Raw genomic sequence first — 202,078 nt, 5'->3', positions numbered from 1 at the left:
ATCAGCCTTTTAATACCATGGTTGTGGAATATTCCTTCAAGAAGCAAACAGCTTTCTCAGCAGACAAATAATTTATTTCATTCTCCTGAATGAGGACTTGATATAATATTTGTCATATTGAGATTCAACCTGCTCACTATTTGACTTTTGTCCAGAATTTCCATCTTGGGGTAATTAGTAAAGATTGCTTCATTCTGTTCAAAATCCCAACTTAATTCCCCATTCCAGCAATGGAGATGTGTGTATGTTATAGGGTTGCCAGGTCTCATCTGGTTGCTGGCGGGGGACTATGGCATCATAGAGTTTTTTACCCAAATGCTAGAGCATTCCCTGGGCGACATGCCCAGCATGATGATGTCAATTCTGGGTGAGTTATTGCATGATAATGGGTATTCAGCAGGAGCTCACAGGAGCACAGCTCCTGAACCTTTCTGAGAGTTCCCCCTCCTCCTTCCCGCCTTGTCCATTGAATAGTAGGTGCAGCTGCATAACAATCCCTGGATGAAATCCACCACCTATTTTTCTACAAAACGACCCCTGATGATGGAGCTTTTGGGGGTGGGGCTCCCCCGCTAGCCATCTTCATGCCAGCGAGTCGGAGGCCCCAAAATTAGGGGGAAACCTGTTAGGGACGGGGGGATGGGAACCCTAGTAGGTTATTGAGCTATCGTGTTATTTTGGGGGAAATCTGTCAGTTCCTGTCACAAATAAATTAGGCCTGCTCACTTTTGCTGAGGCTTGGGAGCATTTTCTCTCTGCATGTGTTGTATGGAGATTTTAAAAGCCATATCAGTTATTGTTGACACCATAGGGGTGACAAAAACTGATGAGGCTTAAGATGGTGACAAAGCCTTAGTCAACCTTCCAAATGCCTCTGAAGCCATGCATTAATACACCAGCACCAGAGTTATACTGGCATGGCCTACTGTGGCTTGGTGCTTGGAGAAAAATATCCTGTACTTTTAGCTGATGCTATCTTGCTGTCTAGATCTATAGTGGGTCTGTATAAACTTATCTATTTTTTAAATATTGCTGTAGGGAAGGTTTGGTATTTAATGTAACAAAGCCTATAGTTGTCATTTTTAGTAGAAAACAGAAAGATGGGCTTTATAAATGGACCATGTGTGGTCTTCCTATGAAACAGGTCCCTCAGTTTAAATACTTGGGGATATTCTTCAGTGCTGTACCTTTAAACAGGGTTTTGTTTTGTTTTTTAAGAAAAAGCCCAGCAGGAACTCATTTGGATATTAGACCACACTCCTGCCATCAAGCCAGCTGGAACTGCATTCCTGCTCAAAAAAAGTCCTGCCTTTAACGGATGCATAAGTTGTGAAAGAGGGCATTTGAAGTTTTTGATATCATGGAGATAAGTAGCATCACCTAGTAAATCATCCCATTTAACCTCTATTAAAAATTTTAATAGAAAGAGAATGACAATATTATGTGTTAGCTATAGCAACTGGTGGAAGATACAGAAACCTTCTGAAGAAAACACATGTATTGAAAGTTTTTAATATATGTGTTTTCTTCAGAAAATTGGTAGTCCTAATCAAAGCAGTGCCATGACATCAAGAAGACTTCAATTTCAGAAAAGAAGTACTTTACCCCATGTACTAAATGTAGTACTAAGTGTACACATTTAATAGTCAAAAAGAACTTCATGCAAGAAAACTTATCTCCATATAAATAAAACTTCCAAAACTATAGAACATTAAGATGTAAATGATGTTTTTGCTTAATCACATGCCATGAAAGTCCTATGGGGTTGCCAGAAGTCAGCTGTGATTTGATGGCACTTTGCACACATGTTTATTAATCATTATTCTGTTTCTGCGGTTGTAATTCATGAGAAAATAGTAGCTTCCTCTCCCAGTTACATCATTTTACATGTGCATTTTGATAACTGATCATGAAAGTTGGGCATTAAGAAGACTTTCCTTGGTCAAAGGTCACTTTTTTATTCTATCATGTGTTGTGGGACTAAATCCTGACTTTAAAAACATTCACAGCTGAAAATTGGCTCAAGTGAAGTTCCACAAAGCTTAGCTCCTAGGATCTCTTCACACAAAGCGATTTCCTGTATAAATATCATTTCCATATAGGAAAACCATGTGTAATCTGTGTGAACATGGTAATGTGTCATGCAACAGGAAATTGTGACAGGCGATGACCGATAGTAAAAGAATCTGATAAAGTAGTTTCTTCCCTATGAAACTTTATATCACAGCACATCTATTAATCTTTAAATTTCTACAAGGCATTACACTGTGAATAACAGTGGGCACTATCTTTACACATGTGAAAATAAATGGATGTTCATGTATTAGTGTATCAACTGGCTGGGCTGCTGGGGAAATAACTGTTCTACCAAGATGAGGTCACATTCTCCTTCAAAAAACACTTTCATGCCTTGTGGAACCTATAATTGTTGCTGAAGTTCCAGATAGTGACACAGAGAGCCTTTTACAAGCTTCAGCTTATGTGTTAGCTACACCCACTGGTGGAAGATACAGACCTAGCTACTATCATTCTGTGACTTCTAAATTGGATGAGATCATTGTCATGTGCTCTTTGTGGGTTGCCCACAGTATGAGAAATTAAATCATGCAGAATGCTACCACTCATCTGTTAACTGGTACAAGTCAGCATACTCATGTTACATGATATTACTAATATTACAAATGAAGCAAGAATACCCCTTCCATGGTACAATGCTACAGGTTCTACTTTGTTGGTTACGTCACAATAGCCTGAATGACATTGATTTTAAAATTCAAGTGTTTTTTTTCTTTTACAACTAATACATATCAAACATATTATTGTCTGAAAATATGCTTTCAGAATTCAAAATGTGCTTCAGTTATTGTAGAAAATGAAATGATACAATGGTACAATGTAAAAGGTAAGAAGGATTCCTTTAAGTGATGGAAAGCTAGTTCAATTGAGGTTAATAAAAGGGAATACAGGCTGTGGCAAATCAAATGCAGGACTGTGATTAGGCAGGCAAAAAGGGACTATGAGAAGCATATTGCAAAAAACATAAAACACCAACAATAAACATTACTTCAAATATATTAGAGGCAGGAAACCAGCCTGGGAGGCAGTGGGGCCCTTGGATGACCAAGGGGTAAAAGGATTACTGAAGGAGGATAGGGAAATGGCTGAGCAGCTGAATGCATTTTTTGCCTCCGTCTTCACTGTGGAAGATGAGAAGTGTCTGCCCACTGCAGAATCGCTAATTTTGGAAGGGGTGTTGGAGGACCTGAGTCAGATTGAGGTGATGAGATCAGAGGTCCTACAACTGATAGACAAATTAAAAACAAGTAAGTCACCAGGCCCGGATGGCATACATCCAAGAGTTCTGAAAGAAGGTGAACTTGTGGATCTCAAAGGTGAACTTGTGGATCTCCTGACAAAAATATGTAACCTTTCATAGAAATCTGCCTCTGTTCCTGAGGACTGGAAGGTAGCAAATGTCACCCCCATCTTTAAAAAGGGTTCCAGAGGAGATTCGGGAAATTACAGGCTAGTCAGTCTGACACAATGCCAGGAAGGTTGGTAGAACATTATCAAAGACAGAATGAGTAGGCACATTGATGAACACAAGTTATTGAGGAAGACTCAGCATGGGTTCTGTAAGGGAAGATCTTGTCTCACTAACCTTTGAGGGGGTGAACAAACGTGGACAAAGGGGACCCAACAGATGATTACCTTGACTTCCAGAAAGCTTTCGATAAAGTTCCTCATCAAAGGCTCCTTAGTAAGCTTGAGAGTCATGGAGCAAAAGGACAAGTCCTCTTATGGATCAAAAAATGTCTAATTAATAGGAAGCAGAGAGTGAGTATAAATGGGCAATTTTCGCGGTGGAAGATGGTAAGCAGTGGGGTGCCGCAGGGCTCAGTACTGGGTTCCATGCTCTTTAACTTGTTCATTAATGATTTGGAGTTGAGAGTAAGCAGTGAAGTGGCTAAGTTTGCAGATGACACTAAATTGTTCAGGGTGGTAAGAACCAGAGAGGATTGTTAAGCACTCCAAAGGGATCTGTCAAGGCTGGGTGAATGGGCATCAGCGTGGCAGATGAGGTTCAATGTGGCCAAGTGCAAAGTAATGCACATTAGAGTAAAAAATCCTAGCTATAAATACAAGTTGATGTGGTGTGAATTGGCAGAGACTGACCAAGAGAGAGATCTTGGGGTCGTGGTAGATAACTCACTGAAAATGTCAAGACAGTGTGCGGTTGCAATAAAAAGGCCAACGCCATGCTGGGAATTATTAGGAAGGGAATGCCCCTGTATAAATTGATGGTGCGGCCTCATTTGGAATACTGTGTACAATTCTGGTCACCGCACCTCTCCAAAAATCTGGAAACGGGGGGGGGGGGGGGGGGTTGTGTGGAACGCCGCCGTGTCTCTTTCCCTGCCTGGCTTCAGGCTTCTCCCTTCCTCCAAGTCACAAAGACCTGCCCACCGCTGGCCTGCTATTCGCTCCAGTCCAGCCTCCCTTCGCGAGGTGCATGCTGGGACTCGTAGTCCTTGTGTCCTCTCTGGCTGCCGGGTGGCGTCTCCTCGGGGAGTCTGGCCGGCGAGGGGGGGGGGAGCTCCGCCCCCGGAGGACCATGTGCGTTTCTACCTCCGGAGGCTTCAGTCGCTGATTGAAAGGCTTCCTCTTGGGATGGTGTGTCTGTGTTACTTTGAAGAAGTTGGCAGCAACTCATGAGTAGAGAGGCCAATCCCCCTTCAGAGTTGCCAAAAACGGGGGTGGGTGGGTCTGCTGAGCATTATTCTCTATGGGGAGATTGATTCTCATAGGGTATAATGGGGAATTAATCTGGATGTTTTGGGGGCTTTGGGAGAGCTGTTTTTTGATGTAGATGCACCAATTTTTCAGTATAGTATCTAGTGGCTCTCCACAAAGTATCTCCCAAGTTTCAAAGCGATTGGACCAGGGGTTCCCATTCTATGAGCCCCAAAAGGAGGTGCCCCTATCCTTCATTATTTCCTATGGAAGGAAGACATTTTAAAAGGTGTGCAGTCCCTTTAAATGTGATGGCCAGAACTCCCTTGGAATTATTCTTGTCACACCCTTGTTCCTGGCTCTGCCCTGATGTCTCCTGGCTCCACCCCCAAAGTCCCCAGATATTTCTTGAATTGGACTTGGCAACCCTAGACTCATCAGATGTAAAAAAATCATCAACCTCTATCCCCAACTGGTTAAGTTTGGGTACAAGAACTGCTGACCAGGATGAAATATATGGGTCTCTTTTCATACAATCTAGAAGGCTGTTAGGATCTGTTCTAAAGTGAATTTTGAGCCAGAATTTAAACACTGCAATCCAGGCTTTTGTCTCCACCAAAGATGTTTTCTGGTATGGCTGTTTCAATTTTCAAATTAAATATATATGTGACAAAATCTGGATTTTATTTAAAATAAAGTGCGTTCTTGCCATTAAACATCGCAGTTGTAACGTTAAAGCTCGGATTCTTCTAGCTTGCCTATGACCACTAGGTGGCTCAGCCTATGCTGGGCATACGAAGGCTTGCCTGCAAATCAGAGAAACAGCTGCATTCGTTCCTTGGATTGCATTTTTATTGCCTTTGATGTTTCAGGGGGCGGAGGGACCCATAAGCAACAACAGGCTTTTAAATCCAAGGCTGCTACAGCAATTATGCTTCTTCAAGTAAGGGGAAGGAATCCCGCGGGCAGCGTGAGACGTTCTCTTTTCACTGCACTAAGGATTCCCTTTTCAGCGGGGATCTAGCAAACTGGTCGGCGTGGCGGGCGTTTTGTCTTCCAGTCTCCTAGGAAAAAACAAAACCCCGACTGCTTTATTGCCCTCTCTTCTTCGTAGACGGCGATTCGCAGGTACTGTGCTTCTTCGGACTCTCAAATAGAAATCTAACTGGTGGTTTTCGGAACACTACTCTCTATGGGGTTTAACAGTGCGGATTTTAAGTCCTTGGAAGACTTCTATACTTTTCTCACAAGTCTGACTTCCTGATCTCTCTTCCAGCTCTGTCTTTAGAACATGCAACGGGCACATGGCTTGTATCGCAATGTGAATGTCTGTGAGTGAAACTTCTCCTGGCAGCTATTTTTATTTCTTTTAGAGTTTCCCTCTGTGTTTTCCTTTGTCTAGGTCTCCCCCCCCCTTTGTGGTCTCCCTTTTATGTGTGGTGTCCTAATTACTCCTATTTCTCAGTTTGTCTTGAAAAACAGAAATGCTCAAGTACCTAATATAAACTTAACGTGTAATTTGTAATAGAGGCTTTATTGTTTTCTTTTACTTTCATTTCAGAACTTCCTTTAATTTGCAGGGAGGGTGATTTTTCTCTAAAGCAGAATGATTGTGAATAACAGTCAGTTTAGTGGACATCAGTTCCCACTGATTTAGGAGAACACCACCACTTCGTTTCTTCTGCCTTGTTCCATGGTTAACAGTTAAGAAATTTGCAGTTCTTTTCTTTTTCTTGCAGTAACTGTTCCAGGACTATCCTCTTTCCTCAGGGCCATTTCACATACAACATAAATGTTACATTCATGTAAAACATATGTGAATTGCATATATAGAGTTACATGTCTGGTTAATATAGACAAGTCTAATTAACCATATGTAATGTGGTTAAGAGGTCAGTGCTTGTGCATATAAACAAAGTATATTGGCCTTCAGCACATGAGATGATAATGTAAGTTCTTTGTAGAAATTATTTGAAGCAGCTTCCTTTTCTTTTAGAAAAAGCCCTATATGGCCTAGGACCTGCCTACCTTAGGGACCGTCTCTTCCCACATGTTCCCCAGAGAGTACTACGTTCAGGTTCACAAAACCTGTTGGTAGTCCCCGGGCCAAAGGAGGCCCGCCTAAAATCCACCAGGGATCGGGCCTACTCAATAACGGCACCTTATTGGTGGAACCAGCTGCCGGAGGAGGTGCGGGCCCTGCGGGATCTAGGGCAATTCCGCAGGGCCTGTAAGACAGTCCTCTTCCGGCAGGCCTATGATATTAACTGACAATGTAAAATATCCTGGATGAAAAAATGTATCTATAGGCCGCCGGTTTTTATTCTATCTTGTTTTTACTAAATTATGGTTTAATGGTATTTTAATTGTTTAAACTGAAATTGTTTTAATTACTGTGTTGTAAGCCGCCCTGAGACACCTAGGTGAGAAGGGCGGGGTATAAATCTTAATATAAATAAATAAATAAATAAATAAAAATGATGCTACATTCTGTGTTTGACTTAAGGGAACTGCAGGGAGAGATGAGTTTGAATTTGTTAGCGTTATCAGTGTTCAGATAAGAATTATGAGTGCTTTTTGTATCTGCCTTGGAAAAGTGAATTGTACTTTTAATATGACAAATTCTGGATTTTATTTAAGGATGTGTGTGCATGTGTGTGCAAAACTCCTTTATACTTGGAGGACTGGACATTTAACATACAGTGAAACGTCATAGTGTGCTACTCCTTCGGAGGCTGGTGGTGGCTGGCAGAGAGCCAGGTCATGCTTGCTGGTGCTTGGCTTCCCCCTGGCCAGCAGTAGTGAAGATATTATCCTAACCTTCACCCAGCATCATTGCCAATGGTTAGGTCTGAGGAGGAGGAAGGCAGAAGGCAGCCACTGCACTTGTGTCTTGATTTCTTGATTCATTATGAGGAGTGAAGGTCACCTTCTTTGTAAGAAGGTCCCAGTGCAGCTACTGCTTCCTTCTTTCATTGTGAATGAAGGACACATTGACTGATAAGGCCAATATGTTATAGTAGTTGGAATGTTGGGCTAGAGCTGTGGAGACCACTGTGCCATGAATCTTGACTGGTGATTGTGATCCTAACACTCTGTCTCAGACTAACTTATCTTACAGGCTCGTTAGGATCAAATTGTGGGGTGGGAAGAATCATATAAACCACCCTGAGCTCCTTGGAGGAAATATGAGATAAAAATGAGGTAGGTAGTGGAAACCACTCCCACAACCTCCATCTCAACTGCCAGACAGGTGATCTGTACTTCCAGTTTCTGGTCCTGGTACTGCTTGCCTAGCAAAAACTTAACTGCAGAGTTTTCAAAGGTTCCTTGGACCGGAATCAACCAAGGCTTTTTTTTTTTTTTGACTGTCAAGTCGTAGTCGACTTATGGTGGTACCACAGGGTTTTCAAAACAAGAGATGCACAGAAGTGATTTGCCACTGCCTGCTGCTGTGTAGTGACCCTGCTATTTGTTGTTGTCTTCCATCCAAATACTAACCAAGGCCAACTCTGTTTAACTTCCAGACTGAGCTAGCTTGGACTATTCAGGTTAGGGAAACCAGCACATTAGACATCAAAATAACAAAAGTTCTCATGGCATAATTCATTGTTACATAATCTGTGTCAGACAATATAGTTTACAAAAGATTGTGCCACCATATATTTGTTAGTCTTTAAAGTGCTATGGGAACTTTCATTATTTTGGCAGAAGCAGAGCAAATATGTATCTCTATGGAACATATTAAGCTGCTTTATTAGAGCACTGACCCATCTTATTCAGTTTTGTTTATTCTGGCAGTGAAAGATCTCCCTACAATTTAGGACCCTATACCAATATATGCTAGGTTTTGAACGTGGCCCCTTCCGTATGCAAAGCATATGTCCCATCGCTGAGCCATACCTCCTTCCTTGGGACCCAGAGTGGTGCACTGTATAGAGATGAATTTGGATGTTCATCCCCTGCCTATTAACTTCCCAGTCTATTGCATAGCTGTGAAAAGAGGATGACAGTGACCCACCTATAGATTACAGAGAGAGCAATTTGTTGTAAATACTTTAAAAATTATGAACAATATTGATATACTAGGAATAAGGCCCGTTGGGAAGAAAAATACAGTGGGCTATAGAAACAGGCTGTGGGCTAATGCCTCCCAGCCTTGCTGCCTTCCCATCTACCCAAGTGAAGGCATTCACTCCCTCCCCAACTCAAGGGAAACTGATCTCTGCCATCTGGAGAGCAGTTGTAACGCTGAGTGATCTCCAGCCCTCACTTGGAGATTGGTAACAATAGTTTCCCAGGAGGAAATGGCTGGTTTGGAGGGTGGAGCCTATGACATTGTACCTGTCTGAGATCCCACCTCTCCTCAAACCCACCTGGCTCCACCCCTGAAATCTCCAGGAATTTCCCAACTTGGAGTTCTCAACTGCTAAGTTACACTGGCTGTCATAGGGGGGCTGCTGCTGAACAGGAGCCAGTTAAGACATGTCATTCAGGTGGCATCAAGTCACCTAGAGGGTGCTGCCAGACCTAGGTTAGCCAACCTCTAAGTGAAGCCTGAAGATCTCCTGGTATCATAACTGAACTCCAGACAACAGATCTCTCTCCTCCTGAAGAAAATAACTGCATTGGAGGGTGGACTCTGTGGCACTGGAGGGTGGACTCTGTATTCAGCTGAGGGCTCCCCCTTTACTGCCTAGCAACAGCCTCTGGCTATCAGCTTTTCCAGTGGTCCAGTCCTTGTCCATCTTGGGGCAAGGCTGAGGAGAGGAGGGAGGGAGTGACAAGAAAGAGGTAGTCACCATGGTCTCTGAGGAAATGCTTCGTGAGGCACAGTGGAGCGGCAGCCCGTTCTGAGGACAGTTGATGGAAAGGACACAGAGAAGTGTTGGAGATATGTCTGTCTCTGAGGTAAGACTGTTTTGGCAGTTTGTTCAGTGTTCCCAAGCCTGTAGTAGGCGGGGTGGGGGGACAGGGGAGTCAGCCAGTGGGAACCCAGAGGAGGTGACTGACTAATGATGGGGCAATGGTTTATGCACTGTAGGCATCAAACAATGGGAGAGCTCCATTTGACCAGTACCACTATGGCTTTATTATTATCAAGGATTATACGCCTCATTTGTTGCTGTTTGGGGCATGGCTTGTTGTGGACAGCACCCAGACTCTCCCATTTCCCACCCCCCATTTCCCATTTCCCACTTCTCTTCTGGAGAGACAGCTGACTGGGACCTTTCCTCTATTTTTCAGGCTATGTTTGGAGAGGGAGGAGAGGACTGAAGGCAAGCAGGCAGGCCCAAAGGAAGTCTCTTTCTTAATAAATTCAAAGTGGAGGATTTTTTGTGTGAAGTCCAGTGGCACCTTAAAAGTAGACATCCAATCGTGGTTTGACATTAATGTACATTTTTTTTTCCTGAAAACAAATGACTCAGAATATGGCAAATGTGTGTTAAAAATCATGTCAACGGTATTCAGAATGGTCTGCAATGATTACCCCTCAGTCCTTAAATAGGACTGGCAGTTATCTGAGGCAGCAAATTTTTAAGATTAGGTAGCGGAGATATAAATTTTATAAAGAACACAGACGAACACAAATATATATATTTTAAAAAACTTAAAACAAGCTTAAAACATTAGCACTCATTGGTCTTAAAGGTGCTTTCTTTGTATTTCTCCCATGGGATCCAGGGAACTGGGCAAAGGAAGCTCTGGCTCTTTTTTTCCTTCCCCAGGGGACGGGGGGAGAGCCTCAGCCAATAGAAGAAAGAGAGGCTTGCCTCAGTAGCTCTGCTGTGCAATTGAGAGAGCCTGGCAAAGCAAGATATGCCTCCCCCCTTCCTCCCCAAGGGAAGAGCCTGATGACAGCCAGTTGCTCGGGGACCTGATAGGAGCCCTCCAGGGGCCTGATTCGACTCCTGAACTGCATGTTTGACACCCCGATTTAAGACTTTTTACACAGATGCTTTCTTCCAAGATTTTGTTCTGGTTCAAAACACTAACCTTCCTGAAGTTGCAGGTGTCTTCAAATGTACGTAAATTTGATAGCAAGCTGGAGAAACTGAGCTGATTACTTTTCTGTGCTGGGTGTGAGGGGCGACCCATCCTGGAAATCCCTTCAATTGCAGTGGTTACCTTTTTCTACCTGCTTCTTCAGCTCTGGCACTTGTCCTTGGGTCAGCTGCTGGCTGGCTGGTGCAGGCGGGGGGGGGGGGGGAGGGCAGGCATGTGCGCTGGGGACCAAAGGTGCCCTTGGACTCAAAAAGGTTGGAGATCCCTGGTATAGATGAACAACTATAATGTTTCTGACCTGATAATTTTGGTGACCATTCTGCTGCAATTCTGCTACAATTCAGGCTTTAGTGAAAATAAGTTTAGGTAAAGCTACCCCAGAGGTGAATGTTAAAAGTTTTATTTTCCTTATAATGGCATTATTCTGTATCCTTACTGCATTTTCAGAATTAGGACAATTGAGAACATACAGTTATTAAAAATGTGTGGCAAATTACATGCAGTGTTTCCATGAAAAAAGAATACATTTTGCTACTCAGTAGTTGAGCTTTTTGAATTCGGGGGGGGGGGGGAGTGTGTGTGTGTGTGTGTGTGTGCGCGCGTGTGTGTCCCTCCCACTCCCAATTAGTTGTGTGGTTTCTGTAAATCACAACCTAGTGGGATTACCATTAGATCACCAGTTACGAATCTTTTAAGATTTGAATAAATTTTGGTTGAATCCAAGCGTTGCCAATTATTGAAAAACTGCCAAATTTCCTCTCTTCATTAAGTACAATTATTTCAACTGAAATGTTTTGTGCTTTTTTTTTTTTCATCTGCAGACAAACTGGTATAAAATCTCTACTGTGCTATATATGACAGTACATAATAGTTTCTTGGGTTATTACTTGCAAAAAGCTTGTGTTTTAACACGTTATCCCTTGAAGGCGAGTTTAGGGTAGGTCTTTGAAGCTATACAAATCTTGACGCAATGTTTGATGCAGTCTTACTATCTCTCTCATCTGGAGTTCTTCAAAGATCAACACTGTGTTTCCAGCTCAGCCTGTTTTGCTGACGTCAAAGTGACAACATGCTCGAACGAACTATAAGTACCACTATCAACATTCAAAATGGCACAGCAAAGATGGCATGACAGGTCATAGGTTAGCAGGCCCATCACATATGGTTGCAGTAATGGGAAGGGAAGCAAACAAGAGGGCAAGCCTGCAAGAATACCAGTCTGATGTACAACAAAAAACAGAGCCCTTTTGTATAATTAGCCATTCTCATAGTCCCATAGGTTTCTCATTACAGGAAAGACAGAGCTGTGTAAACTGTTTATTTGTTACGTGCTTTACTTAGCAAGGAGTTTAAAACTGTACTTTTGCCTTACAACAGCTATATGCGCTAGGATAGTCTGAGAGCTAGTGACCTCTCCAAGATCATTCAGACATCTTCATAACTGTGAGAATTTGAACTTCAGTTTCCTATACCCAAAACCAATACTGTAGGGGTGGCCAACGGTAGCTCTCCAGATGTTTTTTGCCTACAACTCCCATCAGCCCCAGCCATTGACCATGCTGGCTGGGGCTGATGGGAGTTGTAGGCAAAAAACATCTGGAGAGCTACTGTTGGCTACCCCTGCAATACTGTTATCCAACAATGATCTTTGCTATGTACTCAAAGAATGACAACCCTCAGGGGTGTCGAACTTGTTTGTTATGAGGGCCGGATTTGACATAAATGAGACCTTGTTGGGCCGGGCCATGTCGGGCCATGTATGTACCTATTTAAGTAGCAGAGATATAAATATTATAAAGAACACAGACAAACACTAATATATGTTTTAAAAACTCAAAATATACTTAAAACGTTAGCACTCATTGGTCTTAAAGGTGTTTTCTTTGTATTTCTCCCATGGGATCCAGGGAACTGGGCAAAGGAAGCTCTGGCTCTTTCCTTCCTTCCCCAGGGGACTGGGGTGGGGAGAAGCCTTAGGCAATAGAAGGAAGAGAGGCTTGGCTCAGTAGCTCTGCTGTGTGATTGAGAGAGCCTGGCAAAACAAGCTATTCCTCCCCCCTTCCTCCCCAAGGGAGGAGCTTCAGACAATGGAGAAAATTTTGCTCTGTAGCTCCTGTGCAATTAAGCAAGCCTTACAAAGCAAGCTGTTATGCAGAAGGAAGCAGATGACAGCCCTCCGAGGCTGATTCAGCTGCCGAACTGCATATTTGACACCCCTGCTCTAGAGTCTAGACTGCAGTCTGCCATTCAGGGAACAGCACATATATCAGGCATTCATGCAATGTAGCAGCCTAGGTCTTCCTTTTTCAGGATCCTTTCTTTGTCCTTCTGTTTCTTTGGGCTGTACCATTATTGCTATACACACCGATTTGAAAATCACATTCAAGTATTTCAGTGATGATGTGGAGTTTTTAGTGATATTATATTTTTAGATACTATGAAAGCCAGCATTTTAGATTCAAAATGTGATGTTCAAATTATGTAACTTTCAATGCAGTTTCTTTCCTTGCTAATCTGTATCCTGCACTTCTTCTCAGGAACTCAGGACTGTATTGGTATTGGCCTATACTAAACACATTCCCAAAAAATTAAGGGAACTTGCATTTTCTTTAAAAGGGGAATAGACTGTTTCCCCCTCTCACTACAGACCTCCATTATGCTGTTACAAGGGCCCACTCACCTCCCCCCACCTTCTGAAGAAAATTTCAGGGGACTCAGCAGCTTCAGCATCAGGGGGAATGATGGAAATCACTGCCCTGTAGGGTTGCCAGGTCCAACTCAGAAATATCTGGGGATTTTGGGGGTGGAGCCAGGAGAATTTCCCATTCCCTAATATAAATAAATAAAAATACAGCAATGCAGTTCCCCTGAATACAGTTGTAATTTCCTTGTCTCCTACAGCTGGCTGCACTTCCACTAAATGAAACTACACACACACATACACAAAGCAGACAAAATAAACACAGTTTTGCAAGCTCACACTTTTGTGATCTCACTGGGGCAATTTACTCACAAGAGTTGTTGAATGTAACCATCTGCTGTAATTCAACCAAGTTCTTCAGACTAACACAGGGAAATGAAAGGTTCTAGTTTACTCTTTAAAATCTATTTTACTGTGCAAATGACTTCTGAAATAAATGCAAAGCAAATGGACGGACTGTGTTCCTTCCTTTCTCACAGCTTCACAAATTCACCATGAAGACCCACATTGCTCTGCATGCTAGCCCCATCCCCATACAGCTTCCTCTGCCTGAGATTTAAAGGCACATAAACCTTCCACAACACAAGGAGTTTCCAAGCTTCTTCTAAGCCTTCTGAGGTGGAAAGGCACATGGTGGCTGTTGAGGCGGGATTTTCCCCTGCCGGCCAACTGGCTGGCAGCCAGGAGGAGCCTGCAGAACCAGGGGAACCCCCACTGGGACCTGGGGACTGGCAAGCCTACTGCCTGACTTAGAAAACTTAAGGGCACTTAGGCTTTGTTAACTGCATGGTTGGATAAAGGCTACTATATCAATTTATCTTCGCAACCATGTTGTAATGGAGGTTCAATTACTTATGAGCTTAATGGCGATGACTTCCAAGTCTAACACTTTCCCCCTATTCTATATTGTCTGTTATGTTGTCAAGAAAGATGGTCACTTCTGTATGGATCAGCCTGACAGTTTAAATATCAGCATTTGGCCCTGTCATAAATTTAAGGCAATAGTCTGTTTTCTAATGTGCCATCCAAGTGTAAAGAATAACACTAGAAAGAGTTCCACATCACTCTTCCACTGTTCCCAGGCCAAGATGAAAAGTGAATATCAAAGTGATCTAATTACACTCAGATTGGGAGTGGGGGGGAGGACTGCTCTTCTTTAAGAATCAACTTTTGGATCATGTTCCCAATTGTCTTATAGTGGTCAGGGGGTTAGTGGTCCAGTTTTCCTAAAAAGTTAGCTTACACTCATCTGGGACAAAAAACGAGTTACAAGTTTCAAGCCTAGCCCTGTATTACCAACAGTAGCCATCTTTCTGCATCTCCAATCTATTGCTTTGTTACTTACGCTGATCTGAAGATACTGAAAACTGCCTGTCCTCATGTATACATGTTTATGTAGGAAGCTAGACTTTGTTATTTTAGTGTACCTGCTTATTCTTGTGTATGCTTAAACCTGAACCACTTTTTTTCCCCAGTGAGCATGCTGCCTTTATTGGTGTGTGCTGCTGTGTGTGTAACAGTCCAGACCCATGCCCTTTCTGCTGTTGTGTTTACAACAGCTCTCACCTCCCACCTCCGTCGCTTTACCTACTTCCATATTCACTTGCCCACACACCTCACTCTCCCATCGGATTTTTTAAATTCCTTCCACATCCTTTTCCCAGCATTCTGCTGTCACTCCGCTGTATCTCCGTAGTTTCCAAGAGTGGTTTTTCAGAGCAGTATTTCCCACACCTCCTCTTAATTCACTTCCAAGCCTTTAAAAGCAGAAACATTTCCTCATACTTTCCTCCTCCCCTTCCCTGGCAGGCTAATTGGTCTTGTCTTATTGGTCAGTTTCACACTATGCATGTCTTTTGAAATAGGAGATTAGGAAAGTGTTAGATTGGTTGGGTAAGATGCTGGGCTATTTTGTATTTGGAAAAAAAGGTTTCCTTTTAATTTGACTCTGACCACAAACATTTCAAATGTGAGAATAATACTGTGGAACTGACTTTGTGACAGCAGCAGCCTTTAAAAAAAAAGTCTCATCCATCATCTTCCCCTTTTGTAATTTCTAAATAACAATTGGGGGGGGGGCCCTCCGGCTGCAAAGCACTGACATCACCTCCCCACCCCCATCTCCAGCCAAGTGGTCAGCATTGACTCGCACTAAATTTTTAAAGCAGTGCCTGGCAGTGGTTTTTTTTTTTTTTTAATCTCCAGCAAACTCCTTGACTACTGATAAAGGAGGAAAGAGGAACACTAATAGCGACTCCCGCGTAAATTCAGCTGGAAGAATCTCCTATTTCAAAAGACACGGCCAGTGTGAAACTAACCAATCAGGAGAAACCAATCCCAGAACACTACCCAGGTTTTCTCATTGGTATGTAGAATATATATACTGCAATTCTCAATAGAAATCAGAGAGAAAGAGAAAGATGTAGAATGCAGGCACAGCATTTGAAGTAAACCCCAACTAACTCAACTCCAGTGAAAATCAGAAGTAAGCTATGTATGCAGAATGGACCCCATTCTCGGTCAAACTATTAGAAGGGGGTTTGTTCCAGGGTCCCAGGTATGGGGACAGGGGAATCAAATCATCCTTGAGAAGACATGGTAGGTAAGAGAACACCCAGTTTCTGACACACATCTGTTATTTTAAATGATTTTTTTGTGTTTGTATTGAATTAATGGGATGTCAGGTTTTCATCCTAGTATAGGAGTTTAATTGGTTTGTAAATGTGGATTAAATAGTATGAAGAAAGCTATTAGTTTAATTAACTTGCTTATGAGGTGAGAATGAATTCATGAGCCAGGGCATAGAACCATAGGACACTTGACAGTCTAGGCAAATAAGATTATTTTTAAAAAAACGTTTCCAAGAAGGTTGTTCCTTTGAATCAGTGGCACTGCTAATGCAGTTCACTGTAATCTGGTTACAGAGCACATTTCCTGTACTATGTGTAGGCTCTGTTTCACAAGAAGATCATTCAGCAACAGTATGAACTTGTTTGCCAGCAAAACATGTTTGGAGCCTCCAGTTAAATAGGGAAATGTGTTCCCACATCAGACTCTGACATAGAAACCAACAAAATTGCATTTGTGATAAAATCATAATCCCGAATTTAAAACATACTTTGTACCAGCAAGCTTTCCCAAGAGTCTTGATCATGAATTATGTTCCTAGTGGAGTAAAAGTACTATAATTTTTTGTTAACGTTTTCCATTACATTTGTGACTGGCTCTGGTAAAGTTCATTTTTTAAACAATTGATAGTTTGTTATGGTTGTACAGTTATAACTAGGAAGTCTACAAAATTGAGTCACTGATCAATGAAAGCACTAAACACAGAGACTGCACAACCATTTCCACAAGTGACAGTTATGTTCCAAGTGTGTACAAATTGAAACCGACACTGATTAGACTATACACTGAATCTAATTTTACAACAAAAGGTATTAGTACTACTCACAGAAAACATACTAAAAATCTTAGTGTTGATTTCCTTTCTTTCTGTGGGAAAAGAAACTTTAAAATAGGAAACTTAATTGAAGCTGAGGGAATCATTGTGCTTAAAGCAGAACCTCATTGGTGAAGCAGGATAGATGAGAACTGTACAGTAAACATAAAATTATTTTCTCCCTATACTTTTAAACGTGCAGATTATTTTGTTCAAAATCTGTGTTAATCAACAGTGAGGTTTATATCTAGCCTTGCAGCTCCAACTCTTCCTGCACTTTCTTAGTGCAGCTGATACTGATGTTCAGGGGTCATTTTGTAGAAAAATAGGTGATGGAGCTCATCCAGGGATTGTTATGCAGCTGCACCTACTATTCAATGGACAAGGTAGGTAGGTGGGGAGGAAGAGGGGGAACCCTCAGAAAGGTTCAGGAACTGTGCTCCTGTGAGCTCCTGCTGAATTCAGCAGTGTCTTCTTTAGACTACAGGCCTGCTGCCTTCTTATTTTTTCATAGTTAATGTGTGTACCCATCTCTGTACAAGGCCTGGGAAATTTCCCATTAACAAGGTCTGCTTATAACTATTCTTTGTGTGCATTTTTGATACTTCCAATTGTTAGAAGAGCTGCTGTCTTGGTATGCTGATTTCTGTCTATAAAGAAAGGATTTCCACATCCTCCTTTTAATGTCTTACCAATGTAATACTTTCACTTGCCTAAGCAAAATCTTAGGTGCAGTCTGACTGACAATAACAGATTCAGAATTTGTGGACTTTGAGGCTTGACCTTTAACATATCCCATAAATAACCACAAGTATTTAACTTCAAATGGATAAAATGTTCTTAGTGTGGTAGTTGAATGAGCAAGATTGATGATATCTGATGGTATGCATGTCCTGTTAACAATTTTTGAAATATTAACTTAAAAATCTGCATTGTTCACAAATAAATGAATACATTGGGTTGTATGCTACACTCAGAAACACTTTGGGTTTTGCTACAGAAGCACAAGCAGCAAGAAGCTCATAAAGGCAGATTTTTCTTTTCTTTCTCTTCTCCCAGCTGCCTCATCAAGTCCCCTTAAAACCCTCTGCTAAAGGTTGTAGGACCGTTGTATATGTAAATTACAACATGGATGTGGCAGTTGTAGCGAGGGTTGCCAGCAGACCTGGAGAAAAATGTCCTGTCTCTTTCACAGAGTTTTAATGTGTGGAAAAGGACAGCTAAAACTTTTAATGTCATGGAGGTAAATAACACCCCATTAAGAAGAAAAAGACAGCAGATTTATACCCCACCCTTCTCTCTGAATCAGAGACTCAGAGCGGCTTACAATCTCCTATATCTTCTCCCCCCCACAACAGACACTCTGTGAGGTGGGTGGAGCTGAGAGAGCTTTTACAGCAGCTGCCCTTTCAAGGACGTCTCCTATGAGAGCTATGGCTGACCTAAGGCCATTCCAGCAGCTGCAGGTGGAGGAGTGGGGAATCAAACCTAGGCTTCCCAACCCTCCCTCCCTGGCGGGGGACCCCAGGGTTTCCACCCTCTTCCCCCGCTCCCCAAAAAAACGGAAGCAGGGGGAGGGGGGAAACGGCGCCGGGGAGCATGGCGAGCTGCCTGATCCAGGAGTGGGTGAGGCCGCCGCACCGCTGCCGCCCCCTCCCCACCCACCGCAGCTGCTCCTCCGAGATGGGCCTAGGCTGAGCCCATTTCGGAGGAACAGCCAAGAGGCAGCAGCAGCGCAGGGGAGGGCGAGGCAGGCCAGGAGCATGGCGAGCCGTGAATCCGGGCTCTTCTAGGACCTGGACTTGCGGCTCGTCACGCCCACGGCCCGCCTCCACCCCCCCTCCGCTTCCACCCCAGAGGCGGAGCGGGCGAGGCCGCCGTGCCGCTGCCGCCTCTTTTCTGCTCGCTGTGGCTGCTCCTCCGAGATGGGCTCAGGCTGAGCCCATCTCGGAGGAGCAGCCACGGCGAGTGGAGAAGAGGCGGCAGCGGCAGGGCGGCTCGCCAGGCTCCCCGGCGCTGTTTCCCCCCTCCCCCCTAGCTCCACCCCCAAAGTCTCCTGGCTCCACCCCCAAAGTCCCCAGATATTTCTGGGGCTGGACTTGGCAACCCTAATCAAACCCTATTCTCCCAGATAAGAGTCCGCACACTTAACCACTACACCAGCCTTGCTCCCACCCCAGGCTGTTGTAACCCTAGGCATCTGGTACCCTTTGAAGTGAAAAATCAGGTATTAACTTTCTGGGAGGCTGAAAGCAGCAACCTAGCCAGAGTCTATTCTTGGTGGATCTCATTGGCTGTGTGACTGCACCTTATGGTCATTTAACCACTGCATGTTGCTATTGGTAAAGAAGTATCTGACTCCAGCTTACTGACTGGATAAGAGCCTTTTGTTTTGTTTCTGACTGAATTCTATGCATAGTAGATAGTCTCTGTTTCAGGGAGTTTTCTTTGTTTTTCTTTAAACTTCTATTTGCGAAACATGTAGGGTTGCCAGGTGTGTCCCCCCCCCCCCCGGCCACTAGCAGGGAATGGGCTTGCTAGATCCAGGTTAGGAAACTCCTGGAGATCTGGAGTTGGAGCCTGGAGACGGCAGGGACTTCAGTAGATTGCCATAGAGTCCACCCTCCAAAGTATCCCTTTTCTCCAGGGGAACTGGAGATAAATTAGTCTGGAGATCAGCTGTAATTTCAGGGAATCCCCAGGTCCCACCTGGAGGCTGTCATCCTTAGCAACATGGGTCCTTGTACAAACATAAGTTTAGAGGAGAGGAAACACACTAGAGACTGTTTAGCAAGCACAGAACTAATTTATGAGATTCAAACCTCTTTCTGTTTGTATGTGTATATATCCTAAAAGACAGGATGGTGCTTTTGAATTTGCACGGTGCTGGGGCCTGTGAAGGGAACCAAATAACTGAAAGCTCGCCCCCAAATTGAGGTCTATACAAACTCCTGCCTCCCTCCATTCCATCATGGACTCTTTAACATTTTGATGCTTTAAATATTTTATACTTTTATTGTCATAGCATTGTTGCCTGCTAACAAACAAAAAAACCCTGTTACTTTTGTGAGGTTCTGTGGACGTACTCTGAAGTAAAGTCTGTACATATTATTCCATTATGTATGACCTGTGACTTTCTTGTAAGGGCCATCTGGCTACTAAACTTTGCTACTAGCTATTAAACTGCGACTTCAGGTTTGTTCTCCTACTAAAATAGAATGTTGTTATGTAATTGAGGGGCAGAATAGCAGAGTTGGTAAGTTTTCTATCAGAACCTACACCAGTGCTGTAAAGAAAATAATAATGGCATGTAATAAATACTAATGATTAACCAGCATTTTACAACACTTTTATTGAAAGGTATCAGAACAAGCTGTCCTATGTGATTCTGTGATAATGTGTTTTAAGAAGCAGTGTATTCAACAACTCATGTCCACCAAAGTTTTCTGATTGCCCACTTATGGTGGGAGGGTTTCTGCTGGTTGGCTTGCCCTTGTACCATTGCTCCCCAGACCTGAAGAAGAAAGGTCTGGGGGTAGGAATGACATTGGGTGAGTAGTGAGATGGCCAGGTTTGCAGAAGACACCAATTTATTAAGGGTGGTTTAAAAAAGAATATAGTGTTAAAAACTCCAGAAAGATCTCTCCAAGTTGGGGGAATGGGTATTAAAATGGCAAATGAGATTCAGTGCGAGTGACTGTAAAGTGATGCATATCGGGGCAAAAAATCCCAATTTCACATATACACTGATTGAGCTGGCAGCAAAAGACCAAGAAAGGGATGTTGGGGTGATAACGGGCAGCTTGATGAAAATGTTGACCTAGTGTACAGCTGCTGTGAAAAAGGCAAATTCCATATGGCTGTAATTAGAAATGGAATATGGAATAAAACTGCTGCTATCATCTATGAAGAGATGATGTGTTAATATTATAGCTTGTTATTGTGCTTAACTTTAATGTCGCCACTATTTACAATTTTATACTGGCAATGACAATTTTCAATTTTGTTTGTTATACAGGGGTGTTATGAAACTGGCTAATTTGTTTTCATTCCCCTTTCTATTAATTCCCAGCATTAGCATTTGTCTTTTTTATTGCAGTCACACACTGTATTTACATCTTCAGTGAGTTACCTACCAGGACTCCAAGCTATCTCTCCTGGTCAGTTACTGCCAGTTCAGACCCCATCAACGTATATTTATAGTTAGGATTTTTGGTTTCAATATGCATTACTTTGCATTTGCCTATGTTGACCCTCATTGCCACATTGATGCCCACTTGCCCAGTCTTCGCAGATCCCTCTGGAGTGCCTCACAGTCCTCCCTGGTTCTCACTACTCTGAACAACTTAGTGTCATCTGCAAATGTAGCCACTTTACTGCTTACTCCCAACTCCAAATCGTGAATGAATTAGTTAAAAAGCACCAGACCTATTACTGAGCCCTGCAGTACACCACAGATTTCTACCTTCCGTTGTGAAAACTGCCCATTTATACTCACTCTCTGTTTCCTGTTAATTAACCAGCTTTTAATTCACAAGAGGAACATAAGAACATAAGAGAAGCCATGTTGGATCAGGCCAATGGCCCATCCAGTCCAACACTCTGTGTCACACAGTGGTAAAAAAAAAATTATATATATATAAATTACACACACACACACACACACACATATATACACACACTGTGGCTAATAGCCACTGATGGACCTCTGCTCCATATTTTTATCTAACCCCCTCTTGAAGCTGTCTATGCTTATAGCCGCCACCACCTCCTGTGGCAGTGAATTCCACATGTTAATCACCCTTTGGGTGAAGAAGTACTTCCTTTTATCTGTTTTAACCCGACTGCTCAGCAATTTCATCGAATGCCCACGAGTTCTTGTGAGAAAGGGAGAAAAGTACTTCTTTCTCTACTTTCTCCATCCCATGCATTATCTTGTAAACCTCTATCATGTCACCCTGCAGTCGACGTTTCTCCAAGCTAAACAGCCCCAAGCATTTTAACCTTTCTTCATAGGGAAAGTGTTCCAACCCTTTAATCATTCTAGTTGCCCTTTTCTGCACTTTTCCCAATGCTATAATATTCTTTTTGAGGTGCGGTGACCAGAATTGCACACAGTATTCCAAATGAGACCGCACCATCGATTTATACAGGGGCATTATGATACTGGCTGATTTGTTTTCAATTCCCTTCCTAATAATTCCCAGCATGGCGTTGGCCTTTTTTATTGCAATCGCACACTGTCTTGACATTTTCAGTGAGTTATCTACCACAACCCCAAGATCTCTCTCTTGGTCAGTCTCTGCCAGTTCACACCCCATCAACTTGTATTTGTAGCTGGGATTCTAGACTCTAATGTGCATTACTTGGCCACATTGAACCTCATCTGCCACGTTGATGCCCACTCACCCAGCCTCAACAGATCCCTTTGGAGTGCCTCACAATCCTCTCTGGTTCTCACCACCCTGAATAATTTAGTGTCATCTGCAAACTTGGCCACTTCACTGCTCACTCCCAATTCCAAATCATTTATGAACAAGTTTAAGAGCATGGGACCCAGTACTGAGCCCTGTGGCACCCCACTGCTTACCGTCCTCCACTGCGAAGACTGCCCATTTATACTCACTCTCTGCTTCCTATTAATTAGCCAGTTTTTGATCCACAAGAGGACCTGTCCTTTTACTCCATGACTCTTGGATATACACCATCCGGGCTTGGTGATTTGTCAGTTTTTAGTTTGTCCATCAGTATAGGGCCTCCTTTCTCATCACTTCAATCTGACTCAGGTCTTTCAACACCCCTCCTGAAGTCGGCAATTCTGGAGTGGGCAAGCATCTCTCATCTTCCACAGTTAAGATGAGGCAAAAAATGTATTCAGCTTTTCTGCCATTTCCCTGTCATCAATCTTTTTACTCCTTGGTCATCCAAGGGCCCCACTGCTTCCCTGGCTAATTTTCTGCTATAATGTTTTTGAATAAATTTTTATTGTTGGTCTTTATGGTTTTTGCAATATGTTCATCATGGTCCCTTTTTGCCTGTCTGATCATCAACTTCCATTTCTTTCACCTCACTTTTATTTACCCTCCCTTTTATTTCCTTACTTGGGCTAGCCTTCCGCTGCTTAAAGGAATCCTTTTTACGGCTTCCATTACTTTGTTTATTAACCTTGCAGGTCTTTTTAATACCTATTCATATCTTTCCTGACCTGAGGTATACATTGTATCTGAACTTCCAGTATTGTAGTTAAAACAGTGACTGATTTCTCACTCACCTTACACCGCTCTCACGTTCGTCTTCTCAGCGAGGCTTTCTTCCAATTTTCCACTATCTACCCTGGGGGTTCGTCTTCTCAGTGAGGCCTTCTTCCAATTTTCCACTATCTGCCCCAGGGGTTGCAGCAAGGATCAGCATTTTTGCACAGCAAACAGAAACTGCTAAAAAAACCAGTTTCTGTTTGCTGCATGAAAACGCCAATCCTTGCTGCAGCCCCTGGGCATATAGATGGAAATTGGAAGAAAGCCTTGCTGAGAAGACGAATGTGAGAGTGGTGTAAGGTGAGTGTGAAATTGGTCAGTTTCCAAACTTCCTGAAGGGATTTGACTTTCCTTACCTTTCAGTTCCTTCTTCACAAGCCCCCTCATTTGAGAGAAGATACCACTTCTAAAGTTAAAAGTTGTTGGGTTGATCTTTTTGGGCAACTCCATATTTACATAAATGCTAAATTTATAGCATTTTGGTCATTGTTCCCAATTGGTGCTATCACATCTACATTTCTTACCAGGTCCTGAGCATTACTTAGGACCAAATCCAGGAATACCTCCCCTCTGTAGGTTCTGTAACTGTTTATTACTCCATGGCGCAGTCATTGAGAGTATCTACAAACCCAATCTCTTTCTCCTTACTTGAATATCTATTGACCCAATCAATGTGTGGGTAATTAAAAATCACACATTATGACACAGTTATTTCATTTAGCTGCTTTCCTTATTTCTTTTGCTGTTTATAAATCCTCCTCTAACCTTTGAGGGTTGTCAGCTTGAAGAAAAGTAGTGATATTTTTGTGAAATTTTATGGGGAAAAATTTTAAGACCATCCATTATATTCTATAATATATAAAATTAGTTGCATTATTTGCTTAATACAAGGAGTTCTGGATGATGTTTTACCTTCACTGAAGTCCAACAAAGTAGATTAGTCTGAGATTATGGCATGCCCAAAACCAGTCTTGAATTTACTATGTTCAAGCATCCTCCTTTAGCCATTATACCATACTGTATAGAATGAATGAAGAACACCAATTTGGCCATTGCAAGAGCAAAAAGGTGGGATATAAATTTTGAAAAATAAATTTCAGCTCAGTGCATGAATGGATGCTTGTTATAAAGGTGACTCTTCACATCTTATCACACAGCCATGCTTACCCCAGACCTCTGCTAACCTTTTTGAAGAAAATGTGTCAGTTTTGATGTAGTGCGATCATCAGTCATGTCTTTAAGACTGAACTGTAGGAATATTAGTATTAATATGGAAGTACAGACAAAAAATGTCTTACAATGCTTAAAGGAGCCCTTCCCATCTCAGGTATTTCCATTCTGGGGAAAGGGATTTTATACTGTAGAAGTTTGTTGTTCCCGCTTTCATTCATAACTTTTTCTTCTTTCCCACAGAGAGGAAGAGGAGGGGCAGGATGGATGCTGTGGGTGACATAATGCCCACACAAGTTCTTCCAAAACACATCTTGGATGTATGGGTCATTGTCCTGATTATTCTGATCACTGTTGTTGTCATGACATCCTTAGTACTGTGCCCAGCAACAGTTGTGATTATTTACAGAGTGCGGACACACCCTATACACAATGGAGTTGTGTGAGACTTCCTTCGCTGTCACTGTGTGACTTCTTATGAGAAACGTGTGGCTAAAAGGCAATAGTCAACTTAACAAGCTTTCTCTGATATTAAGCAAGAGAACATCAGCCGGGGCATGGCAGCAACATCTGGACTGTAGTCACGAGAAGCATTGTGAAAGTCTGCTTATCCATTCAGGCTGTAACTCATAAGTCTTAAATCCAGGACTTTATCTCCATTGTTCAGATGGCTCAGGATCCCAAATTTCCTATTTTGGTTTCTTGTGCTGTACTTAAAACAAAAATGTTTGCATGTGTGTGTGTTTACTGAGCAAACTAATCTGAAAAGCCAAGAAGATGGTTGAATCAGATGTTGGAAAGGAAATGCAAAATATCTAATAATAAAGACCTTCAGATGGTTTCCAGATGCAACTGCATTATAAGAACAACCTGCTTTAACTATTCCAGTCAAATGGCTGTTTGTGGAAGAACTGAATGGAATACTGTGACTGTTTGTATCTGTACCCTTATATGTCTTTTCTGCAGATTCTCTTAGTCTGTTACAGCAGATGACAAGGATCAGGAGGGGAGATAGGAATGCCAGCCTCCAGGTGGGACCAGCGGATCACCTGAAATTACAGCTCATCTCCAGAGTACAGAGATCAGTTCCGCTGCAGGAAATAAATGCTTTGGAGGGTGAGCTCTATGGCACTATACCCCACTGAAGTCTTCCCTAGGCTCCACCCCCAAATCTCCAGGATCCCAATCTGGATCTAGCAACCCAACCCTCCATCACTGCCGCCTTGCGGTGGGCAGGGAGGATCTGGCAACCGTAAGGATTAAAGCTGTTTGCTGCCAGAGGTGTTGTTTAAGACATGGCAATGAAAACAATGAAAGTAGAAGAGCTTCTGCTTTACAGCTGATTTAGTGAAATGGGGTGCATATAACAGAACTAAGAGCAGAATGGGAGAGTCCTAAAGAAGGACAGGTGAGATAACTTTGCTAATGTCAGTACTACATGCTGTGATTATTAAGAAAATGCATCTATCTGTATATGATAAAGGGTTTCTTAAAGCTTTGAGATCTCTGAGTTAAGACAGATAATGCTGTGTTAGTGATTTGTTCTGTATGTGTTCTCTTTCTAGCAATTTGTAATTACTAGAATTATTAGATATCTCATTTTCTTTGACAGAATTGATAAATATCTGTATTAGCACATATTGTCTTGCACAATTCTATCTCTCTTATGGTTGCTGCTGGATTTCACCCAGGCCTCATTTTGGGTAGGAGCTCACAGGAGTGGAGCTCCAGAACCTCTAAATTTTATTGTACTCTTTCTTTCTATTTCCCCCCCTCCAAAAAAAAAATAAATTACTTGCATCTGGGCTCCATTGTTCAAACTCCCTGTGAGAATTTTGCTGAACTCTAAGATTTGACAAACTTTCTAATATTTTTTCCCCACAAAAATGGGAAAATAACCAAAACATATAAAGCAGACAGATGGAAATCTTCATCTTGCCACTGTGACAACATAGGAAAAAGTAATCTAAAAAGTATGATGGGAGTAAGGTTTTATTATAACAATGATAATTCAAGAAGCATTTTAACATAGATGCTGAGCTGATATAATTTAGTACACCACCTGGTAATGTCAGGGGTGTGTGGCATATGCAAATTAGTTGTGCCAATACGTTTTGCTAATGAGCTCCAGCACCTCTTTTTCTATGAAATGACACTCCTAATTTCACCATAATCTTATTACTCTTTCCCCCTTCACACAGTAAAATTGCTACTTCTGCTACAGAGAGAATTCTCAGTGGCTGCTCAGGGTGTGTTGCCACTGCCTCACAACTGCTCCACCTAGGAATGGGAGGAGATAACATTCCTTATCTCTTTGCTGCCTTTGCTGTCGTTAAAAATAGCACTGCAAGGTGTGAATATTCTATAGTTTTGAACTCTCACAAGATTCCTTCCTATCAACAGGCAACCAGAAATGGTGGCCCAGCAAAAGAAGATATCTCACAAGAATTCAGGAACTGACGTGTAGATTGCTGTGCAGCTTTTAAAGAGGGGCAGTATTCAGACAGGTAGCAGACAACAGGAAGGCAGTTGGTCATGGGTGGGTGAAAGGGTGCCCCCAGTCTGCTTCCTGGAGCAGTCACCTCATTATAGAGTTTGTCTTGTATGGTTTTAATGTTTGCATGGCAGGAAAAGTTCAGCATGTATTCTGGCCATGTGTTACATTCATGGTAGCTTTATACCTGCCAAACTTTCTTCTACCATTTATCTACTTAAAAATTAATAAAAAACCAGGTGTTAGTAGTGTACATACAGAGATGTCCATTCTTACTTAAGATGCAGCTTTGCTTATAATGGTTTCCTTTTCTAGGGTAGGATCTTTATTTCCACAAAAATGTATTTATGAATATTTAAGGGGAAGTAAGGTGAAATGGTGTACATGAAAGGGAAGTGACTGTATCAGTAGAAGACCCTATATCTTAAACTGTGACACTGTACAAGCCTTTTGAATAAAGCTGATGCATTGTTATAACTTGGTGCACCTCAGCCTTAAGTGTGCCTGTTTCTGCCTCCTTTTATTCTTGTACTATCCTAATCCGACCTTGTTACATGCAAAGGCTGCTTATTTATCTGGTCAGAAGGCTCATGAGTGAAATCAAGTTTATTGTGAATTTAGGATTAGTTTAGAAATCTGTTGTTTCTGTTGTATTCTGGGAAATGTTGGCTTTATTGCAAAAATCCATATACACACACACAAACACACACAACTTTCAGTCCATTTTTTCCTGCAGCCAGTGCAGACTCACAAACTGCTGCATTGAAAAGAAAATTCTGAAGCTTAGTACTTGTGAGTCTGAAGCTTACTGGTGATTCTGAAAATTCTGAAGCTTGGTACTGGTGATTATTACAGCGAAAAGAGTGATCCACAGTATCTTCTTCCATATGGCAAGCTATACAAGACATGGGGAAGTGGCTTTGAGAATAGCCCTAGAAAGTCAGTATTTGACCTGTCCCCCTCCCTACACAACCTCTGTAAGTATGGCATCACATTGGAAGCCACTAAAATATAGAGTATTGGGTCATGCTTGATGTCTAAAGATGGCACAAGTGGCATACTGGATGGAGCAGGATGCTGAGACTGTTTCCAATACATGTACAGCCACCCTTCCAAGAAAGTGCCTATTTTGTTAGACTTCTGATGAGTGCAGTGCTTGACATTCATGCTAGCAGCAGTGAGATGGAGAAGATGGTAAATAGTCTTAGGTAGCAACCACGCAACATGGCTGCTATGGGTCATGCTGTCAGTCAAATTAGATAAGCATATTGAAAATTAGCACAAGATAAACTGCAGGTTGTGCCTCCTTTTCAGTTTAAAAAGTTGCTTGTAAACAATAACTTGTACCCATTCTTGTTTTTTTGTAAGCAACCATTAGTGTGAGAGTTTGAATCCATGGGAGGGAATAGAGGGAGACTATCAACTAAGACCAGTCTTTTGCTCCTTACAAGAGTCATGCTTTAGGCATGGCAAACACAGATGCTCAAATTATCCCAGCAAATTACCTGGGCATATGTGGATAGCTCCTGGGTTCTTTTACTTAGGCTGTAGCCCAAGTCTAATTTGGTTTTGATTATTAGTAACATTTCAGATTTATATATCATTTACATCATTTGATCACTGTTACAATAATGATAGTCAGTAGTCCAATATTATTATACCCATGTTGTAAATGAGGTACAGTAACTTAAGGCCATCTAGTGAATTCATAGTTAAGGTATGGTTTGAATTGGTAAGTTACTCTCCAGTTCTGAACTAAGCAAGGAATTCCATAGGTGCCATTTAAAAAAGGTAAAGTTAGTCCCCTGTGCAAGCACCAGTCGTTTCCAACTCGGGTGACATCGCATCATGACACTTTCACGACAGACTTTTTACAGGGTGGTTTGCCATTGCCTTCCCCAATCATCTACACTTTCCCCCCAGCAAACTGGGTACTCATTTTACTGCCCATACATGGAGGTAAATGAAGGAGGTTTAACAGAAAGGCTCTAAATCAACAATTTATAACCAATGCTTTAGATTTAAGTAAGGTTAAGTGATGCACTTGGGAACATGAATGCTAATCTTGACATTTTGCTTTGAGGAAACATCAGGAGGCATTGTTTAGACAATAGCTGATGCATAGAAAACAGTCATGTATTGGAGGGGAAGGAGTGGGATCCCATCCTGTGGGCAAGATGACAGTAAAAATGAGAGAGGAAATGCGACTTTATTCCAAGAGTGCGTTCAAGGTCCAAGAAATATTTGTTTATCTTTAACAAATTTACAATTAAGGAGGGAAGTGCATATCTCCCTCAAAAGCACACATTCTGTTTCAGAAGACTGTGTCCAAGTCCGGGAAGAAGAATGTTCTGGAGACCATGTTGTTTACAGGCATGAAAGTCTATTAGCATCTCTTCTTAGTTGTTCACAAAATGCCAAAATTTAGAGAAATCAATTTTAGGGGAGAGTGCCCTTTGAAACTTGATTTTAACAGGAATCTTTACATTTGGTTTGTCCTTTTGTTTTGTGCAAGCCCAGCTGCATCTTTAATTCCTAATACTTCTAGTATAAGAGGATGTTTATTTCTCCCTTATTTGTAATCTGTGGCCTAAGCATTTGCAGAAAAACAAGTGGTAAAATACTTCTGGGACTGTACCAGTTTATAATATAGATGGGATTATTGAATGTCGTTCCTTTTTTTAAAAAAATCTTGCCGTACACAAAAAGTTAATCAGGGAGAAAGCCAGACCTACAAAAAGTTGATCTGACAAGGAGAAAGCCAGACCTATCTCCATGACATACTAACTTTCCATAGCTAGGAAACCTTTTTTGTGATGCGGATAAGAATTCAGGAATCTAATCTGCATATCTGAGAAGCAGACTGCATTATAAGCCTTCACAGTTTAGCTATATTGAGCAAGACAAAATGCCTACAGATTGCAATTAGAAAAGGAACCCACAAGCTGTTCTTTCAATTGTGAAGCTCTCCCATTTCTTCACTCTGCCTGTCAGATATCAAATGACTGTGGAACTGAGGCTCTGGGCCACATTGATTAATAAGGAATTGTGCCTATAAAACAGCATTAGAGAAGGCACTACTAGCCTGTCTGTCTCATATAAACAACATGCTGCTGACCTCCTTTGCTTCATGGAAGAATAGGGAAATATTTTCAGCTTTGCATTCCTTCAATATGTTATCCCTTTGGGCCCCTCTGAGCAAGTGCAGCTGTCTTGACAAACATCTGGAGGCAATTATATGCTAAAGCAGTTCCTCCTACAACTTTTGCTGATCCTGAATCACAGAATCACACATTCCCTTCACATTTTTTAGAAATTTGGAGCTAGATTTTAAAGTCTGTTAGTAGAAGGGCTTATTTATAATCCTAATATCATTAGACAATTTTAAAATGGGGTTCCAGTTTTCATTGCCACCAACAGAACTGGTGTCCGCATACCCTGCAGAGGGAAGAAGAAGAAGAAGATATTGGATTTATATCCCGCCCTCCACGCCAAAGAGTCTCAGAGCGGCTCACAATCTCCTTTACCTTCCTCCCCCACAACAGACACCCTGTGAGGTGGGTGGGGCTGAGAGGGCTCTCATAGCAGCTGCCCTTTCAAGGACAACCTCTGCCAGAGCTACAGCTGACCCAAGGCCATTCCAGCAGGTGCAAGTGGAGAAGTGGGGAATCAAACCCAGTTTTCCCAGATAAGAGTCTGCACACTTAACCACTACACCAAACTGGCTCAGTTGCCAGGGGCAGTTGCCAGGGCTCAGATAGGGTTGCCAATTCTGGGTTGGGAAATTCTGGAAACTTGGGGTGGAGCCTGGTGATTCGGACGCTTGGGGAGAGGCCAGGCCTCAGTAAGGAATAATGCAAAATAGTTCACCCTCCAAAGCAGCCATTTTCTCTGGGAGAACTGATCTCTGTAGCTTGGAGAGCAGCTGTAATTCTGGGAGATCTCCAGCTTCCACCTGGAAGTTGGCAACCCTACGAAGAGTTCTCCATCTCAAACTGCCATTTTCTCCAACAAAACTGGTCTCTATAAGTTGGAGATAAGTTGCAATTCCCTGAGACTGTCACAAGCGCTTCTAGCCTGGTGCTGAGTACTGCAGCTGCACTGAAGTATGAAAGGAAGTTGACAGAAGTAAAGCTAAACTGATTTTTGAGTACTGACTAGTGGTTTCTTAGGTCCATGTAACCTGAGAGAGCTATGACTGGATCTCATCCAGGATTTTTTAAAAGGCAAAAAAGCTGCCATTTCCTCAGTCCTCCCTGGAGCGGCGGTATTGGGCAAATGCTCATTTGGGAGAAGAGATCATTTGAATGAGGAAAATGGCAGGATATGAAGAATGGAGTTAACATCTCCCCGTGCCCTTTTCCTGATTCAAATGGATTTTTTTAAAGAAAGAAAAAACAGATAATCCAGTCTCAAGTCCCAGATCACATCTAGTTGCCCCACAGTGATCTTAACTACTTTGCCCAGAGATACTTGTTCCTTGAAATCCAAGGAGCTCTCTCAAGTAGGATAGAATTGCCAGATGTCATGTATGGGACTGTCCATTTACAGAGGGGCCGCTTCAATCCTGAACTTAGCAACTGAAAAGAAGTCTTGTTGATTTCAGTGGAACCTACCTCCAAGTAAATGTGTATGGAAACATAGCCTTATTTCAGAACATTGCCAGTCTGGAGAAGATCATATTTCAGAATCGTGCAATGGTTTTATTTGAGGAAACCATATTTTCTTAAAAGCCTATAGAACAGTAGGAAAGAGTAAGAGTATATCTGAAGAAGTGACTTATGAAAGCTCATACCCTGCCACAAATGTTGGTGGTCTTTAAGGTACTACTGGGCTCTTACTTTTAGAGCAGATAGCAAAGCTCCAGAGTATCCTTCATTTCTGAAATGGTGATTTAGCAGTACTAATGGGCTGGCACTGGAGGAAAGTCCAGACTTATTGAGACAGCATCATTACTTTTCTAGCTCAAATAGAAAAGCATAGCAAGGGAATGAGCTTTGCCCTTTACACAATTGGGTGCTCCAGTAGAAACCCAACCCTTATTTGATACAATTCCATTACCAAATACTGCTTGTTCCTGTGCCAACAATATAAAACAAGATTTCCTGTGGTCTTCTGTACCAGCCTCATTATTTACTTTGTCAATAGCTCATACTCTAGCACATGTGTAAAACTAATAAGGCTCTGTTTGTAAAACTAATAAGGCTTGTCCAGATGCAACACCTTTTTGTGCCCAGCTTTTTCTGCTATCCTTATCCTGCAGGAATTTCTTGTCCAGTGGCCTTCAATGGGAGTAAGGGCCTGGTACTCCAGACCTATAAGTGTATTATGAAAACACAAACCATAGACAAGAAGGCTAAGAGCATAATCTTAAACAGAGTCACACACTTCTTAAGCGGACAGATTTCCATGGATTTAGAAAGGTGTTGGTAAAATGAGTACCCAGCTTGCTGGGGGGAAAGTGTAGATGACTAGGGAAGGCAATGGCAAACCACCCCGTAAAAAGTCTGCCATGAAAACGTTGTGATGCGACGTCACCCCAGAGTTGGAAATGACTGGTGCTTGCACAGGGGCTACCTTTACCTTTTTTAATCTGTCTAGGATTGCACAAGCAGCCCAACAATGAACCATGTCTTGTGTATAATACCATATCTACACAAGAGAAAATGATCCTTTACAACTGCCTGACAGCTAGTTTGTTCCATTATAATCTCCATGAATGTATTTATGTTACTAGTAGTGCTCTCCCTTTGGCAGGTGTTCTTTCAGGTCATTGATTAAGAATGTTTTCAACCCATTGATACAAACAAACATGCCGAATCCAGAAGTCTGGGTATGACCCAGTCAGACTAATGAAGAAGGCTATCTTTGGGTACTTTCACATGGCAACTGTTTGCAAGTGAATTCTGCTATTCTTACCCAGTAAAAATCCAGTTGCAAAGTGTTATTTAGCGTGTATGAATGTACCCATTGACAGGCATGAACCAGTGTTTTCTGTTCCTAAAATAGGAACAATTCATACAATTTCTGAAAAGATAGTAACCCTAATACTTGAAAAGAAGGCTGGACCAATAACTTATCCAGTCCCTGAAAAGGCTGTTCTTATTTATAAATAATTATATATACAATCATATGATGGCTTTGAGACATGATGCATGATAGCTGCTAATAAAACATCAATGAGATAGTATAATTTCCCCCCTACAAACTGATCATCTGCTATCAAAATAGCCCTGCTGGATCAGACCAAGGATCTGTCTGGTACGGAATCAACAGGGGCCCACCAGACGCTTGTGGAAAGTCTGCAAGTAAGATGTGAAGATAGCAGTTCCTACCATTGGCTATTCACAGGTATACTGCCTCTAGCCTTGGGGGGTTTACTTACCTATTGGCAACTGGTGATCTATTATTTTGCACAAATTTTTCTAATCCCTTTTAAGTGCTGTCTAACCAGGGCATTTTTTTGTAGCAGGAGCTCTTTTGTATATCAAGCTACACCCCCCTGATGTAGCCAATCCTCCAAGAGTTTACAGGGCTCTTCTTACAGGGCTTACTGTAAGCTCTTGGAGGATTGACTACATCGGGGGGTGTAGTCTAATATGCAAAGGAGTTCCTGCTACAAAAAAAAGTCCTGCATCTAACATATTGGGCATCACCATTCCAATTTTTTTTGTTTTTGTGTGTGGGTGTGTGCGCACGTGCACCTGGAAGTCATGGTGACCTCTGGTAACTGATCCCTACTGAGGGCATGGAGGATATTCAGAGAGGTGGCTGAATAAAGTATGCCCCTGCCTCCCACCTCTGGTATTTCCAGGAGGTCTCCCAGCCAAGTACTTGACAGAGCTGACCCTGCTTAGCTTCTGAGATCTGATGAGATTGGGCTACCCAGGTCCGGGTGGCATCATCATTCCTTGATCTGAATTCTGTAAGGTTACTATGTGTTTTATAAAAACCTACTTCCTTTATTGTGTTCTGGATCAATTTCGACATGATTTCATTGGGTCAATCCAAACTCAGGTATTGTGGGCATGAGAAAAAATGTTTCCTAGGCACATTCTCCATGCTTGTTTTAAATGATCATATAAACCTGTGTCATGTCCCCCTTTGTTGACCAGAACTGCAGGCAGTATTCTAAAAGAAGGTGTTGTTACAGCAATAATTTGATTTTTCAATAACTTTCTTTATAATTTCTAAAACTGTTTTGCCACTGTCACTGCATACACTGCTGATGTTCTCAGAAGAACTTAAAAGATTTTTTTTCTGGCAGTTTGATATTATTTCCAGCTCAGAGCTTCTCCATATATAAGTGAAGTTAAGGTTGTTTTTGTTTTGTTTTGTGCTATAGTGTGTATTCCCCAGCATTTCCTGTGATGTAATTTGCCGATTCACGCCTTTTGTTGTTTTCTTGTTTAATAGGCTGGGGAATACTTGTGTTTTAGAATAATGCTTTTAACTCTCTGGACTCTTTTTCTCCCTTTAATCCATCTCTTTAGCGGTCAGACCCTTTAAGTAGCTTGCTGGCATGTTGCACCTCTAATTCTCCATCACATAGAACAAGATAGGAGTCTAGTAGCACCTTTAAGACCAACAAAGTTTTATTCAGAATGAAAGCTTTTGTATGCATGCATACTTCATCAGACAAAGGAATGGAGTACATTGAGCAGAACTACATAGAGCTGATGGGCAGTGGTTAAGAATGCGAAGTAATACAAAGTTAGGATCCAATGGCAAAATAGTGAGATAAACAAATTGAAAGACCAATTGTGTGGGAAACCAATAAAAGGTAATAAAAGCTGTCTGTTAATTGCTCTATTGCTATAAGTCTGTGTTAAACAAAAGGACATGTTTTTCCAATTGATGTTCCTTTTGTTTAACCCAGACTTGTAGCAATAGAGCAATCAACAGGCAGCTTTTATTACCTTTTATTGATTTCTCATGCAAATGCTATCCAAACCAAATGGTCTTTCAATTTGTTTTTCTCACTATTTTGCCACTGAATCCTAACTTTGTATCCCTTTGCATTCTTAACCACTACCCACCAGCTATATGTAGTTCTGCTCACTGTACCCCATTCCATTGTCTGAAGAAGTATGCATGCATATGAAAGATTACATTCTGAATGAAACTTTGTTGGTCTTAAAGGTGCTACTGGACTCCTACTTTGTTTTACTGCTTCAGACCAATACGGCTGCCCACCTGGATCTATCTCCATCACATATCCTGGAAAATAATGCTTCATCCATGATGACAGACTTTTCCCTCAAGTACAATGCAACTCACTCCACCTTTTTCCCACGGCAAGCAGAAATCGGTTTTCAGAGAATCTTGCTTGCCGCAGGAAAGAGGTGGAGCAAGTTGCAGCCTCATGGTAGCTTGTGCAAAATCGGACAGAAGTCCCATGGCAAAGAGGAGTGTGAGACCAGGACAAGGCTAGTGGGGAATTGGTCCAAAGCTGTTTTTCCATGGTGAAAAATGGGCAGGGAGAAGGCTCGAGGGGTCTTTAACTTTTCCTTCTCTGTTTAGCTGTTGATTGGCCATTTAACTTACAGGGAAATACAGGGAAGTTAAATATCCCCTTTCCCCACCCATGCTATTTTCTGTCCTTCAGAAAAGCAGCCCTGGTGGCTGCATTTGGAAAAGGAGAAAAGTCTAATTTTGATCACTTAACAAAACATAGCATACAGTCCCACCTGTGTTTGGTTTAGATACTCGGTTTGTTCACTTCGTTGAATACTTCATGGTTCCTGAATTGCAAGCTGTCCATGGTTTTTGCCATTCAGAAAGCTAATTTCCTTTACTTACCTTTAATTTTCTCCCTCTTCTTCCTTAACAAATATCAGATTAGCAAGAGGTTTCATATTGATCTGAAGAAGTCATGCCTGCATCCTCCCAAAGGGGTAATGTAGATCATATATGGCTCATCTGTCAAGCTTGGTAGAATTCCATTGGTAATTGATTGTTTTAGGGTCCTCCATAAAGCTGGCCTGTGAAATATCATGGAGGACCAAGGTCTATTAACTCTGTTATTCTTTCCCCCTCCCCCTTCTTACTTTATTGCTTGCAAAGCAGAAGTAGAAACGAAACTAACTTGAGAAAGAGTAATCAGCACCTTCCCATACATTCCTGTTAGGGAGTGTGGCACATCTGGGGAAAGCAAGGATGGAGTCCTGATAACGTTATGAGAATGTAGACATTTATGATAGTTTATGTGTGAGAGCGCATCCCTCACCCCCACCTTTTGGAATCCTTTTGAAGTATGCCTTAAAAGTATTGTATCAATGTATCTTTAGCATCACTCTCAAGAATCTGTTACACTGAAAGTATCGGTCTATCAATAAACATAGTTTTGTATCAAACCTGCCTCGTCATTGAAACCGCATGCTTGACATCATCTTTGGATTCTCATTAAGATGATATTTGAATACATCTTTTAAACTGTTATCTTGGATAGAATGCTGGTAATCTCTTAGTCAAGTAACCAGTTTTGTGATCTCCCATAGACTTAGTTTTACTTCCGAATATAGATTTATACTCAAAAGTTTCCTATGAGAATGCCACTATCATGCTATAGAACACAGGCTGTCAACTCTGATTTGGGAAACTCCTGGAGATTTGGGGGTGGTGACAGGGGAGGCAGAGTTTGTATAGCTCAGCTGAGATGTGATGCCATAGAGTGTCTGACCAAGATGCTACTGTTGGTTCCAGGGAAGTGGTTGTCTTCTGGAGACCTGCTTGACTCCTGCTTTGTTCTACTGCTTCAGACCAACACGGCTGCCCATCTGGATCTACACACACACACACATTGCTATTTCCATTTTGTCCATGACTTAACAGAAAAACCATTTGGCATTATTTGTTTATGATTTGTTTTTGCTGTTTGGGGCTGGTTGTCACACATGTTATTAATTATGGAAACAGTGCTGCCAAAATTAGTCAAGCCCAAGCCTTGACTCTGAAGGGAATTGAAGGCATCTTTTTTTTTTTTTAAGCATCTCAAATTAGATTCTTTTCCTTGTCTCATGACATTTTGTGGTAAATATCTACCCAGGTCACAGGTCTGTTACAGCAGGGCTTTCCAAATGATAAAATCTCCATGCATTTATTTTTCGTTCTGAAACCAGTGGTATCATAATTCTGTCCTCGAGTAACTCATGTGGGATGGAGAGGACTTTTTATGGAGATTTTTCCTAGTCTATACATGTAGTCAAATGAGCTGGTAAAATATGCTGATGTGATAAGTCACTCCACCTGTTGATTGTGGGATGGTCTTTCTTTAAAAACTCATCTACCATAAAACTTTCTGCAAGCATAAAATAAGTTCAGCAGTCAAATGACTGGGATAAAATCTGTTTCCTCAATGCACTAGTTTTTATTTTATATGCAGAATAGCATCCAGAAATAAATTAAGTATGGAAGAGTGCTGCCAATCAACACCAACTTATTAACAGTAGTAAGAAAGAGAACCAATTATGTAATCTCCTCCAATAGTGCCTATTGACCAAAGACAATTGCATCTTTCTAGTACATGTTCCTGATAAGCCTTTGGGGTCTTACACGTGGATTTTCTGCCCTGGCTTGGGGGCTGTTGAGAGGTGGGTCTTTTGTCCACATCCCAACAGCAAGGTGGCATTTATGCACCTCCTGGGGCTTCCCTTAGCTTTTCTGCATTCTTTCCAAAGTATGCTTTGTAAAGATTTCCGCAATAAGGTTTAAAGTTTATTGGATTTATAGCCCACCCTTCCCACCGAAGCAGGCTCAGGACGGCTCACAACAGTAAAATCAGACAATTCACTCATATTACTTACATCCTCAATTAAAATAAAAAAAAAAACAGTTAAAACAGTCTGGTGCTAATAAATGTAATGTAGTTCTTCTGGCTCTCTAGAAGTTAAACCTCTGAGTGGGAAGGTATGTGTTGCAGGAGGATGTATCTTACCACTGTTTTTTATATAAATGCATGCACATGAACACAAAACACTGCTTTTCTTGCCATCCCACAACTTCCCCAGCAGATAGTGAATATCTGAGTCACATAGCTACAGCACAGCTAGAGTGCAATCAACTGTACTGTGAAAGTAACTTTCTCTATTCTATTAAACAGTCTTACATTTTTAGAAAGGCAAGTGCTCTAGTTTGTATTTTACACAGCTTACTTAAAAAAACAACACTAGACAGGTTATTGCAGTACAGATGAATACAGTCCAGGCTAGGGTTACCAACCTCCAGGTAGGCCCTGGATACTTCCTGGAATCACAATTGATTTCCATATGGCAGAGATCAGCTACCCTGGAGAAAATAGCTGCGTTTGAACATGGACTGTATGGCATTATACCCTGCTGAGGGCTCTCCCTTCCCCAAACTGCTGCAGGTTCTACTCCCCACAAATTTCCAGAAATTTTCCAACCCAGAGTTGGCAACCCTAAATTAGGGAGAGAAAAGCCTGCAGTAATTTGGAATTGGGTTGTGGAAAGGCTCAGGAAATGATTCTTCTAAGTGAGAGAAGAATATGGGTTTAGGTCATTCACAAGAATTTCTCTTTTCTCCTTGGAAGTATTGGACATGTCCCCACCCAGCTCCAAAAGCTTTTAGTGTTGTATAATGAAGCTCTTGACTCAGAACAGGAAATTCTTAGGAATGTATCAACAAGCAAAACAGTCATCGGTCACAGAGGTTGAATACAGCAGTAGCATAATTTGTTAGCTGGTCCTAGTAAAAAATACCACAAAGCAGTGAGCAAGCTTTTGACTTCCCTCAAGCTGACTGAATTACAATTACACCCACTAGTTAACTGTCAAAGGGCCACAGGGCTGCTTTCCAGAAACATTCCTTGTGGTTGGATTTTAGTGTTTTAAGAGTATAAGGCACTGAAATAAAACTGTCTGAAAGAAATTCTCTTTATGTAACAAGCACTGTTGTGTTTTTTTTAATCTTTCCTCCCAGGAAAAGAGAAAACGGTATCTAGAAAGGAGCAGGCTTTACTTTCCAAGAACACAGGGGGCTCGAGACAAAACAGTTCCAATCATTTAATAACACCTTACCATTTTGTAACAACTGCATGCCAAGGAAGTTTTTTTGAGAGACAGGAAGTGGTTAGGGCTACTGTGTCATCATGACTAAAAAGAAGCCCCCCCCAAAAGTGCATGAGGATAAGACAAACAAATGTCACCTTAATGAGAAGGGGAAACACATGCCCCAATTATATCCATCAAGGGGACAGATCCTTTCACAATGCTGTATTAAAAGATTCCATCCACAATGGAAAATAAATTTGGGTGACCAAACAAGTTCCAAAGGAATACTAACCAGTCACAGATTTTTTTTTAAAAAAAAAAAGATGGACCACGTATTAGAAACATCAGTCAAGTGGTGAAATGCTCAGATTGTTTCCACATGACAACACTTCCCCATTGTTTCTTCATTCCACATGGCAACATTTCCCCATTTTTTTAATCACTGCTACTGCACATGCACAGGAATACACAGTTACAATGGAGCATCCACAGGAAATATGATTGCACCTATGGAATTCCTAAGACAGTATCCACACTTAAGACAGTTTCTTTCAATAGCAACCATTTGAAACTAGTCCATGAGGAATGATTTAAATCCGTTCAAGGCACATCACCTGATACCTAATTCTGCTTCCAAACACTTCAAGAGGATGATATGATCAACAGTATCAAGGCTGCAAGCAGATCTAGGGGGAGCAACAAAGAAGCATGGCTTTTGTTTATCTTCAGACAGAGATAATCAACTATGGCCATCAAGGCTGTCACTGTCCCATGGCCTGATCTGAAATCAGACTGAAAAGGGTGCACAGCACATGACTTATACAAGAAGATATGGAGCTGGTCCACTACCGCTCTTTCCATCACTTTTCCCAGTAAAGGTTGACTAAAGACAAGGCAATAATGCCCATATAATGTTTTTGCGGGGACTGGGGTTAGTAGTGGACAGATAGCCACCTCTTTGAGTGCCAGTGGAAAGGTGTTATGAGTTCATGACTTATTTATGATGGATATCAAATTACACGCACACACACATATGTGCACACACACATATGTATATGAGATTCCCTACTGATTAATGGCTTCATTCATTTCTAGGTTCTGATACAATGAAGCCACTGTAAAGAACAGCAATGATTTCAACATGTAATTTTACTTGGACCAGTTAGTTTTTCAGCTTTTAGGCCTATTATGCATGGGTGTTTTCCCTTGCTTTCACTGGGCATGTCCATCAGGTTTTCTTTGTTGTTCTGCATTGATTTTCCTCCCTTCAGCACTCAGTTCACTTTCTGGTCACTGTTTCTCTGGGTTTTCTGAGAGTGCTTTTGTGCTGATTTGTCCTTTGTTTCACTTCCAAGCTGAAGGTAATTCAAAAGAATAAGGATTCCCTTGGATCATCACCCACACTCTTTTGCTGCCCCTTGAAGGTAACATCAAAGTCATTCCACTCACTCTGCACCTTATGCTATCCTCCACCCTTCAGCAGTGCTCAAATTCCATTTTCCCCTCATTTAATTTTTTTTTATTTTTGACAAGTAGCAGGAGTGTAGCGATATGAGACTATTGCTAGTCTTTGATTGCTTAATTTAAAAAAAATTAAAATTATGGGGGGTGGAGTTTAAAAGGAGCCGCATGAGGTTTTAGTTCCCTGCTGGTATTGACTTGAAAGGGGATTGGAGAGGAGGCAAACAGCAGCATCCCCAGTGCAAAACAATCAAAGGATTTCAGTGCTGCATGGAAACAAAATAGAAGGGGGGGGGGAGGTCATCAGCACAGAATGAAAAAGACATGAGATGTAAAGAGATAGACACTGGGATGGAAAACATAAAGCTTTGAAGACATTTTTCCCCCTTTAATGCTATAGTGAACAAAGTTGTTGTTTTTTTTTGGGGGGGGGGGGACCATTTTGGAAGCCTAACATTAAAATGGTAGCTGAGCCACATGGACCTTCTATGAACTGTCAAATTTAAGAATCTCTTGGGATTGATCCATTTGGAGGAAGAGTGCAATCCGCACAGAGCAGGCTTTAAAAAACTGCCAAGATCATGACCAGTGTGCAGGATCAAATTAGAGAATCACAAAGAGAAAACCACACAAATTTTCAAGGAATCTCAGGAATTTAGGGTTATTATGCAGCTGTGCTAGGGCATCAGTAAAAATACCTCATTTTTTTCAATTTAGTGGCACAAGACTAAAAAAGCTCTTTAAGGCTTCTGCCAGAAGACTCCTCCCCACCCCCTACAAATTGCAGCCCTGTGCAAAGCATGGTGGAGTTACAGCGACTTTGCACAGGCATACACATGTGCACATGCACACACAGATTGCCAGTGATCACAGCTTGTGATGCCAGTGTCAGTAGGTTCTACTGTGTATTCTATACACTCAACATGTTCTCCCATATCATGAGATTGTGTGACTCTCCCAATTTTCACAGTGGCTGATAACACAGCAAAGAATCTGCTAATGCTCAGCAATATGGAAAATGGGACTTTGCAGCTGCTTGTCAAGTTAAAAAAAAGTCTAGTCAGTTTCAGTGGTGAGTTTTCTCCCTTTGCCTGCATTGCATTCTGTTCCCTTTAATTCAATAAACTAATGCTAAAATGCATCTGCAGAACCTGAACCACAAGGATTTAAATGGAAGGGGTTTGCTGGATGCTACTGTGCAGCTGCAAAAGGACAATTTAATATTTTTTAAAAAAAACTTTAGACTCCAGCCCCCACGTCACAAGTGACATTCCACCCCAATTTTGAAAAGTGTGTGTGTGTTTTTAAATTGTAGCTGCATAATAAATACACCAGAGGAAAAAGAATGGTGTGTAAGGGAGGCACAGAATCCAAAGTCTTACAATCTGCAGTAAGAGGGAACATTGGTTGGGATGTGTAGACATGTTTTCTGGAGGCCAGGTCAACCAATATAGTGGAAAGGAGCAACTAAACCTTTTCTCCAGAGGGACAGGTCTGCAGATACAGTAAAAAAGGGTGGGTGAAAATTTGATTTGATTCTATTTTCTCTTATAATGTTTAAATTATTCTTAAAATATAGTTTAAATATAATTTAAAATAATTTATTTTGAGATTTTTGCAAGGTTATGGAAGCAATGTTCTAAAAAAAACTAATTCACATGATAGTCACATGTAGACTCACACATAACTTTAATGCTACTAGGCTTTTTCACACACAAAGTAAAATTTCTGCTCACAACACTGTGGAACTTAAAGGAACATTGCTTCTGAGCCAGGACCTGCCATCTGGGTCACCCAGGGCCAGTCTCTCAACCTGGGCCACTTCATAAGTTTAGTGATGTAGGTGGGATGGGGATGGGGTGGTGGAGGGGATTCCAGTGTACCTCCTTGAGACCCTTAGGAAGCAGATGACAGGGAGTTGCTCGTAGTCCTGATAGGAGCCCTCCAGGGGCCTGATTTGTCTCCTGGGCCACATGTTTGACACCCCTGAGCTAGTCTATTTTCATTTAATCTCTAGATTTAAGGAAGATATTTATACAGAATAAGTTGTATAAGAGATTTGACAGAATTTGTAAAGATAATTGCAGAATGTGAAAAGATAATTTTAAATTCCCAGTGGGGGCTAAGAGAATGCTATTAGATTTTCTTCCTAGCAAATTACCAAAAAAATCTAAAAGAGATATTCAAATATATAGTGACAGCGGCTAGGACTACCTACACGACAAAGTGGAAATTAGCTGTCTGTCAACATTTAGAAAAATGGGAAAATAAACTTGCTGAACATGCATTAATGAAACTAACAGACAAACCACTGAAATAATAGGATCACAACAGGCTCCCCAAATACTCATTCAAAGCTTTATATGCTTCTTAAATCCTTCCAAATGTAACTTTTAATCATTCAAATATGCATGTATGATCATCAAAACACTCAATCCCATATGCATAACTTCTTCCTTCTCCTGGAGAAACTGAAAGAGTGACAACCCCCGTTGCTCATTTGCCATGACCGAGTGCCTTAAGTGCAGTTCCCGCTTGCTTCCACAGTTCAATTTCCTCTTACAAATGAATGGTCCCAAAGGTACCAACAACTTTTTTTTCAACAGTCAAGTCACTTCAATATGTACAAATGAAGACTGAAATTCATCACAGAAACAACAGACACACCTTCCAGTTAGACAGGTGGTTTTGATGCTACTTTCTCAACATTATATATTATATAGAAATCTTATTCAGAACTACAGGAATAATTTTACATGGATCTACATTTCACTTTTTGGATTTGTTTCCCAGTCCCAAAGTCTGGGAAATATATTTAATTATATTAATAAAATAAAACAAGAATTAAAATCTTTTAAAACGTAATATTCTGAATATAAATGAGTTCATGATACGAAAAATGGGTTGATGATGTAAGAAATGGGAATAGACCTTCCTTTGCACATTGATTTTTTTTGTTAAAATATGTGGTGAAAATATGTAATACTGAATATGCAGTAATTATGAAACCAATGATGCAGTCAAAGTTGATCAACTATGAAGTTTGAAATTCAGTTATGAAATGTTGGACATAATTGTATTGTAACATAAGAAAGAACTATTGTATATTATAGTTAATACCTCAAAAATTACAATGAACAGAATGTAAGAACTATCTTCTGTCATATATTTTGCATTATATGATTGTCAGTTGTTTTTTACAAATACAACCCTTTTCTCTTTTCCTTCCCTTTTCTGTATCCTTATTGTTTTTAAATAAACAAAAAAGATATTTTAAAAAACCAATCCAGTTCTGAATGCATAACCAGCTTTCTAATCTCACTAAACAAATGGAAAAGAAGCTGGGGACTCAGCCACCTCGGACAGTGTTTCTTTTTCATTCAGTCTAGAAGTCTTAGGAAATGTTTTTTGCATTACTTTAAGAAGTCTGGGTTACGGGGAGCCTTCTGTCTCTCCCAGAAGCAATCTCGGGAATACTTGAATTCCTGACACTTTGGCTCATATGGTGCTAGATTTGCAACTTGGGAGTGCTGATTGACACTGTGGTCACCTGAGAAAACCAAATGGCCATGGTGACTCAGAGTGCTTTTGCTCAGCTTCCATTGTTGCATCAGTGGAGTCCATTCATGAGTCAGTCAGATCTAGCCCCAGTGATCCATGCCTTGGTTACATCTAGACAGGAGGACTTTTGCAATGTGCTCTATTTGGGCTACCCTTGAACAGAGTTCTAAAGCTGCAAGTGCAGAATGCTGCAACTAGACTGCTGGTCAGGGATCCATATTGGGAGCTTATGAGACCAATACTACATCAATTACACTGGCTGCCAACCCCAATTTAAGGTGTTGGGTTTGTCCTTTAAAGCCCTACATGACTTGAGACTGAGCTATCTGAAGGACTGTCTTCTTCCATATGTTCCTGCTTGGGAATTAAGACTGCAGGGAGAGGTCATCTTGATTGTCCCATCAATCACAGAAGCTTGTCTGGTGGGCACATGTGTGAGAGAGGGCCTTTTTGGTGGCAGCCCCACAATTATGGCGCAACCTCCATAGTGAGTTGTTCCTGCTCCCTCCCTTTCAGTCTTCAGAACATTTTCAGCTTCTTTTCAGATTTTTGATATTCAGACCATATTGTTTTATTTATTGAATGTCCCATCTTGTTGGCTATATTTGACTGATACTGTGTAATCTGCCTTGAGTCTCTGCAAGAAAGGCAGACTATAAATACAACAAATAAATAAATACATTTCTACCCTTCCATTAAGATGGTGGCATACCTGGAAAGCTTTTAGAGAATATCTGCAAATAGCATTTGCAAAACCTGAACCGGATATCAGTCTCTGATCTATTCCTCCAATTTCAACAGAATAAAAATGAATCAATTAAGAAATAAACCATCTGTGTAAATAATAGATTGTATTTACCACCATCAGACGTATGGCAGGAGGAGAAGGTGGTGATCCTTTGGCTGTCATTGCTATTAGTCTTGTGTCTCTAATTATGGAACTAGAACAGAAGATCAGAGGTGAAATTAAATGCATTGCAAGATATGCCCAGGCATACATGTTGTTCCATGAATGAAAAGAGGTTACATTTCTTTTCTTAGATTAAGTCCTGACCTTCAAAATTCAAGATTCAGTTAGATATTTAGACAAGCCTGCCGTGCAAAGTCAATTCATTACTCGTTTTGCCTGTCCTTAATTTATTGCTATTAAATTCACTTGGTATCCCCAAGTTCCAGTATTTTGAGAGGGGGAGGGAAAAAATCTGTTGATTCACTTTCTATAAGACTGTACATAATCTTATAAGCCATATTTGTCTTCTCATGTACAAAAAGGATATTGTAGTGCTAGAAACATGCAGAAAAGGGCAGCCAATATGCTCAAGGGGTTGGAGCACTTTCTCTATGATGAAAGGCTATGCTGTTCAGAGAAAAATGCTCCTTTGCACATTATGCACTATCAATTAGATGGGAGCTGTGGGTCCTTCTTGGTTCCCTTGTGAGTGATACCCAATTCAGATCATGACTGTAGCACATGTAAAGAAGGGATTCATCCTCTTGCCTGGGCCAGTTTCCTGATCTGAAACAGTCTGTGGGGCACTATTTGACCCATCAGGTCAACCAAGACTGAAGCCCCCTCTCTACATGTACCACAGTCACAATTTGAATCGGGTACTACATACGCAGGAATTGAGGAGAAACTGGAACTCACACATGACTGTTACACAGGATAAGATCTGAGGACTCAACATGCACACTCTGTCATGTGTGAATTAGCTCATGTTGTTGTTGTTCAGTTGAGTCTGACTCTTTGCAACCCCATGAACAAGGTCACACCAGGCCCTCCTGTCTTCCACCATCCTCCGAAGCCTTCTCAAATTCGTGTTTGTTACATCAGTAACACTGTCCAGCCATCTCATCTTTTGCCTTCCCCTTCTTCTTTTGCCTTCTGTCTTTCCTAGCATCAGGATCTTTTCCAGGGAGTGCTCCCTTCTCATTTGGTGGCCAAAGTATTTGAGCTTCAGCTTCAGCTTCTGACTTTCCAGGGCTCTTAAAATGTTTCAATTATGTGAGCTGCAAAGAGCTTTGGAAGCCAGAACTAGCAATAACACTAAGTGTTATATTTGTATGCATTTTACAGAGGATATTGTAGAGATCAGGTCATAACATTACTGCCTGAAAAATGTGCTTCCCACTCTTCTGTATTCTGAATCTTCACTTTGTAACACCCAAGTTAGCCCAATCCATCAGACCTCAGAAGTTAGGCAGGGTCAGCCCTGATTAGTATTTGGATGGGAGACCTCCAAGGAATTCCAGGGTCACTTTGCAGAGGAAGTCAATGGGTGCTTTCACACGGCGACTGTTTGCAAGTGGATTTTGCCATTCTTACACAGTAAACATCCAATTACAGAGTGCATTATTTAGTATGTCAATGCACCCAATGGCAAACCACCTCTGAATGTCCCTTGCCTTGAAAACCTAAAGGTCAACATAAGTCAACTGTGAATTGACAACATTTTACACACAACATCCTCAGTCTAATGAAGATTTCAGGTGAGCTTGAAAGCTTGCACAGTGGTTTGTGTTGGTTTGAATATAAGCTATTACACACATTTTGTTCTTAAAATAGGCCTAAGAGCTAATTTGCAATCTGCTGATGTCTCAAAATAGGATGAATATGTCAACATCAAGCAGAAAATGCATCTCTTGTAAGTATATGGGGAGTTAATAGTAATTAGAAAACATGACTTTTCCCCCTTCATAATGTTTAAATCTTTACCCGCTTGGTGAAGGTATAATTGTTACACCTATTCCTTCCTACATAAGGTCCTCAAATTATAAGAGTTTTCCCATTTTTCCCTCACAGCTACTTTGCAAGATGGATTAGACTGAGAGTGAGTGATCTGTCCATATCTGCCCATTGGATTTCATGTCTAAGTAGAAATTTGATCCCAGGTCTTTCTGTTTAAAATCCACTGTACCTCAACTGGCACTCACCAGTTTAAATGCTGGTGATGAGTGATGAATTTAATGCTGTTCATGAGTGATTTTTATGATGAATACTTAGTCCCAGAGATCTCATCAGAATCTATGAATGAAAAATAAGGTATTTTGGAACGATTTCTACTCAGTTCTTTCTTGGTTAGGAGGCTTTTTAGACTGACGATAGTTCTGCAAATATTTAAAAGCTCTTTGGAAACTGAGCTAAACAAAATGGGAAGTAATTATCAGCACAATTACTCTGTCTCAGTTCTCGCTTCAGTAGTTCTCAAGAAGAGTAATGTGATAGATAAACTCCAGACTTTCAAACATCATAAAAACCAAGTGAGTCATAGCTTTAGCATAGCATCAGGCTACAGTACAGGAGGGCAAGAAAGACAAAATATGGGGAGTTTGAACTTTCAGCATTTTAAAGAAAATTAGGCATGCGGAGTCCCAATTCTGACTGCGACAGGCTGTTCCCAGGTCCCAGCAGGGGATACCCTGGTTTTGCAGGCTCCTCCCCACTGCCAGCCAGCTGGCCAGCAGGGGGAAGCCCCACCCCAACAGCCACCATATGCCTTTAAACTTTGGCGGACTTAGAAGATGCTTGCAACTGTTTGTGTTTTGGAGCATGCTGTGTATGTGGACCTAAATGAAGACTCTTGTGTGTGTGTTCCAGCCGGGCTCATTGGAGCCATAAGGACTGAGCTTGGGGACGCAGGAACAATGGACAGCAGGATACAAATACCTGTTGCCCTGATCCAATGATGAGCCCCTGACCTGTTCGAATGATTCCATAATGTGCTTGCACAGGAACCCTGAGTTGTATATAGTTGGTCCTGTTGGCCCAGTTCTCCAGTCTTTGAGTGCAGCCCTACACTATGCTGTACCTAATAAAGAGCTATGATCACTACCACCTCTCCTCTCCATTGCATTGAACCCACTATATTATAGAACATGTGTGTGCCTTTAAATCTCAGCAATAGGAAAGCAGGGGGTGAGGTGAACAGGCAGAGCCATGGGTATGTGAAGTCAGGCCCGTAGCTACGAGGGGGCCTGTGGGGGCACAGCCACCTGACTGCTAGGCAGGGCCTCCTGACTTGGGGCCCCTAACCAGCCTCCAGTGCCTCGACTGCATCCTTCTCCATTCTGCTATCGTCATACAGTTGCTTCTGCTTGCTTAGCGGATGTGATCATACACAGTTGCTTCTGCTTGCTTAGGGGCCGGAAAAATTACCTGACCTCTCAGCAAGCAGAAACAATGGGGCACTTTCAAGGAGCCCAGGACTGAAATTTAAACTCCCTGTTGCTTCTGCTTGCTTAGGGGCTGGAAGAAATCTCTGACCCCTCAGCAAGCAGAAACAACAGGGCACTTTCGGAGCCCAGGACTGAAAGTTAAGCTCCACCTTGCTTCTGCTTGCTTAGGGGCCAGAAAAATTCTCTGACCTCTCAGAAAGCAGAAACAACGGGGCACTTTCAAGGAGCCCAGGACTGAAACTTAAACTCCCTGTTGCTTCTGCTTGCTTAGGGACTGGAAGAAATCTCTGACCCCTCAGCAAGCAGAAACAACAGGGCACTTTCGGAGCCCAGGACAGAAAGTTAAGCTCCACGTTGCTTCTGCTTGCTTAGGGGCTGGAAGAATTCTCTGACCCCTCAGCAAGCAGAAACAACAGGGCACTTTCGGAGCCCAGGACTGAAAGTTAAGCTCCACGTTGGGCTGATGTTGGGCTAGAGGGTGTCTGCAAGAAGAGGTTGTTCTGGCCCTCAAGTGGGGTGGCGGGGGTAGGGGGTGAATGGCTCCATTGCAGACAGGGCAGGGTAGGGTAGGCTGGTGCACACAAGTGGAGGTCCCGGCTGCAGTCCAGGGCTGGGGATCAGTGGAGAGGTGATGTTCACCTGCAGGGGTTTTCTGGCCACCCGATGGCCACCCGAGTGGTCTCGATGGCCACCCGAGAGAGGGTAGGAGCTGCGCTTTGGCAGCCTCAGCTCGCCCTGCAATAGGAAGAAATCCAAATTGGAGGTCTTGTAGCCCCAGAAGTCAGTTGCGACTTGGTGGTGCCTTCCATCCCCCCTTGTCCCGCCGGGCTTGCCTAGCTGGATCATGCTACAGGTAAGGGAAGGAGACCGTGCGGCACGTATCTAAACATCTGAGTGGCTCCCCACCAGAGCTGCTGGAAGAGAGGTGGAAAGGGATCACCTTGGGGCAGCTGTGGGGAGGGGGGAGGCTGTATGGCAGTGAGCCAGCAGCTTTCCTCCTCAGTGGTGGTAGGAGAGAAGGCCATGGAGGTTGGGGCCACTATGTGCCCCCTGAAAAAAATCAGCCCCCCCCCCCCAATTCTTCAAATCCTGGCTATGGCGCTGTGTGAAGTTCTGAGAAAGGCAGAGAGCAGAGTTCCTCTGTTTTGCATTCATTTCAGAAGTCATTTCTATGATAAAATGGATAGGAGTTAACTAGAACCTGATTATGGGATGGAGGAAAACTCCACCCCCTAGGCTGCTCTCTTTTCCTGTTCCTTTCTGAAGAAGCTGGTTGAAATAGAGCAGATTGTTTCTCCTGTGAGTAAATTGCCCCAGTGAGATCACAAAAGTCTGGGCTTGCAAACTCTATTTATTTTGGCTCAATTGTGTGTGTGCATATCGCTTAAAAAGCCATGCTTGGAAATGCTTCCAAAGCCTGACAAGGGGACTTGTGGGGGTATGACAAATTTCACTTTCATTTAGTGGAAGTGCAGCTGCCAGGGTAGGCAAAAACATAGAATGAGGAAATGAAGACTGTATTTAGCGGAACTGCACTGCTGAATTTTTATTTATTTATTTATAGAATGGAGAAGTCTCCAGACTCCACCCCCAAAGTCCCCAGATATTTCCTGACCTGGCAACCTTAGACTGTGATGTGAGGATAAGGAGGATTTAGGCCTCCTCCTTTACATGCACCTGTATTCATATCTTTCCTCACTGAGGCAAATAATTCTCCTCAATGCTGTTTCAAGTCAGAAAAATGGTGGCAAGAGAAAGCCTAAATATCCCCCCACTCCCAAACCACAGTCCCAGACAGAGACATGCTTGACAAAAAAAATAGGAATCCAGTTATAGAACTTCTCATCTGGTTTGGCTTTTAGTGAAATGCTGACATCACAGCAAGTGATTTTGTGCAGCCACAACTTTCCTGCTGCCAGCTTCATCACTGGTACATATTCAGATTGCAAGGCATATCTTAGTTTCAACTCTGTATCAGATTTCTGCTTGGTTTCAGATTTTATCAGTCCTAATCCTATTACACTGTTTATTGGATACTTCATCCTGTGGTCTGTATTGACTTCCAATGTGAAATCCTCCTTGATTCTCATTAAGAAAGGGGAACCATGAATGACATGAATGAAAATCTCTGAACCTTTTTCTGGTGCTATAGTATCATTAATACATGGTTAATTTACAGTGAGAACTTTCTTCATTTGTTGAATGAAGCCAGTGGAAATGCCTGACCATAGAGTACCAAAACAATCTGTCCTACCTGAAGGATTGAACTCTGATCCAGCTAGAGATACTTCACATGCACTGTGTACTTTGCACTTTGTAGGACCATGGATCCTATGTGGGCATGCCCATTTCCAATCCATTAACTGGGCCTAACTGCACACCCCTTTTGGAACAGTTGAAGTTCTGCTAATCAGCTGTTTGGCAGGTGGATCTGATGGTCCTGGGTTCTGACCCTCCCTCTCCCCACCAAACAGCTGATCAGTGGGATTTTAGTTATCTTGAAAGGGCTCTGCATACATAATCCTGTCCTGATTTGTTGATAGGTGGGGGAGATGGTATTCCTTACTAAAAATACATGATGCCATAATTTTTAGCCTTTGGACCCAGGAGACTCCAGGGTACCTGTTCCCCAGCATCTTGCAGTGTGATACTCATTTTGCACATTAGATTTTTTCAGGTTTCAGCTTGGAGAGAGCAAGACACTGCTGTGCTCTGCTTATAGAACTTTTTATTTATTTTATTTATTATCCTAACTTTTACCTCTCTTTGATGGTTCTCACTGATGGCAGTTTATTTTCCTAGTCTTATCATTTAACTGGGCTTTTATCTAGATGCAGAAGGGAGGGAAAGATGAAGGAACTTCCTGGGTTGTTATAATATAGTGGGTTCAACACAAAGAGGAGATGAGGTAGCAATGATCATAGCTCATTTATTCAGTCCAGCATAGTAACGGCTGAACTCAAGACTGTCTAACTGGGTCATTGGGGCCAACTATATACACTTCAAGGTTCCCACGCTAGGATGCTATTGGATCATTCAAACCAGCAGGGGGCCAGTGACTGGCGCAGAGCAGCAGGGATTTTGATCCTACTGCCCATTGTTCCTGAGTCCCCGAGCTCAGTCCTACAGGCTCCAATGAGCCAGGCAGGAACACTAGCAATACATAACATTAGTCCCTATATACAACATCCCTCCCCCCTCATCTGAAAACTCTAGCACACATAGTCTCTGAGGTAGGTGGGCTTGCGGTGTTCCCATGCAGACTGCCTGAGTGCCAGAGTAGGTGGAGGAGTGGTCACTGCTTCCGACATGGGAATCGGAGGGTCTAGTGATGCTGGAGTCTCGGCCAGCATCAGGGGCTCCTTGGTGGCCACCGACTCTGTCTGGGGGGCCAGAGCAGGGGCCTCGAGTTTGACTAGTTCTGTTGGAGGTGGCGAAACGTCTGGTTGGACTGTCACCTTTGCTCTCCTCCTCTGGGGCAGCGCGTGACTGCAGTTGGTCGATGTGCCGCCAGAGGGTGACTCCACCTTCCGTGACCACTTCATATGATACTGACCCGAGCACCTTGGTAACCCTGTCCAGAACCCATGTTGGACCCTCCCCCACCCCCCAAAAAAAGTTCCCAGCATGAACCGAGTCCCTGGTGGCAAAACTCCGGGTCAGCCGCAGCATCTCCGGAACCTTGTGTAGATCCGGGGCCCTATCCGGGTGCAACCAGCCTAACAGGGTGTCCAGCTGCCAGCCCATCAAGAGTTCTGCCAGGCTGCGGGCAGTGCAGGGAATGGCATGCTGGCTCAATAGAAACTCAGCAAGACAGGTCTCCAGTCCCCTTGGATGATGCGGCGGAGCAAGTCCTTGGTTGTCCGCACCATCCTTTCGGCCTGGCCATTCACGGCCAGGTGGAATGGCACAGACCGGATGTGCCTTATCAGGTTCTAAGCACAAAAGTCCTGGAACTCACCCAATGTAAATGCAATCCCATTGTCTGAGATGAGAGTGTCCAGCAGGCTGTGCATTGCAAAAACCCAGTGGAGAGCTCCAATGGCAGCCCAAGAGGAGGTAGATGCCACTGAGGCTACCTCCAGCCATTTGGAGTAGGAGTCCACTATGAGAAAGAAAGTCTGCCCCTGGAAGGGCCCCACAAAGTCCAAGTGCAAGCAGGACCAGGGGTTGCACATGGACTCCCAATGTTATAGTGGGAGGCAGGGTGATGCCAGGCGGGTCTCTTGGCAGGGTTAGCATCAGGTGACCCAGGACTCGATTGCGTCGTTGATCCCGGGCCACCAGACATAGCTGCAGGTGAGAACCTTCATCTGCACGATTCCTGGGTGAGTCTCGTGCAGTGCAGTGAGAACTCTCTGATGCATAGTCAGGGGCACCACCACCCTACTTCCCCACAATAGACACCTGTTGTGCACCAAGAGTTCATTTCGGCGAGATGCATGGGCTGTAAAATCCGGGCCCACCCAAATGGTGGGCCATTCCCTCCACACCCAGTCCAAAACTCGGGAGAGAATCTTGTCCTTGGCAGATGAGTGAGCAATGAACTTTGCATGCATGGGGCGGTTAGGGAGGAACTTGAAAAGCAAGATCTGGTGCGCTGGAGCAGGGTCAGGGTCTCCCGAAGGCAGTGGCAGGTGGCTCAGGGCATCTGCGTGACGCATGGCCTTCCCTGGCCAGTACTGGAGAGAGTACTGGTATCCCGACAGAAAAATGGACCAGTGCAGAACTCAGGGTGAGAGCATCTGGGGCATCTGGCGGTTGAGGGCAAAGAGGCCCAGCAGCGGCTTGTGGTCCATGAGGATAGTGAAGGGCTGGCCATAGAGGTAGTTGTGGAATTTCTTGACTTCCACGACTATGGCAAGACCCTCCTTGTCTATCTGTGCATAGTTGCGCTCTGGCTTTTGGAGGGCCTTGGAGTAATAGGCCACCGAGACCTCACAGCCACCCAGCAGTAGATGAGCCAGGATGGTGCCGACTCTGTAAAGGGAGGTGTCACAAGCCAGGACAATGGGCAGCCGCTCATCAAAATGAGCCAGCAAGCTTTTGAAAGTCAGTAGATCCTTGACTGCTTGAAAAGCGGTAGTTTACCAGTGGCCCCAGACCCAGGGCACCCACTTGTCTAACAGTCTGTGGAGGGGCTCGGCGACCGCATCCTTGTGGGGGAGGAATGCATGATAGAAATTCAGGAAGCCAAGAAAGGCTTGCAGTGCAGCTCCTCTACAATGGTGGCCTCATGGCATCCGCCATTTTGCTGTTGGGCCATGGAGTGGGACAACTTGGAGCAGCAGACCCATGCCAGGTGACCCATCTTCCTGCACTGGTGGCAGATGACATCCCTAAATTTGCACAATCTCCATTTGTGGGGTTCACCACAGCTGGCGCAGGCCTTGGATGTTGCTGGCTCCGAAGCACGTGGAGGCCGGCGTCGAGGGGTGTAGTTTGAGAGCATCGTCCCCATCTGAGTCGTCTGACGCTGCTGGGGGTGGAAGCTGGTGTGTGCTGGCTTCGAAACGGCAGCCCTTGCCCTTACCTGCTCTTCGGCTGCCATGGCTATCTTGAGGGCCTTTTCAAGTGTCAGGTTGTCCTCTGCTGTGATCTTCCGGCAGGTTTTCCCATCATGGAAACTGTGTGTGAATTTCTCATGCAGGCCCTCTTCCAAACGGACGGTGTACTTCGCTTTCACCCCGATTTCACACAAAAAGGTGAGGTAGTTAGCAGCAGACTTGTTTGGCTGCTGATGCCTGTCGAGGAACTGTAGCCATTGGGTCAATGGCCCTGAGCCATTCGTGGGAAGGGCGGGATATAAATCCCAAATAAATAAATAAATAAATAAGTCAGCGCCGTGATGATCTGCTCGTAGGAAGATGATTCAAGCGTGGCGGGCGTGACCAGGCTCTTGGCTAGCCTCAAGGTGGTGATGCCGCAGGTACTCAGCAGGATGACTTTTTTCATCTCCTGATCCTCTTCCTGGTTTCCGATTTTCTGGGCCATGAGGTAGTATTTGAGTCACTTGACCCAAGATTCCCACAGCTCAGGATGAGCTGTGTTGAACTTGGGCAGCATTCCTGGAGCGGTAGCTATATTGTCTGGTGGTAGCGATGCGATGTGTGGAGCTGGATGGGAAGAGCAGTGATGCACGGTGCAGTGCCGGTTGCTGGGGCCCCTCACTCACCAAGATCCCAGGGATTTGGATCCTACTGCCCATTGTTCCTGAGTCCCCAAACTCAGTCCTATAGGCTCCAATGAGCCAGGCAGGAACACTAGCAATACATAACATTAGTCCCTATACACAAGAGTTGTGTTTTGTCTGCATTCTACATAGTATTCTTTGCTGTTTTGCTAGTTAGTACTTATTTCATCCTATAAGTTTCCCACTAGCTCCTGGGGTAATAAGAGTTATAGGAGGCAGTCAGTACTTTATAACACTGGCATTTAGGCTCCTTGGGACTATCTCATTATGTTGATCGGGGCTTTTTTTGAGCAGGAATGCATCAAATGCATTTTGGTAAGAGGACAAAGGGTTTTATTCAGGTAGGGTAAGGTCATTTTACCACTAGGTCTCTACCTTTTAAAATATTTTATATGAAACAGTAAGAATGGTATATGAGCCTGGTGCATCAGCAGAACTATGTAATTTGGGAAACAGAGAATGAAGAATTGTGGGGGGATTTATTTACTCCTCATGTTGCTATGTGGCTTGTTTTACTGATCCTTGTAAGGGATAAGTTTAATTAAGTGCAGCATTGTTGTATATGTTTTTAGACTGCAGTTTTAACCCTGTTAACAAGAGATTGAGCTGAATTGATTCCTGATTAAATATGAGAAAGAAGCAGGGCTTTTTTTGTAGCAGGAACTCCTTTGCATGTTAGGCCACACACCCCTGATGTAGCCAATCCTCCTGGAGCTTACATTAGACCCTGTACTAAGAGCCCTGTAAACTCTTGGAAATTGGCTGCATCAGGAGTGTGTGGCCTAATATGCAAAGGAGTCCCTGCTACAAAAAAAGCCCTGGAAAGAATAATAATAATAATAATAATAATAATAATAATAATAATAATAATAATAATAATAATAATAATAATAATTTTTATTTGTATCCCGCCCTCCCCGCCAAGGCGGCTCAGGGCGGCTAACAGCATCTATACATGTACAACAATAGGTAATAGATAAAACTTAGTTAACAATAAAAACATCTAAACATTATAAAAACCCGTTAATAATTAAAAAAAATTTTAAATGTTCTTTTATGGGCTCTGGAGTCCTGGACCAATTAGAAACTGAGCATATTAGATGACTATTTTGCTTAAGTTTTTCCATTAATAATGAATAAAATTGCAGAACCAGAAAAGTGCATATTAGCACCTGATGCTGGAGTTTAAAAAGATGATTTGTCCTCAAATTCCTCATTTGAGGAAATTGAAATTGGTTTTACTGTAATGCTGTTTTATTGTTATGTTGATTTTACTGTGATTTTACTATTCATGTTGTACTCCACCCTGAGCCCCTTTGGGGAATGGGCGGAATATAAATAAACAGATAACAACAACAACAACAATAATTTTTTAAAAAATGATACTGATATTGACACTGATGCTAATATTGTAAATTTGAAAAAGATTATTGGTAAGAAAAAAGATCACTCAGGAGATTTAACCCTCTTGGGTCTAGGTCTACTTACTGGGTCTAGGCTGGTTGCTGCCTGGATGGGAAACTGCTTAGGAGAACTATGTACAGTGCCTTAAATTCCATGGGAGGAAACTAGGGCACAAGCAAAACATAAGTGGGGCAATCACATGTTCCAATAGAGCTGTCAGCTCTGGGCTGGGAAATACCTGAGATTTGGGGGGATGGAGATGGGGAAGGGGGGACCTTAGAAGGGTATAATGCCAAAGAATCCTCCCATCAAAGCAGCCATTTTCTCCAGGAGAACTGATTTCTGTCATCTGGAGATAAATTGTAATAGCAGGAGATCTCCCGATGCCACCTGGGGGCTGGCAGTCCTATGTACAATTTATTTTATGCCTTATGCAATGTTATCTTTTCCAGCAGTTGTGTCCTATCTCCCTGGCACTATTTTTCAGTCCCCATCCATTATACCGACTGTACTGGTCAAGTCCCTCTGACTTGTTCCAAGGGGAGATGCAGCTATGCTAGTCTATTGCAGAAATAACAAAACAGGAATCCTATGGCATCTTAGACACTAACAAATATATTAATCCTTTCACTTTTTATCTTATTCATTAACCTTATATCCTGCAGATGGCAGCAGAAAACCACACCGTGTGACTCAAACCACACAGTGTGACTCAAACACACTCATGAACTTAACTACATACGTATGAAGTTATGTATATATATACAGAGAGAGAGAGAGAGAGCTGAAGTGACCTGTAATGAATGTCATTAAGAGGATAAGCCAGTGTTGCCAAGGAGAAGTGAGAAAGGGAAATATCCTGTGTAGCTTAAATAGAAGAAAAACAGGAGAGATTAATTTCCAAATATAAACAGGGATAAGAAAAGGCTGCGTTCAGAAGATTTATTCACTAGCTCAAATGCCGGTAGCATAGGAGAATCATATTTCTGCCTTTTTAAAAAAAATAAATACATTTAGGTCCCAACAGGTCCGTAGCTATGAGGGGGCCTATGGGGGAACAGCCCCCCCGACTGCTAGGCAGGACGCCCCTGACTTGGGAACTCTAACCAACCTCCAGTGCCTTGGCTGCATCCTTCTCCATTCTTCCGTCATCATATGTAGTTGCTTCTGCTTGCTTAGGGGATGTGATCATACACAGTTTCTTCTACTTGCTTAGGGGCCAGAAGAATTCTCTGACCCCTCAGCAAGCAGAAACAACAGGGCACTTTGGGAGCCCAGGACTGAAAGTTAAGCTCCGCATTGGGCTGACGTTGGGCTAGAGGGTGCCTGCAAGAAGAGGCTGTTACGCGGATGGCTCTATTACAGGCTTTCTCTGCCAGACAGGGCAGGATAGGGTAGGCTGGTGCACACAAGCAGAGGTCCCTGCTGCAGTCTGGGGCTGGGGATAAGTGGAGAGGTGATGTTTGCCTGCAGGGGTTTTCTGGCCACCCGAGCAAGGGAGTGAGCTGTGCTTGGGCAGCCTCAGCTCACCCTCCGATGGTAAGAAATTCGAATCGAAGGTCTTGTAGCCCCAGAAGTCAGCTGCGACTTGGTGGCACCTTCCACTCCCCCCCCCCTTATCCTGCTGGGCTTGCCTGGCTGGATCATGCTACAGGTAAGGGCAGGAGACCGTGTGGCACGTATCTAAACCTTTGAGTGGCTCCCCATCAGAGCTGCTGGAAGAGGGGTGGAAAGGGATCGCCTTGGGGCAACTGTGGGGAGTGGGGAGGCTGTATGGCAGTGAACTGGCAGCTTTCCTCCTAGCGGTGGTAGGGGAGAAGGCCATGGAGGTTGGGGTCACTATGTGCCCTCTGAAAAAAATCAGGGCCCCCCAATTCTTCAAATTCTGGCTATGGGGCTGGTCCCAAGTTTGTTGGTTTGGGGTTTTTTTTAGAGCTTCATTATGCAAACCTTTTTGCTAGGTGTCAGCCAAAGCTTTGTTTTCACAAGGCTTTCCATGGAGACTCATTAAAGCACTATTATATTTTGGAAAGACAGCAAGACCTTCTTGTTTTAGCCTTTAGTGGGCAAAAATTTAGATGGTGTTAGGTATTTTAATTTTTTTTATATTTAATTTCTTCTTTAAAGGAAGTAACATTTCCTAGGGAGCATTAAGGGCTATAGTCTCCATTTACAAGACTAAAGAACTGCTTATAGGGTTGCTTGTTGCTAGTAGAGGAAGGCACTGAACAGGCATTCTAGGAGAATGGCAGAATTTTTTCAGAGATCCCTATATTGATCCCCACATTTCTTGCTTGATCAAGGAAAACTCGCCCTCAAATGAAGAGCATTTAATATAAAGGAAAGAAAGGGGCAGGTAGCAATCTCCTAGTATGTAAAGAAAGGGAAAACGTTGTGAAACAATGTCGCCCCAGAGTCGAAAACAATTGGTGCTTGCACAGGGGACTACCTTTTTAAAGAAAGGGAAATCCATCACCTTGGATATGGTGTTATAATAGTAAGTTGCAACTGAATATTCCTGCATGGATAAGACAATTGATAAGTTGGAAATGACAGCTATTATGCAATGGTAGTGCTTGCACAGGGGATTATCTTTACCTTTTTAATGAAATATCAAAAAAGGTGTGAATGCAGCTTGAGAGTGGCTAAAAATAACAATATATTAATGTTGGCTTGAAATGCAAACAACTGTGCACTAAAGTCCAGAAAATACAACTCTTCTTTCATGTGCAAGGGTACTAACTAGTTATTCTGACTTGCAGGAGTCCTTGTTGGTATAATGGTTCCTGACAAAATCCACATTGCCCCCCCCATTCGGAATAATGAGACATACAACCATGTTGGATGAAAAGGGCCACTTTATTGAACTTGACGGCAAAGGGAAAAAACATAGGGGTCAGGTTGAGCCAGGGGTCATCCCGCTGACCACCTCCTCAACCTGAGAACTGGGCGAGCCCCAAGGCCCCGAGCCTGAGCCAACCCAACGGCTCAGGCCCGGCCAGCCAGGCACGAGATCCCGTTCGCTGAGCTCCACCCCGTCCCAGCCGTGCAGCCTGGGATGTGGACGACTCCAAGCGGTGGGATCACGAGGCTCCCTGAAGCCAACCTTGAGCCGTGCAGCTTAGGTCACCCCAGGGAGACCGTACACCCAAACGGTGCGTTGCCAAGGGAGCTCACCGAAACCCCAGAAGAACATGTTCCCAACATAACAAACCGCCATAGACAGAGCCAAGCCTCAGCTTAGGCATCTGTCCCCCACTAAACAAGAACATGTTCCAATCCCTGCCGCAAGTCGGCCAAAAATGCCTCGTTGCCCTTAACTGAAAGGTGTACCCCATCCGGCCTGTACAACTCTACAGAACTGGCTTTGATGGCCGGATGGGGCACGTAAACCCCCAAACCCGCCTCCAAGGCTAAACACAACGCCCTGTTGGCTTTTCTCCTGGCCCGCTCCAAGCCTGACGGCTCCCAAGCCGCCCGCCAGACGCGGCGCGGCAACATGGCCGACCAAAGGACAAGGACGCCCGGCCATCTCCGCTTGATCTTGATGATATCATCCCGGGCCTGAATCGATAGGGCCTTCCCCTTCATAAGGCCCAGATCGTTCTCCCCCAGGTGAATCACCACAATGTCCGGCACAGGGCCCCTCCGGACCCGGAACAACAAGGAAGGAGCCCCGCCCACCATGCCCCGCCGGCCCTGCCACTCAATTATGGCCCGTTCGCTCAGGCCCAACTGGGATCCCACTGGCGTCCGACGGGCATGGTGGGCCGCCCAAAAGATAATACTGTGGCCGCAAATGAGGATCCGCATCCTTCTCCGGCCAGCCACAGCACCTATGAAAGAAAACAAAGAACTTAGAATACATAAACAGGAAGAAACCCAAAGGGAAGAAGGGGTCCATTACTCTGCAAGGGGCCGAATGTATGTCCGAAAAGCCCCGGACCTCCAACGGCCAACCCGCCGAATGGCATCACTCCCATATCCCATTGCCGCCACAGTGGAAGCCGCACCTATGCGGAAAGAATGGGTGCCAAACCTAGCGCCACCCAAACCCAGTTTTTCCAAGGCCCTGCAGGTGATGGCCCAAAACTGGTACTTAGACAGAGGAGAGGAGTCCTCGTGGCAGAAAAAATGGCCCTGAGCAGAACCGCGTGCTGCAACGTATCGCGTGAGCGCAAGTACCGGGCAAAGTTCGGGCTCCGTGCAGGGGCCCAAGGTTATGGAACACCCCCTCTGTCGTTGGTCTGTCTTAGACCGGTGAACATGGATAACTGCCTGGCCCTCCACAAACTTAACATCCCCAACTTGGAGGGCCCTACCTGAAACGTCCCTACGTGAGGTTGCCACTAACTCGGATACACGTAGCGCGCCAAAAAACGCCGTAAGCGCGGCAGCATGGAACAACTTCTGCTCGTAATCTGAGGCACAGACCGAGGACCAAGTAGCGTGAAGTCCCCGGAGGATAACAGGGGAAATGGGGCGCCTGGCGTCCGCCTGTCTACCCCCTTCCCGGGACCATCCCTCTAACGTCTTGACAATCCTAAAGTCCTTCACAGAATCATTATGCCCCCGGGCCTTACTGATGAACGCCAACCCTGCAAGCTGCCCTTTTATGGATTTTACAGAAAGGCCACGCTCCCGCTGCCACACACAGAATTGCAGTAGGTGCTCAACCGGGGGGGGGGGGGCAGGTCTCTTCTAAACCCGCGCCCACTCGGAAGGTGGAGAACTGGCTGGCAGCCCGGAGATACGTCCGCCTTGTGCTGGGTGCGATTGCCAGCTGAATGGCCCGGCTTACTTCGCTCCTCCAACTCGCCAAAGCTCCGCCGGCATGCGCACTGGACAAGGGTCGGCTTCTGGTGCCAGCTGCCGGAAACGCGCCATCTGTTGGCGAGACAAAGCGTCTGCCACACCATTACTGACACCAGGGACATGCCGGGCAACGAACAAAACATTCAGCTGTAGGCAACGTAATGTAAATGCCCTGACCAAACGCATAACAGGGGGGGACTTGGACGTCAAATTGTTAACAACGTGGACTACCGCCAGGTTGTCACACCAGAACTGAACCGTGTGGTTTGATAGGGCATGCCCCCAAATAAAAACAGCAACTACGATGGGGAAGAACTCCAAAAACGCCAAGTTGCGGAATAAATCGGAGTTCCTCCACTCTGCCGGCCAAGGTTCAGCACACCATTGGCCCCGGAAATACACCCCAAAACCCATGGCGCCGGAGGCATCTGAAACGATCTGCAGCTCCGCCTCCAGCAACATGACCTCACGCCAAAAGGACGCGCCATTGAAGCGCTCCAAAAAGGCCTCCCAAACCTCTAAGTCCTCGCGCATACCCTTGGTAACACGGGTGAAATGATGTGGCAAGCGTAAAGCAGTCATGCCTTCACAAAATTGACGCAAAAATGCCCTGCCCGGAGCCACCACCTTGCAGGCAAAATTCAAGTGGCCAACTAACTGTTGGAGCTCGACGAGCATGACCTTGCGCTTGCCCTTAACATCGGCGATCCTCTGCCGCAAAACCTGTAACTTATTCAAAGGCAGCCGTGAGAGTTGCTGTACAGTGTCAAGCTCTATCCCTAAAAACGTCAAAACCGTAGAGGGGCCCTCAGTCTTTTCAGCAGCCAACGGGACCCCCAATTCCTCCGCCAGGCTCTCAAAAGCTCCAAGCAGGTGGGCGCATTGCCCCGAGCCCGCCGGGCCTACGAAAAGAAAGTCATCAAGGTAATACGCCGTGTCGCGCATCCCCGTCCGACGCTGCAAGGCCCACTCTAAAAACGTGCTAAAGCGCTCAAACGCAGCGCAAGAAACAGAACATCCCATGGGAAGGGCCCGGTCCATGTAAAAAACACCCTCAAAGGAAAAACCCAATAATTCAAAATCAGCTGGGTGCACCGGCAACAGCCGAAATGCCGACTTGATGTCGGCTTTTGCCAGCTCGGCACCTGGACCGCAACGCCGCACAATCCCCACAGCCTTGTCAAAAGATGTGTATCTCACGGAACACATTTCTACGGGGATGGCATCATTAACCGACTGTCCCCGGGGATATGATAGGTGATGAATTAAGCGGTACTCCCCCTCTGCCTTTTTGGGCACCACCCCCAAAGGCGAAACGCGTAAATTGGGCACCGGGGGTTCCAGAAAAGGACCCAAAACACGCCCTTCCGCACACTCTTTTTTAATCTTGTCCCTAACAATATGCTCCATCCCTTTTACAGACTTCAGATTGGAACACAGGAACGGAGCCCGCGGACCCCGGTAAGGGATCCTAAACCCAAACTCAAACCCCTCTAACAAAAATTTTTGGTCTTCAGAACGCGGATAGCCGCGAAGCAACCGCCTAAGAACCGTTACCCTGATGGGGCTGGGACCCTTTTCCAGACTGCTGACTGGGGCCTCCCGGCCGCTTGAAGCCACTTTTTGGCTTGGACCGGTTACATGCCGTGAAGGCGTGAGGGCCCCCACACAACGGACATTCGTGTTTATAACGACACTCCCTCCTAGCGCACGACCCTTGGGAGGTAAACTCCCAGCAAAGCAGCCGAGGTTGAACCGGCTGCCCAGCGGAGGCGCGGGCGGTAGGAGGGTGAGATGATTTCTGAACGATGTGACCGCTGTCGGATCGGTCGCCTAGATTAGGTTTGGCCGGCGCCATGAGCTGCAGCCAAAGCTGTTGATTAATTTGGTCCCAAGGGAGACCAGGGGTCACCGCAGCCCGCATTCTAAACGCCTCATCATACTGAAGCCAAGCCCCGCCAACAAAATCGCTATATGCGCGATAAATGATATCGCAATACTGAAAGAGATGGGCGGCACGCCACGGCTGAGCTCTGGCGATTACACCCGCATAAATTAAGAATCCCGGTAACCAATTGGACCATGATCTGTCCACTTTCCTCTTTCTCAGCTTTTCTTTATCTTTTTCGTCCATTTCCTCCTTGGGTTTCTTTTCCAGCTCCCTAAACAATAGGCTGAATACATCCACGTATTTGCCCTTCAGTATCTTCTCCCTCGTGGCTGGAGTAAGATGATCGCCCAGAGGCAAGGCCGAATCCCCAAAGGGAATAGCGTGAAACGCCACAGAACTGTATGGAACAGCCGGGGGGGCTGGAAAACCCCACCCGCCCCACTGCTGCGGGGGACCCGATGGCTGTGTGTGCCCTGGTTGGACCCCCCAAGGGGAAGCTGCACCTGCAGGGGGATTTGCTGCACCACCACTGGACCCAGGCTGCATTGCCCCAAACGGGGAAGCTTGCCAAGCTGAAGACGATCCAGCCAGCCCTTGGGAAAAATGGGCTGAGAATGGCCCCCCAAACAGCGACTGCTGGCCCGAAGAGGGGAAGCCACTTGTTCCCTGCGGACCGGACAAGTAGTGTTGCCCAGTCCCACCCATGCCAGGTCCAATAACTGGGCCCCACAGGCCCCAAGGCCAACCCGACCCACGTGGCTGGCCCGGCAACCTACCTTCTTGATCCGATGGAACCACTACGACATCATCAGGCTGTTGCCCAGGCACGTCCAGAGGGGTCTCCGGGTCCGGATCCTTGCTCTCCTCTCGGCCCTGTAAGGCAGAGAGACGTGCAAGTACCTCCTTCTGGAAGGCAATAGTAGCCGTCCTGCCCGAACCAATGAGCCCAGCGACTCTCCTTGAGGGACCCGCCACCCCCATTTCGCCCTCCAATGCTGTAAGCTGGTCTAAAATGGCCTGGCGCGTGACTGCGTCATCAGCCTCTTCAGCAGGTGGCTCAGCTGGGGCGGGCCGCTTAACCGGCTTCTTGGCGGGCTGCTTGCCCTTTGAAGGGCCCTGCCCCTTTCTAGGCCCCATGACCGTAAGGATCGTCATTCAAAAGCCCAATAGGAAATGAGTGGCGTCAGAACCCAGGCAGCACCGCAGCAGCCAACCAGCAATCAACTAGATAGCAATCAAAATTTGAGCCCCAAGACAAACGCCCCAAAAAACGCCCCAAGGAAAAAATTGGTGGGGGAGGGGGGTGAAGGGGGGGTGAAGCAGCGCCCGTTAAGGCCTAAAAAAGGCCCGACCTACAGGGCCACCAAGCCAGACAGGTGGAAAGGCCAGACGGTTACCGCAAGGCCGGGGAAGTAGGAGGGGCGGGGAGGGCCACAGGAGAAGGCCCGCCGACGCCCCTAACGGCCTCGCCGCCGCGCGGCTGAATCCTCAAGCCGCACACGCGGCGCAAAGAAAAAACACCCGGGACCGATAAGGGACACGTGCGCCCGCCCTCCGCCAAAGCCCACACCCCGCCGATCAGCTGTAGCCCAGGTAAAAAGGGGGGGCCCGCTGCGTCCGACTGCCCCAGGAGGGGGAGGGGGGGCGAGCGCCCACCGTCCACACGAAGCGGAGGCTCCCTACAATCAGCCCTAATGCCGGGCGAGCAAGCCCGCCAGAAACCGGAGTTGGGGGAAAAGACCCGAAGGCCAACAACAGACCACCCTGGTGCCGGTAACAGCGCTGCTCGCGATGCCCGCCGCTCCGCCTATGTCACAGCCCGACTGCCAGTCCGGCAGCCCGAAAACGAAGCGTCCCACGCTGGTCGCCTCGACGCCACTTCACTCGGCCTGCCCAAAGACGCGCACACGGCCGAGTGCAGCTCCCGAACCGACGAACCCTGGAGCAACTGCGCCACGAGGGGCTGGGCCAGCCTATATAAGGTGGCCCGCCCCCAGGCCGTTGCAGGTGAAACCATTGTCTCTCCTCCTGCAGGGGAGGCAATGGACGGCCCCCAGCCTAAGGCGGGCGTTTGCCCGCTCGGCTGGGAAGGGCCGAAATGTCAGAATAAAATCCCTCCTGATGTTATGTATTGTTTGTGCAATAATCTGCATTTCTTTGGGTTCAACAGTATTTAAAACAGAAAACTACATTCATCTTCTGCCATTGACCTCTAGCAATGAACACAGCTTTACAAGGGCCGTACTTGTTTGTTGTAACAATTCCACATACTGCTTTGAGAAATCCGTGCAGTCCTTTCTGTGGTCAGATTTCCCTTCCATGCTAGAGCGTAGGGTGATCATTAAACAGAGCATACATTCAGGATGGTAGCTGTGTTGGTCGGGATATAAGCTTACATATGCATGGACACACTTTCATATACAGATACATGAAAGCTTACACCCAGAATTAAGTGTTGTTGGTCTTAAAGGTGGGAAAGTTTGCTCTTTCATCTCTTTTTTTATTCTGACTAGTGTCCAGCAATATTTTCCAAACTGAAATGTGCTAGTATTCATACAAAAAGTCGTACTGCTTTCCTCCAATTCAGGACCAGGGAGTGTCTTAAAAAAGATGCAAGTACTCAGCACCGGTGAGTACTGTCACAAAGAAAGAGCCCTTATTGCAGTGCTGGCCCTAGGATGCATGGCGCCCCAGGCAAGCTCCCTGCCCAGCACCCCCCCCCAGCTGCCACTGCCTCCTGCCCTCCCTCCACTGCACCATGCTCTGTCACACACACGCCCCCCTCGAAGCTCTCAGCGACTAGGCTGGGCCCTACCGGCTTTGAGGCAGCCACACGTTTTTTGAAGCTAGCGCTGGAGGAGCCTTCTCCCCACTCCTTTCCAGAACCGGAAGTGAGAGGGAGCAAAGCCTTCTCCGGTGTTGGCTTCAAAAAATACATGGTGGCCTTGAAGCCAGTAGGGTCCAGCCTCGTTGCTGTGAGCTGTGGGGGGGAAACTGCGGCAGAAGGGAGGGGGCTGCTGGTGGTGGCAGCAGCGGTGGTGGCAGTGGGGCAAACCAGGTGGTTGTCTTGGGCACTGGGAGGTGGGGGGGGAGCCCAATTCGGTGCTTCCCCTCCTGTTGCCCTAGGCAACCACCTAGCTTGCCAAGTAGGTGAGCCAGCCCTGCCTGCTTGTGTCAGGTGTTATAGTGAAGAGGCCACACAGAAGGTATATAATGAACATACAAGTTTATTGTAACTACAAAGGTACAAAAGGAGGAACCTTTGAACTGAAGAGGCTGCTAGCAAGAGGTAAACAAAAGTGGAATTGCTCTTGCTCACTGAATTCCAGCAGTTCCTAGTGTGGCAAGTCAGGAGGGCACATGCTGAAGCTAGAGTCAGGGGTATCAGGTACCAACAATCATGGGGTGGGGGAAAATAGGATTTCTTCTCCCCAGTGAGTTTTGTGGGTCTTCCTATGTTTGTCTGCCTGTCTATATGTCCCATCCCAATTAATACATAAATGGCAGTGTTGGAGGAATGGGGGAGGAGACACTGTTGGGCTGCTTGATGAAATTACAGACAACAGAAGAGGTCACAGCAACCAGCCAGAGGGCTTGTATCACAGTGTAAATACTCAGTACAACATTGTCTCTTTTCCATGCCAGATTTCCAAGAGAGGTGATAGATATTGCACTAGCATGTTCCTAACTATGCTTCCTAGGTTATTGTGGGGAGGACAGGGGAAATATGTATCAGCAAATTACTAATGCCTGCCTTTTATCTTAAGGCAGCCCATCCTTTATAGGTTTTTTAAAAGTAACAATCTATATAATTAATTGTTTCCCCATTCTGCGCACACTAAATTATTTTGGTTCAATGTACAAAGTGTACAAAAAAGAGAGAAAGAATTTTGAGCATTTCCAGCCAATGTCAAAATTGCTTAGGTTGTACAAGGTCAGAAAAACCCTTCCACCAAAATGAATTTGCAAAGAAATAAATAAGATGTTTCTGAGTAAATGGATGGATGTGACAAATTCAGCTTGATTTTTTGAGTTCTGATAAAGAGGAAGCCAATGGATATGTACTAATTTGGCTTGTTTTTTTTAATACAGGAACAAGTCTATGATAATGAACAATATATTCAGATTACAAACCACAATGCAAGAGCTTTGCCTAATCATAAGTGGAATCCTAAGTAGCAGGGAAATTAAGGATGGTTAATTAGCTTCTCTATCATGAGGCATTCACTTTCACACTATAAAATCAAGATCTGGAGCACTTACCATGGTAATGAAAGGATGTGAAATAAAGTGAAATCTGTATCATCTCTTTAGTAATAAATTATACGAGTATGAGTTGGTGCAAATATCCTTAAGAGCTGCAGAAGAAGCAACAAACAATGGCTTATGCTGCTGAACAAACATGGTATCCACCAAGAGCATTGCTAGAACAGATCAGGGGCACTGTCGAAAACCTTCCTGTTTGTTTTCATTAGGAGGATAAAATAATCTATAAATAGTTCCATTAATAGGTGCCATCCCAATGAACACACTAAATTTTGAGTTTATTCAATCATATTTTATGTATTTGTTTTTTAAAATTCTGTTCTGCATTGTCAATTTCATGGGTTCACGAAGTAACTCACAATAATAAAACATTTAAATACAACACAATTTTAAAAGTTATTATTTAAAAGCTAAAAAACCTGAAACAATAGCAGTCCCATTTGAAAACTCCAGCCTGAAACCATAAAGAAGCCCTCAGTTAAAAGCCTGGCTGAAAATAAGCTTTGGTGATTGAACTTAGGACCTTCTTCTGCATCCTGAGAAGATGCTCTGCCACTGAGCCACAGCCCCTTCCCAATATAAATTTGTGGCATTCCTTATTCTGCTGAGTTATACTTCATGTTATTACCTAAATAATACAAATGTAGCAGCACAAAAGGTATGCAAAATGGTCTTTTTAAAGGTAAGATTTTATTGAAAACGGAATTATATTTTTATCAAGGACAAAAATGAAAAACAATGGGAAAATGTTTTCTATGGGGCAAAAAAAGAACATGGACATGGCTAATAAGTTATAAATGCCCAACCCTATCAGTTTATCAGTTTTGCCCTGACCTGGATAGCCCAGGCAAGCCTGATCTTGTCAGATCTTAGAAGCTAATCAGAGTCAACTCTGGCAAGTCTTGGATGAGAGACCTCCTTGGAATACCAGAGGTGGGAGGTGGGGGCAGGCTTTATTCAGCAACCTCCTTGAATATCCTCCAGGCCCCCAGGAGGGGTCAGTCACCAAAGGTTGCCATGACTTCCAGGTGCACACCCACCCACCCACAAGTGAACACACACATATGCACATATAAAATATACAAAAATTTATCAGTCTTCAAAAACAGATAGAAAAAAAGTATCCTGAACTGGAGAATCTCATTCAATGTGATTATGTGGGGGGAAGAACATATTTTGTAAACAAGGTAATACATGGGTAATGAACCATTTTGATCTTAGTGTCTGAACATTCTGGAAACAGTGAAATGGAGCCTTCTTAATGCAGAGCTTGAATAATCATGAGCCTGGAATATAATTCTGTCAGTTCCTCTCATGCCAACCTATGAGACACCTTCTTTTACATCCTGCTAGTGCAGCAGACATAAGAGTTATTGAGAAGGGGAGGATTAAATGAGCAAGATTTGGTGCAAAAAGAGCTGCCTTAAGCTGCCAGAAGGAAAGGGTTCCCTTCCAAAAACATAACTAGAGTGCTTTACCTGGTGCCTCTCAACAGATTAAAGTCTCCTTTGGAAGATTATACGTTCTGTGATGACAACTTGCTTTTGTTCTCATGACTGATTATCTTGCAAAGCCTCTTAGAACCTGGTTCAGTACACATCACATAACCGTCAGTACACTATCTCACTCTTATATCTGGTGGTTAACATTGGATGACATCAATGCAGGGAGCGTTTTCTGATTGCCGCAGAGGGGATCTTTACTCACTTGTATAATGCAAACAGAGGGATCATTTAATAGGCTGTTGGTCTAAATGTTGTGGCATGACAATCCATGATTCAAAAAGGAGAAAGGTCTCCCCACCACTTTTAAACAGGACATGGCCATAGAATTAATGTATGAAATCTATGTCCTTGATTGCTGAATCCAATGCATTTAGCAGATACATGTTTTAAATTTCTATGGGCCAAATACAAAGACCAAAGTGTTAGGAGGATTTTTTAAAAAAACTTCAATTGGCTTCCTGATGCAAGTCATACTTTCCTCAAGGTCCTAGTTTTGCCCCATGGGGCAAATACACCATACGAGTTCCTCCAGAGATGTAAGTATTGGTCACTTCTACATATATTATCCACCTATCAGGACCATATTGGTCTTTTTGGAGCTGTTCATTCATTTAAACACACCCTTTTTGAAATATGAACATGCACACTTAAAATGTCCTGTTAAGCCTCTTCGTGAGTGAAATCACAGCTCAGCTCTCAGCTGTCTTTTTATTGCTAAGTTACACAAGCCTAAGCCACTGGTAGGCTCTTCATTCCACTCATTAACTGCTAGTTAATTATCCATGCAGTTTCTTAGGTGAGATAAGTGCAGAGCTTTTTGAGGGAAGGTGGCAGGAAAGGCGAACCCTTCTTTCTTCCACACTCATGTTCCTTCCTTATGTCTGCTATACTTCCTTCCATGCTGGATCTCACTCTGGTACCATCTTTTCTTTTGCATTGACCTTTCCTCTCCTTAGTATTCACAAGTGCCTCCAAGAAGGGGTGAACTAGCGTTGCCACCCGTTCCCCCCCCCCCCATAATAGGGAGTTTGTAATGTTACACATCCAGCATTATTGAGCTGGCTGCAAGTTGGGCGGATAGCATAGATAAAAATGAGTCATTTGTGAATCATAGACAATCACAAGAGAGTATAATAACATGCACCTTTGACTTTTCTCCATTCTCCAACACCATTAAAAGGATAGTGTTCAGGCATTGGCACCTTCTTAAAGATGTTCCAGGGTGTGAATCATTGCCTTATGTGGGTTTGAGCCTCGCTAAAAGCATTAGGGACCTAGTGGTCCACTCTGACATTAGTTGGAGGCAGACTTTTGTAGATCAGGCAAGCAGAAACCTCCAAAGGAAGGTGCCAAAGGTTAAAAACATCAATAGCTATGGACAAAAGTACATGTGTTTATTACAAAAACATACAAACTTTGTAGGGGCTCAAATGAAGCCTCAAAAAATCATTGAAGTGACAAATGCACATGAATGATATATATATATATATATATATATATATGACATGACACATTTTGACCTGTGGAGGCCTTCTTCATAGGTCAACTACAACAAAGCCAGTTACACTTATGAATCAATAAACAATTAATAGGACCCAAAATGGAATGTTCCAATATGGAAATGAATGATACAATTTTTGGAAGGACACCAATGTAACTGGCCTTATGTCAGCAGCAATTACATATATAGCAAATAATATTGCAAATACATACCTTCCAGTTTAGGTCCTAAGGGAAAACTCCCCTTATCAGGGCCAGTGTAACCTCAGTATGTATCAGTCATTACCCCTGACAAGACCATTGGAAGTACCACTAGACAAATCAGGCTTGCCTGGGCTATCGAGGTCAGGGCAAAACTGATAAACTGACAGGGTTGGGCATTTATAACTTATCAGCCATGCCCTAGTGTTCCTATTGGCATTGCAGATTAAAGAATTTATTCATCCTTCTACTAATGTTAAAGTGTCTTTAAGGTTCTTTAGCAATTGCAATTCATGGAACGTGGTGTATGCCATGGTCTGCAGTTGCAATACAATCTACATTGGAAGTACCACTAGACAAATCAAGATTAGGATCTTGGAGCACCACTCAAAAATTAAGAACAAAATTTTAGAGGCATCTTCTACTGAACATTTCCTATCTAATAGCCACACTGTGGAAGATATGAAGTTCTTCATTTTATATAAATATCAATGGACACCCAGGGTGTGTAACGATGTCCATAAGGTGTTATTGTGAGAAGAAATATTTTGGATACATAAATTGAATTCCCTAGCTCCTGTGGGGTTAAATTCTCAAATAGATTATTCATGTTATTTATAAAGAAACATTGTTATAAAATGTTGTTGAATATGACATCTTCTGCCTTTGTATAAATCCCTTTTGTATAGATTTTTCAAATGTATCTTTAAGAAAGCACACAGGTATGGTTGATCAGCTGTATATAGGCAAGATGTTGGTTAGTGCCTTTGAGAATCCTCTCTGAAAATTGTGATTTAGATGAAGCTGTACTTCTTGTGTTGGTGCGTGTTGTTAATTTATAGAAATATGTTGCTTTATAGTTCTTATATGTTATTTTGTGGCATGGTTAATGGTTGTATATTCTTATAGACATGGACTACAAAATGGCTCTTTGAGAAAGAATAATAGAGAAATGGCTGCACAGGTTGACAGTACTCATCAGCAGCAATACCTTACCTCATGTCAATGTTGTGATGTTGAAAGTGAAATTGACATAAATGCAACTTGTAACAAGAAATCTACAAGCACTTCATTCAACTGGGAAAGGACTGGCACAAGCACTTTGTTCTTTCTCTGTGGAGTGTTTGATAGGACATTTGAACTTTAAAAGACTATGAACTTTTGGGATACATTGCATTAACAATTGGTTATTTAATATTTATTGTGTGAAATTTTATTTATTTTGTTCAACTTTTAGCCCACCCTTCCCATAGAACAGGCTCAGGGTGATAAAGACAATCAACAGTTAAAAACCAATGTAAGTTATATAAAATCTAAGATAACAGAGTAACAGTAGAGACTAAAATGGCAAATTCTGCCCCACAAACATGGCCTCTTGTCCAGGTCCATCAGATCCTACAGCACTGGGATGGAATGAAAGGGGGGAGGCCAATAACAAGTGAGGGGAAATTAATTTATGACTGAATTTATAACAAAATTGTCTTATTTATTCACGGTAGTAATTTTCTTAGTTTCAACCTATTACATGAATCTCTCTATTTTTGTAACTTCTCAGTTGATGACTGGAGATCTCCTGGGATTACAACTGATCTCTACATGTCAAAGATTAGTTCACCTGGAGAAAATGGATGCTTTGGAAGATGGACTCTGTGGTATTATGCCTCATGGAAGTCCCTCCCCTTCCCTAACCCTGCCTTCCTCAGGCTTCACCCCCAAAATCTCGTTTTCGACAAAAACCAGTTTCCGTTTGCACCGCAAAAGCGCCGGGACTTTCCGGCTCTTCTGGGTGCTCCACGGCAATTAGTGCGAAATCCGCGCAGATCCTGCGCGGTGAAGAGGGTCGTCGCTGCTGATTAAGGTGAGTGCGAAAACGACCCAGATATTTTACAACCCAGAGCTGGCAACTCTAGCACACACTCTCCCCTGGGAAACCATGAAAGGGTATTTTCATAAAGGCCAGATGAAATGGCAGTAGCCGTGCAGAGGGAGTGAGAGGACAAAGCAAGAGAGAGAGCAGTCAGAAGGCAACTCCCAGGTTAAGACAAAGAGAGGCATCCCATTCAAGGAGATAACACCTATATACAGAATGATGAAGCACTCCCTCGCCTCCCCATGTTCAGGCATACTGAGTTGCTCACTTCAGCATAAATTGCTGGTGCTATACAATCATCATCAGCATCTCCAGTCAAAGTCAGGAAGATTGGTACTATTTCTTTCATGGGAAATTTAGCTGTGGATTTTTTAAATTAAATAAAATCTCTTTTATTGAGTTTGCATTCTTGCACTGTTCAAAGGTCACAGCTATTTGTATCTGGAAATACCCACATTCTTGAGCCAAACATCTATCTCTGTGTGTGCCATCAAACTATTTCATGCAATGAGATAGTGTCTCTGTTCTGTAGGCTGTGAAGATACATTTGTGCTCATCAAATATGAGGCTAAAGCATGCTGTTCTCTTTTTCTTCCACCTTTGCCCTTTATGGTCAGTTCTGCTTTCATGCATTACTTTCCTGTAACTCCCCTTCACTTAAGAACATAAGAGAAGCCATGTTAGATCAGGCCAATGGCCCATCCGGTCCAACACTCTGTGTCACACAGTGGCAAAAAATTTTTATATATATATATATACACACACACACTGTGGCTAATAGTCACTGATGGACCTCTGCTCCATATTTTTATCTAAACCCCTCTTGAAGGTGGCTATGCTTGTGGCTGCCACCACCTCCTGTGGCAGTGAATTCCACATGTTAATCACCCTTTGGGTGAAGAAGTACTTCCTTTTATCCGTTTTAACCTGTCTGCTCAGCAATTTCATCGAATGCCCACGAGTTCTTGTATTGTGAGAAAGGGAGAAAAGTACTTCTTTCTCTACTTTCTCCATCCCATGCATTATCTTGTAAACCTCCATCATGTCACCCCGCAGTCGACGTTTCTCCAAGCTAAAGAGTCCCAAGCGTTTCAACCTTTCTTCATAGGGAAAGTGTTCCAGCCCTTTAATCATTCTAGTTGCCCTTTTCTGGACTTTCTCCAATGCTATAATATCCTTTTTGAGGTGTGGCGACCAGAACTGCACACAGTACTCCAAATGAGACCGCACCATCGATTTATACAGGGGCATTATGATACTGGCTGATTTGTTTTCAATTCCCTTCCTAATAATTCCCAGCATAGCATTGGCCTTTTTTATTGCAAACGCACACTGTCTTGACATTTTCAGTGAGTTATCTACCACGACCCCAAGATCTCTCTCTTGGTCAGTCTCTGCCAGTTCACACCCCATCAACTTGTATTTGTAGCTGGGATTCTTGGCCCCATTGTGCATTACTTTGCACTTGGCCACATTGAACCGTATCTGCCATGTTGACGCCCACTCACTCAGCCTCAACAGATCCCTTTGGAATGGCTCACAATCCTCTCTGGTTCTCACCACCCTGAACAATTTAGTGTCATCCGCAAACTTGGCCACTTCACTGCTCACTCCCAACTCCAAATCATTAATGAACAAGTTAAAGAGCATGGGACCCAGTACCCAGCCCTGCGGCACCCCACTGCTTACCGTCCTCCACAGCAAAGACTGCCAATTTATACTCACTCTCTGCTTCCTATTACTCAGCCAGTTTTTGATCCACAAGAGGACCTGTTCTTTTACTCCTTGACTCTCAAGCTTTCTAAGGAGCCTTTGATGAGGAACTTTATCAAAAGCTTTCTGGAAGTCAAGGTAAACAACATCTATCGGGTCTCCTTTGTCCACATGTTTGTTCCCCCCTCTGTCCACCAATCTCCTTAATAGAATCAGCTTTGTCTCCAATAATGTTTTATTTGGCTCCAAAGCAAAGTAAATGGTTTTGATTTCTCCAAGCTTGTAACCCTGAAAGATAAACCTTGTCTGATCTGTGGCTGGAGAAGCAGTAATCTCTCAGAAGCACTTGGCAAGGGTTGTTGACTACTGCTTTTTGTTGTGTGATCTGTGAAAATGATTTAAAAGAGGCTGATGCAATGGAATATGGAGGCAGTTTCATCCACAGCCATTGGCACGCTAACTCCACTGTATCAACCAAACTATTGATCTGCCTGGAGGTGTGGGTGAAGAGAGTGTTACCCAAACAATTCCCTGTGTGGGGCTAGATCAGGGATGGCCAAACTGTGGCTCAGGAGCCACACACAGTTCTTTCACACATATTGTGAGGCTCCTGGAGGCTGAGGAGAAACTTAATGCAGGCTTACTTTCAAGTAAGTATGTGTAGTATTGGGACCTCAGTCAGCCTCTGAATACTGACCCATAGGTAGGCAACTATTTCTGTTGTGTGTGAAGTGGGGAAGGAGAGGGGAATAGGCAGGCTTGCTAACTCTTCTACTCCACCACAGAGTTCACCCAGAGACCTCGAGTGGGGAAAGAGAGCACAGGAGTCAACGGAGCCACTGGAAGGAGGGATGGAATTAAAGAGGGCTGCACAGGGTTCCCCCTTAGTTTCATAGCTCTTGTAGGAGCTGTATTGGTGTCAAGGCAAAGAGAGATGCATAATGATGCCAATAGTGATCAGTAATTTATATGTTACATATGTGTTTCCTTCTCCCACTGGTGCCAAAAAAATAATTCCCTAACCTTTCCCTATGCTGTCTTTATAGGTACTATTATTCCCAGCTTTTGTTTTGTTTTGTTTTTAAAAAGTCTCCTCCTAGCACGGTCATGTCAAGTGCATATATATGTATTTTATCTCTCTGTGCAAAGAAAGTATTAAGATGTGTTTGTAATATTTATTCATGTCTTGCAGTTCTGAAACATCTGATGTTTATTCTATGTGACTCTCATGTTAAGCAAGTTTGGCCACCCCTAGGCCAGATACAGCAGAGTACCCCCTATACATATATAATTCACACACAAGATTAGGGGCTAACTGGAATAGTTTCTCTCTGTTGACTAATATGACTCACATTTTTGGACAAAGCAACTCCCAGAGCAGGGACAGAAGGGCAGAAAACCAAGCACTTAACCACTAAGTACCTTTGCTGTCCTAACATCATACAGATGTGAAATGGAGAATCAACAAGGAAATGGAAATAGGAGGCAGTTATATTACAGAAACCAAAAACACTAATCAGTTTTATCCAGTCCTAGCATGTAGCTGTATTATTTCAAGCTACATTCCTAATTAAAGTCCAGTTGGTGCAGAATATTGTAGGTCAGTTATTTTCAGAAGCTACCCAGAACATGCATATTATTCTCAGTCACTCCATTGGTTGCCCGTCAGTTACCGGGTTCAGCTCAAGGTATTGGCTATCATGGTCTTGGGCTCTTCTATCTGCAGAAATATCTCTCCCCCTATGCTCCACCTTGACAACTTCTCTTCCTAAGGTAATCAGCCAGCAAAACTGCATTTTCCATTCTTCAGGGAAAAGGAGATGGAGCAGGGTGACAATAAAACAGAACTGGTGCCATCTATAGGGTCTTTCACTTAACTTAATTGTCACAGCTAGGGGTCATTTAGTAGAAAAAGAGGTGTCAGAGCTCATTAGCACAACTCATTTGCATATGCCACACACCCCTGACATTACCAGAAGGTGTACTGAATTATATTAGCTCAGCATCTACCTTAAAATGCTTCTTAAATTGTAATGGTCATAATAAAACTTTACTCCCATCATACTTTTAAATTTTCTTTCTCCTATGTGGCCACAGTGGCATGATGAAGATTTCCATCTGACTGCTTTATATGTTTTGGTTACTTGCCCATTTTTGTGGGGGGAAACATTAGAAAGTTTGTCAAAACTTAGTTCAGCAAAATACTCACAGGTAGGGTTGCCAAGTCCAATTCAAGAAATATCTGGGGACTTTGGGGGTGGAGCCATAAGCAAAGCTGTTACAAGGACAATTGAATTCCAAAGGGAGTTCTAGCCATCACATCAAAGGAATTGCACACCTTTTAAATGCCTTCCCTACGCTGGAAATAATGAAGGATATGGGCACCTTCTTTTGGGGCTCATAGAATTGGACCCCCTGGTCCAATCTTTTTGAAACTTGGAGAGCATTTTGAGGAGAGGCATCAGATGCTATGCTGAATCTTTGGTGCCTCTACCTCAAAACACAGCCCCTCCAGAGCCCCAGATATCCCCAGATCAATTATCCATTATATCCTATGAGAATCAATCTCCATAGGGAATAATGAAGTGCACCAGCAGACATCCCCCCCCCCCCCAATTTCTGACGACTCTGAAGCAGGGGTGGGCCTGCTCCCACCTGGGGATTGGCATCTCTACTCACGAGTTGCTGAACTTCCAACTTCTTCAAAGTAACACAGAGCAACCAAAGGTTCAAGTTTACCTTTCCCATGCAAACAACCTCTGAAATTATTGTGCAACCAACGGAGGGTCTGGGCTGCTTTCACAGCCACTGAGAGCAGCCATGTTGTTCTGCCCGTGCCCCCCATTCAGCCTTAAAAATACAGACACACCATCCCAAGAGGAAGCCTTTTCAAGTGGAGTCTGAGGCCTCCGGAGGTGGAAAGGCACATCGTGGCTGTGGGGGCAGGGCTTCCCCTGTTGGCTAGCTGACTGGGAGCAGGAAGGAGCCTGGAAAAGAGAGAATCCCCACTGGGACCTGGGGATTGGCAAGCCTACTCACAGAGGGGTTGAACAATGGAGCCCAGAAGCACGTATTTGGGGGGTGGGGAAGAGCACAATAAAATTTAGAGCAGGGATGTCAAACTCATTTGTTATGAGGGCTGGATCTGCAATAAATGAAACCTTGTTGGGCCGGGCCATACTGGGCTGGGCCATGTGTGTACCTATTTAAGATTAGGTAGTAGAGAAATAAAAAATTTTAAGACACAGACAAACACGATCAAAGATATTTTAAAAAAAACTTAAAATAAAACATCAGCATTTGTTGGTCTTAAAGGTGCTTTCTTTGTATTTCTCCCGTGGGATCCAAAAACTGGTCAAAGGAAGCTCTGGCTCTTTCCTAGGCTTCCCAATCCCCAGGTCCCAGCGAGGGATCCCCCGGTTTTACAGGCTTCCCACAGCTCCCAGCCAGCTGGCCAGTGGGGGAAGCCCCGCCCCCATGCAGCTCTAGATCTTGGGCAGGTTTAGAAACCTGCAAACAGGTCCGTTTCAAAATGTGTGTGTGTGTGTGCCTTTAAAGTTGAGCAGGAAGTACTTCATGGGAAGGGTCAGCAACACAGTCCCTTGGTTTGTTCTGCTTTCGTTTCAGAGCAACTAAGAGTGTGTGTGTGAGAGAGAGAGAGAGGGATGCCGATCCCCAGGTTTGGAGGCCTTCCACCCCGCTTTAGGGTCATCAGAAAGCGGCTGGGGGAGGGGGAGGGAAGTGTCTACTGGGCAATTATTCCCTATGGAGAATGATTCCCATAGGGAATAATGGGGAACTGATCCAAGGGTATCGGGGGCTCTGAGGGGGGCTGTTTGTTGAGGTAGAGGTACCAAATTTTCAGTATAGTATCTAGTGCCTCTCCCCAAAATATCCCCCATGTTTCAAAATGATTGGACTAGGGGGTCCAATTCTATGAGCCCCAAAAGAAGGTGCCCCTATCCTTCATTATTTCCTATGGAAGGAAGGCATTTAAAAAGGTGTGCTGTCCCTTTAAATGTGATGGCCAGAACTCCCTTGGAGTTCAATTATGCTTGTTACACCCTTGCTCCTGGCTCCGCCCCAATGTCTCCTGGCTCCACCCCCAAAGTCTTCTGGCTCCACCCCCAGAGTCCCTAGATATTTCTTGAATTGGACTTGGCAACCCTAGAAGCTAGAGAGAGGGAGAAAGAAGCAGGCAAGAGCCAGTTGCTTGGGGGCCTGATAAGAGCCTTCCAGGGGCCTGATTTTGACACTCCTGATTTAGAGGTTTCAGAGTTCTGCTCATGTGAGCTCCTGCACAAAATGATGCCTACTAGGGAAAGATTTACCAATGACTTCACTGGAATCCAGCCTGGCACACTGGATGCTTAAGATGAAATGTTGGCTATGTTCTCCGTCTCCGCACAGGAAGCAAATCAGAAGGCGGGCCTCACTCACTAACTGATAACAAGTGATGTAACGAGAATGAATTTCTCCATTGTGTTCAGTACTAATCTCTGAGATAATGGGGCATGAAACTCTTAGAACAACCTAATCAGTAGCATGTTATGTAAAATGATGTATTAATCTCATTCATTAACAACAGAGAAAAATTAGTTCAAACTGGAAAGGAGAGGCAGCTTTATTATTAACTCTTCTCGGGGAGGGACAGTGGCTCAGTGGTAGAGCATCTGCTTAGGAAGCAGAAGGTCCCAGGTTCAATCCCCAGCATCTCCAACTAAAAAGGGTCCAGGCAAATAGGTGTGAAAAACCTCAGCTTGAGACCCTGGAGAGCCGCTGCCAGTCTGAGAAGACAATACTGACTTTGATGGACCAAGGGTCTGATTCAGTATAAGGCAGCTTCATATGTTCATATGTTCTCATGTGGCAGTTCAGACTTCAGGTTCATCATTTCTAATAAAGCAGACTAAGGACCAAAGCCTATTTCTTTCTCTTTATCCTGAGCACACAGGGACATAGAAACACAAATATAGTCAGATCCAGGGCTTTTTTTTGGAGCAGGAATGCACAGGAACGCAGTTCCGGCTGGCTTGGTGTCAGGCGTGTGGCCTAATACGCAAATGAGTTCATGCTGGGCTTTTTCTACAAAAAAAGCTCTGTTCAGATCTCTCTGTTTTTCCTCACAACGGTTTGTCATACCTGGACAGCCCCCCCCACTGCCCGCCTGTGTCCAAAGGTGACCTGTCAACCCCAACCTAACTCCTAATAAGGATCCCCACCATTTAGCTTCCAGCTGCCTCTGCTGAGGTTATAAGACATAAGGGAAGCATTTTGGCTCAGTGATACAGCATCTAAGACCCAGTTTCAATTCCTGGGATCTTCAGTTAAAAGGATCAAGTAGTAGGTGATATGAAAGGCCTCTTCCTGAATAAACTGAAGTTTGTAGTGTTCTTTAGCTCCTGTACTGATCACTCTACACAGCTGTTTATATGTGAGGCATTGCTGCCAAATCCCCCCCTTTTGTCCTCTAGGCTCAAGAGCATTCACAGCTGTGTGGAGGTAGGAAACTGGAACCTTTGATTAAGGGAAATGATTCAGCGTTATGTAAATGTGTAGTATAAGTCAGAAGGGTGTACTTTTGGTTGGTTCACATGAGAACAAGACAGTCACAAGGTGCAAGCCTTTAAAAGCTCCATCTACATATTATAACACAACCAGGGCTTTTTTGGTAGCAAAAGCCCAACAGGAACTCATTTGCATATTAGGCCACACCCCCAACATCACCATGGTTTTACACAGGACTTTTTTTAAAAGTCCAACAGGAACTTATTTGCATATTAGGTGACACCCTCTGACACCAAGCCAGCTGGAACTGCTCAAAAAAAAAGCCCTGAACACAACACAAGGACTTTGTATCATACATGCAAAGGGAGTCTTGTGTCTCTCAGGCACACATCATCACTTTTCTGTTTGTGGTCAAAGTACACAAGGAAAAGCAGCTGTAACCTCCCTGCCCCTCCTGTTTTTGCATCCTCAAATTGCCTCATGGAGCCTGAATTGGATTCTTTGTGAAATTTATGGAAAATGTACTATTGTTTGCTTCTGTTCTTGTGAATGCAACCTAACCTTCACAATCTCTTGCATTTCAATTTGAAAGCAAAAGACAAGAGTAAAATTTTGGAACAAACACATCAGCCCGTTATTTTAATTAGAAGGTCGAATTGCCAGGACAGAATTAATAATTGTCCCCTTGCTCAAATGAGCAAGAAGAAGAAGAAGAAGATATTGGATTTATATCCCGCCCTCCACTTCAAAGAGTCTCAGAGCGGCTCACAATCTCCTTTACCTTCCTCCCCCACAACAGACACCCTGTGGGGTGGGTGGGGCTGGAGAGGGCTCTCACAGCACCTGCCCTTTCAAGGACAACCTCTGCCAGAACTATGGCTGACCCAAGGCCATTCCAGCAGCTGCAAGTGGAGGAGTGGGGAATCAAACCCGGTTCTCCCAGATAAGAGTCCACACACTTCACCACTACACCAAACTGGGGTGTAATGCCTCAGAACTGACTAAAGGAGAAGGATGTGGGACTTTCCCTCCTGTTTCCCCTTCCTTCCCATGGAAACCTGCATGAGAATTAAGATGAGCAATGGAGGCCCTGTTTCAGTGTGCTATCATCAGAAGTTAGGTGTCAGGGGGCATCTGAAATAAGGCCTTTTCTGTGGTGCACGCCATCTGCATCTATGGTCTTTGTTACTGATCATCTGTCGATTGATGTTTACAATTCCAGGTGGTAGACTTAAGATTTTCCTGTCTACCCAGGCCATTGGCTATTTTTATATAAGATGGGTTATATGAAAATGAAAACTTCCTTATAACTCCATCTTCTTTAAATGTGCTCAAGTGACCATAGAGATCCCAGAGTTCTTCGTCCATAAATGTCATGCATATGTTTTCTACATCAGTGACAAGTGGAAGGAGAGAACATTCTGGAACAGTCTGTACAGTCCAAACAGTTAAGTCACAGCTGTATCTCATTATAATCCTGCCAGTCTTTTGGGGCAAGTTGCCTACTGATTAGGGCTTAGATCCAGATGGGTGGCCATGCAGGTCTGAAGCAATAGAACAAAGTTAGAGTCCAGTTGCACCTTAAAGACCAACCAAGTTTTATTCTGTGTGTAAGCTTTCATGTGCACACACACTGCTTTGATTTGGGATTCACCACCTCCTGCTTTGTTTTTGATTTCATAAAGTGTTTCAATTCTTAATTAAGATTTCCTAAGCAATGATCTTGGCAAGAGAATAAAATACGCTTTGATTAGTGCTAAACCAATCAGAACTGGGTCGCATAATTTGCAAGATGTCAGCTGCAAACAGGGAAAATAAAAATATACAAAAAATAGAACGCACACTCCTTGCTTTTACAATTTATTATAAGAAAGGTAGGTAGGTAGGTAGGTAATTTTATTTATATCCCGCCCTCCCCGCCGGAGCAGGCTCAGGGCGGCTAACAACATCATTCAGTTTCCCTTATACAAAAGACAAGGTTACATTAACATTAAACATTAAAATTCTGATAGGTTTAAAATCACTTAATTAAGTTGGTAAAAGTGCTAATGCTAGTTGTGCTTTTATAATGGCGGTAGTCATTAGCAATTTCTTTCTTCGTCAGCGAAAGCCAGTCGGAAGAGGAAGGTCTTGCAGGCCCTGCGGAATTGTTCAAGGTCCCGCAGGGCCCGCATTTCCTCTGGAAGTTGGTTCCATAGGTTCGGGGCTGCAGAGGAGAAGGCCCGGTTACGGGTACATTGTAGCTTCACCTCTTTCGGTCCGGGGGTGGTCAACAAGTTTTTTCCAGCTGACCTCAGTGCTCTCTGGGGTTCGTATGGGGAGAGACGGTCCCTAAGGTAGACAGGTCCTCGACCATATAGGGCTTTAAAGGTAATGACCAGCACTTTGTAACGAACCCGGTATGTAACTGGCAGCCAGTGCAGCTCGCGCAGCCCAGGCTGTATGTGCTCCCATTTAGGGAGCCCCAACAACAGTCTGGCCGCTGCGTTCTGCACCAGCTGCAGCTTCCGGGTTCGGTACAGAGGCAGCCCCATGTAGAGGGCATTACAGTAATCCAGTCTCGAGGTGACCGTTGCGTGAAGTACCGTTGCCAGGTCTTGGCGCTCTAGGAAGGGAGCCAACTGCCTTGCCCGCCTCAGGTGAAAAAAGGCTGACTTGGAAGTGGCTGCAATCTGGGCCTCCATTGATAAAGAAGGCTCCAGTAAAACTCCCAGACTCCTGACCCGGTGCGCCGCTTTCAGTGGCGCCCCGTCGAAGACCGGGAGAGGTATTTCCCCTTCCCGGGCGCCCCGACCCAGACAAAGGAATTCTGTCTTCGCTGGATTCAATTTCAGCCCGCTCCCCCTCAACCACATTGCCATGTCCTGCAAGGCCCGGTCTAAATTTTCAGGGACGCAGCCAGGCCGGCCGTCCATCAGCAGATAGAGTTGGGTGTCATCTGCATATTGGTGGCACCCAAGTCCATATCTCCTGGCAATCTGGGCAAGAGGGCGCATATAGATATTGAATAATATTGGTGAGAGAACTGCCCCTTGAGGCACTCCACAATCCAGTGTGTGCCTCCGGGACCGCTCACCACCAATTGCCACCCTTTGTCCCCGATTCTTGAGGAAGGAGGAGAGCCATTGTAGGGCAGACCCCCTCACCCCTATATCGGCGAGGCGGTGGGTCAGTAGCCGATGGTCGACCGTGTCGAACGCGGCCGACAGATCTAACAGCATCAGCACCGCCGCACCGCCCCGATCCAGATGCCGTTGGAGATCATCTACCAGGGCGACCAGTACTGTCTCCGTCCCATGACCCGGGCGAAAGCCGGACTGGCAAGGGTCTAGGATGGAAGCGTCATCCAGAAAACTCTGCAACTGCGACGCCACTGCCCTCTCTATCATTTTACCTAAAAACGGTAAATTGGAGACCGGTCGGTAGTTTGCCAATTCGGCCGGGTCTGCTGTACTTTTTTTCAAGAGGGGTCGGACCAAAGCCTCTTTCAGGGATGATGGGAAGCGCCCCTCCGAGAGGGATCTATTTATGATGTCCCGTAGAGGACATTCAAGCTCCCTCAGGCAGGATTTAATTAGCCAGGAGGGGCATGGGTCCAAATCACAAGTTGTAGGGCGCGCAGAGGAGAGAATTCCGTCAACTTCCTCCAGGCTGAGCGGGTCGAAATGATCCAGAATTTTTTTTTTTTTTTTTTTTAAATTTTTTTTTTTTTTCTGGATCATTTCGACCCGCTCAGCCTGGAGGAAGTTGACGGAATTCTCTCCTCTGCGCGCCCTACAACTTGTATCTAAGGTGATGGGCAGGTCCTGGCGGAGCGACGTGATTTTGTCTGCAAAAAATTTCGCAAAAGCCTCACAGCCTATTTCTAATTCTTTGACGTTTGGTCTGCCCTGGGGCAGTGTAGTTAAATGTCCAATTATTTTAAACAATTGTGCCGGGCGCGAATTTGCAGACGCAATCTTGGCCGCGAAGTACTTCTTCTTCGCGGTCTTGACTGCCATCTCATACGACCTCATAAACGTTCTGTAGGATGTTCTCGCCGCTTCGCCACGAGTGCGCCGCCACTGCCTCTCTAGTCGTCGGAGTCCTTGTTTCAGCCGGCGTAGCTCCAGGGTATACCAGGGAGCCAGCCTTGAACGAGGGCGCAGAGGACGTCGGGGTGCGATCTCGTTGATTGCCCCAGATAGCCGGTCTTGCCAGGCATCAACCAGGGCATCAAGGGAATCGCAAGGGGGCCAAGGATCCCGAAGAGCTGTTTGGAACCGTTCCGGGTCCATCAGGCTCCGCGGGCGAGCCAAAATAGGCTCTCCGCCCTTACAGGGTTGTGGTAGCGTCTCCATACGAGCCTTGAGGGCTAAGTGATCCGACCATGGTATCGCCTCCGTCGCGATTTCGTTCACTTTAATCCCGGCCGCAAAGATCAGATCTAATGTGTGCCCAGCCTGATGTGTGGGAGTCGTAACAAATTGGGAGAGTCCCAGTGTCGCCATGGAAGACACTAGGTCCATCGCCTGAGTGGACGCCGCGTCATCGGCGTGGACATTGAAGTCACCCAGGAACCAGGTCTGCGGTTAGAATGCTATCCTGTTAAGATTCCTGAAATATACATTCACCTGAAGCTACAGTTTGATATAATAAGAGAGAAATAAGTAATGGGTTGGGAAGTGACCTTTAATGGGAGTAAGTGGAACTGTATCAATTATCTCTTGATTATTAGTGGATACAAGATCATGAGCAAAATGAAAAATTGAAGGTATTAGTAAAATCAGGCCTCGGATTCAGTGGGAGCTCACAGGAGCACAGCTCCTGAACCTTTCTGAGAGTTCCACCTCCTCCTTCTGAGAGTTCCACCTCCTTGTCCATTGAATAGTATTGCAGCTGCATAACAACCCCTGGATGAGCTCCACCACCTATTTTTCTATAAAATGACCCCTGAGTAGAATGAAGCTTGGTTCTAGCCATCCCAGAAGGTTTTGAGAATGGTAAGTCCAAAGGGTCACTTGAAACAGTCTGTGGATCATGACAGGGATCTTTGGATCCAGGGTTCATGTGCACAATGAGGGCAGCGACTGCTAGGTCTATATTAAATGACCACGAGAACCTCTTGAAATTTTGGCTTGGATTTAAGGATCAGAGGCGCAACCCAGCTCTGCTCCTACATGCACCAAATTAAGTCTCATATTATGTAACACAGAATTTTATGTATTATTCCTTTCTCTTTGGAGAGCATGAAGAAAAAGCCTTAAGATCCCATAATTAATGCTTAAGTAGTAACTTCTTGTTGCATTGTCACATTCCAAGCATGTTCTTTTTAGTACAGTTTGTATTTTGGGACACATCATATTCTAGAATCTTCCCTCTGAGACTGATATTACACAGCCACACACCTAGGCACCCAACCTGTGAGGTGTGCTTGAGCCTGGAGCCCACATGGTTAATATTGACAGGAGCAGCCCTAGAGTCCTTGCTGCTTCATGATTGGATACACACAGTCAGCTTCATCCTTTTATTTCTCCCAGCTTTTGTGCTGGAAGGTGGTCGTGGGTGTGAGTGGCAGAGAGACGGTCACTGCAAACAGCAGCTCTCTGTGGAGACGAGGAGAGGGTGCTTGCACCCTTGCTCCCAGCAGCTGCCCCTATCATGAGGGGCAGACATTTGGAATCGTGGATTTTCCCCTTGTTCTTAGCTGGCTTTATTCAGCCACATCTGGGACAGGCAGAGCCACAGAAGGTAAGACACTACAGTATTGTTCAGTCAGAATGGGTGCCCAAGCAGTATTTTAGGAGAATATTGCATCTGACAGAAGCTGTATTGTAATTCCGCAACATACAATATCAGGCAGCAGAGTCTGATGAGAATAAGCAAACAGCACCTCTTTCGCTTACACATATACAGATATGGATACAGCTAGATATAGATACACATGTCAGAGTATTCAGATGCTGGACTAAAATAGCCAATAACACCTCTAAATCTCTAGCAACCAACCAAATCTGACTTACTGGGGAATCAGAAACCTAAAGGGCACAATATTCTAAATGGAATGGTTAACCACGGGACAGATTTAGTTTCTCTCTCTCTCTCTCTCTCTCTCTCTCTCTCACACACACACACACACACACACACACATGCTGCCACTATTTTAAAGTACTTATCTAGGAGGATGTGAATGTGGGCTTGTAAGTATCTCTGCTGTGTCATGTTAACTGATATTGTAGCTGCTTCTCATGGTTTGCACTTAATGTATGGAGCCCTAACAAAAGGAATGCACTGCCTTATCAGCCTGACACTGTGTTCTGGTCATTCCTGACATCTTAAATGTCATATTGTTTGCTTTGCTAACTGCAAATCTGTTTGTGACCTCAGCAGATTTTATTGTGCAGGTTGAGGGATATGTGCCCATTTTCCAAGTTTATTAAAGCAACAGGATCTTGGAATTCAACAGGGAATTTGACTGTGCAGTCAATTGGTAAGCCTTAGGCAGATCTCTGTTTCACCTGTTGTCATATGTAAAACCCATCTTTACTGAATTGTTATAGAAACTAGTGAGATTTAAAAAAAAATGTGTGTTTAAAAATGCTGCAAGTTATTTTTCAACAAAAAACAAATATAAAACATGAGATAAAAATTATATTAAGGGTGATTTTTTGAAAGAAACCCCATCATTTTCCTCTGAGAGAAATCTAGTCCTAGCAGAGAAAAGGTATGTAGTAGTCATAGAAGAGATAACGCATGACATATTGCTCCTGATACATTAGATGGCTTTTTTCCTAGAAAACAAATCCTTAATCCTAGGGAAAGGGGGAGGTAGACTGTATGCCAGGACTATGATGTATCAGTATGAATCCTGGGAGTGGATTTATAACTCCTCCATATCCTAGTATTATGCATCCAAACAACAAGGTTAGGTAAGATAGCATGGACTTCAAGTCATTAATTTATGCTAAAAGCTCTCTACCCAGGCAAACAATGTGATTATGCTGTCAACCAGTGGAGTCAATAATCAGGCATGCAAAAATGAGATTTTGAGGTGCAGGTTGCTAAAAGCATCAAGATAAACAGTAAACGTTTAATATATATATAAATATATATCCAGAGCAGGAAACAAGCCAGACAAGCAGTGCAGCCTTTGGATGGCAAAGGAATAAAGGGATTGCTAAAGGAAGATAGGGAGATGGCAGATAAACTCAATGCCTTCTTTGCTTCTGTGTTCACTGTAGAAAGTGTGGGGCATGTACCCATGTCACAGCCCCTATTTTCAGGAAGGCAGTCTGAAGAACTGAGACAGATTGAGATGACCAAAGATACTGGGGAAATTGACAAGGCTCCAGTTCCTGATTGCATACCCCCAAAAGCTTTTAAGGATCTATTAACCAGCATATTTGATTAAATAAATAAATATATAACCTATCACTTAATTCAGTAACTGTACCAGAAGTCCAGAGAGTAGCAAATGTGACACCAATTTAAAAAAAAAAATCTAGAGGGGAACCAAGGAATTACAGGCCTGATATCTGTCCCAGCCAAATTATTAGAAACTGTAATCAAAGAGAATTGTTAGGTGCCAAGAGGGACAAAGTCTGCTGAGGGAAAATTAGCATGGCTTCTGCAAAGGGAAGTCTTGTCTCACCACCATTTTGGAGTTTTTTGAGAAAGTGAACAAGCATGTAGACAACAGCTACCCAGTGCACATTATATATGTGAACTCAGGGCTGGCCTGCCCATTAGGCAAACTAGTCATTTATCCAGGGCACTGGCAGGGTGGGGGCAACAAAATCTGCCCTCATTCCCATCCTGCCCCCTAGGAAAATCTATATTTGCCTCTCCCTCCCAAATGTAATGCCCGAGAATGGGCAGTGAAAGGCTGCGCTCCCAGGGCTCTTTAAAGGCCACCCCCCCCACACACCGGTGGGTAAAGCACCACAGAGGCCAACGGCTCCTATGCCAGCCTTCCAGAATGCTCAGGATGATGAGCACTGCGTCAGCAGCAGCGGGAAGGACTGGTGAGCCACTGAAACAGTGACCATGCTGCTGCCTCTTCCCCACTTTTTTCCCACTCCAGGAAGGAAGTGGGGAGGAGGCAGTGGCATGGCCACTCTTTCAGTGGCTCGCTCATCCTTCCTGCCACTGCTGCCCCAGCGCTGATCATTCTGAGCATGCTGGAAAGCTAGCATAGGAGCCACTGGCCTCCATGCTGCTTTACCCATCAATCAGCTGATTGGCGGGAGGAGGGAGCATCCTTTAAAGAGTGCTGGGAGTGCAGCACTTCACTGCCTGTTCTGGGCATTAAAATTGTGAGGGAGGGAGGAGGAGGCGCCGTGGAGGGGGTGTGGGGGAGCAGCAGGACATGGCACAGGGGGCAGCAGGCAGTGAGGCTGCCTGGGGTGCCATGCGCCGTAGGGCTGGCCCTGCGTGGACTTTCAAAAGCCTTCTGACAAGGTACCTTACCAAAGAGTCCTGAGTAAACTTAGCAGTCATGGGATAAGAGGATGGTTTCTCTTATAGACTAAAAGCTAGTTAAATGACAGGGAGCAGTGAATAGGAATGAATGGACAGTTCTTACAATGGAGGGACATAAGCAAGTGGGATCCCACCAGGATCAGTATTGGGGCCAGTACTATTTAATTTATTTATCAGTGATCTGGAACTAGGAGCGAATAGTGTAGTGGACAAGTTTGCAGATGACACAAAATTATTCAGGATAGTGAAAACCAAGGCTGACTGTGAAGAGCTCCAAGGGGACCCCCCCCCCCAAAAAAAATGAGTGAGTAGGTAACAACGTGGTAGATGAAGTTCAATGGTGGTAAGTGTAAGGTGACAAAAAATCCCAACTTCAAGTATAGGCTAATGGGGTCCGAACTTGCTGAGACTGAGAGGGGAAAATGTCTTGGGATTGTACTGTCACTCCAGTGTGCTGCAGGGATGAAAAAGGCAAACACGATAGGGATTATTAGGGAAAAGATTACTACAATGGCCGATATTGTAATGCCCCTGTATGGATCTATGGTGTGGCCTCATTTGGAATACTGCATACAGTTCTGGTCACTGTATCTCAAAAAGAACATTGCAGAGCTGGAAAAAGAACAGTGGAGGGCAACCAAAAGGATTAGGGGATTGGACCATAAGGAAAGACTGAAGAGTCTGGGACTTTTCAGTTCAGAAAAGAGATAACTAAGGGGGAAAATATGATAGAGTTTATGAAATTATACATGGGATGGAGAGAGTTGACTAAGAGAAATTGTTCTCTCTCTTCCAAAATACTAGAATTTGAGGGTGTCGATGAAGCTGATGGGCAAAAGGACATATAATTTTACACAGAGGGGGATTAAAATGTGAAATTCATTGCCAGAAGATGTAGTGATGACCATGGGAATAAACAGCTTTAAAAGGAGATTAGATAGATTAATGGAGGATGTTTGTCAATAGTTACTAGCCATGGTGACTGAGGGGAATCTCCACACTCAGAAGCACTAATCCTGTAAATCCTAGAGCCAGGCAGCAATATCAGGGGAAAGCCTCAGCCTCTATGCTCTGTTGTTGTCCAGAGGAACTGGTTGGCCACTGTGTAAATCAGGATGCTGGACTAGATGGACTATTGGTCTGATCCAGCAGAGCTGTTTTTATGTTTGTATGAGTCCGACTCATAACATGTCTGAGAAAACCATGTTTACCTGAAATTGTAAGCATGAAAGCCATGTTGTTCCTCGTCTATCTACCTTCATTGTCCATACCTGCTATCCACCAAATGCAAAAAGCAAACAAAAACATTGTAATATCTTATTACACGTGCGTAATTTGCACTTGTAATAAGATATTACAGTGTTTTTGTTTGCTTTTGGACTCTGTATACTGTACGCCCTAATTGTTTCAACATAACCCATGAAATGCAAGCAGAAGACCACTTTCTTGGGTGACCAACAGCTGACTCAGTCTTGCGTGGTTCTCAAGAAAAAAGGGTTCCTGCTGTCAAAATACAACAAAAAAGAGATGTGACAATATTCCAGATCACTGGAATATTGCCAGATGCTCATTAAAGCTGGTGGATCTACTCTGCTATGAGTTTATGACTGCGATCTTGAACACTGGATTGATTAAACATGTTTAGTATTGGCCTGCAAATGCACATATACTCCCCTCGCTTTTAAAAAATGGCAGAAATAAAATAGAAACTCTTCTTCATCTATTACACAAAATTAAAAAGGTAAAGGTAGTCCTCTGTGCAAGCACCAGTCGTTTCCGAATCTGGGGTGATGTTGCTTTCACAATGTTTTCACGGCAGACTTTTTTTTTTACACAAAATTACTGACATGCAGTTAGGGTTTCCTGGTCTGTGCTGTGGGGGTGAAGCCAGGAGAGGGTTGGATTTTGAGAGAGGAGGGGCCTCAGCATGGTAAAATGCCATAGAGTCCACCCTTCAAAGCTGCCATGTTCTCCAGGGGAGCTGATCTTTGCCAGTTGGAGGTCAGTTGTAAAAATGGGAAATCTCCAGTCCCCACCTGGAGGCTGGTAACCTTACTTAGAATCTTTTCATGAGGCAGTCATCTACTGAAAATCTATTGATGGTGGGAAAGCACAGATTTCTAATCGTGAGTGCTAGGGTTGTCAACTCCAGTTCAGAAATTCCTGTAGATTTGTGGGAAGTGATTGGGAAGGACATAATTTGGGGATGGGAAGGAGCTCAGCAAAAGTGTGATGCTTCCGGCCTTTTAGAGGATTTCCCCAGGGTAGGGCAGCCCCCAGGATCCTATGGGATAGCTTGTGGGTGTGGCCATGCCAGGGAGCCTCCCATCCATTTCTCCCTCTGTTGTCATCTACCTGCCGTTGCTCTTGGGCAGGGCTTCCCCAGGGAACTCATCATATACACTCCAGCCACTGGCAGGGCCTGCAGCTCCCACTAAGAAGCCTCCCCTGATTCACATAAAATGGAGAGGGGGGTGGGGAGTGCTTCAGACACTCATGATAGCAAAACCAGTGTTGTCAAGTGACATCCCGGACATGCTGATGTCACTTCTGCGTAACACCAGCACATCGCAGCACTCCGCCCCACTCCCAGAAAGTTCCCCCAGTCAGCATGGCATTCAGACCTGGCAACCCTACCCTCCAGTCACACTAAGCCTCAGATGTCACAGGGTGAAGCCAGGAATTCCTGTGCTCTTCCTGACAAGTCTGGGCATGGCAGGGTCAGCAAAGAGGAGTATGGGTAAGGCCAGGCTCCTCCTTGTTAGCCACATCATACCCATACCAGCAGGGTGAATCCAAGCGCTGCTGTGCCCATGCTCCCCTCACCAGTTTCACCATTCCAGCACAGGGCAAAGCTGGGCACTGCTCTGCCTATACTCTGAGGTGAGGTAGGGCCAGTGAGAGAAAATATGGACAATGCTGATATAGGGGACAGTTGGGCACCAATCTGTTTGTACTCACCCATATTCCTCCTCACTAGTCCCTCTGTGGGTGTGGGTGTGGGTGAGACTTAGGGCAATGGCCCAGTGGGATTTCTCCTGATAAAATAAATGGCCAATTTGTCCCTGTCTCAAAATCAGTTTTAATTCTGAGAGAACTCCAGAACCCACCTGGAGGTTGGTAACAAAAGCATGAATGTCATGTATCAAAAGGGAAGCAACTCCACTGTCATGATCTTTTTGGCCCAATCCTAAGTATGAAAGATCATACATATAGTAACTATTCTTAAAACACATCAATAACTTTTTAGTATACAGAAAAGCTATTCAAATTGTTTTGGGAGTTTCCCATTGCTTAACTTGGGGAAATATAGTGTAAATTTAGGCAAATTATGTTTTCGTTATTATACTGTCTCTCCACATTGGGTATGAATCAGACTTCCATAGACATTGTGTACCTCAGCCTGAGGGGAAAACATATAGCTTAGATTAGAAGTTTCTCTTCCTCAAGGGCCAAATTACCACACTATGCAGCATAAACTCATCATCCAACCAAAGTCAGTTTCTATTTCCATTAAAACCCTGCTGTAGCCCTCTGTGAGCTGTAATGGGACATTAGATGGTTCCTAAGAGCCTTGTCACAAAGTGGTTACGGCCATTAGGTCTGCCTTTATTTCCTTCACTACCAAATACTGGAAAGTGACCTGTTACTTTGTTATGGTTGTATGGCCACAAGTTGTTAGAAAAACAGTGCCTATCATAATTTGATACCACCAGTAGGTTATGACAAAACAAAAGCAGGGTGACAGTGGCTTAGTTGGGCTGACTATCTGGAAAACTCCAAATAAAGTTGTGGAGACCCTTACCCTTCAAGGCACTAAAGGAATAATTATTATTACACACTCTTCTAGGATAGGATTGTCATATTTTCCAGGAGGCGATTCTGTGCCCGTAATGAGGTAGCAATTTAACAGCTGGGATTTCTCTAGACAGAGTGATTGATGAAAAACGCTTTGCTTGTTGAACTTTGGACTTCCTAAAGGCCAGGGAAAAAATCAGCACCCCCGTGGCCTCACAGTGCTTGTCTGGTTAAGGCCATTCAACCTGCAGTTGTGGGTCTTTCAGGCATTCTTACACTCATTAACTTATGCTTAAGTTCTCAGGAAGGCAGGTGCAATAGCCCCTAAATTAGGGTTGCCAAGTCCAATTCAAGAAATATCTGGGGACTTTGGGGGTGGAACCAGGAGACTTTGGGGGTGGAGCCAGGAGACATTAGGGGTGGAGCCAGGATCAAGAGTGTGACAAGCATAATTGAACTCCAAAGGGAGTTCTGGCCATCACATTTAAAGGGACAGCACACCTTTTCAATTCTTTCCTTCCATAGGAAATCATGAAGGATAGGGGCACCTTCTTTTGGGGCTCATAGAACTGGACCCCATGGTCCAATTTCTTTGAAACTTGGTGGGTATTTTGGGGAGAGGCACTAGATGCTATACTGAAAATTTGGTGCATGTAACCCAAAAAACAGCCCCCCCAGAGCCCGAGATACCTGCAGATCAATTCTCCATGATTTTCTATGGGAATAAATCTCCATAGGGAATAAAAGAGTTCCCAGCAGACATTTCCCTCCCCTCCCCCCGCTTTCTGATGACCCTGAAGCAGGGGGAGGGCCTCCAAACCGTGGGATCCCCTTCCCCCACCTGGGGATTGGCAACCCTACCCTAAACAGGAATGGGCATGAACCAGGTAAATGGTAGTTTGTTTCATTTTGTGATTTGTTTTGATTTCAGAACTGGTTCATGGTTCATTCATTCATTTGGCTTGGGAGGTTTAAAACTCACCAGGAGTCTTCAGCAGGCTCTCCTCCACCTGCCCTCCAAGTCTGGCAAAGATTGGCTTTGGAATATCTGAGTTATAGCCTCCCAAAGCAGGTGCCCCTAGGAAAGCTGCTTCAGTTCAAAGAACAACTAACTTTTCTCTCTTCATGCTGCAGAATGGGAACTCTGTGACTGACTCCCGGAGCCAACGATCAGACTATGGACAACTGCTATGGGTATTTCTAGGGCTCCCAGAACACCCAGTGTTGTGTAGGAATTGATTGAATCAGTGTCAGGCTGTCTGGAAAAATGAACTGGAAAAAATCATCAAGGACCAAACCGGCTCAGAATAAACCATAAATCATCATGGTTTGCAGATTAGTTTGTGCCCATGTCTACCTCTAACTAATTTGCTTGAGGCAAAAATGACTCCATTGTAACATCACAATTGACCCACCCCTTGCATATTTCTGCTGACAGCTTCCTTGTAACATTGGAAACTTCATTCAGAAAGCAATCTATAGTTCTTTGAGGTACATATTTATGGAGCTTGCTTTGTCAAGCAGGTCCGCTCTTGTGTCCTTATCAGCCAGTTGAGCTGCCAAAATCAGCAGATGAAGATTTGCATGTGCTTGGTTGTGACAGTTATATTCCTTGCCAAGGCCTACAGATCACAGTGCTGTGAAAGGCATAGGAGCAGGGGCTGCCTTCATCCTCGCTACAGTGATTAAGGATGAATGCAATGGAAGGAGTTCAGCTGTTAGTGGGATAAATAAGGCACACAGATGCCATCCCTCTAGTGCAGGGGTGTCAAACTCATTTGTTATGAGGGCCAGATGTGACATAAATGAGACCTTGTTGGGCTGGGCCATGTGTGTACCTATTTAAGATTCGGTAGCAGAGATATAAACTTTATAAAGGACACAGACAAACACAATTGAAGATTTTTTAAAAAACTTAAAACATGCTTAAAACATTAGCACTTGTTGGTCGTAATGGTGTTTTTTTTTTTATCTCTCCTGTGCAATCCAGGGAACTGGGCAAGGAAAGCTCTGGCTCTTTCCTTCCTTCCCCAGGGGACCAGAAGGGGGAGGAACCTCAGCCACTAGAAGGGAGAGAGGTTTGGCTCAGTAACTCTGCTGTGTGATTGATCAAGTTTAGCAAAGCAAGCTGTGATGCAGAAGGAAGCAAGAGAGGAAGAAAACGATAGCCAGTTGCTTGGGGGCCTGATTCATCCCCTGGGCCAAGTTTGGCACTCCTGCTCTAGTGCATTCCATGAAGCTACTTAAAAGAACAACCCAGCAATGAGTTCTGTGACAAGACTTCATTCACAGCTAACTCATTAAACTTTTTAACAGTCAAATGCTTGAGGCTATCTTTTAACTGGCCAGGGCTATTTTTAGACCGCTCTTGAGAAACTGAATTGTTTACCCTCCGCTGCTGCTTGAAATTGTTTGGAAAATGTTTGTCCTTGATCGAGGTTTCAAACTCATTATTTGTGTGCATGTGTGTGTGAATACCCTTGGGGGCATTTTGAGCAGAAAGACATATAAATAGATAAGTTTAATAAGATACATAATGGTGTAACATTCATACACCCTCACTCCACCTTTGTACCTTTGTTATGCCAGAGACTGTAAATTATTTCTGAGATAAACGCTTTAGAGATAAACTCACAGTGGAATCAAACTTTGAGTGGGTGAGCTCTGGAAAGAGTTCTCCATGCTCATCACAACATCTTTTGAAACAAAAATGAAAGTTGTATCTGAGATAGCAGTTTGTTCTCAAAAGGCAAGCTTTGAACTGAAAGCTTCAGGATTTGCTGTTTTAGGAGATTTTCCTGTTATGTACTGCTTTCACATCCCATTACTCCGATGCCTGATCCACTTATTTTTGTTCATCTTCCTGATTAAATATCTACCAAAAAGAATAAATGTCAAGGGCAAAGGGGACCCCTCTCTATCATTCTGGAGCTGTTGCTACAAAGAGGAAAACAGAATGGATTTTACATATGGATTTGTGGCCCAGCATCTGCTTCTGATGCAAATGACCCACGCTGATAGTCTGACTCACTGCAGAACAGGCACAGTACATGATTAGATGCATTAGAGCACAGGAACAACCATATGTTTCCTGGTGGTCATCAAGAGCTAGAAGATGGGGACTGACCCTTAGGAACTGGCTTAGATTATACATGTTGGCCATGATAGAACATAATTTTGGGTCCCAAACCTCCCAATAGATACATGTGAGCCTGCTAAAATAGCTGTGCATTTGCTTCTTTCATAGGTTTGCTAACACCTCACCTTGGAGAATACTCTTGCAAGCTACACAGAAGAGAGAGATTCAGGAGGGGTGGATTCTGCCATCCCTGCTCTGTTGTGATGCAAGTCTGCCAATGCTTTCCTTGCCATTTACCTTTCAGTGTCAATTTTCAAAGTGATTTAAGATAATATCACTAGTTAAAACTAAAGCAATTAACTAAACAGGATTAGCCCTCAATAAACACAATCCTCTTTTTTTTTTAAAGCCTTCCAGAGCAGCAACATTTTGGATCTGTTTTCTAAAAGAGGCAAGAAATGGAGTCAGTAGGCTCTAGCACCACCTTCTGGAGCTAGTTTTCCCAGGTCCCATAGCCAGTCTTCCTTGGGGCAGGGCAGTGAGGGGGGGCATAAATTAGTGGGGGAAATTCCATGACTAGCTCCAACAGAGACTTCTATGATCCTGCTTCCAAGTCTAAGTGTCTCCGTGTATTTAGTGTCTATGAAATTGTTAGCACTGGAAACATATAAAATGAAGAGGAACGTCTGTTTTTTAGTTCATAATGACTAACAACTTTCTTAAGTTATCCATTATCCCATTTAAACATCCTGTCATAGTAAAAGGGGTTTTTTTTCTATCCAGGATGACTGATAAAGGTGATAATTACATATCCACGCTGACCCAATTATATCCTTATGTGTGCAGAGCTAGGAAGGTCAAGCAGGTAGATCTGGGAAGAGAACCAGTCACTACTGATGTGGTTATTACTGGGCGCATTCCTGTTTTCATTCTTTCAATGGATGCTGTTGTTTCACAAATGAAACAGTTTGTTTTTCAAAAATGACATGTTTCAGCTACCCACTGACCTCATTGTGATTACAGCTCTGCTGTCTCCAAGAAAGAACCAAAATACCCACAAAACAGTGCCTTCTAGTCCTTACCTTGAAACACAATCCAGAAGAATACCACAACTGATGGTACAAAAAAGACACTGAGAGATCCAAGAGAATCAATAAACTCACACTTCTCCTTTTTCTTTCAAGACAAAGGGGGTCAAACAGAATGATTGATGAGGGGTACATCTCCAAACCATGCCTGAAGCTAGATACAAATACATCTGACTGAGAGCATCTAGATTTACCTAGTCATTAACCTTTCACTTTCCGCACTGTACCCCAGAAGGCAAATATGAGACCATTAAGTATATGGAAGACCCTTGCTGAGTATATAGGAGGATTGGCACTTTGCAGTTTGAATCTTCTACTCACATTAGTCTGTAGGGATGGGTCAGCTTACTTTATACAGGAGGACATATGTGGTTGTGGTGTTGCCGTAGGAGACATGGGCTCAAATCCCTTTACCCCACCTAACACTTGCTGCTATAATTCAGATCAAGGGATACCCCTGCAAAGAATAAGCCCGCTGTAGGGAAAAGGTTGCAGAGCAAATAGCTTCAAAGGACTGAGCAAGAGAGCCATGTTCCATAGAATGTGTGAAGGTTAGAAACAGTGTCTAGAGAAAACATTTTCTCCCTGGATACTATGTGACCCAGGATATATATTTCAGAAGGTGGTCCCCACAGTCAGGAGAGGCTTTGATCACTGGAGAGGGGACTCCTTTCCATCCCTGATATGGCAATCAGTCTACAAAACAAAGTCTATTGGGGATTGGCCTCATTAATCACAGATCAAAAGGAATGATGAAAAAAGAAACACAGAGTACCTTTATCACCAACAAAGAAAAGAAACACAGGGGTACTTTTAAGACCAATGAAGTTTTATTCAAGGTATAAGCTTTTGTGTGTAAGCACACTTCTTCAGATACAGGACTCAATAAATTCTCAGTATAATATATAGGCCAAACTGGGCAAGGCTGATGGAGTTTTCCTTCTTGTGTTCTCTGCTCAAGGCAGAGTCTCCCATTACAAGATTTGTGAGATGGACATATAAACTCTTGACTGGATGTATTTGGGGAGTTCAGTGATGGAAACTAAATTGGTGCTGGTGGCTGATTTGGTTTGGGACTGCAGCATGTAGGTGACAGGAATGAAGACTGCTCCCTACCATTTCCCTGACCTGAAATGGCCCCAGGAAGCTGCTTTTTGCCCTGCTGGGAAATTTACATGTATGTTTAAGTTCAAGGGGGCAAATAGCATCTCTCCAGGCTATTTCAGGGTAAGAAAATGATGTGAGGGTTTAACCAACCTCTCCTAGTGTGTCATGGTTCCATTCCATATTGGGCCCTCACAAGTGCCTAGAAATGAAATTTCCACAATGGAATGACCACCGCAGGTTTACCATGTGGACTTCATTGGTCCTTGCTAACCCAAAGAATGGCAGAAAACTAACAGATGACTTTTAAATCAAGGTGCAGATAGAACTGTTTACAATTATAGAACAATTATTGGAGGGGGAGAGAAATCCCATACCTGCTTCTGTCTCCAGAGCTCTTCCTCCTGTTGGATGGCTGCTCTAGGACAGTATAATCTTGTGTTTTGAACTCAACCCAGTCTGACTGTTCAGTCAGTCCCTGCTCATACCTCAGTCCCCAAGAATATGTCTTTATTGGGAGCTCCTACACTGTTGGCTGTAGGGCTGATTGAAAGAGCAAGTGACCATTAGAGAAGCAAGATACCTCCTCCATTTGACAGCAAAAGCTGATCACACTGGCTTGACAATTAGTGATATTACTGACCTGACATTTTACTTTGGTACAGACTTCTTGGAGCATGTGGGGAACACTATGAAGTCTCAACGTTTCCTTTCAAAACCTTCGTACAGAATGTCCCCATATTATTTTTTGATATCTCCTCTTTGTTCTTCACTTTTGTTGTCTTCCAGGTCAGCTGCTATGATTCAGTAGATGGAACAGTCTATAACTATGGAGGCCTGACCATAGATGGTGATGAGTACATCCCCTTCCGGCAGTATGCTAGGAAATTGATCCTCTTTGTCAATGTGGCCTCCTACTGAGGACTCACAATGCAGTACCTTGGTAAGATCTCCAGCTGGGAAAAGAACTCACTGCAGTAGTTAAATTTTGTACTCAGAGGTACCGGAGCTGAAGCAGTATGGGAAGCTAAGAAACCTGCCTCTTAATCCCCAAAGGATGGGATTTTGTTTAGATTGCTTTGCGGGTTTGGAAATGCTTACTACACATGTTTTGAGATGCTTTAGATTGGAGAGAGCCAGTTTGGTGTAGTGGTTAAGTGTGCGGACTCTTATCTGGGAGAACCGGGTTTGATTCCCCACTCCTCCACTTGCACCTGCTGGAATGGCCTTGGGTCAGCCATAGCTCTGGCAGAAGTTGTCTTTGAAAGGGCAGCTGCTGTGAGACCCCTCTCCATCCCCACCCACCTCACAGGGTGTCTGCTGTGGGGGAGGAAGGTAAAGGAGATTGTGAGCTGCTCTGAGACTCTTCGGAGTGGAGGGCGGGATATAAATCTAATATCTTATTATTATTATTATTACTGCCTCACATACCTCTGACACCAGTTGCTGGGGGAAAGTAGGTTTTGCGACCTGCTAGTAGGCTTCCCAAGGGCATCCGGTTAGCTACCGGATGCTGGACTAATTAGACCACTTCTCTGATCCAGAAAGTGCTTTTTATGTTTACATGCTCCAGGGATGATTGCTAGTATAAATAATCCCATTATTCAACTATGACATATTTTCGGTACAGGTTTAACATTGCCTTACTGACATTACTTTCCCCAATGAGAATGTTTACTTCTTTACCAGATTTGAGTACCCAGCATTCTTGGGTGTGAGTGTGTAGTAATATTAACCAAATATTTATTTATATCTTATTCATTGAATTTTTATCCTGGCCTTCCTGCAACCAGGCTCAGGGCAGGTGGCCACAAGAAAACGTACAGAACCATTAAAATAAATTATCACAATACATTTCTTAAAACCATTTTAAATATGGAAAATTATACATTAATTTATAAGGTTCCTACAGTGCTAAATAAATAACAGGACAAAGAGTCACACAGGAAATTATAGTAACATCTCTGTACACTAGGGTTGCCAATCCCCAGGTGGCGGCAGGGGACCCCCCGGTTTGGAAGCCCTCCCCCCACTTCAGGGTCGTCAGAAAACGGGGGGAGGGGAGGGAAATGCCTGCTGGGAACTCTATTATTCCCTATGGAGATTTATTCCCATAAAAATAATGCAGAATTGATACGCAGTTATCTGGGGCTCTGAGGGGGACTGTTTCTTAAGGTAGAGGCACTAAATTTTCAGTATAGCATCTAGTGCCTCTCCTCAAAATACCCCCCAAGTTTCAAAAAGATTGGACCAGGGGGTCCAATTCTGTGAGCCCCAAAAGAAGGTGCCCCTATCCTTCATTATTTCCTATGGAAGGAAGGCATTGAAAAGGTGTGCTGCCCCTTTAAATGTGATGGCTAGAACTCCCTTGGAGTTCAATTATGCTTGTCACAGCCTTGATCTTGGCTCCACCCCAATGTCTCCTGGCTCCACCCCAAAGTCTCCTGGCTCCACCCCCAAAGTCCCCAGATATTTCTTAAATTGGACTTGGCAACCCTACTTTACACGGGCAAATGTAACAGGGCAGTTTTCAGCAAGGAAGGCCAAATGAATGAGCATATATAAATGAGTGGTGGGTGGAAAGTGCCATCAAATCATGGCCAACTTATTGCAACCCTGTGGGGTTTTCAAGGCAGGAGAATGAGATTCGAGGGTCAAGGCGACCCTCACCTTCCTTGGTAGTCTCCCATCCAAGTATGAACCAGGTCTATCCAGCTTAGCTTCCAACATCGGGCAAGATTGCGCTAGCCTGGGGTAGAACTGAATACTGCTTATCAATCTCAATAATTTAAGATTAACCCCAGCCAAGAAAAGTAATGAAACTGAATTTTTGGAAGACTGTTTTGTCATATTGGTGAGGGCCATCTTGACAAGGCAAGGCCGTGTTTGCTCTCAAGACTTCAAGACTGGATCCATATTAAAGTACACAGATCCAGATGCAAGACTTTTGTGGGTTACTGAATTTGTGCCTGTCTTGCAGAACTGAATGCACTACAAAGTACACTGGGGCCTTATGGCCTAGTCATCCTGGGCTTTCCATCCAACCAATTTGGAAAACAAGAACCCGGCGAGAACAATGAAATCCTTAACTCATTAAAGTGAGTACCAATTGAATGACTTGGGTGCTGAGTAGGCTAGATTGCCTCACACTGATGTTTCCACACTGCATACATGATGGCACTCATGAGCAAGACCCTTCTCTATTAAATTCCCTACAACTGTCATCTTCCTGGCTATCTCCTATGGCTTGCTTTAATAAGAAGGGGACAAAAATAGAAATAAGTTGCCACTGCCATATCATATTGAATATAAAGCCAGTTTGGTATAGTGGTAAAGTATGTGGACTTTAATCAGGGAGAACTGGGTTTGATTCCCCACTCGTCCACATGCACTTGCTGGCATGACCTTGGGTCAGTGATAGCTCCCTCAGAGCAGTTCTCTCAGAGCTCTCTCAGCTCCACCTACCTCACAGGGTGTCTGTTGTGGGAGAGGAAGGGAAAGGAGACTTTAAGCCACTCTAAGATTCTGAGTGAAGAGTGGGGTATAAATCCAATCTCTTCCTCCTTGTCTGCATGTGCATTTCTAAAATCATTCTACTCCTTGATGACAGTCCTTGAGTCCCTGGGGCTCTTACCGCCATTTCCCTGGCAACAATGATGAAAAGGGCATGTATGGATTGTGACTGGCAGGCTATGAATCTGGTTATTCCTGGACTAGAGAGTAAAGGATGTTCTCTTTCCATGTGCTCTAATACACATTTTCTGGTAAAGTTATGTGGCCTCTTAAACTTGACATAGCTTAAGCCCTCAGCATGTCTTAATCTGATCCTGCCTGTTTTTTGTTTCAGTTTGTCCGTTCATATTCTCCTTTCATTGCAGATATGTAAGACCTGGAGGAGGCTTTGTTCCAAATTTCCAGCTCTTTCAGAAAGGAGATGTGAATGGAGAGAAAGAACAAAAGATCTATACCTTTCTAAAGGTTTGCATCATCATCTGTTTTGATTCTGCTGTCTTCCTTGCTGGCTCATGATCTGAAGATCATGGCAAAGGACATGAACATAACAAGGGACAATGGATTTTTATTTATCCAAAGTGAATATGAAGGATTTTGGAGTTTTAGTGGGTTTTTTGCCTAGTATATTAAGGATTAGGTGGGAAATAGATGTAATGTAAGCTGTTGGGTGGTAGCAGAGATGGCTGCCCTAAACAATTGCTATTCTGGGTCAGTGGTGGCTTTTGGGAGCCACCCAGAGGCCAGATAGAGGAATGGGTACTTTGGTAGCCCAATGGTGGCCCCACCAGTGATAGAGCTGGGTGGAGTAGGCCAGGGACCAATTCTTGGTGACTGGGTGATTGGTTGAGCCTGATGTGTGGCTTGAGGGTACAACCTGACACATGGGCCCTTTAAACCTATTATACAGCTGGCTGGCAAACCGATTGAGACACTCAAGCCAGGTGAATCAGAAGGAGGAGACTGGCTGAGGAGGCAGATCTGGCAGAATCAACAGGGATAGCTTCCTAAGGGCTAAGCACTCCCAGTCCTTAGAGGAGTCAGTGCAGCTTGCCAGGCTGTGCAGACTGGGAAAAGTCCTTTATAAGAGGGAGGAGGTAGGCATACAAGGATGTGACAGACCTTAGCTTATGTCCCAACAAGGAGTAAGGCCGGAGAATAGGTGGAGCAGGCAGGACCTGGCTGTTATGCTCAACTCTCTCTCCTTTCAATTCCTAGGCCATAGGGGCTTAGTGGAGTGTGGTAAGAAGAGCTAGGATAGTTAGAGCTCTGTAAAATTCCTGGGGATTTGGAGGTGGAGTTTGGGGAGGGAAGAATTTGGGGAAGGAAAAGAGTTCAGTAGAGATGTGATGCCACACTGTCTGCCCTCCAAAGCAGCCATTTTCTCCAGGATAACTGATCTCTGTAGTGTGGAGATCTGTTATAATTCCAGGAGATCTTCAGGCTCTACTGTTGGGGTGGAGGGGGTTGGCAACCTGAGGCTGGTGCTACAGCAACAACACCCTCTTCCCTCCACACCTTTTGACAGTAGAAGGGGAAAGCAGCTTACATAGGCAGCAATAATGAGCAGGAAAAGAGCTGTGAGAGAAAGAATTAACCCTCTCTCTTCCTCTAGCTCAGAGGTGGCCAAACTGTGGCTCAGAAGCCACATGTGGCTCTTTCACACATATTGTGTGGCTCCTTGAGGTCGAGGAGGAATGTAATGAAGGCTTACTCTCAAGTAAGTGTGCCTAGCATTGAGACCTCAGTCAGCCTCTGAGCACTGACCCATAGGTAGGTGACTATTTCTGTTGTATTGCAAGCTCTTCTCCACCACCACAGAGGTCACCTGGAGATCTAGAGTGGGGAAAGGGAGCACAAGAGCCAAGGGAGCCACTGGAAGGAGGGCGGAATTACAGAGTTCTGTGCAGGGTTCCCCCCTTAGTATCACAGCTCTTGTAGGAACTGTATTTACTAATCTTGGTGTCAAGGCAAAGAGAGATGCATAATGATGCACAGTGGACAGTGATTTGTATGGTACATGTGTGTTTCCTTCTCCCACTGGTGCAAAAAAATAATTCCCTAAACTTTCCCTATGCTGTCTTTGTGGGGACTATTATTTCCAGCTTTTGGTTTTTTTAAAAGAGGTCTCCTTTTAGCAAGGGCATGTTATAAAGTGCATACATATGTAGTTTATCTTTCTGTGCAAAGGAAGTATTAAGAGTTTTACTATGTGTGTGTAATATTTGTTCATGTCTTGCAGCTCTCCAATATCTGATGTTAATTGTGTGGCTCTTATGCTAAGCAACTTTGGCCACCCCTGCTCTAGCTAGTTCTCTAGCTAAAATCACAGACTCTTAAGTAATGTTTTTACAAGTTGTGCCTCTGTTATAGGCATGTGCACATACATTTATCTCTTAATAGACTAAAATACACTAGGCCTGAAATATAGTTCTGGCTTCCTTTATATGAGTGATTTCTATTTCCAGTTGGCTACATCTCCAACATGTCATTTGAACATAGAAGTTAAAAAAAACGTTATTTACACTTCTGAGCATTTAACAGTATTTGAAATCCCACCCCCAATACTGAAAGTTCTTTTTTTTTATTTTTCCTGACAGAACTCCTGTCCACCTGTTACAGACAGCTTTGGTGATGTTTCTGGGAGACTTTTCTGGCACCCTCTGAAGATCCATGATATCAAGTGGAATTTTGAGAAGTTTTTGGTCAATACAGAAGGGAAGCCTGTGCTGAGATGGTACCACAAGACTAATGTTGCCACTGTGAAGAATGACATCATACGATACATGAAGGAGCAGGGGATGCTGCATGGCTAGAGTCCCTGCAGACGCAGAGAAGTGAGCTGCGGGGGCGCAAAAGGGGATAATGCTGCTTTATCCAGAGCCAAATCATAAATCAAAAATTAGATCTTCCTACCTTAAGAATGTGAATAATCCTTAAAAGACAGGATGCTTCTTAAGAAAAGTGTCAATTTGCACATTTGCTCATGCTGTGTGGTATAGAGTTTAGCACCTTTCCTTAATTTACAGATTTCCCAATACATTTTGGGCAACTTGACCTTGACTTGCTCCAGCCAGGCACCTATCTCCCACTTTTGTCTTCATACTGGCAAACAGGATTCATTCCTGAAATAACTAACTGGAGACACTCCTTAATCAGTCCCACTGTATCATATCAGAATACGATAGAGCAGGGGTGGCCAACGGTAGCTCTCCAGATGTTTTTTGCCTATAACTGCCATCAGCCCCAGCCAGCATGGCCAATGGCTGGGACTAATGGGAGTTGTAGGCAAAAAAACATCTTGAGAGCTACCGTTGGCCACCCCTGCAATAGAGCCATCCTAAGCAATGCACTTCTAAGGATGTCTGTTTAGGATTGCACTGTGAGCATATTGCACTGGCCAAGTTTTCTGTGGCTGTGCTCCAGCAAAATACATTATTACAGAAAAAACATGGAGATTGTTTGTTCCGCCTCTTGTTAACCTATTTATGAAAAAAAGAGAGTATGCTGCAATGAATCCCCCCCATGCCTTCTATCCATTGCTGACCCTGCTTTGCAGTGCTGTGCTAACAACTGGAGGATGCTACTCCTGTTGTGAACCAACAAAGCCTCAGTGATAAGACAGTACCTCTGGATAAAGTGTGTTCTCCCTCTGCCCCTTGCAAATGCTGATCAGAGCAACCTCAATAGATCATTTATGTACTGAACATTCTCAAAATTCTTTTGTGTGTCTGAGAGTGGGCAAGAGGAACCAGGGGCCTGGGGAGCCAGAAGATGCATCAGTATGACGGTTAGGTCTGAAAGCTCCCAATGAGTGGACTTAGCCCAAGCCTGCAAAGCAGCAGAGCGGCTCCTTGTGCATTCAAGCTGCTCTGCAATGCACTTTTGCAGAGATGTGATCTTCTTTTCAACCCCAGGATCCCTGCCTTGCCTGCCTCCAGTCTCCTACTCTGTCTAAAACTTGCCCAATAAAAACATTCAATGCAACTTGCTTTGTGGGGACTCTCCTTCAATCTAATGCATATTTTGTAACAAAAGAAGAAACGTATTTGTTCTAGCACTTTGATCTGAAATTCAGTGTCCATTCTAATGTAATACAATTCAACATTTGTGCAGCAGTTTGGGGACATTCTGAGCAATTCACTTAAGTTACCGGTCATCCTTACAAACAAACACCCACCCACAAGGTACATCAGTACTATGATTCCTGTATAACATATTGGGGGGAGGGGGTATGGCTTGTATATGGATACCTAGTAGTTTATAGCTGTGGCAAAATTCAACTATAGTGTTTTTTTAGTAGAGTATATACAGCCACATTTAAATGTAATCCTTGCAAGGCAAAGGGCTCTTTCTTTGTGACTTTTCATAGGCCCAGAGTGTTACTTAAACTGTGCTACAATCTGTTCAGAGCACCTATGGGAACTTAGTTTGCATGAGAATCATAGCTTAGTTTACAGATAATCATAGCTTTTGCAGATATTATGCTTGGGTGTGCTTAACTAAGCAAGGACAGATTCAAAGAGAAGACAGTATATTGCTTGGATAGACCAGTACTGGGAAGGAAAGAAAAGAGGATCTTTCAAGGTGAGAAGAGAAAAATGTTTCAAGTATCCTTCTATTAACCAGGCCCATAGCTAGAAAGTTTTAGCGGGGGGGGGGGGGGGGAGGGATAAAACTTTAGGTGGAGGTGTTACGGGACCCAAAATGACGTCACAAATGATGTCACAATTTTTAAAATAAATAAATAAAACCCTGGGCATCTGGCTGCAAGATAGATAAAACCTTTTGTGACAGCTGAAGAGCTGACTGACCCCCCACTGTTTCCCCCATCTCTTTCCTTCACTGTCAGGTTGGTGAAGTTCTCCCTGCTCTGGCCACTCTCTTTCCCTGCAGAAGAGGCAGCAGCAGCAGTGGTGGCTGGCGAGCAACACTCCACAGGATTTCATGGAAACACAATGTTATTAACTCACAATCGCAAGCCTCCCCCCCCCCCCCCCCCAGTGCTGGACACACACACCACCACAACTTTTATTACAACAACAGCTGGCAGGGAGGGAGAGGGAGACAGGGGGAAGCCCTCTGGCTCAGAGGAGGAGGAGGGAGGGAGCCCCAGCAATGGAAACTGGGAGGAGTAGGAGGAGCATAATGTTTATATCACTGCTGATCTGCCAGCCCCGATGGCGAGAGACATGTGGAGTCGGGGTGACACTGGCCCAAACCCGCCCACGTGGGGTGTAGCCTGTACAAACTTCCTCAGTGGCTGCACAAAGTTGTTGTAATTGTGTCACACAGCGAGCCCCACACTGCCATCATGACCTCTCCTCCCCACCCCGTTTGTCTGTGCCACGCTACTACTTTCATCATGCAGTGGTGGTGAGTGGCAAGTGAGCAAAGGAGTCAGACTGGAGGCCCTCCAATTGAGGGGCCATACAGTTGGAAGGGGTTTTTGAAAAGACGGGCCTGCCCCCCCACCCCATAGCTAAAAGCCTGCTATTAACCCTTTTTGTTTTACATGGAAACTTAATGGACACTTCAGAGTTCAAGATATCCACAAAACATATTTCTTATAGGAGTCTGAGTGTGTGGAAAAACTCATACTTTATTAAAAGATAAAATAAAATCAAACCAGTATTTATAATTAAGACCACTTTGCACAAACAAAATGCCTAAAATGTACAAAAGGATGTAATAAGTAGAAGTCTTACTCACTCACTTCTGTGTATCTCTACAAACTTCACAAAATAGGAAGATTAGCTAGCAAAAAATATTAGCATGTCTGAACATACAGGCAATGCACACCAAGTCCCTATAAAGGTAAAGAAAAGGCTGTTCCTGTGAAGGAAGGCTGTCATCGTTCAGAGAGAAAAAGGCAGTCCTCTTCTTCCCTTCACTCACCTCTTTCTATGGTACACAGAAGTATCATAAGAAAGCAACGTACTTTCTTATGACAATGTGAGCTCACTGTACAGGTAGATTTAAATAATGTCACAGCACACACATTTTCAGTCCTTGAATACTTTTGTCCTGGGAGTTTATTATTTTTCAGTATATTTGAAACAAGGCAAGGAACTACTTCTATGGTTATTACCAGAAGGGACTGCTTCTCCAGAGAGTTTCATGGCTGTTTATTTGGGAATATCCCTTCTAGTTTCAAAGGAGATCAAATTTCAATTACTGACCATTCCAACTAATATGGTAGAACATACCTGGCATTTTATACCATCCCTACCATTACTTACCTTGAAGATAATCCACAACAATTTAACTGACCAGATTTTTTGGGGGTGGGGGTGGGACAGAGATCTCTTGGAGCAATCATTATAGAAGCTAGTAACTCTTAACTTTCACAGACACATGGAAAGAAAGGATACCATTATGGACCACAATACTGTGGAATGGAAGCCTGGTCAAGTAAGTTCTTTACAAGCACAACCTGAAATCTTCTCCTTCCTCCATCTCTCCACCCACTCGTGCTTCTTCCTTCTGTGGAGTGAATTAACTACCTTACTTCCATCTAGCCATTTTCTATATGCCTTTTCCCTTATTCGGTATCCTCTTTTTCCCCTATGCTATGTCTTGCCTACTACCCTAATCATTCAGTCCTCTCTCTTCACAACCTGTCACTTTCCTGTTGTTATTTTACTCCTGTGAACCATAAAGTAACTCTTCTCTTTTTTCTAGACTTTTCAGCTTCCACAAGCATGCTTTGGTTTCACTGGAATACCCAGCTTGGATGATGAGCAGAATGAAGAGGAAGCCAGCATGTGCAATGCCAATGAGAAGCTCTCCCATGATCACATCCAAGCTGTTCCATTATCATCAAAGCTTCTCATCTTGAGCCTTGTAACTAGTAGTGACAGTATCAGGAATGCCACTTGTTTATACAACCAAATACACTTTAGAGAGTAATCCTAACTAGGTCTACTCAGAATCCTACTCAGCTCTATTCAGTGGGGCTTACTCCCAGGAAAGTGCTTTTAGGACTGCACTGAGAATCTACCTCATTGCAGCCAAAATGGGTTACATTCCATTTACTCACTGATTTTATACACTGAATGTCCACAATGGCCTTTCATTGGTAGCTATCTCTATCTTGCCCACCATCATTCTCAGATAAAATGTTGGCAGGCCCCAATGATCAACTCTCTCCATTATTCCATAACCTCTAGCAAGAGAAAGCAAGATGCACCTTGCTAAAAACCGATATAGTTCTGCACTCAGGACATAGGCCACCCCAATGCAGGAGAGAAGCTGAGAGGTAGAAACCTGCTAGCCTGAGAGGTAGAAACCTGCTAGTTCCTGCATCCCAGGAACTTGCTAGCCTACTGCATCCCAGTGGTTAAAGAAACCAGTGCAACTTCATTGTGCCCCACGCTGTGCAGTCAGAAACTGCAACAGAGCCTCCAATAAGGGAGACACATGGGAGCTGCCATGTCTTAAAAGGAGGGCATTTACAGCATACTTATAAGCAGAGCTGGATGCTGCAGATAAACAAGCACTAGTTTAAATCAGCAGTCCAGTGGAGAATCAAACAACATTTACTTTGGCTACAGCCCTGGACTACAAGTTCTCAAAAAAGAAGTTAGTCAGAGAAGGCACCTTTCGCTTTTATTCCTATGCATTAGAGACATGTGAATAAAACACAAAACATGGATTCAATTTCTTTCCTTTGTTTCCTAGCAAAGATACAGAGTCCTTAGACTGTCCGGGCATTTGGCCACAATAAAGGACAGTTCTTCTGCAAAAGCTGTTTTGCATACTGAATATTTGTGCTGTAAATAAATGTGAACACCACATCACAAATGTAAAGAGAACCAGCTAAATTTAGGCTCTGTCAATATGGGGCTCTCCCACCACTTGCTGCTGGAGTCTGCTGGCCACTCCTTTGCAATAGAATCTTTGATGCATGGCAAGTTCCTGATCCAAAATGCTGGGAGAAAGCAACACAGATAGGTTTCTCAATCAGCCGTTTCCCCAAAGCCTTGAGCCAGACCACTCTTCTGCAACACATGCTGTATATGTCTTCAGACAATCCAGCTGAAGATGCTATTGTCCCATGTGTGTGTATTCCGTAAACACAAACCATGATCTGTGTTCAGAAGCACAAGGAGGCCACCTGCATAGGTAGGTTCACATACATGCTGCAAGTCTACATCTGATGCTATCTCCCATCACCACAGAATTAAGCAGGCCTTTGGTTTTTGGGCAGCCCAAGACCTGTGGGATCTGAAAGAAGACAGACATTACAAGGGTTATATTCAAGTCCTTGTCTGTTGAGAGTCAGATGCTTTCAGACTGCATGAACACATGAAACTGCCTTCTACTGAATCAGACCATCAGTCCATCAAGGCTAGTATTGTCTATACAGACTGACAGCAGCTCTCCAGGGTCTCAGGCAGAGGTTTTTCCTATCACCTGCCATCTGATTCTTTTTAACTGGAGATGCTGAGGGCTGTAGCTGGGACCTTCTGCATGCCAAGCAGATGCTCTGCCACTGAGCCATAGTCCCTCCTCACATAGGACTGAACTAAAGTGGATTTGCCACTCCAAATCTACCCACAGAGTAGAATCCAGAGCCAGATACCCCCCGTTCAGTAACACAGATTCCAGAAAAGGCATGTGCTATTTCAAACACTGACAGAACACAGGCAAAGAGGGGTGCTTCGTTTTTTAAAAAAAAAATGAAATACCCAACTTGATTCTACTAACTCTGGTCAAAGCTAGCTTTGAAAGCTGCACGGCCCATCTCCCAGAAATGCTGCTTCTGGGGGGCAGGGGACACTCAGAAATAGCAGGAGAAGCAAAGAGAGGGGCTGTGCTGCAAGAAGATGTGAGCAGTGGAAATTATCCCACCACTTCAACTAGCAGAAAATGTAGTCTGGATACAACCCTAGGCTAGCACAGCACCTAAAAATGAATGATGGGAAAGTACTAGCAACATTCAACCAAGCCTGAAGCAATTCATACAAAAGAATGTGAAGCTTTCCCTTACCAGATTCCTTTGGGGGCTGTTTTGCACTGTCCACTGCTTGTGAATTCTGATTTTGCGATACAACACATGGTGGACCCCAAGTGTACTCTGGCTAAAGGGAGAAAGAAATCAAGGTGGAGAGTTACTGGGTACTTTCACATGTTAAATGGCACTAATGTACAGACAGAAAAAATGACAAGAGTAGAGCCAAGGCAGCCCTTCTGAAGATTCTCTTGTCCACTGCACAGAATCTGGCACAATCCTGAGAATCTCAGCCTTTTAGGGGGAAAAAGTCAAGAGAGTGCTGCACTTGTCTCATTGCATTCTCATTTAGTTAACTCACAGGAGGGAAACGGTGGAAATTCTGAACGGGAGGGCGTTCATTTGCTATTGTTGATGGCGGGTAGTGGATCTGTTGCCAGTCCTCGTAACCATGGTATACGTGTGGTGGGACTGGAGGGATACATGGGAACTGGTACACGGGGTAGACTGGGGCCACAGGTCCTGGCTGTGGCTCTGGGTGCAGTCTGTCGCTAGAATGCTGCAAAAAAAGAAAGCACGATGTTCAAAACAGTGCAAGAACTTCTAACCCCAGAACACAACAGGCTAATGATTCACAGACGCTGCTACCAGTTTATCGGGTACTCAAAGTCCTTTCTTTTTGTTTGTCTCATTTCTGCTTGTCATGCAATTTATGGATGACTCAGATAATGCTGTGGTCTCAGTGTATGCCAGGAAAGGCAACATTAGGAAATAGAGGCAGTTTTCCAGTGCTGAATATTACCACATTTTTATCCTGACCATCCTCCAAAGACCTCAGGGTGAGATGCATTGTTTTCCCCTCTCCATTTTACCCCAACCACTGGTGCCCTTAGGAGCAACAAAGTTTTATTCAAGGTATGAGCTTTCAAGTATAGATAGCTTTCCATGCATTTAGGCCACAACATGTAAGATCTGCTGTAGGGATTTCAACCCTGTGAATTTTTTAAAGCATGACACACCAAATAGTTCCCGTTTAAACGTGGCTACTGAGTTAAGGAAGTCACATTTCTTCTCCATAGCTCAGGGTCATCCAGTCAAAGCTGGTACAGGTCATACAGTCCAGACCAATCTTATCAGATGGTGGAAGTTAAGCAGGGTCAGGTTTGGCTACTATTTGGATCGGAGACCACCAAAGAAGTCCAGGGATGCTACACAGAGGCAGGCAATGACAAACCCCTCGACACCACTTGCCTTGAACACCCTAAAAGCAGGGGTGGCCAACGGTAGCTCTCCAGAAGTTTTTTTGCCTACAACTCCCATCAGCCCCAGTCAGCATGGCCAATGGCTGGGGCTGATGGGAGTTGTAGGCAAAAAACATCTGGAGAGCTACCGTCGGCCACCCCTGCCCTAGAGGACAGCCCCTCCCCCCCAAAAAACACCCAGTCCAATCCTTTGCTTATTGCATGAAAATCAAATCTGGAGCATCCCTGCTTGAGTTCCTGTCTATCTTCTGCTAAAGGAACCCCAACTCATTGGTCCATTGCTGAAATATCTTTTTCTCATGTACTGTAAATAAAAACAGCTCTAACGTGCTGTATGCCTGTTAATATCTAGTATGTCAAACTCTTTTATTTCTGCTATTTTCGCACACATATTTCCTTTTGGAAACTCTCCCTTGCCATTAAGACCTTTTACAAAGAAAAACACTTAGATGCCAGCCAGTAGTGTGAAGCGGCCCTTAACCCTACATTGTCCCATCCACAGCAATGCAGGGAAGAAGTTATGGACACAGTAAGCAGACAATCAACTATCAATTATATCATCCCAGAAATGGCTCTTTCCAATTTACAGCTCAATCCTGTCTCCATGCACTTGTGCTTTCATGAAGGAATTTAGAAGAGGCCCATAGAACAAGTTACCAAAAGTTATGTAAGCAAATGAAAGCTGGGTTCTGATTTCTAAGCAGCACTTCCAGTGCTCACTGTGGCTGCTCACTGCATAAGCCAGGGTTACCTATGGATCAAGCCACAGGGGCTTGACTGGTTTTGTGCACAGGATTTGCTACCTGCTTATACTGCCTGAGCAGTTTCTTCAACTTGTCCTTCTCCTCTTTCTCTTTCTGGCAGTCCTCTTTAGAGATCCTCAACTGAAGGGGAGACAATGAGAGGAGGCAACAATAAGGAAGGAGCTGAGACACTGCCCAGACGGAAGGGCAACAACATCTTTGGTGCATGGGTTGCTCAGACACAATAAATAGGACACAAAAATACACAACAAAAGCATTTCAACATTAGGATGAAACTTAACTTGATGGCAGACAGCCTCAACCAGATCTTGTGTACTTTTAAAAAAACCGCTAGTGGCAGTGGGGCTGGGAGGGAGGCAAATGGATCAGAGTTCTGGCATGGGAAGTACTGTTTAAACCCCTCCTAACCCTTCTGTTTTTCTGACAGATATCTTCCTTACTGAAGCTGCTGTTTGCACTACAGGGAAAAATATGCAGGAATCACAGGGAAAAAGACAACTCTGGGCATGGAGGTGCTTTAAGTTGTGGAGTGGGGAAAAGAATGGAGGATAGTGGGTTCCTCCTGTAAGGTCACTCCTCAAAAGTTAGGATTTGCATATATAAAGACCATATTTCCCACTTTAGGCCTCAGAATTTGTGTACCAAGACTGAGGACCAAAAGTGGCATGTTCTTCTTTCCCCTTCCCCAAAGCTGTCCCTGTATGTCTTCTCTGTGCAGTTTCCCAAAGGGAGCTCCAGAAAAGCAGCCTCCCTAGTTTAGCTCCCTACCTGGTTGTTGATATGTGTTAACTGCTTCTGAAGTTTCTCCAGCTGCTGCTTCAGCTCTTCTTTCTCCTCATTCATCCTCTCCCTGTCACTCCGTTCCCGCTGGAAGTCCTCCTCAAAGATCTTTACCTGCCAGAAACAAGATAACTCAAACCACAGGACCACCGTAAAATGATTTCAAGTAAAACTGACAGGGCCCACTATTATTTTAGATTTTGTACACATATAATTTCAAAATCTGCCCCTTAATTCTGAGAGGAATACAGTTATCTGAAAAAGTGAGTCTCTTCATAAATTTACTGCCCCTCCAACCACCACCATTTGCTTATTTTCAACTTCCAATTGTAAAGAGGAAAAGTTCTGCTGACCCATATTAGCCAAGGTTTCATTTCAAAGCTATTTCTACATGCTATCCTTAACACAGGAACCACATGACCGTATAGCAAGGAAAGATATTGTGACCACTGCTCAAGAAAGAAAGACCATTTCTTCAGCCTCAGAATGTTCATGCTACTACAAGCTCTGAAAGCACAGGAACTAAGAGGGAGGAATTGTATGTGCCAACAGACAGAGCACATGACCTAAATCTGGGAGTCCTGGGTTCAGGTTCTACCACAAACTCACCACACAGGTTTATATGAGTCACTGTCTCTCAGCCACAGGATAAAATGGGGCTAATGGGGACTCAATATCACAGCATTTTTCATAAGGATGAACAATAATAGACTGAAAACCACTTTGTTAATGAAAGTGAGATATAATTCACAATCCACAACAAACTAAGAGCACAAGAGAAATAGCCCTGGCCTAAAATATAGCCACTAAGTGTCAAGTCGGCTGAATTCAATAACGAGTCTCTTGATGAAACAGAGTAACAAGTTTATTGTAATCAGAACTAGAGACCATGGCAGAGATTGAAGGACTGAAATACATAGGCACTAAACCAGCATTTAAGGTATGGATCAAAAGGATTCCTACGGTGGGGGTAATCTATGCAACACATTTTCGCACTAGGATGCTACTCCCTTCATTCCCAGGCCGAAGCCTTGACGCCCCATCCTCCCACAGAGAACAAGGCTGGGAAGGCGCCATTATCTTATTCACATGTTAGCATTTCAAAGCAGACTACACAACAAAGGCCTCTCTAGTGAGGGGGCAGGAAAGTGAGCTAGCAGCAATCGGTGTACACTGTAAAGTACCCAGACTCCTTCACTTCAGAACCAAACTTAATACAGGTATTGAGTAACTCATAGCAGACTTGACACTAAAGGCTTGCTTATACATAGTACTGCTGAACACAATACAGTGTGGCATTATCCTAAGACTCTTTGGTCATACTTCTGGTAATGCCATTGAGTACCACGCCACTCAGCTCCTCTCCTCTATGTGTATTTTCTTACAATATGTGATTTCCACTACTATAGTTTTCCAGGACACACAAGTTATACTATTACAAATTGAGAGAAAAAGTTATCACAGACTGATTCTCCTCACTCTGTATGACACAGAAATATGTACAGCCCCCTTTCCTTTCCCGTCATAACCTACAAATACTGGGAAGCCACAAGAGACAGTGCTACAAAGAGTGTAAATGTACCCATGCGCACAGTTCACATCTTCTGACAAAGTTGCCCAGCAAAACAAAATCAAGAGGGCAAATCAAGAGAGCTCAAAGCAACACCACTCTGAAGGCCTACTGTAATATATTATTGCACATGGAGATGGGTTATGAAAAAAATTGGTAATGACCGCCTTGGGCAGTAGCCTGAAAACAACACTGAAGCTCTCTTGCTATTTTCCCTCAAACCAAGGTTAGCTCTGTTCTGAATGAAATGTGTCCCCCATTACCTGCTGCTTCAAGAGCTCATTCTGGGTCACCACCTCCTGCTGTTGGATATTTAGAGTGGATTCAGCTGAGGTCCTGGAGGCTAAAGGTGCAGAGGCCTGGACGTTCAGAGCCTCTTCTAAGGCCTGAGGAATGAACCGGGGGCACAGAAAACAGTTAGAAAGTTGTTACCAGTAGAGCCATGTTTCTGGACATTCCACAGCCTTGTACCAAGGCAAGTAATATCTGCCAGTTGCAGCAATGGCAACAGAACCATTTTAATGTCCAGGAAAGTCTGTAACTCTGAGGGAGAGGTAGGAAGAAATCAGGAATTACTATGGAGAAGGGGTGGGGGGAGATTTGGAGGGATTATTTATTCCAAGGCAGCTTACCTTGTTTAGCCGAAGAATCTCCTTCTGGTATTCCTTTTGCCTGGTGACTGGAACCAGCTGATCCTGCAGTACCTTCACCTGCTGTTTGAGGTCTTTCACTTCTGCACTGTACCTCTCCTTTTCTGCCTGGGAGAGACAAAAGTTAACACACACTCCTCAGATTAATTTTCCTTCTTCCCTATTTCAGAAAATCCTATACTCTTTTGTCAAAGGTACCATTCAACTCATCTCTCTCGCTCTCTCTCTCTCTCGGCTTGGCTTCGCGAACGAAGATTTAAGAAGGGTGCAATAGTCCACGTTTGCTGCAGGCTCGCTGGTGGCTGACAAGACCAATGTGGGACAGGCAGGTCCGGCCACAGCGGCTGCAGGGAAAAGTCTGATTTAGGGTTGGTCCTGTAGCAGTGCGATTCTTCCTCAATCTCCTTTTGTCCTCAAGACCAGCTATGCGTGCGTTCTCAAAGGAAGAGACAGCCTGGTGGATGGTGTGCCTCCATGCTTTGCGATCTGAGGCTAGGTCAGACCACTGGTGATGGTTGATGTGACAGGTGCTAAGGGATTTCTTCAAGGAGTCCTTGTACCTCTTCTTTGGTGCCCCTCTATTTCGATGGCCGGTGGAGAGTTCGCCATACAGGTATTATTAGTCAGGTTCAGGGCCCATTTCAGCTGTTTGATCATACCTTTTATAAACTACACCACAGTGATTAACTAAAAAGCACAGAATCATAAGAAGGACCTCCAGGGTCATCCAGTCTAACCCCCTGCACAATGCAGGAAATTTACAAATCTTCCCCCCACTCCAATGATTCCTGCTCCATGCCCAGAAGATGACAAAAAAAAAAACCCTCCAGGAACCCTGGCCAAAATGGCATGGAGAAAATTGCTTCCTGACACCAAAGTGGCAATCAGCATTTTCCTGGGTGTGTAAGAAGAAGCCATGAGAACTCAGAAGGCTGAAAAACAGTGCGCGCGCACACACACACTTTCCTTCTTGGAACCTTATTCTCCTCTAGAAGGGTTACCTACAACTTCTTTTACTGAGAATTCTCAGAATATGAGATAATATTTAAAAATCAAGCACAGAGCAGAAGAATGTCTATTGCCCACTATAAAGTTAGGATTGCAATAAGCCTTTCTTCATTAGCAACAGGGGCTTTGCTGCTGTGACACCTTATTTGTATAATGCTTTGCCCTACGAGGAATGCAGAGAATTTTCTTTTTTCTCAGCTATACATTTGCAATGGGTGCATTTTTATGTCTTTTTCATTATCTGTGAATTTAAAAACCAATCTAAAGAATAAAATGATCAATTGTTAATTGCTTCAAAGAATCTGTGTCCCCCAAAAGTAAGATAAAAGATGGGTAATTAAATCATCAAAATTAGTTTTCTGCTAGTATGTCCTAGGGGAAAATTATATATATATTTAAAGGCTGCAAGGAATCGGAAGCAGAAAATTTACTGGGGTTGCTGGGGAAGGAAGGTTTTAAATCTCCCCGCTTTCTGCTAGTTTTCTGATCACAACTGACCACGTCCTTCAGGTATTTGTTTGGTTTCCTCTGCAGGACTGACAGCAACTGGGGGTGGAGAAGAATGATTTGTGTTTGGAAAATGGTGCGGGGTGGAGGGGCCGAATTCAGCCCTCCTCCCAGCACTGTAACTTCAATCTGAAACTTCCCACTCACGTTCAGAACTCCTTTTATACTAAAAAAAAAAATCCAAAAGAGGTAGATTTAAATAATGGGGTTTAGGTATCTTGGCTTTTAAACTCAATAAACATGAATTTTGCAAGAAGTGCTCTTTAGACCAAAAGGGGGACGTTACAAAGGTTATCATAAGTAAAATAAAGGCTAAATAAAGGTTACCATAGTTAGAATAAATCTATTTGTGAGAAGCTGGGCAGCCAGCCACCTACATATTCTGAGAGACTCACCTCCTCTTCTTCAATCTTGGATTTTGCCAACAGAAGTTTACGATCAAAATCCCGCTGCTTCTGCTCCCTCTCTGCCTCTAACTCCACGACTGCTTTCTGGGAGTCTGCAAGCTTTTGCCGTAGCTCTGTTATCTGTCAGGAAGAAAAAGAAACCATTTTGAGATTATGATCTTGTTAATGTGAAAAATGACAAGGGGGGGGGATTTTGAATCCCAACTGCTGCTGCCAGTTATGAGATAGGTATGACCAATTTAACCAACACTCCACTACAATCAATCACCCTATCATAACTGTTTCTGTATTTAAAATTTACTCCTCAGAAAATGGCACAGTAGGCAAAGGGAAGGATTACACAAAAGTTGTTTTATTAAAACAAACTGGCAGGGAAAGGGATCAATACATACATAAGTGTTTGGGTTCTAGCAGGTGGAAACAGCCATTTAAAATAGCACGCAGAACACTCCTGAGGTGACTGGCTACATATGATACAGTGTTTCCCTGAAAGTTGCTTCACTTTCCCTAAAGGTTTCAAGTATCTTTCTGGTTTAACTTTTAATGACTGGACTACATTTCTAGTTAACATTTTCGCTTTACAATTTCACACAAACTTGAGTGCCCTATGCTTTATCCCTATGGGTGTAAGACCAAGGTCCCTGAACAAGACCTTTTCCTGGTGGCACAATCGTTACTATCTGCCTGATCTGAATAGTAACCTGGACATTTGGCTCCTTTTGAGGACCTTGTACTGTCACCTCAAAATCCCTTTTCCAAAGCCTCATCTGCCAGCCTTTCAGTCTTTTCCCCCCTTTGGACACAAAGCTTCATAAAGGGACTGTTTCCCTCCTCAAGATGTGGTTATTGGATTGACAAATACAGAGACTGGTCTTCACTTCTGAGAGCAGTTTCTCAACAGAGTCTCTAAGATTTAAAACTCTACATTAGACTCTGTCTTGTGACTTTTGTCACACTCTCAAGAGCATCTCCAAAAGGCCTCTGCTCTCTTCTCCAGTCAGTCTTCAACTCCCTTCAGCTCTGTAACTGACTTTTTCAATTGCCTAACTGCCACTCTCCTTTAACAGTTTGAAGCAGTCCACCAATGAGAGTGATTACTATCAGCTGTCACTCAATGATCCTTAGCATGCATATTGCTGCTGTTTGTCACACACCCACTGAACAGAAATGCTTAGGTTTGATGCAAACAAGTGAATAATAATAAGGAAACACAAAAATGTCACAGAAGGGTTAAAACCGTACAGAGAGAATGCCAGAAACAGAGAATGATCCAGTTTATTTTCCCATTAGTATTTATTACAGTCGACCACAATACCAAGGCAAATTTGCTTATGCGGAACTCATGCACAGCTGCCCTTGAGCAAGATGCTGATACCCTGCCATTACCTTCTGCTCATACTGCTGCTTCATGAACCGGAACTGATGGTCCCACTGCTTATTCACCTCCAGCAGCTAGAAAACAATAAACAGTTACCTCAAGATAAATTGTATTCTCCACTAGACCTAGAGCCAAACCCACCATCTCATTGATTTCTGGCCTAGTCAGCTTCCTTCAGGGTCAGCATATATTGCTAACAATCATGTTAACTCATCTTGGGCCTCTCTTGAACAGTGGTTGCCAAGCAAACATCACACGCAAACAGTTGCTTAGACAACATACCATAGGTCAATCTCCCCAACGGATTTTAAATGCAGATTTGGGTGGTTCTAAGGAAAGAAAGTCCTATGTGCCTGTACTGGCTATAGTTATGTGTTTATTTAGAATCTCCAGGGATCTGCCAAGGCTTACCATTAAGATAACAAAACAAAACCATTACTGTGCATCTATTAAAAAACAAAACCATTAAAATACATCCACATCCCTATGAGCTAACCCATGCGAAATGTCTGCTCTAGACTCCATCACACAGAGCCAACATCTGACTTACCTCATTGCGTTGGTGCTCAAGTATCTTCACTTTCTTCTCACTTGTCCCCAAAGAGATTTTTCCTCCTGCCTTCTCCAAAACGATTCCTTTCTAAAATGTAGACACCAGAAAAGGGTCTTTTCAAGCAACTCAAGAATATCACAGCAACAAATCCAAGCAGTTGCACCAATGCCTCTCTCTCCCCAACCTAGTATAAAATACAGAAGATATAGCCCACTCGTCTCACCAATAACCTGTACAAAGCACAACTGGGGAAGGAGAGAAATATCTATGGCTATTTAACAAAAACAAAAACAAAGAGAGAACCATTTGGATTCTACAAACTATTAACAAAAGGGGCCCAGAAAGCCTCTCCTTTGGTCCCTGTCCACCCAAGCTACAGCTGAAGACTCTTTTGTCTGCAACACAGGAGGGATTCCAACTTGAGGGGGAAATCAGCCCCTCTTCTGTGAGATCTACCAATGGACCAAGCACTCATGCAAAATACTGGAGGGGGCAAATCCTGTCAAGTTGCTGTTCTTCCTGCAGACCATCGCACTCTGTTCCAGAGAACCATCTCCTGGAGCTTTATTTTGAGGGAGGTATTTTGTATGTGGTAAGATTCAACCCACTGTTTTTATTTTTGGGACATCCTGAAACCTTACAGGGCCTGGGGCAAACATCACTCTAGTAGTATGGAAATAGTTCTTCTGTAGAATCTGGCACTTGTTACTACAGGAATGGGATAGTGGGCTGCCTGATTTATACAAAAAGGCTGCTACCTGCTGCTGCCCTGCATTTTCTGTGCCTTCCCCCTTTGCATCTTCTTTGCTGCCCATCATCACCATCTTCCTCAGCTCCAGATTCTCGCACCTGCACAGGGGAGAGACAGCATATGAGCCTTGAAAGAAAGGAAAGCATTCTCCAGGGTTTGCAACATCATGGGGAAAGTACAGCAGTCAGTCAGGACAAAAGAAAGTAAAAATGAGATCAAAATCCTGGATAAGAAGAACAAAGGCTTTTCTTCTTAGGAACTCTGCTAAGGACAGAGTCACATTTATGATTCACTTCTTAGATTTATATTCTACCCTTCCACCTAAATTGCACAACAATAAGAACCATGGTTGGGAAGATGCTTGATTGAATTCTGGAGACCACTGAATTTTACCGCTTCTCTTCCAGTTGCCACACTTGCATGAAGTGATGTGAATGCGCATAGCCAGCGCTGACATTACAAAACAGAAAGCATATTTTGAAGCATGCCTTCTTTCACTCTATGCAATAATTAGCAGTGCAATCATGGACACTAACCTGGGAGAAGGCCCCACAGCATACAAGGGGACTACCTGCACAGGATTGCACTGTAAATCAAGTGGATTGCACTGTAAATCAGGTAGATGTACTGGGTACCTAAAAAGTTTTCTTTTTACACAGATCAGTGATTGTATTCATTCTATTTCCTTCTTTGCATGGATACAGATGCTATTGGAATGCAAGGATTACTTTGCATGACTCAAGTACTGATAATATAGGATCTCAGGATTACAGAAGACACGTGTCCTCAGTCTCGGATAATTGAAGAGTGGAATACTTTTATTGTGTCTGCATTCTCTACACAATAAGGGACCTGAGAATTCCAATTAGAACAACTCTGTCTTCTGGTACTGTAATTTTAAAAAAAATTCTCCATTTTCTTCTCTATTAGCATGCCTCTGTGCAAAATGAAATCTCTTGGACAAGGCACAGTGTTAATCTAAATTACATTAAAGATTTCCTTTACTGCTTAAGATGGAAACAAACTGCAAACAAAACTTTTTAATTAAAATATTTATACCCTGCCATTTTTGTTGCTCAATAAAATCCTAGTAATTCTCTCTCCAACCAATATGCCTTCCATTTCCACTTCATTAAAAGCTCTAGCAAACAAAATGGCCTTGAAGCATCTTCTAAAAACTTCTAGTACAAGATATTCACACTGTCTCATTCTTAGGGGCTAATAGAGAAACAATAAGAAATGTCCCTGAGCACAAGAAATTCACAATCTAGCACCTCTAGGAAGCAGCATGTTACCAAACTGAAGCTATGACTTTGGGGGAGGGGTGGAGAACCCACTTCTGGCTCTGAGCTTGCAGACAAATGAATGCAAACACTGCCAGGCCTGCTTTTGACTGGTGTAACTGAAAAGCGGAAGTCAGGCTGTTCAGAAAACCTTGGTCTTTCCCACCTGAAGCCTGTATACAATCACAACTTTGTTACTAGAAACTACTGTTCACATCTCAACTTGCCCAGAGGCCTTGAGAACTTCCAAATGCCTTGCATGAGAGACAGCCAACACAGCACACTGCCTGGTTTACCTTTCTAGCCAACTGTGCATCACGTCCATGGCAGCCAAGAAAACCTTTTTACTATGGCATTTGGATCTTACAGGCAAAAAACTTAACATATACCCACATTCCAAGAAAGGAAGGTGGACAATCAATTTTGACACCTTCCAATAAGGCATTCTTGGGTAAACAATTGTTCTGATTATTACTTCTTGAAGAAAACCTGTACTAGGGAGGGGGGGCATTTTCATTGCACACCAGGATTACTCACTGTACCAAAAGTCTGCTGCCTATATTCTGAGATTCAGAGGATTTTTCTCTAGAAATTCTCACTGCACACCAGGATGAAAGGTTTGGTGCTTCTGTTCTGAGGTTCAGAGAATTTGAGACTTCTCTTGGTGGCACTATCTTCTCATGTCGTGGGGAAAATATAATTCAAAAGCCCAATGACAGCTTTGGGCAACTGTTCTCCAAAAAGTAGCCCCTACTTGCATCATGCATTCCCTTTTAAAGCAGAAACTGTGCATAACATCACATCCCACTTTACCAAATGCAACCTTAAGTAATCCTTGATTCAGGACATTTCCACCACCTTTCTTGCTTTAGGGACTGCCTCCAAGTCTTGTTGCTCTTTACAAATCAGCTGACTGAATTCCCAGCATTCCATAATAGTTCTCCTCTGAAAGAGCTGACTCTCGTAATGCCAGCCAGGGGCTAGTGCAGGTAAGTGCAAAACTGGATTGGTTTGGGGAAACTACATTCTGGGGACAGAGGAATCCCATCACAAGGTCTACGCTTCCAACTAACTTCAGTGACATCAAGAGCATACTACATGCTCTATTTTATGGTAATTGTGTTGTTCCCAGTGTAAGTATTGAATGAGTGTTTTTGTTGTGAGTGAGGGGAGCAAGAGCCTTCAAAGGAGATGCACAGAGAAACATGGAAGACCAAAATTCAAGTTCAGTGGTACCTGAAAGACTGATTCCCCCCCGCCCCCCCAAGCTTTCATGAGTCAAAGCTCACTTTGCCAGAAAGGGAAATGTGGAGATGGCCAAGGTTTGTAAACTAATATCTGGGAGGGCATGGACTGTCCACTGTCAAAGAAAGGAAATGGATGGATTTTAATATCTCCGGGTGATAGCCAGAAATAACAGTTGGATGAACCACAACAAGATTGGGAATTCTGGCTGACTTTCCTCAATTCTCTGCCCCAGAGAGGTGACTGGCTTTGCTGCACTTTACATAAATCAGAGGGAAAGAGTTAAAACTACCCATTAGTCTGAAGATGGCAGGCTGAGGCACTGAGAGAGGGAGATGCAGGAGGCAGAGTGCAAGAAACATCCTCATGCCATCCTAGCCTGTTTTTCCCTGGATTGTGCAGAGCAAGGGGAGAGGCAGAGGAAGGCTGAGACTGGAATGCTAACAAATCTCTCATTTCTAGATAGCTACTATTTCCTTTTCCTATTATATTTCTTTAAACGCTATATTTCTTGTAAGTGCATACTTTCTAGCCTCATTTGTGTTGGTATACTTTGGAACAGAAGGCATATCAAATTTAGTTAAATAATTTACTTTCAGGTGCATATGACACTGCACTGAAACCTTACTGGTGAGTCCAAGTCTGCTAGGACAAGCTACTGAGGTTCCCCTCCTTAATGCTTCCAGGTGTGTGTGTGTGTGTGTGTGTGTGTGTGTGTGTGTGTGTGGGAGGGGGGCGGTTATTAAGAATTCCAAGAGTGAGGGTTACCCAGAACTCCCAGAATGCCCTCCCACTAAGGCTCACTTGGGCCTATTTTACTTTATTTTAGGTGGCAGGCTAGAACACAGCTTTCTACCTGGCTTTAATTAGGGGCTGTATCTTACCAGCTTTTTAATGGCCTGTTAAGAACATAAGCGAAGCCATGTTGGATCAGGCCAATGACCCATCCAGTCCAACACACTGTGTCACACAGTGGCCAAAATCCAGATGTCATCAGGAAGTCCACCAGTGGACACTTTCTGCACCTTTTCCAATGCTATAATATCTTTTTTTGAGGTGCCGTAACCAGAACAGTATTCCAAATGAGGCCACACCACGGATTATACAGGGGCATTATGCTGCTTTGTTTTCAGTTCCCTTCCTAATAATCCACAGCATAGCGTTTGCGTTTTTATTGCGGTTGCACACTGTTTCTGTTTTATAGTTTCTATACTGTTTATATTCAATAACGCATTTTAAATGGATTGCTTTTAATATTGTTACATGGTTTTAATTGTAAGCTGCCCTGAGCAGGACTCTGAAGACATGGCAGAGAAATATCCTACTGATCAAACTCTAAAACCCCAAATGTCATGACCACGGCCTTGAGGGAATAACTGAGAAATCTCATAGGCATCTGGGATTCCCTGGCCACATTCATCCTGCAGAGCAGTTCTCCTGGAAGAGAGAGAGAGGAACCTTGCTGGGAACAGGATTGTTTTCACTATTCCTTTGATTCATCATTGCTGAGACTGATTGTGGTTTTTGATACATTTTTATTGCTTTTACAAGATTGATGGTTTAGTGCGTTTTAACATATTTTTCTAATCTTACTGACTTTCTGATTGTGAACTTTAGATCGTAACTTCCTGACTGTGAACCACTTAGGGGGCACGCAGACAGCTATAAAAATAGACGAAAACTATTACCCTGGATGTTTAGATAAAGTAATCACAGAGAGTCTTACTGTTAACCGTGCAAAAATTTTCACAGCTGCTTATAGAATATGCCAGAGATCCACAGCAACAAGTTGATTTGTTTCATTTGAGTGCAAAATAGTGTTTTTATCTATATATTATTTCCTTTGATTGATATCTCTTTGTTTTATTCTGATCTATGATCGTAATAAATATTTTGATCGACTAAAACTAAATGTCTTGCATGTCTGCTCTATTCAGCATCCTCTTGTTCCATCCCCTTCTTTCCCATTTTACATGCACCTACTTCAGCTTCTCTGAAGTTTGGTTCCTTTGTTCAAGTTCCTTCTCCAGCTTTGCTCTCAGCTCTTCATTCTCATTCCGTAACTGCTCACACAATGCCTATTTTAAAAAAAACACAAAGAAAACACAGTGTATCAGTGAAGAGAATTAAGTCATACATTTGCCATGGAGTTTGCACTGATAGGTTACTTCTTGCTCTTACCAAACAGCTATATTTGAATTAGTAGAATATGAATTTCTTAGTTCAGAGTTCTGCTAAATCTGTCCACATTCTAACATGCAAAGTCAGCAGTAACAAGAGATTGCACTTATAACTGATCTATAAATTCACCTGCCATAGGGAAAAGAGGATTTCTAAGAAAGGGGAATGAGCATCCTTATTAGGGAACAGCGGTTGAAGCAGTCTGTCAACTCCCCTTGTGCAGTTTATTGACAAAAAGCATGTATGTTCTCTTAAAATGAGCAATTACACAACAGCCTGCCCCAGGGAACAGTCTTCCTTCTTAGCCAGAGATTTCGGTGATTAGTTTGTGGCCTTAAAGAAAAAATGTTTCTAATGCTTTAGAAATTTACCTCACTAAAGGAATGTGCCATAACCCCCAGAAGGCTTCATGTCTTTTTGGAAGCTGAAAAGGGATACTAGAGAAAAACTTATCAACTATGGAGGAGCCATGACCTGGTGTTAAGGAACCTGCTGGTATGTAGAAGGTCCCTTGTTCAGTCTCTGGCATCTCAGGTATGGATAAGTGAGAGAGCTGCTGCTTGTCAGAACAGATAATATTCAGACAGGTGAACTCGTAATTCAGCTTTGGGTAAAGCAGCTACCTATGTTCACATTAGGCTTCTTTATACAGCAGGGGTGGGGAACCTTTTTTCTGCCAAGGGCCATTTGGAAATTTATAACATCATTTGCAGGTCATACAAAATTATCAACTTAAAAAATAGCTGGCAAAATTAATGCAAATAATTGTTTTTCTATTTGAAGTCATGTGGGGAGAGCCTAATCTGGCGCGCACACACACACACACCCGGCCTGCCGCCCTAGGCAAATGCATAGGTCCAGGGTTTTTTTGTAGAAAAAGCCCAGTAGGAACTCAGTAGCATATTAGACCACATCTCCTAATATTAGCATATTAGGTCACACACTTATTAGCATATTAGGCCACACCATCTGGGATAATCAATAAATAAAGAAATGGGAATAAAGGGAAACAAAAAATGGGAAGGGAAAGAAAGTGAAATAAAGAAATGAGGGGGAAACTTACCTGAACTGTGACAGTAACTTTGCCAGGCCCTGCAGCAATTCTGACCAGCCAGCCAGGCCCCTGGCAGGCTGCTGCATGGTACATCTGAGGCCTGTGATCCCTGACTGGCCCCCAGGGAGGCTGCCACATGGCTTGGTTCAGCCCAGCAATCCCCGAGGGCCACAACAAGTGACCTCAAGGGCCGCATATGGCCTTCGGAACGGAGGTTCCCCACTCCTGTTATACAGAGTCCCCTTTGGCAATAGTTCTAGGTAGAAGTCTTCAAATAGAAAACAGAAATGTACCACCTAACATTCATCTCCAGTACTGCACATACATTGTTTTTCTTTACTACTGCTCTGTCCTTGAGATCAAGGTGCGGGAGATAATTCTGAATCAACACCTAATTTTTATGTTTTTATTTCTGCTTCTCTGTCCCAGTACAACTTGATATTTATTTTTAATTTTTTTAAAAATAGACCAATGAAGGGAAACGCAAATATGATGGAATCTAACAGATGTGATGCTGTGGATGTGCTATCGGCATGGTAATATTACCTACAAATACACTAATGCACATGATGGAGACATCTAATCTGAATCCCTGCTCTTCCAGAAGGTCAATTATGATCAACTGGTGACCTTGGCCAGTTACTATTTTTCAGTCTAAGCCACCTCACACTGTTGACGGGAGGGTAAAAGGTGAGCAGGTAAGACACCATGTATACCACGGTGAGTTTACTGCCAAGTGCCAGTGTCAGGCTATAGATGAAGTTTAACCATAATAACAGCAAATAATAATACCAGAAATATAAAAAAGTCTCTCAAGTGTATATAAGTGTGATGGCATATATATCAATTGTTTACAAAGATGAACATTTTACTGATGTTCTGTATTACATCTGTTTTGGCCCTCAGTGAAACTTACTAAAGTGAGAAAAAAGAAATAAGAAATAAGATGAGCTTTCAGAAAGACTGAACTGTGCACATATACCTGGAGAATAGATGTCCTCTGTTCATTCTTGTGCACCTTAGAGGACAGACGGTTGAATTCCAGGGCCATCCGACCCAGGTGGGCAAAGAGTTGGTTTTTATCGGACTCCTCAGCAAAGAGGCTGAGAGTGTTCTCCAGGCGTTGGAGGTGGAGCATGAGATTGCCGTCCTCATTACCAAATGGCTCTATGTCCTGAAAAAGTCAGCAGGGAAAAGAGGAAACATTAGAAAAGTGGCTTGACATCTTCCACCTCATTAATTCGTGCTTTTAAATTAAACTGAGTTTCTTATAGTTTAGAATCTACCTACCTCTTCTCAAACAAGAACCACAACCATTTTTACAAGATCAACCACTGAGAGCCTGGATTGAGTGTGTGTCGCCATCTGTCTGTCTTAACAACTACCCCATTCTTTTCTAGATATTCAAGTGTTTTTCAAGTGCTACATTAATCCCATGTTCCCTACAGTAGAGCAGGTAAACATTTTAGATATTAGAGCTGCAACATTTGATGGGTCAGTCTATTAAAATTCGCCTTTTAATTAATCAGGCTAAATGCTTTTTAAAATAAGTCTTAACATAAATCATGGATAGCAGGAACCAACAGAGGAGGTAATGCCTCCTCTAAGATGGTCCCTGTTATAATGTGTGTGCATCATCTAAAACCAAATAAATGGCTTATTTTGGAACAACTGTTTTATTCGTATGCAAATAGTTTGAACTAGTATCAATGACAAGCACCCTTCTAGTATCACAAGTACCTTCTGAAACACAGAAAATGGTAGCCCAGATTTAGGAACCTTTGGGAACCAGTCGAAATATAAAGTTATACTTAAGCTGTTATTCAGTGCATAGCTTGAATCCTTAAGTAGAAGTTAACTTAAGCTGCAATGCTGAAACCCAGGATTTAGTCCCCTTTTCCTTGCCTTGTTAGCACTGTTCATAGTATTCTTCAATACACCACAAATGCCTCTTTCACTCTTGTATGATTTATCCCATTTTCATTTACTATTCCACTTGAATGCAAGTTTTGCCATAGCTATAGACAGCAGAGACCTGGTTTGCCACAGCAGCCAAGAGACTGAGCTACAAATCAGAAAATCCCTAATTTAAATTTTGAACTCTGCCACAAAGTCACCAGAAGGGTGTAGTCAAGTTGCTCTTTCACTCAGTCTCAGCATCTGATATGCAATATGGAGATAATAATACAATACTGATTCATCACTACAGGGTTACAACATAATGTGTGATATACTCTAACCACCCAAAAGCCTACAAAGGGTTGCCACATGTAATTTGCTATCAAACCTCTACTGACCCCTGAAGCTGTTTTCAGATTCCCATTCAACAGATTTGGGCTAAGCTTCTAATAGCCTCTTGAGGATGCTGAAAAAGCACAATGTGACTCTCAGTACACAAAAATCAGAGACCCATTCAGACTAGACGGTTCACTTTCCTCTCCCCATTGCCCCACGCCTAGAAGAGCCTTTGGCATATATTTGGGGCTTGGTTCCAAGGTATATTTCCAGTACCATTGACAAATAATCAAATACAGGGCTCTTTTTCTAGCAGGAGCTCCTCTGCATATTAGGCCACGCCCCCTGATATAGCCAGTCCTCCAAGAGCTTAGAGGGCTCTTAGTACAGGGCCTACTGTAAACTCCAGGAGGATTGGCTACATCAGGGGGGCGTGGCCTAATACGCAGAGGAGCTCCTACTAGAAAAAGAGCCCTGATGAAATAGAAGAAACAAACAAATGCAGTTTTGATCTTTCAGCCTAGACCTACATACTGATTATTAAGTAACAGCATTTCAATGGGAGGATGACAATTCTGGCCCCTGGATTGCTTCTTCTGGAAATTGTCACAGGGATACTAGTAAGAAAAACTTCCCCAACACCATGATAAAGTACCTCATAAAGTTCAACAATAAAATAATGCATTTTGCACCCTGGCATGCACTTCCAGGTGAGGATTACCTCATGGCTTATCATTTCCACAGTGCTCACATTCTGCCACATGCAACTGATCTTTCTTCATCCTGTCATTCTTAAATAAACATCTAACCTCTACAATACAACTAACCTCTACAATAAACATCTAACCTCTACAATACAACTAACCTCTACAATACAATCTTTCTGCCCCAGCATTTACCTTGGCAGTTGTGTTAGCAATTTTCATCCCAAAGCACCGGGGTATTCAGGTTTTTGTTCGCAGAGACTCTCCAGATGAAACATAGTGCCTTCACAAGAAAGGAGCAACCAGTACCCTGGATCATGACACACCTCTGTTCTTGGCATACAAACCCCTATCACCACACCCTCTGACTTACGTGCATGCTACTGTGCCTCTTGGTTTCACAGCAGAGTTCTTGAGAAGCAAGCTAGCCCAGATTGCAAAGGTTGGTTCTGTGGTTGCTAGGGAGACTCCAGCCTTCATACTGAGCTAAGACTTCTGATCAGGTAACTGTTATCACCCTGACTAGGCATACGTAGTTTGTACAGGGCAGGTTGCATGCCAGCTAAGAGAGTCACCTCACATACAGCCTGTTAGTAAGGAATCTCTGAAGAAAAAAGGTGGGGAAGTACCACCTTTCACCCAAGACTTATTAGCTGATTCATCATCTCCTCCTCTCCACAATCTGTCCCAGTGAACATTTGGGCAGAAAAAAAATTCCCTGGTCTTGCAATAGACCTTGTCCATCTCTCACAGCTCTTGCTGCTGACTCATACATGGAACTAGAGAGCCTAAAAGCTGTCTTCATTACTTCATCTGTTTTCAGTTCCAAGATAAGTCATTCCAAAGAAGACAGGTGTATTCGAAGTAGGTACTAGCTAGTCAAACAGTCTTCTTAACTTTTTCATTTGGACACTTAAAACAAGAACTGTATCCCTACCACTGTCAAGGTGTGACAAAAAGCTAAACCATACAAGAAAGACCAACTTAAGATACAAGGCTGGTAGGAAGAAACACTGTTACAGTGTAGTGCGTTTCCAATGCAGCCTTCCAGATGGCCTGTCAAGGTTCAGTCACATAACACAGCAACTCTGTATCACACACACACAGAGAGAGTTCTTCACCTTCCAGGAATGCAGGGGCCATAATCTGATCGTTACTGTGGCATGTGTGGACAAGAGGCTTCAGTCTCCCATACCTATGCTGTTTACAGGAACAAAAACAATATCAGGGAGCTGCTATTTGCTTGGCTGGGAAACAAAATGGAGCAAACAGCAGCTCATAGCAGTCGTTAAGTTTGTGAAAATCATCTGGGGGTTGAAGCCCCTTCTCCATGTGTGCCATGGTTGTAATTGGAATACAGTTCCCATGTACCTGGGAGGCACAGAACCCTAGCACGCATGTGATATAAAGTTACTGTGGTGGCCATAATGGTTATGTCTTGTGTAAACTGACTCTCAAAGTACTTTTCTCCCTTTCTCACAATACAAGAACTTGTGGGCATTCTATAAAATTGCTGAGCAGTCGGGTTAGAATGGATAAAAGGAAGTACTTCTTCACCCAAAGGGTGATTAACATGTGGAATTCACTGCCACAGGACGTGGTGGCAGCTACAAGCAGAGGGGTTTGGATAAAAATATGGAGCAGAGGTCCATCAGTGGCTATTAGCCACAGCATACTATTGGAACTGTCTGGGGCAGTGACGCTCTATATACTTGTTGCTTTGGGGTGGGGGGTGTGTGCAAAAGGGTTTCTAGCCCCACTTGCAAACCTCCTTTTTTTTGCCGCTATGTGACAGAGAGTGTTGGACTGGATGGGCCACTGGCCTGATCCAACATGGCTTCTCTTACGTTCAACAGCTAGGGCTCTGCAGATTTTTTTCAAATTCTATAGCAACTGAAATTCACACAAATATTAACAATAAAAAATCTGGCAGATGTTATTTTAAAAATGAACTTCCTACAGAAAGATCAGCTTTCGGGCAAACATTAAAATCCAGTAAGTATCTTTAGACACTCTCTTTAGTTATTCTGAACACTTTCAAAGGATCAAACAATCTTACTTGAGAGCAGCAGCACCTTTTCATTCAGTTTTCTCTTTTTATCTCCCAGTCAGCATCTGAATTCTGTTCTCCATTGCTCTCTTGTTTGACTCCTCTAAAGTTTCTATACATCCCTTGAATTTTTATGTTGCCCTGACATGGTTACTCCAGGCAAGCCTGGCCTCATCAGATCTCAGAAGCTAAGCAGGGTCAACTCTGGCAAGTACTTGGATGGGAGACCTCCTTGGAAAACCAGCAGTTGGGAGTAGGCCTGTAGCTACGGGGCGGGGGGAAGGGGCCAAACCCCACTAATCTTCTCCCTGCTTTACATTTCTGACCCCTCGACTGCTCACCTGCCACCTTCCTTGCCTGCCCACCGCTTTCCTTGCCTGCCTTTCTCTCCTGCCCACCACCTTTCTCGCCCACCCGTGACCTTCCTCGGTCACCTGCCACCTTCCTTGGTTCCCCACCACCTTTCTCACCTGCCTCTCTCCTGCTCAGTGCCTTTCTCAGTAGCCCACCACTTTTATTGGTCACCAGTTGCCTTCCTCACCCACCTGACTCGCCTTCCTTTCTCTCCTGCCTGCCACCTTCCTTGCCCGCACACTGCCTTTCTTGCCCACCCGCCACCTTTCTCACCCACCCACCCACTGCCTTTCTCAGTCATCCACCACCTTTCTTGGTCGCCAGCCACCTTCCTCGCCCACCTGCTGCCTTCCTCACCTTCCTTTCCCCCCTGCCCACCGCCTTCCTTGTTCGCCCGCTGTCCTTCTCACCCACCCACTGCCTTTCTCAGTCACCAGCAGCCTTCCTCACCTGCCTTCCTTGCCCACCTGCCATCTTCCTCGCCTTCCTTTCTCTCCTGCCTGCCTCCTTCCTTGTCCGCCTGCCCACCTTTCCTTTCTCGCCCACCCGCTGCCTTTCTTGTCCACCCACCGCCTTTCTTGCTCACCTACCCCGTGGCCCCACCCACCTAATTTTTTATCCCCTGCCCCCCCCCCCATCTAAAATTTTCTGGCTACAGGCCTGGTTGGGAGTCAGGGGCAGGCTTTATTTATCCACCTCTCTTAATATCCTCCATGCCCCTAGTAGGGGTCAGTCACCAGAGGCTGCCCTGACTTCCAAGTGCACACACACACTCATACGTGCACAAACAAAAATTAAAAAAAAAATCATTTTCACTTTCATATGTCACATAATGTCTAGGCCAGGGGTGGCCAACGGTAGCTCTCCAGATGTTTGTTGCCTACAATTCCCATCAGTCCCAGCCATTGGCCATGCTGGCTGGGGCTGATGGGAGTTGTAGGCAAAAACATCTGGAGAGCTACCATTGGCCACCCCTGGTCTAGGCTGATGAAATTCTGTAGTTCTTTAAATTAAGCCCATAGGTTTCCAGCAGACCTTCCTACTCATCAAGCCTGGGCTTCTTTTACCTCAGAATAATTCCCAAGGCCCTTAGAATACGTTTCTAATTTAAAAAAAACCTAGCAGCTTCACCAGCGGTAAGGAACTGTATAGCTCAAGACAGATACTGAACCTTTTTTGGGGGGGGGAGGGGTTATGTATTGCCAAAGCAATAAATCAAACCTTGGGATGTGGAGAATCACGTACATCATTAGCAGAAGCAACAAGTGTTGCTATCTGGGGTCTGAGAACCACTTGCTGTCACCAAAGCACAACCATCCAAATCCTGTGGCAGGAGTCACCATGATTGACACAACACTGATTTAGCTACGTAGGGCAGGAAGACTCCTTACCTACTTCAACCTCAGTGAGCAGGGTGAAAAATAGCATGCTAAACTTTTGACGGTACACTACCTGTATTGTTTGTCTGCTTTATACAAGGCTATCTGCCTCACCTAGTTCCTTCAAATGTTCCACACCTACCCCAGATCTCAAAACAGAGGTGTTTTGTTATTAATTTTTGTAACAATGATTTCCTTTAACCTCTTTATCTTGCCTCCACCCTTGTATGAGCTGGCTCAACAGCAATACATGAATTTACTTGTTCTGCTACAAATGGAGAATAATTGAGTTAGGATTCCCCCTTTCCCTGCATGACAGCCCAAGGAAACACAAGGGCCATACATGAGCAGGTGAGACTTGGCTCTGGAACAAAAAAAACAGGCTCACAGAGGAAGGTCTGGCCTTTCTCACAAAATGGCTGTATTAATTTTTCCTTTAGGGAGAGGGATTTTTCTCCTTATAGTTAGCACAAGAACTGTATTTGGGTAAAACTTTAGATTTAATTTCTTGCTCTACCATTGGCCTGAAGGGCAATTTCAAGCTAGAGGTTTGTGGCAGAGTCCTTACTGAGGAGGGGAAATTCACAGCTGGCAAATCCTTAGTTTGATTTGATTTAAGGTATCTTGTTTATTTTTATTTTTCATAGTCCAGATAGAGACTGAAATAGGAAGAAAAATAAGATTCATATTCATGCAGAAAGGTCTAATAACAAACCATAAAAAAATGTAAACTCAGTGCCATCTATCAGGTAAGTCCAGGAACATGAGATCCCATTTCTTAAAACCTTAAAAATTTGAACATCTATAGGAAGGACTCCTTTATTGGAAAGGAGAATCAAAACTGGTGACCATAGCTCCAAATGATCCACTTGAGTCATGATACCAGAAACTCCAAAGAAGAACGGATTGTTCATTAGTCTACTAATTAAAAATTGTTCCTATAGCTTAGCATACCATAAATTTAAAGAAGGAGGTGACAGTCAATTCCAGGCACTAAGCAAAGTCAATCTAGAGCTGCTAATAGATTAGATATCAGTACTTTGGATATACATTGGATGCATTCATCCACCCAATGATCTAATAGCAAAAAGTTGCAAGAGTAGAGGAGTTCTATGGACATTATGTCACAGATTTGAGAATGAACTTGTCTCCAACATTTTTTTATAACTGGGCATGCCCACCATAAACGATATTGCCTATATTGCCACATTTTTTCCAACAATAAGGATCATAGGTCTTTGATATTAAATGTAATTTGTGTGGCGTAATGTACCATTGCAATAGCAACTTAAAGAACTGCACTTGGATGTTGGCTATTGGGGAGGTATTTGCTGGCAAAGCCCAGATCTGTTTCCATTCTGCCTTATTAAGAGCTTGAGAGAGTATGGAATTCCACTTAAGTTGATAAGTTTAAAAGGCCTTGCTTAAATTCATAATCAAGAGTTTATAGATAAAAGAAATCAAGCCCCTCAGCTTTGGAGGCATCCGTGTTTATTAAAATTTCAAAAGAAGTTAAGGGCCTAATAAAATTACCTAGTCATCAAATCATGTGTTTGGCTTAAGGTACTGATGGCTTTGGGAATAGGAGGAGAAATGAGTGGTCTGGTTTTTATAATTTGGGGATAAAGTGGGTAAATATAGATAAGCAGATATTGAAGGAATGAGTAGAAAACTATAGGTATTTTTAACTTATTGATTGATTGATATGATTTATAACCCGCACCCTCTCCTCAGAGGACCTGCGGTGGTTCACAGCACACACAAACATCGCATTGAGACTTGAATAGAAAATAAAACCTATAAATACAGTAAAACAGCGTTCTAATTAAAATTCAACCAATCATCAGTTTTGGCTCAAATATGAACAGCCAGCCAGCTCACCCATGCTCTTGGTTAATTAAATTCTGTGCAAAACAAGGCAGCCTTGCATGAACATGAACCTCCTTGGGGAACTGGTTCCAGAAGGCAGAGCAGCCTTCAAAAAGGCCCTTGGACTAGTGGATGATAAATGGGCTACTGGTGGGTCAGACACCTGCAGTAGGCCCCATGATAAAGACTAAGACCAATTTCACACTCACCCTTACGCCGCTCTCATGTCCGTCTTCTCAGCACAGCGTCCTCCCAGTTTCCCGCTATTTGTGCCGGGGCTGCAGCAAACATCGCGGTTTTCACACAACAAATGGAAACCGCTAAAAACCAGTTTCTGTTTGCTGCATGAAAGCTGCGATATTTGCTGCAGCCCCAACGCAAATAGTGGGAAATCGGGAGGACGCCACACTGTGAAGACGGACGTGAGAGAGCGGTGTAAGATGAGTGCGAAATCGGTCTAAGTTCTTCCCAAACCTCAGCTCTTTAGCCACAAAAGTAATAAAGAACAGCAATTCTCCACCATTCAGAGCCCTAAAGATTGTGAACTCTTCAGACAGCACTGAGAGACAGGGTAGGTAGTCCTTGTGACTGGTGCTACAAACAGTTGACAAGGACCCTGTTCCACTTGGTTCAAAGTGGTAAAGGCTCCACTTGCTCTAGGCCATTTCATCCCTCAGGGTTTTTACAGCCCGTTTCCTCAGGGATGTCTCAGCATTCTGTCTGAAGTGTATTTTCTGCCACTACACAGGCTGATTGCTCCGGTCTATGAGAAAGCCCGTGCGCTAGCTTAGGACAAGGAAGTAGCCAGCCAACACAAACAGCTTTGCATATGCAAGCAAAAAAAACCCCTCTCAATAACAGCATTTTCACCTTGCTCGATCTGATAGTTCCCATCAGCTTGTTCTGGGAAAGGGGCCAACTGAAGAAACCGTGTGGCACGTGCAGGGTTACAGTCTCTCTGACTGGCAGCACACCAACAAGAAACCATCCCAGCTGGTGGCCCTGCCACAAACTCAGGAAGCTTCAACAGCAAGCTATACGTGACGCTCAACCACAGGAAAGTGATTCTAATCCTTTAAAAAAAAAAATAACCCAAAGCAGCTGCAGGAATCTGCAAACTGAATATGGAGTTCATGGAAGACAAGGGCACTTCTTTCTTATCCTGTGGAGTATTTTTGGTTTTTTTGCTAAAATTTCCTAACAGGCTTTTTATGCCATAAGAGCAAGCATACATATCATTTTGCACAGGGGGGAGGGAGGGGAGGCAGAACATAAGTGGCTCCTCATTTCAAAAACTGGAGCTGTGCTTTTAGAAAAACAAAAGGCAGAGGAAATTCAGCATCATCTGCAGCTTTCCAGTCAACTGAAACTAAGTACGTGGGGATGCTTTGGCTCAAAGCCTTCCCTTTTCTCTTCTCCTTTCATTGCCTTCCCCATTGTTAGACTTTAGACTGCAAGGTTTTGGTGCTGCTGCTTTTGCTTATGTTGATCTGTAAAACACTTTATAGAATAATAATAATAATAAACAGCCTGATGCCTTATTGGTTTTCTTTATCTTCATAACCCTTGCCCCCATCCTCATCTACCAAAACTGCAGAAGGCAAAAATGAAAAATCTAAACATAACACTCATATAGAACTTTCAAACAGCAATTCCTTTGCGGTTTTTGAAAGGAACATTTGCACTCTTACCAATTTCTTGCTGCTCTCCTGGGAAGATTTCTTATCTTCAGCACCAACAATTTCAAATTCAGATGACGACCCCTGTAGGTATGTGACATAAAGAATCAGACATTTCACATCCCAAGTAAACAAAGTGGACCATTACTCTGAGTTGTCATCCCGGTTGCTTTTTTTGAAATGATAATTTAAAATGCAGCGCATTTAGTGAAGAAGGTCAAATATCGCCAATTACAAATATCGCCAATTTCCGTGTCACAGGTTGCAACGGTGCTACAGTGCTCTCAAAAATAATTCAACATTCATAATTATCCAGTGGTGCAATCCGAAAAAAGAACATCCCTTTATAGTTAGATCCAGGTGGGCAACTGTGTTGGTCTGAAACAGTAGAACAAAGTAGGAGTCAAGTAGCACCTTTAAGACCAACAAAGTTTTATTCAGAATCCCTTTATAGTAACAGACATCTGGCATGCCCAGACAAAATCCAGGGACAAACTGCCACACATCAGACCACAGGAAGGAATCCTGAGAGTACTTTGTCAAGGGGATAAAAACACTATACTTCAACCATAGTGATGATCACTGAGTAGCATCAGCTCTAATTCAGCATCTTAAAAATTATAATTCTAATGGCCCACCTCATAAATTTCTGTGGTGGAATAAAATTTAAAGCACGGAGGCCTATCAAAAATTCTATATGCAGTGCAGACATATTAACACAGGCATGGGTTCTTTAAGAAAGGCACCATCCTCAAATCCTAAATCCTTATTGGGCAAATGAATTTCTGCTGATCCAGGTTCCCCCTGCCCTTTAACAGTGCAGCTAACATTCACGCAGCCCTTTCAAATGCATGCTTACTCAGAAATAAGCACCTTCCTCCCATGTAAGTATTATTGAAGCTTCACTCTTCTTTTTGTTTGGGGAGGGACACCCATATTCTTACTATTCAAATAATGTTTCTTACACTGGAGTGTGGCTTCTGCATGCCTTGCTCCAGCTCCTTCAGATCTTCTGCTGGAACTATTAGAGAAGAACAAAGGTCTGGGCTGCCTCCTATAAAAGAAAAGAAATTTGAAGAGCATAGTACAAATGAGCATTTCTGGTCTCAGAGGACCAACCGTGTGTGTATGTGTGAAGTGCCATCAATTCACTTCTGACTTACCTTGCTGGTGGAAATATTAGATTAGAAAAGGTAAAGGGGTAAAAGATATAAGGGAAAAACATTTGCACAGATAGTTGAGAAGGGAAAGGATGTTACCCACTCATCCCTACATTAACCCCAAATATATCCTGATCTCTTTAAGGGGAAAATAAAGCCTTCAACCTTATAGGAACTCACCTGGCCCCATCAGAGATGGCTGAAACAGTTACACCGTAGCTGCAAACTATTAAGAAAAGTCTCCTGTCACAGCACTGCCTTCCCCTTTCTTGATTTAACCAGCACCCAAATCTCAAGGGACAGATTAGAAAAGCTTCACGCCTCAAATATGGCATGAGCCCATGTAGCAAGTCCCTGGAGAGAAGTTTCAGACAATGTTTGCCATGCCATGCAAATGTCTATGAATGGCTTTTCGTCTGCGTCAGCTGGAATTTCCCCCTTTCCTCTTGGACTCAGCACACAGTAATTCTGAACTCTAAAAGTCACCCTGCCCCTTTCCCAGGCTTTACCATTTGCAGCCCATTTAGCGTTCAGTGGAAACTAATTAACATCAATATTTCCTGAGCTTTACAGACTAAGCCAAGCTATACACAATATGGAGACCTGTGACACTGGCCTTATGCATTGGTATGGTTCCCACTACAGGGCAAACAGCAGTTCCAGCAAGGAAGGAGGGGGAAAAAACTCCTTCTGCACTCATCTCCTTTTAAAAACCCACAGGAGAATCTGATAATGGATGTCCTGCACAAGGTGCAATTTAGATCCAAACCCAAAGGAATTTCCTCCCCAGATCCAGCAAGTGAGCACAATTCTGTGAACAGAAACTGTTCCATAATAGCTTCTCTACTAATACTGCTGGTGGTGTTGAATTTATGAAGATGAAAGTTGTTGGCCTCTCTAGCCCAATATTGCCACTCTGCTTGGTCGTGGCTCTTCAAGGTCTCCATCTGAGATCCCTCCTCTGCCACTGTTCTTTCAGTCTGAATTAGGTGGTTTTACGGAGCGACTTAGCATGTTGTGGTAAGAGGTACAGATGCTCATTTGTACAAACAAATTCCCAAGGTTGCAAAAAAAATGCAGTTTTTAAAAAGCATCCCTCCCCAAAGTAAACAGTAACTTCTGTACATGTGTCAGACAAAAAAGACCCCATGAAATGGTATGCACACACCCAGCAGAAGCATCCACCAGGAGCAAACAGGGGAAACTGAAGCTGGCTCCCTATTTCCACTGCCATCACCATGCTGGGAGGGCAGAAGCAAGGGAACAGGTCAGAGAAGATTAGCAGTCTGGAGTGGCACAGCGCTAGGAGGAAAAGCTGGAGGAGGAGAGGGGAGACAGAGGCAGTGGTGAAGAGGGGGAGGGAATTCAATTGGCATATTCAGCTGGCAAACTAAAGAGGATTTGGCATGGAGAACGAGCAGCCACAACAATGATAGCATCAGGGTTTGGGTTTCTTTTAATCATATCACCTCTCCGGGAAAATGCTGTTTCTGATCCCCCATGAGCCCTAGAAGGTCCTCGTCTTGCTGCATTACATTAGCCCTGTCCATGTGCTACTGCGAATACGGGTACATCTTACATGAAAGAGTTTACATCCACATTCATATTTCAAATGAAACTGGAGGACCAGTACTTGGGTAAATGTGGCGTTTCAATCACACTTCCAATTAGACATGTTTTGAAGGTAACATGAGAACTACTCAATGCACATATAAAGAATAATCCAATGCACACTGCACAAATTGTATGTGTATTCACTGTGACATGAATGGGGTCGTTGTGACATATCACACCTCCAGGCCTGCTATGCTATCTCCAAACAAAATAGCCCTTGAGTTGTCTAAGTAGCAAAAAGATAGCTGCACCTTTAGAGGCTGCTATGAAGGATCACAGCAGAGTGAGCACCAAGCCACTTGGTTTACATACGGGTTAACTAAACACATCTGTGCCCCCCAACAGGGTTGCAAGTGTATATTTGTGGACGTGGAATCCCATGGAGGCAAATTTCCAGCCATGTGCTGTCTATGTGGACCTGTCTTTTGAGTGCGCCAAGATGACTCACACAAAATGCAGCAGCCACAGCAGTGACTGTACCAGGGTTTTTCATATCTCATCAATTTCATGTCTTCCACCCTAGCTCCAAGCTAATTCAAAATTCTGGTTTTGATCTTTACAGCCCTAAATATTTTGGGCCTGGCTATCTGAAAGAACTTGCATACTGAGGTTTCCTTCAGCGGTAGGGCTGCCAGCAGGAGAAAAATGCTCTGTCCCTTTAACAGAGACAGCCCTATGTGGAAATAGACAGCTAAATCTTTTTTGTAGCATGGAGGGAAGTAACATCACCTGGTAAATAACATCCTATTAAGCTTCTATTAAAGAGACAGGACATTTTTTCCCCAGGCAGCTGACAACCCTATTTAGGTCCCCTGCTCTTGATTCTAGTCTTCTGTGAACTAGGACAGATGAATAGAAGGGACAGGTGTTTCCCAGCTGTTGAACCATGGTGTCCCAGGTGGCTAGACTGGCTCCCACATGGCTCACAAGCCATGAACACATATACATCCTGCCTGTACATGTGGACATCTCTTTGTATGAAAGAACCAAAGTGTATTCACTTTACAAATAAAAAATGGGACAAGTACTTGGATACATGTGGGGCTCCAGTCACATGTTCAGCTGTGCATGTGTTGACTGAATGTGATAAGTACTCAATACAGAGAATAATCAAGTGTACAAGGATGTATGTGTGTTCACTGTAACTTGTGAACAAGGCTAGCTCTTTGCTGTAGACTTTTTTAATGCCACTCTCCTTTTTACCACTGAGAATGAGGAACTTCTGCTACAGTTTTCCAACTCACTCTGTTAAGACAGGAAACTCTCCTAGGACCAAATCGGACACAACATCAAGACACTATGGACCATTCTAAATAAAATTTCCTACCTAAGCTGATTTATGTGAGAGAGGTAGGAGGTTGATTTGAACTGGGGCTGCTATGTAAGGAGCTAGCTCTTTCTCCCTATTCTGTTTTTCCAGCACCACCTGGCCTTTTGGAGCCATCTGCATAGAAACACAAAGGTACTACACAGGTACTTTTACGTTCTCTCCCCACCTCCCCCCACCATAGCAAAATTGCAAGTTAGTCAGGGTGGCTGAGGTCAGGAAAACCATTCTGAACATGGCATGGGAGAAAAAGTTAAATCCTCCTGCAAAATCCTCCTGATTAGAATCAACCCCCCATTCCATCCTCAAACACATTCCTATTTACATTTTTCAGAAAATCACATAGGAAATAAGTTCATGAAAGAAAACACTTGTGGCTACTGCTTACTGGTATGCAGGAATCCATTTAAACAAACATTTATTTAACAAGAACCACTGACTAGCAATGCAGGTGAGTCAGGCAAATGCAGCCAAGTAGTGAAAAAAGAAAGGGCGCTTTCAAGACTACTTTTGGTCTCAGGTGCAGATGCTGCCTTTTTGGTGAAAAGTGGTGGGTATGGATTTTATGCAGCTGCTGGGTGGGGAGCACTGTTCCCCCTAAGCTGCAAAGTCTTGTGAGCAAAAATTCTACTTTGTGAGCTACTGGCATTAAAGTTGTGAGCTACTGCATAAATTAGTGTGCTCGGGGGTCATCCTTCCTGAGCTAAGACAAAAATGTGTGAGCTGGAGGCTAAAAATCTGTGAGCTAGCTCACTCTAACTCAGCTAAGGGGGAATACTGGGAAGTCTGGCTTACAAATCCTCTTGACTATGATGCCCTCACTATAGAAGAAGTACATGAAATACACCTGGAGACCTGAGCCTTCAATACCTTAAAAAGGAAGCACTGCTTTTTCACTCTGTCACTTGGGACCAGATATGTTTATCTGAAGACTGGTGCCAGCCTCAAATGAGGCAGTTCTCTATTCAGTTAGAGCTATAAAACATAAATGAAAATCTTAGGTAGGTATGCTGATGGCATGATAATGACCACATCCCGCATGAACTTTCAGGCAGCAGCATTTGCTTTACAGGTCGAAAGTTGAGCTATTTCTGGAGGTCAGACTACACCTCCACTGACATCCACAGCCCTCTAATATTTGCAAAACAAGAGGAGGAGGAGGAGGTGGAAGAGAAAGAAGAAGACATTGGATTTATATTCCGCTCTCCATTCCGAATCTCAGAGTGGCTCACAGTCTCCTTTATCTTCAGCGCAGTTGGGAGGGACGGTGGCTCAGTGGTAGAGCATCTGCTTGGGAAGCAGAAGGTCCCAGGTTCAATCCCTGGCATCTCCAAAAAAGGGTCCAGGCAAATATGTGTGAAAAACCTCATCTTGAGACCCTGGAGAGCCGCTGCCAGTCTGAGAAGACAATACTGACTTTGATGGACCAAAGGTCTGATTCAGTATAAGGCAGCTTCATATGTTCATATGTGGAAGCAAGAAAAAATACCAGAGAAATGGGATTGGATTATAAAAGTTATGACATGGAGTGAAATGGACAAATTAACAAGAACATTAAGAGACTATGATTTTGAAATTTTTAAGAGGGAATGGAAAAAGTTTAGAAGATATGTAGAAAAAGAGTGGAAAGTAAAAGGACACTGGACAATTTTTGATAATGATTAAGTTTTAGAAGAAGAAGAATGTAAGTTTTTGTTTTAATAGTTAAGGGTACCTTTAAATATTAGCATTATAAGTAAATATCACCGGCGGGGGTCAAGTAACGGGGGGAGGGGTGGGTAAAAAGCACTATATGGGGTAGATAAAAGAAGTTATTAAGATTTAAGAAATAATTTTGTTACCATATGTTACCAATAAAATTGTTTTAACACAATCTCCTTTATCTTCCTCCTCCACAACAGATACTCTATGAGTGGGTGAGGCTGGGAGAGCTCTCACAGAAGCTGCCCTTTCAAGGACAACTCTTGTGAGATCTATGGCTGACCCAAGGCCATTCCAGCAGCTGCAAGTGAAGGAGTGGGGAATCAAATCCGGTTCTCCCAGATAAGAGTCCGCACACTTAACCACTACACCAAACTGGCTCACCAGACTGACCAGTCCTTGGAAGTAATTCAGAAGAAGTCAGTAGGTTACTTTTGCCCAGTTACTACATCTCAACAATCTACCTCATGGGTTCGTTGACAACATTTGGAAGGGGAAAAAAATACAAGCCACTGTAAATTCCTCTGAGAAAGGGCTGGATAAAAATTCAATTAATCTGTTCAAGTTTTAAGCTCCCAAGAGGTCCTGTACTTTTAGACATAAAACCAATCAAGGGTATTCAAACAGATAACGTTATAATAAGAATACTGCAGTATCACATAAGTTTAAATTTAGATTTCTGCCAACATGCCTGTGGAATAAAACAGACAGACGGTCTCAGTTGTTAGAATAGCTTTGGGGCCTGTGACTTCATCCAGGTTCTCAAGTTACAGTGGCTTCTTCTTCAAACAAATGTATTAAACCATCCTAATTTCTCTAGCCAAGGCAGCCTGTGTCATCACTAGACGTAATCCCACCCCCAATGCAATATATACACCACCCACACCAGTTCTCCTCAAGGATTTATATAGGCTGCTGTTCACTAGTTAGTTCCTTTATACCTGCTTTTTCAGCAAGTCTGTCCAGAGAGGAAGTAGATCTCAGCACTTCATTGTCCTTCACTAAACTCTCCACCTTCTGTCGTAGCCTCGAGGCTTCCAACTGAGACTCTTCCAGTAGTTCCCCTGACAAAACAGCCACGGTATGATTTAAAGCTCTCTTGTGCACACACATGACCTTTGTTTCCAGTGACATATCTAGTATACAGTAATCCCCAACACATTATCCTAGAATGGAAGTTCAGTTACCCACTGAACTTTGATACTACTTCATCCATGATATTTTGCTATTCATGGAAATACATTTTCTGTTGCAAGAGGAAAAAACGGCAATGCATACAACACTGCCATGAAGTAGTGTGTTAAAATTTGTTTTGCTGCAAGTGTCTGAATAAAGCTACTACATGCATCAGAACTATCTTCATATAAGAAAATCATCAGCTATGTAGCCATCCAGGTATAATACCAACATTTTAACCCTGTACTTCATGTGGACAAGGACATCAGCCACACACACACACACACACACACTCAAACACACACACACAGAGAAGGCTCAGATTTAAAACAAATGCTTAGGTATGAAAACTCATGCATGAATATATAGATTCCATTTTTTTTTTAAAAAGGTAGAAGTTCCAATATGAAAAATATCAAAACGAAAAACAAATTAGAGATTGTACTATTGAGTCTTAATATGCACTGGTGAAAGCTTCTGAGGTACATAGAATGCACCTTCAGGTTAATCACATTAATGGAAAAGGTTTTCTGGCTATAAAGAGAAAACTGTCCACTATGTGATGTTACTCCATTCAAGGTGCTACATTGCCTTTGATGTGCAGCACCTTCCAAAATGCCGATAACTTTCCGGGTGGATGCTGCTGACATTTAAAGTATTCTTACCCCAAGCACTCTTTGGGTATTTGCAGGACCTGCAGCTACCTGGGAGATACCCTGGAAGTCTGCAAGCTCTGCAGGCACATGCGCTTACCTTGTGGTAAGACCCCTTTCGGAAGTCTCACATCGAGCATCACTTTAGGCAAGGGCTTTTTGATGGTGCAGCTCATAATAAGCAGAACATACAAACAAGGCTTTAATGCACCAATAAATGCTTCAATAAGAACATAAGAACATAAGAGAAGCCATGTTAGATCAGGCCAATGGCCCATCCAGTCCAACATTCTGTGTCACACAGCGGCCAAATATATATATATATATAAATATATATATATATATACACACACATACACACTGTGGCTAATAGCCACTGATGGACCTCTGCTCCATATTTTTATCTAACCCCCTCTTGAAGGTGGCCATGCTTGTGGCCGCCACCACCTCCTGTGGCAGTGAATTCCACATGTTAATCACCCTTTGGGTGAAGAAGTACTTCCTTTTATCCGTTTTAACCTGTCTGCTCAGCAATTTCATCGAATGCCCACGAGTTCTCGTATTGTGAGAAAGGGAGAAAAGTACTTCTTTCTCTACTTTCTCCATCCCATGCATTATCTTGTAAACCTCTATCATGTCACCCCTCAGTCGACGTTTCTCCAAGCTAAAGAGCCCTAAGCGTTTCAACCTTTCTTCATAAGGAAGGTGTTCCAGCCCTTTAATCATTCTAGTTGCCCTTTTCTGAACTTTCTCCAATGCTATAATATCCTTTTTGAGGTGCGGCGACCAGAACTGCACACAGTACTCCAAATGAGACCGCACCATCGATTTATACAGGGGCATTATGATACTGGCTGATTTGTTTTCAATTCCCTTCCTAATAATTCCCAGCATGGCGTTGGCCTTTTTTATTGCAAACGCACACTGCCTTGACATTTTCAGTGAATTATCTACCACGACCCCAAGATCTCTCTCTTGGTCAGTCTCTGCCAGTTCACACCCCATCAACTTGTATTTGTAGCTGGGATTCTTGGCCCCAATGTGCATTACTTTGCACTTGGCCACATTGAACCGCATCTGCCACGTTGACGCCCACTCACCCAGCCTCAACAGATCCCTTTGGAGTTCCTCACAATCCTCTCTGGTTCTCACCACCCTGAACAATTTAGTGTCATCCGCAAATTTGGCCACTTCACTGCTCACTCCCAACTCTAAATCATTTATGAACAAGTTAAAGAGCATGGGACCCAGTACCGAGCCCTGCGGCACCCCACTGCTTACCGTCCTCCACTGCGAAGACTGCCCATTTATACTCACTCTCTGCTTCCTATTACTCAGCCAGTTTTTGATCCACAAGAGGACCTGTCCTTTTACTCCATGACTCTCAAGCTTTCTAAGGAGCCTTTGATGAGGAACTTTATCAACAGCTTTCTGGTAGTCAAGGTAAACAACATCTATCGGGTCTCCTTTGTCCACAAGTTTGTTTACCCCCTCAAAGAAATGTAACAGGTTAGTGAGGCAAGATCTTCCCTTACAGAACCCATGCTGAGTCTTCCTCAATAACCTGTGTTCATCAATGTGCCTACTCATTCTGTCCTTGATAATGGTTTCTACCAACTTTCCCGGTATTGAAGTCAGACTGACTGGCCTGTAATTCCCTGGATCTCCTCTGGAACCCTTTTTAAAGATGGGGGTGACATTTGCTACCTTCCAGTCCTCAGGAACAGAGGCAGATTTCAATGAAAGATTACAGATTTTTGTTAGAAGATCCACAAGTTCAACTTTGAGTTCTTTCAGAACTCTCGGATGTATGCCATCCGGACCCGGTGACTTATTAGTTTTTAATTTGTCTATCAGCTGTAGGACCTCCTCTTTTGTCACCTCAATCTGACTCAGGTCTTTCAACACCCCTTCCAATATTAGTGGTTCTGGGGCGGGCAAACACTTCTCATCTTCCACGGTGAAGACGGTGGACACTGCTGCAAAGGTTTGAGGAAGGGGGTATTACTGCTCCAGATCAATAAAGCTAGTTCAGCAGTTGCTGGAATTCCAAAGTCAAGAAAAATGAACTATTTGAAGTCACTCAGCTTCCAAGCTCACCGTTACCTAATGACATTATCCCTTGCATCTTTTTCCTCAGTTTGGTATTTTCCTCCACCAGATGTTCAAAGGCAGCTGCTGCTTCCTCCTGTGTTCCCCCACCAGGGTCATAGATACGATAAGGCCCTTTGCCTTCCATGCTGCAGTGTAATTATCCGATTCCCATGCCTGAAAATCAGATCAGGAAATTAGTATTTCCAGAACAAACACCTGAGAATGCTGGAATATCTGGAGATGTATAAGGCAATAACAGTGTGCATAGGTTAGCAGCTATCTAAGAGAGCCAGTTTGGTGTAGTGGTTAAGTGCGTGGACTCTTATCTGGGAGAACCAGGTTTGATTCCCCACTCCTCCACTTGCACCTGCTGAGATGGCCTTGGGTCAGCCATAGGTTTCATAGAAGCTGTCCTTGAAAGGGCAGCTGCTGTAAAAAGCACTCTCAGCCCCACCTACCTCACAGGGTGTTTGTTGTGGGAGGGGGGAAGGTAGAGGAGACTGTGACTGCTCTGAGACTCTGAGATTCAGAGTATAGGGCGGGATATAAATCCAAAATCTTATCACTGTTTATACTTGTCTGGTACAGACATAGGCTTCCTAAATTCTTACCCCCAGTTTTGAGATCAGGAATGGGGTATGGGATCTTGCACTCCCCATTTTGTTGTAACATCCCCTATTGTTCCCCAGTGCCCTTAAGTAGACCTGCAATGGCTCTAACCAGTGATTAACTCTAACCATGATTCCCATCATAAACACAGTTTGAAGCAAATTTTCCCAACCTGATTAGGATTAAGCTATATGTTTTTACTCTGCCCTTGCTCAAGGATTTTTTTTTTGAGGGAGGGGGAACAGTTGGCTCTTTCCCTTTCCTCATAGTTTTACAGTTGCAACAACCATACAAGTTGAGTTTGATGGAGAAAGTATGATGGGAACAAGGCAGTATTTCAAAAGATATTTAAAAACATTTCCAGCACTGCTGAACAGGGCTCTGTCTAACAGATGCCCTGCCCTGCCCCAGTACTCATACCAAAACTTCACACATCAAGGTCAGCAAAACTGTCCTCAGTTCTGGGAGTTTGTTTTGGCTTTTATTGTAACACTGGTTTAGCTACAATCCTGTGCTGTTGTGTGGCAAAGGCTCTGGAAAGGTGGACACACGCTTTATGTTCCTTTTAAGAACATGGAAAGAGTGCAACTGGAGCAGACCAGTGGACCATCTAGTCCAGCATCCTGTTACAGTGGCCAACCAGTTGCCTCGGTGGACAAAAGAACGGGAGGCCAAGGCCCTCCTTTGATGTTGCCTCCTAACACCAGGTTTCAGATGTTGACTGCCTCTGAATCTTTCTTAAAGTCTTTAGGGCCAGAGTATCCATGTCAGAAACAGCCATATTGATCATCCTGTGTCTTTCCCATTCATGGATAAAGCTGGGGATGGCTTAACTTCTATGGGAAAAGATGCATGTGGGTGAACCCACCCTGCCAACACAACAGTTATTTTAACGACATTGTGCATTATGGTCAGTTCAGCCCTGGGGTTAACAAGTGTCATTACAAAGAGCAGGCAGACATGCATCCCCAGTTATATATCAACAGATCCAGGATTGCTGGGCTGTAGTCCGCATCCACTGAACATGAATTCACTTCAGCCTGTGTGAAAGTGCCATATATACACAACACACAAGGAGGGTTGCCAGCCTCCAGGTGGGGCCTGGAGATCTCCCAGAATTACAACTGATCTCTAGACTACAGGCAATAGCAATAGCACACCTTTATTGGCATAACACCAGACTACAGGCTTCAGTTCCCCCTGGGGAAGATGATTGCTTTAGAAGGTGAACTCTGTGGCATTGCACTCCATTCATGCCCCTCCCCTGTCCAAACCCTGCCCTTCCTAGGCTCCATCCCATAATCTCCAGGTCTTTCCCACACCAGAGCTGGCAACCCTAACATTCAAGCATCTAACATTAGAACAGACATTAATGCTCAACAAATAATAATGAAAAAATAACAGTTTAAATGCAGGACAAAGAGAACAATATAAACATTTACTACATTATTTAGGTGGGAGAGAAAAGTTAATCCGATGGGAACAGAACCCTTTCAAAATTCTTTATCAAAACAAAAGCTTGACTGTACCTAATGAGAAGTAATGGATCTATAGGCCAAGCTTGATTAGGCAAAGGCATTACTGGATGCTGCAGTAAACCAATCATCACAAGAATATGCATGAAGATTGAGCTAGAAGCAACTTTCAAAACTTCTGAACAGTATTCTTTCTCTCACTAGCTTCTTAAAGATATTCCACAATACTCATTCCTCATTCACTTTGCTATTCTAAAAAACCACAGGGAATAACTCCTGGCATCTTCCTGCTTCATTGATTGGCCTGTTGCTGGCCAAAAAGGTGAGCTCTGTTATATTGTCAGCCCACTCCTTCGTGGTACTGGAACCCATGCCACCTGTTACCCACCTTTCTACAAGACCTGCAACCTTGTGAGTAGTTCTGTCAGGGATGTATCTGTCTAGTAAACTATGGGGGCATAGGGATGATGTGGCTAGAGTGGCCTTCCATTCTTTTTCTGTATGTTCACCTAGCAGGCAAGAGTACACCTGCAATTCAAAAAAAATCAAAGACACATCTGTAAAACTCCATGGTATGTGTTCATTCCAAGGTTCTTACTGCAACAGTCTACTGTACAATAGGGGTGCTTTGGTTCCCTCCATACAGATTACTATAGTTCATGTGGAAATCTCCCTTATTTGTTTTTTAAATGACATGAAATCATAAATATTGCATTGAATTACTAGTTACAAATTATTGTTAGACTAGCTATAAAGCCTGTTGTAGAAAGAAATACGGGCCCTAGAAAAATATTGGGGGTGGGGGTGATGAATGTGTAAGGTGGCAGGAAGGAAGGAAGGAAGGACGGACGGACGGAAGGAAGGAAGGAAGGAAGGAAGGAAGGAAGGAAGGAAGGAAGGAAGACAAACAATGAAAGAAAAATAGACAGAAAGAATGAGAGAACAAACAGTCGGAAAAAGATGGGAAGAAAGGAGTGCAAGAAAGAAAAATGAAAGGAAGAAAAATAGACAAAATGAAATAAAAAGACAGAAAGACAGAGATACAGAGAAAGAAGAAAAAGGGAAAGGAAAGGTCCCCTGTGCAAGGACCTGCCTACCTTAGGGACCGTCTCTTCCCATATGTTCCCCAGAGAGTACTGTGATCTGGCTCCCAAAATCTGCTCGTAATCCCCGGGCCAAAGGAGGCCCGGTTGAAGTCAACCAGGGACAGGGCCTTCTCAATAACAGCCCCTTGCTGGTGGAACCAGTTACTGGAAGAGGTCAGGGCCCTGCGGGATATTGGACAATTCTGCAGGGCCTGTAAGACTGTCCTCTTCCGGTTGGCCTATAACTGACTGGCACCAAACCACCAAAGTACCCCCCCCCAAAAAAAAAAACTGAAGGAAGTGTATAGATTGCATGTTGTTGGACGGATGCACTGTTTTAATGTTTTAATTTTTTAACTATGTAAATTGTTATTATATTTAAAATTTGAATTCTATGTTAGAATATCTGTATTGTAAGCCGCCCTGAGCCTGCCTCGGTGGGGTAGGGCGGGATATAAATCAAATAAATAAATAAATAATAAGCACCAGTCATTTCCGATTCTGGGGTGATGTTGCTTTCACAACGTTTTCACGGCAGACTTTTTACGGGGTGGTATGCCATTGCCTTCCCCAATCTTTACACTTCCCCCCCAGCAAGCTGGGTACTCATTTTACCGACCTCGGAAGGATGAAAGGCTGAGTCAACCTTGGGCCGGCTACCTGAATCCAGCTTCCACTGAAATCAAACCCAGGTAAAGCAGCAGACCACAGTACTGCTGCTTTACCACTCAGCGCCACGGAGCCTTTGAAATAACAGAAGGGAGAGGTAAAAAAGATGGGGAGAAAGGAGTGAGAGAGAAAATGAGAAGGAAGATAGAATGAAAGGAAAAGACAGAAAGAGACAGAGAAAGAATGAGAGGAAGAGAGAGTTATGGAACAGTTGGAGAGAAAGAGAGGGAGGGAGACAGAAAAATGACAGGAAGACAGACAGACAGGCAGGCAGGCAGGCAACCATTAGAAATTTCCCTTTCACCACTCCCACTTGCAAAAGGGAGCCTTCCAGTGGGTCCCTGGCTCTTAAAGCAAGCAGCTGACAGGTGGACTGTAAGAGACAGGGAGCCATTGCAAGCCTCCTTTTGCTCTCTCCTGCTTGCAGGCAGCAGGAAAGAAGAAGGGTCTCCATTGTATCTTATGGACCCATAGGACTGAGTGGACTGCATTGTATCATGTGAGTCCATAGAATAGAATGCAACTCTAAACAGAGTATGTATTAAGAAGGGTATACCTGTTTAAAATTGTATTGTGAATCCCTTAAGGGATGAGAGCCAAATTATATTTAAACAAAGAACGCCAAGAAACAAGTGACAACCATTAAAAGCAGATCAAAAAAGTCAGATGAGAGACTCCACACAAATAAAGCATTGGGAGATGGATACATTCCAATACCAGATGCCCCAACCACAGTTGTGGGGTGGGCAGGCTTATGGGATGAATCAAGTCTTTGGTATAGGGTTGCCAGGTCCAACTCAAGAAATATCTGGGGACTTTGGGAGTAGGGCCAGGAGACTTTGGAGGTGGAGTCAGGAGTAAGGGTGTGACAAGCATGATTGAACTCCAAAGGGAATTGTGGCAACTGCATTTAAAGGGATCACATACCTTTTAAATGCCTTCTCTCCAGTTGGAAATAATAAAGAATAGGGGAACCTCCTTTGGGGCTTATAGAATTGGACCCCCTGATCCAATAGCACTGGATGCTATTCTGAAAATTTGGTGTCTCTATATCAAAAAACAGCCCCCATAGAGCCCCAGATACCAACAGATCAATTCTCCATTATACCTTATGGGAATCAATCTCCATTGGATATAATGGAGTGCCCAGCAGACATTTCCCTTCCCCTCCCTCCTCACTTTCTGATAACCCTGAAGTGGGGGGAGGGCCTCCAAACTGGGGGATCCCCCGCCCCCACCTGGCAACCCAAGTTTGGTAGGTACTAAGCTGCGCCCACCAAATCAAATATAGAGGATGGTTATAATATGATGGAAGGATTAAAGATAGCGGCTAAATGTAAAAACTGTGTCGTAATAGGTGATTTTAACTACCTGCAGATTGTTTGGGTCAATATGTGTTCAGGTCGTGAGAGAGAGATTGATGCTCTCAATGACTGTGCTATGGAGCAGATGATCACAGAACCTACCTTTTCTCCCTTTCTCACAATACAAGAACTTGTGGGCATTTGATGAAATTGCTGAGCAGTCAGGTTAAAACAGATAAAAGGAAGCACTTCTTCACCCAAAGGGTGATTAACATGTGGAATTCACTGCCACAGGAGGTGGTGGCGGCTACAAGCATAGCCAGCTTTAAGAGGGAATTGAATAAAAATATAGAGCAGAGGTCCATCAGTGGCTATTAGCCACAGTGTGTGTGTGTGTGTATGCACACACATATTGGCCACTGTGTAACACAGAGTGTTAGACTGGATGGGCCATTGGCCTGAACCAACATGGCTTTTCTTATGTTCTTACTGGATTTAAAATTAAGTAGATAATTCAGAAATTACAACACCAAACCATTTTATGTTTTGCTTTTTTAAGTAGAAACTATAAACATGCCAGGAACAGCAAACAAAGAAAACAAACCATTGCCCCTCGCAATAGCCAATATCGCTAACTACGGAGAGAATTCCCGCTTGTCTTTGAGTGTCTTCCTTAGGAGTACAACCATTTACAAGATTTAGGCAACTTCCCTCAGCTGCTTCCCCCAGGGAAAATCTGCTTATTAACCAGGCATTTCTTTAATAGATTCTGCTGCATGGTAACTGCAAGGCTAGCTCTTCTATGTGAAACCTGGCAGAACAAGTAGAACCAAAGAGGGGAGGGGGAGGATGTTGTTGGTTTCTTTACACAATCACAGTGGTAGAAATACTGAGCCAAAGCTGCAATTTACTACTTGGACATACTATTCCTTCCCTGTAATAGCAATCTTGAGATGGAGAAAGAAAACCAGAGAGGCTGCCAAATGTGATAGTGTAATAGTGGGCGATTTGAACTAATACGGATAGGAAAAATGTGCAGGCAAGGCATAACAAAAAGACAACATTTCTAGACACAATTAAGTGACTATGTGTATCTGGCTACAGATAGCATCCAATTGATTAAATGGCTCAACTTAAGCTAGAAAAAAACTCAAGACATGGTATAGAGAATATAGATGTTCAAATCACTTGGTAATAAAAAATTAGTAACAATGAGGCTATCAAATGCAACATATTTAGAAGTGAAAAGTTGCCTCAAAGTCCAACAGGATACCTCCCATATAATTTCCTTTGAAGGAAGGAAACCTCAAAACCGAAGGACTTAAGAGAAGCTGAAAGAGAACTCTTGAGCCAATGTAACGCTAATCATTTGATCCATGAAATTATATTTGTATTTGCCTAATTTTAGTTCCTTGTAAATGGGCAGAAATTTATAAGCCTTGCTATAGAAGAATCTGTCTTGCTATGGAAGAATCATTATAATTTCTACAAACATATATTCTGCTTCTCTATTATTTTAGAATTCTTTAAAGGCCAAACTCAACCTGAATTCAGGAAATCTGTGACCAGCATCTCCAAGATCCATTTTTAAAGACTAGAAGTAACTACAGGGATCGGGGTAGGGAAGATGTGACTGGATCAGGACCACAGGGCTTCTTTCCCCTTTCCCCATGTCATTTACCCAGCCGTAAGTGCCCTCTTTTGAGGCAGGAAATACATATATACCCAATACCATTTGTCAGTAGTGCGTGGAAGTCCCGCAGTATGAGTGTGCTGATAAGAGCAGCCTCGAGTAAAAAGTCTACAAAGACACAACTCCAGTAAGCCGGTTGAAACAGTTGTATTGGGGTTACAGCAAAAGAGTGGTTGAAGGCAGTCCAAAGTAGTCAATGCACAGTTAGTCAGTCATCCAGGTCAGAAGTACAAAGTCACAGATCCAAAGATTAGTCTACACATACCAGGGTCATTACCATCATCAGTCAAACGGGCAGAGTAACAGTCTCTGATATCAAATAGCTCTCCACGTCTCCAACACTCCTTCCTCTCCATCAACCCAAGGCAAAGTCTAAGGACTAGGTTGCTGGTTCTTATGGTAGAGCTGGCCTATCATGTCACACCCCACTTAACTAGCTTCACATGCCTCTCATTAGCTAGTATAGTTGGAGTTACATAATGTTGCATCAGCAGTTTTCACCTCTTAAAGTGCCTGATGCTGACATCCTCCCCTTATGTAACGACATGTACTATACATTTTCATCATAAAAATTTTCATTTTTTGTTTAACATTCATTCATACAGCATGACTTTACTGTTTCATTTTCTAAGACCCAAAGATATACAACTTTCTTTGTGCTTTACATGGGTTTGAATCTTGGTAAACAAGTCTGCGATGTTGGCATTCGTTTCACAGTACTCCAGTGCTATCAGTTTGTCCTCTAAACATTGCTTCACATTATGAAAGCGTACATCTGTATGTTTAGACCGACTCTTGACTCCATGAGAGGTTGCTAACTGGATAGCTGCCTGATTGTCTTCCCTCACAACATTGGGATTCATATGACATATGCCAAAATCCAACAACAGTTGTTTGAACCAAATGATTTCTGTACACACTGCGCTTAATGCTGCATATTCGGCCTCGCAGGTGGACAGAGACACGTGCTTTTGTTTCAGTGATCTCCACCCAATTAGGGCGCCACCCAGAAAGATAGCCATTCCTGTTGTGGACTGTCTAGTTTTAGGATCATTAGCGAAACTAGCATCCGCATAGGCGTACATATTAAGATCACCAGTAGGTGTTAAGAATAAACTCAAGTCTATGGTTTGCTTTAAATATCTTAATATGTGTTTGGCTGCTAGCCAATGCGCTTGCCTAGGATCTTTAACAGCTCTAGCCAAAACATTAGTGGCCATGGCTATATCCGGTCTGGACCAATTTGCGAGATATGACAGACTTCCAATCAGGGATTGATATATTCCTTGATCAAACAGTGGACTCTGTTCACATTCAGATTCATTACATGGTAGCATAGGATTTTGTACCCCTTTTCACTGTTCCATCTTGAACTGTTTTAGTAATTGGGATACCTTTGCCCTCTGTGATACCCTGTATCCATCATGTACTTTAGCAATTTCCAATCCAACATATTGCCTGATCTCTCCTAGATCTCTTACAGTAAATTTTGCTTTCAGAGCATCAATTGTATCACTCATTATTTTGGCAGTTTTGCATATCAGTGCCAGATCATCAACAAATATTAAAATGATGGAACGTTGCTCCCCTGTTCCCTTCATGAACACACAGGGATCTGCAACTCCTTGTTTATAACCCATCATTTTAAGGTTATCCACCAAATGTTGGTTCCATTCGAACCCGGATTGCTTTAATCCATACAGGGATTTCTTAAGCAACCAGCAAGTGTTAGCATTATCACCATCATCTGAGACACCTGGTGGTTTTTTCATATATATATTGTGCCTCAGTGGTGCATGTAAGTATGCTGTTTTCACATCAAGATGCCTAACTAAACATTTCTGTTTGGCAGCAATTGTGAGAGCACAATACAGTGATGTGGCCTTTAGTGTGGGCGCAAAAGTTTCGTCATAGTCTTGCCCCCCCTGTAAAAACCCTTGGGCTACAAGTCTGGCCTTGTACTGAGTAGTACCATCAATGCCAGCCTTCAGCTTAAACACCCATTTACACCCTATGAGTCTCTGACCGATAGGTAGAGTCGTTTCCTCATAGACGTGCTGGTTTTGCAGGGACTCTAATTCAGACTTCATTGCAGCGCGCCATCCAGCCTGCTCATCTGTTGATAGATGCTGTATGCTTTCATAACTCGAAGGTTCAGCAATCACTGCGCATGTCTGTCCTGGACTATAGCGATCAGGTGGCCTCGTTTCTCGAGTGGACCGCCGAAGAATTGGTTCCTCAGCCTCATCAGACACAGTCTGTTGTGTTGCCATCTCAGGTTGCAGAGAAACGCCGGCTCCTGGCGATGTAGGAGTTAACGGTTCTTCCTTGATGTCTCCGTTGCTGGGCGACGGGCTCCTCCTCCCCCTCCTAGGAACGGGTAGCGGCTCTTGTTTCACTCCTGCCGGAATGATTAGAGTTGAGGACGTTCGTTGCCAGCCGACAGTTTTTTCAAGAAAGCTAGCCGATGCGCTAGTCGTTATTTTCTTCTCCCCATCACGGCAAAACCTGAAAGCTCGATGGTTGTTAGTATAGCCAACAAACAACAATCTTACAGCCTTATTTTTTCCTTTCCTCCTGAGCTCCTTTGGGATGTGGACGTACGCTGGAATCCCAAATATCCTGACATGCTCTAAGGAAGGTTTCTTGCCGTACCATGCCTCTGCAGGACTCATACCTGTAGCTGACGACCAAGACAAGTTTAATACATGAGAGGCGCACATTATGCTTTCTCCCCAGTAACTCATAGGTAAATTACTGTCCTATAACATGCACATACACATATTGGTCAGGGTCTGATTTCTGCGTTCGCAAAAAGCGTTATGCTGGGGGCGGTAAGGAGCTGTGCATTTCCTTTCAATGCCGTGCCTCCTGCACAGAGCAATCATCCGCTCATTACAGAATTCAGTACCGTTGTCACTCAGAATAGTCTTAGGGTATTTCCCTGTCTTGCGGTGCACAAACCGAAGCCAATTATGAAATGCTTGGAATGTTTCTGACTTAGACCTAAGTAGGTAGCAGAATCCATACCTTGAAAAGTGGTCTTCGATACATAATGCAAATTTTGCTCCGCCCAGACTCCTTGTCGGGAATGGACCTATCAGGTCGAGGAACACCAGGTCTAGTATGTCATTGGACTGAAACTTGCTTGGAGATATTGTAGCTGTCGTTTTGGATTTAACAGCCTTGCACACCTCACATTCAATATAACACCCACATGGCTTGGTCTTAATTCCAGCTGCTTGAAGCGTCTTCTTTACTGCCTGGAAATTAAGGTGCCCCAGCCTGCGGTGCCAAAGATGAATGCAGTTATCATGCAGGGGTTCATTAGTACTCACATGTTGTACTGTTTGCTCCTTCTCCAGGAAATAGAGGTCGCCTTTCCTTTTAGCTTTTGCAGTAATTTCACCTGTACATATATTGCAGTCAGCAGCTGTAAAACAAACTTTATAATTGTGTTCAGTTAAGGCAGAAACTGATAACAAATTATAATTCAGACTTGGAACATTGAGCATTAGGAATTTTCTCCCCAGGCTCGGGATGTTGACAAGACCATTCCCAGCTACATTGGCAGTCAGCCCATTTGCAAGCTTCACGCTCTGACCTTGCGTAGGAGTAAAAGTCTCAAAGAGCCTCCTGTCCTTGGCAATGTGCTCCGTAGCACCACTGTCAATTATGAATTGCTGGCTACTGCAGGAGGAATTATTAATGATTACATTGCACCCACCTCCTTTGGTAACAGCTGGAGAATGTTTCTTCTTGTACAAAGAACACTGGCGTTGCAGGTGTTGCTTGCTTCCACATAAGTAGCACTTACGCACAGCTTTTGTTTTTGCTACTACTGCCTTGCACTCTGCCCCTTTAAAGACCTCCCGGGCAGGAACATTCATCGTTGAATGAGCAGGAGCCTCATGAAAGTGAGCTGCGTCCTTCCGTCTCATAGCCTCATTCAACAGGCGTTGGGTAATACTGGACACGTTAATATCAGCTTGTGGAATAATGTCAAGATTAGCCACAAATTGGTCATACGTACTGTCCAGAGAACATAGGATTATGTAGGCCTGCTGCAGGGGAGTAAAAATTACCTTCTTGTCCTGCAGCTGGTGTAACATACGAGTCATGTGCTCCAGATGAGTCATCATGTCTCCACCTGCCTCCAGACGTGTGGATAAGAGCTTTTTCATTAAGAAAATGTGTGACCCAACACTTTCTCTCTCATATATCGCCTTTAGTGCATCCCAGCACGACTTGGCTGTGTCGGCCCCTTTGATATGGATGAGCTGTGAATCCTCCAAGGTCAAGCCTAGCAATGCAAACGCCTTCTCGTCATTGCTCTTATGCTTCGCTATCACCTCAGCATCATTCACGGCATGTAGTGTAGTTATGTCTGGCGGAGTTGCCACGTACTCCCACAGCCCCTGGAACTTCAACAGTAAGGTGACCTTCTCTGACCATGTCCCAAAATTATCTCCATTAAGCCTCTTTATCAAGAAGCCAGAGATATGAACACTGGACTCCATAGTTGCCTATAACACAAACAGAGTGCCACGCCCCAAACTGTTCGCTTACTCACGAGTAGAACTTCTGGCGAGTGCTGCTGCAGACTGTGCTTACTCTCCTGCAGACCACGCTGGGCCCATAACCGATGTCAGTAGTGCGTGGAAGTCCCGCAGTATGAGTGTGCTGATAAGAGCAGCCTCGAGTAAAAAGTCTACAAAGACATAACTCCAGTAAGCCGGTTGAAACAGTTGTATTGGGGTTACAGCAAAAGAGTGGTTGAAGGCAGTCCAAAGTAGTCAATGCACAGTTAGTCAGTCATCCAGGTCAGAAGTACAAAGTCACAGATCCAAAGATTAGTCTACACATACCAGGGTCATTACCATCATCAGTCAAATGGGCAGAGTAACAGTCTCTGATATCAAATAGCTCTCCACGTCTCCAACACTCCTTCCTCTCCATCAACCCAAGGCAAAGTCTAAGGACTAGGTTGCTGGTTCTTATGGTAGAGCTGGCCTATCATGTCACACCCCACTTAACTAGCTTCACATGCCTCTCATTAGCTAGTATAGTTGGAGTTACATAATGTTGCATCAGCAGTTTTCACCTCTTAAAGTGCCTGATGCTGACACCATTCTGTATTTCTGTGGTTCTAGTAGCTTGTGCAGAACAACCACTGGATACTCACTGTGAAGGGTCCTTCTCCTCTGAGGACAGGAGAACATCTTGTGGGTGATTTCCCACCCTGCTTGTAGGGAGGCAGGAACAAATTTCAACTTCCTGTTCCTGTCTGGAGTCACCCATTTTCCTCAGTTCAGTGACTCCGTAAGCAGTAGAATTCAACTATAACTAAGAAACATTATGATAGAAGAAACATTCATAGACAGGATAGAGCCTGTAGCCAGTTTGAACAGTTTGAGAAACTAAGGTCCCAGGACTGCAGAGCTCTTAAACCTGAAATAGAATCAATATCAAGTGAAATAGGTGCATATTGTCATCGCATCTGGAGATCACCGACGTACTTCAGAGAGGGCCAAGATGTCCTCTTGTCCTCAGAGGAGAAGACCCCTTCACGGTGAGTATCCAATGGTCGTGCTCCCTCTAAGGCAGTTGGACATCTTGTGGGACATCCTAAAGCAGTGTCCCAAATGTCAGGGTGGGTAACTTAGTCGGCAACCTCCAGAATGCTCTGCAATACCTTGTGGCCAAATGCTGCACCTGCAGAGTCATAAGCATTAATTTTGTAATGTTTAATCAACATGGACAATGACGACCATGTTGCAGCCTTGCAAATTTCTTCAACCGAAGCTCTGTTCACTAGTGCTGTACTGGTTGCTGCACTTCTGACCAAGTGTGCAGTTACACCTGCCGGGACTGGCAGTCTTTGAGCTTTGTACGCTTCCGCTATACACAGTCTGATCGTTTTGCTGATTGCTGCCTTTGACATGCCCTTTCCCACGTGAGGTGGGGAGATGTTTATGAAGTGTGAGTCTGTCTTTCTGATTGGTTCAGTTCTGTGTATGAAAGCTTTTAATACCCTGCGCCCGTCTAGGTTGTGCCACAACTTTCTGGTGGGATGTTTGAGATTAGGGCAAAAGGAGGGTAAAGAAATCTCCTGTGAGGTATGGAATTTGGAAACTACTTTTGGTTGGAAGGATGGATCGGTGAACAGAACCACTTTGTCCTTACGGAAAATGCATAGATTGGACTTAATTGATAGTGCCCCAAGCTCCGACACTCTACGTGCTGATGTTACTGCTGTTAAGAATACAGTCTTCATTCTGAGTATAGATAGCGGAACTTCCATGATTGGTTCAAACGGGACTTTAGTTAGTGCTGTATTTAGTTTCCTTGTTGGGAATCTGTGAGATTGTGGGGGTTGAGATAAGGTCGCCCCCCTTGGAAAATGTTGGATGTGGTGATGCCTAGAAATTGGTACTCCCTGTTTATTGGGAAGTACTGATGCTAATGCCGCCACCTGTCTACGCAGGATTGTGGCCTTTAAGCCCGAAGATAGGCCATCTTGCAGGAAGGATAGAATGTCTCTAATTTTGGGACTTAGAGGTTCCAGGTGTTTTCTTATGCACCATCTGACGAAAGCCTTCCATGTTGTGTTATAGATTCTGAGAGTAGATGACTTCCTGGAGGCAATCATGATATCCATTACTTGTTTTGAAAATCATGATTGTAGTAGTTTATCCCTTTCAATTGCCAAGCAGTCATATGGAACCACTCTGGACGAGGATGGAGTATTGGACCCTGTTGAAGCATGTCCGGATGTACTTTGTTTCCAGTGGTGGGGATACTGACATTTGTTTCCAGTGGTGGGGATACTGACATTTCTTGAAGGTCCGCAAACCATGGTCTTCTTGGCCAATATGGTGCCACCACAATTATGTCTGCTTCTTGTGCTCGGATTCTTCTGATTAGTCTGGGAATCATAAGAAGTGGTGGGAAGGTGTAGAGAAGCTCCGCTGGCCACTGAGTCATCAGGGCATCCGTTGCCTCTGCTTTGTGATGGTAATATCTGGAGTAAAAGCATCTCCGCTGATTGTTGAGGAGTGATGCGAAGAGATCTACTGTTGGTTCCTCAAAATGTTTCACTATCTGCTGGAAGGTGTTTTTGCTCAGCGCCCATTCTCCTTGATCGATCTTTTGTCGGCTCAGACAGTCCACTTGTATGTTGGCTACCCCTTTGATGTGTTTTGCTTTGATTGAGGCTAGATGCGTTTGAGCCCAGGAGAATAGTTTGCATGCCTCCTTGTGTAGTGCTCTGGACCTGGAGCCCCCGTTTGTTGATATACACCTTGGCTGATACATTGCCCGTGCGTATGAGAACATGCGCCCTGTGTATTTGTGGGGCAAAGTGTAGCAGGGCTAATCTGATTGCCCTTAGCTCTAGTACGTTTATTGGTAGTTTTGTCTCCTGTGGTGACCATTGGCTCTGGACTAGAGAATCTTGTAGAGTTGCTCCCCAACCCATCAGACTGGCATCTGTAAACAGCTGTGTCGAATGTTTGCACCAGAAGTATTTCCCCTGCACCAGATTCTGTGACCTGGTCCACCATCAAAGACTCATCTTTACCTGCAATGGGACTTTGAGCGAGAGGTTCCTCTTCTTGGATATGTGATACTGGTAGGGACAAAGAAAGTCCTGAAGTGGTCTGATATAAAATCGACCCCACTGAATGGTGTCTATGGATGAAACCATTAGACCCTGAAGTGCAGCTAGTGACATGAGTGGTGACTGCTGGCCTTGATGACTGACACCGCTGCTTCTTTGATCTTGGTTGCTTTCCGTTTTGGCAGCAAGTTTGTTTTAGTCAGTGTTGATTAGTACTCCCAGATGTTCCATTTGGTGAGATGGATAGAGAGAACTCTTCTGGAAATTCACTATGAAGCCGAAGTCCTGCAGGCATTTGACTGTCATGTCCTGATGCACCCTTGGGACTGATGGCGCTCTTATCAGGCTATCGTCGAGATATGGATGAATGTAAATACCTCTCTTCCTGAGAAACGTGATCAGGCTCGCCATAACCTTGGTGAACACCCGGGGGCTCATGCCAGACTGAATGGGAGTGCCCTGAACGGATAATGATTGCCTGCATAACAGAATCTGAGGAATTTCCTCTGACCTACAAAAATTGGAATATGGAGGTACATTTCGGAAAGGTCTATGGATGTTAACAGCTCCTGTTGTAGGGATTCTGCTATGGTCTTCAATGTTTCCATCCTGAAGTGTTTGGCCAGGACAAACCTGTTTAGGAATTTCAGATCCAGAACCGATCTCCAATCCCCTGACTTTTTTGGCACCGTGAAGAAGATCGAGTACACTCCAGTAATCCTCTCTTCTGAAGGGACAGGTTCTATAGCTTTGATTGATAGGAGGTGTTGTATTGCCTGAAGTGTCATTGACTTCTTGGCAGAGTTCCTGTGTTCTGGCGAGGATAGGAATCTGTTTGGGGGAAAGGAGTGGAACTCTATTTTGTAGCCATCTGAAGCTATTTCCTTGCACCAGTTGTCTTCTGAATTCACTTGCCAATGATGTTGAAAGTGCAGGAGTCTCGCTCCGACAGGGATCGCCAGGTAGTCATGCTTTGGATTTGGGGTCTCTATCCGATCTGTCCTGTTCTTTGGAAGACTTGTTGAACTGGTTGCTGAAGCTAGATCTTCTGAATCGCTGATTGTTTGAATTCCAGGATCCCTTCTTTGTCTCTTGGTGAAAGCGTGGTAGTGCATGTTGGGAATGAAAGGAAGAAGGGTTAGATGACCTTCTGTCTGTGCGACGTATGAACTTTGGCATCGCTTTTTTCTTGTCTTTAGTTTCGACCAAGATTTTTTCTAAGGCGTCCCCAAATAGTAGGCCTCCCTTGAAGGGATAGGCCATAACTATGTTCTTTGAGCAGTGGTCTGCGGATCATGCATGCAGCCATAGTGGTCTTCTGGCTGCTGTAGAAGAGGCGATTGCTCGAGATGCAAAGACCATCAAGTCTAGCATTGAGTCTGTCAGGAAAGATACAGCTTTTAGTATTCTTTGTGCCCCGTCTACTGTGCGTGAGTTTTCCTGTGGTATTTTTGTTATGAGTTTCCTCATCCACACTATCGAGGGTTTGGCTACCACAGAGCCGATGGCTGAGGCTTTGAGAACCATGGAGCATGCCTCAGGGACTTATTTGAGTGCAAATTCTGATTTTTTTGTCTAAATTATCTCTCAGTACACCATGCCCATCTTCTGAGACCAGTCCTGTGCTCTGTAGGGCTGTTACTGGTGCATCCACCAGGGGTGTCTGCAGGAATTCATTAGTAAAAGAATAGAGGTTGTACATCTTTCTAATGAACCCTGGATATTATTTATCGGTGCAGGGTCTTTTCCACTCAGCCCTCATCTGTCTTTCAAAATAAGCTGGGAATGCTTTTTCTGATGATCTGTGTCTGGGGAAGAATTCACCATCTCCCACTTTGTGTTTGTTTTTTGTATTTTCATCTTCATCTTCTATACCTGGATCATCGTGCAAATCTAGTGCTGCCAATGTTTTAGATAGTAAGTGTTGGTAGTCTTCCGAATTAAAGAACCTGTGTGCAGGCTCTGGGACTTCAATGTCACCATCATCCTTCTCAGAGGAAAACTCTCCCTCCTCCCTATCGCTTCCCCTATCAGTGTCCCTATCTTCTCTGACTGGTGACCTGGACCTGTGGGTCTTTCTCTGTTTTTGAGCCGCGTTTGTGGGCCAAGGATGTTTTCCTTGTCAACCTAGCCCTCTGCATGGGGATGTTGAGGGAGAGGGGGAGGAGGAGGAGGAGGAGGGTGACTGATGTTGTTTTCTCCCCCTTGGTTTACACAGGGCAGGTATTTCCCCTTTTAGCTGCAAGTTTACAAAAAAATCTGGAGACATTAGGACCAGGACTGTCTTGGTTTCCCCCTGGCTCTACTCACAGGTTGCTGTTCCTGGGGAATGTAAATCCTGTCAGGAACAAAGAGGCGCCTGTTGTGCCTGTCGCTGCCTGATTTATGGGGCCCTGGGCTTCTGAAGCGCAATTCTCACCACTCCCTGATGAGGACATCGTCAGCTACTTGCGCTCCCTCTTTTGACTCTTGAGTCTCGCCCTGCTCTCAGCGACTGTGATTTTGGCGCGCTTTTCTTCAGGGGTCGTTTGCTGATCGGGTCGGAGATAAGGAGGCCGTGGCAAGCTGCTAGTGGCTTTTGCTTGGTCCTGTCTTGCTGGCTTGCCTGAGCCCGTTTGCTTCCCCCCCACACACACAATGGGTCCTCTTCGGAGCTGGGGGTCAAGGCCAGTTGCCAGGGCAGTCTGCTGAGGCTCCAGGACTCAGTCTCGTGGAGTGAGCATAAAATGGCGGCCAGGCAGAACAACGGAAAAAACGGAAGGGAAAGAGTTAGAATAGCTCCGGAAGGAGAGAGATCGAAAGAGGACAGGTAGGAGAAAGTTTTTTGGTGTTTTTTAACGTCAGTGGAGAAAGAAGGAAGGAGTAAAAGGAATGAGGCTAGACAGAGCCTAATGAGGTGCTCCCCCTACTCAGGCAGGAAACGAACTGATGAAAATGGGTGACTCCAGACAGGAAGAGGAAGTTGAAATTTGTTCCTGCCTCCCTACAAGTAGGGTAGGAAATCACCCACCAGATGTCCAACTGCCTCAGAGGGAGAAACCATAGACTTATATGTTTTTCCCCATAGGGCAAATAACTTTGAGGGTGAGGTGTTCGGGCACAATTTAAAATCAGGAAAGTGATGCAAATACACAATACTTACCAGATTCCCTCTATAAATGTTTGATTCACAGAGTCAAAGTTTTTTAAAGCAAAAATTCCTAAGTAAGAGAGCCAGTTTGGTGTAGTGTTAAGTGCGTGGACTCTTATCTGGGAGAGCTGGGTTTGATTCCCCACTCCTCCACTTGCAGTTGCTGGAATGGCCTTGGGTCAGCCATAGCTCTTGCAGAGCTGTCCTTGAAAGCACAGCTGCTGTGAGAGCCCTCTCAGCCCCACCCACCTCACAGGGTGTTTGTTGCGGGGGTAGGAGATAAAGGAGGTTGTAAACTGCTCTGAGACTCTGATTCAGAGAGAAGGGCGGGGTACAAATCTGCAGTCTTCTTCTTCTAAACACAGCAGTCATAGGCTAAGGGAGTCAGGTTCTCTTAGGGATCAGTAACGGGTTAAATACAGGAAGCAGATGGTAGAAATAAATGAATGACTTTCACATAAATCAACGGAAGTTAGTAGGGGGTCCACCAAGGAACAATGGTGCTATTTAACATTCATAACTGGTCTAGTGTTGTCGTGAATCCAGAAGTAGCAAAAATTATAGAAGACTCTAAATTACTTAGGATGATAAAATACATCAAGTACAAAGTTTTCACTGGGAGAATGTCAACAAAATGGAAAATGAAATTCAATCTTAGTATAAAGTGATGAATATTGTTTTTGTTTTGTTTGGGGGTTTTATGCTCCAGCTTCATATATACTTCTAATGAAATCTGAACTGGTGTGAAATATTCTGAGAATGTGGGTGGATGGATCCACAAATAAAACAGCTCAGTGTGCAGTAGAAGGGGAGGAAAAAACATATCCCATGTTGTGGACTATAAAGAAAAGGAGAGGTGGGGAGGCATAGTAATGGCCCTATAAATATCTTGGTAGGCTTGCATTTAGAATATTGTCTAAATGGCATTTTGAATAAGTAATTCAGCCATATCCATGAGGACAGATATTACCAATAGCTTCCTAGCCATAAAAGTTCAATGGAACTCACAAGTTCAGTGGCAGCTTACCTCTAAGTATCAGTGGCTAGATTGGAGAAGCAAAACGCAGGTGAGCTTTTCTAATTTCATGGCCTATTTGTAAATCTTCCAGAAATATCTGTCTAACCATTATGGGAAAGAAGGGATGGATACCAGTGTTTTAATGCTTTTCTGTTCTTAGCCACAAGAACCTTTCCAGACCCTTAAGAAACAAATGGGGCAAACTAACTAACTAAATATTTAAATATTTTCACACAAACAAGCTAATAGGCAGGTGGGAGCCACAGAAAGCTCTGTCACACTGTGAACTCATCCAAGATCTCTTCTTTAAAGGCATTTCCTAGTTTACACAACAGCTATCAGGAATGCTGGGGATTTTCCAGATGACAGTTGAAACCTGGCAGGATCCATGACCAGGATAGTAATTAGATTTCTAGTACTTAGAAAAGCAGGGGAATTTTTTTCACCCTACATAGTAAGTTTAAAAGAATCTACTTGGGAAAGCACTGCCTCAAGTGTTTTTAAGAACATAAGAACATAAGAGAAGCCATGTTGGATCAGGCCAATGGCCCATCCAGTCCAACACTGTGTCACACAGTGGCCAAATTTTTTTTAATATATATATACATATATATATACACACACACACACACACTGTGGCTAATAGCCACTGATGGACCTCTGCTCCATATTTTTATCTAAACCCCTCTTGAAGGTGGCCATGCTTGTGGCCGCCACCACCTCCTGTGGCAGTGAATTCCACATGTTAATCACCCTTTGGGTGAAGAAGTACTTCCTTTTATCCGTTTTAACCTGTCTGTTCAGCAATTTCATCGAATGCCCACGAGTTCTTGTATTGTGAGAAAGGGAGAAATAGTACCTCTTTCTCTACTTTCTCCATCCCATGCATTATCTTGTAAACCTCTATCATGTCACCCCGCAGTTGACGTTTCTCCAAGCTAAAGAGTCCCAAGCGTTTCAATCTTTCTTCATAGGGAAAGTGTTCCAGCCCTTTAATCATTCTAGTTGCCCTTTTCTGGACTTTCTCCAATGCTGTAATATCCTTTTTGAGGTGCGGCGACCAGAACTGCACACAGTACTCCAAATGAGACCGCACCATCGATTTATACAGGGGCATTATGATACTGGCTGATTTGTTTTCAATTCCCTTCCTAATAATTCCCAGCATGGCATTGGCCTTTTTTATTGCAAACGCACACTGTCTTGACATTTTCATTGAGTTATCTACCACGACCCCAAGATCTTTCCCTTGGTCAGTCTCTGCCAGTTCACACCCCATCAACTTGTATTTGTAGCTGGGATTCTTGGCTCCAATGTGCATTACTTTGCACTTGGCCACACTGAACTGCATCTGCCACGTTGACGCCCACTCACCCAGCCTCAACAGGTCCTTTTGGAGTTCCTCACAATCCTCTCTGGTTCTCACTACCCTGAACAATTTAGTGTCATCCGCAAACTTGGCCACTTCACTGCTCACTCCCAACTCTAAATCATTTACGAACAAGTTAAAGAGCATGGGACCCAGTACCGAGCCCTGCGGCACCCCACTGCTTACCGTCTTCCATTGCGAAGACTGCCTATTTATACTCACTCTCTGCTTCCTATTACTCAGCCAGTTTTTGATCCACAAGAGGACCTGTCCTTTTACTCCATGACTCTCAAGCTTTCTAAGGAGCCTTTGATGAGGAACTTTATCAAAAGTTTTCTGGAAGTCAAGGTAAACAACATTTATCGGGTCTCCTTTGTCCACATGTTTGTTCACCCCCTTAAAGAAATGTAACAGGTTAGTGAGGCAAGATCTTCCCTTACAGAACCCATGCTGTGTCTTCCTCAATAACCCGTGTTCATCAATGTGCCTACTCATTCTGTCCTTGATAATGCTTTCTACCAACTTTCCCGGTATTGAAGTCAGACTGACTGGTCTGTAATTTCCCGGATCTCCTCTGGAACCTTTTTTAAAGATGGGGGTGACATTTGCTACCTTCCAGTCCTCAGGAACGGAGGGAGATTTCAATGAAAGATTACAGATTTTTGTCAAAAGATCCACAAGTTCAACTTTGAGTTCTTTCAGAACTCTCGGATGTATGCCATCCGGACCCGGTGACTTATTAGTTTTTAATTTGTCTATCGGCTGTAGGACCTCCTCTTTTGCCACCTCAATCTGACTCAGGTCTTTCAACACCCCTTCCAAAATTAGTGGTTCTGGGGCGGGCAAAAAGTTCTCATCTTCCACAGTGAAGACGGAGGCAAAAAATGCATTCAGCTTCTCAGCCATTTCCCTATCCTCCTTCAGTAATCCTTTTACCCCATGGTCATCCAAGGGCCCCACTGCCTCCCTGGTTTCCTACTTCTAATATATTTGAAGAAATTTTTATTGTTGGTCTTTATGTGTTTTGCAATATGCTCCTCATAGTCCCTTTTTGCCTGCCTGATCACAGTCTTGCATTTGATTTGCCACAGCCTGTGTTCCCTTTTACTAATCTCACTTGGACTGGTTTTCCACCACTTAAAGGAGTCCTTCTTACCTTTTACAGCTTCCATTACTTTGTTTTTTAACCATGCAGGCCTTTTCTTATGCCTGTTTGTGCCTTTCCTAACTTGTGGTTTTCATCTCAGCTTGGCTACATCAACTCATTTTTTTCAGATCCCACCATTCTAGGCTTCCCTTGGAGTCACGATATATGAGATGCTGGGCTTCCATGACTAGAACTCCAAATACGTAACTTGACCCACCTATGGCTGGGGAAGGAAGGTTAATATTTTTCCCCTGTGCCATAAGAACATAAGAGAAGCCTGCTGGGTCAGACCAATGGTCCATCTACTCCAGCACTTTGTTTGCAAAATGGCCAGGGCTGGCTTCAGGGTATCTGGTGCCCGAGGCGAGGCCCCACTGCCTGCACCCTTCCTCTGCCCCCGACAAGGGTGAACACCATGGCGCAGGCACCACGCTGCCATGCTCAGCAAGAGGGGGGGGGAGAGCCCAAATCGTCACCTCCCAGGGCCACATCCTAAACAGCCACCTAGGGCTGCCTAATGGACGGGCCAGCCCTGATAATGACATACCAGTTGCCCTGGAGGGCAAACAAGGCACAGAGGTTGAGGCCCCCCTTTGCTGCTGCCTCCCAGCACTGATATTCAGAGGTTTGCTACCTTTGAATTTGGAAGTTCCCTTGGCTAGTAGCCATTGATGGACCTATCCTCCATGAATCTGGCTAACCACTTTTAAAGCTATCTCTGCTTGTGACTGTCATTCTCTTAGCAGCGAATTTCACAGTTTAATTATTCATTGGGTAAAGATGTATTTCCTTTTTGTCTGTCCTGAGACTATTTCCCAACAATTTCAATGTGTGCCCCTGAGTTCTAGTATTATGCGAGAGGAGAAAAAGCTCTCATCCATTATCTCTACCCCATGCAAAATGTTTAGACCTCTGTTATGTTTCCCCTTAGCCATCATTTTTCTAGTCTGAAAAGTCCCAGACTCTCCAGCCTTTCATCATAGGAGTAGTGGCTTGTGAGTGTCTGCTACACTATTGGGGTCGGGCAGGGCTGCCACACCCTTCCAAGTCCTTCTTGAGGGCCTTGACAGGCCTCACACTAGAGAGAGGAAGGGGTTAACAGCAGCCTAGGCCTGCTCCAGCTGGCCCAATCCTCCTCACTTCTGGTAAGTACTGGGGTGCAGAGGCTATCCCTGGACATGCTCCAACCCTCTAAAATTTTTAGTTAGCTCTCCTTTGTACTTCATCCAGTTCTGCAATATCCTTTTCGAGACAATATGACCAGAAATCACACAGTATCCCAAACACAGCTGCATCATAGCTTGATACAAGGGCATTACAATATTGACTTTCACTTTTAATCCTTTTCCTAATAATTCCTAACATGAATTCCTAACAAGTATTTATTGGAATAAGATGTTCAAATCCCTCATTAAAGCTCATTGAGTGATCTAGCCATGAGATAGGTTAATCTCATGGGGTAGTAGATGGAAGAATTTAATGGAGGATGGGAGAACAATGTTGTAAAGTGCTGTGTGTCCTCATGGTGGAAAAGAGTCAAACATAAATGTATACATAAAAATAAACACATACCCTCATACCTGCTTGATGCCTGAGTGGACAGAAGATCTTGACTGTGATTGTCTTTTTTCTCTGGATTAAAAGTAGGTCAGAAGGGGGAAAGGTTCATTTCCTCCTTCCCCAGTTACATGAACCTAGGTGCCATTCCCTCCTGCAAAGTGTTTTTAGTATCACAATGAGAAACTTTGTATTATTGATTGGAAAGGAAAGGGCGAGCTATAAATGAAATATAATCAATCAATCAATCAATCAAGTCGTGACTTGCAACTCCCCCAGTAAGAGCCTTTCAAGACAAGTGATTCACCGCTGCCCTCCTCTGAAGAGCCTCCCTTACTGGTCTCCCTTCCAAGTCCTTACCCTGCTTAGTTTCCAAGATCTGATGAGACTGGGCTACATCATGCCACCTTCCTTCCACCACCATTTGATGATGAGTAATGCTTTAACACTCTACTTGCATTGTTCAATGATCCTCTTTCCCCCATCTCTTCATTGTTTCATTTTGCTAAGTGGCAAGAATGTTCAGGAACAGCCTTTAGAGGGTTCAGTCTCATGTGCTGAATGTTTACTGTGTTTTCCCAACAGTCGGCTTACAGACATTAAAGCTAAGCATGAAGGAGTAGGCAGATAGTACGATGTAACGTCAGTTCCCTCAAATGCAACATTATGGCCTTGGGACCCCCACCCTCCACCCCAGGTTCCTTTTTCTAGCCAACAGCAAAATCCCTTTCATCTGCTTTGCTGGCTACATTCCAACGCCAAAACCATTTCTCTTCCCCTCCTAGGCAAGTGGGAGGGGAACAGCAGCTAGTAGCCATCAAAAGACATTACTTTAAACAAGCCTTGAAATGCCCATGAATGATCGGAGCACTCTCATTAATTAACTATACAACAGCCTAAAGGAAATGTCATCTCCTCACCTGACAACTGTATCTCTGTATCGGGCTCCCTTTTGAATTGCCACCCAAAGAGTTAAAAAAGCAAAGAAATGCAATGTAGCTCTAAAAAGCCAGAAACACATCAAAAAGAGCAGTGAACTAAAGCAGAGTACATGAATGGATTCAGGTTGCTTTCATGCCAATGATTTTCAGCTTCTTATCTGCCATGATTTAATGTAGGGGGTTTTCTCTTGGGCGGGGGGGGGGGATCTTTTAGTAAGCCTTCTAAGGGAATCTTTTGAACAGAATTAGGAAGATGAGCCAGGAAGATCCCTGTGACATACCAGGCTGAGAGCAAAGAATGTCTTTAGGATAGGTCTGTAAGCTTAGGATGCCTCATGTTCTACACCTCCATTTTTACAGCCCCATCTAAACAGCAAAAACGGGACGTTTATTTGGTCCATGGCAGGCCACCATACATGACTGGGGAGTTGTGTTTGACTAGGTGGTTCATAAATCACGCAAGTTAGCTTGACAAGAGATTACTTGTTAGTAACCACACTTAGTTTTTAAGAACAGGAGAAATATGGCAATTGCTACTTCAACAAAGCAAAGTGGCAAAGTTAAGAACTCAAAGAGAGAAGTGCTGGTTGGTGAACTGAGAGGTGAGTTATCTTAATCCCGTAAAATAATGATGTATTTGCACAACTGTTATCAACACCCAGTCTCTTCAGATCTCAGAAGCTCAGCAGGGTCAGCACTGGTTAGTACTTGGATGGTAGACTACCAAGGATGTCCAGGGGTGCTATGCAGAAGCAGGCAATGGCAAACTACCTCTGTTAGTCTCTCATCTTGAAAACCTTGTGGGGTTGCTATAAGCTGACTACAACTTGGTGACACTTTAAACACACACTGGGCAGGGGTCCCCAACCCCCAGGTCATGGACCAGTACCTGTCCGTGGCCTGTTAGCAACTGGGCAGTGAGGCAGAGGCACCATACCACCCTTTCTGCTGACCAGAGCCCAGGCATATGAAAGAGGCAGTGCAGCCTTGCTCCACAGCCTCAGAGCAAGGCAAAGCAGCCCCACCACCCCTTTTGCTTGCCCAGGAGTCTCAGAGCGGCTTACAATCTCCTTTCCCCTTTCCGCAACAGATGCCCTGTGAGGTTAGTGGGGCTGAGAGAGCCCTTTTGAAAGCTGCTGTTGAGAAAGCAGCTCTTTCAAGAACGGTGATGGATGCAAGGTCACTCAGCAGGTGCATGTGGAGAAGTTGGGAATCAAACCAAGTTCTCCCATATTAGAGTCCATGCACTTAGCCACAACATCAAACCAAGAATCCCTGATAGATTAGACCATGTGCTTCATCTGGTCCACTGTTTTGTTCCCAGCGATGGTCAGCTAAATGCTTCAGGGAAGCTAATGAGCAAGGCATGAAATTAGCTGCCATCCTCAGCAGTTGGTGTTTGGAGGTTCGCTGCCTCTGAACATGGACCTACAATGGCTAATTACAAAGGTCCTCAGAGGTGTATCCAAACCAGCAGTTCCTCATACAGCCTACTGGTAGTTGTGCAGTGATGGTGCAGATTGTATCTCACTGTGTGGTTGTCACCTGTTGCACTTGTGTAGTGATCCACTTCCAATCCATGTGTACACTTTTACCTCATTAAAAAAGCACAGACGTCAGAGTTTTAAAATACTAAATAGGTGCTAAAATATCTGTACACCCAGTTGTTTAGATGGCTTTCTAATAGCTTAACTGTTTATTTACTTATGCAATCTGTACCCCACCCCACCTCAATGGGGACACAAAACAGTTTTTAATATTCTCATTTCCTCCATTTTATCTACACTTTCCCCCCAGCAAGCTGGGTACTCATTTTACCGACCTCAGAAGGATGGAAAGCTGAGTCAACCTCGAGCCGCCTACTTGAAAACCCAACTTCCACCGGGGATCAAACTCAGGTCGTGAGCAGAGCTTAGGACTGCAGTACTGCAGCTTTTAACACTCTGCACCACAGGGCTCTATTTTTGGGGTACAAATGAAAAAGCAGGGTACAAATGAAGTATGCAAATGAATAAATAAGTACAAGACTGTTGCAGCCTGCCATATCAGCTCCTTTGCTGGCAACTAATGATCCTCCCCAAGTCTCCTCTCACAAGACAGGTTTTTAATGATTTGAGAAACAGTGGTGACTAATGACATCAGGACCAATCTCTCTTTGCTTCATTCTATATTTGGCATGTGATGTATTCATTTTTAGCACTGTGCTTTGCACAGCTCTGGTTGTGAAAGTAGATCAAGGAAGAACTTGTGGATTCAGACCCAGCTGACAGTGAAGCAGAATGCTTATCAAAGTGGCAAAACCAAGTCACTGGCTTACCAGGTGACACATGAGTAAAGCGTCTATTTTTGGAAGATGCTAGTAGCTGACAGGAAACTAATCAGGACCTGTAGTTTTCTTGGTGTGTGTATGTGAGTATCACAGCATCCCAAACAGAAAGACCCTCAATATTCTCAGAGTCCTGGTTAGGCTACAGCCTAACCATTTAAAAAGAGGATGCGATTTAATAACCATGGATTATCAATGTACTCTACCTTCCTAAAGTGGGACAAGTAGATGTGCTGGTTCTGTAGTTCCAAAAGATTTTCTTAAGATTATCAAATTCCCCTCAGGGAATGGATCCTTACTAAATAAGAATTTACTTTCAAACATATTGTGAACCCAATTCTAAGAGCACACAGGACTGCCTTAGAGCAGGAGTGTCACATATGACCTGTGGGTCAGATCCATCTCCCACAGGGCTTGTATCTGGCCTGAAAACAGCTGGCTGTCTTCTCCTTCATTCTGAATCACAGTTTGCTTTGCCAGGCTCTCTCAATCACACAACAGCTACAGAGCAAAAATCTTGCTTTGCCAGACTCTCTCAGTTGCACAGCAGAGCAACTGAGCCAAGCCTCTCTTCCCTCCATTGGCTAAGGCTCCTCTCCTTCCTTGTCCCCTGGGGAGGAAGAGAGGGAAAGAGTTAGAACTTTGCCAGTTCACTCAATCTCACAGAAGAGATACAAAGCAATAATTCAGAGCAAGAGGTGTCAGTCATTAGAGACTGTTAAAATAAAATATTGCAGAGTGCTAATGTTTGAAGCATGTTTTATTTTAAGGTTTTTTAAAAAAATCTTTAACTCCATTTGTATCCTTTATATCTCCACTACCTAGCATTACATTTTACAACACATATGGCCTGGCCCCAAAAGGTCTCATTTATATCAGATCTGGCCCTCATGAGTATGACACCCCTTGGAGACTGGTTTTGCCTACCTTGGACCTGCCTGCAGAAATTTTTCTTTCTTCAAATACAATTAATTTGAGCATCTCAGCCTTCCTACATCACAGTCCAAAAAAGATATTAACAGCAAAGGCTATTTTTTCAATCAACAAAATTAAATGAGTCAGCCTAACTATTTACAGCTTTATGTAGGAAGAGTGTTAAAATAACTAGCCCAAAACAGCCCACCCCTTAACTCAAAACATAAGTAGTCTCACATAAGTAGGATAAAGGCAAATTCAATCATTGAATTCATAAATAATTTTGAAAAGTGGGGGGGAGAGAAATCTGCTGAAGGCATTGTTTTTGCAAACAGTGATGTGACTGAACCTTTGTGACCAATACTCCCTCTGAACTGTGGAGTCTCGTGAGCAAAAATTCTACTTCATGAGCCACTGGCATTAAAGTTATGAGCTACTGCATAGATTAGTTTGCTCTGGGGCTATTTTTCGTGAGCTAAGACAAAAATGTATGAGCCAGAGGCTAAAACACTGTGAGCTAGCTCACACTAACTCAGCTTAGAGGGAACACTGACTGTGACCAAACTATCATATCACAAATTGGTACAGCAGCATAACTCTAGTTCTCCCTTAGCCACCTAAAGATCATAGGTCAACATACTCAATTATTCCATTGCTCCAAATGGTCTTTAGAATCCTGGAAGAGGAGGCCAAAACCACCTTGAACTTGAAGCAACACAGAAACTACAATGCTTGTTGCATTCGTCATATACTGGAGAACCAGATACTTTCAGAAAGAGCACAGAATACAGATCACACTCACTGCAACATGAGCTGGTTTGAAGCCACCCAACATTCTTTTAGCTGTTCTACATTCTACTGTCACTAAATTTGTCAGGCCTTCTTCCAGAGCCACAAGTGCTCCCTTTATATAACCAGGAGCCAGCCAAAGGATACGCAAGCAGACTAGAATTTCTGGCTTTTGCAGAAAAGCAGAACTTATGCACACTGCAAAACAGATCTTAACATCCTTATCCCATCTTCTTTTGAGGCATCAACAGGTTGCATAATATGTTTGGAGCCCTAGGGTTTGTAAATATTCCCACAAAAGAAAGGCTGTGAAGTGGAGGAGGGGAGTGCCAATTTTGCTAATGGGCTCTATACAAAACAAACACTGCTTCAAGAGAAACTCTTGTTCCCCACCTCCCACTCCACCTCAGGCAGAGTTCTTATTTGAGCTTCCATACAACACTGTGATGCATTGACCCATCTTCCACGTTTTCCATGGCTCCACCGTTGGTGTTCTCAAATCTATTTTGGCACAATTTTTTCCAGGAAAAGTAACAGGAAGGTACAGATTTCTGCCCCTCCCTGCCCACACGCAGCACATTTCCCACTGCGCCTGTCATTTCCTCCATCCAGCACTAGGTATGACAGGCAGTAGGTATAATAGACTGCCAATCCTATTATCAGTTTTTAAAAACTCAGCAAAAAGCCCATCAGAGACAAGCAGGGTGGTGGAGAATGGTCAGCATGAAGAGAAGCATGAAGAAACCTGCATGCAGAAGTTCCAGGGTCACAGTGAGTGCATATAGATTCTCAGCGATAATGATAGTGAAATAGAGATCTAGTCTTGGATGGAAGCAGCCAATTTTATAATCTAGAGGGATTAAAGTTACCAACTCCAGGATGGGAAATTCCTGAATATTTGGGGATGGGCCCTGGGGAGGGAGCTCAGCAGGGATGTAATGCCATACAATCTACCCTCCGAAGCTGCCCTTTTCTCCAGGGGAACTGATCTCTGTATTTTGGAGATCAGTTGTAATTAGATCTCCAGGCCCCACCAGGACGCTAGAAGACTAAGTGAAAAACGTATTTGGAGAATTAAAGTTATACCACTAGTTGTTGTTACTCAGAAGTATCATCATAGGCTTTATCACATAATTATTACTCACAATATTGAAGTAACACAGTGTACAATTACTTCTTTGCGAACATACAAACAATGGCTCTGTAGACTGTCCTAAATTTCATACAAACACATACATACAAAGTCCACGGACACAAGAAATGATAATTTGCACACAATTAATTACAAAGGTGGCAGAATTTCTTATCCAGAAAATGCAATATGTAACATGTTTCCGGTAAAAAAATACATGTGCTTCGATGGAAATTCTCTTCGTCCGACAAAAGCTAATTTTTCTGGAACCACAGCTCAAATCTTTATGTGTGTATGTCGATTTTCATAAGGCAACAGTTCTCTTTAAGCGGCTGGCTAGCCGCGGTCTGATAAGGTTTAAAGCTGGAACCAGTGCTCTAATAATAAAGCCTATGATGATACTTCTGAGTAACAATAACTAGTCGTATAACTTTAATTCTCCAAACACGGTTTTCATTTAGTCTTCTATCCTCCGTGTTTTCTTCCCTTTTTTTTTACTACCCACCAGGAGGATGACAACCCCAAATGAGATTAATTCATATAATGGGGCACTCTAGGTACTTAGATACTACAGCGTAACGTGATTGGCCTGACAAACCTGGGCAAAATCCAGACAATTATTTATTACTTATTTTTTAAAAGTATATGCTGCCTCTCCAGAGACCTGCTCAAAATCCAGTAGCTATCCAATTAAAGAACTCTTAGTTGATTTAAATATGAATAAAGTGGGGAGGAGGCAGCGGTCATTTTGTAGAAAAATAGGTGGTGGAGCTCATCCAGGGATTGTTATGCAGCTTCACATACTAGTCAATGGACAAGGAGGTGGAACTCTCAGGAAGGTTCAGGAGCTGTGCTCCTGTGAGCTCCCAATGAATCTGAGGCCTGAGAGGAGGGTCCTTTATTCCTTGCCTTGCCCAAATTCTTATGATCTGAATGTGTTTGCTGTCATTCCAGGCTACTTTTGTGTACAGCCTTGGCTTTAAAACAAATGAAGATTTATCTTAAAACTGGTACTCTCAGAAAGAAAGAAAAAATCCCCTCATACTGCAGGCATGAGATGGTGTCTGATGACTTGTGAAATGCCAGAGAAACCACAAGGTACTTACAGTCAAAGTTCACAGCCTACTTCAGGGTTTGCTTACTGAGCTAAGTAACCCAGCCTGTGCAATTGGTCATCAATTAATTAGAACAAGAATGAGACAAAATGGACAGCTGTAAGAAGAGACTTAAGAGGAACATTTGGGAAATAAGGGAGACAAACAGCATTATTATAAAATAAAGAGAAATACTTACAAAAGCTGAGCTGACATATGGCCAAATGTAGGGTTGCCAGGCCTGGTAACCAGCAAGAGTCTGGTGGGAGCAGGGACATGGGGTGGTGCCACTGGCAACAGTACGATGTCACTTCCAGGAAAATCCAGATGTCACTCCACTCTAGGAATCACCAGAAACTCTACAGCAAAGCCACAGAGTTCCCAGCAATTCCTAGAGGACTGGTGTCACTTCCGTTTTCCCTACAGGTGATGCCGCACTATTGTTAACAACTTTTATAAATATTGGTTTTCCCCTGCTCTCCACAGGAGTGGCAGCAAGAGAAAGAAGCTGGGGACAGACTATCCCCTGCCCCAGCAGAAACCAAGTATGCCTGGCTAAACCAGAAACTATGATTTTTTAATGGGTTGGGTCCATGTTCTGCCAACCTAACCATTTATGCTGCTTATGCTGGGGGAGGGGGATTGTGAACAATGTTGAGCATCTACAAAGGACAACTGTAGCAGCCATTTTGCTGTATGTTGTCTAAAGAAAATGAAAAACAAGAACATTAGTGCAGCAACTTGTCTCTTTTCTCCATGGTTGGGGACAGAGGGTGGCACTGGGGGAGGGGGTTTCACCACATTATCTCTGGTTTGCAGCATCCCCTGGGGGTGATTCTCTCCCTTATGTTGTTTAACATCTGCATGCATCCTCTCACCCAGCTGGCCTGGGGGTTTGAGCTGGGCTGTCACCAATATACTGATGACACCCAGCCATATCTGCTAATCGACACCCACACAGATACAGTTCCCAAGCCCGCTGGTTGAGGCAGAGTTGACTGAAATTACCACCCCATGGCTGGCTGGTTGAGGCAGAGTGAAATTAAATCCATATAACTGGAGATTCTGTGCCTGAGCTGCAGAGGAATGGAACTGGGGTTCCAGCTCCCCACCCTTGATGGGGAATTATTAATGCCAGCGCTGATGCTGAGGAGCCTGGGCATGATCTTGGACACTTCATTTTCAATGGAAGTCCAAGTCATGAATGTTGCCAGATCAGCCTTTTATCATCTTCAGCTGGTCAGGCAACTGGTTCCCTTTCTTACCCCTGTGACTTAGCACAACAATCCATTAAATGGTCACCTCCAAACTGGATTACTGTAACTCACTCTGTGCAAAGCTGCCCTTGAGAATGGCCAGGAAACTTCAGCTGGTTCAAAATGCAGCTGGTCATGTCCTCACTGGGACACCTCTATGGGCACATATACAACCAATACTCTGCAAGCTGCATTGGCTTCCAAGTTGAGTACCAGATCAAGTTCAAGGTTATGGTACTAACCTTCAAAGTCTTCTGCAGTCTGGGATCAACAAATCTGCAGGACTCTCTCTCCCCTGAAGAGCCTTCCACTCATGAGAACAACATTTACTGGTGATCTCCAGCCTAAAAGACATGTACTTAGCCTCCAGCCTGGTGGAATGCTCTCCCAAGTTTGTTACAATTCTGCAAGGCCTGTAAAACTGAGATGTTCAGCCAGGCCACTGGTTGAGGCGGTGGATCTCAGATTATATTCTCCCCCCACTCACCCACTCTACCCTCTTGCCCTACCTGCATATATTAATCCATGCTGGTATTAGTGAGAACTCTGCCACTTCCCAGAAACTGGAGCATCTGAACACGCATACAATGGAAACTCTGGGAGTACTTTAACCACATTGATGCCACCTTGTAACCTATGCTATCATTTTTATGGTGCTATATTTCATTGAGCCATGTTTTTAATTTTTAAACTGTTTTATAATATGTTGTAACCCACTCTGAGCCTGTTTGCAGGAGAAAGCAGGATAAAAATTGGATAAAATAAAATAAATCAGCATGTTCAGAAAAAAATTCTGAGAAATTGAAAACTATGGTTTTTTTAAAAAATCTACTGTGACACCCTCTCCCACTTGCCAACAGAATGAGAAATTATTACAAGATTAAAGACAACCCAACTCCAGATGATGATACATTGTTGCTATCCACAGTTAGAAAACTGATGCTAAACCTATTTAAAAACTGTTTATCAACTGTGGGCATTTATTAACTGTTCAGTAGTAGCAGACTGGGGCACTGCATATAGCTAATAAAAAAAAAGACCTAATAAAAACAATTTTTAGGAAAGTGAGCTTTCATAACATTCTTAGCAGAGAAACACTATTTTATGGACACAGCAGTGTATAATTGTTTAAGAAGGTATTGACATGTACCAACACAAGACCAGGAGTGATCTGACAGAACATGTCCAGAAAAGCTCATTTCTGCAAGAACTAAAGAGCCTTACAGTTTTGACAGACACCTTTACTATCCTAATACTTAGACACAGAAAGAAATATCTGCACACTTATCGCCAGGAAAAAACAACGAGGCAGGGAGGATGCTGAAAAGGAGGTTAAATCACAGAAGAGCATCTAGCATTGCCCTTGGCAAAAGCCACTCAACAGTATGTGGAGATCTGGGCACACCTATAGCTGCTGGCACTGGGTTTCCTTCCACCCACAAATCCTCCCTTGCACACCCTGCAAATAGATACACTGACCTTTGCACTGAAAAGCCCACATGCTGACATAACCAAGTGAAAATAGCACACCGCTGTTCGTGGTAGTGAAAGAAAAATCCTTGTGGCTAAGATTTGTCACTCTTTTCTAGAATTCTGCTTGCATCTCATCCTTGTTCTTTCTATTAAATGAATGGTCAGACATTGCTATTTGGCTCAAAATTACATTAAACCTCTACCTCAACTAGGCTTTCACTGACATACACTGTTATAACAGATACCTGTAATGGTCCTGTTCACTAAACCCTAAATGTTGTTCAGACTTGTAGCCCAGTAACACCTAGTATGTTGGAAGGTTAGATGTCAGGACCAAATATCTAGTTTTAGTCATAGCGAACACAAGACAGAGCCCTAGACCAGACCCAGGGTATAGCCTGCAGATAAATGATACCGGAATCATACTGAAGATCACTGGATTGGGGTCTGCTTTTCCATCTAATCCCAAAGATGCTGTTGATGTTCTGAACCATTGCTTGGAGTCTGTACGGTTTGGCTGAGCAAAACAAACTGAAACTTAATCCTGACAAGACAGAGGTCCTCTGAGTTCATTTAAGGCAGATCTGGGAGTTCAGATCTCTCCTGTCTTGGATGGGAATATGCTCCCCTTGAAATGCCGGTTCACTGCCTGGCGTGCTACTCAGCATAGCAGCCAGGTGGCTGTGGTGGTTTGGAGTGCTTTTGCCCAGCTTCAGCTGGTGTGTCAACTGCTTTCATCCCTCCGTCAGTTAGATCTAACCACAGTGATCTATGCTTATGGTAGTTACCGTACATATAGGCTGGACTACTGAAATGGACTCTACTTTGGCTACCCCTGGTTAGACTGATCAGAGCCAACTATTGGGAGCATGTGTCCCTAATATTACAGCAATTATACTGGACCAATCCATTCCTAAAACCATTTCAGCATGTTTCACCAGTTTGGTGTAGTGGTTAAGTGTGCGGGCTCTTATCTGGGAGAACCGGGTTTGATTCCCCACTCCTCCACTTGCACCTGCTGGAATGGCCTTGGGTTAGCCATAGCTCTCATGGGAGTTGGAGTGGAGGGCGGGATATAAATCCAATATCTTCTTCTTTAAAGCCCTGATGGCTTGAGACCAAGTCATTTGATAACCTGGGTTGTAATTGGTTTAACTGAGCTACGTTCCTGCCCAGGAATTCAGATGACAGAGAGAGGCCCTCCTGAATGAGTCTCATCTATCAAAAAAGCTTATTTGGTGGGTACACAAGAGAGGGTCTTTTCAGTGGCAGCCCCACAATTATGGAACAACCTCCTCAGGGAGATGTGCCTGACCTCACTTTTGATCTTTAGGAGGCAGTTGAAGATGGTTTTATTTAGGAGTCCATGTGGTTAGATTTAGTAGCAGTCCTGAATAGGGATTTCAAATGTTATTTATTTACGTTATCTATGAGAAAGGGAGTTTTATGTTTTAAATGTATTTTATCTAGTCTGTCTATGTTTGGGCTCTGTAAGGAAGGTAGGTAGCTTTTTTCAATAAAAAAATCAATAAATTTTTATAGCCTGCATGGGAGGCCTCCTGGAAATTCTATTATGCCACTTAGACTCCATAGAGAAAAGACAGACTATATGAAAGTAATGCATTTATGACGTCATATGTAATGTATTACCTATCCAGTTGGCAGGTTTGAAAAAGGGTAGGCACTTGTATAGTGTGGATTTCCAGGGTCTGTCTTTTTCCATCTATTTGCTTCAAACACTGCAGAATTATGAGCAAGCCATCACAAGAACATCTCTGGTGGAAAACACCCCCCCACACACACACAGGTGCAAAACTGCAGGTTTTCTGCCTCTAGTCCACAAGCACGGATTTTGTTCATATTAAAACAGGATACACTTTTAAAATAAAATCAAAGAAGGATTTCACATCCAGGTAGAAGACACTGGGGGACTGTACACAAAACAATGCACAATGGCATCAAATACTTCTCTCTCACACAGAAATCGGGTGAAAACTGAGCCTGCCAGTTCCCCCTTCACATTTTGTGCCAAGCAGAATGAATATAACCAGGGAAAGCAATGGCCAAGATGAGCATAAGGATGTATTGCCTTGACCAACACACAATATTAGGCCAGTTTTAAGACAGGGAGGTGTTGTAGCTCAGTAGTAGAAAACCTGTTTTGAACGCAGAGGATTTGAGGTACAGTTCCTTGCCTCTCTCATTCAAGGAACTCAAGCAACAAGTCTTTAGGAAGAGCTTTTTCTGGCAAGCCTTGGACAACTGCTGCCTGTCAAAGGAAACAATACTGACCTACATAAGCCTGTTTCACTGCAACACAGTGTTACTTGTTCAACATCCCTCTTCAAATGTGTGTACATGTCCCATTTCACACATAGCACTGGTGTCTCTCCAATTCAGTGCAGCATGTACAATGGAAACACAGTTCTGGTACTTTTTTGTCCACTCACAGATATTTTCAGTTTTTCTGCCAGTTAAGTCAACTCTGTTTGAGCATTCATAGGTCATAAGAGGTGACCTGGACAACACTAATCTGTCAAAATAAAATGAACCATTCTACCCCTTGTTCATCCAAGCCTAAACGATGCATTCAGACATTATGCTAAGCCACCATCAAAACACCAGTTTTGCTGCAGTAAGTACACAAGTGGTTTGCTTATCCTGCCCACAAGCTCCCTCTCTCCCACCCTTTTCCTTCAAACAAACTCCAATATCCCATTGTATGGGACATCCAACTGCAGGGCTAAATGGAGCTAAGTTGTCACCACAGATTGGTACTCTGAACCAGGATTCAACCCAGGCTTTGGGAGGCAAACAAATTACAATTTGCCCAGATGCCTACTATGTTCAGATGTCACAAGCAATGGGAGCTTGTTTTCATGCTCTGAGCAAGAAGGGAGAAAAAAGGAGCATAGCGTCAAGCATGCGGTTTCAATGATGAGTCGAAGTTGATACAAAACTACGTTTATTGATAAACTGATACTTTCAGCGTAACAGATTCTTGAGAGTGATGCTGCAAATACATTGATACAATACTTTTAAGGCTTACTTCAAAAGGATTCCAAAAGGTGGGGGTGAGGGATAGCTCTCACACATAAACTATCATAAATGTCTACATTCTCAAAGCGTCATCAGGACTCTGTCCTTGCTTTCCCCAGATGTGTCGCACTCCCTACCAGGAATGTATGGGAAGGTGCTGATTACTTCTTCTCAAGTTAGATTCGTTTCTCTCTACTTCTACTTTGCAAGCAATAAAGCAAGAAGGGGGAGGGAAAAGAATAACAGAGCTAACAGACCTTGGTCCTCCAAGATACCGTATTTTTCGGTCCATAAGACGCTCCAAACCATAGGACGCACCTTCTTCCTGGGGGGCGATCCGCTGCCTCCACCTCCGATCCCGGCGCATCCCCCGCGCCTGCCTGCCTAGCTCCAGCTCTGCTTCCAGCAAGCGCTGGGATCGCTCCACACTGCCCCCACCGCAAACCCAACGCTTCGCGAGCGCCGGCTGCGGAGGGGGCAGCGTGCTTCCTCCGTGCCTGTCTGCCTGGCTCCAGCTCTGACGCTTACAGCAAGCGCCAGGATCGCTCCCTCCGCCCTCCGATCCCGGCGCTTGCTTTAAGCATCAGAGCTGGAGCCAGGCAGACAGGCACGGAGGAAGCACACTGCCCCCTCCGCAGCCGGCGCTCGCGAAACCCGGCTGCGGAGGGGGCAGGTGCTTCCTCCGTGCCTGTCTGCCTGGCTCCAGCTCTGATGCTTAAAGCAAGCGCCGAGATCGGAGGGCGGAGGGAGCGATCCTGGCGCTTGCTGTAAGCGTCAGAGCTGGAGCCAGGCAGACAGGCAGACAGGCACGGAGGAAGCACGCTGCCCCCTCCGCAGCCGGGTTTGCGGTGGGGGCAGTGTGGAGCAATCCCAGCACTTGCTGGAAGCAGAGCTGGAGCCAGGCAGGCAGGCGCGGGGGAAGCGCCGGGATCGGAGGCAGAGGCAGTGGATCGCGCCCCCCCCCCGGAGGAAGATACGTCCTATCGTCCCTTCACTCTATAAGACGCACACACTTTCCCCCCCACTTTTTTGGGGGGGAGTGCATCTTATGGTTCAAAAAATACAGTACTTCACAGACCAGTATTATGGAGGACCCTAAAACAATCAATTATCAATGGAATTTTACCATGCTTGACACATAGGCGGTGCACAGACGCAATGAACGGGCTTAATTCATGCTCAAGAGCATCTGGCTGTGTTTCAGCTGCATCTTAGCATGGCATTTGAGTGCAAGAAATGTTTCTCACCCACAGTAACTACCTGACAGCCAGTGATGTGGGTGGGAAGAGAAATAGCTCATAGGTTATCGGAGTGCACACAAAAAAATCCAAAGACAGACACCTCTGAAACAGTGGAAAAACAAAGGCCTTCAGCCAGTGAGCATTTGGAAATGGCTTATACTGAGAAAGTGCAATGGAGTGCAAACAGCAAGGATTAAAGGAACTTTAGAACTGCATAACGGCAGCTAACTCAGATGTAATTTCAGTTTGGGGTGATCCCGAAACAAGAATTCATGGATCAGAGAGAAAAACAACTGCTTTTCTTGTGTGCTTATATTTTGTCAAATACTGAACACAGAATGGAAGTTTATTTTTATTTATTTATTAGGCTTTTATACCACCCTCCCCACAAGCAGGCTTAGGGCAGTATACAATGAAGTTCTATAAAATACATATAAAATCATAAATAATGTATGGTACAATTCGAAAAATGTCCCAAACCCACATGGCACTGTAATACGAATTTACTCCCTCAGTTTACTTACTTTAACCATGCTTTAACAGTCGACAGAGAGGAGTAAGTTGCTTCTCAGACAAACCTTTTGCCATACGGAAAGAACTACGGTACTTATTTGGATGAACATTTAAAAGTAGGAGTCCCCAATCTTCTTAAGCCAGTGGACACCTTTGGAATTTTGGCAGAGGATGCTGGACGCAATTACAAAATGACTGCTACCTGAGGCAGAGCCAGCCACAAAATGTCAGTGACTCTAATAGTAACTCTTCAACATTTCTTCAACTGTTAAATGGATGCCTTTTAAAATTAATATATTATTTTAAAAGATTTTCTTTAATACGCACAGCTTACCCTCAGTCACGCAGTGAAGATCCTTGCGCTGTGATGGCAGCTGCTGCAGAAGCAACATTTTTAAAAATCTGCCCAGCCAATCAGAAGCCCTGCTGGGCAAAAGATGATTCCACTCTCTAAAAACATGTTGCACAGCACCAGGGAAAAAGTTGGAAGGTACAATGGTGTCCATAGGTGCCACATTGTGGACCCTGCTTTAAAGCACAAAGAAGCTGTATTTTATAGACCTCTCTTATATCTTCACAACAAAAAGGCTAGAGACTAACTTGTGTTTTAATGAAGGCTAAGAATTCAGGAAATCTGAAATACACATTGGTATAAACAGTATATTGATATAACACTACTCAATCACAGATAGAAAAACAAATGGCCATGCCATTTCCTTTCCTTGTGGAAATTTGGAATTTTGGCAGGAGATGCTGGACGCAATTACAAAATGGTTGCTACTTCCTCTCCTTGTGGAAAGGAAATGGCATGACCACCACAGGAAAACTGGCTGCTGTGAGGGTGAGACTGTGAAAATCCAAATTTTCCCCACCCATACAACAGTCATCCAGGCTTTGCTGAAATCAATCCCCAAAACTTAAGCGCAAAGCCAGAAAAACCCCAGGAGGTGCACAAACAAAACACAGTGGTGTAAGGAAGGAGGAAAAACCCATTCCCCAACAGCATCAACTTCAGGTACAAATGACCCATGTCTCAGACCTAAGCTTCCTCTAGTCTACTATTCACACCAACACCTGCTTTCAGATTTATGAAACATACCATACAGTTTGGAAATCCAGGATAACTCCATTGAGAAGTGATTCAAAAGTGAAACCTTCTAAGAGGATTTCATTCTGAGGGGGAGAAATGAAACGTGATTGTTTCCTGTAACCCTGGTTACAGGAAAGCATCAAGAGTTATCATTTCATCTGCTCCATTTGCAGAAGAGCACTTGTACAGTCTTTGGGTTGCATGGAATGGGCTAGAATGCCAAACCCTTCAGTTCAGGTGGGCTAGGCAAAGTTGTAACTGGGTGGAGGAATAACATTACTCAAGTAAAAAGTCTGACTTCCATAGGACTTACTCTCTATAATGTGGATCACAGCTGCTAATTTAATCTAATAATGCCATCGGTGGAACTGCTTACAGATCGAGATTCTGCCACAGGCATTCCATTCTAACAGGCATCATTCAGTCGTTAGGACAGCCCTAAATGGCAAGAAGGAATGGATGACAGATTTGAGATGCCATGCCTCATGTTGCTAAAGACCTATAGCAAGAAGTAGCAGGCTCCATATCTCAGGATCACTGAAGAAGCAGGTATAGTTGCAAAACTAGCTTCTATAAGGAAAAGCCTGTTTGCTTTATAAACAAAAAGTTATCAGACACTAAACAGAGGCATGCCCAGGGCTTTTTTTGAGCAGGAATGCACAGGAACGCAGCTCTGGCTGGCTTGGCCAGGGCTGCAGCTCAAAAAAAGAGGGAAGGCACTAGGCAGCCAGGAGCTCCCAGGCTACATGCTCTGTCCTCTCTGGCACCTCCAGTGTCCAACAGACTTGCGAAAAAAAAGAGAAATGTGGAGCCACGCATGAGTGCCCTCTCCCAGGAGAAGCTGAGCCTGCCACTGCCCACTCTGATGCACATGGCTCTCTCTCTCTAGCCATGTTTTTTTGGGGGGAACAAGGTCTCTCAATGGGTTGTGTGAGAACACACATCTATGAAATGCAGCTGATGGTACTGTGCTGTTCTGTGTCAATATGCAGAAAGTAACCTACTGAATGGGTGACGTCACTTCTTGTGACGTCAGGGGCGTGTGGCCTAATATGCAAATGAGTTCCTGCTGAGCTTTTTCTTTAAAAAAAGCCCTGGGCACGCCCAAGGACCAAACTAGAAGAAACAGTAGAAGACCCAAGAAAGAAACCGTTAGGGAAGGAGGGTAAATCAGGACCTCAGTGTGGGGGAACAATGTGTTTAACCCTTTCTCATCCAACATGATTTTATGGATTGAAAGATCTCCCTAACCTGTTTGCCAGCTGGTATCCCAGGAAAGAGAATGTTTGTCTTTTCCAGGGCTAAAAAATTCAGGAAGGAGGGCTCAGCTTTGACTGCCAAACTGTATGCCCTCCCTCTGCATTTTCACAGTTGTAGAGTTAGTTTATTCCCTGCATACCTTCAATAATCAGGATTTTCATAGGACACAAACACACCCTTTTATTTTTGCACATGCTTATATGGATATGGAAATATAATGGTTGCATTTCTTAAAAACCAGCACTAAAATGTTGTTAAATCAACATATTGCTGCCATCTAAATTCCCAGCTTTCATTTAAAAGAAACAGTCTCTATGCCCTTCCAAGGAAGGAAGGAAGGACCTATCATTACAGCAGTATATTGATATATTGATATTTAATTGTCTTTTTAAAAAACAAAACTGAAACCACCTGGGTGGTGGAGAGGATGGACAAAATGAAATACTTCTTTACACAGCAAGTGTTTAAAATATGGAATTCACTGTCAGAGGATATAGTGATGGACACAAGCATAGACAGGCATAAAGGGGATTAGACAGATTCATGGAGGATAGGTTTATCAGTGGCTACTAGCCATGGTGGTTGAACGTGCCTCTATGTTCCATGTTCAGAGGCAATAAGCCTCTGAATATCAGTGCCAGGAGGCAACATCAGGAGAAGGCCTCGGCCCTATGCCCTGTTGTTGGCCCTCTAGAGGAACTGGTTGGCCATCATGAAAGGCAGGATCCTGGATCAGACGGACCATTGGTCTGGTCCAACAGGGCTCTTCTTATGCTGTTATGCGTGGTTCAATGATGATGACAGTCTAGTCATCAAAAAGTGGGCTGGAGGTGCATGGGAATGGGCAGTACAAAGATAAGCAACAGAAACATTACACACAAGGAAAAAGGTGACTCAAAACTGTTTTCCAAGAAAAGATCGGGTTAAAAGTGATCTCAAAACAAATGGAAGAAATTGGGGGGGGGCGGGGAGAGGGTGAAAACTAAAAGCACAAAAATGCATGTGGAATCAGGGGATAAACTGAAGCAGTATGGGCCAGAATTTACAGAAAATGCCCATGTGGAAAAGCCCTTAGTTGGGAAGTTTGTTTCTTTTTTACAGCATTCAGAAACCCCACAGGCCAAATAATGCAAGGAATGAGAGTCAGCAAGGCAACCAAATAATGAGCATTTCTGTTATTAATTTTTTTTCTTAAGCCACTGAACAGCTGTATCTACAAAGACCAGAAAGGCACAGATATAATTCAACACAGAATAGAACAGTATATTTGGAAGTAGATACAAAACAATTGCTCTGTCATAGGTGAAATTCCAATTTAGAAGTAGTCACCTTCACAGTCAACCATAAGAGTGTAATTAAGTTGCGCTTTCACCTACCTTGGCTATAGATGTATATTGTGATGGTACAAGCAAATTTACTTTCTGTGGATGTCAAGTTAATTTTTAACCAGAGTAACACCTCTGTTTAAAAGAAAAGCATACCTTTGCAATTTATTCCTATTTCCTTATAAGTTATTGACCATAAAAAATTGCACTTACCCATTATTTACCCCAAAAGGAAACAACCCTGAATAAGCCAATCCCCCTAAAGAGGTTATTTACGTTTTTTAAAAAATTACTGTATGTAATTTGCCCTGACCTGGACAGCCCTGGATAGCCTGATCTCATCAGACTTCCGAAGCTGAGCAGGGTTAGCTATTTAGTAAAATATTTGGATAGAAGACCACCAAGGACTATCAAGGTCACTATGCAGTAGGAGGCAAACCATCCTTGAATGTCCCTTGCCTTGAAAACCCAATGGGATTGCCTAAAATCATCTGTGACTTGACAGTAAAACAAAAACATAAAAAATTGTAACTTGAGTAAGAATTTAAGATAATCCTCTTTTTCTTGATAACACATGTAGAAATTAACCCTAGACTTTCTTTCCACTAAATAGGGTTAACCAACAAATTGCAACCAAATCCTATGCATGTTTACTCAGAAGTAAACCCAATGAATATAAAGTTGCCAACTACAAATTGGGAAAGTCCTGGAGATTTAGGGATGGAACCTGGGGACAGTAGGGTTTGAGGAGGAGAGAGACCTCAGTAGGGTATAATCCCACAAAGTCCACTCTCTGAAGCAGCCATTTTCTCCAGTGGGGCTGATCTCCATTGTTTAGAGATCAGCTGTAATTCCTGGAGATCTCCAGGCCTCACCTGGAGGTTGGCAAGCCTACCTGAATATGATGTGATTTATTCGGAGGAAAGCATGCAGTTTTAAGTTGACTGTCAAACATGTCCTGTAACCACCTTTATCAAGGAGAATGGGATTAATTCCCTATTCAGTCAAAAAACCCACTGGCAGGACTGAAGCAGGTTACTCTCCCTTTTAGTCAAAGTGGAGGAGCAAGGGCCTAAAAAAATAAGGGAAAAAAATTGTTCAGGTTTCTCCTAGACCACTTTGCAAATTTTCTGATGGAAAAATCAGACACTTTGGAAGAACACTAAAAAGAAATTCCTATGAGATTTTCTCTTCAAATAAGTAAAATTCTTCTTATGGAAAAACTGGGAAATCTGGGGAAGCATTACCAAAAAAACTCTTACATTGTAGACATATACAATATTTTCAAAAATCTGTTTAGATGTAAACTTTGGTAACAATTAAAAAGTTGTAATGCATCTAATGATAATACATTATTAAAGAGTTCAGTGTTTTTATGATGTTAATAATCCAAACAATCTAGCAGTCCTACTTATTGTGACTCTATGAGAGTTTCTGTCCAGATAATATACTTTCATTTGTTTACAACAATGTTTGTTTTCTATCTTCATCTTTTAGCTTTTCTTAGTTCTCAGATGGCACAAGTTAAAGATGCTTATATTATAGTTGCATAGGGTTCAACAGTTTTCAACCCTATGTTTGCAACAGTTTGCAACATACTTCTAGTTTTTAAATTGAAAATGAAGATATTTGAACTTTAAAATTCCATAAATATGCCAAAAGTACAATTTTATACAAATGATGCATTTTATATTGTTCAATCAGTCAGAGAAGTTTTAGGTTACAGGAAAATAACCATAACATATATTTCAATTTCCCCCAAATTTATATTTTTTACAACTCTGCTTGGGAGGACAACACAGGGCAGCCCTATATGTGCCAGCCTGAATTTCTTAATGGTATTGAAGAATTAAAATAGAGCTACCAACCCATACATAATTATTTGGGAAACCCACGAAACTGTATGACTAGGATTGTGCTGTATCATAACTATTTTAGCACATTCATTGCTCTAAAGCTAAGAGTGACACTCAACAAAACAGTAAATTGTATGCACTTAAATGGCATCAGAGGCTGGAGTGGACCTTCCAGCCAGGCTTCTTTCAAAAACATGTGTGTCATTAATCTGAACTTCTTTTAGCAAGAGACAGCAACATTATGAGGAAAGGATCTGAGATGTGTATTATGGTTGTCATTGCAATGGCCTTTTTAGGAATATTAAAAGAATTAACCACTCTGAGATATTGAGATCTTCTGTCCCACAGTACAATACTTTCCTGTTTACCTTCAAAGCAGACAAGCAGCACATTATGCATACAAGCTGTGTCTCCAGTGCTAACCACTTTATTACTTGCATTACTATTCAAGATCTAAATATTCCTTAGCATAATGCCTGGTTCTAGCTTCTAGCATAACAAGTGTGCATGTACAAAAGATTAGAATTAAACTTTGTGGGTCTTAAAGGTGCCACTGGACTCAGACTTTGACCTATGACAACAATTTGTTATCAACAAAGCCACAAAGTGATTTTTCAAGTACTTGACTCAAGAAAACTGTTCCGTCCACATTATGCCTATTTTTACTACATTTAGGAGCAATGCAACAGCCCTAGACTTAGCTTACCCGTATTAAAAAAATTACACCATTGATTTCAAACTGTGGAAACCAAAAGGTATCTCTTTTCACAGGTAGCATCCCCGCTACCAGCAGACACAGTATCAAAGGTTGATCTAACATCTATGTTTTCCAGAAGTAATGATTAACCGAGGCCGCTCTCCATGGAATTTACCTGGGGTACTGAAGGCACAAACACTTTGATTTTTACACGGGGGAGATCCGGTCCTACCTGCGCAGAGCCACCAATGGAGGTCCAGCCAGCTTCCTCGCTCTACAGTTTCTACAGCCCTGACATCTCATCTACTTCCTCTCCGACAGTACAGCAGGAAGCGTGAGGCAGAACTGGAATTTCCCCGGCCTATGATTGACAAGCCGACCAGCTAATCCCCTTTCCGCACAAACAACTCCTTAAGCCTCAAAGATAAAAAAGAGCTACAGACGGAGCACAGAGGAACGGAACTAGGGGAAGCCCAGGGGATGGCATAATTGGTATCTGCAGAGACCACACGAGCTCGAATGCTTTGCCCTGCAGCATTATCAAGGCATTAAAAAGTCAAGATTACCGCTCCTGTTGTGATCTAAGGCGTCGAGATACCTCTCGCCTTTCCCGCTGGCTGCAAAAAGCACCCTTTTTGAGGAGAAAGCCCCAGGGAACCCAACTGGGCTTGCTTGTCAGTAGGCAGCAGGCTGCACGCTCTCTGCCCTCTTTTGTTCGTGGGTTTGCTTTGGAAAAGGGAAAGGGGCGGAATTTGAAAAGGGCTCCTTTTTAGCATGGAAAAAGCTGCATTCTCGCATCACTGGATATTGTGCTCTGGCTGGCAGTGCAACAGCGGTCATTTGCAACTTATTGCCTTGAACACGCAAGATAATATCCCGTTGTGAAAGACTGCTGTAGTGCTGCTGCGGTATTACAGATGATGTGTGGACACAGCCAAAGGATGGTTCGTTTCCTTTAAAAAAAAAATCTGACTTTAATGTGTACATCAGCACGGAAGGATGGAATGCCCAGAGGTGACTTTATGTAGCAGAGACGGATGGATTTTATGGCAAGGTTGCTACCTCTGGGTTGGGAAATAACTGGAAATTTAGAGAGTGGAGGACCTCATTGGTATGTAGAGCCTTCGAGCCCACTCTTCAAAGCAACCATTTTCTCCTGGAGAACTGGTCTCTTTTGCCAGGAGATCAGTTGTAATTCTGGGAGCTGTCCAGGCCCCACCTTATGGTTGCCAAGTCCAATTCAAGAAATATCTGGGGACTTTGGGGGTGGAGCCAGGAGCAAGGGTGTAACAAGCATAATTGAACTCCAAGGGAGTTCTGGCCATCACATTTAAAGGGACAGCACACCTTTTTAAATGCCTTCCTTCCATAGGAAATAATGAAGTATAGTGGCTCCTTCTTTTGGGGCTCATAGAATTGGACCCCCTGGTCCAATCGTTTTGAAACTTAGGGGGCATTTTGGGGAGAGGCACTAGATGCTATACTGAAAATTTGGTGCCTTTACCTCAAAAAACAGTCCCCCCCCCAGAGCCCCTGATACCTCCAGATCAATTCCTCATTATACCCTCCACATAGGGAATAATGAAGTGCCCAGCAGTTTCTGGCGACTCTGAAGCGAGGGATTGGCGTCTCTACTCACGAGTTGCTGCCAACTTCTTAAAAGTAACACAGACATACCATCTCAAGAAGAAGCCTTTCCAATCGGAAACTGAAGCCTCCGGAGGTGAAAAGTCACATGGTGGTTTTGGGGGCTGGGCTTTCCCCCCGCCGGCCAGCTGACTGGGGGCGAGAAGGAGCCTGGGAAAGCAGAAGAATCCCCGCTGGAACCTGGGGATTGGCAAGCCTACCCCACCTGGAGGCTGGCAACCATTCCAGTTTCCACTATATAAGAGAGAACTTGGGCAGTTTCTTTTCCTGTCAATTCTGTTGCAAAGATGAGAAAACTGGTGTCTGCCAAGCCCCCCCCCCCCTCCACGGTACAGGCCTTTCCTGCATTTAATTACTTGAGGACCACACATCCTCTAAAACATATTATATACATATTAGATGCATTTTATAAAAATAGAAGTTGACAAATAAGCAAAGCGTTTCTTTGTAATAAAAATCCTTTTGTAAAGAATAATTTTTGAAAGCCTCAAATTCAGCACTGGAAGTGCGTAATGGGAGCACAGAATTATATAACACTGTTTTGCAAATTTACAAAATGAATGGGACTGTTGTTCAAGCCTCTGGCCTGTGGGGTCCTGCAAGATCCCATATTTCCCCGTGTTGGTTAACGTCTACATGAATCTGCTGGGTGAGGTCATCTGTAGATTTGGGCTGGGTTGTCACCAATATTTAGATGACATTCAAGCTCCCTGACGGATCCCTGAGAGCCTGTAGAAAACCTGGACTGGTGCCTGGAGACCATCCAGATTAATAACTGAAGGTTAATCCTGACGAGACATCTAAGCATAACTGATGAATGGAAGGCCTGACCCAGAATTTACCATGTCACCATTCTGGATGGGGTCTGTGAGAGAGCCAGGCTCAGTGGGCAAAGGGAACTACTTTGAATCCTGTCACGCCTTTACCCAGTACCTCAGGAGAACCAAAATTAACCTTGTCAGAAATAAATGATGGCACAGATAGCGTTTTAAGATCAAAACAAATAATAGGTTTTATTATATACAGATAGGCTGGGAAGGGAGGAAATAATATCAGAGGTTTATAATATTAAAAACTGTTGACAGGCAAAAAATCAAATTAGAAAACTTAAGAACACTTTATACTGGCAGGCTATTATTATTATATAAAAACAAACAGTGTTTCACTCAGCTGGACAACACTCAGTACATATAGATCTTTCTGAAGATATATTTGGCTTTTTGAATCTTCACATACTATCTCACTCCCTCACAGAAGACTGACTAAACTTGTGTAAGAACTTCCCACCACAGACCCTTTCCCCTAGTGCACTAGGTATCCCCTTGTCTGAAGAGTTATACCCTGACCTTGAGGCCCCTTCATACTGACACCTCAAACACTTGTGCCAAGTCCCCTTCCAAAGCTAAGATCTTTGTCTGACTTCTGGGTTTTCTCACAGACACAGGAACCTTTTGTCCCTCTCACAGTGTGTGTTTTGTGATCTCTGTTATAACCAGGAGCCTGCCCTTTTGCTCTGACAGAACCCCTCAGCAGAGTCTTTAACCTCTCTCTGCCTTGTGACATTCTGTGCCACAACTCTGAGAGTCTTCTCAGAAAGAGCCACTGTTAGCCCCTTCTCACACAAACAGCAACTCTCACAGACAAGAGCTCTGTTCAAACAGCCAGCTCTGTCTCAGACTGTCTCACTCAAACTTCTCAGTCTGATCTCCACTGGAACTCAACTGAGGAGATACCCCCCCACCTCCTTTAACTTGCTACATTGGTTTTCATGGAGGTGGTTAGCCAATCACAGTGAGTGTCTCAACTGTCACTCCTGCAGACTGCTTTCCAGTCCATCATAGGGTCATATGCCCCTTGAAGAAATTTGTCCATGGTCCAGGATGCTCTTGGACTCAGTCCTATTGCTGAATAAGTAAGTGGCAGCTGTGCCCAGAAGACCCTTTTACCAGCTTTGATGAGTTAGCCAGCTGTGGCCTTTCATGGGCAGAAATGATCTGGCCACTGTGGTGCATTGATCAAGTCTAGATTAGAAGAAGAAGAAGAAGATATTGGATTTATATCCCGCCCTCCACTCCAAAGAGTCTCAGAGCGGCTCACAATCTCCTTTACCTTCCTCCCCCACAACAGACACCCTTTGAGGTGGATGGGGCTGGAGAGGGCTCTCACAGCAGCTGCCCTTTCAAGGACAACCTCTGCCAGAGCTATGGCTGACCCAAGGCCATGCTAGCAGGTGCAAGTGGAGGAGTGGGGAATCAAACCCGGTTCTCCCAGATAAGAGTCCGCACACTTAACCACTACACCAAACTGGCTCTCCATTATATTACTTTAATGCACTCTGCCCTGAGCTAGATTGCCCAGGCTAGCCCAGGCTTGTCAGATCTTGAACACTAAGCAGAGTAAGCTCTGGTTAGTATTTGGATGGGACCACCAAGAATACCAGGATCTCTACACAGAGCCAGAGAATGGCAAACGACCTTTGAATGTTTCTTGCATTGAAAACCTTACAGGATCACCATACATCAACTGTGACTTGATAGCAAAAAAAATTAATGTGCTCTGTGGAGAAACGCTATTTGGGGCATGTGTTTGTCTAGGAGTTGGCTGGAGGAGTCTGTCAAACTGGAGTCAAATTTCGGCCTAGTCTCTTCCTCCTCCCTCCTCCCCTCCTGTCTGGAAACAGCAATTCTGAGGAGGCCTCCTAGAGAGACAGGAAGTCTTTCAGGCTGGTATCCCAGAAGGCTGCAGGAGGGTAAACCAGTTCCTGGGTGGGAACTGCAATTTATATTGGAGATTTTGGGCAGGAAGCAGGCAGTTAAAAGTTGGGAGTTCGGTTCAGTTAGTCATTCTAGCAACAGTCGGAGGAAGGTATGGTCAGGCTTGCAACAGTCCAAGTGAGATGCCTGCCCTGCATGTCATCCAGTTAGGGCAGAACAGCAAGAGAAAGAGAGTTTTTTTCCCTACTTTGATTTGTTTCTTCTGTTCACTTTTTTTTTTTTAAATGCCTGTAAATATTTAAATACTGTAAATAAATATTTTGTCTGTTTAAAGTGGAGTCCCTCTGTACTACATAGTTCCCCCAACCGCTTGGAACGCTAGGAGTGGGTTGGGGAATCCCTAGGATGGAGAGAAGTGGCACAGCAGCTGATTGCCAAGTCTCCAGTAGAGTCCAAAAGATCCCTAGGAAGCCCCAAGAAGGGTTCTTAGTGAGTTCAGAGGGAGGTTAGGAGGCTGTCCTGCCTAACCAAAGCCCAGAGAGGGACAGTGGTGGCAGCGAATACCCAGAGGCAGCAAAGTGGAAATGCCCCTTCAGGTTAGCATACCAGGAAGAGCTGGGCAGGGCCGGGGCCAGCTAGCAGATGCAGGGCCGGTCCACCACATGCTCTGTGGGGCTGCCCTTTGAAAAGTGTTCGGAAACTTCCATTGGTGCACAGGTGTAGCCAGGATGTTCACTTAGGACAAGGGTGGGGAACCTCTGTCCCAAGGGCCATACGCGGCCCTCGAGATCACTTGGTGTGGTTCTCGGGGATTGCTGGGCCGAACTGAGTCATGTGGCAGCCTCTCCTGGCTGGCCAGCGAGAATCATGGGGCCCAGCCATGCTGTGCAGCAGCCTCCCCAGGGCCAGGCAGGAATCACAGGGCCCAGATGTACTTTGCAGCAGCCTTGTTGGCTGGCCAGAATTACTGCAGGGCCTGGAAAAGTTACTGTCACAGTTCGGTTTACACTTGACTATTCCAGACGGTGTGGCCTAGTATGCTAATGAGTGTGTGACCTAATATGTTAATATTAGGGGATGTGGTCTAATATACTACTGAGTTGCTGCTGGACTTTTTCTACAAAAAAGCCCTGGACCTATGTATTTGCCCAGGGTGCGCCAGATTAGGCTCTCCCCACATGACTTCAAATAGAAAAACAATTATTTGCATTAATTTTGCTGGCCTGAATCATTCTCCCTTGGTGGAGCACTGTTTTTAAGTTGATAATTTTTAATGGCCCACGAATGATGTTATAAATATCCATATGGCCCTTGGCAGAAAAAAGGTTCCCTACCCCTGGTTTAGGAGGATCATAGGGACAATATCACTTCAATCCTGGCTAATCCACACTGGTTCGCAGTCTGTTTCCAGGTATAATCCAAGCACTATATGGTCTGGGACCAACATATCTAAAGGATAGCCTACTCTCTTACAAACTTACAGGACCACTACGTTTATCTTCCAAAGCACTACTTTGGGATCCCCCACCTTCTGAAATGACACAGGTGGCAACTCAAGATCTTCTCAGTTCTGGCAACAAAACTCTGGAACTCTCTCCACAGCGAGATTCATTTGTCCCCTTCAGTTGCCATCTTCTGCTGGCCGGTGAAGGTTTTTTCATACGGCATTCCTTCAGTGCTCTCTCCTTCCTGCCCAATGTTAATTGTTGTTTGCAGTTGTAATGGACTAAAGCAGTTAGCTTGAGTAAGCAAGGAACAGCTTGCTCTGATTGGCTGAGCCACAGCCATGGGTACCAAATGTATCAGTTTGTAAAAGGCTTGGCAGTGTGTGTGTGGGGGGGGGACACCTCAGAGTTCAGTTCAGCTTTAGCACTGAAGCAGTTCAGAGTTGGGAGTTAGCTTTGAAGGAGTTCAGTTGTGACAAGCAACTGGGAAGGAGCTAAGGACAGCCAGTGGACTGAGTTCCTTGTAAGACAGAACTGATTTTTGGGTTTCTGTCTGTGAGAGAGCTATTTGGAAGAAGGCAAAGCCAAGCTCTTTCTGTGAGGAAACTCTCTGAGTGGAAGCAGAGGAAAACTGAAGGCTGTGCTGAGGAGATCTGACAGTTCATCAGGAGCCCTCTGTCAGATCTCCTCAGCATAGCCTTCAGTTTTCCTCAGGGCAGACTCCTGGTTCAATTAAGAACACACCAACACACTGGAGAAGAGACTGGATCCTTGTGGCTGAGAAGAATCCCAGGAGACAGACAGGGACAGTAGCTGGTTGGGACTGAGACACACAGGATTGAGGGGTTTGTGAGATAGAACTCAAGGGTGTGAGTCCTGAGGTATCACTCTAAGGTCTGGGGTATACCTGTATGCTAGTGAGAGAGTGTGTGTGGGGATAATTCTGGCACAAGTCAGATAGTCCTCGGTGTAAAAGACAAAGAGTGTGTGACCTTTTTTTATTTTATAATCCTCTGATTAGAGGGTTTCCTAGTGCTAAGGAAGCACTGCCTGCCTGTTTAGTGCCTGTTTGATAGTTTTATAGATCTTAATCCTGCCTGTAGTTTTTATTAATACCTCAGCCTGCCAACATCTCTGCTGATTAGAGATTGATAGTTTTACTTAAACGCCTGCCTGCCAACTGATTTGATAAATACCAATCAATTGCTATTATTTCACTCCCTCCCTTGCCTTTTGTAAATCAATAAATATACTTTTTGTTTTGAATTCGAAAATGTCTGGTGCTTAGTTATTTTCTGACAGGATTTTATTTGGTGTGCCTGAGGTACTGGGTGAAGGTGACAGAAAAATTCATAGTGGTCGCTTCCCCCCAAGCTGACCCTGACAGTCCATCACAATAGTAAACTTTTGTATGCATTTAAATTCTGATGTTGTTTTAATGATGTGCTTATTGTTGATTTTAATGATTTTTAAGATACAATTTTCTTATGTATGTTTTTAGTTTGTTAGCCAACTTGGTGGACCTCATTATGGCAGAAAGGTGGGATATAATTTTGTAAAATAAATAAATGGGAGAGTTTATCAAGCTGTTTCCCTCACTCTACCACAATCCACCCAACAAAGTCAGTTTCACTGTCATTGTGATTTACTTCATTTTTCCATAAACAAAATATTATGCTTTGAATTAAGGCAACATCTGGAAAAGAAATGTGAATACATGGTGTGGAACTGGAGAGACATCAGCCTAAATTTCCTTTATAAGTACTATTCTGAGGCCAAACCACCAAAACCCAAGTGTGCCACCCTTAGAGAACGGGTGATATGCAAATGTAAATAACAACAATAGGTGATAACAAGAGAGAACTAGATGAAACAGATGGCCCCAGAAGTCAGACAATTTATCTTTCACATTCCAGACTTTAGTTCTGTAGAAATTTCCCTAAAGAATATATAAATACAGAAGAAATTTCCTTTTCTGTTGAAAGAAATGACCCTAGCAACAATCTGCAGTTTCTGTATGTATCTAAATTGCTGCCTCCCCCACATCTTTGGACAAGGGCAGACAGCAAAGAGAAGAAAAGGGTATGTTCACAGTTAATTAAAACTGTGTTAAAGTAATTAGAGTATTAGATTAGGATGTGTGAGAACCATGTTCAAATCTTTACTCTTCCATGGAAGCTCACTCTGTGACCTTGGGCCAGGTACTCTCCCTCAACAACCTACCCTGCCTCACAGGGTTGCTGTGAGGATAAAATGGAGGAGAGAAGAACAACATCAGCTGCCTTGGATCCCTGTTGGGGAGAAAAATGAGGTCTAAATATCTAACTAAATATATGCATAAATATACATTTTGCCAGTTGGATGCTCACTCTTATGCCACTTAGAATAACTAGCTGGAAAATGAATCTAGAAATTTTAACTCTGTTCATGCAGAGCCTGTAGGATCCTGTTTAATTTATATCCCTTTGAGGACTTAGGTCCCACCTCTTCAGTGTTCTTTACAACAGCCTCCCAACTTCTGTCTAGGATAAAAGGACTCTGATCAGCTACATTTCTCCTCTACTGTGAGTCACTCTTGAAAGCTTATACCCCCAAACTCTTGTTTGTCTCTTAGGTGCTACTGAACTCAGATCTAACTGTTCAAAATTCAAGTGTGCTATGGACTCTTTGAACACAGATTATTTATTTTTAAAAACCTTGTAAGCATTTATTTCAAACAATTTGCAAAGTGCTGAACAGCAGAAACAATTAAGATAAGAGCAGCTGTAAGAAAATAAAACAAATCGAAATCTTTAAGCCAACAGTTTTTAAAGTGTATCAAAACAAACATCTAACTGATGCTGTCCAAACGTATACCTGTTTCAATTCCACTTGCTTCAAAGTATAATAAAAACAGGTAAGTATTGGTATTCTTTTCTCCCATATGAATCCAACATTTTCTGGAAGGGGGTTAGATTTGGAAAGGGCTTAAATGCCTCCCCCCCCCCAGCACAAAGCTCTGATTAGATTCAGAGCCATACATGTGCCCCCTGCTCCTCCTGTTGCAATAAAGTAAAAAAAGGGGTGGGAGGAGATCCAGTAAAAGATTTCACATATGACATGCGCATGGAAGCTTATACTAAAAAAAAAAAAAACTTTGTTGGTCTTAAGAGTGCCACTGGACTTAGTCTTTGTTCTATTGCTTCAGACCAGCTTGGCTACCCACCTGAATGTAATTTGATGCTTTTGACTACAACTGGATCTCATGGATTTCCCAGGAGACCAAGTTCCATATTTATAGAGCCACCTGTGACAGTAATGAATGGGTTAAGGAGAAAACTAAGGATGCATAGAGCCTGCATCAGATGACCTGAGGCTGGGGGCCAGAGTGCTCGGAGCTCTCAGAAGTGATTGACAGCTAACGGCTGAGGGCAGTCGTCTGAGGGAGACAGCTGAAGAGGGCAGTTGATTCTGAGAAGGAGCTGAGACAGGAGCTGAGGAGAGTCTTTGAGAGAAGCAAAGCTCACTGCTAGCTCTATATAAAGACAGCCAAGGGGCTGTGTGTGACAAAAGGAGAGTCACAGTGAAGACCTGAGAGGTCACAGACACATATACACTCCTCTTAAGAGCTAAAGAGGTGGTTGAGGGAAAAGATGTGGGTCTAGAAGTCTGAAGGGCTGGGAGTAGAGGCACCAGCCGACTTAAGAGTCTTGGCACATTACACCCAAGAGGCCAACCTAGAATAGTGTTGGAGAGTGGAATCTATATGAACTGTGAAAGCTGAGAGACCTAAGTGAAGAATATATTATAAAGCCTGAAACTACTGAGAAACTGTTACCTGCTTGAGATACAATATAGCCCATGTAAATATCTCCCTTTCCCCAGTTGAAGACTGTGTGTGTATAAATAAATATCTGTGGTTTACTTTAAAGTTCTCTGGTGCCTGTATGTTGGGAAAACCATCAAAGCTGCTGTGGTCCTTTACAAACTGAGTTTATATCCCTCTGAAAGCAAAACAAAAACCCCGAAGAGACTAGTGTTGAGAAATCCATATTATACCCACCCCTTGAGTTTAACAGTCCTGAGGTAAAATTTTAAAGGACGAACTGAGGAGGAAGAGGGGCTGGGGTAGCCGAAAGCCATTTATAGAAGTGATCCAGTGAGACCGCGAGGTACGCTGTTATACAGAGAAAATCTTGCTCCTTACACTTGTGCAATAAATCTCCTGTAAAGTCATCCTTTCCCAAGGCCAACAGGGACACTTGAGTGTTTATATGGAGTGTTCATATGGAGAACGTAAATATGTTCATATGGAAAAGTACTACCATTTTCCACAAGTCCAGGTGGCTGACAGAGGTACTAATTAGGGCTGGGTTTATTGAGGGCACATATTTTGGTTGCTTGGCAGGTCTGTAATTAGATAGGTACAATCTTAGGAGAAGCGATTGAGCTAGGTTTGCCAGTCTTCAGGTCCCAGTGGGAGTTCCCCACTTTTGCAGGCTTCTTCCCGCCCCCAGCCAGCTGGCCAGTGGCCAGAAGCCCTGCCTCAACAGCCCCCATGTGCCTTCAAACCTCGAAGGCTTAAGAAGACCCTGGGAACAGCTTTTTTCCTAGAAAGGTGCTCTATGCCTTTAAATCTTAGACCAGGCTGCATGTGGGGCAAGCCTGCAGAACAACATGCCTGGTGGAAGTGAAGGGAAGGAGTCCAGGAACTGCGTTGGTTTTATAATTGTCTCAGAGGCCCTTTGCACAGGAAAGGGTAAACTAGAACCTTTAGTTTCCTTGTGCTAGTCTTTAGAACTTGGAACTTCAGCAACTCGTGAGTAAATTGCTCTAGTGAGACCACATAAGTGTGGAATTGCAAACTTTATTTTGGCTTCTGTGTTTGTGTGTGTGTGTGTGTGTGAGAGAGAGAGAGAGAGAGAGAGTACAGAGAAGGTGTAGCTGATTGAGGTGAGGATTCTGGGGAACTCTACTGCTATTTTTTAAAATGTATTTATTTTAGGGAATATGAAAGTCTCCTGGCTCCACCCCCAAAGTCCCCAGATATCTTCTGAGACAGCAACCCTACCAGAACTCCCTTTGGAGTTCGATTATGCCTGTCACAACCTTGCTATTGGCTCCACCCTCAAAGTCTCCAGATATTTCTTGATTTGAACTTGGAAACCCTAGACTGAGCTTTGCCTTAGGATCCTTCTGTACTTTGTGAGAAGTATTTGAAAACAACAAACCAGTAAAAAAATTAAATGTATTTCAGCAGTAGGTATTTAGCAAAATTCAACAGGTAAGAAATGTGAAACAACCAACAATCCAAAACAACTTAACATCACATGTGGCAGGAAAATGTTCTCCATAAGAGGGAAAAGTGGGAGATGTATGTCCAATAACAGGTATCTTGGCTGGTGAGGAAAATCAAACTGAATATATGAGTCACTTGTAAATATACCTGTAAACAGTGTTTTGTATAAACATGCCTCAGGATGGAAAAGCAAGGGAAGTGAGTCTCTGCAGAGGGGATTTCCATAGAGTCCCATTTTAAAATTGCTTGTAGGAGTCTATTTCTTAGTATTTCCAGCCAATATTTAATCTTTAAAAGAATTCTAGTCTTTTACTACTTTGATCATTTGTTCTTGTCAAATGTTATAAGAAGTGCTGTGTGACAAGTTACAAATTCTGAGCAGTACTACCCATAGACATGTAAAGGCAGAGCAAGGAGTTGTAAGAAGACTGACAACCTGATCTTAAAACTCGTTAAGCAAACATACATGCTTAAGTTAATGAACGCCATCTTATCAGGTATGCTGGTACACCATGGAATAGAACTGGGGCCTAGGTCGTACTGACTTCATCATGCTTAGATCAAAGTTCTTTACATTAGTATTCTATTGATTAATTTATCAGTGCCTGTGCTGATGGTTGCCATTTTTAAACTCCCAAATTATGGAAAGGCCATAATACAAAATGAGATATTAGCTTAGTGCTATCAAAATACAGTCATATTTATCTAACCCCATGGTGAAAATGAGTAGAATTATTTAAGAAGGACCAACACCTAATAAATAAAAGGTTTGGCAACTGGCAAGAGTTTCAAGGGAAGGTCCTTCCTGCCCCCCTTTTGTACAAATCTGGGCAGAGAGTTTCACATACAGAGAGAGAAATTCCCTTGTCTTGCAAAACTGCATCCATGATATGAGGCTGATTAAAATTGTTGTGTATCAATATGTTACAGAATTCAAATAAAATGGCAAACACATCTGTTGTAATTAGTCATCCATGTGAAATCTAGTTCTCCTTAGGTATTTTTAATAAGAATTTAACAATGTATATAATATCCATCCGCACTAAGGAATTAGGAATAATTCATACAAATTATAGACACAACCCTACTTGAAATGGCCTTATTTTAATTATCTACGTCAATTCAGCATCACAGTCTTTCTTGTTCAGGTCATAGTATTAGAATGATAAGTGTAAATAACAATATAACTTTATTCAAGAATGTAATTACAACAATGCCTTCAGCACTCAGTACCCTTCACAAGAGGCATTGCTACTCAAATTTAGATTTTTATAATTGATTGAGAAGTTGTTAATCTCTTTATAATACTAATAATTAACATTTTCAAACACAAATGAAATGTGTTTAGATATATACCAGTCAACCTCAAAGCAAGCAGCAGAGGTGACGTTTGAAATCCATTTCATTAAAGCACTCTCAGTTCTTCATGTCAATACATTCTTGGCCCAGTGTGGTATATTGGGATTTGGGAGATCCAAATGCAGATCCCCACTCAGTTGTGAAGCTCAGTGGGTCCAGGGCTTTTTTTGTAGCAGGAACACCTTAGTATATTAGGCCACACACCCCTGATGTAGCCAGTCTTCCTTGAGCTTGCAGTAGGTCCTGTACTAAGAGCCCTGTAAGCTCTTGGAGGATTGGCTACATCAGGGGGGTGTAGCCCAATATGTAGAGGAATTCCTGCTACAAAAAAAAAGCCCTGTGGGTGACCTTGAGCCAGTTGCAACCTCACCTACCTCATAGCAGTGAGAATAAAATGGAAAGGGGAGGCAACCGTGTGTGCTGCCTTGAGCTCCTCAGAGGAAGGGCAGGATAGAAATAAGGGAGAGACAGAGCAACTTAAAACAGTCAACAGCATCAAAGATTGTTGACAGACTTTGTTATACTTTAGGTTGTTTACTTTTTTCCGGATCAACATTTCAAGGAGTAATTTCACAAACAAAAGGAGTGGGCATGGCTTTAAAATAAAAGAGCTGGTGATCTCCCTGAGTGGCAGCTACCAAATCTATGCTCATGGTACTTGCCCTGGAATAAGCTGAATGCTACTTTAAAAGAGCTGCAGTTACTCATCTTCTGCTGCTGCAACATTCAATGTGACTTCAGCTATCTGGGGTTTCTTCCCCAGCTTTTTGTTAATTGAACAATTATGTTGCATACTGCTGAATATAGTCGGATAGTAGGCTAGTATAGTGAGTACAATACAGTAGGATATTTAGGAAGTCTTTTGTCCTTAAATCTCCATACTATTTCCTCAGTACTTCTTCCATTCTTCGAATAGAACACACACATTAAAATTCAGGTTTTTTTTCTTTTCATTCCCTCATACAATAATAAAAGAACATTGCTCTTAATGTTCCCTTATTAATACTATCTACAAGGCTGTTTAAATAAATATGTTTAGTACAAAGCTTCTGTCAGGAAGCAATAAACCTGGAGATCAGATTGAACATAAAATCACAGAAAATATACACTATAACATAGCTCAAGATTTAAGAGGGTTACGTTCTGACTTTGTTGTGCTGAAGAAAAGCAGAAAACAAAGGTTTCAATTCCAGTGTTCAGATTTAATACATATGCAACAGGCTGACAGAGCTATTACCCCCCACCCCCACCCCATGTCCAAATTCGGGGCAAAATATCCTCTTCTACTACTCACTCAGGAAAGTAAAAGAGAGGGTCCAGAAGAGCCTTCCAGAGAGCTTTAATCAACTGCAGGCAGGAAGGCACACCCAAGCTTACTTTTAGCGAGGAAACGGGGAATTCCCCATGATGGAGGCCCTAGACAGCCCTTTGGTGTGTTTGTGTGTGCGTGTGTTTGTGTCTCTGTGTTTTGAGGACTATCCAAAAGTAATTGAAAGGGTTCTCCTGTAGCCCAGAGGGGTATGCTGAAGTACGTCACTGTTTAGTGAATAATGCATTAGAGGAAAGCGTGATTCAGTTCTGGAATCCCATAAAGACATGCATATTTTATGCCAAGGAAGGTCTATTATTCTCACCACATTCCTTAAATGGCTAAGAGCTGCTTCCCTAGGAAAAGCATGCGTTATAAGGCTCTGTGTTGTCCCTTTTGAGGACCAAAAAGTTACTGTATACAGTCAAATCCAAACCTGTTCT

At 43.6% G+C, this 202,078-nt stretch overlaps 3 protein-coding genes across 6 annotated transcripts; 2 read left to right on the top strand and 1 right to left on the bottom strand.

Annotated features, from left to right (window-relative positions):
• The first annotated feature begins 5,633 nt into the window (after positions 1-5,633).
• Positions 5,634-26,112, top strand: SMIM3 (small integral membrane protein 3). The gene is made up of 2 exons (XM_060240307.1): positions 5,634-5,862; positions 24,551-26,112. Exon 2 carries the CDS (start codon positions 24,571-24,573, stop codon positions 24,751-24,753), a length of 183 nt encoding a protein of 60 aa, XP_060096290.1. The 5' UTR covers positions 5,634-5,862; positions 24,551-24,570; the 3' UTR covers positions 24,754-26,112.
• A 58,145-nt stretch (positions 26,113-84,257) lies between these two features.
• GPX3 (glutathione peroxidase 3) lies at positions 84,258-103,902 on the top strand. The gene is made up of 5 exons (XM_060240306.1): positions 84,258-84,606; positions 97,195-97,348; positions 99,386-99,503; positions 100,284-100,383; positions 102,516-103,902. The coding sequence occupies exons 1-5, from the start codon at positions 84,517-84,519 to the stop codon at positions 102,729-102,731; spliced, it is 678 nt and encodes a 225-aa protein (XP_060096289.1). The 5' UTR covers positions 84,258-84,516; the 3' UTR covers positions 102,732-103,902.
• A 1,599-nt stretch (positions 103,903-105,501) lies between these two features.
• Positions 105,502-201,712, bottom strand: TNIP1 (TNFAIP3 interacting protein 1). Of its 4 annotated transcripts, none has more exons than XM_060240302.1 (18): positions 201,621-201,711; positions 144,266-144,433; positions 141,278-141,400; positions 135,500-135,588; positions 134,547-134,618; positions 125,247-125,438; positions 123,013-123,107; positions 118,509-118,599; positions 117,748-117,837; positions 117,206-117,271; positions 115,808-115,939; positions 113,880-114,005; positions 113,511-113,633; positions 111,666-111,791; positions 110,937-111,017; positions 109,233-109,430; positions 108,911-109,001; positions 105,502-108,144 (listed from the first exon to the last, which is right to left on the bottom strand). In XM_060240302.1, the coding sequence occupies exons 2-18, from the start codon at positions 144,402-144,404 to the stop codon at positions 108,101-108,103; spliced, it is 1,878 nt and encodes a 625-aa protein (XP_060096285.1). In that variant the 5' UTR covers positions 144,405-144,433; positions 201,621-201,711; the 3' UTR covers positions 105,502-108,100. The 4 variants fall into 4 exon arrangements, with proteins under 4 accessions (XP_060096285.1, XP_060096287.1, XP_060096286.1 ...); XM_060240304.1 differs by lacking the exon at positions 201,621-201,711 and adding an exon at positions 188,116-188,239 and having other exon boundaries at positions 144,272-144,433; XM_060240303.1 differs by lacking the exon at positions 201,621-201,711 and adding an exon at positions 188,116-188,210.
• Between the last annotated feature and the right edge of the window lie 366 nt (positions 201,713-202,078).

The sequence above is a fragment of the Heteronotia binoei genome, chromosome 5 (assembly GCF_032191835.1).
Source record: "Heteronotia binoei isolate CCM8104 ecotype False Entrance Well chromosome 5, APGP_CSIRO_Hbin_v1, whole genome shotgun sequence".
NCBI lineage: Eukaryota > Metazoa > Chordata > Lepidosauria > Squamata > Gekkonidae > Heteronotia > Heteronotia binoei.
Note: the sequence above shows the minus strand (reverse complement) of the source record. Positions and strands in the feature narration are given on the sequence as shown.

What these genes read in the sequence shown, in the direction of transcription:
- SMIM3 (XM_060240307.1), top strand. Translation starts at nt 24,571, where the DNA reads ATGGATGCTGTGGGTGACATAATGCCCACACAAGTTCTTCCAAAACAC.
- TNIP1 (XM_060240302.1), bottom strand. Translation starts at nt 144,404, where the DNA reads ATGGAAGGCAAAGGGCCTTATCGTATCTATGACCCTGGTGGGGGAACA. An exon ending in TAACACATATCAACAACCAG is followed by an intron (nt 111,018 to 111,665) that starts GTAGGGAGCTAA and finishes TCTCCCCTTCAG; the next exon opens with TTGAGGATCTCTAAAGAGGA. An exon ending in TGCTCAGGCAGTATAAGCAG is followed by an intron (nt 109,431 to 110,936) that starts GTAGCAAATCCT and finishes CTTTTTTTGCAG; the next exon opens with CATTCTAGCGACAGACTGCA.